A 250,093-nucleotide genomic window follows, 5' to 3' on the forward strand; every position below is an offset into this window, starting at 1 on the left:
CAACCTTGAAAAGTACAAGGTAGGGAAAATAGAAACTGTTTAGATTTCCCATTTACTTCATATATGTGGGAGTAAAGATGGTAGGTGCCATTTTTTGCACTCCGTAGTTGTTTGCATGAGAGAGAGAGAGAGAGAGAGAGAGAGAGAGAGAGAGAGAGAGAGAGAGAGAGAGAGAGAGAGAGAGAGAGAGAGCACTTCAACCACGTAGAAGTATATAGAAAATTCTTTAAGAAAAAAGTTTGTATTTACTTTAAAAGTACTAGACTAAAAAACATTATATAAAGTTAAATTACAATAATACCAAAAAATAATATACAAGGTTAAATTACAATAATACTAAAAATATGTGAAATAAAAAGTAAAATGAGTTCAAGTAAAGAGAGCATAACATAAGTGTAAAGGTGAAGTGTTGGCAGCATATATAATTAACAACATACTAAATAATGATTATTATTATCCACAAAAATAAATTATAGGAATACTAAAATAACAAAGACTCAAAGAAGAAATTGTGAATTGATATATTTTTTAGAAAATATATATATATATATATATTTATAGAAGTAAAATTGAGTACATCGCAAACTTCCAGTAGCTCAACCTCTCAAATATACAAGCTGTAACTAGCAAGAAAGTTAACCCAACTATCTAATCACAAAAAATAAGGCTCTCTTAGGATAAATTTTACAATATGGAAGGACATCCCTCCATGGCCTTCTCCCTTTCTTTGCTATTAGATATGTCCCCTTTACCTTTACGATTGGATTCCACCAGCATCCTATACCCATGCTAGGGCTAACTCTTGTGCTTGTCATTAACCAGCTCTTTCAATTTACCTCTATATCAAATAGTAATAAAGGTTAGACCCTTTAGAAGTATGCACCATCTCAGTATAATTATCAAAATCCCCCATAGACCCACTCAATCCTCCCTTATCTACACTGTACTATTTGAAGTGCTTTAAGAACATTAGCATTACAGCCATTGGCATAATACACAGCCCAAAAATTAGAGATGCAAGTATATTTACATTTAACAAAATTAACATTAAACACTCTGATAATCCTAGATAACCATATTTCCAAAAATTAGAGATGCAAGTATATTTAAATTTAACAAAAGTAAATGAAGGCAAAAAAGTAAATGAAGGCAAAAAGAAGGGCAAAAAAAGAATTCAAAACAAGCCTTAACTAATCCTAAACACAAGGCTAGTTAATAGACTACAAAGTCTACACAAGGTTTTTTTTTTAATCTAGCAAAGAAAAACATAAAAGCACAGTGCCAGCTTGTTCTTGAGCTCTGGAAATCTACAGAATTTGACAAAAGCCAGATCCGCTCCATTGGATGCGTCTAGAATGGTCTCTTGCATAAAAGTTATACCCTGTCTGCACACTTCGTAAAGGATCCAGCAATTTGAATTTACAACGATGGTTGTAAGCCTACAGAAATCCATGGTCTCCATAATTCCATCTTCTTTTACTCATAAAAAGCTTAAAAGATAAGAGGAGTTTTTGTGTGGAGCTCTTTTAAGTCAAAAAGATAAGAGAATTTGCAAACAGTGATTGTTAACCTATAGAAATCCATGGTCTCCATAATTCCTATCTTCTAAAAGCTTAAAAGATAAGGGGAGATTCATGTGTGGATCTCTAAGCAAAAAAAAACTTCAAAAATTGCCCAAATTCATCCGAATTTGGCCCAACTTTAAACTAAAGAAATTTTCAACATTCCTCGCTTGTTTTAAACGTGGAATTACAACAAATCAAAATTTTCAAAATTGGTCACCGTTCTCTCATTCGAAGCTCAAATTCTGTTCCAGTATACTCAATATTTTTCCAGTGATGAACGACCTTATGACACTTCATGACTACTTTCAAATATTTGGGAGATTGTGTTGTATGGCCACATCATTATTCTATTTTTCCATGGGTTATATGAACTTCACAATTATTTTCAAGAGTGGGAACTACTATAAGTATTTCTGAACTTTTGCTATTCTTTCTTTATTTCTCATCATTTATGGCTAGTTTTCCTACATCCCTGTCTATTCAAGAGAAACTCACTACTTTTCAAGCACAATTGGTCAATGAATGCACTCATAGAATTGCATTAGAAGAACAATTTAAACATAAAAAATAGCACAGGCATGATATTGAAAGGGATAGTGTGATGAGGATTCTATTCGTCGAGTTATCAAGGCAACTTTATATAATCAAACGTCTCGGAAAGAATCTCGCATTAGTCGCAAGGTTTTCTCTTTTCGAAATTTTTATGGAAAGAAGGACACACGCACTATTTTCACTTGGCTTAGCTAGTTTAATGGAGAGAAATTTTTTGAGAAAGACACGATCAAGTGCACTGCAAATCATTTGATTCAGAATGCCGCTTTATAGTAGTGGAATGCTACAAAGAATGGGCGACATAAACCTCATACTTGGGAGGATTAAAGGAAGTTTATTTCAGGGTTGGATCCAAAGATTAGAGCAGAGATTAACATGTTTCATTCTCATACTCTTGCCTCTACTAAATCTCTTGGTTTGAATTATGAAAAGAAAAATGGTGTGCCTAGGTTCCAACAACAACAAGAGAATCATACTTCTGAATTCTCTAAAGCTTTCACATCTTCTAATGGTTTTGTGATAGGTGTTCTTCATTCAAATGACCTTTTCACAAGGATCAAGATCAAAGAAGCCAGCAATTCAACAATAATAAAACAAACATTGGCAACAACAATAATGGAGCAAGGGGAGAACCAAAGAAGATAGATGTTTCAGATTCAGCAATTCAAGAAGAAAAAGCGAAGAATATCCAATGTTACATTTTTCATCAAAATGGGCACTATGCCGATAGGTGTCCAAGAAACAACAAGAAGAAGCCAATTGCTGGACTTAACATGGTGGATGGTGACAAAGACACTAGTAGTGGAGACGATGATGATGCTTAAGAAGACAACTACGAGCCAAAGTCTAATGGTAACAAGCTCAATGGTGAATCTGAACAAGAAGGTACTTCTAACCTTGATCCTCATTCTTTTTCACCACACACTTCACTTAAAATGGAAGGAAAAATTCAAGATACAGAAATCGCAATCTTGCATGACAATGGTAGTACACATGATTTTATTTTTGAACGTCTTGCACATGCTCTTCATCTTAACATGATTCCTTCTCGTTTTAAAGTAAAGGCTGCTTTTCAAAATTAAAAGTACAATTGCACTAAGAAAGTCAAGAATCTTGCTTGTCTATTACATAATTTTTTGATGAATATACTTTCTTAGTAGCACCTTTGCATGGTATTAAAATGATTTTGGGAATGCCTTTCCAACATCAGTACACACCACATATTGATTATGCAAAGCACACAATGATTTTGTGAATGCCTTTCCGACATCACTACACACCACATATTGATTATTCAAAGCACACAATGTCTTTTACACATCATGGTAAGAATGTTTGTTTACACACCGTGGTAAGAATGTTTGTTTACACACCATGGTAAGAATGTTTGGAGCCAAGGATCAACCACTTTTGAGCCATACTCAAGCCAAGAGAGATTTGAGGAAGAGGAAGAAATTTTCTTAATTTTGGTTAACTAGCTCAGTGCTGAAGAACCATCTCCTAATAATACATCACATGACTCTTTTGTTTCCTCAATGAGTTACCTTCTATACTACTACCTAGTGCATGTCCTCAGGATCATAAAATAGATATTATTCTTAGAAGTGCACCACCTTGTAGAGAACCTTATAGAGTTAACCCTCTTGAGCAAAGAGAAATTCAGACTCAAATTGAGGATTTTCTTTCTTGATGACTTATTAAACCAAGTAGTTCACCATATAGAGACCAATCCTTCTTGTAAAGAAGAAAAATGGTACTTATTGTATGTGTGTAAACTATAGGGCTCTCAACAAGAACACTATCAAGAATAGATTTTCGATTCCTAGAGTTGATGCTCTACTTAATAAATTAAGAGGATGTAGCATCTTTAGCAAAATTGATCTAAAATCTAGATATCATCAAATAAGAATGGTCGATCAAGATATCTATAAAATTGCTTTTAGAACCCAAACTGGTCACTTTGAGTTTTAGTGATGCCATTCGGTCTTACTAATGCTCCTACGACTTTTGGTCGTATGATAAATAGGATCTTTCTTGGGCCATCAAAACTTTGTGGTTGTCTTTTTTTATGATATCTTAGTTTTTAGTAAAAGTCTGAAGAAGAGAATGAAAATCACTTGGAAATTGTATTTAATTTGCTCAAGGAAAATGAACTTTACCTTAATCCTGAAAAGAGGAGTTTCTTCTAGAATAAGATTGAGTATTTGGGATATATAGGTTCTGCTAAGGGAATCCATAATCCCAAGAAAATAGAAACTATTGCGTCATGGCCAAGACCCAGGAATCTTCATGAGTTACAATCTTTTCTAGGGTTGTGTAGCTATTATCACAAGTTTTCTCTGTAATTTGGCATCTAAGGCACATTATATCACTAAACTTCTCAAGAAAACCAAACCTTATGAATTGGCCGAACTTCAAGAGATCTTTTCTTGCATTAAAATATGCACGTGCTCATGCACGTGTTACAATTACGTGATTTTTCACGTCCTTTCTATGCAGTTGTAACCGATGCGCTAGTGGTAAGGGCATTGGTGCTGTGTTAATGCAAGATGGTTATCCTATTACTTTCGAGAGTAGGAAATTTCATCCTGCTGCTGAAAGTAAGTATAGCAGCTATGACAAATAGTTGTCTGTTGTAGTCCATGCATTAAAAATTTGAAAATATTATTTGATGGGCCCAGAGTCTCTTATAAAAATTGATCAGCAGAATATCAAACGTTTGCTTTCTTGACCACTTATTTCGAATAGACATATTAAATGGGTAGCTTTTATTCAAAGTTTTGAGCCTATTATTCAATACCAACCTGGTAAGAAAACGTACTTGTTGACATTTTGAGTAGAAGAGCCTCCATTTAAAACATATCTGTGATTGAGAATACATCTTTTGACTCTGTGTAAGACTTATGACCAAGACCTTGAATTTAGTAACATTTGATCTAGATTGAGTGAAAATCATTGGAATCCTTTTGCTAAGTATTCCTACAAGATGATGGATATCTTTTCTTTCATAAAAGATTATGCATTACTTGATCCTTTAAATATAAGAATTACATCATCCACCTTATGCGGGGTATCGAGATGTTTCATCTACATTCCATACTATCTCTAGTGACTTTTATTGGCATAAAATGAAATATTACGTAACTAGATTTGTTTTTTAATGTAATGTTTATCAAAAAGTGAAAAGTTATAAGGGTGAGAAACTTGGTTTACTTATGTCTCTTCCAATTCCTAACGCTCCTTGGGAACAAACTTCTATGGATTTTAACACTAGATTTCCCATGTCTACAAGCCATAATGACATGATTTGGAGTATTGTTAGATTTAGCAAACATGCATATTTTCTTTCTTGTAAAATAATCTTATTGCACATCAAGCTGCACACTTATTTGTTAAATAGATTTTCCAAATCATGGTTTACCACAAGTGTTAGAGATTCTAAGTTTTGCAGTGATTTTTGGACTACATTGTTTGTTAATTTAGGCACTAAATTGGATTTTTCCACTACATCTGAATCTAATGGTCAAGCTAAAGTGACAAATAGCACAATATTAGATTTACTTTGTGATATATGTTTTATCATAACCTAAACAATGGGATAACTATATCCATATTTTACAGTTTGCATATAATAACACACCACCTCATTCATTATAAAAGCACCTTTTGCAATTGTGTATGGCAAAGTTTTACCTACTCCTATCACTCATTTGTCACACACTATTAAAGTTATAGATCAATTCACCATTACTTTTACCTCCATTCATGATCATGTTCATAATGCTATTTCTAAAGCATAAGAGCAATACACTAGGCTAATAAGAAAAGAAAGCACATGGTTTTCTCAAGTAGGTCAATAAGTTTTACTTCGTATTGAAAAGAGATAGTCTTAAAAGTGTTGAGAATAACCCTGTTGTTAAGTTAGCTCCTCGTTTTTATGGTCCTTTTCAAATTACTCACAAGGTTAATGTCCTAGCATATAGGCTTTCATTGTTGAGATTAACCCCGTTATTAAGTTAGTTCCTCGTTGTTATGGGTCTTTTCATAAGGTTAATGACCTAGCATATAGGCTTTCACTTCTTTCTCATTGGAGAATTCTTAATTATTTCTATATCAGTCTTTTGAGACCTTATAAGAGACCACTCCCTACACATCCTGTATATGAAGGGTGCCTAGTCTTGTTGACCGAGTAGAAGGGTTTCGATCCAAGGCTGTTGGCCATGAGACCACTACCACTCGCATAGGTACAATGTATAATAGGTATCTTTTGAACTTTGAAAATCATCCTCGCGAGAATGCTAAATGGATGCCTGAGCGATTTTTCCACACCTATCCTGACCTCACCCAATCTTACTTTCAAACACGGGCCGATTGATATAACGCAACTAAGGACAGTTGCTATCCTATTGCAGGAGGGATGTTATGGTTTGTTCATCCATCCCTGAGCGATTTTTCCTCGCGAGAATGCTAAATGGATGCCTGAGCGATTTGTTCGCACCTATCCCGACCTCACCCAATCTTACTTTCAAACACAGGCCGGTTGATATGATAACAACTAAGGACAGTTGCTATCTTGGGCAGGAGGGATGTTACGGTTTGTTCGTCCATCCCTTTGTGGTTAATTGGGGACACCTAATTACCACTATATTCGTAGCATGGCACTTGGGTGATTCCGAATATTCCATGTGTAGGACATATGAAATTAGGGCTGGCTGGAACTAAGTGTTAGATTTAATGCTTATGTGTTGTTGTGTACTTTTAGCATGTGTTGCCAATTTGATATGTGTTTAAATGGACAACCTATAGGTTGGTGAGATTGAGGAGCTTTGTGCTCGTAAGTCGGTATGGCTTGGGTTGCCTAATTACCACTATGTTTGTAGTATGGCACTTGGGTGATTCCGAATAATCTATGTGTAGGATATATGAAATTAGGGATAGCTGGAACTAAGTGTTAGATTTCATGCTTATGTGATGTTGTATACTTTTAGCATGTGTTGCTAATTTGTAATGTGTTTGAATGGACAACTTGTAGGTTGGTGAGATTAACGAGCTTTGTGCTGTAAGCCAGTATGGTTGGGATGTGATGGCAATGATATGGAGTGAGCTATTACCGGGACGGTTCTCATTTTTGGTATTTTGGCTGTAATATCTACTAGATTTTGTATCATTATTTATTGGCCACTTTTGATGTACTTGGGCATGGACCTATTGAGCTGCCCACTTTTATTATACTTGGGCATGGACTTATTGATTTTGTTGCATGTGAATTAGTAGCCCTTGGGGGTTATTTATGTATTTTTCTTTTAGTGGCTTAAGTAGGAAAGATTTATCTAAGCTTGTGTTAGAAGCAACTCATACTTTTGTAAAGGGCAAGCCCATACATAAGTGTGCAACTATTTTTGGCTTATATTAATAAAACATAAATACTAAAGAAGTGGGAGGATGCTAAAACTTCTTGAGGGGGGATAGATTGCACCCGATACTCTCTCATGTGTTTATTTTAATTATGGTTTATGCTATCTTGCTCATGGTAATAATTGAAGTTTATATTTTTAATCCGTATGATAGAAAATGATGTGTCTCCCCAAGATTCAAATTCTTGTCAATCCTCATCCATGCAACACCTCAATGAATACCCCATGCCACTTAATGATAAAAAATATGTATGAATAAAGCTACAATGTAGTAATCAATATAGAGTAAGTTAGGCATATCAAAATATGTCCATTCAAATAAAGTATACATGTTTTTTAAAGACAAGACACACCTCAAATCAGAGGCCATTAATTTTTTTGTTATACCCCCATAAGAGTATCATAGTGCATAAAGATCTCTATACCTTGAGATAAAGCATAATGCTCGACCCAAACTAGAGATGACGAACATGCAGTAAATTATAAAAACTAAGAAGCACAAAGCATCAACAACATCTATAGAAATCCAAATACAAGGTTGGTCAACATTGAAGAAACAAAACATAATATTTGATATATTTGTGCAACCACAAACCATGTCTAGAAGATACATGCCAAAAATGTACCTTCTTCCGATTTAGAACCGCGTCTAGAAGATACATGCCAAACAATGACTACCATGACCATTTCAAGTTTGAGCCTATAAGATAATTCATGTGAGTGTCATAGGAAATTTTGAGACTTTCTTTCTAGCTACCACTAAATAATAAAATTTTCCCTCTTGTCCAGTGTTATCATGTAACTAGGATCAAAATATAGAATTTATCTTTCACGCAAGTGTGTGATGTTTCATCTTTTGATGTGGGTGGAAGGTAACATCTTTGACACCATTGTGGTGAGGAGCACTGGTTGCCTTTTATTTTCTTATTAGCTAGATCTACATGCTTTATTTTTGTGTGCTCATTTAAACATGTTTCCATGATGGAGTGTTTGAGTTGAAACAAAAAAAGTTTTTTTTTTGGTTGAAAATATTTGTTGTTATTTTTATTGCATTAAAAGGCGAGGACCACTTAAATGAGTGGGGAAAATGAATAGATGGGTGCTTTCCTTATTTTTATGATTTATTTTTGTTCAATTTCTTGCATTTTGTTAAGTTTTGTATTTTTTCTTTAAATCACAAATTGGGTGGATGTTGTTTGTAAAAAAATTATGTTAGTGTTTTGATTTGAGAAAAGGTTGAGTACAAGCTCAGTTCAATGGCAAGATGGAAGTTGTTCATGACACAACTTCCATAGAGAATAGAGCACAACTGGAGAAAAGGAGTCATGAGGACATCAAACAAAAAGTTAAACAATGTTGCATTCTATCTATCTTGTGTTGAACTTTAGGAAACATTTATATCATACCTTGCACGAGGTTGATTCAATTGATAAGACAAACAAGGGAACTCTAGACATTCCAAGCCTTAAGACAACATCACAAAGGCTAGTTTAAAGGTTTAGCTCATCCCCACTCATGAAATTTTACTTTGGGAATGTGCAATAAGAAAAGGTTTTATTTATAGATTTCTACTTGAAGAAAGAGGGAACATTATAAGATCTATCTTACTTGTTTAAGACATGGATTGAGATTAGTAATCCATTGTACCAAAGGCATTGGGTACAGTGGATTTCTATGAGTACCCAATGCATTAGTAAGTATGAGTTCCTTTTTTTGAGATGGTTAATCCTCCTTGGTTGCTAGACATGCCAAGGTGAGATAATGAATAGAGAAAAAGCCAATCGAACATGTGTAACCAATTCTTGGCCCAAAGACAAAATGAAAAAGAAAAATAAGTGAACAAAAAATGGTTTACTCGGTCCAATTATCCTTGAGTGTGTCCATGGTTTTTATGTGCTAATGCCAGTGGATGTTGAGACTGATCTTCCCTTACATGGGTCGGAAGATGACCATGTGGACCTAGATAGGTAATGGAATAACTGTTGTTGCTTTGTTCTTATGCTGGCATGAGGGCCTCCTTTCTATGAATTTTTTCCTATGTGTAGGTGGGCAACAACAATTAAGAGTGGTGATGTATCCATTCATAAGAGTATGTTGGGAGTGACACCATTAAGAGTGGTGATGTATCCATTCATAAGAGTATGTTGGGAGTGACACCATTGATGCATGATATGTGTAGGTGAGCAACAGCAATCAAAATTGGTTATGCGTTCAAAGGCTAGGAGTATGTTGGGAGTGACACCAATAACGCTTGCGTACTCTATGGAAATGCATCACCATTAACACTTGGGTGCTCTAAGGAATGACACCATTAACACATACTCAGGTGCTTTGTGGCAATGCTTTCACCATTGACACTCAGGAGTATGTAGGGAGTGACACCATTGACATGAACTTAGATGCTCTTTAGTGCAGGAAAAAAGAATGATGGATTCATATCTTTATTAGATTGGAAAAAGGGGATATTTCATTAAGAGTTCTTTATTAGATTGGCAAAAGGGGATAATTCATTAAGAAGGGAGTTGTAGACTTTATCTTCTTAGACTTGCATGTGGGAGGTTTCCTGCATGATGCCAGCACTCATCCACCTTGGAATAAGCTTTAAAAGGATCATGTGAAGTGGGGTATGAGGGTAGCTTCATCCATGCTTGGCGAAAGTGGAAGGTACATGTTGAAACATTATTTTCTAACAAGACTCGAGAAATCATAACTTGAAGTGTGATTAGAAAATGATGCATACATGTCTCACAAATGACCACCGATGAGTATATGTTACTTACTATCTTTACACACTAAAAGGAGAAACGTATTTTCTTCACTGAATATATTACTTATTGTCTTCACACACTGAAAGAGAAACTAGAGTTTTGTTGTTTGTTGACTTTCTTAATATCACATGGGACACTATAAATGTTGAGGAATTGGATAATAACACTGTTCATAAGGACCAATCATACACTTTACCATAGTTTTAGAATAATTTTATTTGAGACATTTAACCTATATGATAATTATTGCAGTACTCAAGACGCTACTTTAGAAAGAGCAATTTGATATTCAGATTTAGCATTAGCTCAAAGATGCTTGTATTTTCAATTTATAAAGAAGACAATTATTGACACGGGAGTGAGATTTTTAAAATATTTTACTATCCAAATTTTCTAAAAAGAAAGCTTGTAGAGCAAGCTCGGGCTAAAACAAACATGTAACCTATTTTTGATGTAATAAAATCTATACATACTTACGCGAAGATGCTTTTGGCACACGCTTGGGGGGGCAATTGGGGCCCAATCTACTGTTTCTCATGCGTCTATATTTTTTTGTTTGGCATGCTTCTTCCCGAGGTCTCGCATTTTCTCATTTCAGTGGTATCAGAGCCCAAGGTGTGCTCCATCATAAAGGTGTGGGTTTGGGGTACTCACACGGCCCAGGACCTAGTTGGTCCTCTATGTGAAGGTGAGTAACAATGGCATGAAGCCCAAGTGACCCAATATAAACAACGATATGTGAGAGAGCCGATGACATGATGACCCACAGACAGTGAAGCAGACTAGGCGGTAGCAACCGGCACACCGTAACTGGGCAACAACACTGACTATATAACAACACAACACCATGCGCCTCACGACCAACTGACACATCGTCAATGTCCAATGGGACAACAAGCACATGATTGACCAGCATATCAATGTCCAACGGCAACAACCTTAAGCACGCTGTGTGTGTGTCTCTCAAGAGACAAATACAATAGAGAAGGTGCTTTGCTATTTATACCTTATCCATCAATGCTCAAAGACATCATGTGGGAAAAAAACAAGCCGTGTGGCAACACGAGCAGAGCCCTGAGAGAAGAAGAATAAGAAGAAGGAAAAGAGAAGGAGAAGAAGAGAAATAATAATAAGAAGAAGAAGAAGAAGAAGAAGAGAAGAGAGAAGAAAGAGAAGAAGAAGAAGAAGGGAAAAAAAGGGGGGGGAAAAGAGAGAGAATAAGAATAAGAAGAAAAAGATGAGGAAAAGGAGAATGAGAAGAGACAGAAAGTAAGTAAGTAAGAAGAAGAAAGAAAAAATTTAAAGAAAATAAAAGAAAGAAAGAAAAAAGCGATTATTATAGACATTGATTACGTACTCTAGCCCTCCCATTGATAGATATGTGGATCACTCTAGTGGCATCATGGCAAGATTGACTCGAGCGTTATTGTTATACTCTCATCATTTAGATGTTGGACTTAATGACTCTAGATTTGTCAATAGATATGCATGGATTCGGGATTTGAGTAAATTTTTTGGTTATGTACCTAGCTTGGGCCAACGTTATTCTAGGCTGTGTGATTATTTCTTAAGCAATTTTTGTCATAATCATAGTCTTGAGTTTCTGCATGAGGGTAGGCAAGTTGTTATTTATGGTGTAAGTATAATGTGCAAGTTATTCCAATGATTTCTACATGGAGCTGTGTTGAGCTTCCAACAATTATCAGCTTGACTTACAATAAGTCTGTTGCCATATATATATAGGCAGTGATGTGTGTGAACACACTCAGGACCGTCGGGGCACTTTTTCCCTCTTTAGGAGGTTTTTTCCCCCGGCTTGTATATACGCCCATCACTCTAGGGCTAACTTATCTTTTGTACATTGACACAATCTAATACATTGTGTGTTATGTGCATTCTTACTTTTTAGTTATTCACAAATCGTTTTAAAAATCTCTATTTCTCTTAACTTTTTCATTTTGTAGTCAACAATACATCAAGGTATAACTCTTTTACTTTTGGATTTTATTTTACGTCATCAATTTTTATTTAATATTTGTTATTTAAGTTTCTTTCACTTGGACTCATCAATATGATCGACAATGATGAAGAACAAGACTACCAGGAGAACTACTCTGACTCTTAGGGTAACATATTATCTCTACAACAAATTTTATTTAAGACTTTTTGTAAACTTCAAAGAGAGTTCTTATGTATCAAAAGTAAAACTTCTTGGAGGAACTGGCCCTTCCATCTTGAACTATACTTTATGAATATTTAACTATGTATTAGTCTTGTGGTATGGGACATGAGATTAATCCTGTGTGAAGTATTCCAATGCATACTTATTTCTAGATTTGTGTGGGATAATTTATGGTGGTATGGGACAGTAGGATTTGTTACACATAGAAGTCCTTGATACAATGTCTCTTTTATATGTCTATGATGAATACTTAGTGATATTTATATGTGTGACGATTAACTTATCACAAATTGAGTGTTGGTTGTGAGTGAATCCAACCAAGTGTAACATGTGTGACACATGTAAGGAACGTGTGAGTTTGATTGTGAGTGAATCCGATCAACTCTTCTGAATTAATTCTTGATGAGGGTGACCCAGTGTGGTATAAGAATTAAGAGCAAATCCGAGGGTGAACCTATTTGGTTGTGAGTGAATCCAACCAGCTGTGACATGTGTGAGAGGTGTGGTGTACTCTGTGAATACGTGTGACATGTATGAAAACATTGTGAGTGAATCCAATGAACTCTAAGACACGTGTGATGCGTGTAAAGGTTCTAAGAGTTTGATTGTTTGAGTGAATCCGATCAACTTTAAGACATGTGTGACGTGTGTGAGGACATTAGGAGTGAATCCAATTAATTATGTGATGGCATTGTGAGTGAATCCAATGTGGGAGTGAATCCAATTAATTATGTGAGGACATTCTGAGTGAATCCAATGTGGGAGAATCCAATTAATTATGTCAGGACATTCTGAGTGAATCCAATGTGGGAGTGAATCTAATTAATTATGTAAAGACATTGTGAGTGAATCCAATGTGGGAATGATTGTGCGTGTGCTGATAGTAGTTGCAGCCAAGGATGGTCGTCTCCTCAACCGGGAGGACTATCACATCACGGGAGTGAGATTATTGAAATATTTTATTATCCAATTTTTGTAAAAAGAAAGCTTGTAGAGCAAGCTTGGGCTAAAACCTATTTTTTAAGTAATAAAATCTATAAATACTCAAGCGGGGATGCTTTTGATACACGCTTGGGGGGGTAGTTGGGACCTAATCTGGTGTTTCTCGTGCATTTGTATTTTTCTGTTCAACACACTTCTCGAGGTCCCGTGTTTTCTCGTTTCACTTATCCCCATTGGAGAGGCTAGGAGGGTGTTAATTGGTAGCCAAGGGTCCCAGATACTCATGGAATAACACTACATACAAATCAAGGGAAAAGAATATAAGAAAACACTGTACATCAATCTCCATTGGTGTGGCTCACCTCCTATGCTAATCAAAGGGGTGGGGAGAATGGGTTTGGGGCAATCCTGAGTCTAGTGATCTATGCTTTTCGAAAAGTGCAAGCAAGGTGGAGACCAGTAGCACTGAACAGTGCAACTGTTAGTGCCAACTCCCACCACATCTAAAACATATGAAAGACCTAGTGGGAATGTTCATGGGGTGTTGATTAGTATTTCTTTGAAATGGTCGAGTCCCATATGTAAGCTTTGGAGGAGGCAAGGGCACATACACCATCGGATTTTGGTTAGACTAGGGCTGTTTGAGGGATTCGCACAGTCGAAAGATATGGCTAATAAGTTGGGAGTGTACCACTGCCTACGGCACTTGGAGGGGGTGGGGCACATGTCACTATCTATGCCCTAGGTTTGGGAGCATGGGCATAAGTAGTTGCAGACAAGGAAGAAGTGGGGGTTGTGTGGAGGGGCTAAGTAAGTGTTGCAAGTGGAGCCAGAGTCACATAAGCAGAAGGTTAGGATGTGAGAGCTACAACTCTGGCCTTCGCCAATAGATGGTATGCCAATAAGGGTATCATGCAAGTAGGAGCATGGGTGGACGTTTTAGACCCCATAGAAAGTGGTGCATTGGGTGGTGGTTGGGATCATCGTATAGTTTTGGCGAATGGATTTAGAGGGTTGGTCCCTTGGTGAAGTTATTGTTGCATGGCAAATGGATTTAGAGGGTTGGTCCCTTGGTGAAGTTATTGTTACATTAGTCGAAAACCCTTGAGGTAATAGCAATCCTTGTCCTCATGGCCACCCTTTCAGCAAAAAGAACGATACTTCTTGGAGGGATAGTGTTATGAGGATGAATTCATGGAATGCTTTATATATTCCCATAATGTGTAATTTATGGATTCTTAAAAGAATTCATGAAATATTTTTATTCCTAGGTTTTTATGTTATGAATTCTCCTAGAAGGATTTAGATTGGGACACCTTTCTAAATCCGGGCAATCGTAGCTTACTTTATGCATACGCGGGTGAATCTATACATGTTGGTTGTATCGTCTTATTGATATGAAGTTTCATATGGATGTTTATTTTTAATCAATTAATTTATTAATTGATTGGTTTAGTTGATGCAAGTGTAGACCATTAGACCAGATAATGGAGGAGAGCTGGTGTTGGTGGTCAGGAAATATCTTGAGATGACTAAATTTTGAATGTCGACAAATAATATTTGATTTTGTGACAACAAAAGTGCCAATAATTTGGACGCTAATCATATTTATTAGCAATGTGTATATGTTGATCGCTCAGGACATGTGAATGCTCCCTTGTGCATATTTTATTTTTCAAGACATGTGCACTTTTATAAGGTTCAAAGCTCACACCTATTTTTAAAGAAGCCTGGATTACACGCTTAAGAAAGCTATTCTTGAAGCAAGCTACTTTTGAAGAATACTATTCTTGAAGAAGTCGACATTTTTGTCAAGCATACTATTTTTGAGCCCCAAACACCAAAAGGAAGCTTGGGCTCACTCTTGTGTGAGGGTAAATTAGATTTTATTTATTTTGTAATCACTATTATGGGTTCATTTCAACCTCCCACAACATACAATCGCCTGGGAGATGACCTTGTGAGCTATATACGATGCACCATGGGCCAATCTTGGACTATTTAGCGTTGACCTTTTTAATCTCTTTCTCAGTGCCTTTCCTCGATACTGTGCTGACTGCATTCTCTTGTTGAGATCTCTTGAAGTCTTCTAGCTCTTTCTTGAGCTTAGCCAGTAGGGCTAGAGGGACCACAAAGCCAATAATGAGAATAGACTAGAGATAATGGGAGGCTAAGAGGACACTGGGGTGATATTACGTTTGATAGAAAGAGTGCAATCAAGGCATGAGCCTGTGTATCTTTACCATCCCCCAACGAGCTTGTTTAGCAGTGGGTAAAATAGCAGCAACAGTAGAGCTGCTAGAACCTATAACATCCTCAACAGATCCTACATCCACAGAACCTGGACGTACATCCATACCCTGCATAACGTTCCACACTCCTTCTGCAACCAAAACATGCTGCATCATGTATGCCCAAAGTGGGTAGTTGCTATCTCCATCCAATTTGTCATCAACAGGCAACATGCGAAATACATCATTGCTGTTATCAGCCATGGCCACTGACTGAAACCGATGCAAAGCTACCTATAATGAAGCAAAGACTGAACATAAAACAACTCGTGCTATGTAGCATGGTCCACAGTAGAATACGTATGCCTATTTTGCAGAAAATTGCACTATCGAAATTTCTGCACAAAATGCCGAAAACACTTGTACAGAACTTGTAATTTAAAAACGGAGCCCAAAACGACTTTAGATGCAATTTCTAAGAACGCAAAGCCCTACGGGCCTATCTACAGAGTATAGGGACCTACAAGCGCTCGTGAAAGCTCACCTCAATTAGAGAATGTGAGTTGGAGGGTACTGGGAGCCGATGCCTGCTCTGATACCAATTGTTTGAATTAGGGTTGCAGGAAAGCACACAAAGCTTGGAGAAGAAGAAGCAAGAATGCACACAACACACAGTGTATTAGATTGTGTCAATGTACAAAGATAAGTTAGCCCTAGAATGATGGGCGTATATACAAGCCGGGGGAAAAAACCTCCTAAGGAGGAAAAAAGTACCCCGGCGGTCCTAAGTGTGTTCACACACATCACTGCCTATATATATGACAACATGAGATGCCCTCCAAACCGGCCTCTCTAACCCCTTTGACCCCAACATCACTGCCGCTAGTGCCCTCTACTAAGACCCCAAGGTTGACCAATCGCCATCGTATTGTTCCCTCCATGACTCCGTCTCGATGATGATCATGTGCACTCACAACGTGCATATCCACCCTAGGCTAAGTGATACTCATGGCCTGCACATCTCCTTCCCTTTCCCAAGGTGAGCATAATCTCTCTTGAGCATTGCCTCCCCCTCCGTTTCCCAAGGTGAGGGGATATCTCTCTTGAAAGCACTATCTCCCTTCCTTGATGAACTCTACATCAAAAGATCTTTCTTGTAATAGATATCATGTGACGACTGTGGATATTAAGAAGGCATCCTGTATGGAGGACAATGTGTGTATTATGGGAGGCTCTATCTATACCCCTTGAGAAGAGAGTTGCATATTGTGTGGTGTATGCACCATCGTGTACGAATACCTCTCCTCTTTAATCTATGAAGAAGATGGACAGACCGTGCATTGTACAAACTCGTTGTCAAATGAATATTGTGTTGCTCATCTCTTGTCTCTGATTATTGTGGTGTTAAGCAGTGTGGTGTGATGTGTTAAGCAGTGTGGTGTGATTGTGAGACATGCTAATTTGATAGGTTATGCAGTGTAAGATAGTCAGGTAGCACAGTAGTAGACAGTGTCAGAGGTAGAGGGGCTTGGAGGTCTAGGTAGTGAGCAATGACTAGTTAGAGTGAGCAATGACTAGTTAGAGGGAGTATACTTATGAGATAGAACCCCCATTTCCTTCTTCTTTATCTGTGTATCTATCTATTGGTAAGTTGATCTTCATCCATGCATCTATTTGTGGGACTCTCCTAAAGATCAAGCGGTGATGACCGACGACGAAGTTCTCTAAAGATAAAAGAACAAAATTTGGTGATCATGATGGGACTTTCCGAGAGTGCTTTTTAGTGTTATGTGATTATAGTGCATGCCCTCGGAGACTAGAGCTTCTGGTGTGGTAACTCACCTTTATTGCATCCTCTTTATACCAATCATAAGCTTCTTCATCACTCCCTTACTCTTCTCCCACCATCTACTTCTCCTACCCTTATGGTGTCTCCACTAGGACTGGAGCCCTTAGCTACTATTCTTAGTCTCGTGTGTAGGTGAAGCTACTAACCTTCAAAGGTGCGGAAGATGTTGAAGACCATAAGGGTTTCTCATGGGTGCAACTCTCATGGGCTCAACCAAGATGTTGCATGTTTTGTCTTGTTATCTCGACTATGTTTGGAAGGAGAATAACTAGTTTCCCCGCCAATCATGAGGACGCAGTAGTAGCTACCTTCCAACCTAGGAACTACTATGATCTCATCACCTAAGAGCTCAACCAACTTTCCATGAAGGCTGGGGAATCGATGGCATGGCTCATCACATAGGTAGTAAAGGTGCTAGTAGATTGGCTACCTGAAGACCTTGGAAAACTACATGCTTTAATAATGGGTGCTTAAAGCTCTCCGAGTACAAACTTAGAGGAAGTTGAGAGAGACCTTCCTTCCCCAAGGTACCTTGCAAGATTCCACTCTCCCCACCTCATGGGGCAAAGTGTAGTACCTCTTGGCCCTCTAAAATCTCTTACCTGTGTAAAGAGATAGAATCGAAGATTATGTAGGAAGATGATGACATGAATGTTTTTCTTACTGAGATTAAAGATCTTAAGGAGCAATTGATTTCTGCAGGTGAGATTATTCTTGATCATTCTCTTGTGCAGACTGTTCTTGATGCTTTACCTGAGTCATATCGGACTTTTGCTTCCACGTGGAGACTTGTTACTGAGGACAGACGTGATGTTGTCAAGTATGATACTTTAGTCAACAAGCTCTTGCAAGAAGTGCAGTCCAGGCAAAACAGGGCTAGGCAGCGTGCAGTTAATCAAGCGTTTGTTGCTGCCTAGCCCCTTCCACTGTTTCTTCTCCTATTAGTAGGTCTGCAACTTCTTCTCCTTCCACAGGTAGCAACAATAGGTCTGAGAAGGCTCTTGATAAAGGCAAAAAAAAAATCAAGTGCAACTATTGTAAGGCAACTGATCATGTCATTAAGAATTGCCCTAAGCTAAAGGCTAAAGAGGCAAAGAAGAAAGAGTCAAATGCAGCCACAAGAGCGGATGCTTCTACAAATGCAGATTCTGCAAATGTTGCGCAGGATACAAAATGGGCGTTTAGCGTGTATTGCCCCAGTATGACCCATCTGTACATGATGCATGTTTGGCAGTTTCTGTTGACTCTGATGTATGGTATTTTGACAGTGGTGCTACAAAGCACATTACCTCGCATCGTGATATGTTCACTTGTCTTGAGGCTATCCCTAATAATGGGAATACTGTCACATGTGCCAATAATGCTTCTTACCCAGTGAAGGGCATTGGTAAAATTATGCTTACTGCGCAAATGGCAGCGCTTTCACACTTTCAGATGCTTTGTATGTGCCAGGGATAAAGAAGAATCTATTGTCTGTCTCTGCGCTTTTTACTAGACTTGGACTTGTAGTCAAATTTGTGGATGATAGATGTACTGTTCATGATTTGACTTCTGGTGATACGATTATTGCATCTGGCACCTTGTTTCGTGGGCTGTATAGGCTTAATTCTTATGACAAGTGTGTGGAAGATTCAGCAAATGCAGTGCAGTGTTTGCAGAAATTTGATATGGTTGCTTCATTGCCCCCTCTTGAGGCACCATTAAAACATGTTTGTGAAGGCTGTATTTTGGGCAAAATGCAGCGTTCTGCGTTTCCAAAGGATGGTTCTGTGCGGGCCACTCGCAAATTGCAACTTGTACATAGTGATGTATGTGGGCCTATGCATTTGATAAACACTTGTACTTCGTGACTTTCATTGATGATTACTCAAGGCATGCATGGGTATATCCACTGAAGGCAAAGTCCGAAGTGTTTTTGTGCTTCAAACAGTTTTTGCTTATGGTTGAAAATGTATCCACTGAAGGCAAAAGCCCAAAGTGTTTTTGTGCTTCAAACAGTTTTTGCTTATGGTTGAAAATGTATCCAATTGTACTGTGGCACCCTCCGTTCTGATCGAGGGGGGGAGTACATGTCTAAAGAGTTTGATGCATTTTTGGCTAGTCATGGGATAAAACACCAATGTACACTGCCATATATCCCTCAACAAAATGGTGTTACTGAGAGGAAAAACAGGCCACTTATGGAGATGGCACGATGTATGGTCAAGAGCCAAGCTTTACCACATGCGTTTTGGCTTGAGGCTGTCATGTGTGCTGCATATGTACTCAACAGGTGTCCCACTAAGGCCTTGCAGTCTGTTACTCCATACGAAGCTTGAGGCTGTCATGTGTGCTGCATATGTACTCAACAGGTGTCCCACTAAGGCCTTGCAGTCTGTTACTCCATACGAAGCTTGGCATGGCAGGAAGCCTTCTATTGGTCACTTGCGTGTCTTTGGTTGCTTGGCCTATGCCTTAGCGCCTATGCAACAACGTAGAAAATTGGATGATAAGGCTGTCAAATGCATTTTTGTTGGTTACAGTGCTGAGAGCAAGGGTTACAGATTGTATCATCCGCAGTCAAAGCGTATCTTGATTAGTCGAGATGTTGTTTTCGTGGACGATGCTGTGCAATCTTTGTTATCATGTACCAAAGAGACAGGTGTGAGCTCACGGGATGTATTTGATACGTTGTTGCCTCTGTTTATTACAGGTGGGAATTCAAATGTAAGTCCTAATGAGGCAAATATTCAGCCTATGCAGATTTACAAACAACATCATAGATCAGCATATTTCTAATGCAGATTTACAAGATGTAATTTATGAGGATAGGGCTGAAAATGAGCAGGCTAGAGGTATGCCTAAATGGCTGGTGCAAACCTTGCGTGATAGTAAAATTGATGCACCTGATTCTAGTCGTACTCGTTTAGGTTGAAAGTAGTGTTGATCGCTATAAGACTAGAGTTATGCTCAAGAAAAGGGCATTGATTTTGATGAGACCTTTGCTCCCACTTGTCATATGACTACCATTCGTAGCATTTGTGCATTGGTAGCTCATAATGGTTAGAATGTACATCCGTTGGACATAAAGACTGCGTTCTTGAATGGAGATTTGCATGAGGAGGTGTATGTATCGCAGCCTCGTGGTTTTGCTCAAAGAGGGCAGGAAAACAAAGTGTGCAGGTTGAAAAAGGCTTTGTATGGTTTAAAGCAAGCTCCACGAGCTTGGTATGAAAAGATACATGCATATTTGACTGCACATGGTTTTCAGAATAGTCCAACAGAAAGCACTTTGTATGTTAAACGTGTGGATGATGTACATCTAATCATTGCTCTCTATGTCGATGACATGCTGCTCACAAGACCAAATGAGAGTCATATTGGTAATTTTAAGGCAGATTTGAATGCCTCTTTTGAGATGTCAGATTTGGGGCATTTGCATCGTTATTTGGGGATACAATTTAAGAAGTGTGATGGAGGTATTGCTTTGTGTCAGACAAAGTATATTGAGACATTGTTGCGGAGATTTGGCCTTGAAGACTGCAAGCCTATTGCTACTCCAATGGAGACAGGTTTGAAGTTGAGTCTTCATGATGCTGGAGATCACTTTGATGTCAGACTCTATCAGACAGCTGTTGGTTGCCTCATTTATGTATGCATTACGAGGCTGGACATTTAGTTTGCAGTCTCACAGGTAAGCAGGTTTATGCATAGCCCAAGGTCTCAGCATTGGAAGACAGTTAAACGCATCTTTCGCTACTTGAGTGGCACCATACATCTTGGGTTGTTTTATCCCAAGGGGGGATTGTTGCCGCTAGATTTACATGCTTTTTCGGACTCAGATTGGGCTGGTTGCTATGACACAAGAGTGTCCACAAGTGGTTTTTGTTTCATGCTCGGTAGCTCATGCATATCTTGGTTGAGCAAGAAGCAACCTACTGTGGCCACTTCTAATTGTGAAGCTGAGTACAGGGCAGCTTTCACAGCTACGATTGTATGTGTGTGGCTCAGACGGCTTATGGGGCTGACTTGGGTGTTGGACAGGAGTCTGCCACCTCTATCTACACTGATAGTCAGAGCGCATTGGCAGTTGTTGCGAGAAACCCAATTTTTCATGCTCGCACAAAGCACATTGAGGTGCATTATCACTATGTCATGGAGAGACTCTCAGCAGGAGAGATCAGCTTGGCATATGTGCTAACCTAGGACAACCTCGTCGATCTTTTCACAAAGGCGCTTCTTCGTGAGAAGTTTGAAGCTTTCCGTAAAGCTTTGGGCTTGCTCCCCTTTGTGGACTGATCTACTTCGGGCATGGCACTTCCCTATACATGAATGCCAACTCTCGTTCACACCATCACTCCCAGGGGGGATTTGTTACCATATATATAGGCAGTGATGTGTGTGAACACACTTAGGACCGCTGGGCACTTTTTCCCTCCTTAGGAGGTTTTTTCCCCCGGCTTGTATATACGCCCATCATTCTAGGACTAACTTATCTTTGTACATTGACACAATCTAATACACTGTGTGTTGTGTGCATTCTTGCTTCTTCTTCTCCAAGCTTTGTGTGCTTTCCTACAACCCTAATTCCAACATCTCAGTGATGGTGCGACTGGTGGTGTTGGAGAGCACGTTGGTGGCCTGTGGAGTTGGAGAGCACCAACGATGCCACATAGAGCAGAGAAGGAAATGACCGTTGAGGTCGTGGAGCTGATGAAGACATGGTGAAGGTGGTGTTTGGTTGACCTAGTAGGCGGTAGAGATGTGAATGACGATGACAAAGTGAGGGGGGCTCGGCTAGCCGTCTATACCGATCGAGGTGTCACACTGATGGCATATCGCAAGGGTACCGATCAAGGTGTCATGTAGAGCTATGAAGTGTTATGGCCATAAGACAAATTTTACATTTATTTGGTTAGATGCCTTATTTTAGCTTAGGTTGGGCGTTGAAATTTGTAACAGCAATGTGTATATCACATTTTTATATGTGTAGAGATTAATGCATTTAAGTGTAAAAGCAAAGTGCAAAGGCACTAAGGTTATATTAGTAAAGACCTAATTTTGAAGGGATGAAGCTATTGTGGGCTTCTAAGAAGGGATTATTTTGGCAATACAATATTTTTGAATATAGCCGCTCACGTGGGGGGAGATAATACCTAATGATTGTGTCATACTCTTGATCTTGTGCTTTGTTTTGTGTTTGTGTCATCCTCTTGATCATGATGATTTAATTTGGAAGAGAATATTTGAAGCTTTGTTAACTCTCCAACTCTCAAAATTATTTGGTTTATTGGTCCTCTTTTAAGCTTTCCACGAGAGCTACACCCTTTTTTTTTTGAGGCGAGATTGTTATGGAGACACCCCTAGGCAAGCCTTTTCTTGTCCATATGTTTTTAGAGCAACGCTGAGATGTCTAGTGTGTGTGTGAGAGAGAGCGCCCAAGTCCAAGCCCAAGCGCAAGCGTGATTGGTTTAGACGGGTCACGAACCCAACCGTGTGAAACCAGCCTAAACAAATGGCGACGCACGGACCCAACCGTGTGAAACCAGCCTCCTCAAAGCTCCTAGGCCTCTAATGGCGAAACGTCCCGCCATTTGAGTACCTCTACAATTTGTTTGGCCATGGAAGCAGTGGCGGAGGGCCTGTGGTCGCTAGCGGAGCGCTTCGAAGACTCCGGCTGCATCGCACAAGCAGTGAAGTGCTTGGAGGCCGTCTGTCAGAGCCATGTCTCCTTCCTCCCTATCCTCGAAGTCAAAACCCGTCTGCGCATCGCCACGCTTCTGCTCAACCACACCGACAATGTCACGCACGCCAAGAGCCACCTTGAGCGCGCTGTAAGCTCCAGAATCTCTCTAAACCCTAGAATTTGTAAACTTCAGAATCTCCAAATCATAGCATCTGTGTAAGCTCCGGAGCAAACCCTAGAATAAAATTCCTAGCATATATAAATGCTAGGACACGTTCGAGAATGTCAAAATATTTTTTATTTTTTATTTGTTGGAAATTTGCTTACTCTAGAATGTTAAGTTGCCTATGAATCGCACAGGAAAACGAAAGTCTTGATTTCTGATAGATGTGGTATGCGTGTGTGTTTTTTGCTCTTCTGCAGCAACTGTTGTTGAAGCAAATACCATCATGCTTCGAGCTCAAGTGCAGAGCGTACAGCTTGCTCAGTCGATGCTATCACCTCGTGGGAACCATCCCCCCTCAGAAGCAAACCCTGAAAAAGGGCCTTGAGCTTGCAATGGCAGCTGGAGAAGGGTATGTAATTCTTTTTTTTTTGGAAGAATTGCTGTTACAAAACAACGGAACATTTTTTTTTCTAGATTTCATAAAGACACAAATCATTGTATTTATAGGGTTTTGGCCTTGGTGGTGAAGCCACAGCAGTCTATGTAATCAGCAAAATTTTCAAAAACCTGAAAATTTTCAAGTATTTTGATGTCTCCCTATGCCATCATGTGTGCATCTTGGAAAACTTATGTCTCCATGATACTCCATAGTTATGATCAGGTGCTGGTTTGTTGGGATAACTGCCCCTTAGCTGAGTGTTGAGCTTGATCAGTCCCATAGCTGCTTTGCTTAGCTCTACTGGCCACCGCCTGCCAAGCATTTTTATTGGGGAAAATGAGGTTGGATTTTCCCTGGCTGTCAAACATATGAGGCAGCCTTTGGCAAACCTTGGGGCACAAGCTCTTATTTTCCACAAGAAGATTGTATATTGTGGTATAAGCAAATTATGTGCTTACTTGTATCATATAGCTGAGTCACCATTCCTTTGGAAGAATGTTGTTGTGAATTCCAACAAGGTACCTTGGTGTGTGGCTTCTCTTGTGCTCTGAAGTTTGCCATGAGATCTAATGGTGCTGAATTGATATCATCTCATGGTTTCTGTCTACTATTTGACAAAGATACTAGAGGAGATGTAGCCAAATTCAGCCACATTTTTTTTTTCCTTGTTTTGGGGCAGATTTTGATTGCCAGGCAACCTCAAACACTTTAGGAGTACTTGTGCTCTGCAATAGGTATGAGAGAGAGAGAGGAGAGAAATGGAACACACTCAAATGAAAGCGCACACAGACGATGTGCACCACCTGGGGCAATGGTACTCTCTCCACAAGATTGCTTGAATGAATATCGAACGATGGTAACTCCAGTTTAAAGACCATCACTGAACTTCTTGATAACCTTGAATGGACCCTTCTTCTTCCAAAGGAATTTGGAAACCTCCTTAAACTGCCTCAAGATCTTTGAGATCCAAACCTTGATTTTGTAAAATTGTGTTTAGCTGAATGTTCGAATCCATAAACTCTCTTATAACCATGTATTCAAAGACCAAAGACACTTATGCCAAAAAATACCTATCAAACCAACTGGTCAACTTATTACATCACTAAACAAGTTGTAAAAGAGTTTCCAAGTACTTTTTTTTAAGGAGAGAACCTCATCAAAGAGGCGTCGTAAAAAACAATCATTCAACCAACTTATACACCTCGCCCAAACACGATTATCCTATCTAGTCCATACTATGCATAATGGAGTTGATAGTTATATAGTCTTGTGGGTTGACTACCATGAGTATATAACATGCACGCTCCTAAAGGTGATTTTGGTCATGTTCCTGGATTCATCTAGGTATATAATTCAGCCGTATTAGCGGACATGCAGATTTCACATTGTGAAGTTTTCGTCCGAGTTGTGGCCAGTTGATATTGTGCTAATTCTTTCAATCTTTAGCAGTGCATTTGCCCTATCAACTACTTATGGGCTGTACTAATTCTTTCTATTTGCTACTTCCCTTAGTGCTAGGCTTCATTATGGTTGAGTTTGCCTTGCATCTCTGGAGGTTTGATAGAAACTCAGTATGAAGGCCATTGTGTGAATATATGCTCTCATGTGTGTGTGTGTGTGTGTGTGTGTGTGTGTGTGTGTGTGTGTGTGTGTCTGTGGAGTGCGTGTGTGAGCATATCTTGATACAGAGTTCTACACCCACTATTGGGCACTGATGACATTAGTGGGGATGTCGTAGTATCTAGTCCATGCTATGCATAATGGAGTTGATAGTTATATAGTCTTGTGGGTTGACTACCATGAGTATATAACATGCACGTTCCTAAAAAGGTGATTTTGGGCGTGTTCCTGGATCCATCTAGGTATATATAGACCAAGAATATATATAGAGAGAGAGATGGTTGAATATTGAGTATATTCATAGAGTACAAAAAGATACAAGATGTCAAGATGTTGGTTGCCTTTAGCAAACCAAAAACCTAATCTAGACCTCAAGGGTGTTAGACATCATCCCCTACTTGCTGGCTTCCTATTTGGTGTCCTATTTTAGTCTCTAGGACTGACCATGTTAGTCAGAGGGGCTGGTCACCCCTCACTCATATTTTACCCATATTTATTCCCCATTTTATGGTCTTGGGATTTTCCCGAGTCGTGGAGGTATTTATCCCTAGTCGGCTGCCTTCATGTAGAGGTATATATAGCCGGCATGCCTCCCTCATATTTTACTGCTTGCATTGCTTGCCTAGCTTGTCTAGCTGCAGTCCCTCACTTACGAGGTTCTCCCCTCTTGCTTGGGACATGTATTCCATTTGATGATGACATTGAGAGCAGGTTCTCACCTGTGTTTCCTCTCCATCTTTCTCTCTCTCTCTCTCTCTCTCTCTCTCTCTCTCTCTCTCTCTCTCTCCCTCCCTCCTGTGTTTCCACTTTCCCTTCTTCCGCTGCACATTCTATCATGGTATCAGAGCGCCGGTGATTTTCAGCGTTGATGCTCCCTCCTATACCTCTTCATATCTGCGTTTTTTCTGCCCTTGGACAGACCTGCGTTTTTGCGTTTTCAGCGAGGGCAGCAGCACATAGGTTGCTGCGTTTTTCTTCAGGTGGCTGTCTACAGCAGTTTTCAGCAATTCTCGGCATTCATACCCCCCCTTAGTGCTGGTCGCCTGTTTTGTACAGGCCAGCAGCAACATATTTGCTGCGTTTTTTCTTCTACAGGTTTCTGATGCTGATTTGCTGATCTGAGGCTTGGGTGTACCTATTTCTTCAACGTTTCCATATTCAGCCCCTTATACCTCTGCGTTTTCAGATTTGCAGCCACGGTTGTTGCGTTTTTTCTGAACCGATCTTGCTGGTAGCTCTACCTTCAACTGGGCTTCATCTATTGGACCCGAAGGTGTAACTTGGTTGAACACAATGTGTAATATGCGGAAGCTTCGGAGAAGGATCGGTACTTCAAAACTCAGAAAACAACACTCTTTTCGCGACGGAATTAACGCACCAACTGAAAGACGAAGTGCAGAAAATAGAGAGAGAAGGGGGAGATGGAGAAGGACACAGTATTGGGTCCCAATTACCCTCTGTAGGGCCCCCACCACGGATGGTGTATTTGCTTTATTAGAATGATGTAAATCTGAAACAAATACAAAGTACTTGACCTTTTCTTGGCTGGAAAACCTGCCCTTGACCTTCAGTCCTTCACCCCTTAGCTTTAGCAATGTTCTTGGCTGTCCTGGCCCTTGGTTGCTTGGAGCTCTTGGTGAATTATGAGATGGATTTAAATGCAGTCGGCTGGCTTCAGGACAGCCTCACGACTAGGTATTATTAATAAAATGTATTCACACTCTAATAAATGCTGTTTTCACACTAGGCAGCCTGCTGGCCATCCTGCGCAGCCTTCTGGAACAGCTCCTGACTGCTGGCCAATCAGCGCATGGGTGTGGGACTGCTCCCTACACCTGGCTGACCTGCTGGACAGTGCTTTAATCCCTGTCGGCTGCCTGTCCAGAAGCTCTAGAGCTGGCCGACAGCCCTCCCAGCCCTTGCCTTGGCTGGTGGGCAAGGCTTGGGCCCTCCTGGCCCCTTGGGGTTGGTTCTACACCTCCCCCATGCCCATACTACAAGTGCAAGTGCAAAACCTTCTCACTGGGGTAGCCCTATGGGCTGGCCCCTTCTCTACATGCAAACCTACATGCCTACAGAGGCCTGGCATCCAGTTGCAAACCAGATACACAGAACATCTGACATCATTCCAGAGGGAGACTCACAGCGCGGACTAGCACTGCTTCTTGTGCAGGACTTTGCACACCTGACCTCGGACTCATGTGCAGGACAATGCACACCTGACCTTGGACGACTGAGATGGATCCCTGGCTGACTCGTCCCGGACTGGGCTCACATGGGACCAGTTCACCATCCCAGGTCCTGCACCTTCTGTACAGAAATGTCTACGTGGCATCCAAGTGCGGGATGCACGTGACATCCCCTTCTGCTTAACTTGACGGAAGCTGCATAGCCTCCAAATAATCCGTCAATAATGCCGGATAGTCTTCGAAAAATTCTTTGTCGAGCCATACCGCATCATGAGTTCCTCGGTCCTGAAACTTCGTGAGGAACTGTCGTAGTCTTCGGCCTGAGCCATGCTTAAAACGGTGCAGAAGGATCTGTTCTGGAACCATTACTTCTGCTTCATCAATGATGTCTGGTTCCGCTTCGTCTTTGACCTCTGAAGGGGGTGGACCTGCATATGGCTTCAACCAACTGACATGAAATACATCGTGCATAGTCCAACTCGGAGGTAGCTTTAACTGCATAGACACCTCATTAATCTTTTTCCGGATGGGGAATGGTCCGAAGCTCCTGAAAGACAACTTTGGGCATCGCTTGCCCACCTGCTTTAATCTTTGCTTCATAATCCGAAGATATTCCCAATCTCCTTCCGAAAACTTCATGTCCCTTCGGTCTCTATTGGCCTGTCGAGTGTAGGCCTCTTGCGCTTTAGCCAATCTGTCTTTAACGGACTCTAGGATCTCCTGGTAAGACTCCGTCACTCTGTTCGCCTCCGGTACTGAAGACGAAGTCCTGGTTAACAACGACTGGAAAGGCCTTCCAAACGCTGCCTCATATGGAGTCCTGCCAATAGCTGAAGAAAAAGAGTCATTCAAAACAGCTTGAACTAAAGGCAAAAACGATTCCCACTTACCTTGCTGATCGTGGACATAACACTTCAGCACATCAAAGGCCAACTGGTTGTATATCTCTGTCTGGCCATCTGTCTGTGGGTGGAATGCACTGGAAAAATTCAACTTAGTACCAAAATTATCAAACAATGCCCTCCAAAAATGACTGGTAAACTTGGCATCTCGGTCTGACACTATGGTCCTAGGAATCCCACCAATCGGGTACCAATGCAGAATGAATAGCTGGGCGACATCCTCGGCGGTCACATTGGCCCTGCAAGGAATAAGCATCACAAATTTGCTGAACCTGTCAACAATAGTCAAACACTGTGTATTACGCTTACTCGGACTGGGAGGCAGATTTGTGACAAAGTCCATCGAAATGTCTTGGAAAGGACCCTCAGGAATTGGCAAAGACTGTAACAACCCTATCTTCTTTCCACGAGGAGCTTTCACCTTTTGACAAATGTCACAGCGTTGTACATATGTAAACACATCACGCCTCATCTTTGGCCAATAGTATTGCCGTTCTAATTTCTCTAGAGTCGAATTCATGCCCCTATGACCACCTGTAATGGCGTCATGGGCATCATGGAGAAGAGCTGCCCGGAATGATTTCATGACACACAGTCGGCCTTTGTAGAAAAGCCAACCATCGCGTATCAAACATGGCATGGTCCTGTGGCATCCAATGCCTGTTCCCACTGTGTACCGAATTCCTTGGAATCCGCGTACGTGTGCTTCATGTCTGCTAGTCCTGTACCAACAAGGTCAAATCTAGTGGTCTGAATCGCAGATACTTGTCTCCTCCTGCTCAAAGCATCGGCCACTGGATTGGCCTTTCCTGGAAGGTACTCAATCATACCACCGAACTGCTGGAATATCTGACTCCAGCGGTGTTGTCGATCACTCCACTGTGCACTTGGCATCGTCTGAATCGAGCGCAATGCCTGATGGTCAGTGCGGACCTCGAAGTCACGGCCATACAGGAAATGTTTCCAATGTTTCAAGGCCTGTATAACTGCTAGGAGTTCACGATCATAGACTGAGTAGTTCTTTTCGGCGGGCAGTAACTTACGAGACATGTAAGCTACCGGATGACCATTCTGTTGCAATACACCTCCAATTGCGATGTTACTCGCATCGGTGATCACCTGAAATGGTTCGTCCCACGAGGCAAGGGCTAAACAAGGCGCTTCTGACAAAGCCACCTTGAGGTTCTGGAATGCCTCCAACGCCCGTGGGGTCATTCGAATCTTTTGCCTCCTTGTTTTCACTCCCTTTAGCAGATCGGTGAGGTCTGTCGAGAGATCAGAAAACTTGTCAATGTGGGTGGAATATGCCTGGCATATACCCACAAATGATCTAATGTCATAAGCGGTCTGAGGTACTTCCCAGTTAACAATCTCGGCCACTTTAGCCGGATCAAGTCGAATGCCTTCGGCACTGATTATATATCCCAAGTAATGTGCCTGGAACAGATAAATTCTGACTTCTTTTCATTGACATAGAGCTCGTTGCTTTCCAGCAACTTAAGGACTTTCTCCACATCAATGTCATGCTGCGCAACTGTAGCTGAAAATATGAGTATGTCGTCCAGAAATATGAACACACACACTCCAATCAACTCCCGGAAAATACGCATCATCATGCGGTTAAATGTAGCTGGGGCGTTCGTCAAACCAAATGGCATGACCACAAATTCATAGTGGGCCCGTTCTGTACGGAAAGCTGTCTTGGGGATGTCCCCCTCAACAATCCGAACCTGGTGGTACCCACTCTTTAAATCCAATTTAGAGAACACCTTAGCTCCATTCAGCCTCTCGAGAATATAGTCAATTCGAGGCATCGGGAATCTGCTCTTGATAGTCAGCTTGTTGAGTGCACGATAATCGACACACAACCGAGAAGACCCATCTTTCTTCTTGACAAATAAGATCGGTGCTGCAAATGGCGACACGCTGGGGCGGATGAAGCCAGCTTGCAACAATTCTTGGAGTTGGCGGTCCAACTCCGATTCCATTGCCTTAGAAAGGCGATACGGAAACTTGCTCGGGGGGTCCGAGCTTGGGAGGAGGTCAATCTTGTGATCCTCCGGTCTGGACGGGGGAAGCTGGGGAGGGCGACTGTCCCGAAGAAAAATCTTCTGGAACTTTTCATGGAGAACCGAGTACTTCTTGGAAGCACTGGCCACCGTCTGGGCTGTCTGGACGTAAATCATCGCACACTGTGCGCCTTTCCGGACTGCTCGCTTAGCCTGCAAGTGGCTTATGAGCGGAAAGTTTGGAATACCTGGCTTGTGAAACCACTGGATACCCAAAATTATGTCTGCTCCTACAAGAGGGGCAACCATAAAGTCACGCACAAACTCTATGCCCTGAATTACTAACTTAGCACCTAGAGCTTCATACTTGACGCTCGTTGTCATACCTGTGCTAAAACCCTCAACTTGTTTGTCCACCGGAGTCAGCTCGAAACGGGCACGCCTAGCGGCCTCTTCCGTGATCACATCCTCCGTGCTGCCGCTGTCAAACAAGACGACTCTCTGGCCACCTATGTAGCCAAAGGACTTGAGCAATTCGATGCGCTCATACTCCTGGTCATGGGCGCCCTTCTGCTTATCTTCGAGCTCCCGGCTAATAATTGCTCCAACTGAAGCACCGGGGGTTGAAGAACTAGGGGTAGCCACTGGGATCTGTGGGGGAGCTGTGCTCACCACGGAAGCTGTGGAGGCGGTGGCGGCCTTTGGAGGCTTCTTCGGACAATCCCGAGAAGTATGCCCTTTTGTGTGACAAAAGTAACATCTACCCTCCTTCCTGTACTGAGAAAGCTCCTCAGCACTCAACTTGCCACCTGTCTTGCCTGCCTCCGCTTTTTGGTCTGGAGTAAGCTTAGACGCATTGTTCGAGTTCTTGGAGCCAGAGGCTCCCGGGCTCTGTCCTGGGGAAGACCCCGTCTGGTTCTGGCTTTTGCCCCCCGAGGCGTTAGCCTTGGGAGAAGCCGGTTGGGAAGTCTTGGGCTTGCCACCATTGTGTTTCATTTCTGCACTCTGCGCAAGCGAGAGTGCGTCCTCAAAGGTGGCTGGCCTAAACATACGCACCTCCCATTGGATTTGCGTGTCAAGGCCATACAAAAATTGCCCTTTCTTGTCCGCATCAGATAAGCCTAATTGTAGACACAAGGTCGAAATTCTATTGGCAAACTGAAGGACTGGTTGCGCATTCTGACGCGCACCCCTGAACTCGTCTTCAAGTCGCTCAAGGTAGTGGGGCGGTAAAAACTGCTGCTTAAGGTCATGGACGAACTCGTCCCACCCATAAGCTGCCATACCTGATCTGGTGTGGGCATGAGCCCGCTGAGTCCACCAAGGAATGGCCTCACCTTCCAAATACCAACTGGCTAAGATCACTTTGTCAATATCTGATTTCCTAACTGCGGCAAAGTAAGCTTCAAATTGATGTAACCATGAATACAGAGTAGTGGGATCGAGTTTACCATTATACTTACTGAAATTCATTTTCTCGGGAAAATGATTCGAGGGCGCCGCCGGTGTCAATCTGGCGTCCAAAGCTCGGAGGTAACGCTCGTGTTCCACTCGTCGCATGGCTTCGTCTTCTCCTTGTCGAATCTCCAATGCACGCATCTGCATCTCAAGCAAGGAGCTTGGCTGCGGCTGTGACCCCTCGAGAGGGTCCCGGTGATGAGGATCTGGTATCTGGGGTACGGAAGGAGAGGGAGGAGGAGATGGAAAACGCGACGCTGGAGAGCGAGAACGCTCCTCCAGAGCCAAAATCCGCGCCTTCTGCTCATCCAACTTGGTTGTCTGGTCTGCGATAGCTCGCATCATCTGCTGGAACATGTCTTGTACACTCAAGCCGGGTGCCCTAGCTGGGCTGCCTGGTGCACTCTGGTCCCATGGTTATGGTTCTCTCTCGTCGCCAAAGCTCGCCATAGCGGGAAAATGAAGTTCCTTTCCGGAACGCAATCTGATCATCCACTATCTGTGTGGGAGACTTCCGGATGCTTCCGGAGGCTAAAAACCAACCGTCCTTCGAGGGACAGGAGTCACTCCGAAAGGGGTAGTCCACCGGCGTCTAAAAACCAACCACACGAGCGAAAAAATTTTCTGGTTTTCTTTGCTGAATCTTTGTCCTGGAAGTGAGCTCTGATACCACTGTAATATGCGGAAGCTTCGGAGAAGGATCGGTACTTCAAAACTCAGAAAACAGCACTCTTTTCGCGACGGAATTAACGCACCAACTGAAAGACGAAGTGCAGAAAATAGAGAGAGAAGGGGGAGATGGAGGAGGACACAGTATTGGGTCCCAATTACCCTCTGTAGGGCCCCCACCACGGATGGTGTATTTGCTTTATTAGAATGATGTAAATCTGAAACAAATACAAAGTACTTGACCTTTTCTTGGCTGGAAAACCTGCCCTTGACCTTCAGTCCTTCACCCCTTAGCTTTAGCAATGTTCTTGGCTGTCCTGGCCCTTGGTTGCTTGGAGCTCTTGGTGAATTATGAGATGGATTCAATGAGATCTTGGCTGGGCTTTTATACCCCTCCCTTCATGCAGTCGGCTGGCTTCAGGACAGCCTCACGACTAGGTATTATTAATAAAATGTATTCACACTCTAATAAATGCTGTTTTCACACTAGGCAGCCTGCTGGCCATCCTGCGCAGCCTTCTGGAACAGCTCCTGACTGCTGGCCAATCAGCGCATGGGTGTGGGACTGCTCCCTACACCTGGCTGACCTGCTGGATAGTGCTTTAATCCCTGTCGGATGCCTGTCCAGAAGCTCTAGAGCTGGCCGACAGCCCTCCCAGCTTCTTCGCTGGTGGGCAAGGCTTGGGCCCTCCTGGCCCCTTGGGGTTGGTTCTACACCTCCCCCATGCCCATACTACAAGTGCAAGTGCAAAACCTTCTCACTGGGGTAGCCCTATGGGCTGGCCCCTTCTCTACATGCAAACCTACATGCCTACAGAGGCCTGGCATCCAGTTGCAAACCAGATACACAGAACATCTGACATCATTCCAGAGGGAGACTCACAGCGCGGACTAGCACTGCTTCTTGTGCAGGACTTTGCACACCTGACCTCGGACTCATGTGCAGGACAATGCACACCTGACCTCGGACGACTTGAGATGGATCCCTGGCTGACTCGTCCCGGACTGGGCTCACATGGGACCAGTTCACCATCCCAGGTCCTGCACCTTCTGTACAGAAATGTCTACGTGGCATCCAAGTGCGGGATGCACGTGACACAATGCTAATCAATACACTTAAATACACTAAGATTTGAAGGACACTTGCTCAAATACAAGAAGTAAATTGCTGAATTGACAAGAGGCACACAATGAGCCGGAACGGCCGACCCCTCCCTTGAGTAAATTGTATTACTATTGGAGAAATTCAATACATACCTTCACGGGCATCCATTGCCAAATCCTCCATGCCAATGCATATGAAATTCAGCATTTAGAAAACAATGGTATGTCGATGTAGATCACCAAGGAGCTGCCTTGATGCCCGGCCCGACTTCAGTGCCCATATTCTCTACCATTGGCTCTATGTTCTACCAAGCAAGGTAGCAACATCTTCAAGAGCACATAGGACAAGAGAAATACTACACAGGGCGGCTAAACAAGGAGTCCTGCCCTTCTATTGAGTAAGTAATGACAACACATTGTCCAATTAGCTTACCAGTCTTCATAGAAGTTGTTGCAAGCGGAAGCCTTCGCGTTGGAAGCTTTAGAAGTGTTGATATCTTCGATTTGCCGCAATTCTTCGCGACAAAAGTCTTCAAGAGGATGAAGGGAACCTTGGGAAAGCTTCCCCTATGGTTCAACTTGAGAAAGGAAGGCTGAAATTAGGGTTTTCAGCAAAAAGACCAGAAAATACAGCAAAAATGAGAGCTGTTTTGCTGAATTTCAGTCATTGGGAGTGAGTAGGAGAGTGATTAGCACTTGGAAACACTCTTGGAAGCTTGGAAAACACCCTAGCAAGTTGGGTATGGCTATGGAGAGCTTGGAAATGGAGAGAAATGGTGGAAAAATAGAGTTTTCAGCCGGAGATGCCCATTTATGAGTAAAAAGGGAGGATCAGGTCCTGGACATTGAGTCTTGTCCGCCTCGGGACTTCAGTGAGTGTGAACTTGGAAGCGGTCATAATTTATAAGTGACTTTTGGGCGCCTAAACTTTAATGAAATGGGAACGCACTCACTTATAAATATTGGCTAAGTTCTAAGGGCTATTTGAGCCTAGATTGGGTAATACTTACCACCTGTTTACATGCCACACAACCATGTCAGCAGATAGTTTCACACGCACGGTTCACGGGCGGGCGTCCCCTAGCCCGGAACTACACATAGGTCATGCAGGCATGAAAACAGCATGCAATTTCATTTGCAGGCAAGCACATAAAGATGCTATGCAATGCAGCATTGGCATGAGCAATTTCCGTTCATGAAACCATATAAGACCAGGCGTTTCCAGGCAAGTATACGTAATACCAGACCCAGTGGAAAGCCAATCCTCCAGGCGTTTCCGGGCATGTACACAAAGGCACAAGTCCCAGCGGAAAGCCAAGTCCTCCAGGCGTTTCCGGGCATGTACACAAAGGCACAAGTCCCAGCGGAAAGCCAAGTCCTCCAGATATTCCGGGCATGATAACATCAAGTCCCAGCGGAATATCATATCCAACTATACAGCATGACACGTGTCAATCACCTGCATAGGCATATTCCATAAGCCATGGACACCAATCCAATATGTACATAGTGTGAAAGCAAGAGTGAACCATTTGGGTGGCCAAATGGTGACATTCCCCCCCGCTTCTAAACAGTTGTCCGCAACTGAAATGCATCCAAATATGTCTGAAGCACATGCGGGCAATCTTTGAAGAACTCTTCATCTACCCATTTAGCATCAATGGGAAGATAGTTCTTAAACTTCACAAGGTAACGCCTCACAACTTTGCCTGCAGCAAGCTTGCGTTCCTTGTGATACACAATCTGCTCTGGCTGCAAGATCTCCTCAAGCTCATCCACTTCTGGTGGATCCTCAATGACCATTTCACTGGGCTCCAGCCCTACATACTTGCAAAGGAGACTCACATGAAAAGCATTGTGTATGTGCCAATGACTAGGTAATGCCAATCTGAAAGCCACTTCATTGATCTTCTCGATCACTCGAAAAGGTCCATAGTACCTAGTTGCAAGCTTAGGATATGCACCCTCTTTGCCAGGCCTCTTTGCAAGTCTTGCTTTCTCAAATTTCAGCAATACCCAATCATTCTCTTTAACATCCAATTGCCTTCTATGCTTGTCGGCAGCCTTTTTATGCTTGTCTTGTGACCTTGCAATGGCTGTCCGCACCTGAGCAAAAGCAATATCCAAGTCTCTTACATACTCATCAGCTGCAAATATCTCATCCTTTGTGCGAAGGATGGGTGGCAAAACCACTTTACCATAAACAATCTCAAACGGGGCCTTTCCCGTAGATGCATGCACCGTGTTGTTGTATGCAAATTCCACAAGCGGTAAGTACTTCTCCCAAGAAGACTTCTGATCCGCCACATAACATTTCAAGAGATCCAACACAGCTGAATTTGCAGCTTCACTTTGCCCATCCATTTGAGGGTGATAAGCTGATGAGAAGTCCAATTTGGTGCCCATATTATTAAATAAGGCCCGCCAAAAGAGACTTGTAGTCCTGGGATCTCTATTCCCCACAATGGACTTCGGCATTCCATGATGTTTGAACACTTGTGCAAGATATATTTTAACCATATGCTCAGCTTTGATGGTCTTTTTGACCGGCAAGAAATGAGCTTGCTTGCTAAACCTGTCCACAATTGTCCAAATTGCATCATTACCCTGTTGGGTACGTGGCAAGTCCATAATGAAATCCATTGTAATACTTTCCCATGGCTGCGTGGGAATAGGCAATGGCTGAAGCAAACCTGGTGCCTTTTGCCTATCAAATTTGACCTTTTGACAGGTGATACATGCACGTACATGTGCCTCTATGTCCTTCCGCATACCTGGCCAAAAGAAATACCGCTCAATCATGTGCGTAGTAGGCATTATGCCTCTATGACCAGCATATGGAGGAGCATGGCACTCATCCAAAACCTTTTGCCTCATGTCAGACACCACACATAGGCAATTATCTTTCATGAGATAACCCTCTTTGATCACATATGAGGCATGTGCATGACCAGCCATCAAATCAGCCCAAATAGTGGCAAAATCAGAATCCGTATGATACAAATCACGCATGGTAGATAAGTCCCCATGAGAGGCAACCGAGATAGCTGCTACATACGGCTTTCGTGACAATGCATCGGCCACTACATTCTTCTTTCCCGGGGTGTGCAAGATCTGAAAATGAAACATAGAGAGGAAATTGGCCATCCTCATATGCTTCTCTGACAATTTAGTTTGAGTAAGAAAATATCTCAAACTCTGGTGATCTGTCTTCACAGTGAAATCAGCCCCAAGAAGGTAATGTTTCCATGTAGTAAGTGCATGAATTACAGCCAAGAGCTCTTTCTCATAAATGCCAAGAGATAGCTCTGCATCATGCAATCTACGACTCTCATAAGCCACGGCATGTCCCTCTTGATTAAGGACAGCCCCTATGCAATTTCCAGATGCATCACATTCCACACAAAAAGGCTTTTGCAAATCCGGAACGATCAACACTGGACCATGAGTAGTTGCATCTTTCAATTTGAGGAATGCATCTCTCTCTACATTAGTCCATTTGAACACGGCCTTCTTCTTTGTCAAATCATGCAAAGGAGAAGCAATCCATGCAAAGTGCCGAATGAACCTGCGGTAGTAAGAGCATAATCCAAGAAAACTACGGATCTCATGCACTGAACTCAATTCGGGCCAATTCCGAATTGCATCAATCTTTGCAGGATCCATCCGCACTCCATCTTTGGACACAATATGCCCAAGATAATGTGTCTCTGACAAGAAGAACTCACTCTTCTTTGCATTTATGAAGAGTTCATGCTTATGGAGCTCTTCAAAAACAATAGCCAAATGAGCTTTATGCTCTTCTTCGGTCTTCGAGAAGACTAGTATGTCATCAAAGAAGACACCTGTAAATTTCCTGTACCCGTGGAATATGCGATCCATCATTCTATTGAATGTAGCCGGGGCATTTGTAAGACCAAAAGGCATAACAAGATACTCATAAAGCCCAAATGCTGTCCTGAAAGCAGTTTTGTGTACATCCTGAGGCACTACACGCACTTGATGATATCCACTCTGGAGATCAATTCGGCTAAAGCATGCCGATCCATCCAACTTGTCAAGGATGTCGTCTATGCGTGGAATCGGAAACCGATTCTTGATGGTAAGCTTATTCAAAGCTCTATAATCCACACACATACGAAAGGATCCATCCTTCTTTTGAACCAAGAGGACGGGTGAACAATATGGAGAAGAGCTTGGCTGAACCAAACCCTTCTCAAGAAGCTCATTCACTTGCTTCATGATCTCCTCTTTTTGGGATGCACTTACACGATAGGCTGGCCTATTAGGTGGTGAGCTACCCGGCACAAGATCAATGCGATGATCTTCCGGTCGTACAGGTGGTAACTCATTTGGTAACTCATCAGCAAAACAATCATTGTGCTCTTGCAAAAATTTCAGCCTATCATTACAAAGAGTGTTTACATGTACATTAGTTTTCTTAATAGGATCTCGTACAAAAATCAAGTGCGCAAAAATACTCTTTTTCATTACTTTCTTAATTTGTACATGAGATACAAGGGGAATGGTATCACCCTCTTCACCAGCATCAATTACATGTTCTCGGCCTTTATGTATGAAGGTGATCCTGTTAGTCTTGTAAGCCTTGCACGGATCAATACGTGTATGCCAAGGCTTTCCAAGCAATACATCACAGCCATTCAAAGGCGCCACATGAAAATCCTCATGATCCACATAGCCTTGAATGTGTATGCGCAACTTGCCAAAAATAGGCATGACCTGCACTTCTCTACCAACAAAGGCAGCCCTTGCTTCAATTTGAGGACCCATGTCCTCCACTTCAATACCCAAAGCAGCTGCCATCTGAGTGGATATGAAATTCTCCGATGCACAATCATCAAACATGAACAAAGTAGGTTGATCTTTGAGCTGTCCCCAAGCTTTACATATAACCCTATCTTTGCTATCATGTGAAGTGTTGCCTTGCACATCCGGAACCATATGCACATTAGGCTTCGGTACATTAGCATTTTCAGCTTTGTTCTTCTTATTTGGGCATGCTCTTGCCATGTGCTCAGTGCTGCCACAAGTAAAGCATTTGCCTTCACGCATATATTGCTCCTTCTTCTCAGCACTAAGACCAAAGTTTGCCGGCTTATAAGGGCGCTTGTTAGCAAACTTATTTTCAGCTTTTTGGACCTGATTTGGCTTGGTTTTGGTCCCTTTTAGGTGGCTGTCCATCATTTTGCAGGTTTTGGACAGCCCTCTCTTTGCCTTGAAATGAGGGTTTAGCCTTATTGGATCGACTCAATTTGAGTTCCAATTGCTCGGTGGCGGTGGCGGCTGCGATTAATTGGTGTAAGGTATGACCAGAATACATTTGTAATCCCGCTTTGTACACGGGTTGCAATCCCGATTGAAACCTTCTCTTTCTTTCCGCCTCGGTGACATGCATAAATGGAGACACCTCCAAAAGCACTTTCCAAAACTTTTGTACGTATGCATTTACCGATTCCCCCTCATTTTGCTTTACCCAATCCCACTTCATTGTTATCTCATTCAATGCATTGGGAGGCAAGAATTGAGCATAAAACCTCTCCTTGAACTCTTCCCATGATCTAATGGGATTCGGTGAGAGCTTCTCCGTGAGCCACCAATGGGCAGCAGTGCCTTTCATGAACATGCTTACATGCCGGATCATGGATTTCTGAGTGAAATCCTCATCACTGAAAGCAATATCAAACTGGGCAATAAAAGCAAGTGCCTTTGATGCATCATATTCCCCATGATATGTGTCAAACTTCACAGATTTGTCTCCGGCTTTGAAGTCACGAGACTTTGATGCATGTGTGTGCATCTCAACATGTTTTCCCCCATGTTTGTCCATTGGGACAGTCCCTATAATTGGCATCATTTTTGGACCAAAAGGTGATGCATAAGGCATAGATACATGTGCCCTGTAAGCATGAGGCATGGCTGGCCCCTCAACATGCATTGATACATTTTCAGCCATAGCTTCTCCCTCACGAGCACACTTGAAGGCATGAGTGGCATGAGAGATACGCGGAATACCTGCACCAACAGAAAATTGCAGCCCATGTTGCATGTGTTGTGCATGTACATTTTCAGCCGGCAATGGCATTTGACATACATTTTCAGCCGGCAATGGCATTTGACATACATTTTGACCACTGCCATAAACATTGTATCCTTCACGGGCTACATGAGATATTCCTGCATGGCGTGAAGTCACTGATTGTTCCTCTCCCATAGCATGGAGATTCATCCTCTTAGACATAACTTCTTGTTCGGACACTTGTGGGGATTCCAAGACATGTGGGATGGTTGCCTTTTCTGCATAGGCATCCTCGGTACGAGCCAAGTATGCACGTGCTGCATCCCTTGGTTGCATGTGCAACTCTTGAGCAATCATTGCCATTGCATGATCCATATAAGATTCAGCTTTCTTGGTCTTCAAACTGTCATGTACCAATGGATCCTCGCGGCGATAGAGATTCAATTCTTCTTGTTGTGCTTGGAGAAGAGCCTGCATACGAGTAAGTTCAGCCCTCAAGACTATCGACTCTTCTTCTTGCATCTTCTCTTTGCCACGAGACGGCTGTCCCACATATTCATGTTCCCTATTGTGCACCACATGAGTTTGCTCATCCTGTAAAGCATTGGAGGCATGCATTTCATTGTCCCTGCCTCTTGTATTAGCATCTCCAACATTCATTGTATGGCTGTCCATAATGTTCTAAGTGTAGAGATAGCTAGTGTTCACGGTGATCGTCTCTCACGATAGAAGTGAAAGAGAACCGTATGCTCTGATACCAATGTAACTTGGTTGAACACAATGCTAATCAATACACTTAAATACACTAAGATTTGAAGGACACTTGCTCAAATACAAGAAGTAAATTGCTGAATTGACAAGAGGCACACAATGAGCCGGAACGGCCGACCCCTCCCTTGAGTAAATTGTATTACTATTGGAGAAATTCAATACATAGCTTCACGGGCATCCATTGCCAAATCCTCCATGCCAATGCATATGAAATTCAGCATTTAGAAAACAATGGTATGTCGATGTAGATCACCAAGGAGCTGCCTTGATGCCCGGCCCGACTTCAGTGCCCATATTCTCTACCATTGGCTCTATGTTCTACCAAGCAAGGTAGCAACATCTTCAAGAGCACATAGGACAAGAGAAATACTACACAGGGTGGCTAAACAAGGAGTCCTGCCCTTCTACTGAGTAAGTAATGACAACACTTGTCCAATTAGCTTACCAGTCTTCATAGAAGTTGTTGCAAGCGGAAGCCTTCGCGTTGGAAGCTTTAGAAGTGTTGATATCTTCGATTTGCCGCAATCCTTCGCGACAAAAGTCTTCAAGAGGATGAAGGGAACCTTGGGAAAGCTTTCCCTATGGTTCAACTTGAGAAAGGAAGGCTGAAATTAGGGTTTTCAGCAAAAAGACCAGAAAATACAGCAAAAATGAGAGCTGTTTTGCTGAATTTCAGTCATTGGGAGTGAGTAGGAGAGTGATTAGCACTTGGAAACACTCTTGGAAGCTTGGAAAACACCCTAGCAAGTTGGGTATGGCTATGGAGAGCTTGGGAATGGAGAGAAATGGTGGAAAAACAGAGTTTTCAGCCTCCAAAAATCCTCATGAAGAGAAAACACGAATTTCTCTTAATAAGTAAGTGAATTGGGGTCCAATCAGGTGAAGGGACATGGGGAGATGCCCATTTATGAGTAAAAAGGGAGGATCAGGTCCTGGACATTGAATCTTGTCCGCCTCGGGGCTTCAGTTAGTGTGAACTTGGAAGCGGTCATAATTTATAAGTGACTTTTGGGCGCCCAAACTTTAATGAAATGGGAACGCACTCACTTATAAATATTGGCTAAGTCCTAAGGGCTATTTGAGCCTAGATTGGGTAATACTTACCACCTGTTCACATGCCACACAACCATGTCAGCAGACAGTTTCACACGCACGGTTCACGGGCGGGCGTCCCCTAGCCCGGAACTACACATAGGTCATGCAGGCATGAAAACAGCATGCAATTTCATTTGCAGGCAAGCACATAAAGATGCTATGCAATGCAGCATTGGCATGAGCAATTTCCGTTCATGAAACCATATAAGACCAGGCGTTTCCAGGCAAGTATACGCAATACCAGACCCAGTGGAAAGCCAATCCTCCAGGCGTTTCCGGGCATGTACACAAAGGCACAAGTCCCAGCGGAAAGCCAAGTCCTCCAGGCGTTTCCGGGCATGTACACAAAGGCACAAGTCCCAGCGGAAAGCCAAGTCCTCCAGATATTCCGGGCATGATAACATCAAGTCCCAGCGGAATATCATATCCAACTATACAGCATGACACGTGTCAATCACCTGCATAGGCATATTCCATAAGCCATGGACACCAATCCAATATGTACATAGTGTGAAAGCAAGAGTGAACCATTTGGGTGGCCAAATGGTGACATAAGGTACCTTCTCTTCAGCGTTTTTCCTCATAGGAGGTGTGGACACTGGTTGGCCTGAATTTTCAGGTTTGTAGCCCTTGTTTGGCTGCGTTTTCTTCTCCAGTGGACAAAGATCACTTGGAGAGGGGGTTTCTTGATTGGATTGTGGCTTTGGAGGCAGTTTGGTACTTGAGGAGGATTCTGAATTTCAGATTTCAGTCAGCGTTTTGCTGATTTTGAAGCATCTATACCTGTGTTTTGTTCCTAGCCTACATGGTTTCCCGGTTTCTACATGTTCCTTGCCTTCTGTTGGCGATCGAGTGCTATTTTTACTGGATAGCAGTGTTTTGGTTGCGTTTTGCTTCCCATAGGAGTTTTCTACACTCAGAGGGGGCCTTTCTTCAGCTACTTCACTTGAGGATCAGTTTCGGGAGCTGTGTTGTATTTGTGGAGACATTCTTCTTTGACAGGAGTTTACAGTTATTTGGAGGAGAGTAGTGATCTTTTCAGAGATCCTGAGCAGAGTTTATTTTGTCCGAGCTTGTGTTCTTTGCAGTATTTGTAGAACAAGGAGGGTGTTTTGCCCTTTTGCGGTGTGATCCTTTCACATGGATCTTTTATCTGTTGCTGATTCTTGGGATATGGTTCTACTTCTGGAACAGTCTTCTGCTATCTGTGATGCTTTTGAGGACTTTGTTGCCAGTGCAATTTATATTCCTGCTTCCCTTCCTCATTGTGAGGAGTCTATCTCTGTCGCTCTTTGTGATGCTTCTGAGGATGTCCCTCCCCCTGCCAGTTCTGATGGCTTGTTGTTTTGGAGGATGGTTTTTTGGACCCGGTGGGATGCTTTGGATCTGTGGTTGGTAACCGTGCCTGGGGCACAGTGGTACTTTTAGAGTTTTTTGGATTTGGATCAGAATCAGGTTGGGCTTGTACCAGTCCGACGATATCATTTTTCAGAGGGGGATGTGGAGTCCTTTCATCTTGCAATGCCCACCTCAATGGGAGCTCAACCCTCTGCTGGTGGAGGCCTTCCAGCAGCTTGTAGAGGGCATATCTCTCAGAGATTTCTTCATGGGAGATGTAGACGAGACCTAGGCGCATGTACTCGTATGGCTAATTGCTCAGTAGCATCACTCCACGTGGCGGCATTCCCTCTGTAGCAACCCGGCATCGATTTTCTGCAGCAACGCTGGCCGTACAGCCATACGCCGGCTGTAGGCCATCATTAAGCAAGGGGCTTTAGGGCTTTGGTAGCCCACTCATTGAAGACTCCACAGCTCAAACTTGAGCTCATTTCATGCATCGACGCGCCGGCTAGAAGCAGAAAACCAGGCACCTTTTCTCTTTCTCCATGGAAGCTTTTCATTAAAGCAGATGGACCCCATATTTTCTACAGTCTTTACATCTTGCGATGCCGACCTTTTCAGAGGATGCTTTTATACAGCATTTGGCTACTCTTGGTCTAGAGTTGGAGGAGATTGACTCTATTTCTTTGGAGGGTTCCAGTGAGGAGCAGTTTGCTTCTCCCAGGATTGGTTATATACAGGATCTGATCTTGGTTGGTTATGAGGTTTTTCATACTTTCTCCAGGCTGGATACACGACATTCGACTTCGGGGAGTGTTCTTACACTTGGGCTTGGAACCATTATTTGGAGCAGCACGTCGCAGCCTATATGGTTGTCTTCTTCCAGAGGAACGGTGTACCTGGCAGCTTGTTCTGTTGCTTTTGTAGCCGAGTTACTGAGGAGATTGCTTGTGGAGCTTTCTTGGTACCTGTTTCTGCAGTCTTTTATCTTTGATCGAGGACAGCGTCTCTGGCTTCTTGGAGTTTGCTTAGCATCCGGTGCTGAGAGGGGGTGTTAGACATCATCCCCTACTTGCTGGCTTCCTAATTGGTGTCCTATTTTAGCCTCTAGGGCTGACCATGTTAGTCAGAGGGGCTGGTCACCCCTCACTCATATTTTACCCATATTTATTTCCCATTTTATGGTCTTGGGATTTTTCCCAGTCGTGGAGGTATTTATCCCTAGTCGGCTGCCTTCATGTAGAGGTATATATAGCCGGCATGCCTCCCTCATATTTTACTGCTTGCATTGCTTGCCTAGCTTGTCTAGCTGCAGTCCCTCACTTACGAGGTTCTTGTCAGAATATGCAGCGGAGATGATGACCAAATCTGGGAACACAAGAGCAAAAACGCAGGCAGAAAAAACAGCACAAAAAGAGAGAGATGTAGGCGTGTAACTCTGCTCTGATATACACAAGAAGATCCCGAATATGATACAAATGAGGTATGGGGGCTGAGGAGCTATATATACTCCCCTAGAGGGCAGTCGGCCAGTACTGGAAGAGGCCCACGACTGGACAAAACCCACGACTGCTGAAAAACAGCAGTCGGCCAGCATCTGGTGCCCACGACTGATCAAATCCAGTCGGCCAGCACTCTGACAGCCCACGACTGCTACAGATGCAGTCGGCCAGCTTCAGAGTGCTCCTGGCATCACCTGGCAGCCCTCCCAAGCCTCAGAAAAATGGGGAAAAATAGGGGAAAAATACGGAGTGTGGGGAAAAATGGGAAAACACCTCATAAGGGCGGGCACACCCACAACAAAGGCCCTGGTGTATAAAACTAGACAGGAGATGACTTCTAACACCCCCTCTCAGCTCCTGGCTGTGTAACCAACCACTGGGAGCTGGGGTGCCGCCTGAGCAAATCCTGAGAGCGACTTCGTGAAGAGGTCCACCGTACTGTCCTCCGTCGAACAGAACTCCAGCAAGATGTCATCAGCAACAATCTGTTCACGAACAAAGTGCCTCTGGATGACCAAGGGTTCCTTCAGTGGAAGCCCAAACCTGCAATGTAACCTCCTCATGCTCCGTAAAACTGCTCCTCGGGCATAAGTAGATCTCCTCGTGTCCGGATCTCCTCCCCAAACCGAGTCACTCCAACCGTGGAGTCGGACTCCATCCAACAATCCCCCTCCTGTGTACAAGAGTCCATGATCCTTCGCATGCTGCAGAAACCACAGGAAACGCAATCCTGCCTCACAAAGAGACATCTGCAACCAAGAGCTCAGCTGCCTCATCAGGAAGCTCCCGTCCAATCCGGTGTCCATCAACCAGATCCATGAACCATACAGCTTCTGAATCACAGAGACATCACACTGCTCACAAGGATCAACACCTGTTACGGTGCACAAGCAGGTCCTGGAAACCTTCTGAAGACCACGCAAGGCCTTCTGAAACCTGTCAACCACCCCCTCTGAATCCGGAACCACAAAGCCTGGAGAAACCACCTCCTTCTGCAAGTAGTCACCTGTCACCTGCCTAGCTTTCCGAAAGGTTCCCGTGGAAAGAACATCCTCAACTACTGGAAGTTCTATGTCCCGAACACGACGAGACATCAGAGCATAAGTGACCTGTTCAGCTTCCTCTGACTCACGAACATAAGAACTACCAACCTCAGTACTGGAAAGTTCCTGCCAACTGCTGCCATCTACTGGTAAGCTATCCACCACCTGGTCTCGGAAAGCCCGTACCTGCAGCGTATCCACACTTGAGTAGCCATTACCAAACTGCCACTCATCACAATCCTGAGGACCTGGGAGAGAGAGTGCTGAAAGCCTGTAAACTCCATTCTCCACTCCACCTTCCCAAACCACTTGGCCTGTTGCTTTGTCCCGGAGAGCAACAAAATGCTCATCAAACTCCACCCGTACGCCAGTCTTGCAAACCTGATGCACTGACAACAGATGAAAACCAAGTGCCGGAACATACAACACCTGGGAGGAATGCTTCCCCCCTCTGCCATTGGGAACTATCTCCATCTTGCCCTCACTGTGAACTGGGATAGTGGACGTATCCCCAGTAAGAATATGACCAGAAACCATGCAAAGATCCTGTAAACCGGAACGGGAAGGAGTCATGTGCCTGGAAGCACCACTATCGAGAATCCACTCCCGAGTATCCATTGCGGAGAGTCCTCCAATCTCCTCCCTGCCTGAAGAAAATGAAGCATCGGTGTCCATCACCTCCAGGTGCACAAAAGCCGGAGTCTTCGTGATTGCTGAGGAGTCTTCACCCTTCTCGGTCTTCCGCTTGGGACACTGCCTCCAGTAGTGGCCTTTCTCGCCACAATCATTACAGGTCCTCTCTGCCTTCAGTTTCTCGCGGTCAGCGTCGGACATCTTCTCAGAAGACTTCTCCGATGAAGCCTTCCCCTTGCCCGAGTTACGGCCTTTCGACCGTTGGCCAGTAAAGGCCTCCGAACCTCCACCCTGAGGAGGGTTCGTGAATCGTTCCTCTTGGTCCAAGACCATGGGCACAAGCTCCTCCCACGTGATGGTGCTGAGCCTGCCACTGGTAATCAACGACGAGTAGAATGCTGAGTACGAAGAGGGCAAATGTGACAGCAACGTGATGGCCATGTCCTCTGACGATATCTCCTTCCCAGCCTGGAGAACTTCCTGCTGAAGAGCCTGCAGCTTGTTAATATGCTCCCGCATCGTCGACGACTTTGCAGGGCTCATAACCCGCATCTGTACTTCCAAAGAAATCCTCTTCATGGGCGATACCCTGTTGTACAGAGAAGCCAAGTGCTGCCATATACCTCTGGCCAGCGTCATGTGCTTTACATGATTAATTACCTGTGGTGTGCAATTGAGGAAAATAAACGAACGGACCCTGGCGTTGACGCGATCCCACATCTGCGTCTGGGCCTCCCGGTCCTTTCGGGTTGACGGTAACTCCCCTTCCTCTACTTCCGGCCGTGGAACACCAACAACGACGAAATCGGCGAGATCGTAGGACTCCAGAACGGATTCCATCATCACCTTCCATATGCCGTAGTTGCTCCCGTCCAACTGACGGTCCACCGGGAACGTGGGGAGTGTCGGGATCTTCACATGTCTCTCGGCCATCTCAAACAGATCTGCCATAGCGGGGATGTACTCTGAAAAGGGTGGGTGGGTGGGAACAAAGAAGAACTGATACCTGCAAGTGGCTGTCCAGCAAATCAGCCCGCCTTCCTCTTGCTTCTCCTCTTCCCGATCAGCCCAAAACAGTCCACCAATCAGCCACAAAACAGCCCCACTCTTGCTCACACAAATCCCAAGACCTATCTAGAGCCTAGGCTCTGATACCATGTCAGAATATGCAGCGGAGATGATGACCAAATCTGGGAACACAAGAGCAAAAACGCAGGCAGAAAAAACAGCACAAAAAGAGAGAGATGTAGGCGTGTAACTCTGCTCTGATATACACAAGAAGATCCCGAATATGATACAAATGAGGTATGGGGGCTGAGGAGCTATATATACTCCCCTAGAGGGCAGTCGGCCAGTACTGGAAGAGGCCCACGACTGGACAAAACCCACGACTGCTGAAAAACAGCAGTCGGCCAGCATCTGGTGCCCACGACTGATCAAATCCAGTCGGCCAGCACTCTGACAGCCCACGACTGCTACAGATGCAGTCGGCCAGCTTCAGAGTGCTCCTGGCATCACCTGGCAGCCCTCCCAAGCCTCAGAAAAATGGGGAAAAATAGGGGAAAAATACGGAGTGTGGGGAAAAATGGGAAAACACCTCATAAGGGCGGGCACACCCACAACAAAGGCCCTGGTGTATAAAACTAGACAGGAGATGACTTCTAACAGTTCTCCCCAACAGTTCTCCCCTCTTGCTCGGGACATGTATTCCTTTTGATGATGATATTGAGAGCAGGTTCTCACCTGTGTTTCCTCTCCATCTTTCTCTCTCTCTCTCTCTCTCTCTCTCTCCCTCCTGTGTTTCCACTTTTCCTTCTTCCACTGCACATTCTATCAAAGGGTTCTATTCTAGACCTGTCCCCAAGTGGGAGTGAGGTGATCTACAATGTTTTCTAATAGGGCCTTTTGTAGGCCCTTTGGTTGCCAGTCCAACTGGCCAATTGCTATTGGCCAACTTTAGAGGACAAACATTCTTATAATCCATCACCTTGTCACCAGCCTGGATATTTTCCAGTACGAAAGGGGTTTAATGGACTCTAGGACGTCTAAATACTTGGAAAGTATAAGCTTTGGGAAGGAGGGATTATCCTGGTATACAAAGGATCACACTCCTAAAGTTTAGGGGAGTTGCTATTTTTGGCCCGACTTCGATGGTAATTTTGTTCGCGTCATTATATCTGGAATACAGCAAATACCAAAAGTTGGCAAAGTCCCTATGACAAATGGGCTACCTGTTGGATATTTTTAGAGATAAAGATTATGGGAGTACCCATCTCTTAGATTAGGACATGTGGATAAAAGTGAGACAAGTGGCCTCACGCTTGTTAGAAAGCGGATCAAACTTGTACCGGTTGCACCAACTGTTGTAATTGCTGTACCAGTCCCTGTACGTGTTGTACCAATCGTTGTACCTATTGTTTCATATTTTGTACTTGTTGTACCAGCCCATGTTATAGTTGTACCGGCTGAATCGAGAGTTGTCCTTGTTTTGGGGAAGAATTAGTACCCACACGGAGGTATATGGATTTTCTTGTTGGCTCGGCTTTTCAATTGCCTGTGATTTTATGGTCGCCTCGTGTTGGGTTGTGTTAGATTTGTATATGGATAATCTGGCATCTCCTGTGGTGAGAGTAAGGCCCATACTCAAAGGGGGAAGGGGGGGGGGGGGCATTCCGGCCTGTATGTAGTGTCTGTTGTGCACATCTCTCTTTTATAGTTTTGTGGATTACGTGGCATATGTTTAAGGTTGTGGCCAATTTTAGTGTTTAATTGCATTAATAGTTTTAAGTGTTTTGCGAAACCCGTGGGCCCTCTGAGAGTTACACATCAACTTGAGGTAAACCTAGTCGACTTCATTTGTGTCCACACTAAGGCTTTCTTGAGCTTGTCTGAGCTTGGCGAGTGCCCTAACTGTAGTGTTCGTAGTGTTTATCGGGATTAGCATGTCCATGTGCATGCACATGACATCCTCTTTTGCCAAACTTGATGAGACGAGATTCCAACTTTTGATCGTAGATGACTGTCATCTTCCCCTGTCTCCACATATAGTCTCCCATACTTGTCATCCTTTCCTGTTTGGCAACCTTTTCACTGAAAACCTTGCCTTAGGTATCTGAATCCACTCTAAACTGATGTAGAAATCTGTGCATCTGTTCCACTTTGTTCCTTTGCCTTCTTGCCCTGTCAACACAAACATGAATCCTTCTTTTTGAAATTGATCTTGGCACCCCTGGTTCCACCACTTGGAAGAAGTTCATCACTTGAAGTGCTCCATAAAAGCTTTTGGGGCAGCCCAATTGGCTACCAACTCTCATGGAGCCCTCCCCTTGGGTTTGCTTGACACCAACCAGCTTTTGGGAGTCTTGACACGTGCTGTTTTTCTCTCCTTGCACCTATGCACTTCCTCTAGGGCACCAACATCACTTAGCATAGCTGAGCCTAATGCCGTGATACCATTGTTGTATTGATTAGCATTGTGTTCAACCAAGCATTCCACACCGATTTGTGGAATTACAACTGTGACATGCGGAAGTTCTGGGTAGTCTTCTTTTAGCCCTAAGCACTGCATAGGAACACTTGATGCAAGAACTATATATATATATATATATATATATATATATATATAGAGAGAGAGAGAGAGAGAGAGAGAGAGAGAGAGAGAGAGAGAGAGAGAGAGAGAGAGAGAGAGAGAGAGAGAGATTTTATTAACGTCTTCCAAAAGACCGAACTCGGCCTATGAGACAAATCGGAGTACCTGTATGGGGTATCCTCTGTCATCCCAACAAAATGAAAAAGTACTGAATAAAAAAGCTGAATCTGGGTGTGCAGGGGATGGAGCTCTATTACTAGGAGAATGCAAAGCTATATGCATGGAGTATACAATCATGATATGCAACCTAGCTAGCTCCATCCTGTACCATACTGGGGGTATAAAATGGTATACATCAGTGAAGGGGGTGTCCACAGCTCCCTGAAGAACATGCTTGGGTGTGCTTTGAAGCGAGCCAGTCGCTCCGCACCCTCTCTGTGAAACTGAGCTCTGATCTCTGTCATCTCTCTCTGGTATAGGCGTGGTGTCCGAAAGCCAGGTGTCCTCTGTCTCCTGCGGGCTCTAAGTGTCTCTGCTCTCTGGAGAGTAATTCCCTGCCGTGTAGGGGCTGGGAGGGGTATGGATCTCTGAAAAAATGTAGTAATCTGTGTCTGTCGCCCCCCCTCTGGAGCTGTCTGAGCCTGTAATAATGTCTCTCTGTGGCGCAGTATGTCTAGAATGTATCTCCCCAGTATGCGCTGGTCTGCTGTCTCAAAGATCTGGCGTAGGGAATGTGGCTCTCTGAATAAAATGGGATATCTCTCTCTGATGGCTGTATATGCTCTGCATCTGCATACATAATGCTCCTCACTCTCCACCTCCTTTCTGCACAATCTGCATACCCTCTCCTCTCGGGGGATCCGTGCTGCTCTGCCAGTCTCAATCTCCAATCGGTGTGATGAAACTCTGAGCTGACCCATAGCCACTCGGGAGCCGTGTGGTAAAAAGCCCTCCATGTATCTAGGCCTCTCTATAAATCCATCATCAGTGATACTCATGAAGTGATCTCTGTAGTATAGCATCTTCGGTGGAAGAGGCTGTGTAGGCGATATCCGTGTCTCTCGTGTATAGAGCTGCCATAGATCCTGTCTCAATACTCTGTTCCTCTCACTATGAGAGAGACGGATATGTGGTGCATCCCTGTCATACTGGAATGGTGGTAGATGATCCATGTCTAGGCCATGCTGTGAGAACCAATGTGTGACCTGTGCATACCATGATCCTCTGTCTCCTCCCTCAGCCAGCTGTCTAGATGCCTGAAAAGCTTTGTATGATAATCTGTCCTGTGGCATCTCTCTAAATCTGTCTAGCAGGCATATAGTCTGAAATATGGCCTCTACCATCATAGGAGGCGCAGCAAACTCTGCTCGGATAATGTCATGAGGTACTGACGATCTCAAAGTGAATACATGGTCAGTGGTAGAGAAAGCTCTCCTGAAGCCTGCCTGCCCTGATGAGCGTAAACCTGCTCGCTCAGCATATAAGCTAAGCTCCTGCCCCAGCACTGCACCATAGAGTTTGGCCAGCACGTGGCCAACCATAACCGTCCTGTAGTTGCTCGGATCGAGCATATCCCCTGTTTTGTGAATCGGCACAATGGTGTGCATCGTCCACTCCGCAGGCAAACCCTCTGCTAGTGCCCTGTTAAACAGGTGTGCAAGAAAAGGAGCTAAAGAATCTACTGCATATATGAGATGCTCACCCTGCAGGCCCATATGGTCGGCGGCCCGTCCATGCTGTAGGCGGCGGATAGCTTCCTGTACCATCGAGTGGGTAAAGAAGCTAGCTGTGGTAGGTCGAGGCTCCTGTGGCTGAGGTTATAAACCCTCTGCATATGTGTGCCATGTCTGTGGGTCTGCAATAGGTGTCGGGGTCCGGGGCTCTCTGAAGTGCCGCCATGAGACAGGGCTATCTCTACTCATGAAGAAATGAAAGATCTCTAGCTCCTGTATCTCTGCGAAGGCCCGCCTTTTGCGGCGAGTAAGTCTCCTCATCTCTCTCCTCGACTCCTGCTCTGTGATGGCTCCCAAGGCTCTCTGTATGCGGAGTCGTGAGTATAGGGCTCTGCACTCGTCATCATACCATCTGTTCTGGGGCATAGTCCCAGGTCTCGCAGGCTCTCCTGAGTGTACACGATGTGGGAAGCTCTGTAATGCAGCCGTGTGTAGGAGTGATGCGAGCTGGGCTGTAATGGTATCCATAGATGCCAGGGGATCCATGAGTAGGAGCCCATCCTCTACTCTGCCAGTGTATATGTCTGCCATGTCATGTGTGAAGTAGATGGTAGTGTGTGGCGTCGGTATGTGGGGGCTGGTGATACTGGTGATCCGGCTAGTGAAAATGCCAAGTATGTATGATCTGCCCCAATAGGACGAGGTGGAATGGAGAATGAGAGAGAGAGAGAGAGAGCTTATTAACGTCTACTAGAAGCCGAACTCGACCTATGAGACAAATCAATGTACAACTGTCAATGTCTTCTGGATGTCTAGAAAAAAAAAAGGACAAAATGAACATGATATAAACTATGAAAGTACTGAGCTAGTGGGGGGGTGTGATGGATGGAGCACTACTGCTAGAGGCTCAGTATGCAACCTATATGTGTCATGTGCATGATCAATGCCATGGACAATCTTCAGAGCTGATCCAGAAGAGGCAGCCAGATAAAGACTATGAACCAGATAGGATTAGAGATTTTGAGCACAAGACATAGAAGAGGACCAGTGTTGGACTTGGAGCAAAGCATGGAAGAAAAGGAAAGCGGCACACAAGCTCTGTCGGCTGCACACAGGTGCTGACAATTACATCACAGAGGGAGTCGGCTAGATCTGAAGAAAAGGAAAGCGGCACACAAACTCTGTCGGCTGCACACAGGTGCTGACAATTACATCACAGAGGGAGTCGGCTAGATCTGAAGAAGGCGCTTCAACGCCTTAGCATTTCAGGTGGCCGACCAGTATATATGGGGAAAAGGGGGGCCTGTCGATTGTCCGACTGTTGCAATCCAGGGGGTCCAAGGCCTATAAAAGGCGTAGGTGCTCAATGTTATGTTCATTCAATCCAGTAGGGATTGGATCCTTAGGGTCCAGATTTAGGACCATAATTTTGGTGTTTATCACCTTTTTAGGAAGACAGCCTAGGGCTGTGTAAGAGTACCTTTTTGTACTATAATAATATACTGAATTTTCTAGTATCTCTCTCTCTCTCTCTCTCTCTCTCTACTCTCTCTCTATATCTGCGTTTTGCATCAGCATGTTTCCAAGAGTGTTTAGGGTTGAAAGAAGACTCCTAGAGCTTCCGCATGTTACATTGGTATCAGAGCATCAGGCTCAGCAAAGCTAAACACTGATTCAGTCCCATATGATGGTGTACAGGTCCAAGGTACAGGAAAGTACATAGATACGAAGCCCAAGCCCAGGAACACAGAATCGGGAAGAGATCCCAGGAGGTTTGTTGGTGGTGTTCCACAAAGCCAAAGGGGATGGCAGTCCTGTGAGCTAGATAGGTTCTCGGGCAACGGTCCCAAGGGAGGTTTATCCTCCAAGGGTGATGTGAGTGCCAGACTCATTTCTCAGGAATGAAGACCAAGACGGTGTTCAGAGTCAGGGTAGGAATGGATTGTGGACTTTATGGAACCAGATGCATAGATCTTAGTCTGTGACAGAGTAGTTTGGAGACCGGGCCAGGCTTTTGAGAGAAAAAGGTTGCCAGGGATGGATGGATGATAGAGGGACTTCGGGAAAAAGTATGGGATGATGACAGTCATCCAAGAACAGGTTGGAAGCCCGTCATCAAGTTTAGTAGAGGGGGATGTCATGTGCATGATCAATGCCATGGACAATCTTCAGACGCTGATCGAGAAGAGGCAGCCAGATAAAGACTATGAACCAAATAGGATCAGAGATTTTGAGCACAAGACACAGAAGAGGACCAAGTGTTGGACTTGGAGCAAAGCATGGAAGAAAAGGAAAGCGGCACACAGGCTTTGTCGGCTTCACACAGGTGTTGACGATTACATCACAGAGGGAGTCGGCTGGATCTGAAGAAGGCGCTTCAACGCCTCAGCATTTCAGGTGGCCGACCAGTATATATGGGGAAAAGGGGGGCCTGTCGGCCGTCCGACTGCTGCAGTCCAGGGGGTCCAAGGCCTATAAAAGGCGTAGGTGCTCAATGTTTTGTTCATTCAATCCTGTAGGGATTGGATCCTTAGGGTCCAGATTTAGGACCATAATTTTGGTGTTTATCACCTTTTTAGGAAGACAGCCTAGGGCTGTGTAAGAGTACCTTTTTGTACTAAAATAATATACTGAATTTTCCAGCATCTCTCTCTCTCTCTCTCTCTCTCTCTCTCTCTCTCTCTCTCTCTCTCTCTCTATATCTGCGTTTTGCATCAGCATGTTTCCAGGAGTGTTTAGGGCTGAAAGAAGACTCCCAGAGCTTCCGCGTGTTACAATATGCGCAAGGTATACAAGAATGCAATGCAGATCTGTCTAGCTCCAACGAGTACCATAATGGGGGTGTAATATGTGATACATAGGCGATGGTGAGGCAAAAATACCTCGGAGCATGATCTCCGGGTGTGAGTGTAAGTGAGCTAGCCGCTCCTGGATATGGTGTTGATGTCGAGCGCGTATCTCTGTGATCTCCCTCTGATGTAGTCTGGGAGTCTACTACCTTGGTGCTCTCGGTCTCCGTCTGGCTCGGAGGTCCGCAGCGCGCTGAAGTGTAACCCCCTCCTGTGTTAGGGTAGGCATTGGGATAGATCTTTGGAAGAAATCAGTGAGCTGGAGCTGTCGGCCACCTCTCCCTGTAGTATGAGTACGTAGCAGTGTCTCTCTGTGGTGCTGTGTCTCTAGCAAGAACTGGCCAAATCCGCGCTAGTCTGCGGACTCCATGATTTGGCGGAGTGAGGGATGCCCACTGAAGATGGTGGTGTATCTCTCTCTAATGACACTATATGCTCTGCATCTGCATACATAATGTTCCTCACTCTCAACCTCCTCCTGGCATAGTCTGCATATCCTCCCTGCTCTGGGGATCCATGTTGCCCTACCTGCCTCAATCTCAAGCTGGTGTGATGACACTCTGAGCTGGCCAATCACCACTCGGGCACTGTGAGGCATGTACACATCCATGTATCCAGGTCTCTGTATGAATCCATCCGTTGAGATACGCATAAACTCATCTCTGTAGTATAGCATCTTCGGTGGTAGAGGCTGACTGGGTGTAATCCAAGTCTCTTGAGTGTATTGCTGCCATAAATCCTGCCGCTGAAGGACTCTGTTCTTCTCATTGTGAGAGAGCTGGATGTGTGGTGCATGTATATCATACTGGAAAGGTGGCAGGTGCATATTTACCGCAACGGCGTTCCGCCTTCCTAGAACGTCGGAACGCCGCTCCGAAGCTCAATGCGTGCCCAGATTGCGGAAACGGGAGCCGGAACGTGGGACTTGCCGGGGAACGTGGCGGAACGGCTGTCGGAACGCCGGAACGTAGGGCGGAATGCCCGTTCTGGGCGTTCCGACAAGTGCGCATGTTCGCGATGTCGGCGGCGGCGGTTTTTATCCAGCGTACAGTTTTATTTTGCTGCTGCGCCTGTTTTGTTGGCTGAGCGTGCTGCTTGAGTGCTCTCCCTACCACTCCACCCTTCCTCTTGGCTGCCCCCTTGGCTGCCCCACACTCTCCATTCCACCTACTACCCCACCCTTCCTCTTGGCTGCCCCACACTCTCCCTACCTCCTCTTGGCCCCTCCTCTTGGGCCTTGGCAAGTTGGCCCCTTCTTTTGCTCGGGTGGCACTCGAGTCTTGAGCAGGTAAGATTTAAAATTTGACGCAATGAACATTGGATTTTGGAGATTCTAGTTTGCTGCGTTTTTTTCCACTTTGTGGACACTTTACTTATGTCTCATGCAAGGGCATTTTGCATGTTTTTTTAATTTTCAGCCATTTATCAATTTCAATGGCACCTCCTCGTGGCATAGATGCAGAAAACTGATCCCCTTGGTGGAATGAGGTGGATCTTGTGTCGAGATATGATAGTGCAAGAGGAGAGGAGCGAGCCCATTTGTTGGGGGTTAGAGGCAAAGGCATTTCTGTTTGCCCTACAGGGTCAGGAGCAGATATCATACGGTTGCAGGCACTTGCAGATAGACTTGATGCAGCAGGCAGTCGGCCATCTGTTCTTGATCCTCAAGGTACATCATCATCAGCTACACCTGCAGGCGCGGCATCTTCAGTGAGTGCATCTATCCCATTATTTGGGGCTGCTCCACAACCATCCGCACATGGAACAAATGCTTCCCAGACCCAGGCTTCACGAGGTCCAGTGCAGGCTAGTCTTGTGGCATCATGGCAACCTGGGAGGAGGGCACAAGTAGATGCATCAGTGGCACGGTTTTTTTATGTTGCAGATGTTCCTTTGGTAAAGGCCCGCAACCCATACTTTGCAGATATGGTGAAGGAGATTGCTTCTTTCGGACTTGGCTATGCTCCACCGTCATCCGAGGCATTGCGCACTACACTTCTAGCCACAGAGAGGACGGCCATAGAGGATGCCTTGGGACCCATTCAGGATGTATGGCGTAGATGTGGCGTCACTATCATGGGTGATGGTTGGAGTGACACTAGGAGCCGCTCCATTCAGGGTATCCTTGCGTACTCCAGAGGATGTAGCTTTTTTATTAAAGCTATTGACAATTCAGAGGCGGGCAAAACTGCAGAGAGTTTGGCAAATATTTGGAGTGAAGCCATTGATTACGTGGGTCCCAATAATGTCATCCAGTTTGTTTTTGATGGAGAGAACTCAAACAGGGCAACAGGGAGGATCATTGAGGATAGGTACCCACATATTTGCTTCACTCCTTGCATGTCACATGGGCTCAACAATCTCCTCAAAGATATTGGTAAGATGCAGTGGGTGGAGCCTTTTATTGAAATGGGCAATCACATTGTTTCATTTATCACTCGCCACCACTACATTTTGGCTGTATTTCGACAGAGATCCCCAAAGGATCTCTTAAAGTATTCAGATACACGCTTTGCATATAATTTCCTTATGCTAAAGCGTCTTTTTGAAGTGAAGAATTATTTGAGGCAGCTTGTAGTTTGTGAGGAGTGGGATGCATGGCGAGAGCGTACCTCAGTGGCAGGTATTCGATGCAGGTCCATAGTTCTTGATGACACTTTTTGGGACAGTGTTGAGGTATTGTTGTAGGTTGTGCGGCCAATCATTCTTATGTTGAGGCTTCTTGATGGAGATGAGCCTTGCATTGGCAAGGTGTACGAGGGGATGGACAGGATGATTGAGAGAATCCTATCTCTACAGACTTTGGATGGGGGTAGGAGACGAGTTATCTCGTCTTGCGACAGGCAGGTGGACAGAGTATCACTCTGCATTAGAGGCTGCTGCATTTGTGGTGGATCCAGAATTTCAAGGCAAAGGACAAGAGACAGATGCAGAGGTTGTGCAGGGTTGGGAGGATATCTTGAGGAAGCTTGTACCCAGTGTAGATGATAGGAGGAGGGTTCGTGAAGACCTTTCCTTCTATCGACAAAAGAGAGGCCTCTTCGCTTTGCAGGATGCACAAAATGATAGGTTCAAGATTGTGTGGGAGAATGAGAATTAGGGTTAGGTCATGTGGGAGACATACACAGAGAAGAACAACAAGGGAGAGAGAGAGAGAGAGAGAGTTGTGGGGATAAGTCAACTCATGAGGCATGAGTGTGTGACTCCCCTATCACACATGTATATTGCACTAGTACACATAGTGCACTTAGTACATTAAAAGTACTAAGTGTACTATGTACTATAACTTATGGGCTTGTACACACTATAAGGGTGGGCATAACGCCTTTACTCCAACAACCTCCCACTTAAAGGCAAAGTGCCCTTAAGTAAAGGAAAAGAAAAAATCAGCATGTACATGATAATATACAAGGCCATATCAAGGCTGAAACTGGCCTCATCCAATGCCCATCAAGTGTCTGCAATGAGCAAACCGCTCCGGAGGCAAACTCTTTGTCAACAGATCAGCCGGGTTGTCATCCATATGAATCTTAACAAGCTGAATTTGCTTGTTCTCTATCACCTCTCTGATGAAGTGATACTTCACATCCACATGCTTCGTCTTTGCATGAAAGACAGGGTTCTTTGCCAACTGAATGGCACTCTGACTGTCACAATGCAACAATGGAATATCCCCTGTATAGCCCAAATCAACCACTAACCGAGATAGCCATAATGCCTCCTTGCAAGCCTCTGTGGCTGCAATATACTCGGCCTCTGTAGTAGATAAGGCAGTGCACTTCTGCATCCTGGATATCCATGACACAGCACCTCCTGTGAATGTAAACACATAACCGGTAGTAGACTTCCGGTTATCTGGATGACCGGCATAATCCGAATCCGTGTAACCATGCACTAATGCATCCTGTTTGCCAAAGCAAATGCACAAATCCTGTGTGCCCTTCAGGTATCTCATGACACCTTTCACTGCTTCCCAATGCTTCTTGCCAGGGTTGGCCATGTATCTAGAAACCACTCCCACTGCAAATGCAATGTCCGGCCTAGTAGCAACCATGGCATACATGAGACTGCCACAAGCTGAAGCATACGGAATCTTGGCCATATCTGCCCTGTCTCTATCCGACTGTGGGCTGTCCATAGCACTGAGTTTCACATATGGAGGCAAAGGAGTACTTGTCTTTTTCCCCCCGTCCATATTGAACCTCTGCAAAACTTTGCCAATGTATTCCTTCTGAGACAAATACAACACATGCTGATTTCTGTCCCGAAGTATCCGCATACCCAAAATGTGATTTGCATCACCCAAATCCTTCATATCAAAGGTCTCATGCAGCCTCTTCTTCAAGGCATCCATCTCTTTACGAGATTTCCCGGCAATCAATATATCATCAACATACAAGATGAGGATCAATAGACTGCCATCCAAAGCTTTCTTGGTGTACAAGCAGTGATCTATGTCACTTCTCCTGAATTTTTGAGATTTCATGAATGTATCAAATTTATGATACCATTCCCTTGGTGCTTGTTTGAGCCCATATAGACTCTTTTTCAGCTTGCATACAAGCTTCTCCTTTCCACTTACTGCATAACCCTCTGGCTGCTGCATATATATCTCCTCATGGAGATCACCGTGAAGAAAAGCAGTCTTCACATCCATCTGAATCAAGTCCAGATCATCATGCGCAACCAAAGCTAACACAGCTCTAAGTGTGGTCATTTTGACCACTGGAGAGAAGATCTCCTCAAAGTCCACACCATATTCTTGCTTAAAGCCCTTAGCCACTAACCTGGCTTTGTATCTTGGCTTTGCATCTGATGCAACTTTGAGCCTGTAAACCCACTTGCATGGCAAAACCTTCTTGCCTGCAGGCAAATGCACCAACTTCCAAGTTCCATTTTTGTGCAGAGAATCCATCTCTGACTTCATGGCACGCTCCCAAAGAGCCTTGTCTGCCCTCTGTAAAGCCTCCTTATAACATGAGGGCTCCCCACAGTCAGTGAGCATCAAGTAGTCAACCCCTGGAACAAACCTGTCAGGGGCTCTTGAGGGTCTAGTGGACCTCCGTACCCAATGACCATCATTTGCAGGTTGCTGTCCAGCCTGCATATCACCCATTGGTGGCTCCTGTTCCATGCCATAAGGCTGAAAAATCATGCCCGGTATTTCCTCTAACTGTGGTATATCCATAGGGATATCTTCTGCCATTCCTGGCTGTCCATTTGGACCATTTTCAGCACCATTTAAGGGCTGGTTTTCCTGCTGTAATGGCTGATTTACAGCCCTTGGTTGTTGTCCATGATGTCCATCATCATCAAAGATGACTCTGCCAGGCTCCTGTTGCCTTGCAGGCTCCTTATACATGCATGTTTCATAAAAAATGACATCATTGCTGCGTATGATCTTTCTATTCATGGGATCCCAAAGTCTATACCCCATTTCACCTCTGTCACCATATCCTAGGAATATGCATTTGTGAGACTTAGGATCAAGTTTGGTGCGCATTTCCCTGCGTATGTGCACGTACGCAACGCAACCAAACACTCTCAAGTGCTTGTATGACGGAGGCTTCCCTGTCCATACCTCTTCTGGCACTTTCCCACCAAGCCTCGTGTTAGGTGACCTGTTTATAAGGTGAACGGCTGTCATAACAGCTTCAGCCCAAAAACCATGAGGTAATGCAGCATGTGACAACATAGAACGGACCTTCTCCTGAATGGTCCTGTTCATCCTCTCTGCTGTCCCGTTTTGTGGAGGATCAAAAGGAGTAGAGAGCTCCCTCTTGATGCCTTTAGCATCACAAAAGTCCTGAAACTGTTTGGACATGTACTCTCCACCATTGTCGGAACGCAAAGCCTTCAGTGTTTTGCCAGTTTGATTCTCAACAAGAGCAACAAACTTCTCAAACACTGAGAATGTATCACTCTTCAAACGAAGAGGATAAACCCACACCTTGCGTGTGGCATCATCAATAAAAGACAAAATATTTTGCCCCTCCCAAAGAAAGCTGAGGCATCTCACATACATCTGTATGCACAAGCTCTAACTGAGCATCTTTCTGTCCAAGAGCTTTCTTGTGGGGGCACTGTAGTTGCCTACCATATATACAATGCTCACAAAACTGAAAACTTGAAAACTTTAGAGAAGGCAAGTAACCCAAACGAGACAATTGCTCCATTCCTTTGACACTCATGTGTCCCAACCGGCTATGCCACATAGAGATTTCCGGCAGCTCGATTGCATTTACATTAGCATGGTGACAAACACCTGCATGCATGAAATAAAGAGTGTCCACCTTAGAGCCTCTGGCAACAACCAGTGAGCCCTTACTAATTTTCCACTTTCCACGACCAAATGTGGTAACATAATCAGCATCATCAAGCTGTCCAGTAGAAAGCAGATTCTTCTTGATCTCAGGCACATGCCTGACATCATGGAGCATAAGCTGTGAGCCATCTGAAAACACAAGCCTCACATCACCTCTGCCAAGAATCTTGCATGCATGGTTAACACCCAAATAAACCACTCCTTCATTGCCAGCAGTATACCTGACAAACAAGTCTCTGCAACCTGTGACATGAAAGGAGGCACCTGAATCAATGATCCATGAGTGCATACCATGACCACCTGTAAGAAGTGAATGGGTATCAAGTGAAGACGTAAAGAGGACCTCATCCTCACTGCCACCTGCATGTGACACATTGATTTCTTCAATCTTGACTCCACTTTTGCCCTTTGGCTTTACATCTTTGGCTTCATCTTTCTCTTTGTCTTTGCCTTTTTCCTTTTCTTTTTGATCATTTTTCCATTTGTAGCATTGCTTTTTAATGTGTCCCTTCTTGCCACAATAATGGCATTCCAAATCCTTTTTGGAGCGAGACTTGCTCCTTCCCCTTTCTTGGCTTTTTCCCCTTTGCTGGGATCTCCCACGTGCATTCATTGCATTGGACTTTCCAACAGAGTTGTTTTTCCTGTTCATCTCTTCTTGAAGAAGAGCACCCTCAACATCTGCATATGACAGCATAGCATGCGAATTGCTAGTGGCTGTCCTGAATGTGTCCCAACTCTCTGGCAAAGTGCATAACAAAAAAGTGGCTTTGAACTCATCGTCCATTGCCAACTTTTGATTTATAACTTGGCTGACAATACCATTAAACTCATTGAGATGGGCTGTCATAGATGCCCCTTCCTTCATCTGAAGACCTATGAGTTTCTTCAACCAATACACTTTGCTTGAGGCACTTTGTTGGGCATACAAGTCCTGCAATCTTTGCCACATTCCCCAAGCTGTCTTCTCTTCACGAATGCTGAAAAGTAATGAGTCTGACACAGACAACATGATAGTAGATCTTGCCAGCTCATCCATATCTTCCCACTCTTCAGCAGTAAGAGAAGCGGGCATCACACCCCTTTCTTTGATAGGCTTGTGCTGCTTTTTCTGGAGCAACACATTGTAGCACTGGGTTTGCCAAATATCATAATTATGCGAGCCTTCAAGCTTCTTGATATGAAGCAATGAAGAGCTCTCACCTGTGGTTGCCATAGCAAAATGCAACCTGTCAATGCCTGACTCCCTGCAAAATGTGCAAACACTGCGCCAAAAGCACACAAAGTGCTCACAGTTTTTCTCCCAAGCTTTATCTCCCACTGCGGAAGCAAGAATGCAACTTTTCTCCCACTTTATGTGATGAAATCAACAAAATCTGGTTGCTGCAGATTTTGGACAGCCCCTTAAATGTGCTCTGTTGCCCTTCCAAAGTACTGTACAGCAATACCAAGTGCTCACCAATGATGTACTAAACCTGTACCGGCAAGTACAGCAGCTGAATTTGAACCTTTTGGTCACTCAAAACAGTGTACAGCCATGCCAAAACTTGCACAAAGCTGTGCCAAATCTGTACCAGCAAGTACAATAGCAATAAATGCTCTCCTGGCTGTCCAAATGAGTGAAAATCAGACTTTTACAGTCCCGAACACTGCATAAAACAGTCCCGAACAGAAATTGGGCAAAAGCCCCTTGACTGCAAGCTGATTTTTGAGGATTCAAGGCATAAATGTCTTGCCTGCTGCTTTGCCAAGCTCAACAAGCATACGAACTTGAAAAGCCCCTTGATTTAAGATCAATTTCTGATCATACATGGTACATTGGCGCACATGAAGGCATCCAGAGTGTTCACGATGCTTCCCCCTAGCCACATATACATCAAATACATGAAAGCCCCTTGATTTACAGGCACATTGAGTGCTTGTAAGGCATCAACACATTATCCACAGCATCAAATGCGATTGCCTGCATGCAAATCAACCAAATCGGCACAAAAGCCCCTTGATTTGCACTGCAATTTGCTGCAATTTTGCCCAAATGTGCGATTTTTCACATCATACAGCATGTATGAGTGCTTAATTGCACAATTACATCAAAATCCCCAAATTTCGACATCCAATTTCCTGCAAATTGATCCTGATTGTGACCAATGTCACCCAATTTTGCCAATTTTGCTCAAAATTGAGCAATTCGACACCTGTATCTGCTCAATTGTTGATTGTACTTGCTCAATTGCAAACCCAAAAAAAAATTGAGAAAAATACCTTGTAATTTTCTGATTTTTTCTCTGATTTGCAGGCGGGTTTTGTTGTTGCAGGAAAAGAGGTGATGATGCTGCTGCTGTTCTGTGCAGGTGGGGGGGCACTTCTAATGCTGGTGATTACTCGCGGCGGTTGATGAGAAAGGAAAATACACCAACCATCAGTCCATTCTGCACCTTGGATACCGCAAATCAGAACTCACTTGTGCTAACTGGTGGTCTCCCCGCCATGCTTTTGAATAGAGCTTGTGCTTGCCATCGTGAATAGGAAGTGCTATTTGCTCTCTTGAAAGGACTGGCAGGCTGGTCGATTGAAGACAGGCGTGGGTTTCTCTGGCTCCCACTCTCTCTCTGACTTGGCGGTGAGAGACGACTGCAGAAGAGGAAACGCACATCACTATCTCTCCTGGCTGTGTTTCGGCTCGCTGCTCACGCTCGACGCCTCCAGCTACGCTGCCTTCGCTTATTGCTGGCGCCTTCGCTCGCCTCCTCGCTAGCGCACGTGACGACGTCACAGCCTCCGACCGGTAGCCAGCCGACCCTGCAGCCATCGTCACCTTCGCGCACTCATAGCCACGTGTCAGCGTTGAAAGCGCTGAAAGCGTTGGCCTCCTCGCTCGACGCCCGCTATGCTGCCTTCGCAGTCTCCGCCAGCAGCGCTAGAACTCCACGCTCACCCATGTTGAGCGCCGCCCGCCAGAGCTAAACGGCTTTCGCTACGTAGAGCTATACGCGTTGCTCACGCTTAGCAGCCAGCTACCCAACGCTTCTTCGCTCCACGCTCAGATGCAGAAGTGGCTGCCCGCCACCCTTCCGCCCACCTGATTGCTGTCTAGTAGTTCGCTTCTGGCCTCTTCACACACAGGCTAATGGAGAGTCGAGCTGCTGCCTGCCTGCGTCAGAGATTCGAAGGACACCTGCTCTGATACCAGTTGTGTGGGAGAATGAGAATTAGGGTTAGGTCATGTGGGAGACATACACAGAGAAGAACAACAAGGGAGAGAGAGAGAGAGAGAGTTGTGGGGATAAGTCAACTCATGAGGCATGAGTGTGTGACTCCCCTATCACACATGTATATTGCACTAGTACACATAGTGCACTTAGTACATTAAAAGTACTAAGTGTACTATGTACTATAACTTATGGGCTTGTACACACTATAAGGGTGGGCATAACGCCTTTACCCCAACAAAGATATCCAGTGCACGGTGGTGGGAGGATTATGGGACAGATACACCATTGCTGCAAAGATTGGCCATTCGAGTGCTTAGCGAGGGTGCTAGCTCCTCGCCATGTGAGCGCTTATGGAGCAGTTTTAAGAACATTGCAAGCAAGAAGAGGAACAGGCTTGGTGTCCAGAAGGCAAATGACCTTGTATTTGTTAATGCGAACTTGCGTTTGCTTAACAAGTTCAGGGTTGAGTGTACTCCAGAGCCATTTATTGGATTTTGCCTTGATCTTGATGACAATGATGGTGAGGATCAGCCAGAGGGAGAGGATGATGTGGAGCAGCATGAGGATGAGCAGATTGAGGGACAACCTGGACAGGAGGATGAGATCCCACTTGCTGATGACTAGTCTTTGACTCACCAGTTACCTTGGCCCTTGAGGCTAGTTTTGTACTTGTCATGCGATGTACTTTCTTTTCAGTTTCTATTTGGAGTCTGGACTCTCTAAATTTTTAATGTTTAAGACTTTAAAGTTTAATCTTGGATATTTTAAATGTTTTGTCATTTTATGTCATATGCTGACATGTCATATGACGTGGCGTTCCCCGACGTTCTCGATCCGCTCTCGTTCCCGTTCCCGCTCCTGTTCCAGCATCCGATGTTCCTGGAACGTTCCCGTTCCGTGGTAACTATGGGCAGGTGATCTATGTCAAGACCATGCTGAGTGAGCCACTGTATCATCTGTGAATACCATGATCAGAGGAACTCAAATTGAAAGTTGTTTCCAACTTCTCAAAAACAAGTTTCCAAAAATCACTCGTAAACTTAGAGTCCCTATCACTGACTATGTCCTGCGGTAACCCGTACAGTCTAAACAATTGCTCGATAAACTGCTGTGCTGATTGCGTAGTTGTAATAGTCTTCCGGGTCGGTAAAAATCTAGCCATTTTTGTCAAGCGATCTATCACAACCCAAATAGAATCGTGGCCTTGATGTGTTCTTGGTAATCCGGTAATAAAATCCATGGAAATACTTTCCAATTTATTACCTGGGATTTGCAAAGGATGCAACAACCCAGTGTGTCTAAAGCGTTCAGCTTTATTTGCCTGACAAATTTGACACTTAGAACATAATCTTCTACATACCCTTTCATCTTTGGCCAATAAAAAGTGTGTTTCACTAACGATAGTGTTTTGTGTACCCCAGGGTGTCCAGCAGAAGGGGCGTCGTGACACTCCTTAAGAATCTTGGACCTAATGTCCGGGATCTGTGGTACACAAATTTTGTCATTATGGAATAGTAAACCATTCCGAATCATCCACTGGCCTCCTGCAGCCTGAATAGTAGACTGCGCAGTCATCGAGTCTTGGTCAATCAATGAGCTCCCGTCCTGGATCTTCTGCCAAAATGAACCAAAATAACTATCAGTCCTGCAAAGCTCTCTCAATGACTGAAATAAGTCAGTAGAAATCTCGGTGAACGACAAAGAATTCACCTCTCTAATTCGACTAAGCGCATTTGCAACACTATTCATGGACCCTTTCCGATAACGGATCTCAAAATCAAAATCTTGCATTAACTCTGCCCAACAAGCTTTCCTGCCTCTCAAATCATCCGCATCACACACATACTTGATTGACTGATGATCAGTCAATACCACAAACTTGGAGCCATATAAATAATGTCTCCAAACCTTGAGAGCATGAATCACAGCATAAAGCTCTTTCTGAAGGGTTGGCCAACGAGATTGAGTGTCGTCTAGCCTTTTACTTTCAAAAGCAACCGGTCTACCATCTTGAAATAGAGCAGCCCCGATAGCATAGTCACTGGCATCAGTTTCAAGAACATAAGGCCGACTAGGATCAGGTAATGCTAAGATAGGTGCTTCCTTGACTTTATCTTTCAAAAGTCTGAAGGCTATATCCAAATCGTTATTCCAAGTGATAGGTTGATTTGACTTACGTCCACGACTGGTCATCGGTAGTGTGAGCTGAGAGTACTCCCGCACAGATTTCCGAAGAAAAACAACAAAACCGAGAAAAGAACGAAGTTGTTTCATTGTTCGCGGTATAGGACAGTCCAGAACCTTCTGAACTCGGTCATAGTCAATGCTCAATCCATCTCTAGTGATCTTGTGTCCCAAGTAAATGATGTCGGTCATAAAGAACTCACATTTACTTAACTTAGCATATAGTCGATTCTGTCTTAAAATAGATAAGACAATTGTGAGGTGTTTGACATGATCCTCAAGAGTACGACTATAAATCAAAATATCATCCAGGAATACCACCACAAATTTTCCCAAATGTTCACGAAAAAGATCGTTCATCATTTGCTGGAAAGTGGCTGGAGCATTGGTTAACCCAAAAGGTAATACGAGAAACTCGTAATGGCCATACCTAGTCCGAAAGGCGGTTCTTTCGACATGCCTTTCATGAATACGTATCTGGTGATAGCCAGTACGTAAATCTGTCTTCGCGAAATATTTCGCTCCTGCTAACCGGTCAATCAAGTCATCTGATCTAGGGAGAGGATAACGGTTCTTAATGGTCTGCTTGTTCAATCTCTTGTAATCTATACACATTCTCCAGGTGTTGTCCTTCTTTCTACTAAGCAACACAGGTGCACCCCAAGGTGATTTACTTGGACGGATTTAGCCCATCCTTAAATAATCTTCGAGTTGTTTAGCCAACTCATCTTCCTCAGCTTGGCTCATCCTGTAAGGTGGAATACTGACAGGATGAGCACCAGGGATCAAGTCAATACGATGATCTACTGCCCGTTCAGGTGGTAAACGCGATGGCAGTTCCTTAGGAAATATGTCTTGAAACGAATCAAGTATCTTCTGTAATTCTTTGCTTTCAAACACACTTAATTCATTGACATCCATGGAAGGTATGAGAAATAAAGAAAGTGGAATAAATACACAATGGAAAGCGGTATACAAAGAAGAATCCATTATATTTCCAAAATCAATTGTATTTACAAAAGGTCCATGAGAGGGATGAATACAATCACCTAAAATACTATACTGGGTGTCCCTATGCTGAAAAGAAAAAATATGACTAGACCAATCTATCTGGACTTGAAGAGTCTTAAACCACTCAATTCCTAATAACAAGACTACATTTTCCAGATGCATTACATAGCATTAGTCCTGAATCTGGATTGGAAGCATCTCCACCTTGCGATCCCAAACTTGCCTTCCCGCAGGTAGGCGTACCTCATAGGTATGGTCGCTGAGTGTCGTATCAAGACTCAATTTCTGCACAAGTTTGTAGTTAACAAAGTTGTGTGAGCTGCCAGGGTCTAGAAGAACGCGAATCTTATGGCCATTCACTTCTCCATAAACTCGGAGAAGATCATTCAAGCCAAATACTTTAGAATTGAACAGGCAATCAGAACAAGTACTAGGGCGAGAAAGTACAGTAATTGACGTACCTGTCAAAGACAACTGGTTAGCTGCCTTTGGCTTGGGTCCTGGGTTTGTCTTGTACCCTTTTGCTTTGGGCACTTGTTACGCATGCCTTTGGCTTGGGTCCTGGGTTTGTCTCGGTGCCCTTTTGCTTTGGACACTCGTTACACATGTGTCTTTTTTCTTCGCAGATAAAACGTCGTCCTTCCTTCTTGAGCTTTAAAGCCCTAAGGAGTCGTTTCTTCTTTGCTGGTGTCGAACTTGAATTCTTCGAAAGTTGTTTCGAAGACTTTCCTTCTGTCGTGTTAGCCATAGGTGCGGAGAACTTTCTTCTTTTATGCTTGTTCCCCTGCTCGGTAACGGGTTTCGACTTGGAAGAGACCATTGTATCATCATAGATACGAGCTGAATGAATGGACTCGTCCAATGTTTTACATTTGTTATTTTTAACTTGTAATCGGTATGAGTTTGGTAAACCAGCTACGAAAAACCCCAAAAGAGTAGTGGGATCCATCTTTGTAGCTTTCATCTGCAAGTCACGAAACTTCTGGAGGTAGACCTCATAAGTGAGGTGCTGCGAGGTCATGGTCAAAGCTGAAAACCGGGCAACATCATAATCATCCTCTTTCTTGAGGAATTCTTTCTTGAAGACGTCTTCGAATTGTGCCCAAGTCATTGGCTTAGGGTTGAGTTCCTTCCACCAAAGCAAAGCTTTGCCAGACAAGAAACCTGCTGCTAACTGGATCTTCTTTCCATCATCATATGGATGAAACTGAAAGTGAACTTGCCACTTATGTAGCCACGTGTCCACGATCTCCTTGGTGCGTTGCTTTTGCTCGTCCCCAAACAGTTCTGCAGTAATGTTGGGGCCTAAAGCAGAAGCCAAGGTATCCATACCCGATAGAGTAGAGAGGGTAGAGCGATGGAGTTCTGCAAAGCTTGCATCTGGGCTGCGCTTTGTGCCTGCCGTTCCGACGAAGAAGCTTCGAGAGCTACTTTAAACTCTTGGAAATCTGATTTTGACACAAAATCGTCAAAAAGATCGGCATCGATACCTTTCGTAGCCGGCAAGCCTTCGCGTTTCACAAGGGGCTCCAACTCCGATTCTTGGGTCGACATCGTGAAGAGGGTACGTGGAGAGAAAATTTGATCTTTGCACAATGAAAGTGCAAGGGAACTTGAGAGCTCGAGAGCTTGAAAACTTGAGAGATATGTGGCAAGAAGCCCACTTGAGGGGGTTTATAAAGGTTTCTTCAAAAACTAAAAGCCCCCAAATAATCAATCATCTAGGATAAAGAATGGTTGGATTTACTAAAGAAGAGAGGGGAATGCCTTTTTTCAATGAGGCATAACATCATTTCATTTTAGAGAAGACAAAAATCATAAAAAAACCATAAAATGAATAGAAAAGAGAAGAATCACCAACTTATGAAGGAATTTGAGAGCTTTCCTTTGGCTTGATGGTTTGAGGGTTCTACTCTTGTTTGAAACAAGAGTGGCCACCAACTTACGAAGGAATTTGAGAGCTTTCCTTTGGCTTGATGGTTTGAGGGTTCTACTCTTGTTTGAAACAAGAGTGGCCACCAATCTTTAGAAGAGGGAAGGTCAAAAAACTAATGAATTATGAGTAAATTCACTTTAGCTTTTGCTTTTGTGTTTATATATATATATATGGATATATATATATATGGATATATATATTCTAGGTTCTTAAAAAATAAAAATAAAACACCTTTGAAACCTGGGTCTTTTAAACCTTAAAAAAAAATATAAACTCCCAAAAAAACGAAAGCTCTAAAAAAAACGTGAGCTTTCCTTGTTTTTTTTTTCCTTTCCTCTTGGATTAACTGTCGGCGATTGAAGCTGCCGGCGCTTGCTTTCTTGTCGACGCTTGCTTGCGCACAGGTGGGCTGCGTCTCCCTCACATAAGCGTGGCCACAAGGTGGCGTGGGCATAGGCGCCTGCCTCGTTGAGCTTGGGCGTCCGCTTGGCTTGGCTTGGGTGCTGCCTGGGCTTGCTGCGTAAGCTGGGCCGCCTGGCTACGCAGGCCTAGGCGCCTGCCAGCCGACTGGCCTTGGCCGCCCATGCACTTGCGTCCTCAACCATCCGCAGCACCCGGCCAACCGCGGGAATTGCGAGGCGAAGGGACTAGCGGGCGAGGTGAGAGAGAGAGAGAGAGAGAGAGAGAGAGAGAGAGAGAGAGAGAGAGAGAGAGAGAGAGAGAGAGAGAGAGAGAGACTAGCGGGTTGGCGGACAGGGAGACGGGCCAACATAGCGCGAGCAGGGCAGCGAGGCGAACAAGGCGGAGGGACTAGCATGCGGGCGGATAGGAAGACGGGCCAGCATAGTGCGAGCAGGGCAGCGAGGCGAAGGGACTAGCGGGCGAGGTTGGCTTGTGCGAGAGAGAGAGAGAGAGAGAGAGAGAGAGAGAGAGAGAAGAGAGAGAGATGGAGAGATGGCTATATATTTAGTGTATTCATAGAGTACAAAAAGGTACAAGATGTCATGTGCACGTCTGTCCCATGGCTAATCCTAAGCATGAATAGCGAAGCGAACGGCGGGCAGTGAGCGAGGCGAAGGGACTAGCGGGCGAGGTTGTATCGCGTTTGCTCTTCTGGTTGGAGATTCACTAGTGAGTCTTATTCTCAGGTGTGTTGTTAGGTGTGAAGATTTTATCCTTCTTGCGCTCCCTGAGGTGCTATGGGATTCTTTCTTGTTGCCTTTGCTATTCTGAGCTCCCTTCCCCCCTTGAGATGATGACTGTTGGGTGGTGAATGACTGCTGTTGGGTATGGAGCTAGCTTGGATCTGCCTGGGCTTACCTCCATTCAACATCATTTCTTGATTTTGAGCGAGAGTGAGAGCTGTGTTATAGGATTGTGGCTCAAAATTACAAAGAGTGAACCTAATGTTAGTATCTAGACCTCTAATAAACTGTTTCAACTTGTCCTCCTCGGATATACCTAATCGCTGTGTTGACGTGATTACTTTATTAGAGTATGTCTGTATAGGTGACCCATTTTGGGAGAGTTTGTAAAACTCATTCTCAAGGTTGGTCATGTAGTAGAAACTATTTTTTGAGATCTGACACAAAGGTATCCCATACATTCTGTGGAGCCCTTGTGATTGGGTCTACACATGGAGACTTGACCAATGCTGCCACCAGGTGATTGCTTCGCCCGAAATGTGAGGTGCTGCTAGGTGGACTCGATCTTGAGGATTGAAAGCTTAGCCAATGGAAAATATGCTACAAATTGATGAATGAATTGCATGACTGCAGCATGATCACACTTACTTTCATACTTACTAAAGTTTGGTGGTGGAGGAAGTCGTTGCATGGTGTGCACCAGGGTAGGGAGAAGAGACAACCCATTCGCCTGCAGAGCGGCTATCAAGTGTTGGTTTTGGAGTTGCATAGCGTCACGTTCAATCCTTTCTCGGGTGGCTTGGTCTGCCCATCTTGCCATGCATTTACCGTCCTCGGTCCCTTGTCCATCCTCACGTCGAGCTTCTTTGGCCCGTCTCTTCCGCCTTTTTGCCGTCCATGATGAGGAAAAGTCTGTCTAATTTTAAGAGCTTTGAACACTAAGTTTTCGATAAAAAAAACATCTCTACTTACCAAAATCCGCTTTGAGGCCGAATGGTAGAGTCTATATCCCTTGCTTTTTGAATTGTATCATCCCACAAATATGCATTTAACTACCTTGTCATCAAGCTTATTGCGTTGTTGCTCAGGCACAAGAGCATGACCAAGACAACCAAAAACACGCAAATGAGCCACAGAAGGTATCCTGCCATACCAAGCTTCATAAGGAGTTTTAGACTGCAAGACCTTGGTAGGGCATTTGTTCAATACATAGTTTGCGCACATAGTTGCCTCTAACCAAAAACCATGAGGTAAATCTTGGGCTTTCACCATACATCGTGATGAAGTCTCTTCATTGCTTTGCGGAAGTGTTTCTGTAGTGGTTGTTTCTTCCTTGTAGATCTCTTCTTGCGTATCTTCTCTGTAGCTTATTAACGATGTCTCTCCTAACATTTTGGAGGTGTGGGTGGTTTTCCTGACCGTAGTTTTACCATCCACGGAATGCTCTCACTTTAGGGTAGCCAAGTTGGGTTACAAGTTGTAGCTGTGACCAATGTAGCATGCAATAGGTTGATTGTCGTAACGCGCAACAAAGCCTTCTTTATACCCATGAGTTGTAGGCATATGCTCACTTATGGTAGTGCTATGTGTGAACAGGGCTTAACCAAGGGCACTTTTTCCCATGTGGTTTTTCCCCTTGGACATCAAGTGTGAAAGGACACATATAATATTTTGTACTTCTATATTATATGGATGTGGCACACATGCAAGGGTTGACTTGCATTTTGTGGATACCACACTTTTGGCTCTCTCTCTCTCTCTCTCTCTCTCTCTCTCTCTCTCTCTCTCATTTCTGTGTGAGCTTCTCTACCCTGCACCTAACGCTAATGTGCAGGTTTGTGTGTGTGAGTGTGTGAATCCAACACCCAACATTTGGTATCAGAGCTGGGAGCTGGCTGTGGAGTAGTGCCTGTGCAGAATCTGCAGAAAAAACTGTGAAATTCCGTCGACGCTGTGTTTTTCCGTCGACTGCGGATTTCTGTCGCCGTCCGTCCGTGGTTTCCGTCGGCCGGTTTCGTCGCCGCTCCACCGTCCGGCCACCAGGAACGGGCAACACTAGTGGGGAGCCCACCGTCGCCGCCCAGCTCGCATGTGGCACCGCCATCTACAGCCGCCGTATCTCCGTCAGCGTCCCTAGCTGGCTGCCCAGGCCTGACGATCGTTCTGTTCCGGCGCTACTCCAACATTTCGTCCACGCGGCGTCGCCCCTCCGTCCCGTTCCGTCTCGATGCCTGCAGGCTAGCCGCCACGCCGTCCGACGCGCCCCCCGCTCCATCACAGCCGCCATCACCGTCACAGCCACCGGTCGCCGTTCCTGCTCCGGACGTCCTGCGCGGGCGACTCCAGGCACCCTGTGCCTCCGTTCGCTCCCTGCGCCCTCCGTGCTAGCTCACGACTGCAGCGATTGCTTCAGGCTGTGCAGCGCCCAGCGCTCGCCCGCCCACCCCTGGCTCGCCCGTTATTACAGGCCATTCGTGCTGGCCTCCGCCTCCCACGTCGCTAGCCGACTCCAGCGCCCGTCTGCTATTCTCCCGCCTCTGGCTGGGGCCCGACACGTCAGCAGCCCTGCAGATCTCACGACACCTGCACGCCTCCGCCACCTGCCACGTGAATACACCCGCCTGCAGCTCCAACTGGTGCCTGAGCCCTGTATGCTGCTCTGTGCTCTGTGCTACTCGACAATAGCTGCAGGCCTCTTGACTGTGTGCTCCCGCCTAGCACTTGCATCCTCACACGTGCTGCCAAAGGTATTCTCTGTACAAATTTTTGGTCAAACACAAATACAAAATTTGCAGCCATTCCATTGCAGGTCATATGCAGATTTTGCAGGCACTTCTGTGCAAGTCAAATTCACAGGAAAATTGCAGGTGCAATTTGGGGGATTTCTCAATTTCAGGACAAATTGATAAAATTGGGCATGTTGCTTTGACTACAATTTGGGGGGTTTTTGAAATTGAGGTCAAAATCAGCAAATTGAACCTCTCTTATTTGCAGAAATTTGGGGGTTTTCAAAATTGAGGTCAAAATCAGCAAATTGAACCTCTTACATTTGCAGAAATTTGGGGCTTTTGTGAAAATTGGCCAATTAGATGCACATTGAAGCGATTGGAGTGCATAAAAATTGGGGATTTTCTGATTGGAGCATGTAATTGGGCATTACAGCTGCGATTTGTCGCGTATGTATACACATTGTGTGTAATTGGACAATTTGGTGCAGGTTTGCACTTGCTTTGGTTTGCAGGCATACATTTGCACAGGACATTTGGTTGCCTGGCAGTGCACATTGGTGCTTGGTTTGCTTTTGTTGACATGGCACAAAATGTTACAGATGTATTTGGTGTGCTCACCCAGGAGGACAAGCTGGATGGATCTAACTACTCCCTCTGGAGTTTCATGATCCGTAATTTGCTGGTAGCCAAAGGGCTTTGGGGCATCGTGTGTGGTGATGACACACGCCCACATACCATTCAGCCAGCCACGCCTCAAAGGGGAGGTGCTCAAAGAGCTCCTGATGGAGATATCACTCCCACACAAGAGCAGAAGAGATGGGACTCTAGGGATGCACAGGCCATGTCATTGATAGCCCTCTCAGTGAAAAGGACTATTATTCCGCACATTCGTTCATGCAAGACATCGAAGCTTGCATGGGACACATTGGAAGCAATGTATCAGGTACGCAACGAGGCAAGAGTTGCCTACTTGAAGATGCAATTGGATCTTCTTTCTATGGATGAGGGTGACTCCATGGCAGATCATCTCACCAAAGTGAATGATTTGCAGGAACAATTGCTCAACATTGATGACGTTATCCCAGACAGACAGATGGTCACTAACACTCTTCATTCTTTACCGCCTTCCTACTTGGGCTCTCACACCTCTCTCAACCTCTCGATGAGAGGAGGTGGTGATCCCGTCACTTTTGAAGAGCTCGTGGGTTTACTCTTGCAGGAAGAGCAAACAAGAGCGAACATATCGAGCAACCGTGGTGGAGAAAAGGCATTTACAGCCAAGGATAAGGGTAAAGCAAAGAGCTTTAGGCATGGGGGACAACAGTCTAGCAAGACTGGTCATGGACAGCCCTCTTCTAGTGATGAAAAGTCTGACAAAGGGGATGCAAACAAGCCCAAAAAGAAGGGCAAATGTCACTACTGCCATAAGCCTGGACACTACATCAGTGAATGTAGGAAGCGGATTGCAAAAGAGAAAAAGAAAGAAGCAGGCAATGCAGTAGCAGACTCTTCTGATGACAAAGCACAACAATCAGCTAATGTAATCCAGGAAGAGTACACTTTTTTGGTCACATGCACTAGTGACACACCAAGTGCTTCAGACACGGATATGTCTTGCATTGCATCTGACAGACAGAATGCATCATGGTATTTTGATAGTGGTGCTTCGAGCCACATCACTTCATGCAAAGATGTATTTCAGCACTTGTTATGCTTCAAATGGCCGCACTGTATCATGTGCAGATCATACCACATATCCAGTAAAGGGAATTGGTAATGTCATACTTATTGCAGCCAATGGTGCCAATATATGTATGAAAAATGTATTGTATGTTCCAAGGATAAAGAAAAATCTGCTCTCCGTCTCAGCCATAAACGACCAAGGTTTAAAGGTTGAATTTGAAGACGAGAAGTGTTTGGTAAAAGACCCATCAAAGGGTTATGAAATAGTCACTTCTGGAACACGATACAAAGGCTTGTATAAGCTGGACAGCTATGACAAGCGCACTTATGATGCAAATACAATGGCTGTCCACACTCCTGCTATGCATGATGCAGAGCTATGGCATGCTCGTTTTGGACATGTAAATTTTCAGAGTTTGATGCTTTTGCAGAAGCATCATATGGTTGATAATATGCCGCCTCTTGAGTCTCCACCAAGACATGTATGTGAGGGGTGTATTTTGGGAAAGATGCAACGGAAACCATTCCCCAAAGATGGAGCTGTTAGAGCTGAAAGTAAATTACAGCTCATACATGGTGATGCGTGTGGTCCAATGCGGACACCATCCATAGGGGGGCATCTTTACTTTGTCACATTCATTGATGACTACTCCAGGTTTGCTTGGGCTTACCCTTTGAAAGCGAAAGCAGATGTGTTTACATGCTTTCGACACTTTGTAGCAATGGCTGAAAATATGTGTGGATGTAAAGTCAAAACACTCTGCTCAGATAGAGGTGGAGAATACATGTCAAATGCATTCAATGATTATATGCTTCAAAAGGGCATCAAACACCAATGTACTGTGCCTTATACACCGCAGCAGAATGGTGTAGCTGAAAGGAAAAATAGATCTCTCATGGAGATGGCAAGATGCATGGTGAAAGCACAAAAGTTGCCTCACAAATTTTGGATCGAAGCTATAATGTGTGTAGCTCATGTGTTGAACAGGTGTCCAACAAAAGCTTTGAAAACCATAACACCATTTGAGGCTTGGTATAGCCGAAAGCCAACAGTGGATTATATGCGTACATTTGGGTGTTTGGCATATGCACATGTGCCAGAACAACTCCGAACAAAGCTAGATGACAAAGCAATTAAATGCATTTTTGTGGGCTACAGCAATGAAAGCAAAGGATACCGTCTTTATAATCCAACTACACGAAGGCTTTTTGTGAGTAGAGATGTGGTATTTGCTGAAAATTCAGAACAGCCCATGGTCAGCTTGTATAAAAGCAATGATACAGGCATACAGGACATGTTTGATGGACTTTTACCCATTGCAATTAGGGGGGATTCGGAAAATCCACATATAGAACATGTGGACCAGCCAGCCATTCAGCCCCCTTCTATGGAAGAAGTGGAAGATATTGTCAGGGAAGAGCAAACAGCCATAGACATAGCCAAGTCAGTGCCAAGATGGTTGCTGAAACCTTTGCTAGAAAGCAAACTTGCAGCTCCACTCACAGGTAGAACAAGGGCTAGTTCCAGCCATGCTTTAAATGTACATCGTGGGGAGTCTGCATTCGCAATGGGTGGTCTCTTTGATTCAGAAGAGCCTTCTTCTTATGAAGAAGCACACGAGAATGAGCATTGGTTGCAAGCTATGCAAGCTGAAATTTCTTCTATCATGAAGAATAATTTATGGGATCTTGTGGAATTGCCTAAAGGCAAGCATGTAATTGGAACAAAGTGGGTGTACAAAGTCAAAAGAAAGTCTGATGGTACTATTGACAGGTACAAAGCAAGACTTGTGGCTAAAGGCTACTCCCAGAAAAAGGGAATAGATTATGAAGAGACTTTTGCTCCTACTTCGAGAATGACCACAATAAGATCTGTGATTGCATTGGCCGCCCATAAAGGATGGAAAGTGCATCAATTAGACATCAAAACTGCATTCTTAAATGGGGATTTACAGGAGGAAGTATATGTAAATCAGCCCATTGGTTTTGTAGTTCCTGGTGAGGAACATAAAGTATGCAGGTTGCACAAAGCATTGTATGGGTTAAAGCAAGCTCCAAGAGCTTGGTATGATAAGATACATGCTCATCTAACCAGCCAAGGTTATGAGAATAGTCCAGCTGAAAGCACATTGTATGTGAAGAAAACCGATGCCGATATTCTCATAGTCATCTTGTATGTGGATGACATGCTGATTACAGGTACAAGCAAAGCACAAATTTCAGATTTGAAAGCTGAATTTGATATGTCAGATTTGGGGCCTTTACACTACTATCTCGGCATACAGTTTATGCATACAGATGATGGCATTGTTATGCAGCAAACTAAGTACATAAAAAGTTTGCTAAAAAGGTTTCACATGGATGAATGTAAGCCCATTTCTACTCCGGTAGAACCAGGTGTACGGCTTACTATGCATGATATTGGAGAGCCTTTTGAGGCCGGCATTTATAGCCAGGCAGTGGGATGCCTCATTTACTCGTGTAACACGAGGCCAGACATATCTTTTGGGGTGTCTTTGTTGAGCAAATTCATGCACAGCCCAGGCACAAAGCATTGGCAAGCAGTCAAACGCATTTTTCGATATCTTAAGGGTACCTTGGATCTTGGTTTGTTCTATCCCAGGGGGGGCAGCTTGCAGCTTTATGCATACAGTGATTCAGATTAGGCTTATGATACCAGGCAATCCACCAGTGGGAATTGTTTTTTTCTTGGCAATTCATGCATATCTTGGTTGAGTAAAAAGCAACCCACTGTTGCTACATCTACTTGTGAGGCAGAGTAGAGGGCAGTCTTTACAGCTACAGTAGATTGTGTATGGCTGAGGAGACTATTGGCTGATCTTCGTGAGTGTTAGCAGACACCCACCACCATTCTCACTGATAGCCAGAGTGCTATGGCCGTGGCACGAAATCCAGTATTTCATGCACGCACCAAGCACATAGAGATTCATTATCACTATGTCACAGAGAGGCTACATGCAGGGGAGATCAGTTTATCTTATTGCCCTACACAGGATAATGTTGCAGATCTATTCACAAAGGCTTTACCTCGAGAAAAGTTTGAAGCTTTCCGCAAAGCTTTGGGCTTACTCTCATACAGAGAGTGATCTGCTGCCTTGTACAGGTTCACACTTCCACTACCGGGGGGATTTGTAGGCATATGCTCACTTATGGTAGTGCTATGTGTGAACAGGGCTTAACCAAGGGCACTTTTTCCCATGTGGTTTTTCCCCTTGGACATCAAGTGTGAAAGGACACATATAATATTTTGTACTTCTATATTATATGGATGTGGCACACATGCAAGGGTTGACTTGCATTTTGTGGATACCACACTTTTGGCTCTCTCTCTCTCTCTCTCCCTCATTTCTGTGTGTGAGCTTCTCTACCCTGCACCTAACCCTAATGTGTAGGTTTGTGTGTGTGAGTGTGTGAGTCCAACACTCAACATGAGTTTATGCAATTCCACTTTGAGAGAGGAGAAGATAGATAGTCCACAGAATTGGGTCCCAAATACCCCCCCCCCCCCCATTCCCCCTCCCCTCTTGCAAGCAGGAGTATTTGCTTATATTTCTTTGGAGAACTTTGTACAATGAGTATGAAAGATAATTGAGGTCTGCCAAACGCAAGGACGAAGTAGACTGAACCCAGGCTGAACCATATGCTATCCAAGCTCCTTTGAATAGCTCTTACGTAGATGCACATATGCTAGCTGAATGCTAAAGAAATTCTTCGCGGAGGCCAGTGTGCTAGCTAAGCTAGCCCTCATGCCTAGGAGTGTTGGCAAGAGTCCTTGACCCATGTGCCAGGCAACCCCCATGTTTGGGTGCCTTATGGGGTGGGCTGGCCCATGCGCATATGCCCTTCACACTTGTTGCTAATGCACTGTCTAAATCTAAGGTTGACCTCTACATGAACCTATTTGATAAATTTTCCGAGTGTGGAGACTTTCTATGGCTGTGGAGACTGACCTAGGTAGCTCGTGGCTGACGTGTCTCGGATTTGGGCTCACAATGGGGTCAAAACATATGACAAAATATTCCTAAAAAAGGTAATCCTACGGTATGAATGTTGCACTGATGTAGAGCCAATGTGTCACACAGCACTCCAGTGCAGGGTGCATGTGAGAGGTTTTGATATCCTTTGCTTGTGGGGAAGCATCTTTCTGTCTTAGGAGGATCTCTCGAATCTGGAGCTGTTGTGTGGAAGGTCGCCTTGGCCTGGTGGGCCTCAAAGGTTTGGCTCATTGTAACTAGAGAGGGCTGAGTGCTAGTGATCAGCTTTCTCCGTCGCTTTTGCTAAAGCGAACAGCTTATCCCTAGGCCTGGCAGCACACGTACAGATTCTACAAACACCGGGACATCGTTATCAGCCCCTACATGGACGGCCACAGTTGTATGATCATCGTGGGTGTGCAGCTGCAAGGCCAGGTTGTGCTGCCAGACATCATCGATCAGCCTCTTCTGCTCCTGTACAATTTCTGTATGATTGGCAGACGGTTGCACAACCGTGGGGACTATTGTATGGATTCCTGAAATTAGGGTGCGGGCTGTTTTGGGTGTGTTCCAGAAGATGTGTTCTAACATGGGGCATCCTCAATCATCAGATGCATGTTTCATGTGGCTACCAGATAGGGTTAGGGTTAGGGTTTTGTGGAGAATCAGCCCATGCGTGAGCCCTAATCTAAAAAGGGACAAAAGAGGCTATATGTGCAGTTAGTGCAAAATGAAAATCAACACAAGTTAAATTAAACCTAGCTGACTAAGGGTTGGCCGACTGAGTTTGCCTATTTTTTCTGTACATAGGACCCCTCTCTCCCCATTCTACACATTTTCTACAAGCCTTTCAGCGTGTAGCTAAGAGGGCGCAAATTAGTCCACGACTTGGTTTCTTGCTCTATTTGCTGGGAAGCTCAATTTTCAGCTGAGCTAAAAAGATTCATTGTAAATAGGTTAAGTTGAGAGAATCAAATCTTCCGTTGTCATTCTCTTTCCTCCCTTGCTATTCTTTAAATATTTTCAGTTTTGTTCTTCACATCATTTTGAAGAATGACATAGTACATCCGAAGCTTGAATTCAACTGCCAACCAGAGAGAGAAAAATATGAGGGGCTGAGCATGAACAGCTTGCACGTAAACTTGGTGTGGAAATAAGGGAAAGCTCTTTTTTTAAAAAGGTTTGTGCCTCAGCCCAGTCATAAGACGAATTCCAACTGGCAAAGCAGAGAGAGGAAAAGGCGAGGGGCTGAAGGTGAATGGCTTGCATGTAAAGTTGGTGTAGAAATAAGGTAAATTGAAGGTTCATGCCGCAGCCCAGTCACCTTCTTTGCACATTTGGTGTAGAAATAATGGAAAGCCCTTTTTTTGAAGGTTCATGCCTCAACCCAGTCACCTTCTTTGCACATTTGCAATTGTCATGGACTTCGCATTATTAGATGCCACTTAGCAGAGCAATGCATATGAATGGGTGCATAACTTCTGTAAAATCAAGGAAGTTTTTGCCAATGAGGTGATAGCTCAAGTGGTGAAGGTGTTTGCCTCTGACCAAAAGGTCCTGGGTTCGAAACCCCCCTTGGTGCCTCCTCGGCGGCATCGCCTATACAGGCAGATAATCAAGTGCCTACAGGCAGGCACGTACGGGCGATGGAAAATCGGTAACTACGGGAGGAACTTCAAAGGCTAGTCGAATTAAAAAAAAATAAAAAAATCAAGGAAGTTTGGTCTTCTGTTTATGCATTCTGTACTACATGTTTTTTTTTTGTATTTAGAAAGAGTTTACCGTTAAAGATGATTGGTTTGTAAAATTTTTTTTTGGGGCTTATTGATGGAGATGTTTTTGAAGGGATTCTGCAATGCTGTGGGCTTGCAATTTCAACTTGCAGCTAGCTAATGCATTGACAACTGAGGGAGATTTTCCAAGCTCGATTAGGGCATTGGAGTCTGGTTTGAGTTTTGCCACCAAAACTGGCCGACACGACCTTCAGGTCCATGAAATTCCATGATGGTTTGAGTGTTCAAAATCTATAACATGGTTTCTTTCTGCAAACTTTATTTTTCTTTATTTTGTATGCAGATGGTATTCTCTGCATCCATACTTCATGTACATCTCATGCAGTGGGAAGATGCTGCTTCTGTACAACAAGCTGTAGCCAAATGTGATGAAGTTTGGGACTCAATCTCAGCAGAGCAGGTAGTTATGTACATGCTTTTAATCTTCAGTACGTAGACTGATGATATTAAAAGCTTAGACTTTCATCCAATATCACAAAACTCAGTTTCAGAATGATTAACTTTGTAAGATTGTAAGAAGGAAACAAATGGAGAATCTATCTCAAGATTTGATGAGCTGTCTGTCACAAACATAGTTGCTGACCTGTACTGTACTTTGCATACCATACAGCTGCACAAAAAAATCCTTCTGTTGTGTTTTTATGAACGGTTCATTCCATTTTGTTTTTGTCATGTCTCAAGCATGAAATGTCAAGGTTTTGATAGGAATTTTTATTACTTATCTTGAGCAAGTTACAGGAAACTTGAATTGAGCTGTAACAAGGTCGAGATGTAGGCTGAAAGCTATTTGAAGAACATTAATGCAAGACAGTTCAACATTTGTACTTTCTCAATTTCCCTTTTGATGAAAACATTTTGTTAGTTAATGCAAGAAACGTTCTGGAAGTACTGTAGCATATGAAATAATTCTTAATACTTGAGAGAGTTAGGGTTTCATGGACAACATAGATATGAGCAAAGTTTTCATTTCAAGGCCTGCCAAACTCTAACCCTAGCACAGACACGAGAGGCAGATATTGATAAAGTAGTACAACTAAAGTACAGTATCCAATGATTGGCTCTGGTGTGAAACCAATTCACATCCATTTAAAATAACCCAGGACACTAAACTGCATATATCTACTTTACAACCAAGCCATATCTCCCATGTGAATGACCAATCCTCATCTCCATGAGATATATGCACAGAACCAACAAGGCACCTTTTGAACTTATGATATCTTTCCTCCAATACCCTGTACTGTGAGTACTATGTGAAGTAGCCCATACAATGCTATGTGAATGATGTCGCTATCACATGTATCCACATCACCTGTCATGCTAGGAATGATCTCCATGTCATATTGCATCACCCCACCAGGTCAGTCCGTATGTGCCACATCTCCAAGCCATATGAAACCGGCCATTGACATGCTATGTTCTACATGCGACCAAACAAGAGCAAACCAAATACCTTAAGGTAATATACTGATATGACGGGCATATTGTAGAACACTTGTGCCTATGTGCTAGGGTTTTCAGAGGTAGAAAGAAGAGAGCAGCGGAATCACACATAGTACACACAAGAGTCCTAAACTACTATTTGTATTATGTATAAGAAAGAAGTCCTAAACTACTATATGTATATGTAAAAGAAAGAAGTAATACAACTGAATCTCTAGTACAATGTATATGGTTGAGTGTAAACTTCAAAACTACAGCCTTGTGACGTTCTGGACACTCTTGGCTAGCACTTTGCCTAGAGAGAAATGTTCAATGAAGTCTAACGCTGAGGAGAGCAGATAATTAGGACGATTTAGTATGACCCTGGTTCCTACACTTCGTGCACCAGACGTCCAATTTCAGTCCGGATCCGCTCTTTCTCGCATGTCCTTCAACAATCTTTGTCAGGGCAGCCTTCAGTTCTTCTTGAACATTCTGCCACCAATTGGCCGACCATTTGGTCCATCTCCAGATTTTGTGTCTCGTTCACTTGAGGCCAGGCCAGTGTCTCATGTGAAGAGGTCAGTATTTTGCTGACATGGACGGGAGCCAGACTGGTGCCACCCGTGTGTTAGTAGGATGGTGTCATATGGACGGGAGCCAGATTGGTGCCACCCGTGTATGACCTGGACTGTGTTCGACCCATGGGACTGTCACGCCATGGAAGAGCCAGTATTCGTGCCGTGTTTTGTCTATGGGACTGTCACACCATACGGAAACTCGTGCCTGGAACTGTGTCTTACCTATGGGACTGTCACTCCATAGGAAGACCAGGTTTTTATGTTTTTATGTCGTGCCAGTTTTGTGCCGACAGATATTTTGTACTTGTTCCATGAACGGGAGATATGTCCATGTTACTATTTGCACATGCATACATGATTTGCATGTTTGAAACTGTTTTCGCATGACTTGTATTTTTGTGTTTGCCTGTTTGACGTGTTACTTACTGAGCGGGGATGCCTGCCAGTGAGTCGTGAAGTCGGCTCTGTATTCTGACGAGTTTTGGTGCATGTGAACAGGTGGTAAGTATATCGCACATGTTGTTTTTTATATTTTATTCCTAACCTTTTGTTTTATAAGGTTAAGTGTTCACATTCATTTAAAAGTGGGCACCCCCTTTGGGCACCCATTTAGGGCCCAAGGTGGGGAGCCCCACTTAAGTGAGTGTGGGGGTGGGCAAGGTCACCCACCACACCCTTTTGGAACTGGCCACCCACATGCAAGCGTGGGGGGGCCAGCCAAATCAAAGTGTCAACTTCACTTTAATTTTATTGAAAAGAAAGGCCTTCCCCTTCAGCGTGGACATGATTCGCTTCCACCTTCTTACGTGAGACAACCGGCGACTATCTCTCTTGTGCATGTTTACCCCAGGCGGCTGCTGAATCTGTTGTGCTTACGTACTCACTACAGGCGGCTGCCATCTCCCACGGAACTGCTGTGCATAGGCGGCTACTGTGTTGCAACCGGCTGCCACCACCTGAAGGCTACCTGCTTCTGTGCTACTACAGTCGGCTGCTCCTCCACAACTCTTCTTCATGCAGGCGCCAAAGCACTAACCTCTGCTGGTAGCTGTGTACTCTCTCTGCTCCCAGGCGGCTGAAGCTTGCTGCGCATGTTCCTCTATTAGGCTGTGCGCATCATATGCAGCAAGACTGCTGCGCATGCTGCTTTTCCCACAAAGCATGTTACCTCTCCCACACAGCAAGAAAGACACACGACTGGAAAAAATACAAGTCGGTCAGCAACAAATGAATAGGCCAGCAGAAAACATTAGTTGGCGAGGAGAATACATGTTGGCCAGCAGGTACACCAATTGGCCAGCTCATACAGTCCCCCTACTCCTAGAGAAATTGGGAAACAACATGGACAATGGAAAAAATGGGAGAAATCTCCTACACGGGTGGACACACCCACAATGGCCCTCACTCCCTATTGAGTAATATGGTACAGAAATGAGATGACTGCTAACACCCCCTCTCAGCTCTTGGATGTGGAACCAACCCTAGTGAGCTAGAGTGTTGACGGAGCATCTCTTGAGGTAGAGGCTTCGTGAAGAGGTCCGCTGCATTGTCCTCCGTCGAACAAAAGATAACGAACAAAAGATAAGCAAGATGTCACTAGCCAAAATCTTCTCACGAACAAAGTGATATTGTATCTCTATGTGCTTGGTTTGGGCATGGAAGACCGATTTCTGAGCAATAGCTATACAACTCTAGTTGTCGCACTAGATGACCGTGGGTTTCTTTTGTGGAAACCCAATCTCACCAAGTAACCTTCGTAATCACACCACCTTGCAAGCAGCACCACAAGTAGCCCAATACTCTACCTCAGTAGAAGACAAGGCAGTAGTTGGCTGCCTCTTGCCGCTCCAAGAAATAGCTCCTGAGCCAAGGGTAAAACTGTAGCCTGAAGTAGATCTCCTCGTGTTTGGATCTCCTCCCCAATCAGAGTCCCTCCAACCTCGGAGATTGACTCGGTTCTTCGTTCCCCCTCGAGTGTTATAAAAGAGTCCAAGATCCTTCGTACCCTGTAGATACCGCAAGACACGCAATCCTGCGTCCCAATGAGTCTTCAAAGGTTTCTGCATAAATGAGCTAAACAGCCCCACTGGAAAGCTCAAGTCCAATCTGGTGTTCAGCAACCAAATCAATGAACCAACAAGCTTCCGATACAAGGCGGCATTAACATGCTCACAAGGATCATGTATTGCAAGTTTTGGTGTTCGGGTCCATCAAAGATGAAATAGGCTTGGAGTTCTCCATCCCAAAGGCCTCCAGCAACTCATGAACATACTGCTGTTGAGAAACAAAGAACCCTCTTTGGGTCTGCCAAATCTCCAATCCCAAAAAGAAATGGAGTAAGCCTTAATCCGTCATCTCAAACTCCTTTGATAAGGCAGCCTTCGTCACAGTTATGTGCTCCACATGACCACCAATGAGGATAAGATCATCCACATAGAGGATAATCAAGTGACCATACCGCGGTTCTGAAAGAGACACAAGTTTGGATCTGCAACTGATTTCTCTCTGGAAACCTTTTCTCAGAAAGAAAGAATCAATCTCTGGAAACCCGTTCTTAGAAAGAAAGAATCAATCTTCTAGTTCCAAGTCTTGGGAGTCTGTTTAAGACCATACAAGGCCTTCCGTAACCTGTAAACCATACCTTTTGATCCCGGAACCTCAAAGCCTGGAGGTTGCTTAACATACACCTCCTCTTGCAAGTCACCATTCAGGAACGGAGATTTCACATCCATCTGATACACCAGCCACTGCTAAGAAGAGGCAAGGGCAAGAACTCTCCGAATCGTGGTCATCCCAGCTGTCGGTTCAAAAGTGTCCTCATAGTTGATGTGCCAGGTCGTTGAGCATAGCCCTTAGTCACAAGTTTGGCCTTGTGCTTGTCCACCGATCCATCAGACGTATACTTGGTCTTGTAGACCCACTTGACACCAATGATTGACTGTTTTGACGGCCTTGGAACCAACTCCCAAGTTTTATTCTTCTCTATATGGTTTCAAGTTCCACTTGCATGGCTTTCCTCCAAGTCTCCTAGGAAAGAGCTTCCTTAACTGAAGTAGGCTCTTTGTCCCGAATGATACAAGACATCAATGCATAGTTTACCTGTAAAGGCTTCTCTGATTGACTTTTATCACGAATGCAAGAACTGCAATGTCCCTGCCTGCTGCCAACATCTGGCAAGCCATCCACCATTTGGTTCCGGAAAGCCCGCCGCAGCGCGTCCACATTCAAGTGGCCAAAATGAGAATGCCACAAATCATTGAGTTGAGTACCTGTAAGAGAAGAGAGTGCTGAGAGTCTGTAAATCCCATTCTCCACTCCACCTTCCCAAACAACGTGGCTTGTTGCTTTGTCCCAGATAGCAACAAACTGCTCATCAAACTCCACCTGCATGCCAGTCTTGCGAACCTCATGCACTTGCAAAAGATGAAAGCCAAGAGATGCAACATAAAGAACTCGGGAGGAATGCTTCCCCCCTTTGCCATCGAGAACGATCTCCAACTTTCCCTCACTGTGAATCGGGATAGCGGATTTGTCACCAATAAAGATGTGACCTGGTTGTCTTCGAAGATCCTGTAACAACTCTTAGGATAGAGTCATGTGCCTAGAAGCACCACTGTCTAGAATCCACTCCTAAGTATTCCCAACGGTGAGACCAACTGCCTCCCCGCTCGAAGAAGATGAAGCTTTAATGTCCATAATCACCAAGTGCACAAATGCTGGAATCTTTGCGGCTGCGGTTGAGGAATCAACACCTTTCTTGGTGCTCCACTGAGGACATTTCCTCCAATAATGACCCTTCTGGCCACAATGGTTATAGGTCCGCTCGGCCTTCAAGGTAACAAGATCTGAGTCGGGCTCTTGCTCAGAAGACTTCACCTGTGAAGACTTCCCTTTTGTCCTTGTTGTTGTTGTTGCGGCCTTTCAAGTGCTGGCCAGTCAAAGCCTCAGAATCTCCACCCTGTGGAGGGTTCAAAAACCGCTCTTCCCGGTCCAAAACCATTAGCACAAGCTCCTCCCATGTAATGGTGCTGAGCCTCCCACTGGTGATCAAAGAAGAATAGAAAGCTGAGTACTGAGGGGATAGATGAGACAACAAAGTGATGTCCATATCCTCTGATGATATCTCCTTCCCAGCCTGAAGAACCTCCTGTTGAAGAGCTTGGAGTTTGTTGATTTGCTCTTGCATCGTCGAAGACTTTGCGGGGTTCATCACTCGCATTTGCACTTGCAAGGAAATTCTCTTCATGGGCGATACCCTATTGTACAAAGAAGCCAAGTGTTGCTAAATTCCTCGGGCCAACGTCATGTGTTTGATGTGGTTGATTACTTGGGTTGTGCAATTAAGGAAGATGAAAGAACGCACATGGACATTGACACGATCCCACAACTGTGCCTGAGCCTCCCGCTCTTTCTTGGTGGATAGTGAAAGCTTCTCCTCCAACTCTGGCCTTGGAACTCCAACCACAATGAAATCAGCCAAATCATAAGGCTCCAAGACAGACTCCATCATTACCTTCCAGATGCCATAGTTGTTCTCGTCCAACTGTCGGTCCACTGGGAATGTCGGGAGGGTGGGGATCATCACATGTTTCTTTGCCATCTTGAGCAAATTTGCCATCATGGGGGTTTACTTGGTCTTGTGAAGGGAGGGTGGGTGGGAAAGAAAATATGAAGAAGCTGCAAATAAATGCAAGGTGGCTGTTCAACAGTGATGCCGCCTTCTACCTCCTTCTCCACGTCCCAAACAGCCTAACAATACTCCAATCAGCACCAAACGCAGCAGTCTTGAATGCTCTCACCGTCTGGTTGGCTAGGAGAATACACATCGGTCAGCAGGTACACCAGTCGGCGAGCTCATACAGCCCCCTACTCCTAGCAAAACTGGGAAAAAACATGGACGATGGAGAAATATCCTACATGGGCGGGCAAACCCACAACAATGGCCCTCACTCCCTACTGAGTAATATGGTAGAGACAGGAGATGACTGCTAACATATAGATGTTGTATTTGCTGAAAAAACATGGCGATGGAGAAAAATGGAGAAATCTCTTACACGGGTGGGCAAACCCACAACAATGACCCTCACTCCCTACTGAGTAATATGGTAGAGACAGGAGATGACTGCTAACATATAGGTGTTGTATTTGCTGAAATTGCAGTTCAGTACATGGCTGAATTCAATAGACAGCTGCATGTAGGCTCACATGACATGTTTGATGGACTACTTCCATTGGCTCTTGGCAATAGACTGCAATAGAGCATGTGGATGCTCAAAATAGGGCCAATCATCAGCCGATCGCACATGATGATGTGGAGGACATTGTGAGGGAAAAGAGGACAGCCTTATAGGAGGCTAGATCAGCCCCGATGTGGCTGGTCCGTACTTTGCAAGAGAAAAAACTCTCTGCTCCCCTTAGTAGCTGTAATTCCACCGGTTGGTGTGGATTGCTTGGTTGAACATGATGCTAAGGAATACACTTAAATACACCAAGATTTAATGGACAGCAAGTTCAATATAAGATATAATTTACTGAATTGACAAGAGATGGACAATGAGCCGTTACAGCTGGCCCCTCCCTCAAATAGAGTATATTAATTTCGGGAGAATCAAGTACATAGTGTTATGGGCATTTTGACCATATTTCCATACCAATGCATGTGAATACAGTATTGCAAACAATATGGTTGTTGGTGAAGATCTGCAACTCACACTACCCTCTCAAGTGTCCATGTTCCCTACCATCTGCTCTCTATTGTTCCACCAACTCATGGTAGCAACAATTTGCAAGAGAGCACGTAGGACAAGAGAACACTACACTGAGTATGTGAACATGGAGTCCTGCTCCGCCCTCTTGCTACTTGCTTTCATAATTAAGCATTAAAGCTTACCAATTGCAAGTAGAGTCATTGACAGTGGAAGTCTTCGCGATGGAAGCGTCTGGAGTGTTGAAATGTTCAATCTGTTGCGATCCTTCGCGACAAAAGTCTTCAAGAGGATGAAGGGAACCCTGGGAAAGCTTTCCCTATGGTTCAACCGGAGAAAGGATGGCTGAAATTAGGGTTTTCAGCCAAAGGACCAGAAATTACACCAAATATCAGAGCTGTTTTATTGAATTTTAAACGTTGGGAGTGTGTAGGGGAGTGAATACCACTTGGAAACACTCTTGGAAACTTGGAAAACACACTTGCAAGCTTGGAGGAAGGAAAAAGTGTAGAAAATACAGCCAAAAGGCCTCTTGAAGGAGGGCGCCAACTTCTAGAGAAAGAAGGAAGAGAGATGATGAGATGTCCACCCTGGGTGTGAGGGAGAGAGAGCAAGTGACTGCTGGTGCAGGTTGGGATGGACAGATGGTTGGTTGCTCTCTTTGAACAAAGGGGGAAAAGGATTGGGTGGTGGGCATTGAGCTTTGTCCACCTTGGGACATCAACACAAGGCTGGTTATAATTTATAAGTGAGTTTTGGTTGCCCAAAATGTCATAACACCATGGAAGGGTAGGTATAGACCTTGGTGTGTGTTCCAGGCATGGTTTAGTACATGTGGAAGGACTCCATGGAAGGATTGAGATCGTGGTGTGAGCTGCTGGCATGATTGGTTACATGTGAAAGGGCTCCATGGAAGGATTGATATCTTGGTGTGAGTTCTTGGCATGACATGTGGAAGGGCTTCATGGAAGGGTGGATACCCTAGTGAGAGCTCTTGGTATGTTTATGAAGTCTCATGGAAGGGTGGACACCCTGGTGAGCATTCTTTATACCTGTATGGGTGGTGCCTGAAAAGGGTTTGGTACAAGATGAATAAGTTGGGAGATGGAATCCAGAATATTATGCATAAAGCATTTGCGTGTGTTTTGACATGCATGAATGACTTGTCTTGATTGCCTAGACAATGCCTGGTATTTTTGCTTGTGATTTTCCATGGTTATTATACTAAGGTTTATGAGTGTAGGTGTTCACATACATTTAAATTTGGGCGGACAAATTATAAAGTGTTCACATACACTAAGTTTGGGTGAGCAATTTTTAAAGTGTTCACGTCAAAAGGACCAGTTTTTAATAAAACTTGGTCATTATCCAAAGTGGGCAGCCCATCTAGCCAAAAAAAACTCCACGAGTTGCTATTCTGGGGGGGAAGGGCCAAAATCAGCTAGGTGCCTCCCTTTCCAACTGTTTTTAGTGGTAGAACATCTTGGGCTTGAGACAGTTGTCAGCGGAGCATGCAAAAGAACTTGGGAGAGCTAGTCAACTATGGACAGGGTTGCTATATAGTTGCTTGCTTGCCTCCATAGCTGCTACAGGAAAAAACGATTCTTCTCTCCCCCCTCCTTGAAGCAGGCGACCACTGCTGGCCTCTCTACAGGGCTGGTCGACTAACAGGTTTCTGGGCTGAGTTTTCATGCTCCAAAGGCTAGGGATTCAAGGCAGACAACATGACACCCGTATTATCTCTTTGGGTGACCTGTACAACATGTTTGTGGGCTGAAAACAATGCTGTTCAGTCCAATTTAACAAGGTTCTTCTCGCGATAGATTTAAAGGCAAACAATCTCTAAACCTACGTGAAGCGTGTGGCTCTAAGGGTGGAACCTTCGGGTGGCCACAACCAAGGTTTTCATGGCTGGTTATTTGGGACACCACCACTGCTAGAGGGTGTGATCACGTACTAGAGTGTGGCTGTGCCCGAGGAACTCTTGGAAGCTTGAGTTTGAGGACTCAGGCAATTGTTTGATTTATTCTCATCTTATTCTGGATGTATCTGGTGCCAGTTTGAAGAGGGTTTACTCTCTGGCACCCGTTCTCTTGTATTGGAACACTCTGTTTGGTAATAAAGATACCTCAGGGAGGGGCTGGCCCAACTTCAGCCCCTAGTGCTGTGTTTTTTGTGCAGGTTTTCATATTGTTATTTTAGTGGTATCAAAGTATGATGATGATGTTGTCGGATGCTATGTATGATGCCATGATGTTATGTATGGGATAAGGTTTTATGTGCACTTGCTTCCGTATTTGTGACATAAAACTTAATAATAAAGTGTGTACATACTCACTTATAAATTAATGTTAGGAAAGCCAAGTCCACAAAATCACATGAGTGGCATCAACCCCGACATTTGCAACTGCCATGGATGCCAGTCCAATGTACGTACATAATGAGAAAGCATGGGTGGACGAGTTGGGTGGCCAAATGGTGACATCCCCCCCCCCCCCCCCCCCCCCCCCCCCCCCGCGGCCTCTAAAAGGTTGTCCGCAACTGAAAAGCATCCAAGTACGTTTGAAGCAAGTGCGGGCAATCTCTAAAGAACTCTTTATCTACCCATTTAGCATCAATGGAAAGATAGTTCTTGAACTTCATAAGGTAACCCTCCACAACTTTGCTTGCAACAAGCGTGTGTTTCTTGTGATACACAATCTATTTTGGCTGCAAAATCTCCTCAACCTCATCCACTTTTGGTGGATCCTCAATGAGTGGTTCATTGGGCTTTGGCCCTACATACTTGCGAAGGAGACTCACATGAAAAGCATTATGTATATGCCAGTGACTAGGCAATACCCATTGCCAACCTGAAAGCCACTTCATTGATCTTCTCGATCACTCAAAGAGGCCCGTAATACTTGGTTGCAAGCTTAGGATATGCACCCTCTTTGCCAGGCCTCTTTGCAAGTCTTGCTTTCTCGAATTTCAGTAATACCCAATCAGTCTCTTTGACATCAAATTGCCTTCTATGCTTATCGGTAGGCTTTTTATGTTTGTCTTGTGACCTTGCAATGGTTGTCCGCACCTAAGCAAAGGTAATTTCCAAGTCTCTTACATACTCATCAGCTTCTGCAAATATTTCATCCTTTGTGCGAAGGATGGGTGGCAAAACCACCTTACTGCGAAAAATCTCAAACGGGGCCTTTTCCGTAGATGCATGCACCGTGTTCTCCCAAGAAGACTTTTGATCCGCCACATAATATTTCAAGAGATCCAACACGACCTCACTTTGCCTATCCGTTTGAGGGTGATAAGTTGATGAGAGTTTGAGGGTGATAAGCTAATGAGAAGTCCAATTTGCTGTCCATATTATCAAATAAGGCCCGCCAAAAGAGACTTGTAGACTCGTGATCTTTGGTTGTAACATGGCTACTATACGGAAGCGTGCTTAATAATGATTAACACAAAGCAATAAAGATTAATGCTAATCACATGCTCATGACATAGAGAAGTAGAGAGAAGCAGAAGAGAGAGACTCTTTAACTAACCTACTCCTACTATATATAACTGAATGATTGAGTTAGTACAATGATTGTCATAGATCCAATGTAGATCTAGACCATGAATGCTATGAATGAACTTATGCTTACTGTCCTCCACTGTGCATTAATGTAAAACACTAATTTGGAGATGTACTTGGCTGATCCAAATTGTTAGACTGCATGTCCTTGGTCTTGGCTCTGCAATCTCTTTCTTTGAAGGATTATGAATGACCCATGACTTGCCTTTATATAGGAAAGTGATAGCAAGTCGTAATTAGGTCGTTTTTCACTTTCAGGCCATAAAAAATGTCATAAAATGTGTTCATATTGTGTCCATAATATGTTCCAACCATTGGTGCGTGTCTTGAGCACTTTCGGGCACCTATAGGGCCACCAAAATGGCTCCAAACTGCCTATATACGACCTCTAACTTTGCCCTTAAGGCGGTTGTAAGGAATAATCATGTCTACGTGGCACCAGATTAAGGTGTGTACGTGACATTCCCTCTTGCTAAACTTGGAGCTGGGGGCACATGAAGCGCCTCTTCTCCATGCTGTCGATTCGATTGCGGACTGGATCTCCCATATGGTGTCTCCACTACTATCTCCTCAGGAACTACGGGCAATGGAATTTACCCCTTTGCCTTTTGGAAGCTCTATTGGCATGGTAGACTCCATGAACACCTCAGAAACTGAAGTGCTTATCTTCTGCTTCTCGTCAATGGATTTGGAGATAATTGTGGGAACCTCGCGAACTGTCACCTCCTCGATGGCTATGATGATCTCAGGAACTCGCATGGAATGTAGAACTGTTTGTGGCTCTACATGCGCGAACAATTGCACCTCTTGGTTGACCTTGACTTGCGGATCCAACACAGTTTCTATTGCCTTTTTGGTATCCCTTTGTCTTTGGTCTTCTACTGTGGTGCTCTTGTCCTCTTTCTTGGTCTTTACCACACTTGCTTTCACTAGAGTACTTTGACTTATCATGGCAAAGAACTCCTTTATTTGTTTCCAGTACTTTTCTTCTTCAAGTCTTTGTCATCTTTTCTTCTTTGCCTTGCTTATTGTTCACTTTGTTGCCTTCGACGATCTTGGTCTTTACATGCTTGTTGGTAAATCTTTGCCCTTTCTTGGAATGCCCGTTCGAACATTGTCCAACTAGCTTTACTTTGCCTTTTCATCAAAGCGAAAATATCCTCTCTGGTTTCCATGAAGAATCACTTGCTCTTTTTTTGCTATAATCAGTTCCAAAACCCTAAACCTAGGCTTCTACATGCATCCTGAATCATGCTAGACTGAAATATAGACTTTCTAGTACTATACTATGTGTTGACAATGAGTAAAAAACTGATGCAAAAAGGCTGATTTAATGCAAAAACGCAAACCCTAATTTTGCTTGTTGCAAACCCTTAAACACAAACCCTAATTTATTGATTTACATGCAAATCTTAGCATTGATGTAAACCTTTCCTACGAACAACCTAGACATGCTCTGATACCAATGATAATGACTACTATACGGAAGCGTGCTTAATGATGATTAATGCCAAGGGAGAGTTGTGTATCGAGATGTCATCTGAGCATGTCTGTATCAAGGGAGTGGAGGTGCTATCCCCCTCTTGAGCATCAGGCAATGCTCCAGAGCCATGCTCTGCTGAACCTGAATGAGCCATAACAAGAGTCGGCTCCAACTCAAAGGCATCGAGATAAAGCTGCAAAACCTGAGGTGAATTTGTTAAGTCACCTTCCTCCATCCACTTCGCATCCATCGATGAATAGTTTTGGAACTTCACAAGATAGCGACGGGAAACTTTACCTCGTACCTTTCTTTCCTTATGTGCCAGTATCTGCTCTAGAATAAGAACCTCATCAAGTTCCTCAACTTCTGGTTGAGCCTCATCTGATACATCCTCAGGCACATCCCCACGGAAAGGTCTAAGGAGACTCACGTGAAAAGCATTGTGAATCCTCCAGTGATCTAGTATCTTCAAGCGATAGGCCACCTCACCAATCTTTTCCAATACCTGAAAAGGCCCATAATATCGCATGCTTAGCTTAGGGAATAAGCGCTCTTTACCCTTCATCTTCTTGAGTCTAGCCTTTTCAAATCGCAAAAGAACCCAATCACCCAATGCAAACTCTAATGCACGTCTGTGACGGTCTGCCACTTTCTTTTGCTTTTGCTGAGTTTTCTGGAGTGCCAACTTAACTCTCCGATAAGCTTCATCCATGTTTTCCACATATTGATCAGCCTCAAAGATCTTATCCTTTGTATGCAAAATGGGTGGTACCTTCTTCCCTCCTTCCACAATCTCAAAAGGCGCCTTGCCCGTCGAGGTATGGACAGTGTTGCTATATGCAAACTCCACCAAAGGAAGATACTTTTCCCATTGTTGCCTGTGCTCTGACACATAACATTTGAGAAGATCTAACACTGTAGAGTTAGCCTCTTCCGATTGACCATCTGTTTGTAGATGAAATGACGATGAAAACTTGAGAGTTGTACCCATGTTATCAAACAATCCTCTCCAGAATAAACTCGTCATCCGTGGATCACGGTCACTAATGATAGACGTAGGCAAGCCATGATACTTGAAGATGTTCGCCATGAACAACTTCACCATATGATCAACTTTGATCGTCTTACGCATGGGAATGAAATGAGCCTGGTTGCTGAACCTGCATATGATAGTCCAAATGCCATCATTGCCCGTTTGTGTCCGTGGAAGATCAAATATAAAATCCATGGCAATGCTCTCCCAAGGTCTATCTGGAATAGGTAAAGGTTGTAGTAACCCTGGTGTCTTTTGACGGTCAAACTTTACCTTCTGACAAACGATGCATTGCCTAACAAAAGCATCAACATCTCTTCTCAAGGTTGGCCAATAAAAGAAAGTCTCCACTGCTTTTACCGTGGCGTCAATACCTCTATGACTTGCATACGGTGAAGCATGACTTTCAATCATAACCTTGAGTCGCAATGGCCTGGTAACACACAGTCTGCCATGCATCAATAAAAACCCATCTCTGAGAGTATAGTGCTCATGTCGCTGACCCTGAGATATTTGATCATATAACCTTTCAAAGTCCTCATCATGGGCATACTGCTCTTTCATTTCATCAAGCTCATGATGACAAGCAAGTGAAACTGCTGAGACCTGTGGCTTGCGTGACAAAGCATCTGCCACTACATTCTTTTTGCCTTCCACATGCACAATTTGGAAGTGAAACATAGACAAAAAGTTTGCCCATCGCATATGCTTCTCTGAAAGCTTAGTTTGCGTGAGGAAATAACGCAAGGTCTGATGATCTGTCTGCACAGTGAAATCAGCCCCAAGCAAATAGTGTTTCCATGTAGAAAGAGCATGGATTACAGCCAACATCTCTTTCTCATAAACCTGTAAATGCTTCTCGGCATCTTGCAATATTCTACTCTCATAGGCTATCACAAGCATGGATTTCTGAGTGAAATCCTCATCATTAAAAACAATATCAAATCAAACTTCATAGATTTGTCTCCAGCTTTGAAGTCATGAGACTTTGATGCATTAGCTTGCATCTTAATATGTTTTCCCGCATGCATGATCATGGGACAGCCCTTGTGACTGGCATCTTTTTGGGAACAAAAGGGGATGCATTAGGCATAGAAGCATTTGTCCTGTAAGCATGAGGCAAGGGTGGCCCTTCAACACACATTGGTGCATTTTCACCCATGACTTCTCCCTCACTCACAAGCACACTCTGAGGGCATTATTAGCATGAGAGATTGTAGCCCATGTTGCATGTGTTGTGCATGCACATTTTCAGCCGGCAATGACATGTCATACATTTTTACCACTGCCATAAACATCGCATCCTTCACGGGTTACATAAGGTACACCTGCATGGCATGAAGTCGCCGATGGTTCCTCTCTAATAGCATGAGGATTCATTCTCTTAGACATAGTGCCTGTTCAGCCACATGTGGAGATATCAAGACATGTGGGATGGTTGTCTTTTCTGCAAAGGCAGGTATGCACATGATGCATTCCTCGGTTGCATGTGCAACTCTTGATCAATCATTGCCATGGCATGATCCATAAAAGATTTAGCTTTCTTGGCCTTCAAACGATCATATACCAATGGATTCGTGCGGTAGAGCTTCAATTCTTCTTGTTGTCCATAAAGAAGAGCCTGCATATGAGTAAGTTCAGCCCTTAAGGCTATGGACTCTTCTTCCCGCTTTTTCTCTTTGCCATAGGATGGGTGTCTCACATGTTCTTGTTCTTTTGTATGCACCACATGAATATGCTCTTCCTGTAAAGAATTGGAAGCATGCATTTCATTGTCCGCACCTCTTGTGTTGGCATCTTCAACATTTAGTGTATTGTTGTCCATAGTGTACTAACTGTAGAGGTAGCTAGTGTTCGCGGTGATCATCTTTCATGATAGAAGTGAAAGAGAACCATATGCTCTGATACCAATGTAATTCCACCGGTCGGTGTGGAATCCTTGGTTGAACACGGTGCTAATCAATACACCTAAATACACCAAGATTTAATGGACAATAAGATATAATTTGTTGAATTGACAAGAGACGCACAATGAGCAAGAACGGCTATGCTCTCCGTGAAGTCATGGACATTCTGACCAGATTTCCATACCAATGCATATGAATACAATATTGCAAACAATATGGTTGTCGCGGTGAAGATCTACAACTCACACTACCCTCTCAAGTGCCTGTGTTTTCTACCATCCACTCTCTATTGTTCCACAACTCATGGTAGGAACAATCTGCAAGAGAGGACGTAGGACAAGAGAAAACTACACTGACAGATTTGTCACCTGCTTTAAATTCCTTGAGCTTTCTGGCATGAGGCTTATTGTCTTCTCTTTTTCTTTTCCCCTTATCCAACGGAGCAGCCCTATCTGCATGGGCTCCATGGGCCGTCATAGAAGTTTCACGAGGCACGGTGGCATGTGCTCCACGAACTAGAAAATCAGATGCATGTGACTTTCATGCATAAGGCATTGTCTCTCCATGAGACAACTCAGAAGGCAAAATTCTTCTAGTGGGAGACATGTCACCCTTACCATGAGATACATGTCTTGAATGCATGTGACTTTCCTGCCCTCCATGAGCACTAGCATACATATATCTGTCAGGCTTTGTGCCTTGTGGGGAAGACGCATGACGAGAGGTGACTGTCACCTCTTCCTTTTGCATAAAAGACTTCAGCCTTTGAGATGCGGGATCTCCATGCTTCAAGCGAGGTGGATTTCTGAATTTCAGCTCTCCGTCGTCCCCCTCTTTGATATCACCTTTGCGGAGGAGGTAGGCAAGTGCCAACTCCCTTGGCTTCTTGCCCACTTCCCGTGCCATGGATTCAAAAGTTACATCTACCATTGCATGAGCTTTCCTAGCTTCAATGGCGCTAAGTTTAGAGAACATTTTTGGACTTCACTTTTTAAGTCACTTGGCACAAATTTATTGTTTAGTTCAGCCTATCATCCACAGACAGATGGCCAAACTGAAAGAGTTAATCAAATTCTTGAAGAGATGCTTCGACATTATATTCAGTCTCGCTTAGCATCTTGGGAAGATTATCTACGGTTGATGGAATTTGCTTACAATAATTCTCATCACACATTAATAAGAATGAGTCCTTTTCAAGCCGCTTATGGTCGTACACCAGTTGTGCCATCAAACTTTGTTCTTCAACACAAGGTGGCATTAGCAGATCAATTAGTTTAAGAAATGCAAGATGTTCTTCTTCAAGTTCGAGATCAGATGATTCGAGTTCAAGAACAATATCAATAAGCATCTAACCGACGTCGTTGACATGATGAATTCAAAGAAGGTGACATGGTTCTTTTGTTCGTGGCTCCTCATCGATGTAAATAGTGAAATCGGTTTTTCCAAAGTTGCGACCACGTTACTATGGTCCTTTTCGGATTATTAAGAAGAATTCTCCCTCAAGTTATAAGTTGGAGTTACCACTTTTATGGGGAAAGATTCATCCGACTTTTCACATATCATGGATCAAGAAAATTGTACAAGGAGATTCTCCCATTCCAGATATTTCAGATTATGTTCGAGAGATTGAAGATGAGCATATGATCTTAATCCTAGAAAAGATTCTTGATGTACGACAGAAAGAAACTTGACAGAAGATTATTACAGAATTCTTAGTACAATGGAAAGACTTGGATGATTCAGATTCAACTTGGCAAAGTGATGAAGATCTACAACAGTACCCAGAATTACTTCAAGAGTTCTTTCGCCAACAACAATCACTTATATAACCATGGATCTTATTTTAAGTGGGAGGGAATGTCACAATCGTGACTTAATTACCCTTAATCACCCTAATCATTGAAAGGACACCGGTGAAGGGTCACACCTTGTCACATGGGTCATCATCAAGGGACACGTCTCTTCAAAGGGACACATCTATTTATTAAAGGACACACCTCTACGTCCAAAAGACATAACTATTCATTCAAGAGTCACACCCTTTCGTCAGGGATGTGCCTCTTCATTTGTACCTCTTCGGGCCCTGTTTAACAAGGCCTTGTGTCTCAATGCAAACAACTCAGCTTTCCGCTCTCTTATTATCTTTAGTTCTTGTATTCAATCTTACTCATGTCTCTTAAAGTATTAATAGACTAGGAAGTCCTCACAGATACTAGAGAGTTGAGACTTGAGAGTTAAAACTTAAATTGCAATGCACATGTGACATGTGACATAGTACATACCTCTATGATGGCTTGCTGGATGTGACGATAGATAAAGTCCCCCGATGTTTTTTGTCCCGCCTTTCCGGTATCCACGGTGCGTAAGAAGTATGTGCCGAGAGCGCATGAAACAAGGATGTTCATGAACCTCTTTTCTTCCGATCACTCCATCCATCGGAGAGGATAGAGTAATCATACTTTGCCCATCCTTCCTGCACGGGTTTGAGTTTGTCGTTGATCCTTTGGCTCTCGTCATCAAGCGCGGTGGTGCGTATCTCATGGTAGGTGATACCATGCCATTCACCATGGGATGGCTCCACCTCCGCAATGGCCTTCACCATTTTGTGCCATTGTGGAACCTTGAGCACATGGAAGGAGAGATTGCAATCGATCACCGTGCGTGCAATCTCCTCATTCGCGGCTTTCATCTTCGCCTTCACATAGGTGAGGTTGTTAATGTTAGCATCGATGGCGGTTTGCCTCATTACCGGAGAGCTCTCCTCCCTTGGCCTCTTTGATTGGAAGTTGGAACCGCCCGAGGCGGAGCCAGAGCCGGAGCCAGAACTGGATGGGACGGGCGAAGGAGTCACGGATGCGGAGGTACCGGACATGAAGCTCCCCCACGTCCACCTTTGCCTTGGTTGCGGATGAGGGAGTACTTCTTCACTATACCATCCACAATTTCTTGGGGAATCTCCTTGCACGGTGCCACTTCCCCACCAAGCTTGGACACATGTGCAAGGAGCCTTGTGACACTACTTGTGTAACCCTTCCCCCAAAAGTTACACGTCCATTTCCATGACCTCGAATTACCGGTAGGTTTCTCACCGATGGTGTTGTATAAAGCAAAAGCCTCATGCTTGTCCTTTCCTCTAGACCTCATTGCCAAAGTCTAAAGAGAAATGAAATGAAAAGAAATGAAATGAAATGATATATTAACGTCTTTAGAAGGCCAAAATGACCTATGAGACCAAAAAGGTTACAACAATGGGTGGATTTGATACAATGTCTGTGTAAGAAAAGCTAAAAACAACTAAACAACTAATTGAAACTGAAACAACTATGAGGAAAAGTACGGTACTAGGAGCTCCTAATGGATAACATCTGGGAGGAAAACTCCAGCAACAAAGGTAAGCATCATACACATCACTATCCAAAGATGTCTCTCATCGGTCGATGGCGGATATCTGGTGAGTACTCTGACTGGACGTCGCCCATGCCGTGCTAGTATGGTCCTGATCCTCTGTTGTAGTCTCCGCCGGTGTCGAGATGCGCCTCTCATCTTGGGGCGCCTGGACCGCCCCAGCTCTATAGCCCGATCAATCAGTGTACCTCTGGTGCGGCTATACTCTGGGGCTAGCTGCAATGCCTGCTGGCCTGACTGCTCAATCTCTGGTCGAAAGAAGTTTGTAATGTGCCTCTGTAGGTGTCTCTCCCTCTCTGCTCCCGTCCCTCTCAAGAGACCCTCTCTATGTCTACAAAGCTCCAGCAAGTATAATCCGAGGCATCTCTGATCCTGGTATCTCATGACTCTAGAAAGTGGTCCGAAGCCCTCTCTAAACAGGCAGTGAAAAGGCCTCGTATCTCATAATATACTGGACAGTCACATATGTAATGTAACTCTGTCTCTGGCTCCATCTGGCACAGCTGACAAATCCTGGTCTCAGTTGGTACTCCTCTGAATCTGCCAGTCTCAATCTCTAGCTGGTGTGAGGATGTGCGCATCTGACCAATAGCACACCGCACCCCATGAGAAAGATGAGTATCCATGTAGCTGGGTCTAATCACAAACCCATCCTGGGTGAGCTGGAGAAGATGATCTCTATAGAAAGCCATCTTCGTACCAAGCTCGTGTGTCGGCTGTATCCATGTCCTCCTAGTGTCCAGCTGAATCAAGTCCTGCCTGATAAGTCTGGTAATCTCTGCCCGTGTGAGAGAGAGGGAGGGTGCATCCAGGGAGTACTGAAATGGAGGTAGCCTGTCCATACTAAAGCCATGCAGCTGGAACCAAGCTGTCATCTGTGCATACCAACATGATCCGTCTCCCTGTGATGCCAACTGTCGTGAAGACTCCAGGGCTAAGCGAGCATATCTGTCTCTAGGGAGAGCCCAAGTGCTATGTATAAAGGAGACTGATCGAGTGAGTGCCTCTACTACCAATGGGGGGGCAACCATCTCTGTACGGATAATATCATGTGGTACGGAGGCCTTGGCCCTAATCATCCGGGAAATCATGGGCCTCTCCATACGTCTCCATCCATCAGTGCTACCAGCTCGGCTGTGGTGATCCACTGAGGGTCTCCACATGGCTGAAGTGACCAAAGTGTCAAAGAGCCAGAGCTTTGTTCGAGGTTCTTGAAACTGAACCTGCGAACACATCCTCTCTAGTCTCCCCAATGCTGCATAAGCTCTAGTCAATCTGGTCTCCGCTGCTCTCCTCAAGGAAAATAGTGGGCCACTAAAAACCACACCAAGGTAAGAATATGCATCTGTATACTCCACTGTCTCCTGACCATATGTAAAGGTGGGTATTGACCTCCTAACCCACTGTGCTATGGTGTTAAACACCATCACCTTGGTTTTACCAAAATTAACAGACAATCCACTGTCTTGTGCAAACGTGTGCAATGCATGCAAATGACGCTGCATCCCCTCTGGAGAATCTGAGATCAGCACAATATCATCAGCATACAATAACAGCGGAATCCATGTCCCTGCTAGCTGTGCTCCTCTATCACCCTCCCGCTCTACATAGTCTGAAACCTCATCCACGTACATCCCAAATAAGGTGGGAGAAAGGGGGCAGCCTTGTTTCACCCCAATAGTGGAGTGAACCATCTCAGATATACCCTGAGTAGTACCTGCCCCACAAGTGTCCTGTATAGAGCCATGATTTCCCAAATCAGCTTTGTGGGCACTCCCATCTCCTGTAGTCTGCGCATCAGTTTGGCTCTCGGTACTGTGTCAAAAGCTTTGCGAAAATCCACAAAGCAACAATAAATCCTCCTGCCATATAATCTGCCCTCCTCAATAATAGCTCTGAGTGTCAAGATATGGTCAAGAGTGGAGAAACCTCTCCTGAACCTTGCCTGCCCTGATGCACGTATGCCCTCTCTCTCTCTCTCTGCCCATCTACTCAACTCTTGCTTCAGAATAGATGCATATAATCTAGCCAATGTGTGACCAATCATGATGGTACAATAATTCCCAGGGATCCCTTGACTTGAAGATAGGGACAATCGTGGACATATTCCAAGTCTCAGGAAAACCCTGACACATGGCTCGGTTAAACATCATAGCATTAAGCTCTGCAAGCATATCTCCGGCATGAATAAAGTGTTATGCTACCAAACCATCATGATCATATGCTCTCCCAGTCCTCATCCTGTCAATAGCTTTCCTTACCATCTCAGCAGTAAAGAAAGCACATGTCTCTGGGCATGGCTCCGATGGGTTTGGCAGGGGCGGCTGTCCTGCTGCTGTGTACAGGGATGCTGCATACTCACCCCAAATCTCTGTGGAGGTAATGGCTGGTGATGGTGAATGCTCGTGGAATAGTCTCCATGCCTCGCCTGAGTCTTGACTCATAAATAACTGATACAAATCCCTCTCTAACTGAGCAAGACTCCTCATCATACCAACTGTTCTGGGGCATGTTCCCAGATCGTCTCCGTGTAGGCTGTAAACCGGCCTTTAGAAAGCAAAGGGCGGTGAAAACAAACACTTGCACATTAAACACTTCAACGCCATTGAGGACCTAGAAAAAGAAAACAAACAGGGGGAGCTAGAGTGCTCCTGCAAATAGTACACGGACACCGATTGGCCCCAAAACGCAGTGGCGCCCCTTGCGGTATTTCTTTAATTGATTATAAGAGCTTTGATTACAATATAAGGCTGGTAACTCAGCCGTCACAGTAGAACCCTTGAAGCCTGCAAATAACCTGTATCTCGCTTCTTGTCCACTCGGCATCCACAAACAAATCCAGCCATTGTTCACATCGAAAGACTCTCTCACATTGAGTCTGCATACAGAAGCTTTCTCCCATGATCAAGGCTGCCACAACCATCCATAGCCTCTCACACTATGAACAGCATCACACCTTGACACATCCAGTGCTTCTGCATCACAACACAGACTCCCAAACTGTCTCTCAAAAGAGAACTCGTATCACAGCACAGCATACCATACAGTCGACACACCTGTACCAACCCTCTCTACCTTCCAAGGGTATTATCCATCTCTGTCATGGATTCTCTGTCCCCTGTCTAATCAGCAGCAAGGTTGTACCAAACATGTGTCCATTCCTGTACCTTTTGCCTGCATGTGACCTCTCTCCTGGAGAAACCCAAAAACATGTTTCCTCGAGAAACCTACGACCTGTTTCCACATGAAACCCTTAGGCTTGTTTCCCTTTGAAACTTCTGTCCTGTTTCCATACAGAACCATTCATAGCACCATTCAACAACAGTGCCAACAACAGCATACATCAAGTTACCTGTTCCCTCATGAAACATCTGGCAACATAGAGATGCCCATAACTGTAGGTCCCTTTGTTCCTTTCTAGTAGGAAGAAAACAATCTGCTCCATGAGCACGCAGCCATGCGAGCTTGCATCACTCCCATGCCAAGAAACATAACCAAGTGACCTGTACTTGCAGCCGGAAACCCAAGTACATAGCTGAATTTGCATCCAAGCAAAAACACCCCATAAACTGTCCCAAAACAGTCCTGAACCCAAAGCAAAGAGAAGCTGAAAATTCCATCAGTTGAACGCCATCGACATGATGTCTATGTTCATGAAAAACCAGCCCTTGTCCACCTTTATGTCAAGAGAAGCCAGCCCCTTGTCTTCTGCAAAAACACGCCCCCTCCAAAAAGCACCAGTGCTATTGGGCGTTTCATAGCAAGCAAGGGAGGGAAAGAAGCGCATCTTCCAAGAGTTAGAGAGAGAGAGAGAAGGAAGGCCTGTGTCTCTGTTCTGTAGCACAGCACAGCAGCCAGCCCGTTACTCTCCCAAAAGCATGCCGGTGAAGATATTCAGCTGCGCCTACAACTTATGAAGCGCTGCCTGCTTGTTGCCCTTTCCAACAAGCCAAAGCGATTCAGCTGCTCAGACCCGCCTGTACCTGCTGGACAGAACTGTCCTGCGCCTGTTTCTGTCCTGTCCGTACAGCTGTCCGTATAGTTGTACAGATCTGCACGAGTTCTCCTGTGCGCAGCCAGCATAAACAGTCCACTTCTCCTCGACGCAGCCAACATGCACACCTTCATCAAGAGATAGGCGGCCCTTTTGCCTACCAGCCCCTCTTTTTCCCAAAAAGCACACGTGGCCCCAAAATAGCTTATGGGCCACGTTTTTTTTCATAAAAGGCATTAAAAATGACTTTAAAGGTTTTTAAAACCTTTTAAGTTAAAATCTCTTTGCCCCCCTTCACACTTGGGGTTGTCCACATATGGCCTCCCTTTTTGACTCCAACCTGATGCCATTCACATTGTCCACCATGTCCCCGTGCACACCTGCATCTTGTCCAGAGAAAAACACAGGGTCGTAACATACCCCCCTGTTGAAAAATGGCAAGCGTCCTCGATTGCACTCAATGGCACAGTAAAGCATCTCATGAGCAATGACACCCCATATGGCAAAAACAATGGCCTTCCAATGCATCTGGGTGATAAAATAATCATCCTGCATAATAAGCCACACTGTCCTCTTGCTTGTTCCTTCAGAACCTACAGCAAAAGTCTAAAACCAAATGGAAACACGTTAACGGTGTTAGCCAAAAACAAAACCATGTGTCATTCTACATATGGCACACATATGCATGACACACATATGCATGACACACACATGCATTCGCAAACAATATGCTCCTCAAAATGCTCTACCTACTCCAAAGTAACAGTCTAAGGGCTGCTCGCAAGCCTTACGCCCATGGGCATCCCGTAGGACCCACGACTGATGGTACAACATGAGCATATGCAAGCACTCAATGCATCCAAACACTACATCCAGTAAGTACTTTCCCAGATATGTTTCATGGTCATCCCGCAGGAGTTACACCCAATGGTGCATCCATGAACATAATAAAGCACTTGATGTATCATACCAACATACATGCAGCACATGACACAATGCAGAGTATTTCCCAATGTATTCTCAATGGTACCAGGATCCAATGGCACCAGAATACAAAAATACCTCTACCTCAAAAAGTGTATGCATACATGCACAAATAGAGTTCGATCCATATTTCCATGAACCAAACCAACTCTAGGACTGCTCGCAAGACTTATGCCCTCCATAGAGTTATCCATAGTTGCAGTTAGAGCTCCAGGTGCGCGCGACTGTGAACCATACCCAACTTTACCATCATCTCATGTGTCTAGAACACAAAATCATAGAAGTCCCATAAGCAGATGTACTGTCAGCCTCAGTACCTTCGGGTGAATACAAAGATGTCACCAAGCGACTCCTAGATAACAAATGAGCCTGTCTATAACAAGGGAGCGGAGGTGCTACCCCCCTCTTGAGCATCAGGTAATGCTCCAGACCCATGCTCTGCTGAACGTGAATGAGCCGGAACAAGAATCGACTCCAACTCATAGGCATCAAGATAAAGCTGCAACTCCTGAGGTGAATCTGCTAAGTCACCCTCCTCCATCCACTTCGCATCCATCAGTGAACCTCCTCCATCCACTTCGTATCCATCAGTGAACAGCTCTTGAACTTCACAGGATAGCGATGGGAAACTTTACTCTGTACCTTTCTTTCCTTGTGTGCGAGTATATGCTCAGGAATAAGAACCTCGTCAAGTTCCTCCACTTCCATCTGAGCCTCATCTGATACATCCTCAGGCACCCAAAACCTGCTTGCACTCCACCCAAGTGATAAGCACAAGTCCTCGATGAAGCATAGTAGATCACCACTGCTAAACATAGAAAGAAACTGTCTTCCGAACCCATGAAGCCTCTATGAAGATACCACCGGTGACAAACTGTCGAAAGCCATAGCCTTCAACGCATCTCCTGCACCATAACACTTTAATTGCTTCTTGTTCCTGGCCGACTACTTCTTGTCCCTGGTGTCTTTTCTCCCGAGCTTCATCCTCAGCTCTTGCTCTTTACCTCATATAGGCAAAGACACAAAATCCTGTACTGTGTCCTGCACTTCCTTTTCACTTTCCTCATGTTGAAGCTTTTGATGTGACTCTCATGAGACAACCACGAGCTCGCCCCCTTAGGAAAGTTGGCGATTGTTCCGACCAAAGCAACCACGGACTCGCCTCCTTGAGAAAGTCGACGATGTGTCCCGGCAACGGAACCTTGTAAACCGGCCTTCAGAAAGCAAAGGGCGGTGAAAACAAACACTTGCACATTAAACACTTCAACGCCATTGAGGACCTAGAAAAAGAAAACAAACAGGGGGAGCTAGAGTGCTCCTGCAAATAGTACACGGACACCGATTGGCCCCAAAACGCAGTGGCGCCCCTTGCGGTATTTCTTTAATTGATTATAAGAGCTTTGATTACAATATAAGGCTGGTAACTCAGCCGTCACAGTAGAACCCTTGAAGCCTGCAAAGAACCTGCATCTGGCTTCTTGTCCACTCGGCATCCACAAACAAATCCAGCCATTGTTCACATCGAAAGACTCTCTCACATTGAGTTTGCATACAGAAGCTTTCTCCCATGATCAAGGCTGCCACAACCATCCATAGCCTCTCACACTATGAACAGCATCACACCCTGACACATCCAGTGCTTCTGCATCACAACACAGACTCCCAAACTGTCTCTCAAAAGAGAACTCGTATCACAGCACAGCATACCATACAGTCGACACACCTGTACCAACCCTCTCTACCTTCCAAGGGTATTATCCATCTCTGTCATGGATTCTCTGTCCCCTGTCTAATCAGTAGCAAGGCTGTACCAAACATGTGTCCATTCCTGTACCTTCTGCCTGCATGTGACCTATCTCCTGGAGAAACCCAAAAACATGTTTCCTCGAGAAACCTACGACCTGTTTCCACATGAAACCCTTAGGCTTGTTTCCCTTTGAAACTTCTGTCCTGTTTCCATACAGAACCATTCATAGCACCATTCAACAACAGTGCCAACAACAGCATACATCAAGTTACCTGTTCCCTCATGAAACATCTGGCAACATAGAGATGCCCATAACTGTAGGTCCCTTTGTTCCTTTCTAGCAGGAAGAAAACAATCTGCTCCATGAGCACGCAGCCATGCGAGCTTGCATCACTCCCATGCCAAGAAACATAACCAAGTGACCTGTACTTGCAGTCGGAAACCCAAGTACATAGCTGAATTTGCATCCAAGCAAAAACAGCCCATAAACTGTCCCAAAACAGTCCTGAACCCAAAGCAAAGAGAAGCTGAAAATTCCATCAGTTGAACGCCATCGACATGATGTCTATGTTCATGAAAAACCAGCCCTTGTCCACCTTTATGTCAAGAGAAGCCAGCCCCTTGTCTTCTGCAAAAACACGCCCCCTCCAAAAAGCACTAGTGCTATTGGGCGTTTCATAGCAAGCAAGGGAGGGAAAGAAGCGCATCTTCCAAGAGTTAGAGAGAGAGAGAAGGAAGGCCTGTGTCTCTGTTCTGTAGCACAGCACAGCAGCCAGCCCGTTACTCTCCCAAAAGCATGCCGGTGAAGATATTCAGCTGCGCCTACAACTTATTAAGCGCTGCCTGCTTGCTGCCCTTTCCAACAAGCCAAAACGATTCAGCTGCTCAGACCCGCCTGTACCTGCTGGACAGAACTGTCCTGCGCCTGTTTCTGTCCTGTCCGTACAGCTATCCGTACAGCTGTACAGATCTGCATGAGTTCTCCTGTGCGCAGCCAGCATAAGCAGTCCACTTCTCCTCCACGCAGCCAACATGCACACCTTCATCAAGAGATAGGCGCCCCTTTTGCCTGCCAGCCCCTCTTTTTCCCAAAAAGCACACGTGGCCCCAAAATAGCTTATGGGCCACGTTTTTTTTTCATAAAAGGCATTAAAAATGACTTTAAAGGTTTTTAAAACCTTTTAAGTTAAAATCTCTTTGCTCCCCTTCACACTTGGTGTTGTCCACATATGGCCTCCCTTTTTGACTCCAATCTAATGCCATTCACACTGTCCACCATGTCCCCGTGCACACGTGCATCTTGTCCAGAGAAAAACACAGGGTCGTAACATAGGCTCTGACTATGGGGATATGCCTCTGATGCTGCAGCATGAAGCGTCTCTATCAATATGTGAGTGAGCTCATCTAATGGCCGTCCCGGCTCCTCGGCACATAAGCGCATGTATATCTCGTCCGTGTACACGGTGTCAGCATGTTGTTGCCTTGGGGGCCTGAGGAAGGGTGGGTGGGAAGAAGGCTAGCCCCAGGCGGGAAGAGAGGCGGCCGAAAAGCATAGAGGGAGAGGGGGAGAGAGAGAGAGAGCAGGGCAGGGCAGGGCGGCGCAGACAGCGAAGGGGGGGAGGGGAAGCGGGTTGAGCGGGCGAAAAGCGAAGAGAGAGAGAGGCAGAGCAGGGCGGCAAAAGCGAAGCAGGGCAGGGCGGCGCAGAGGCAAGGGGGGCAGGGCGGCGCAGAAGTGAAGGGGGGGAAACTGCTGGCCAGCCTTGTGTTCCCCTCTTACAGTCCACACTTATCAGCTTACAGTCAGCTTGAGAGGGGGAAAGAGAGGAGAGAGAGAGAGATAGAGGGAGAGGCTAGAGCCTAACCTCTAGGTACTAGGTAGTAGGCCCTAGAGGGCGGGAGTTTGGAGAGGGAGAGAGGTAGGGGAGAAAGAAAGAAAAAGAAAGAAAGATTTTATTAACGTCTTCCAAAAGACCGAACTCGGCCTATGAGACAAATCAGTGTACCTGTATGGGGTATCCTCTTTCCTCCGGACGTCATTGCCGAAGTCTAAAGAGAGAGAGAGCTTGAGCCTTGAGGCTTGAGCCTTGAGAGAGAGAAATGAAATGTTATATTAACGTCTTTAAAAGGCCAAAGTGACTTATGAGACCAAAGTTACAACCATGTGACATCTGATACACTGTTTGGAAAAGAGAGAGAGAGCTTGAGGCTTGAGCCTTGAGCCTTGAGAGAGAGCGAGTGAGAGCTTGAGAGAGACTTGAAAGTCGAGAGCATGAAGGATGGGAGAGGAAGAGAGCTTGAGACTCAAGAGCATGAATGATGAGAGAGGGAGAGACCTTGAGAGCTCTTATACAAGCATGGAGGTGAAAGGGATCCAAGGCCATAGCACATGCCCAAACAGCTACAACAAACGCGCGAAAGAAACAAGAGAAAAAACGGGCGAAAAAAAAACGAGCAAAAAAAAAAAGTAAAAAACGGCCAGTTTTTTTTCAGGACCGTTTCGCATTTGTACTGTACTGTATGGTACGAAACGCCTGTTTCGTTTTGTTTCGCTGCAACGAAATGTCCTTTGGCCAAAAAAACGGTTCGCCAGCGTTTCACTCCGGTTGTTTCGTCCCGTCCTGTACTTTACGTACGGGTGTTGCGGTACACGTTCCACAGAGAACTATGGTGAGTGTGTAGGGGAGTGAATACCACCTGGGAACACTCTTGGAACTTTTGGAAACACACTAACAAGCTTGGATACGGAGTTGGGAAGGAGAAAGTGCAGAAAATACAGCCAGAAGGCCTGATGAAGGAGGGTGCCAACTTCTAGAGAGAGAAGAAAGAGAGATGATGAGATGTCCACCTTGGGTGTCAGGCAAAGAGGGCAAGTGACTTGTGGCGCAAGCTCGTATGGACACATGCTTGGTTGCTCTCTTTGAACAAAGGGATAAGGTTTGGGCGGTGGGCATTGAGCTTTGTCCACCTCGGGACTTAGTGTGTGCGAACACAGGGGTGGTCATAATTTATAATTGAGTTTTTGGTTGCCCGAAACTTAATAAAGTGTGTACATAGTCAATTATAAATTAATGCTAGATCCTAAGGTTGGGTTTTGACCAATACTTACCAACTATCACATGCCACATAACCATGTTAAGAGTTTCACATGCACGGTTTACAACGGACGTCCCCTTACCCTAAACTACACATTGGTCAAGCAAACATGAAAACAACATGCAAAGGCAAGCACATAAAGATTCTATGCAATGCAACATTGGTATGGACAATCTCCGTTCATGAGACTATACCAAAATAGACGTGTTCAGTGTAAGTACACGAGGTACTAGACCCAATGGAACACCAATCCTGCAGGCATTTCCGGGCATGTACTCACAGGCACAAGTCCCAACGAAAAGCCAAGTCCACAGTATCACATGAGTGGCATCAATCCCCGGTATATGCAACTGCCATGGACGCTAGTCCAATGTACATACATAATGAGAAAGCACGGGTGGACCAGTGGGGTGGCCAAATGGTGATAGTAGCAAGACACGGACTGGTTCTAGAAGCTCAAGAGAACCACATCATGTTGATGCCGCTTGGATGAGTAGTCTTTGTGATGCAAATGAGCTTGACTCCTTTGTGAAATCACAAGAAAATGAACATTCGATGAGAGCCATGGATGAAGAGATGGATTCCATATATATGAACAGCACACAAGAGTTGGTTCACTTGCCGGATGGCAAGAAAGCTATTGGTATGAAGTGGGTTTACAAGGTCAAAAGAAAGTCTAATGGTACTATTGGCAGGTACAAAGCAAGACTTGTGGCAAAGGGATATGCACAACAAAAGGGCATTGATTATGTTGAGACTTTTGCACCTACTTCTAGGATGACCACAATCAGAAGTGTTATTGCATTGATTGTCCATCATATATCGAATGTACACGAGTTGGATATCAAAATAACCTTCCTTAATGGTGACTTGCACGAGGAAGTGTGTGTGAATCAGCCCATGGGTTTTGTGGCGCTTGATTATCATCATCCTTCATGTGGATGATATGTTGCTAACAAGGACTAATGAGGATAAAATTGCAGCATTCAAGGCTCATCATGTGAGATGTCAGATCTCGGGCTGTTACACTATTATTTTTGGGCATACAGTTTGTAAAGTTACCAGAGGGCATTGTTTTGGTGCAGTCCAAGCACATAAAGGGCTACTACAAAGGCTCAAATTTCAGGATTGTAAGCCTATTTCTACTTCAATAGAACTTGGGCTTAGGCTTAGTATGGTGATGCAGGAGATGCTACTCTTTATAGCCTGTTGTACAAGGCCGGACATATAGTTTGGAGAGTCCCAGTTGAGGAAATTTATGCACAACCCAGGGATTGCATTGTCAAGCTATTAAGCGCGTGTTTAAGTACTTAGAAGGCACCCAGTCTCTTGGTTTGTTCTATGTGGAGGGGTGATTATCAGCTCCATGCTTATAGTGATTCGGATTGGGCTGGTGATTTTGACACAAGGCAGTCCACAAGTGGGAATTTCTTTTTCCTTGGGAGCTCATGCATATCATGGTTGAGTTAAAAACAACCTACTGTGTGTCTTCATGTGAAGCTGAGTACATAGTAGTTTCATTATTACAAATGTGTATGTATGGGTGAGGAGATTGATGGTAGATCTTTGTGGGAGTCAGGAGCACCCATTCCCATTCTCATTGACAGTTAGAGTGCTATGGCTGTATGGGTGCGGAGATTGATGGTAGATCTTTGTGGGAGTTAGCAGACACCCACTTCCATTCTCATTGACAGTCAGAGTGCTATGGCTGTAGCACGGAATCTAGTCTTCCATGCTCACACCAAGAACATAGAGCTACATTATCTCTATGTCAAAGAGAGACTACATGCAGATCAGTTTGACTTACCTATAGATGAGAACATTGTAGATCTATTTACTAAGGCATTGCCTAGAGAGAAGTTTGAAGCATTCCACAAAGCTTTGAGCTTACTCCCATGTGGAGAGTGATTTGCTACCCTGTACATATTCACACTATCACTACATTGGGGATTTGTGGAAAACTCAAAGTGGTAGTGCTAGGTGTGAACATGGGCTTATAAGGGGCTTTTTTAACCTTCTATATTGAAGGATTTTTACTGGTGTGAACGAACACCATATGGACAACATTTTATTATTATTCCTTGTACTTGTGGTTGTGTACACACAGCCTTATCATTCTGATGCATTCAATATTGTGTTGCTCTCTCTCTCTCTCTCTCTCTCTCTCTCTCCTCCCCCCCTTCCCCCTCCATTTTCTGCCCCCATTGCTTGCATATTAGATCAAAGCCTAATCCAACAATTAGGTGGATGACATGGTTTGTCACTTTTGAGTGATATGTACTTATGGTAGCCACGGGATTGAGGGAGAAGGCAGCATGGAATGTTGTAACTTGTATAGGGAAGATTAGCGTGGTGTCCAACCTGAAAGTTGCCACATACAGGTAGGAGTTGGGTTGTATCAAGATTGGGACTAGGAAGGAATTGATTACTCCGACTTGGTTTTATGCATCTAAAGGAGGTCTAATATGGAGTATATTGTGGTGGTATGGGATGCTAGGATCTCCTGAATGTAGGGTTTCTTGATGCATCTATATTTATGTTTGGGTGTGTGTTAATTTAAGGGGAGCATCGTTGATTTTTGAATCTACTAAGGGGGAAGAAATAGATTGAGGACTGCTGATGATTGGAGTGTTGGTGTTTGTTGATTGCAACTATAATTGATCTGGTGAAATGGTTGTGTTTCGCCATTGATGGGGTGAAGCTCTTATGTTTTGCCGGTTGTGAGTGATGTTGTGGAAAACCGATAGGTACATTGATTAGGTTAGCCAATAGATCTTGACGCTCATGCATATCATATGTTTTGTAGAGATCCGTATTGAAAGCACATATCACGGATGTTGGGATTAGTCGATTCCCCTGGTTGATTTATTATTCCGAGGTGGTATTGATTGTGTGCTGGATGTTGTTTAGAGCAACTTTATTATACCTTGAGGAACTTAAACTTATACATTTTACAAATCCGTCACACACCTGGGGCATATCCTAGTGGTAAGGGATGCTAGGATCTACCACATGAGCGATTCTACTGGCCTTAATGAGGCAAATATTTTAGCTTGTGTTTATGCGGCAGATGTCTAGGACTGTGGTACAATGTTGATTAGGGGGGTTATCCTTGGGACGCCAAGAGTTAACTGACTCGTCGATTCAATTTTGCATCACGATTACTTTGACATAGTGTGCGAGAGAGATTGGAGATTTTGGACACTTAGCGCATCAGTGATTGACTAAGTTAGCGTTCCTGCTTGTGATGATTGTTCTCAGTTTTTTCGGCAATAGAGTGGATGTATCCGATATTGGTGGAATGTTGAACACATTCAGCACCAAGAGACCAATTGATTGGTCGAAATTGCCTATGACGATGTTGAGCATATGACTGTTGGTGATATCTAGGTTATGTTTAGTACGGGTTCTGGTAGCCCGGATTCCGGGAGACTTTAGAGCTTGAAGGTAAAGGGACGATTTGTTCTATTCTCGTTGCACTGATGTGCAGTAAAAGATATTCGCTCACACTAGAGGGTTTAATCAGTAGTGTTTTGTTTTGTACACGTGCCTGATATGGTTTATCAGAGCTGTTTTGTTTTGAACATGGTCCTGATGTACTCTGAGTGAGAGTGGTGAGATATCTAATAGTTATACTTCTCGGATAGGAAAGTATTTTTTGTATCACCCTTGTTCTAATGGGCAAATAGAGAGGCTGAACTAGATTTTGGAGGATATGCATCGTGCATATGTCTTCAAGCGGCCATCCAATTGGGAGAGACACATCCCATCGTCAAGTCCGAGCTTGCCTTTACTAGTACTAAGCATTCGGCTGCTGGTTACAGTCCATTTATGCTTATGTACGTATATAAACCTAACCAGTGACTGTAGAACTTAAGGATATTCAGATTGACAAATAGTGAAAATCCTTTTGGGGCATTGCTCTGACAAATTGTACTATGCATCCTTCTTTGTGAAGCAAGTGCTCAACACCTCGGTCCATCAGCTTGTTTGAGCCATCTGGCCTTCCTATCACACCTTGGGTTTGGTGCCTCGATTGTAGGTTGAATAAATACTTGAGCCACACACCTTTGGGGTGTTAAAATTACAGCAATGTGATGAGCTATGGTGGATCAAATGCTAGAATCAACATCATTAACAAAGAGATTAGACGATAATTAACACGTGATTAGTGAGCAATTAACAAATAGCTTAATGTAGGCATGGATAATAAAAAACCAGCAAATTCTCATTAGACCAATGTCTCAATTTATAGAGTTTACATCCAAGCATCTAATCCCATTGACTTCTCCTTGATTCACTCCACCTCTTTTGCTTGATTCTCTCCACCTCTCCCATAATATCTCCACACCTCCTTAATCTCCTCATGCTACCCTTTATTCTCTCCGGTAGATTCTTCTCATCTTTTCACAGGTTCTCTCACATTTACAGATTCTCTTTTCCAGCCTCTAGCCAAGGGCTTGTTTCCGCACACACCCTATTCACTTGTATATTTCAACACCTCCCCTCAAGTGAATACTCCTAGCACACCTGGATCCTATACCAAGTTTTCCTTTTACTTAATAGTCCGCGACCAGTGCCTAGCACACCTCCCCTCAAGTGAACAATCCTAGCACACCTGGACCCTATACCAAGTTTTCTTCTTACTTGATAGTCCGCGACTAGTGCCTCAAGTCCCTAAACTCATAGTCCTTGACACTCTCTCTCTCTCTATGTGTCCAAGGCTACTATAAGTGCTCGTGACCTTGACTAAAGTGCTCACACATACATCTACCACATGGCCTATATCATCGGTGGCTCAGAGGTGGTTTTACTTTGTTGGGGCAGGTTACATTGGGTTGTGGGGTTTCTCTCTCTCTCTCTCTCTCTCTCTCTCACAGAGATTTTCACATGGCTCTCCACTTCTTGGAGCCTCACATCTTCTCTCGTCTTCAGTCTTCTTGTCGTGGCAGCTTCTCTTCACACGTCCATGTCTTCCTCTTCTTTCAGTCTTCTTGTTGTGGCAGCTTCTCTTCACGTGTCCATGTCTTCTTTCAATGCTTCCTCTAGCTTTTCTTCTTGGTGTGGATCTTCCTCTTGGAAAGAGATGTTCTTCTTCTTTCATGGCTGGGGCCATGAGCTTGTCCGTCAGTTCTTGCTCCATGTGAGCAACATGTTTAAATGTTTTGTTGACAGTTCTTTTGGGCTTTTGATGTTTATCTTGTGTCATTATGCAATGCAAACCCAAATCTATGTGGGAGGTCTTACCTCTTGCCTTATTCTGGACAAGGGGAGTGTCTGATCCCATTTTTACATTGATGTAATGTGCCCAATACATAATGCATATAGCATTCATTCTTATGCACATTCCCAAATGCAACTCTGGCTGTGAATAATCTTGAATTTGAGTGTGATTTGCAGGTATTAACCAAGGGTTAATTGCAAAATGATGATTACCACAAATTTATCAGTATAATTTTATCAAAAATTACATTAAATCAAGGGTAACCAATTTGTATGGAATGGTTGGAGTATCAAACCATCTCCGAATTGCAATCTGAAGTTATAGGGATCTGTATCAGATACCTAATGGTTAATTTGAACCCTCAAGTGCACCAAAATACAATGATTAGCATTGATTAATCATTGATTAGCAAATTAATCCTCTGTTTTGTGTGCAAAAAACAGAGTATGCGGGGAGTCTAGATCTGAGGCCTTCAAATGAGCTCAAATGCTTTCAAGGCCATCAATAGCAATTAGTCTAGGAGAGGATTAAGCCAAGAAACACAAGATTTGACCAAACATTGAATGCTTAATCTCTGTTTTACCAAAGTCACCTGCAGATTTGATGAAGAGCTTGGATCTCACTGTAGACTTGATCAAATCAAATTTTGACTTCACCAGCTTGTAGAGCACCCTTGAAAACCCCTAGGGCCAACAGGAATTAGAGCAATTTGATCTGGAGCAGCAGAGATATCAAATCTTCTTAAAAAAAAAGGCGCCAGCGATTTAGCAAATTTCGTGAGATCTAATGTTGCTACTACTGGAGGGAGGTTAAGCCTCTCCACTGGCTGAGGTACAGTAGGCTACTTGAAAATAACTAAAAAAAGTGATTATTTCTTAATCATCTACTAATTCTAATTAGTTAGATAATGGACTCATAAACTTGATGGATTCTAGGCTAGGCACTGATATCATGTTAAAATTACAGCAATGTGATGAGTTATGGTAGATCAAATGCTAGAATCAACATCATTAACAAAGAGATTAGACGATAATTAATACGAGATTAGTGAGTAATTAACTGATAGCTTAATGTAGGCATGGCTAGTAAAAAACCAACAAATTCTCATTAGGCCAATGCCTCAATTTATAGAGTTTACATCCAAGCATCTATTCCCACTGATTTTACCTTGATTCACTCCACCTCTTTTGCTTGATTCTCTCCACCTCTCCGAGAATATCGCCACACCTCCTAAATCTTCTCATGCTACCCTTTATTCTCTCCTAGTAGATTCTTCTCATCTTTTCACACAGGTTCTCTCACATTTATAGATTCTCTTTTATAGCCTCTAGCCAAGGGCTTGTTCCCGCACACACCCTATTCACTTGTATATTTCAACATGGGGAAAGGCTGATTTCTAGTCTGGTGTCCAGTGCAGATTTCCTCTTTGTTACTTTCAAGAAAGTCACATTTTCTCTCCCAAGTTTCACAAGGGCGCATCACCTTTCGATCATTGCTAGTCGAGGCAGTGGACGAGCCATGGGTCAAGCCCTACAAGTGAGCCAGTCGGCCAGTTAGAGTGGATAGCTTGCACAGTTGCTAGGAGAACCATGATATTCAATGTCGATGGTAGCCAAGCTTTGAGGAGCGGGATTGCAGATTGCTGTCCTTGCACAAACATTGCGGATGAAGGTAGAGAATACCCGGCAATTGTTGTCGATGGTGTCCTAAGTACATACTATGAGTGTGCCAACCATCATGCCCACCTACACAACCCACATCAGCATGTGAACTCCCTCTTGCAAAGAAGTAGGTTTCTTCCATGGGTTTTGAACCAATGACTTCCCATTGAGAATCTTGGCTTCTAATGGCTAGGCTGTTGCCGTGGGGACAATTTCCTCTTGTGGAAGCACACAGGATGAGAGTTCAACCATAGGTGATGCTATGTGTAGATTAACAGATAAATCTTGTCAAAGTTTATAATACAATTAAAGTTTAAATTATTTTTCTCTCTCTACATTGAAAAATAACATTTTAATCATTCGATTAGGGTGCCGTTTGTACAAGCAAGGATGTTTAGAGTAGGTCTGTGCTTCAAGCCCAATAGTATGTAGTTTCTTCAGTTGTCATTGAACTTATAATCTATCACCATTTAAAAGCTCTCAGGTGTTCTGTGAAACTAAAACTGGCTTACTCATTTTTTGTGTGCAGAAGAAAGCATGCCTTGGTCTGCATTTATACAATGAGCTACTTCATACATTTTATTTGTTACGTATATGTGATTATAAAGAGGCATCCTTTCATGTTGACATTCTAGATGCAGCTATGAAAGTTGGAATGCAGCCAGAAGCACCAGAAGCTCTTCTGGATGCATCACCATTTAAGAGAGTGGAAACACCCATTATGCAGCAACATTTGGAGCAACAGAGAGAACTTGAAGTAGCCCAGAATCACCGCTACCCAGACGGCATGAGCAAACAATCGAATGCAAAATTTAAGGCTACTCTAGAGCTAGGGCCAGCACCACTTGGTGGAGAATGGCTACCAAGGGGTGCAGTGGCTGTACTGATTGATCTGATGGCTGTCATGTGTGCCCGTCCCAAGGGCATGTTCAAAGAATGTGGCAAGCGGCTCATTTCAGGGATGAACTGTGCCCAGGGTAGCTTCATTCTTCTTATAAATTTTTATCTTCTGTTTCTACTCTGTAGTTAAAGTTTACATCATGAAGTTGAAGGAGTGTTTTAGTCATTCATATTCTAAAGTTTTGTTCTGCTTTTCTAGATGAGCTAAAAAAACTGGGGGTCACAACAGATGCCACTGGTAAGCTTTTTTTTGAAACCTAGTGGTCATGTTAACTGCTTGAAATACTTGTTTACCTTATACATTGACCGCAAAGGTGGATAGCACATTAAGCCTTAAAGCTCAGTATACTGCATCATATGGCACCCTCGTAGGTTTGGCAGAGCCTCTAGACCTCATGGGCTGGTGTGATTTAAGAAGTGCTTGTCACCTGTACAATTGTGATTTTGGGGACTTGTATCAAGTATTAAAAGCATGCAATGATCAGGGGACATCAGTCATTGCATGAGGCTTCCACAATCTTAGTTAAGATAGCACATAACATCTTATTGATGCTTTTCACCTGACCATTGTCTTAGGGATGGTAGGATGAGGATTTGTGATTCTACAACATCAGTCATTGCATGAGGCTTCCACAATCTTAGTTAAGATAGCACATAACATCTTATTGATGCTTTTCACCTGACCATTGTCTTAGGGATGGTAGGATGAGGATTTGTGATTCTACAACCATGAATTCACTCAACAGGAACTTGATTACATCATTGATGAAGTGGGTTCCCCGATCACTTACTAGTTCGAGTGGACAGCCAAATCTAGTAATTATGTTTTCATAAAGGAATTTGGCTATTGTCTTTCCATTAGCCTTTCGGATTGCATGGGCCTCTGCCCACTTGGTACAATTGTCCATGGGCAACAATAATAAATTGTGCTTGAGTACCTTGAGCCCACTGGACTAAACTGGTCTAACAAATTTAGCATGGATTGAACAAAATAGTGGGAGGAAAATTTTAAACCGTGTTCTTATAAGGATCAAAACAGATTGAATCGCCTTGAGGCAACATGTTTTTTTTGCTCTGCAATGAGCCTTTGTGAACATAGATAAGACAAGTATGAGTATGGGGAGCCTATTGAAGGCAAATATGAGCCTAAGATTGCTCCAATATTATGGCAAAAGATTGTTAGTGCCAGGTGTATTGGCATGACTTGTGGCCAGCCCTTCTGTGGAAATGCCATCTGCCTAGACGTCTGTCACATGATGGGGATGTTGATGCCATCATATATAAATGCTTATTTTGATTCAAATTAACCGCAAGGTTAGGGCAGTCCATTGGCTTTTGGACAAGTAGTGCGAGTTGGTGAGCTATATGGGAGTTCAAAAGGCCCATTTTGCTTAAGCTCTTAGTAGTTTTATCTATGAACTTTAGTAATGAGGAAACAAATTGCCTTGCTTATCCAATAGTGTGACAACAGTCGTGAAAGGAAGTTGTAGAATTTGCAGAAGATTGAAGGACCTTGCAGACATAGTTGTCACAGTACGAAAATACGATACCATACGATACGATACCGTATGGGAATTTTTGGTACGATATGAAATTTTGGGATACCGTACAATAAAATACGGTTTTTTTAAACACTTACAAACTATGGAGCTTCAAGCTTGAATGTGAGGAAAGGTTGGGGCGGGGAGTTGTCTACAGTGACCAAAGGTCTCCTAGTGTAGCGTTTATGACTAAGGGACCGTCCTTGCACAGATACAGGTAGTGCATCTAGGGTGATAGATTTAGGGACTCCTCTATAGATCAAAATGGCCCTGTCCAAGTCTCCTCCCTCGTACGTCACTAGAGGATTTGACTGTCTAGCCTACCTATACTAGGGATCTCCAAGTGATGTAGCAATATTCTCTCATCCTACCAATCAAGTGTACACTACCAGTCTACCTTGCGAGATTTTTTTAGGTATATTGAGTGGACACAAAAGTTGCGAAGTATTGCGGGCATTTGGGATCTTCGTTGAGCAGGATTTATATATATTTTTGAGCATTTGGGGGGGGGGCTTCGTACCGTACAAAACCGTACGATATCGTACGGTACCGCATCATACGAACTGCACGGTACGAATAGGTTTGTACCGGTACGAGAAACAACCATGCTTGTAGAGAAGGCAGAGCTGGAGGCTCTTTTGCATCTTGGGTTGATAAGGTTGGTGGTCAGAGGTTGGAGCTGCCCTGCAGCATCCTACTTGTCAAGCAGCTTAGTGGGTGCACCCCTCGCTGGGTGGAGATAGGATGCCTAGAATGTGACAGATTTTTTCCTTTCCTTCCCTTTGTTGCAGCAATTGTTAGAACTAGGATCTGGTGTGTAATACATGCCTTCCACTGTTTAGACTCTTAATGAGACTGAGAACGGCTTACCATTGGTGCTTGGAAGTTATCCAAAATCCTCAGACACTCTCCTACATGGTCTTCAGGAATGGCATTCACAACTAGAACTTTGATTGGCATATAAGTTGCACATCTGTAACACTTTCATGCTCTGGCTCAAACTGTGCTCGCTTGCACAACTTTTAAGTTGCAAGTATTAAGTGTTAAATGGGAATGGGGGGAAGACCTGTTGTTGATGGGACAGAGATTCTGAACTATATATAGGAGCCTTGGTGCAAAGATAGATGCGCTTAGAGTTGTGCCAAGACTCAGACATTGGTTCATCAATCTTTCTCCAGAGTTAAAAGCTGAGATTGTGAAGGGTGCATCTTAAGCAACTCATATAGGAACCTAGGTGTTAGTGGATGCAAGCAGACTGATGGGAACTTACTAATTATGCAAATATAATAGCAAATAGTAGATAGTTGAGCTTTCAGGCCCAGCATACATTTATATCAAAAAGAGGCATTGGGACCAGCCTGATTCAGGAGACTTTGAAGGTTCTAGAGGAGGTGATTTTGGCCATCCAAATCTAGAGTAAAAACTCATCACCTTAATTGGTCTCCCACCCTTGCTGTCAAGCACTTGCCACCTCACCAAAATGTTTTTTGAAGATATAGTGCCATATTTCCACCCTTTAATAGAAATTAATACATAATTTTGGCTATACCCAACTGATAATTTAAGGGAGTAAGTACTTGATTATGGTACTTTTTGAAGAAAACTCCTTGGGAATATAGAAAACAACAATTTAGTGTTGCTCAAAATTATTTTATCGCTTTTAGTAATGTATTATTTATTGTGCTTCTCGGAAATTGCATACAGAGGTTTACCTTCAACACTGGGCAATCTGGGTCTCTGGCGTATACTTGATCTTGTTGGTGCAATTGATTGAGAACAAGGTTATTATTGATCTGACCAGAACAGAATTCGCAGATGCACAACAGGTAAGTTCGCACGCTTGCTTGTATGCTTGTGTGGGATTGCATGTGATGAAAAATGAATGAATGAATCAATAATCATTAGGCTTTGGATAAGAGCAAAAATTTTCCAAGTTTCAGTTTACAGTTAACTTTTGTAGTACATTGGTGGAAGTGTGCGCATTTGATTAGGCTAGAGGTTGGAGCAAGTTAGTGTTAATCATAATTTGTTTTCTTTTTCAAAGTTTCAGTACACAGCTTACTTTTGTAGTGCATTCAGAGTTTGCCTGATCTTATCTGGAGAAATAACATCCACTAGAGAACCAAAGGTTCTATGAGACCAATAGATGTTACATGCTATCTATGTGTGTGTGTTTGTGAGAGAAATGAAATGAAATGAAATGTTATATTAACGTCTTCAAAAGAGAGAGAGAGAGAGAGAGAGAGAGAGAAAGAAAGCTGTATTAACGTCTACTAGAGGCCGAACTCGACCTATGAGACAAATCAATGTACAACTGTCAATGTCTTCTGGATGTCTAGAAAAAAAAAGGACAAAATGAACATGAAATAAACTATGAAAGTACTGAGCTAGTGGGGGGGTGTGATGGATGGAGCACTACTGCTAGAGGCTCAGTATGCAACCTATATGCGTAGGGTATACAAGAATGCAATGCAGATCTGTCTAGCTCCAACCAGTACCATAATGGGGGTGTAATATGTGATACATAGGCGATGACGAGGCAAAAATACCTCGGAGCATGATCTCCGGGTGTGAGTGTAAGTGAGCTAGCCGCTCCTGGATATGGTGCTGATGTCGAGCCCGTATCTCTGTGATCTTCCTCTGATCTCCCTACAGTCCCTTCCAAGAAATAGCTGGTATAGCTCCTGCTCAAGCCTGGCTAGGTTGGCTCTCTTCTTTCACCGTGTGAGACGTCGAAAGATTACTCGCGCTTGCTGGTGAGTGGTGGGTCCTAGCGCCATCTCCTGATGTAGATGGGCTCGGGTATCACGATATTCCTTGTCGTTACTAGCTATTATGTGGGACAGTCCCTCCTGGTGATGTAGGGGTGGGTCTGGAGTGGGGGAAGGCGGCTGCAGCGGATGTATGCAGGGTGGCTGAGAGGTGTGTGGTAAGCTCATCAAGTTGGATGTGCGGGTCGAAGTCGGAGAGGATGCGGTAGACGTGATCATAATAGATGGAAGAGGTCTCTGTGGTGAAGTGGTATCTTGGACGTTGATGGGGCCAACTAGGTGTTTGGATGGTGTATCGGTATGTGAGGGACAAGGCCAGGTATGCATGGTCGGACCCAACATTGATGGGGCGAGGTGAGATGGTAAACTCCGGAATGAGTGGGATCAGAGAGAGCGATCCCATTAGATAGTCCACTGTAGTGGCTCCATATCCGAAGGGGTAGGAGGTGAAGGAGTTGGATCTAGGCCATCTAGCCAGGCCATTATAAATGGCTAGCCTATGAGCCCCGCCGAGGGCTAAGAGATACTTTCCATAGTCGTGTGGGCTGCTGTATCCTGTGATGTCCGCTCCAGATCTGTACCCACCGTGTCAATCTCCTGGTACATGGGATCATCTGTCACAAAGAAGGGTACTTGTGCACCTGCGGTGCAGGCATTGAAGTCTTCAGCTAGGAGGATGCCCCTTAGATTAGAAAACTTCATAATGTCATCATAAAGGGGCAGGTACGGGGACTCTCCATGCTTGGCGTATTTAGAATTGGAGGGTGCAAAGTAGCACACTGCAAGGTAGATGTCTCGAGCTCGCCAGACAGAGATACCCACACGTAACACTTATCTCTTCCAGGTAGTTAGCAGCAGACGGCCATACACGATGTTGGTACCCAGATGTGTACCTAGCTGAGATTACATGGCATGACGATTGATGCACTCCCTCCATTTGATTACAGCCTGGACTGCCCCTTCTTGGACCTTAGTCGCTCTAAGCAGAATAGGGTGATCAGGATGGACATCGTGAAGCTAGATGCAGAAAGGACATGGTCCAGGCCCCCCACCACCGCGCCCCCCCAATTCTCCCCCTCCAACCCCCCTCCCCCCCGCCCCCGCCCTTTCAACCAGGCACGAAGATGGCCCACTATCGGGACCATTTTCTACATCTCTCCCCAGATGGCTTTGTGACACGGTCTACATACATGGACACCCATCTCTCACATGGCATTCGCAGTGCCATTGGACAGATCCGCACTTCATCACATGAGCTGAGGGTAGAGACTGGCAGATACGAGGGGATGAAGCCAGAAGACCGCATTTGTCAGCTATGTCACGAGGAAGTCGAGGCAAAGGAGCACTACATATGCCAATGTACCGTTTACTATGAGATACAAGGGAGATACTGGTGTTTCTTTTGGACCATTACGACATGTGATTGAGTTTGAGGATCAGAGGTGTTTGGGGCTTTTCTTATTACAGCAACCGTTGGCTGAGATCAAGGAGATCTGTACTTGAACATTCATTGTAATCTTTTCTTGAACATAATACACAGTAGGCTTAGATGTACATTGTATCTGGTATTTTTGTGTTCTGCTGGTTGTTTGATATGCTCGTGGTTACAGTCTTTGATGCAGGTAGTTGATTGGTTCAACCGCTTCCCGACAATTTTACAAGGATGTGAGACAACAATTCAAATGCTTCTAGGCCATTATGCACATTCAGTTGGATGTTTCAATGAGGCTGCTTTACATTTTCAAGAGGCAGCAAGAGTAAGAGATTAACCATGTAATTGGGCTGTGTATAGTTTATAGAGTGCAGTTACTTGACCAGGCCTTGCAAAATGTATGGTTACTTTTGGTACCAGATAGGTGTGTAAATAATAGATAGTAGTTATCTCTTTATCAATTTGCACAGGCTTTGATGTTTGGACACTTGTTAAGCACAAATGGGGAAGCTGATAGTGGTTGATATCTTCTTGTCATGAGGTCAAAAAGGATCAAGGTGTAATTAAAAGGGGCAGCTGAAGCCTGAGATACAAGCTGTGGTATGTGAAACTGCAAGTTTACTACTGAAAGGGAAGCTTAAAGGGCTGTAGTCCTGTAAATGACACACAGTAAACCCCCACTTTTGTAAGACTCTGGTTTTCAGGATACCAGATGGTTGGTCAAGTCACGACTGCTGCTTGTTGACTGTTTGCATACCTTTACTTTGGTAGAGCCTCTTTTTTCATGTTTCTGATATCCATTTATGTATGGATCATATGTACTCATTCTCAGTCTCATTGATTGACCCTTGGGGTCTTTCGTAAAACGTCCAATACAAGCTCCCTTTCTGCCTTCTCTCTCTCTCTCTCTCTCTCTCTCTCTCTCTCTCTGACACAAGAGAGGCTAGCTTGCTTTCATTCAGACTCAGGGTACATGTTCACGCCATTCACAGCCTCAGCATCGGCGATGTATGATATCTTATATCCCTCTTATGGCACTAGATGGAGTTAGACATAGATCTACATAGCATGCTTGTACTACCCCTTCAGCATATAGAGATGCATCTTGCCTTAGCACTCCATCCACCCTTTATATTGTTTGTATATGGGCTCCACCGATCCATGATGATTCACAGTTGTATCCAGACACATGCACACTTTTTCTTTTCTTTCTTTTCTTTCGATGACCGGAAGAACACAGTTGTATTATTTTTTGTCTCATAGGCCGACTTTGGCCTCTCGTAGACGTTAATATATCTTTCTTTCTCTCTCTCTCTCTCTCATGGGAGATCACGGCAGAGGATGTAGGGTTCAGCACAGGATGAGGGGGAGATTACAGATTATGGCAGGCATTTTCTCACACTCGGGAGTGCACATGGGTTGGTCATATACAATGGCTTATCGAGATGGCAAGGATCAGATGCTCTCACACACTGGAACTCTAAAGGGGGAGCGAGCACAGTGGACTACTTGATGGGATCTCCTTCATTGATACCTGATGTGCGGGGTTTCACGATTTCCAGTAGGCCCACTGGCATAGCAGCCGATCATGCATACCTGAGTTTCACACTAGTAGGTAGATCCCCGAGAGATGGGCCAGCCACTCATCTACCTAGGTACCCGAGATATCAGTTTACACGTGAGACAGTTGGGGTTTATCAAGATGCAGTATCTGATGGCTTGTTCGCTTTAGACCCGCAGAGCCCTCTGGACGAGATCACGAGAGGATTGGCAGGTGTACTACATGCATCCGCCTCATATGCGTTTCCCTGCACTATTATCCCTTCCACCCACCCCCGTAGAACTGCCCCACAGTTGGTATGATGATGAGTGTCGTGAGACACGAGCACTGCTACAGCGTGAGATTGCCATTGGGTCTCACACGCATAGACAGGCCAGGATGATCTTTCGGCGCCTTGTGCGGAGGAAGAAACGAGCCTATTTGGCTAAGCTAGAGGAGGAGATCTACCAACTCTTCCTGGGGAAGGACAACAAGAGGGCATGGAAGATGTTTCAGGAGAGACAGCCTGGTACTCCGATTACTGCACCTGAGGCATGGCATACTTATGCTAGAGAGCTATATGATGCACCAGGACAGCCCCCCACCCCCCTCCACTGGGAGCTAGACCGGCTAGCAGCACCTTTTTTACTATGCGGATGGTGCTAGATGGGATAGACAGGTTACAGAATGGAAAGGCACAGGATCATGATGGGCTAGTTGGAGAGCACTTCTCATATGCACGAGACACTTTGGCTCCCCTCATCGGACATGTGTTTAATCGTGCCATTTGTGAGGGTTTCCCGACAAGCTGGACAGAGCATATCATTGTACCACTCTTTAAGAGAGGGGACCCCATGGTACCAGGCAAGTACAGGACGATCATGATTGGTCATTACTTGGCCAAATTATATGGCTCTATATTGGAGTTGGAGTTGAGCCGATGGGCAAAGAGGCATGGTCATCGAGCACATGGACAGGTTGGCTTCAGGAGAGGATTTACTACCTTGGATCACATACTGACACTTCGGGCACTTATTTAAGAGGGCAGGGCACAGAAGAGAAGGATATACTGCTGCTTTGTGGACTTCCGCAAAGCCTTCAATACCGTACCACGTGCCAAGGCTTATGCACAGATTGCATGACATTGAGGTACCCGAAGATATGCAGTGGGGGATATATGCTTTGTATGAGTGACAGGCAGATTCCGAGCTCCAGGCGGACTATCTGATAGGGTGACCAGCACGATAGGGGTGAAGCAGGGATGCCCGCTATCGCCCACCCTCTTTGGACTGTACATTGATGCGATCTCTGATTATGTAGACAGATTGGGAGGCCCAGGGGCATGCCTAGCAGGGGTGTTGATACCCATCTTGTTATATGTTGATGATATTGTTCTAATCTCAGACTCTCCGGAGGGATTATAGAGACACCTGGATGCATTACAGGCTTTCTGTGCGGATAGAGATCTGACAGTGAACCTTGGGAAAACCAAGGTTATGGTGTTTAACACCACACAAGCATGGGTGACGAGATCAGAGCCTCAGTTCACTTTCCGAGGGGAGCCGGTAGAGTACGTTAGGTCATATGTCTACTTGGGAGTTACTTTCATAGGACCGTGTTTCTCCCTGAAGGAGACAGCAGCAGCTAGATTAGCTCGAGGGCATGCAGCCTTGAGGGCACTTGAGAGGCAGTGTGCACACATACGGTTTCAGGAGCCACGCACCAAATTGTGGCTATTTGGTACGCTTGTCACACCGACTCTCCTGTACGGAGCTCCAATTTGGGGACCCAGTATACATCACAGATCTCAGAGAGGGACAGATGAGGGATGGAGGCAAATGGAGAGACCATTGATTAAGATGATTGCCCCCATGATTCGAAGTAAATCATCAGTACCACATAAGATTGTTCGGGCTGAGCTGGGTGCCCCACCAGTAGTAACCGAGGCCCTATTCCAGGCAGTTACCTTTTTACAACGGTTTTGGGAGCTCCCTCAGCAGAGGTACTCCCGATTGGCATTGACCTCATCCATACAGTTGGCAGAGAATGGAGATACTCATTGTTGGTACGCTCAGATGAGATCATGGTTTGACCTACATGGTTTGCGGATAGAGGCACTACCACCCTTTCTGTACAGTCTGGATTGTCAATTTTTGAATCTCACCCGCTCAGAGCAAAACCGCGTGATCAGGATGGATATCATCAGAGTGGACATAGAGAGGACATAAAGTGGCCTTGAGCCCTTGGTCTCGAAAATGGCTCATTACAAGAGCCATTTTCTACACACCTCACCAGATGATTTTATCACCCGCCCGACGTACATGGATGTACACCTATCACATGGGATATGTTGTGCCACTGGACAGATCCGGACCTCATCACACTAGCTGCGGATTGAGATAGGGCGATATGTGCATCAGATCATGGATGACCGCATTTGTCAGCTATGCTACCAGGAGGTAGAGACAGAAGAACACTACATTTGCCGATATACAGTCTATTATGAGATCCGAGGGAGATATCACTGCCTCTTCCGAGGGGGTTTTGGGCCGTTACGCAAGGTCATGGAGTTTGAGGATCAGAGATGCCTGGGATTGTTTCTACTTGAGCTCAGGAGACATAGAGAGACGCTCTTGGCAGACAGGAGGCCGAGCCATGATGTACCTAGACAGAGGACCCTGACAGATTTCTTCGGCACCAGCACCAGCAACCCAGCCCACACACCTCCTGATACCTCCTCCATCGGGCCATCAGGGCACCGACCACCTTCCAGGGAGTCACCACTGATAGAGCAGTTATCATATGTCGTGCTCGTCGGCCATGCCCACGAGGATCCCGACCACAGCATCCTCACCATTGCCAGATTAGAGCCATTATTACTCGGCATGGGAGGCACCTACCTCGCTTCTACGACCTCTCCATTCTAGACGGCCCCATGGCGGAGATACTTGATCTAAGGAGAGGGCAACACTTCAACTGATCAGCATACATGGATATACCTGATATACATTTTTCAGTATTTTTCAGTATTTTCTACTCAGTATCATTTTGGAGTCTTACAGTTTTGTTCTTATAACTGTAGGACAATCAGTTTATTGTACTTTTTAGTCTCATTTAGTTGTTCTCTTTGATGAGACACCAACTTCAGATGTACTCTCAGTTTTGGTCTCATAGGCCACTATGGCGTCTTAGAGACGTTAATACATCATTTCATTTCATCTCTCTCTCTCTCTCTCTCTCTCTCTCTCTCTCTCTCTCTCTCTCAGAGATCTTGGAGAGGCATAGAGCCACCTTCCCATGCCCGGTGGATCTGCAGTGCCTTCTACAGGCTAACCCCATGCTCGATATCCTTGACGGCCCCCTCCCCCTACGGGAGGGTTAGCTCCATAGGTTATATGATGATTGTGTCATTTTGTATCGTATGGCTCGGATTTGACATTCTCAGCTCATAGCTCTAGTCTTTGTTTTGTTTTGTACATGATGAGATTACATGGACACTATTGTAGCACTTTTGGTCTCATAGACCCATTGGGTCTTTTGAAGGCATTTAATATAACTCTCTTTCCTTTTTGTTTTTCCCGGGAAAAAGATCCTTCAATTAAGTAAAGAAAAAACAGCCACAAAGGGCTAGATACAACCACAAAGGGCTAAATACAAACTCGCCTCACCTAAGGGCGGGAATCAAATGATCATGAGGGGAAGAGACCCTTCTCCTCCGGCTGGCCGCTTTGTGAGCACTGAGGAGAATGCTATCTCATATGCGGGGGGTGGGGTGGGGGGAGGACAACCACACAGGTGGTCTGTAATGCCAAATGGGGTCACCTCCTCTATCTGTGAGGAAAGGACCTGGCCTCCAAAGTCGCAAGAAAGCTTCCCGTTGCTTCCGCATGTGGTTTGAACCTCAATGGGCTGCGGCGGTGGGTATAGTTGGTGTCGAGACTGGGGGGGGAGGAGGTGGGGGAGGCGGTGAGAGGGCGGAGGGGCGTAGAGGCCGAGGAGGGGTGTTGCTTTGAGGGATCTATTGGAGAGGAAGGCTGAGGGGAGGTACCCGCCAGGGGTTCAAAGAGGTTGGCTGGCCTTTGTGAACACTGGGGGTCAGGAAGGGATCTCGACGAGGGATCGGCCACCATACTGATGGGGCCGGAGGGGCTCGCTCCGAGACTGGAGAGGGCGTGCCACCAACGGGAAAATGCTGAGAAATGTGCATAACAGATCTCTGGTAGAATCGAATCCTCCTGAGATCTGTCAGCCTGGCATGCACGGTGGCGGCGCTTGTCTCTGGTGGTTGTCTGGCGACCTGCGCACGGTCCAGTCGTCCGCCACTCGTTGTCCGCTGGGTCACCTGAAGTCGGGGCGTGGTGCTCTGCTCCCTGAGGCCCTGTCTCTCTCTCTCTCTCCTCCCTGGTGAGGGTTAGCAGGAGAACCACCAATCACTGGGAGAAGAGGAAAGTACTCCTTCCTAAGGCTTGGGAAGAAAATTGTCACTGGGAAGTCCGAAATGCTAGCCAGTGGGTTAGATGTTGGATCGAAGCCGTGCTACCACCGTGCGAAGAAGGCCTGCGCCGCACCCACTGCAAGGGGGCTTAGCTGCATGACTTGGTCTGTACGTCGATGGCGAGTCGAATTCCACCTGGTAGTATCCGCGTCCCAAAGGGTGAATATCGGTGATCTTTGCAGGTTCGCCGATGAGGCTGGCCTGAAAAAGATCCCTGAGCTGTCCGCGTGTAGGGCGGCTACCAACAATTTTGCAGACCAGGGTGGAGGCCTCAAGTGAGGCAACAGTCATGGCAAGAACCTGTAGGTCCGCCTTGGAGAAGGTAATGTAAGCAACAACGGCTTCGATCGGGGGGGATGACGGAGTGGCTACCATGGAGTCCTCCTCAGAGAGAGGCTCATGGATATTGATAGATTGATGCTCTAGATCAGGATTGGATGTACATCATTCCGTCACTAGCTATCTCTAGACTTAGAACATTATGGACAGCCATACAATGAATGTTGGATCACCTTCATGCATAAAGGCCCAGAGCATGTAATTGATGCTGGTAAGGAGGGTGATACCATTCTCCTTGTATCTCATGTACAAATTAAGAAAGTAATGAAAAAGAGTGTTTTTGTGTACTTGATTTTTGTACGGGATAATGTTGAGGAAAATAATATACATGTAAACACTCTTAGTAATGATAGGCTGAAATTCTTGCAAGAGTACAATGATTGTTTTGCTGATGAGTTACCAAATGAGGTTCCATCTGTACGACCGGAAGATAATCGCATTGATCTTGTGCCGGGTAGCTCACCACCTAATAGATCAGCTTATCGTGTAAGCGCATCCCAAAAAGAGGAGATCATGAAGCAGGTGAATGAGCTTCTTGAGAAGGGTTTGGTTCAGGCAAGCTCTTTTCCATATTGTTCACCTGGATCCTTTCGTATGTGTGTGGATTATAGAGCTTTGAATAAGCTTACCATCAAGAATCGGTTTCCGATTCCACGCATAGACGACATCCTTAATAAGTTAAATGGATCGGCAAATGCTTTAGCTGAATTGATCTCAAGAGTGGCTATCATCAAGTGCGTGTAGTGCTTGAGGATGTACACAAAACTGGTTTCAGGATTGCGTTTGGGCTTTATGAGTATCTTGTTATGCCTTTTGGTCTTACAAATACTTGGGCTACATTCAATAGAATGATGGATCGCATATTCCGTGGGTACATGAAATTTACAGGTGTCTTGTTTGATGACATCCTAGTCTTCTCGATGAGACGGAAGAAGAGCATAGAGCTCATTTGGCCATTGTTTTTGAAGAACTCCGTAAGCATAAACTCTTCATAAATGCAAAGAAGAGTGAGTTCTTCTTGTTAGAGATACATTATCTTGGGCATATTGTGTCCAAAGATTGATGCAATTCGAAATTGGCCCGAATTGAGTTCGATGCATGAGATCCGTAGTTTTTTTGGATTAAGCTCTTACTACCATAGGTTCATTCAGCACTTCACATGGATTCCTTTGCATGATTTGACAAAGAAGAAAGCCACATTCAAATGGACTAATGTAGAGAGGGATGCATTTCTCAAATTGAAAGATGCAACTACTCATGGTCCAGTGTTGATTATTTCTGATTTGCGAAAGCCTTTTAGTGTGGAATGTGATGCATCTGAAATTGCATAGGAGCTGTCCTAAATCAAGAGGGACATGCCGTGGCTTATGAGAGCCGTAGATTGCATGATGCAGAGCTATCTCTTGGCATTTATGAGAAAGAGTTTTTGGTTGTAATTCATGCACTTACTAAATGGAAATATTACCTTCTTGGGATTGATTTCACTGTGAAAATAGATCACCGGAGTTTGAGGTATTTTCTTACCCAAACTAAATTATCAGAGAAGCATATGAGGATGGTCAATTTTCTCTCTATATTTTATTTTTAGATCTTGCACACCCCAGGAAAGAAGAATGTAGTGGCAGATGCATTGTCACGAAAGCCGTATGTTGTAGCTATCTCAGTTGCCTCTCATGGGGACTCATCTGTCATGCGTGATTTGTGTCATACAGATGCTGATTTTGCCACTATTTGGGCTGATTTGATGGCTGGTCATGCACACGTCTCTTATGTGATCAAAGAGGGTTATCTCATGAAAGGTAATTGCCTATGTGTGGTGTCTAACATGAGGCAAAAGGTTTTGGATGAGTGCCATGCTCCTCCTTATGCTGTGCATAGAGGCATAATGTCTGCTATGCACATGATTGAGCGGTATTTCTTTTGGTCAAGTATGTAGAAGGACATAGAGATGCATGTACGTGCATGAATCACCTGTCAAAAGGTGAAATTTGATAGGCAAAAGGCACCAGGTTTGCTTCAGCCATTGCCTATTCCCACGCAGCCTTGGGAAAGTATTACAATGGATTTCATTAGGGACTTACCACGGACGCAACAGGGTAATGATGCAATTTGGACAATTGTGGACAGGTTTAGCAAGCAAGCTCACTTCTTACCGGTCAAAAAGACCATCAAAGCTGATCATATGGATATATATCTTGCACAAGTGTTCAAGCATCATGAAATGCCGAAGTCCATTGTGGGGGATAGAGTTCCCAGGGCAACAAGTCTCTTTTGGCGGGCCTTATTTGATAACATGGGTACCAAATTGGACTTCTCATTAACTTATCACTCTCAAACGGATGGACAAAGTGAGGCTGCAAATTCAGTCGTGTTGGATCTTTTGAAATGCTATGTGGTGGATCAAAAGTGTTCTTGGGAGAAGTACTTACTGCTTGTAGAATTTGCATACAACAACATGATGCATGTATCTACGGGAAAGGCTCTGTTTGAGATTGTTTATGGTAAGGTGGTTTTGCAGCTGATGAGTATATAAGAGACTTGGATATTGCTTTTGTTTAGGTGCGGACAGCCATTGCAAGGTCACAAGACAAGCATAAAAAGGTTGCCGACAAGCATAGAAGGCAATTGGATGTTAAAAAGAATGATTGGGTATTGCTGAAATTTGAGAAAGCAAGACTTGCAAAGAGGGTGCATATCCTAAGCTTGCAACTAAGTACTATGGGTCTCTTCGAGTGATCGAGAAGATCAATGAAGTGGTTTTTCAGATTGGCATTACCTAGTCATTGGCACTTACACAATGCTTTTCATGTGAGTCTCCTTCGCAACAAGTATGTCGGACCGCAGCCCAGTGAAACGGTCATTGAGGATCCACCAGAAGTGGATGAGCTTGAGGAGATCTTGTAGCCAGGCATATTGTGTATCACAAGGAACGCAAGCTTGATGCAGGTAAAGTTGTGAGGCGTTATCTTTGTGAAGTTTAAGAACTATCTTCCCATTGATGCTAATTGGGTAGATAAAGAGTTCTTCAGAGATTGTCCGCATGTGCTTCAGACATATTTGGATGCTTTTCAGCTGCGGACAACTGTTTAGAAGATGGGGGGATGTCACCCAATTGGTCCACCCGTGCGTTCTCATCATGTATGTACATTGGACTGGTGTCCATGGCAGTTGTATATGCCGGGGATTGATGCCACTCATTTGATACTGTGGACTTGGCTTTCCGTTGGGACTTGTCTCTCTGTGTACATGCCCGAAAATGCTTGGTGGATTGGTGTTCCATTGGGTCTGGTTTTTTGTGTACTTGCTTGGAGCACATCTATTTTGGTATAGTCTCATGAACAGGGATTGTCCATACCAATGCTGCATTGTATAGCATCTTTATGTGCTTGCTTGCAATTGAAATTGCATTCTGTTTTCATGCTTGCTTGATCAATGTGTAGTTATGGGTAAGGGGACGCCTACCTGCGAACGGTGCGTGTGAAATTGTCTGCTAACATGGTTATGTGGCATGTGACAGGTGGTAAGTATTGGTCATAAACCTAGCCTTAGGAGTTAACACTAATTTATAAGTGAGTGTGTACACACTTCATTAAGTTTTGGGCGACCAAAACTCACTTATAAATTATGACCAACCCGGTGTTCACACACACTGATGTCTCGAGGTTGACAAAACCCAATGTCCACCGCCGAGACATTATCCCCTTTGTACAAAGGGAGTAACTAGCCATGTGTCCTCTCTAGCTTGCTCCACAAGGCACCTGCCTGCCACCTATATTGGACAAATCACCACCTCACTCCTCCTCTCTCTAGAGATAGACGCCTCCTTCATGAGGGCATTTGGGCTGTATTTTTTGCACTTTCTCCTTCCCAACTCCATATCCAAGCTTTCTAAGGTGTTTCTGAAGCTTCTAAGAGTGTTTCGGGGTGCTAATCGGTTTCCTACACACTATGTAGTTGATTCTCCCAAGGTCAATATACTTTATTTGAGGGAGGGACCGGTTGTTCTGGCTCATTGTGTGTCTCTTGTGAATTCAGCAAATTACTTCTTGTATTGAGTATGTGTCCATCAAATCTTAGTGTATTTAAGTGTATTGATTAGCATTGTGTTCAACCAAGTTTCATATAGCAAGCATGTATTACATGGGCATAGGCTTGCCTTATGGCCAGCCTAGGGGCCTTGCTCTAAGGGCAGCCCATGGGCCATCAAACGAGCCAAGCATTGGCCTTAGTGTGGAGCCGGCCAGCCGAAGAGGGCATGTGCCCAGTTGGCCAGCTTTGAGCCCAACAGTCTGTTGGCCAGCAACAACAGCCCGGATAGCACACGTGTGAAAAGTACTTGAATAAATGTGTTTTCCAGCCTGTCGTGGACAGAAATAAACAGCCCGACAGCAGCATGAGCAAACCGACCAGCATCTAGGGACCTATATATAAGCACCCTTCAATTCCTTGCATAAATCGTCTCATTCGTTAACAGTTCAGCAGTGAAACAAAGCCTTACGCATGTGTGCTTCTTGAGTCTTCTGACTTGTGCTTACATCTTCAGAAAGAGCACTTCATAAGTTCATTGTGCTACAATCCAAGGCAGGAGAAGAAGTCCAAGGCAGCAGAAGAAGTTATCTTCAGAATTCAGCCACCCTCAGCATGTGTGCATATTGGCTCCCGAAGTGTCTTCTAAAGTGTCTTCAGACGGCTTGACGGTTCAGCCGATGTTTGGTCTACCTTGTCCTTGCGTTTGGCATTCCACAGTCAACTGTCTCATAGTAAGTTTTCCGCATTGTAAAGTAGTTCTCCAAAGTAATAAAGCAAATACTCCTGCTTGCGGGAGGGGGCCCTTCAGTGCGTAGTTGGGACCCAATTTGGTGTCAACTCTCCATATCTCTACAGCTCTTATCTCTTGTGTATAAAGATTAAAGTGGATTGCTTAAGCTCACTAAAAGTAAAGGTATAAAGAAGGCCTTGCTGCGAGTTGCACAATTATACCGGTTACATTCTACAAGTGTTAGCAGCGGCGGTTGGTTTCATGGTATACTGCATATTTGAGCAGTAGTGCTCTATCTCTACCTCCACAAAGCTGGAAGCTGTCCATGAGGTACACAAGTTTATGGATGAAACTGTGAGTGGAGATATTCAATTGTTGATATATGAATCAATCGTTGATATATGTACAGTTGTATCTTTGTTGGAACGTGCATGCTCAGATGAGTAGCTAAAGGGTGTTCATCTAGACGTTTTGGCTTATTTCATGCTTATGTAAGGGGAGCCCAAGGTTGGAGGATACAAGGATGTATGTAATGTGTCCTTTGGTATATGGAGGGATGGGATTCATCTTCTGGTTGTATTCACTGTCTCCCAATGTTCACTGATGATTGCATTTAAGATGTGTGTGCAAATACATGGGACCATGGACGAAATGTAATCGAGGGATGTGTAAGCCAATATAGAGAAGCTCCACACTCTGAAGGACTATGGCATTCTGTACAGGGTGCATGGAGCATGAAAGCATAATCTCTGCTCAAACATAACTGTTGGGGGCCTTCTTTTTCTAGATTTTAACCTCATTAGAGGCATAATATCTGTCAAATGCAAAAATGAAAGAAAGAAAATGATAAGAATGGATCCGAAGTACTGCTGAAAACTGAATTCATAGAGATTAAGGTTGAGAAGATATGCAAAGAATACATTACTGGGTCACGCAAATCAGGTCCAATTCTGACCCTAACAGTCCCATACTGATACAGTCCTGTGCCAAGTGCAGTCCAGTGGACAGCGGAGCCCCTTTGATGTGTGTTTGCTACCCTGAACCTGGCTGCCCTGTATAGGCTGCGTTTTCTGCCGGATGGTGCGTTAATCTGCTGTATATGCCTGCTGAATTGGATGACTTTTGGCTGCCCTTGCCTAGGTGCGTTTTCTTCCCCAGATATCCTTGGTTGAGAGTACAACCCTTGGCTGAATAGGCTGAAGTAGACTTGCTCTAAACAAGCCTCTTGGCTATGGCAAAGATGCTCTAATCAGCCCCAAATAATCCTATGTATCGGGGTGTCTGGTCGGCTAGGGTTGGGTGGGGTTCAGCGTGTGGTTAGGGCACACTTTTTCATGATATCTTTTCCCCTTCTAGATGGATTCCCTCTTTAGCTTTTTTGGGCCTTGCACACTAGGGTGCCCATGGACTGTCCACAACACCATGGCCTTAAAAATACCCATTGCTAGTGATCATAGGACAATATCGCTTACACTCCAATTGCTTAGGCCTTGGACAATGACTTTACACTTGACTTGGCTGTCCCAGCAACCCGACCATACGTCTAGGGCCTGTCCAGCCATTACATTTTGCAAAGTGGGTTACATATGACTTGTGCCACGGGCATGACAGGACTGACCTAGTCCGTGCACTAGGGCTCACAACATGCTCTTTGGCCCATCAGAAGGTATCCTAAGTGTATCGACTAAGCAGAATGTCCACGTGGCCCCCTAGAACAGCTTGTGTGCACGTGACACCCATGTATGGTTTAGATTTGTAGAAACAATCTCTGGAGTTTACTATCTCGACAGATTCTTGACATGTCTCTGCATGCCCTCGTGGGATGGACGGAAGATTTTGACCTTGGTTTTACCAAAGTAAGCCTTAAGGTCTTAAATTGTTTTTGTGTGGGTGAGTGTTTAGTATCAGGGCACACACATGTAGCTTCACTCCAATTTATCTCACTTCAAGGTCCAAATAAATATCCTAATTTTGGATCTGCTGCTCTGTCAACTGAAATATGTTTTCCAAATGGATGGAAATGCTCTGCTCCTTCAATCAACTATCACAGTATTGAAGATATGTATTATGACCATCTGTAAGACTATCTCTGTGTTATATACTGCCTCCCAACTCATTTTACTCGCCTAAACCCTACACATCAACCAATCTCCTCCACATTGCTGCTTTGAAGTCATTCACTTATTTCAATCAATCCACAGCTTACAGCCCCCAAGGGACTCCTTTGACGAGTGCAGATCAGCTGCAGCAAGAGCAGGCAAGGGTGTGTACTTTTACCAAAGGAGACTAAGAGGAGCTAGAAAAGGAGAGATTTAGGTGAAGGTACCCAAGGAAATCTCTTAACGCTACACACATTTGGATGATTCCAGCTCATGTGCCAATATGTCTTTCACTGCTGCTGCTGCTTTATTCACATCATCACTGTGAGGAATTGTACTGAAAGACTCCATGACAGGAGAGTTTTTTTCTGTGCTTTTGAACTGAGAAACATTACCTTAGTTCTAGACAAATTTTCATTGACATATTTTGCCATGGATTCCTTCACAAGAAGTCCATCAAAGCGTTATTTCTATTCAGGAGGGGTGGACAGTATGGAGCCTAGAAGTATGATTGGTCATAGGATCCAATCTATATGCTCCAGCATTTAAATCAAAGATGAATACGATTATAGAGTTCCTGAGTTCAGATTCTTCTTTTACCATTCAGGAGGTGCGATCTTGGCTTGAGAAGGTCTATCTAACATTAGTCCCTGCTCCACGGAGCTCTTTAACCAGTTTTAAAAGCTAAAGAGTTCCAACCAAAGATAATGTGCAGAGTCATGGCCTTGTTGAGCAACCTTAAAGGCCCTAAAGGAAAAATGCATGAGATTAGGACCACTGATGCAGTATAGCAGGGGTGTGTCATTTGAGTGGGAAGAAAAAAATAAAGTGAGAAAATTGAGTAGCTTCTGCTCAAGGCTAAAATGGACTTCAGGACTCAAAAGTACAATGCTACTCGTTCTCCATGACTTTTTTTCTTTTTCGTGAAAGGTTTAACATTTACTAACAATGGCTTTTGCAGAATTTCATATTTAACTCCAAACTGGTGTTGTTGCAGCTTACTGAAAGCAAGGGGATGCAAGCAATGTGTCATATATATGCAGCCATTTCTTACATATGCATTGGTGATGCGGACTCATCCTCCCTGGTTTGTAGTCATGATGTCTCTAAGGTTCTGATGTTACTTATATCTTGAATGTTCTTGTGCATGTGTGTATATGTAAATATGCATATTCATGGGTGCCATTTATACATACAAAAGTAGGTATCTTTTGATAGTGTATGCACATGTGTTGCCTACAGAGAACCAAGAATGCACGCAACAAGCAAAGTAGTTGAGGAGTACATGTAGTTAGAGGATCACCGATACGCATGTATATGGAAGCACATGTGCATGTGCATGGATGGGAAGCACACATGCACTCGCCTGCACAGGCAGTGCATGCATATGACCTCTTCTTTATTTTTTAAATGTACTAAAAGAGAGTAGATTGAGACTGAACATTCCTGTCATTGTAGGCACTGGACTTGATTGGGCCCATCTACAGAGCCATGGATTCCTACGTGGGGGTGCGCGAGAAAACAGGAGTATGGTTTGCCTCTGGGCTTCTGCAGATGAAACAACACAATTTACAAGAAGCAAGGTTTGCCTTTTTCTCTCGGTGGATAAACTGTTGTACTGTTGGTTCGATAATATCTAAGTACCGTTTTTAGCTTATAGGTCATCTCATTGATGGTGATGGAAATAGGGAGGGGATTTGCCTTAGGCATTACACCACCATCACAGGCAGTACACCAACATCACCAACACCAAGAGATCTTGAGGCTTAAATAACTGAACTTGTCCATATTTCCAAGCTTGTGAGAAACTATGATAGAACAGGTGACCAAGTCCCTGATCTGAAGATGTTCAACCAGATCAGCGAGGCATTTGGGGATGTTGAAGACCTGGTTAAGTGAGTGCTTTTGGACTCTCTTGACAAAAAGGCTAGCCAATGTTTTTAATCACTTAAGCAAGAGGATAAGGCTGACTTCAATGCCTTGAAACAAGCTTCACTATTGGATACTCAAAGGCCTTTAATCAGTCAAAGGTGGCACTCAGACGTTGGAGTCTGGCCCTATCGATATGGCCATCCCTCCATGCACCATTTTATGGATGGACCTTACTTGCCATCACGGGCAGGGGCTACCTTATCAAGATAGCCAGGCATCATTTGGTCATACTAATCCATGATGAGAACCTAAGGGTCGAGGACAGCTTGATCTGCTGCTTCCGGATTATGATTTCATGTTTCATGTCTGTTGATTCCTATCACATGACAGCCTTAATTTGGACTCTAATTGGTAAGGGCAAAGCTGTGATGTTGAAGTCTCCAATAGATTGCATCAAGGGATATGTTGGGGTTGACCTGCCATCGTAGTCCCTACAAGCAACAGACGTGTTGTACTTTGCCATAGCCAGGGCTTACCACAGGACATCAAGCCCACATCCTAGAGTGAGGTCACATTCATCAGTCTTTACTAATCACAGAAGTTGAATGTGTTGTTGGGTCATAACTAGGATAAGATTTATCATAAAGAATTGAGCCTAAACTGTGAGTCTTGAATGACTTGTCTATTGAATTTGATGTTAACTGGTAATGAATCCTATAAGATTCTCTACTGGGCAATGGTTTTATTGGTAGCACTGAGGAGAGACATGCCTCATACAAATCAGGATACTATGGGCCACTTACCTCTATGGTTGCACCCCCTGTGAGGAGAGTGAAGTTACTTCCTGCAACATCTGCCTGCTTTGTGAGATTAGGAGTTACAAACAGCAGTTCAGGTGTCCTATCTACTAGGAGATAATGAGGGCACCAAAGTTTTGGATTGGAACCTCCTTTTCTTGCTCTTTTTTTGTTTACAGTCTATTGAATTCTGTCATTAGCTTTGTGACATTAGGAGTTAGAAACAGCACATCTGCCAGCTTAGTGAGATTAGGAGTTAGAAACAGAGGTTCAGGTGTCCTATCTACTATGAGATAGTGAGGGCACCAATGTTTCGGTTTGGTTCCTTCTTTTCTTGCTCTTTTTTTGTTTACAGTCTATTGAATTTGGGCATGTTCCTGGATTCATCTAGGTGTATCTTTATGCTGTAATAGCGGACATGCAAATTTCACATTGTGAAGTTTTCGTCCAAGTTGCAGCCAGTTGATATTGTGTTAATTCTTTTTATCTTTAGTGGTGCATATGCCCTATCAAGTGCCTTTTTGTTGTAATAATTCTTTCTATTTGTTATGATCCTTAGTGCTTGGCTTCATTATGGTTGAGTCTCCACCGTATCCCTGGAGCTCTGACAGAAACTCAGTACACAGACCTTTGTATGAATGTATGCTCTTATGTGTGTGCATGCGCATGTGGGGGTGTGTGTGTGGGAGCATATATTGATACCAAGTTCTACCCCACTATTGGGCACCGATGACATTAGTGTGGATGTTGTAGTATCTACTCCATACGATGCATGATGGAGTTAATGGTTTATTGTCTTGTGGATGACTACCATGAGGTTATAAATTGCACTTTCTTATAAGGTGGATTTGGACATGTTCTTGGATTCATCTAGGTATATATTGAATTCTGTCATCTTTATTCCACATTCGGTTCGTCAATATTTTTTCCTATGTGCATTACGGTTTTAAAAAGCTAATGGAATTTTGCCTGTCACACTATGACTTCATGAGTTGGGCTTTGCTTGCTTGCTTGATAGAAGCATTTGGCATTTCAAAATGCAGGACAAGGCTAGCAAATGGGCTAAAATTGACCCACAAGCAACTGGGAAACCATCAGCTTGTGGCTCAGTATTTGACAGTTCTTGGAAGCTTAGCTCTTGCTCTGCATGATACTGGGCAGGCTCTTGATATATTGAAATCCTCTCTGACTTTGGCAAAAGCTTTACACGATATTCCGACTCAGATTGGAGTTCTTTCTGAGCTGACAGGTAGTGCTGTGCCAATCAAATCATATGGTGCGAATTTGTTGATGCTGCTCATCTGATATTTGCCTTTGATTTTGGATGGTGGCTGGAAGCCTTATATAGAGCATTAGGTGACACCTCGAAGGAGCTAGAAAACTTCGAATATGAAGCCAAAAAAATTGAAGAATTGAAGAAGCGCATCAAGGCAGCCCAAATCTCTGAGCATCATCTTTCCCTTCTGAAGGTAAGCGTGCTGCAATCTGGTCCAGTAATTTGGAACCCAAGAGGGCTCGGCTACATGATATTAATGTGTTATTGGTATGCTCAGTTTGGAATTTGACAGGTAAACAGTGCAGGTTTTAGTTACTGTAGACAAATTGTTCTTCTCATGAATGGCTTGATGGCTGGCAAAATTGATCATATGTGTGCACACAACGTTCACTGAACAGCTCTGCTGCTACCAGATGAAGCCTTTGTGTTCAGACTCCATAGAGGCCTGTCAGGATGTCTGTTCATATTGTAAAGGTGCATCCACGCGTATGGGGAGAGCCCCCACAAAAGCTGCTGGGTAGTGTAGGCTAGTTTCTTAGTACTTGATATTGGGAGCTTGTACAGGATTGCAAAGCTTGATTGCAATCAAAATGGACTGAAAAGGCACCTGCCTATATTTTAATTGAGCCAAAATCCAAATTAATTTAATTATTCCATGCATCCAACTGTATATCTCTATATGAAGGTCTTTTCTTGGTATTTAAGGCAACAACTTTTGTTTAGCTAGTAGGTGGCACCATTTAAATTTATTGATTATTCAATCAATTGATGGCGGTGGAACTAAGGTATGTAGCAACAATAAAAAAATTATTCAAGGTTTCTTTTCCTCTGTCGTAGTTTTGACCACGCAAACAGCAAAAGTAGTGATATTTGGTAAAAATAGCAAATATTCTTTGTAAGTGACACCATTTGAATTTAGTGATTGTTAATTAATAAGTCACAGGCGGAACTAAGGTATATATCCTTATAAATAAATTATTCAAGGTTTCAGTTCCTCCGTAGTCGTCCTTTAAAAAAAGAGGAGGAAAGAGACTTATATTAAGTATGAAAAAAGGCATGCAACAATCATGGCTATAAGTCGGTATAGAATAGAATCACCCCAATCATTGAGCAACATGGTGCCATGAAAGACCTGTGGGACTAGAGGAAAAGAAAATGCCATGGTTCCTCTCTTGCATAAATATGACTCGCTTTGCTTGCGTGGAACGAGAGGACCCTTAAATACGAGCCCAAGTAGCCATGAGAGTATGGATGATATCACCCCATATAGTGCTAATGCATTGAGACTCAAAAATTTGGAGACCCTCGATAGATAGTCTCCGTGCATCTAGCTCTCCAAATCTAACATGTTATAATGGTTCTTACAATCTCCCGACTGGTGTCAATCCTATGTTTGGGGGTGTATAATGTGAGTGAGAGACATCCTACAACAAATCATGCCAAGCAATACCTCTACGAATTAAAATACCAGTGTCTTTATCATTGTTCTGGTAGAAAAGCTGCGGATCGGGCTGGGAAAGCCAAGGGACGACTGTCCCCCAAGTAGCATACACGATGCAACCACTCAATTTGCCTACCCCAAATATGTTGTATCTCCATAAACAATGTTGTAATGTCTCACAATTTGTTCCACATCTCAAGTGTAGATGCTACAACAAAAACGGATCTCCATTGATTAGTGGGGAGACCACCATGTAAAAATAACCAAAAGAAATGAGGGATCTGGTTCCTTCTGTATGAACGGCAAAGCCTATGCCAATATTTGTGTTGTATCATTGGAGAGAGGTCATAACTCTCCCAATGAGGCCTAAGAGTAGTTATCCTATGCATCTGTTGAGTGATGAGAAGCTTGGAATTTCAGACTGTGAAATTGAAAAATGGAAGGCTTTTCAATGGTTTGGAGGCATCGATCTACTCACTCCCCTGGATTTCCCATTGAAGATATCCGACAGGATTGTCACCATACACCCACAAACACGAAGAGCCACGAGTCACTATCAAAGGAGAAGGATCAATGAACTAGTGCTTCCTCGAACGACCAACAATCCTCACTATACTAAGCGTGATATCTAGGATGATCCCCTCCATGGTATATCTCGAAATCTCTATCCAGGCATGATAGAACAGATGATGTAATCTGTAGCCTCTTGGCCCAGGAGATTAATGACATGCAAAGGTATGCCTATCCTAGAAAAACTCCTAGCCATCTCGGATTATAATCTTCATGAAAGGTCACAGAGAGCCACTCGTGCGCTATAGTTGCATCAATTTGATCAATACGTATGTGAGTCCTTAAAATGCTGAATGGATGTAGCTCTTAGATCCATCAGAAGACTCTTGAAGGTCTTCCAAGTAAGAGTTGTATATGCACATCTCTTCCATCTTGACCACTGCATGTAACGAGATACACCAAGTGGTCGATCGGCCGCATCCCTAATGTACTCAATCATTCCGCGTAATAGGTTGGCGGTCAAACTTGTCCAAAGACGTAGGAAGTCTCTATCGTAGGAAGGGTTTCATGGTTCTCTATGCTGTAACAATGGTTACAATAAGAGGGAAAGATACTGTCTTGATATCTGCCTCCGTGAACAAAAATTGTGTGTTGGACAACCAATCTCTCTCGACATGGGGTGTACATCTGGAAATCTAAGATAAGAAAAAAAATCCTTCCAAGGCTCAGTGCTTGGTAGGAAACCTCTAACCACAAGTTTGCAAAGCAATGCTCTACACTGAAAAATTGGTTAAATAATATTCAACCTTCCCTCTCGTCTTGGTTGAATAATTGTGAGCCAAACTACCCTTGCATGTGTGTTTGTGGTGCCATCCAAACTTGACTAAAGAAAATTGCAGATCAATCTCCACAATTTTGACCAATGCACGCACAAGAGAAGCACTGACAAGAGGCAATAAACCAAGTTGAGGTTGATTAGCCACCAATGCTTTGGAGGTTAAATCCAATCTCCTAGAGCTCTAACGAAGAAGCTTCTTCCGAATACTCGTAAGTATTGGAGCAAAGTGCTATGCTAGAGAAATATCAACCCTAACCTGGCATCCCAAGTATCTAGTAGTGCATCTTGTGTTGATCCAAGTGAAACCAAGCTCTGCACCCCAAGCAACTCTCAGTGAGTCAGATCCAAAAACCAACAGATTTGTGCCAATTAATGAGGGTCTGTGTTGCCAAACAAAACTCTTACAGTGCCACTCGAAAGGAACATAAACATATGTGAGGCCCCCATGAACATGGTTGTATCATTAGCTAACGCAGAGTCAACCAATTCCTCCTGACTACGAAGAGGCAAGCTTAATCCAGAAATACGAGTAGTGGAGAAGAGGAAGATGCTCTACGACTGTGAGATATAATAATGGGGCTAAAGGGCATCCTTGTGTTGTGAACGGAAAGAGATCTGAAATCGCTCTATCACTCTCCTCTATCACTACGAGTGAGCACACTATTATGGCCACCACAATACATGCATGAAACTCCCCTTATACATCTCTGAGAGAAACCCATATGGTTAAGAGTAACCTCAAGGAAGTCCCAATCCACTTTATCATAAGCCTTCTCAAAATCCAAAAGCAAAATGGCTAAAGGTTAATTACTTGCTTTGGCTCATTCCACAGCCTCCAAAAATGTTATCAAAGATGCTCCTTCCATGTAAGAATCCATTCTGAGTATCATGAATGACATCCTCCAAAATTTGTCGCAGTCTAATGCTGACTACCTTAGCAAGTATCTTATATGTAGTCCCAAGTAAGGTGATAGTCTCCACTGTTCAATGAAGGTCTTATCCCCACTCTTGGGGATAAGGAAGATAAGCCCCTCAGTGAGAGAAGAAGACATAGAACCTTTGTCCCACATCTCTTGGAGAGCCGATGTGATCTCTGTCCCAATCACATCCCAAAAAGTAATGAAAAGAATAGGGGAGAGACCATCCTCCCTTGGGCACTTACCATGAGATAAGGCATGAAGAGGATGACTAAACTCCTGCATAGAAAAAGGGGCATCTAGAACGGCACACATCTTGTCAATATTCAAATGTGGCAACCCATTCCAAACCTTCCTCTGTGTCGTGTGTCTTAAGTTAGAATGAGTTTCAATGCTAAGAAGCTAGCGATAGAAATGAATGGCAATTTGTCTAACCATAAGAGGATATGAATGAAGAGTGCCTGTGAATCCTAGAACTGCCTAACACTATCTTTGGCATGAGATAGGCCGTGAGTAGCAAAGAAGTGTTTGTTACATCTGCCACCCATCTGGGTCCAAAAGGATTCTTGGGTATGGTAGCGATACTCTGCACGTTGCCCAAGAGAGTGACGAAGCTCTGTCCTAACGCTACATAAAGAGTCTGCAACCCAGTGAGCATGAGGATGTTTCTCGTGCAAAGTAAGGCATTTAGTCTACCTCTAATAGCCCTTTCTAAATCCAAGGCCTCCTGTCTCTTAGAAAGAGCACATATGTGATAAAAGTCGCTAATATCACAAAGAGCAAAGGCCATGCTTTTTTATGTCCGTGAGAAATCACAAGATCTCCAAATTTCAAGGATCTAACATGATAGCTCTGCATCTGAGAACAAATGATTAGGGATGCATACATGAGGTGGTGATCCATGGTGACTTGGATCTCTAATGCATAAAACTACTGGGCAATGATCCGATTTTGAAGTGCTTGCAACATTAAAAGTATGGCCCCCTCTATCAAGCACCCAATTATCCACATAAAATTGGTCTAACATTGCATAAATACATCCTGCATCCCTTCTCCTATTAGACCATGAATAAAGAAGAGTGGATGGTCTCCTTGAAATGTCATCCTCATGCCAACAATCTCTACCGTGAATGGAGAGTATAAACCTCTCCCAAGATACACTCTCAAGAGAATGCACCAAGTCCTCATGTCCACCTATTTTATCCATCGGCATCTCAACCATGTTAGAACCCCCACCAATAATCCAATGGTCAGCATGAGGCATCAATGTAGTGAGAGATTTCCAAAAGACAATCCTCTCACCTCTATGGTTATGAGCATAAAGGTTAATAATACCAATGTGTGTTACACCTTGCATAACAAGGATCCATTGCACTCTCATACGTAAAATGACAAAATGTCCAATGATGCAAGGCAAAACAATAGCTGAAATAGAAATACAAACACCACCTTTGGTACCAATGGCTCCCGACCAAAAGGTGTACCTTTTTTTGGCATCAAATCTAGTGCTTACATGTATATCAATGCCGGCCCTTTGTTTGTGTCCTCCCTATCACACAAGCCAAGGTGGCCTAAAGATTAAAACATTTTCTTTATTTCTCTCTGCATCACATCAAAGTCTCTCTACTCCATTCTTTTCCCACACAAGCTCTAGCTACAAAAGGAAGCACTTGAAGACATTGCAAGAGACGACGTTAGTTAGAAGGAAAGAGAAATTTCTTTGGATGGTTGTAATGTTTTAGCATGGGGATTAACTTATTCGCATTTAGGGTTCAAAAAGCTTTAAATTAAAAGTTAATAAAAAATTAATCACAACTAGCCTCATGAATTTCTATTTCCTAAAAAGTTGGTCCCCTTTATGTATTATTCAGATTATTTCCATTTTTATGTGAATTTGGGGAGTTTGAATCTTTAGATTAAGATCTATGCTTTTTTTTAGAGCAAGATGTCACCACATACTCAAAGAGTGAGGTTGAGAAAGAAGTGATAGCAAACGAGATTAGAGGCTATTTGTATTGCCTTTATCTAGAGAGATTTTCATTGCCTACCCATGGAGTATGTGGACTAGAGATGTGGCATGTTTCTTGCAGAAGGTAGAGGGTCAAAAAGCCCTCACAACAGTGGGGCAAAGAAGGTGCAAGGACTATGGCGACAATTGTTTTCTCGAAACTAGTGCCAGGACCACCATTGGTTTGCATGGGTAGATGGCAGTCTGTACCTTCTTGGTGTAAAAGGAGGATATTATTCCCAAATCTCACAGCTTGATGCTTAAAGGTTGGGCTTCTTTGCAGCTCATACGTTGTCCAGGATAGGTTGTGCTTATGTTGAATTATTGTTGAAGTAGAGGTTGTATTCTTTGAAGCTCTTTGGAGGTATATGCAAGGGTGATGTTTATCCCCAGTTTATGGGTCGTAGCATAGGGCACTATGGGTCAGCAGCCAAGTCCCCCATTCAAAGATGTATTGAAGGGTTATTGTTGATAAGGTTAGTTGCAAGTGCATATGTCCATGCATGTTGTTATGTCTCATCAGATTGACATCTACTCCACCAAATGATTGTGCTCCTGGAACTAATATGTTAGTGAAATATGCATATGTGCAATAGGTAAAAGGTGTGCCCCATGTGTATACATGGTGCAACATGTTGAAAAATGATGTTCTTAGTGAAATATGCATACATGCAATAGGTAAAAGGTGTGCCCCTTGTGTATACATTTGTAATCTTGAAGATTTCTTCAACTCAACTGCTTTCTTTGACTCTCTTTACTGCTTTCCTTGACATTTACCCACGTCATCTCTTTAGTCAAGGTTATGGGATGCCAATGTGTGGTAGTGGGATTTGCCCATAGCTTCGATGGAGCTGGATGACCTCTCTCTTGATTTGGCATTTAAGGCTTGTCAAAGTGGCTAATTCTCCTTACACTAGGGTGATTACTTGAGACAATCATCATTTTATGCTTTAAGATCCATGGAAATTTGCATTTTTCCCACATAATTTATTTCCCAAATCCCTTTTAAACTCTCCTTCTAAAGTTGGCACATTTTCTTGTTTACCAAGTTTGGGGTCCCGATTAAATTTTTTTATTTTGGGGTCTTTTCTAAGGGTTGATGGAATAACTGTTGAGAGGTCACATGACCCAAATTAGAGTCCATGTGTCCATTTTCCCAATTTAGTCTACCTTATATTTACAACAAGTGTTAATAAGCAGTATACCTTATATAAACATGTGAGAAATAGGTGTTAATTAGTAGATTGTAAGTGCTTACTCAGGGCTAACATGTGTTGACATGCTTAATCAATCCTAACAAGTCTTAATTAAAGTCTACCTTATATCCAGATAAGCTAATTATCAGTCTACCTTATATTAACATGTGTTAATTAGTAGCCTGCATTATTTCAATAGGTTTTAATTAGCAACTTGCATTATTTCAATGGGTGATTATTAGCATCTGTTAATTAGAAGACCGTATTATTTCAATAGGTGTTAATTAGCACCTTGCATTATTTCAACAGGTGTTAATTAGCGGCTTGCCCTATTTAAACATGTGTTTATTAGCACTCCCCTAGTGCCAACTATAATTCTATTGTATGTTTCTAATTAACAATCTACCTCATATCTAGATGTCATCATAACTTGAATCACTTAAGGGCACTAGAGTGTGATAATCCCAAGGTTGCACATGTTGTTTGTTGGCACATTTATTCGATTGCCCATGCATCCATGCACCACAAAAGCACGAAAGTTGTCTTGTTGCAAGACCTGTAGAATCATACGGGTTCGTAAGCAACATGTAGTGAATGTGAATTTGTTGCAAGACCTGTAGAATCACGTGGGTTCATGAGCAACATGTAGTGAACGTGAATTTGGAACGGCTTCATAGTTCCACTTAACCTCCCTGTTCACATCCCCTACTTTGATCTCCCAAAACACACGAGCAACTTCCCTTTCCTTGGAAGGATAGGATGCTTCAGCTCCTTGAGACAAGTTGGCCTTTAAGAAGGACACTACATCTGCTGTGCACTTTAGAGTTATGTCATCTTTCTTTAATTGTTCATATGTCAATGTTCTTTTAACAACAACACACCAGCCCCATCATGCTCTTCTTTGCCATGATCACTTGCCTAGAAGTTCCACATCATCTCCATGCCTGTCATTCTAGCATACCTTGTAACAAAGTAAAAGGGTCTACAAGCATTGAACTGTGAGGCAGCACAATCTGACCATACCCAATGCTGTTTCGGTATAATCCCCTATTCTTGTAACAAAGTAAAAGGGTCTACAAGCATTGAACTGTGAGGTAGCACAATCTGACCATACCCAATGCTGTTTTGGTATAATCCCCTATTCTTGTAACCACTTTGTATGAAATAAGAAACAGGGCTGATGAAAAAAGAGAGTGTCATGGACTTTATCTTCTGAAATGTAGAAGTGGTAAGTTTTAATGAATTCACCTTGCTACTAGTGATAGTAAGAGATGTGGACCACAATATTGTCACCTGTGTAGAATGCCAGTGCATACTCTGAATCTCATTTTGCTCCTTAAAGGCATAGTTTTTTGCAAAGTCCACTACCAACACAACCACATCATCAGGGAACTTGAGAATACACTTCTTGAATTATAGACCTTGCTAACGTGCAAGGTACTTGCGTGTGATGAAAAACTTGAGCTTTCTTTTCAACAATAGAAGAAATTTATGACATTGCATTTCTTTACACACAATACCTTTTCTCTTCTTCTTATTTCCCTACTTTACAAGTGTCTCCACGTATTTAAAAACCTTTATAGTAATACTCTGTTCTTCCTTGTTTCTCTCAAGGGGGATTTCTTCACACCACACTCTTTGCAAGCGCCCATTAGACACCCCCACCATAGAAGGCTACCTCAAGCTTTTTTGAACATATTGTTGACTCCCAAAGTTGTGCGATGCTTGTGAAAGTATGCAATGAAGGTGAAAATCCCTGGTTGGTAGTATCAACACCTCCACAAACTGTGCACTTACATTGACATGAAGCTCCATGGAGCCCAAAGGATTGAGACCGCATTTGGTTGTACGCATCTTTCCAAAAAGACATTTGCACATGGTATTCACAATAGTATGTATATCTGTCCTTTAGCTTACGGGGACGAAAAAAGGCTTAAGTGACTCAAAAGATTGTAGTAGCTGAATTTTCACATCTGGATGTTGTGCTTTAAATCTATGGAAGAAAACTTGCCACCAGACGATAAATTCTAATCACCAAAAAATGCATTACTGTTAACAAAATGTTACAAAAGTTATCTAATACATACATGATTATAGAAGTGTTAGCTAGTCCTTTAAGTTTCAGGTGCTACGTTGGACTCAAAGATGCAAGTGCTAGTTTGCACTCAGAGTTACATGTGCTAGTTAGCACTCACACAAGTGCAAGTGATAGTTTAGCACTAAAAGCTACATGTGCTAGTTAGCACTAACAGCTACATGTGCTAGCTAGCATTCAGAGCTATATCACTCAGAGTTGTAGCAGGTGATAGTTAGCACTTAAATCTGCAGATGCTAGCTAGCACTCACAATTGTATAAATAGTTAGCACTCAAAGCTATAGGTGCTAGTTAACACTCAAAGCCACAAGTGCTAGGTTGCACTCAAAGATGCAGGTGCTAGTTAGCATTCAAAGCTCTAGGTGCTAGTTAGCACTACGAGCTACCAGCAGTTAGCTCTAGATGCGCTAGTTAAGCACTAAGAACTGCCAGTTAGCTCTAGGTGTGCTAGTTAAGCACTAAGAGTTGCTAACTACTTAGAGTTAAGAGCTGCTAGTTTGCACTGTGATAATAGGTATTAACACTTATGCTAAAGCATTAATCCTAATGATATGCTTAACTAGAATCAATGCCTATGCTAAAACCTAAGCTCTAATACCAAATGAGAGATATCTATGGTGGATTAAACACAAGGTTTAGCATGGTGGATTAAGATTAATGGAACACATACATAGGAGATTAAGACTAATCACATATACTTAGTATAATGACAATATAATGATATGAAAATGAGAGTGTACCTCGTACATTAGATGAGTGGCTCTTAAATAATAGGAAGGAGCACAACATATTAAGTCTCTCTAATCCATGATTAGGTGTGGAATAAATTACCTAGTATCTCTGAAAAGATACAGGGGAGAAAAGAGCTTGAGCTCTTGCAAGCACACACACACTCACACAAACCCTAGAAGGGAACACACAAGGTGAGAGGTTTTCTTCTTCTTCTTCTTCTTCATATAACAAAAGAGGTCTACAAAGAAGATGAAGTGACTAACACACATAATAGAGTATATACAAGTAGTCCATAATGTGAACGCGTTAAGTGGAGTGGGTAGGTGTGGACTAGTCGGTGTAGTCTAGCTGTAGAATCTCTGGTGAAGATATGTCAGTGCTAACTACCAAACCCGCCAGTGATGTAAATGTCAAACGATCAGAAACAAGGATGTTGTATTTAATGAGATGAGTAGCTGGTATGCTGTTGAAAAAGATGCTGTTAGGGCTGATGTAAGTGGAAATGTGGTTGCACAGAATGCAAGTCAGCAATCATAGTGATTGAGTGGACCAAGAGAGTCCTCATCCAACAATTCTGTTGATAGACCATGGAGTAGTAGGCTGCATCATAATACCAGTCCTGGAAATGTAGTTGGTACATCACATAAAGGCAAAGAGAAAGTGGTCGAGCCCCTTGGTATGCCTGGTATTTTTGCAGGGCATTCTCTTGTTGTGGATGGGGAGTCTAGTGGCTCGGAGATGAGCCTTGATGAGGAGCTTGGGATTCCAGCAATGAGGACACCTCGTGTGAAGAAGGTTATGGAAGCCATGAATGCAAAGTTACGAAGATCTAGAAGAGTCAAAAACCCTATGCAAAGGTTGACTTATGATGGTTATGTGACACATCACTATGCTTATATGGTAAAAGTTGTGCAGGTTGTAGAACCCACATGTTTTGATGAGGCTATTAGAAATGTGTGTTGGGAGAAAGCTATGGATGAGGAGATGGATGCATTGTATGGTTTCATATAGCTTCACGAAGGTGTCCCATGCCTCCTTAGGTGACTTGTCATCCTGTATATGCCCAATCATGGTGTCTGTATACTAATAGAAAGTCAATACATGACTTTCCTTGCTCCTTAATTTCAATCCTTGAATTCTTTTACATTTGCAGCAGCTAGATTAATCTCCGGTATCTCTGGTGCCTCCTTATGTTCACCTTCAATGTAGTTCAAGTAACCTTTTCCCATCAGGAAATTTATCAATCTAAACCTCAAAGAATGGAAGTTGTTCTTGTTAAGCTTCTTTGCAAGCAATATGGTTTATTCCATCATTTGACATCTTGTCTATAACACAAATTTACCAAAAACATCACTCTTGTTTAACCCACACACACAATTATTGTATTCTCTGCCAGCAATACTATACTGCATCCAAACTGTCACAACCAGTGACCTCAATTTGCATACAAACACCCAATGGCAACTTTATTACCTCTTTGCAGTACACATAGTGTCTGCATAACCAATCGCCCTTCATGCAGTTCTAAAAACAGAGTTCTGCAAAGAATCAAAACTTACCCGCAGTACCTGTGAACGCTACAAATTGAAAAACGGAGGTCCAGACATGCTCAAAATGCGTTTTTGGTCTAAAAAATCTAGTCCAACGAACAATATAGTTTCCTTGTAGCTCTGCTTCCGTGAAGAAAGCTCCTCAATCGGAGTTCGTTTGTCGGTGCCTCCTGAAGAGCTCCTGACAAGGGTGTAGTAACCAACACAAAGGGGGAAGAGGAGATGAAGCTCTTAGATAATCGTTGTAGTCCTTCTATTTTCATGGACCATACAAGGTAGTAGACTACCCTACTTGGAGTACTTCAACACCTGTAGTGTCTGAGAGTTTACAATCCCTATGTGAACATTATGTCATCAATTACATGTTTATAGACTACATGAGGAGAGCATCTTTATTACAAGCCACCTTGCCGCAATACTCAACATTCAATATCTTAAGCGTGCAAAATGGATAGTTATCCATGGTCTCACTGAATGTGCTTACTCGCTTACAAGCTAAGGAGCAAGAAAAAGAGCAAAACCCTACAAAAAACGACTTAGATAAGTGTATCTCTTACATTAGATGAGTGGCTCTTAAATAGGCAAGAGTATAACAGATTAAGTCTCTCTAATCCATGATTAGGTGTGGAATAAATTACCTAGTATCTCTCCTTTAATGTGGCACCATAAAGTCAGCCACACCACCACCATCTCCTATAATCAAGCCCGTGAATCTCTCAACCTACAAGATGCTCCACGAGTTGCTTTCACCTTACTAGATGAAACCCTTTTTCTTATAACTGCATGGTGATATTAGATTTTGACCTTTCAACCAAGTGACCCTTAGGTTTTGATCTAATCTCACTAAAATTAATTTGTCCAACAACAATAAGGGTGTTCTATTTTTGACTCAACACCCTTTTCTCTTAATTAAAAACTTCTCATTTTAACCTTTACATCATACCACTTGCACCTTATAACCTAACCTTACCTTTATTTATTTATTCTATACAATTAATGAAGTAAGGGAGTGTACATGTATATAGCCCATCATATTTTCCCGAAGCCCATGCACTGGTACTTGTTCAAATAATGACCCCCCATCATTTTATGCTTCAAGTTCCATGAAAATTAACATTTTACCCACACAAGATATTCCCCGAATCCCATTCAATTAAATTAACTTCTTCTAATATTAGCACAATTTCTACTTTACCAAGGTTGAGGGCCCCAATTCAAATTCCATCTTTTTTTTGGGTTGAGATAATAAATTTTGAGAGGTCACATGACCTACATCAGAGTTCAAATTTTCATTTTCCCAATTTTTGTATGGCCCATCAAAGGTTCTTGTTGTCAAAATTATAACTTAAAAAACATAACTTAAATGGGGCCCAAACTGGAAATTGAGCACATACACATGTTTTAAAATCTAAGGAGAATATTTTTGAATGAACATTTCATCAAATCTACACATTCTTTCTCTAGACTAATTTTGGGTCATGACACATCATTGTGTGCACCAATTGTATAAATGTTACCTTAAATCTGAGAAGCCCCACTGGCACATATCAAGTTTCCTTGCCCCAATCCAAACTATTAAGGAAGCAATTAGATAATCATTGTATTGCTTCTATTGTCGTGGACCATACAAGGTAGTAGACTGCCCTACTTGGAGTACTTCAACACCTGTAGTGTCTAAGAGTTTACAATCCCTATGTGAACATTATGCCATCAATCACATGTTTATAGACTGCACGAGGAGAGCCTCTTTATTACAAGCCACCTTGCCACAATACTCAACACTCAATATCTTAAGTGTGCAAAATGGATATTTGTCCATGGTCTCACTGAATGTGCTTTACAAGCTAAGGTGCAAGCAAAAGAGCAAAAAACCCTACAAAAAATGACTTCACATAATGGGTGGAGGAGAATGTCTTAAAATAGAAGCCCAAAATTGGCTCACATTTCCTAAAACCAAAAGAACTAAAGATACACAACTGACGAGGTTAAGGCACCTTTGACACGAAAAAGATGCATGTAGGAGACCCAACTCCAAAAGAGATAAAGGTGACACATAACACTAGAGCATCCAACTCAAAAGCTATCCACACAATCACAAGTCCCAGATGGGCAATAGTTGTTACGAGTGTTCAAAAGAAAGTTCAATCTTGCCGTATGAGCAAGAACACTAGGAACTTGGTCAACCAGGCAGAATCAAATGAATAAACGAGGTCTAGTACCTCATCTAGTGCAAATTTAAAGTCAAATTGAAACGAGGTCAGTGTAAATTGAAAGTCAAATCCAAGCACGAGAACCCAACCTACCGCACCCCAAGTTATGAACAAGATTCTTGTGAAAAGTGACAATAAGCAAGCTTAAGAAATCATGCTTAGGATTATCGACAAATGTCTGGCTAGACCACCTGTTGTGCTTGAACCACATAATCCAAAAAAAAACCTAACACAAAAAGAAGAGGAGTACATATTTTCCTTTCAAGAGGAATATGTGTTATTTCGATGCATATATCGACGGTGCAGGTTTTTACAGTAAAACAAAACCTTGCTTTTTTTGTGTTTTTGTTCGTGCACGTGCATTTTGCTATCTCATTAGGTAGGCTTCCTTAGTATTTTGGATTGGGGCAAGGAAACTTGATATGTCCATGGGGTTTCTCAGATTTAAGCTAACATTTATTAGTGCACACAATGATGTGTCATGACCCAAAATTAGTCTAGAGAAATAATGTGTAGATTTGATGAAGTGTTCATTCAAAAATATTCTCCTTAGATTTTAAAACATGTGTTTGTGCTCAATTTCCATTTTGGGTCCCATTTAAGTTATGTTTTTTAAGTTATAATTTTGACAAGAACCTTTGACGGGGTAGGGCCGGGAAAAAAATTGGAAAAATGAAAATTTGAACTTTGATTTAGGTCATGTGACCTCTCAAAATTTATTTTCTTGACCCCCAAAAAGATGGAATTTTTATCACGCCCCTTGACCTTGGTAAAGTAGAAATTGTGCTAATATTAGAAGAAGAAATTAATTTAATTAAATGGGATTTGGGGGAATATCTTGTGTGGGTAAAATGTTAATTTTCATGGAACTTGACGCATAAAACAATGGGCTTCATGGCTCACTTTATGGTGCTACATTAGAGGAGAGTTTATTGAGATGTCAAGCTCAACATGAGCTGACACTCACGAGGTGCTTGCATGATCGTTCGACATTTACATTACTGGCGGGTTTAGTAGCTAGCACCGATATATCTTCGCCAGAGAATCTATAGCTAGACTACATCGAGTAGTCCACACCTACCCACTCCACTTAGCGTGTTCACATTATGGACCGCTTGTATATAATCTATTATGTGTGTTAGTCACTTTATCTTCTTTGTAGACCTCTTTTGTTATGTGAAGAAGAAGAAGAATTTTCAGTTTGTGTGTGTGTGTGTGTTTGCTTGCAAGAGCTCAAGCTCTCTTCTCCCCTGCATCTTTTCATGTAGTATCAGAGCCTGGTTCATGCTAAGGGCTGAGTAGCAAAGCAAGAGAAGCATAGGAAGCGGTACGAGGCCTAACTCCCCTCTACTCTTGGTTACATGTACATGTGTTGTAAAATGTATGTGTGTGTGATTAGGGGTAATTTTCTTATTTTTTGCTTTCTTCTTTATTTTCCAGGTTCTCTCTCTCTCCTAAGCTCTTCTCCACTTCCTTACCACTCAAGCAGGTTCGCCTCCTTCTTTGCCCTCCCTCCCCTCTCCTCTTGGTTGTGAGATGTGTGTGTGTGTGATTAGGGATAATGAATGTTTCTGTTTCTTGCTTTGTTCTTTGTTTTGCAAGTTCTCTCTCTCTCCCAAGCTCTTCTCCACTTCCTTACCACTCAAGCAGGTTCGCCTCCTTCTTTGCCCTCCCTCCCCTCTCCTCTTGGTTGTGAGATGTGTGTGTGTGTGTTGGGGGATAATGAATGTTTTTGTTTTTTTGTTGTTCTTTGTTTTGCAGGTTCTCTCTCTCTCTCCCAAGCTCTTCTCCACCTCCTTACCACTAAAGCAGGTTCGCCTCCTTCTTTGCCCTCCCTCCCCTCTCCTCTTGGTTGCATGTGAGTGTGTTATGTGTTGTGAGATGTGTGCTCTTATTCATGTGTATGCTATTATTCAAGTGTCCATGTGGGCTTTGTTATGTGTGTGTAGAAACATGTCCCACACTCCAGATGAGACACCGGCTTACTCTCCATCCTTCTCTGCATATGCCATGTTGTCTAACCAATTTATGGGTTTTTTAGCACAAGCCACGCCCGAGCAAAGAGCGATGGCACGATAATATTTTGGGGGAGGGGCGGGCACTTTGGCTGCACCATCGGGCGCACCACCACTGCTAACCCTTGTTCACCAATAGAAACCCAACGAAGAGCCGCCAAAACCCCTCCCTCAGGTCGCTCATCCAACACTCGCAAAAAGGAGAATGCTCGAGTGGTGGAGGTGGAGGCGGTTATTGTCCAAGTGGGGGCACGGATGGGTCTACGCTCCCACGTGAGCGTCCTTCCCCATCTAGCGCCCAGAAGCACTCCATGCTTGAAATCATCGCCCGCGACATTTTGACATACACCCCACACCCGATGGGAAAAAATATTATACAATTGTCAATGGAAATGTGGTTTTAGATGATGTCAGCAGGCAAGAGATGAAGAACCGCATGCTTTGCCACATTGTCTTTGCTATAATGACTTTATGACTTTATGGCCAAAGTTGGATAAAGCTAATAAAGATAGAGTCATTAATCAAATCAAGGATGAGTACAAGCTGACTTGTCGATAGTGATGCTGTCCCCATAAGGTGGATAAAGGACCACAGGTGGACGTCATGAAACATTGGCAGGGAGATGTGACTAGGAGAGTAAAGGCAGGGGGTGAGAAGCCTTGGTACATCAGCACCACGGATTTGAATGAGGAGAAGCAAAAGTATGCAAGAAATCCCCAATGCTACAAGCAACAATAAGAGGATGCGGTGAAAGCCCAAATGGAGAGCATAGGAAGCTCTCACCCTTGGAAGCAACAATTGGGACGCATTATTCCATGTCTACTTTATAAGTATCAATGCTTATCTTGTATGTTTCATTTGATGTTATGTCTACTTTGTAAGTATTAACACTTATCTTGTTGTTTTGGTATTTTTAGAATCAAGTGGTTGGTCGGTCGGCAACAATGGGAGAAGAGGAGGACATTGCTCACTGCCATAACACGTACTTTCTTTTGGAGAAGCTTGAGCGAGAAGGTGCCAACCTCAATTGGAGGCGCATTGCAGATATGGTAAGTGCGGCAAGCCTTAACCTTATGATTTGTATACTTGCTTTTCCATGTCATGTTAGATCATTGTTTTGTATACCAAAAAAAAGCGTCTTGTATGGTTTTTGCAGGGATCAATAATACCTGACCTTGAGTGAGGGCTCCACATAGAGTGGCCTTGCCCATGTCTTTTCTCTTGTACATACATATTTTGGTTAGCTCGCATCTTTGTTTGAGCGTGTATAGCTTGTATGCAACTACTTTATGCAATTTTTGTCATTGAGTATAAAAACCATTTTGGCTTTCTATACCATACTATGGTCTTTTGTCAGCTCATCTCATCAGAGCTTGTAATATGGTCTTTGATATGTAAATTTCACATCTTGCAATATAATTTAGCCATTGTTTGCACTTGTGTACAATGTACATACTTTGTAATATCAAAATGTTATGGCACTCCAACTTTTCTAACAAATTCACTTCGTTCTTCACATCAGAGTATAGTTGACTTTGGTACTCTATAAGTTTGGCATAATAGTGCATCTAGCTACAAGACTGTAGCTGGATGCACCATTATGCCCAAAAGAAAAATTATACTTGCACACATCGAAATAAGCATCGAAAGTCTCGTGCATCCGTCGAAAGTTTCTTGCATTCATCGAAATAATTGTGGTAATACCACTCGAAATAATCATCAAAATAGGTGTCAAAAATTTTGTGAAATAAGAGTGGGAAAACATGTTTATTTTGATTGTTTGAAGCAATGAGGACTCTCCTTAATGGGAAACTTAATGTCAGATTACCGCCGCCATTTCGCTGACATGCATAAGGCATGTCCCCAATATACATGGAGATACCTCGAGTTCTACCCTAATCAATAGTCCCAATGGAAGAAGAAAATACCAAATCTATTGTTAAAATTCGACTTAGCAAATTGGGACAATACTTTGAAGGTGATGAGTCTAATGCACTACTACCAATCACGGCCAAGGGCATCACAATAATGGGAGTCCTAGATGGTGTTGCGGGAGTGAGCATAATCACTAAGAAAGGCTGGGAGAAGATTGCCAAGCCATGTCTAGAAGTCTCAGACATCATTGTCCAAATGGCTGATGGGATTATCGCCAAACCTATTGGAATGCTACGAGATTTAAAAATCAAGGTTCTCAAACATCGCATTAAACATACCTTCATTGTTATGAACTTTTCTAAACAACAAGAATCATATGAAATGATCTTAAGATGCCCATTCATGAGAGAAGCAAAGATGATACATGATTGGTCTAAGAACCATGTCTATCTCCAATTCGATGATCCCATCATTATTGACAGTCATTTTGACACCACCGCTTATTCATCCCCATTGCAATACTTCTATACTTTCAAAGAAGAGACCGATGTAGGGAAGGACTCGCCCCACAAAGATGCTAAAATACAAGCTATTGAGCATGAAGATGATCTAAATTGGATACATATGATGGCTACAATCAATAGCTAGGGAGCTAGAGGATCTACATGGGTTACACTTGATGGTGAGAATCTCCCTAAGGTCATGCCCCTCTATGAATGATCCGTGCTCTTTTGATACCGAGGGGATTGGTTATAGTGAACTTGATTCTACATAGGATGACTCAAGCTCAAGCACTAATAGTGATGAGGAGTCTAAAATAAAGACTGAAAGCAACACCAACTCCTCAGCCACCACAAGAAAAATTCAGCCCATGACATCCAAAGAAACTATAGGGAGTAGCCCCAAATCTAATACAAATTCCCAATTTAAAGAAAGGGATGAAGTTTGTCAAGATGCCAAGGAGCATATCTGAAGATGGTGGAGACGTAAACGCTCTGTAAATGAATCGTCTTATAAAAGGTTGCAAGAAAGAACAACTACTACCCAATGGCTCAAGTACATAGGTGCAGTTGACTTACATCAAAACAATGACGATTGGGGAGAGGAGTTACAAAAGTTCAAGTATTGTAGACTAGCCCCAATCGATATAGCTAAGGTTGAAGTCTCTTGATGAACCAAAACCGAGTCACTTAGCTAGAAGGGAAAAAAATTGTGAACTTGCACAAAAGGAATGAGAGGCTAAGGTTGCAGCTAAAACAGCTGATGAAGGAAAGGAAAATGAGCCTAATTTGTGCCCAACACCTGAGCATTACAAGTCATTCACCATAGGGGAAAAAAAGTTAGTGTTTCATAATGTCAAACATAACCCTACAAGTGAGAGTGGCGGAGTGACTGTCTACATAGCCAAGAACTTAAATAAGGCCGAGGAGGCTGAACTTGTAGCTCTCCTCAAGGAGTATAGGAATTACTTTGCATGGAGACATACCATGATATAAAGGGAGCTCCCACAAAAGTGGTACAACACACCATCCCCATGGTATCCAAATTTCAACCAGTCCAACAGCAACCCTATCCAATGAATCTTGAATATGCTAGCATTATTAAGGAAAAGATCGATAAAATCATTGAGTGTGGATTCATCTATGAGATTGAACATTCAGAATGGATCTCACCCATTGTGGTTGTGCCCAAGAATACTTAGAGTGTGTGTTGATCGTCGCAAGAAAAGTGAATGCTGCCATGCGCATAGGGATCACTATCCCTTGCCATATTCAGAACATGTGCTTGAAGAGTTGCATGCAAGAAGCTTTTATCTTTTTGGATGGATACTTAGGATATAATCAAATTTTGATTGCACCTAAGGACCAAGCCAAAACAGCCTTTGGCACTAAGCATGGTGTATATGCCTACAGAGTTATGCCATTTGGTCTAACCAACGCACCACCCACGTTCCAAAGACTTATGAAATACTACTTTTAAGGACTTCTTAAGAAAGTTTCTCAAAGCTTTCTTAGATGATTCGTGCATTCATTCGTCTTGGAAAGAGCACCTAGCGTGCCTAAAAAGGGTGTTTGAAGGTGTCAATTTTATTGCATATCCTTAAACCCTTACAAATGCCAATTTTGGGTGAAACACGGAGTTATTTTTTGTTATATAGATTCCAAAAATGGGATTTTAAGGGGTGAGAAAATCGTTAACTTTTTAGCTAATGTTTTTCCAAAAGGAAATGAACTAAGGAAAAAATTAGCAAGAAAGTTACTAAAAGAGAGTGCACCTTACCAACTTATTGCCTGAATTCTTTACAAATAAGGTAAGGATGACATATTCAGATGTTGCCCCAGGGAGGATAAATACTTATACATCATCGAGCAATCACACCGGCTGGTGGACACTTTACAAGCGATGTTATAGCAAGAAAAAATACTCTAATCGGGGTATTGGTGGCCCACGCTCTTCAAAGATCGTGCACTATTTTGTCAAGGGATGTGACGAGTGCCAATGTTGTGTGAAGCCACAAAAGAAGGACAAGATGCCACTGCATCCTATTTGAGTCCAGCCAACCTTTTGAAAAATGGGGATTAGATATCATTGGCCCTATTAGTCCTATTGCACGTGGCACACAAGATTCATCATTGTTGCCATAGATTATGTAACCAAATGGGCTGAAGCAAGAGCTTCACAAAAAGCATATGCCATGCCTACTACTAAGTTTCTCTATGAGAACATCATTACATGCTTTGGATGTCCATTTAAGCTAGTGAGTGATCAAGGTAAGCATTTTATCAATGATGTAATAAAAAATCTCACTAACACATTCATGATAGCTCACTGCCATAAGTCAACACCATATTACCCACATGCAAATGGCCAAGCAGAGAGCACCAACAAAGTTCTTATTTCAATACTAACAAAGACTGTTGAAGCTCGACACATTAACTGGGAGTCTAAGCTCACAGCAGCTTTATGGGCCTATCCCACATCATGCAAAGTTGCAATTGGTTACACGCCTTTTAAGATGGTGTATGGACTTGAGGCAGTAATGCCTTGGGAGTTCATGATCCCTAGCTTAAGGGCAGCTGTAAAAGTGAAAAGCTTGATGGTAATGAATTGGTTGATTGGTTATTTATTTTAGAACAACTCACCGAGGAGAGACAAATTGCAGTGCAAAACATGCTAACAGAAAAGGACCCAAGAAAGAAGTTTGACATAAATCTCAAGGACAAGGAGATTTGTATGGGGTCTGCAGTGAAAGAAAAGGCTTAAATATACTGGAAAGGGATCATTTAAGGTTTGTGTTGTTACTCCACAAAGTACTATAAGTGTTGAAACTCTTGACGGAGTAGAAACTGTTGGTTTCCTTAATGTTAGTAAGTTTAAAAAATACTATGGACCTCTTACATGATGAATCCTTACGTGCTTCTCATGACAAGAAAGCCGCCAAGGAAAGGGCCGCTCAAAAGAAGACCCAAGCCCAAGAGGAGGCAAGGGAAAGATGAACCAAACTGCAACAACGTCGGAAAGGGGAAGAAAACCTTAGACCTGCTGCACAAGCCTTTGTGGGAGAGGTTAAAGGAGACACAAAGAAGCACATAGCACCTTTACAAATCGATTCTTCTACCTCCACACAGCAAACACCTGCATATCAAAAGAACGAACAAATACGACGAGCTATAAAGTGGCAACCCAAATCTACCTTGAAATGGGTTCCCAAGATTTCTCAATCCATACCACCTTAACCAACCAAGAAAGGAGGACCTCAACACAAGAATCCACATAGGCACTCCAAGTTACAAGTCACCCCAAATGCTTATGAAAAGCTCAAGGCTACTTGGGGTAACCATTGTATTTGGATACCAAAACATAAAAGTATACCACTAGTCTCACTGCTTCTGCTACTTTACAAATTCCTAGACCTCCTCATCAATGATGGACTGGATCCCAAAGAGAAACCCTATCACATGAGACATAGTGATTGATTAGTGAAGCCTCTACATCACTAAAGGTTACAAAACCATTGTTGGCTATCCAAGCCCCAACCCCATTGTTTTCCCTAGAGCTATGCACTACGCAAGTGTCAACTCCATTGCTCATCCATACTTGCGAACCCATAAGCTCCATCCGATCTTATGAGAGTCCTTTGCCGCCATTAAAGCTAGAAGTTGACATGCCACAACAAGAAATGAATGGTGCTCCTAGCCAAAAAACATTGATGGAGCAAAGTTGCAATGGATGGTTTTTATTAAAAAAACCTACAATAACTTCCGTGAGGTCAAGGTATGATAGAAAGAAAGAAGGGGGGACTTATGCTAATATTATTACTTTTACCCTCCACATTTTTCTCTTTGACAAAGTTCATGTCCATATCAAAAGGGAGCCTATTGGGAAAAAAGCTAACCCATGACAGTATAGCTTGAACCAACAGTGTACGACAGTATAGAAACTATACACATACTAAAAATCTAACGAACTAAATAAAAAAACTAAAAAGAAAAAAAGATGATAAGAAAGAGCACATATTGAAGTATGACTCTACTATGACTACATGACGATAGATGCCATTTATCACACCTTAAAATGTTTGATTAGATGTGCAAAACTTGTGATCAACTAATGACCAAGTAAAGGTGGGTGCATTTGATCTCACTAGGGAAGAAAAATATGGGAAGTCATTTCAATCACTAGATCTTGAGGGTAAGGCATCCTTCAACATCGTAAAAACAACCTTCACACATGATAAGGAACCCAATGGAGCCCCTTATCAGCTTTATCATGTGAAACAACTTGAGAAGGAGTCAACCACGATTACATCAACTAGGTATGATACCTACACTCACATTGTGCATACAAGGATCAATTCTCGAATGCGACATTGACTAGGAGATAAAAGGAATCCGAGACCCAATGTTGCACAATGCCATCATGGTCTAGAAATGCATCCATTTTATTTCTATTTGAGTTTAAGGTGCTAAGTTTTCCAATGTATAGGTGGGGGAATACCTAGTTGCCCCACACTGATCACTTAAAAAACGGTTATTCCAAAGAGAACATGTCCCTTGGTTTATTTTACAATAATTTTAGAATATATTACTGGTCTTATTGTATACTCCATCCATTTTATTTCTACATATCCACCTATCATAGTCTCCTAAAGAACATATAATGAGACACCTTCTCTCCGTCCTCTCTATTTCAACAAGGGATAGGCACATCGGCATGGTATCTAATAGGCCTACAATGAGGTCAATTACCTACATAGCACCAAAATGATCATAGTGCAGTACAATGGTCACTACAGTATCTGCTAAAAATTATAGAAATCTACTATGCCACTTGATATGGCCAAGAAATATGGCTAGTTCCTTGATGTTCCTTGGTGATTTTAGAGCTACACAATCACCTCAATCATGGTTGGATCCACTGTTGAGCCACTTACCAACATGACATGGCCTAGTAGGGATGCACTAGTGCCACTTTACTAGATTTCAACCTAGCCTTGCTTTTGTTGGATCATACATGCACTATAGTGTCCTTATGCATGTGTAATTGCACAAAGACCATTTCAAACACATGGTGCACCCCTTAACCTTCTCAAACATATGTTGCACACCCTAACCTTTGATGTTAGACACTTTACTCTCTGCTCACAAAATGCTTCACACAACCCAACCAGAGCTTCAAACTTCACAAACACCTCAAATTGGAGTACATCCGCATTTGGAATTTTCTTATAATAGTTTAAAACATTCCATGACTGGATTTAGTCCATTCATGTTTATGTATGGTTTCCAGTTGAGATCTCCTATAGTCATTAGGGCTAGAGAAGGAAGTTGTAGTCAATCAAGTAGTCCCTTGAAGACATGAAAGATATGTTGACCTCACACTCAAACAAGAGAGCAGCATAATAGTATTGCATAAGGAGTTCTAAGATTTCTTTTCCTAGAAGTATGTAAACATGAAGGATATCCCTCTAGAAGTGGTAAAACATGCCTATAGAAGGGTAAAACATGAATGGTATCCCTCTAAAAGTGGTAAAACATAACTCTAGAAGGGTAAAGCATACCATTACTATCATATGCAAGATGTATTTGGCCAAAAGTATGCAAACATGAAGGGTCCACCATTGGACCCACTTTTGGGTTAGATTTGGTGAATCAAATGACAGACCGGCTGTGGGGACTTATAACATACATGGATATAGTTTGACCACACCTGAAGAACATCAGATTGGGTAACCATGGCTTGTCATGTGTATAACCCAAGGTAGCATATTACAAACATCATAATAAATGTAGTCAAAGGATTTCAACTATTTTACATGAAAAATAGGATGAACTTGAGAGCTTTCCGGCAGCTCAAGTTTGTGTGCTAATCCACCAACCTTCTTAAGGATTTTAAAGGGATCGCAATATCTAGGTGAAAGTTTTTCACACTTTCTTGTCTTTAAAATCTTTGACTTTGCAGAGGGACTTTCAAACATATAAAGTCACCTTCTTCAAAGGCTACTTCTCTACAACCCTTGTTTGCATACGTCTTTGCACGATCTTGAGTGCTACATAATTGAGCTAGTTGATTTACAGCATAATGGTAAAATATATTGAAGAACTCACCCATTTTTTGTATAAAGTTGCATAAAAATCTATACCTTTTGGATTAATTCATATCTTATTATTTGCCTCCAGTGGTGTTGTGATCAGTTTATATATATCCATTTTGGGTTAATCCATAGCTTAATGTTTGCCTCCATTGGTGTTATGACCAATTTGTATGTATCCATTTTGAACTTCTTCAAGATTTATTTTGATTTATTTTTCATACTTTGATTGACACAAGAAAGTCAATTTGCATCTTTCACCTCAATCCCAATATATAACAAATTAGACTAGCCCCGACAGCATGGAATTTTTGTGGACCAACACAGCTGACCCTATCCTAAACCCGGATTGCCAAAAGGATGGTACCATCAAGGGAAACTAAGTATTCCTCCTTTCCATACCCACTCACACTATTTTTATGCACCACTAGGGGAGAGATATTGTGGAGCCACCTTTGTGGACATGTTCTACCTACAGTTCCATCCCTTACACCATGCCTTACCTGTAGACATCGCATGTTGTGTGCAGAGTCCTACTTATGTTGGCAATGTAGAACTTATTTTAGGTGCTATGGGACATGACTATCACAGTCCATGGTAGGAGAGACACCACGATGACACAATTATGTGAGTGTACGTTACCTAGTGGGAGGACCCTATACAAAAGGAACAACTTGTAGATTAGTGGAGGAGGGCAAGAACTTATGGTCTTACATCATCATTTTTTGGAGTAATATGTCCGACTCATTGTCCTTTATGGATCATGGTGGGAGATTTTTGAGATAGCTTAGCTCACGATAACTACTTAGCTCACCTATAGTACCCATGCCATTTCACATTGAGGATGCACTCAGATCGTTGCCCAGTATATCGGAGGACACATATATATATATATATGAAGCACACCTAAGTGAGAGCGAAAATTAACCTACTGAGTGACAAAGAATCGAAGCATGCTTACGAACTATGGTTATCTGATGATGAGCTTGCTAGGTGAGTATGATTTATAGGTTATTGAGGTGCATGTAAACCATATCCAAATTTATAACTCATAGTGGACGTGCAACCTTGATATGGACATGATTTCGCTCATTACCCAAGTGTATTCTAATCCATCCTCACCTTTTGCTATTGTTTCAATATTTTTTATGGTTCTCCATTTAGTGTTTGTTTGAGTGCTTGCTTATGTAATTAGTCTATCAATTTTCTAATTATTACTTGGATAACCATTTAGGCTTTGGTCCTAGTTCAATCCTCCCTAAGATCGACCTTAGAGTATGCCAACAAAGTATGCCAAGTACTCCACCTTCCTTAGTGTGCCCTCTTTGGTTAGAATAGAGCCTTCTACGTGAATTGTAAAACTAGTTTATTAAAAAAAATAAAAATACACCAAAAAATAATAAAAAAACCCACAAGAAGATACCCATCGTCATGTGCAATCTAAGTAGGACTTTTAGCTTAGTGATGGAACCTTGGGATCGTAGCCTTGATCTCCATGGGATGGAGCCTTGTGACTAAATACCTATCAATAAAGGGATTTATATAAATTAAAAAAAACCATTGCTCTATGGAGGTACTTAGTGGTTCTTAATACTCTTGCATACGAGGTCTATGTACCATTGCTTGGGTCTCTGCAGGGTGGTGCCCTCCTTTTATATTTTTAGAATCAAAACTAATGCTTATAATAATCACTTAACAGTTTCATTTATGAGGCTAGATAATAGCTAAAGATGGTTTCACCAAAGTGATAGTGTAGAGACTAAGATCATAACCCGAGGCATGATTTTTGCTCCATCTTAGTTTAGATCGAATTCGGACCAACCTTAGTATTACCCTTATCTTAACTAGAAAAGTTGACCAGTCATAAAAATCTTTCCTCTCACACTAAGAATGGATTCTAGATCACATATTTTCTAACAACCTCCCTTGGTCAAGCATCCAACACAAGGTGCGCTTGGATTAGATCTACCACTACGATAAATATCACTAAGATTAAAAAAATTCCCCACGGGCTATAAAATGTCACACATAACAACTACTAGAATAATGTGTTAGAGAAGTTTGTGTTTTTCAAACAAAGATATACTGACCCCACCATAATAATGGAAGTATGCCATGGGGATATAGAGTTAAAAGATCTAGAGGCTATATATCACTACTCCCTCCATCCAATGTGCTAAATTTCAAATCATGGTGTAGAGTCTTATTGCATTCTACTAACTTTTAAGAAGAGGGGTAAGAGCTTCTAAACTTTATGAAACCCTCCATAGCTCCACTCCTAAAAATAAAACAAAGTGTAAGATTCCTCCTTCCAGCTTTTGAGGTGTAAAGGTGTAAGAACCTCCCCTTCTGTTCTTGTAACTATTCCTCTCTCTGAAATAGGAGAAAGATCTTGTTTTACCCTATTTTGGCCTAGAGAGAGAAAATAAAAAATTGTGATATTTTTATCTCTCCTCTCTCTTGGATCAAACCAAATAAAAAAGGGAGCTAAACTGGTCCAAATCTTGTCCAAATTCAGCCAAACTGAAGCTAGAAAATTTTAGAACTTAGTTAGACTCAGTTAGTGGCCTCCCTCACCTATAAACAGACCCTCATTCTTTTGTATTCTCATCTTTGAGCTATACCATGCCAGTATTACATTAAAATACTCATATAGAGTGGATCCTGTCTCTCTCTTCAACCATCCTTGCAGCTTTCCTTTCAACACACTAACCAATTGATTGGTTGGGGGCTTCTTCTAAGATAGAGAAGCAAGCAAAAACAAGAGGTAAAGTGTAATTTTATGGTTTTTCTCTACTATTCTCAATGTTTTCACTTCTCAACCCCTCTCAAGCTTGAGAAGTTTCTAAATTAAGTGTTTATAATGCAAATCAAGCTTTTCTTAAGAGTTGTAATAATTAAGAAAAGTTTATATTTATGCTTAATTAGGATACTTTTTATGTTTATCTCTCTCTCCCCAAAAGAATGGTCATTCCTATGACCAATTCTCTATTCAAATGATGCTTCTCATTAATAAATTCTAAATTCACAAATCAAACTCTAGGCTTGTGAAGCTAGAGGTTAAGCAAGTAGCTTTTTATACTTTTATACTTCTAAAATTATGATAATCTTATGATTTAAATCCATAAATTGGATTTAAGTTTAGAAGATAGTTATATTATCATAATTGAATTACTAAGATTATTCTTTTTAAAAATATTGAGAAATATTTAAATGATAAAAGAGGAATTCCCATGACATTGGAATTCAATCATTTAAATAGCAAAAGTGAAATTCTTAGCATATTAGAATTAATGGATATTTATTTTAGATAAATTTATTTTATGAGAAATATTTAAATAATAAAGGAGAAATTTCCATGACATTTGGAATTCAATCATTTAAATAGTAAAAGTGAAATTTTTGGCATATTGAATTAATGGATATTTTTATTAAAGAAAAGAGAAATTTTAGATAAATTTATTTGATGATAAAAGAGGAATTTTCATGACATTTAAAATTCAAGCAATTAAATGTAAAAAGAGAAATTCCAAGAAATTAAATGAAAAAAAAGAGAAAATTTTAGTATAATTCAATTTATGACTATTTATCAAAAAAGTGGAAATATGGGTAGAATTGATTTTTGTAAATCCCATGAATTCTTTTATTCAAAAGAAGAATATTGAATATAATTCACTCGAGAAATTGAGAAAGAATATGGAAATAGCCGTCGAGAAAAAAAACCTTTATCTAAGCCAAACAATTGGCAAAAATTTAGAAAAAGTCCCATTATCAGTATCGAAGTAGGAAAAGCTACTAAATGGGAATAAGATGTCAATAGGATGTGATAGGATGTGAATAGATGTGATAAGATGTAAATGGGATGCGATACGATGTAAATGGGATGCGATAAGATGTAAATGAGATGCGATAAGATGTAAATGGGATGTGATAAGATGTGGATGAGATGTGAGGTAAATAGATGTGGATGTGAATGATGAGAATGAGAATGAGATGAGAGAATATGTGAAAAGATGTGGATGAGATTTGAAGTAAATGGATGTGGATGTGAATGATGAGATGAGAATGAGATGAGAGGATATGTGATAAGATGTGGATGAGATGTGAAGTAAAGGGATGTGGATGTGAATGATGAGATGAGAATGAGATGAGAGGATATGTGAAAAGGGTGAGATGATGGGAAGTAAATGGATGTGTATGTGTATGTGAAAGAATGTGATGTAAATGGATGTGGATGTGTATGTGAAAGAATGTGATGTAAATGGATGTGGATGTGTATGTGAAAGAATGTAATGTAAAGGGATATGGATGTGAAAGTCATGTGGATGTGGATGAAATGTGATGTGATGTAAAGAGATGTGGATGAAATATGATGTGATGTGAATATATGTGGATGTGAAGTGATAGATGTGAATGTATGGATAGATGTGGATAGTCGTGCATGACTGATTGGATGGACGTGGATGAATGAGATGGGATGTGTATGAATCAAATATGATGTGGATGTGATGTAAAGTGGATGTAATGAATGAGATATGATGTGGATAGATGTGGACGTGATGTAATATGAATAGAATGTATGTGATGGAATGGGGATACAATGAATGTGATGAATGTGAATGGATGTGATGTGATGTGAGTCGAGATAAGTGTTAATGGGTGAGATGTGATGTGAAATGGAAGTGATGTGATATAATGTAAATTGGGATAGATGTGAATGGATGATATGTGATGTGATGTGATGTGAATCGAGATAGATGTGAATGAATGAGATGTGATGTGAAATGGATGTGATGTGATATGATGTAAATTGGGCTAGATGTGAATGGATGATAGGTGATGTGAATGGATGTGATGTAAAGTAAATTGGGATAGATGTGAATGGATGATATGTGATGTGAATGGATGTGATGTGAATCGGGATAGATATGAATGGATAAAATGCGATGGGATGTGAATCGGGATAGATATGAATGAATGAGATGTGAATCGGGATAGATGTGAATGAATGAGATGTGAATCGGGATAGATGTGAATGAATGAGATGTGAGGAAAAATGGATGTGATGTGAGGTGATGTGATGTGATGTGGATCGGGGTAGATGTGAATGAATGTGATGTGATGACATGTGGATATGGGTAGATGCGAGTGGATGAGATGTGATGAGTATAAATGTGGAAAGATATGATGAGATGGAAAATGATGTGATTGGATGGATGAAAATGATGTGGGATGGAAAGATGTGATGAGATGGAAAATGATGTGATTGGATGAGAATGGATGAAGGACGATGGGAATACATATGATTGGACTTGGATTAAGTCTGGATTGATATGGAACAATGTGGAAAGACAAGAGTTCGTTATAGAAACTGTATTTTATGACCTGTTTTTTAATGATGTCAAGAATGCTGGGGAAGCATTTTGACCATCTTGTGAATGAGGTCGTGTAGACCTAAGTGATAAAGTTACAACCGTTGTGACGGAGAGTCAACGAAGGACGTCTCACGTAGTACGGTCGGTCAAGGTCTTGACCAGCCTCGGTTCGATTTAAATGGTGAGCTTCCGATACAGTGGATAAGGGACCAAGGAAGCGGCCTATGAGTGAAGTGCTAGGTGAACTGCGAAGGATCCTAGAGGGTGCTGACCATACGATACTCGGGCTCTGGGTCGCCGAAGATACCCACGCGTGCGTCGAGGAAGATATTGGAACAAGGAGTAAGAGTTGTTTTCTAAATTCGGGCATGGATCTGGTTGATTGACCTTGCTGGTCCTCAAACGGATGAGTCCATGGCTCTTTTATATGGATCTGTTGGTTAATCTTACTGACCTTCAACGGAGAGTCCTTCTGGATTTTTATAAGTGAAAATATTTTCGAGTACTATGAGCTAGGAACTATTGAAAAAGGCCCCTGAGTGGAGAGGTGGTGAGCGTTCTGGTTCTTTCCCAATGATGCCATAGGTACACCCATGAAGGAATGATTGGAAATTAGAATTCAACTAGATATTTTAGAGGATTATGATCAGTGATACTATGGTTTCATTAAAATATTGTTTTAAAGACAGCTGAATCTATGGAAAAAGGCAATTTCATATTGGGTGTGTAAGTGGTGTGACTATCTTGAAGTTTGCATGAAGCGCTGGCTAGGGGACCTGGGAACTCTTTTCCCTGGTACTCGAGACAAAACCTAACCAAATTCCTAAATGGATCCCATCACTACAGTGATTGGGTAGTTGGCCAACCCATGGGACTGGATGGGGTTAGCATGGACTGATGCATCCCTAAAATGAGACTGAATTCTATTATGGTACGATAGATGAAGTAAATCCCGGATAGTCTTTGTTCTATGGAAAAGAATCAACGGTTGTGCCTCTCTCGATGAGGAAAAAAGCGTTGGTTTCTATGATCCAAGTGCAAGTCTTTTCCTTGATGTGACCATGTGACTTACGGGTTCGGTTAGATCAGTTTGGTTAGTGATGACCTTGACTATGTTAGAATAAAAATATCCTGGAAGAATCACCTGTGCTTTCTGGGCGAGGGAAGTTTTTTCGGGTTTGGTTTTGGAAAAACCGAGGGATTAGTCTCTTGTCCGGATATCCGTGGGGACGAGGCCCCGAGTGAGAGGCTCTGCCCTACGCAAGAAGTGCTACTTCCGATGCTAGCACCCCCCGAATTCATTGCATGAAGGGGACAGGGATCTTTCACAAAGTCTACAATCAATGCAAGAAGTGGGATGGTTTAAAGCATGGCATATTTAGCCTCTTTAACATCTACTCTAGTGTATGGTTTTAACCAAGAGCATATAGAATACCCTACATTTTGGAGGAGAAAGATGTACATGTGCACAACTCATTCATCTCTCAAAAACCACAACCGCCACAGACCTGGATGACAAAAAGGTAGAGGCTAGATCAAAAGATAAACATACTTACCCCATCCATGGGCCCCTAATTTCTTTTACTCTAGAAAATAAAGAAAATAAAATATAAGGAGAGTACTGACAACCCAAAAGATACTCTAGAAAATAAGGAGAGTATTGACAACCCAAAAGATATCGACCCTCCTTCTTCTTTCCCAATTTTTGAATTTCCCACTAACACTCATAACTCTAAGGAGTTGCTAGAAGACATGCCAACAAGTGTGATCGATCCTCCATAGCACAAGAAGCTCTTGTTGAAGAACCAAAAGTTGTCTCTAACAATACAGATGCCACCCGTGTTTAAAAAACATGGTGTGAGCTTAAGCTTTGACAATGATTGAATGAATCACATAATGGAAATGATTATCCCTCACATAAGAAAACTCACACCACTAGAGCAACACATGCCACCACCTAGATAATAATGAGATGTAACCAATGAGCAATAGAATATACTCAAGGTCACCACAAAACATCACATAAACACATGCTATTGAAAATGCCAAAGAGGAGAGTATTTCCACAAAGGACTACTTAGTATATTGATTACTAAGCAATTACACAAAGCATTGGCATTACACTCTCCACTTAGGTCTAAAGAGTGAGTAGTGTGCCCTTTTTAGATAAGCTCGGGAGAAGGGGGTGCCTAGAGCCCATGAATCTCTCCACCTCCCATAGATTTTTCACTAGTCTCACCTAAAAGGTGATGCCTCAATCATAGGAAAGTATCTACTAGACCTACACTTACTTACTCCAATAAATGGGCCTTCTAACCTTAGAACAAGATACTCTAAGGTATCACTAAGTATCTCACACTAAGAATGGATTCTAGATCATATATTTTCTAACACCCTCCCTTGATTAAGCATCCATACCACACAAGGTGTGCTTGGATCAGATCTACCACTAAGATAAAGATCACTAAGACATCACTAGATAAATTCCCCACAGGTTATAAAATGTCACACATAACAACTGCTAGAATAATGTGTTAGAGATGTTTGTCTACTCCTTCTTTGGTTGCTTTGCCTTGCCCTTCTCTTTCTCCTTTTCATCCTTATTTCTTTTGAAGCAATATTTGATGATGTGGCCCTTCTTTTTGCAATAGTATCAAGTCCGAGGAGCCTTGGTCTTCTTGTCCTTGACTGTAGCAGAATAGGCATGCTCCACTGGAACTGTTGTTGAAGAAGATGAAGCTTTGGAATCCTCCATGCGGGTTTCCTCTAGAATGAGGGCAGAAGTCACTGAGATAAGAGTATGATTAGTATGATTTGATATCACTGAGACACACTGCACATAACAAGGAGGCATGCTGGAGAGCAACACATAGATGGCCTCCTCTTCATCAATGGTAACACCGCACCACTGAGTTGATCAATCATGCATCAAATGTCATTGACATGAGAAGCAACACTGGCTTTGTCATCCTTTTCCATCCTATAAAGTTTCTTCCTTAAGAAGAACCTAACAGGTGCATTGGTTTGCCCAAAGATGGATTTGAGCCTAAGCCATGCTTCATTGGAAATCTTTGTTGAGCTCACTTGATGGATTTGGCCCACAAATGATGAGAGATAATGCTTTGGAGTTTAAATTGATCCACTTAGTAATGAGATCTGGATCTCTATTTGGCCTCTTCTCAGTGCCGTTAACCACTCCCCACATGTCTTTGGAGTTTAAATTGATCCACTTAGTACTGAGATCTGGATCTCTATTTGGCCTCTTCTCAGTGCCGTTAACCACTCCCCACATGTCTTTTTCTATGAGACACATTTGCATTTTGATGCACCAAGTATGGTACTTGGATCCATCAAATTTATCTTTTTTATCAAACGTCTTTCCCACCATATTTTCCATGGTACTCAACCTAACACACACACACACACACACACACATTGTTACACAAATAGGAAAGTCTTTTATAGCTCTAGGACTTTATAATGGAGCTTGTCTTTCACCCAGAAATGTGCTACTCAAGTATCCCTTCACCAAATAAGTGAAGATGTGTACACATAAACTTTGACCACTCTACGTAATGTGACTTTGCCTTGATCTTGAAACTAGTTTTTGAATCTTTGGCTAATGCAATTTGAGCTTTAGTTTTAGTGTGTAGATACCTTGGAATTTGGCTAACACATACACTCTTTAATCCTTTTCACTACAAAATGCAAGATGAGATGTGCTCTTTATAGTGCTAGAGCATATACATTATGTTGTTCACAAAGGAAGGATGCATATGTAATGCTACTCTCTCACAAAGATGAAAGCAATACCAAGAATGTGATAATCCCCCTTGATCATAGGATAAATATGATGGACCTTGAGACCTTAGAGCCCTTTAAAAAAATCACAAAGAAAATTTTTTAAACAAATACTTTCCCTCCTATAATGAAGGAGGAAAGTAGATGATGGTGGAGCTTAACATTCTCCTTCAATCATGGAGAAAATTGAGCTACTTCTTACTGTGTTGTTGTGCCCAGAGGTGCTTTAGAGGGTGATGTGGTCAATGGGTGTGATTTAACCACCGATTAGGGCTAATTTGAGAGGGGATGGCACCTAGTTCTCTACAATGAGCACCTTCTGACCCCGGTTCCTAGAATTGCAACAATGTACTCTCAAAGGCACCAATCTTGGGCTGGTTTTCTACTGAGCCGACTTGCCACAAGCAGGGCTATACAAGCCCTCAAAGAGTGCATCGGATTTGCTGTAGGCTAAGGCTAATGAAGGCCTCCAAATCACCTTCTCTTCCAGAAACACACGAGCTCTGTGGCCCATGCCTATTAATTCAATTCTAGGTGTCTGTTTTCATGTAATTTTTGCAAGATCAAGACTCAAAGCTTGATTCCTTGAGGTGGGATACTAAAGCCCTAACACAATGGTTATAGAGGATTCCCACAAGAAGGCAATTGAAGCCTCCAAGTAGTGCTGTTTTCACATTGTTTTTGTCACTCAGAAAAAAACAGCAACAAGGAGTACCTTCATTATAATGTTTCTATATCATCAATGTTGTACTCCATTGAGTTTGATGTTGATCAAACTTAATGGAGTACAACATTGAGTTTGATGTTGATCAAACAGCAAGGAGTACCTTCATTATAATGTTTCTATATCATCAATGTTGTACTCCATTGAGTTTGATGTTGATCAAGAGCTTTATATTGTTGATGATGGCCTTGAAATAAGTCTCCAACCTATCTTCACTCTTAGCTTCAAGTTGGTTGTTTCTCCCCTCTCTCTCAATTCAAGATTTGGTCTTCTCTCACATAGAGAGTTCCTTGTTCTAATGCTTGTTCACACCCACAATGGTGTGTCCCACTAAGAGATGATCCCTCTCTTAATCTCTCAATGTGCCACTCTCTAAGAGGATGAGAGTGATATTTTTTAAGGTAATGATTAGGGTTTTGCACAAATCAAGATTCACATAGAATGTTGTGCTCACATAGAGACTTACACACACATGCGTGGATAGATTTGACACCTTCTTCTTCACTCCATTGTTCCACCCAATGTAGTGAGATGAATCAACCCCAAATGCAACAATAAGTCTCTCACCAAAAATACCACTTAATGATAAGAGAGAATGCTTGTGAGTAAATCACACATACACCGACAATCACTAAGATGTATCCTATCAACACATGAAGGATTACACTCCCATGGAAAGGAGCTCTAATACCATGTTAAAAGACATGGTGTGACCTTAAGCTTTAACAATAATTGAATGAATCACACAATGGAAATGATCATCACATAAGAAAACTCACACCACTAGAGCAACACACGCCACCACTTAGATAAGAATGAGATGTAACCAATGAGTAGTAGAATGTACTCAATGTCACCACAAAGCATCACATAAACAAATGCTAATGAAAATTCCAAAGAGGAGAGTATTTCCATAAAGGACCACTTAGTATATTGATCACTAGGAAATTACACAAAGAATGGGCATTACACTCTCCACTTAGGTCTAAAGAGTGGCTAGTGTACCTTGTTTATATAGGCTCAAGATAAGGGAATCTCTCCACCTCCCTTAGATTTTTCACCAGTCTCACCTAAAAGGTGATGCATCAATCGTAGGAAAGTATCTACTAGAAATACAAACAGTTACTCTAGTAAATGAGACTTCTAACCTTAGAACAAGACACTCTAAGGTATCACTAAGGATCTCACACTAAGAATCCTAAGGATCTCACATATTTTCTAACAATCCTATATATGCAAGCCTGTAAATATGAACTAATGATCAAAATAGGTAATCCGCTACTACAACCCAAAACCTTGAGATCTAGATATAAACTTGGAAATTTTAAGACCACAATACAACTCAAATATCAACCAAAATACATATTTGATTAGTGGAAGCATATATCAAATGGGACATCATTCACACATGTAAGTCTTTCAAGATCATAGTGCTTCCTATCAATAGTACTCAATAGTGCAAGAATCCTATGAGAACTATAGCCTCCCAAATCTCAACTTTGACCTTAACAAGAGAAGCTGAAATACTAGGATACTTTTAATGTATCCACTACATGTCAGCTCACTACTTATTCATATTTTGAGGACATGTTTGACACACATTTTTGGACTCTCCACTACTAGTTTCATTGCTATGCATGGAATATCCAAAAATGAAAAGATGTATGTAAGGATTGTGGGAGGAAAACAAGATTAAACCTATCTAGCTTTTGAGAACAAAATCTACATCAAGAAGGGAGGCATACTAACACATTTTGAGCACCTATGTTTGGTATTTTCCGTCAAATTTGACTTTTTTTAAATCAATGTTGCACATGTTGGGTGAAGTGGGATCTTTCTCATCTAAACTATTAGAAGAAAGGGCTAAGGGAAATTGATGTCAGCCGTAAAATTCTATATTGCCTTGACTGAGAGCTTTAATAGAAAATGTCATGAGGAGGATGAGTTCAATCATCAGCAAACCCTAAAACCCCTTCCGCTTATGGATCAAATGTATTGTGTACAATGCCAGTGTATAATGCCAACATTATCATTCCATACACATTTCCCATACCCTAAGCCATTATTTTTACAATAGTATTTCTATACTATAGTCATTTCAGGCCATGACGCATCATAATGTTTCTATTCACAAACAACATCTGCATACAAATAACCTTAAAACCAAGGGACCCATTGATAAATGAAGTTCACTTGACCCAAATAAAAATAAACTAAGGGCTAAAAAGTACTAAGGAAGGATCTAGATCATCATTGTAGTGCCAAGGGACCCATTGATAAATCACCTTAACACCAAGGGACCCATTGATAAATCAAGTTCACTTGTAGTGCTAAGGGGCCCATTAATAAATCAAGTTCACTTAATCCAAATAGAAGTAAAGAAAGGGCTAAAAACTATTAAGAAAGGAGCTACCAAGGGACCCATTGGTTAATCAAGTTCACTTAACCCAAATAGAAAGAAACTAAGGGCTAAAAACTATGAAGGAGCTAGACCATCATTTTAGTGCTTCTATTGTCGTGGACTGCATAATGTGATAGATTGCCAAAACATACAATTTACACTGACACCTCATAACTCATATGTGAATGATGTGCAATCGACCCCACAGATTCATAGACTCCTTGAGAGGAGTTGCTTCAATGTAAGCCAACTTACATTAATCAACACTCAATATCCTAAAAGTGTGTAGAATGGGAGATTGTTCATAATCCTTTTGTAAATGTGCTCACATGCTTGTAAGCCAAGGTGCAAGAAGAAAAAGCCAAAAAATTTTGCAAAATAGATGACTCTTCACAATGGGTGGAGGATAATATCTTGAAAAACCACAAGCTCCTAAACCCAAAGGAACTAAAAGGAAAACAAACTAAAGGAGCTAAACCCAAGGACACAAAAAGAAGCCTGAAGAGGGTTCACCAAAAGAGGTAAAGGTAACACACAATGCAAAATCATTAACCTTTAAGGTTTTCCCTAAAACCAGGGAACCCACATGTTAGCATATAAGGCACTTACTGCTGCAAGTGGCTAAAAGAAAGTTTGTTCTCACTGCATGGGGAAGAACATTGGGAATTTAGGGATCCAATCTCATGAGGAAATAAGGTCAAACACCTCATCTAGCACATCTGAAACTCAAACTTGGGTACTAAAACCAAATGCACCACCCAATTTTAAGATTTTTTTTTTTTGATTAGGCCCCCAACGAATGTTAAATTCCAGCTTAGGAGAGCATGGTTAGGATTTTGAGTTATTGATAGAGTCACCTGTGTAAAAAACTAAATAGTGTCATGTGAAATTCATGGTGGTGACCAACCAAACCCACAATGAGGAGGAGTGCCACTTTCCCTTCCATGGCTTGGACAAGATGGTTTATTTGCACCCATAATTGCCTTAGTCAATTGGGAGAGTAAAACCCCCAGAGCAAAAGAAAGTACAAGGGTACAAGCTAGAGGAAGGATGCCTATACTTCAATAATCACCTATGTATACTTCAACAATCACCTATGTATTCCCAATGTGCATGAGATAAAGATGAATATCTTAACTAAAGCACATGACAACCTGATTGTGGGGCGCATCATCCTGGTTACGTAAGAACCTTCATGTAAGTAAAAAAGAGTTTCTTTTAGCCTAGACTTAAGAAGGATGTGATGCACCATGTATGCCAATGCCTAGTATTTTAGTAGAGAGTTAAAGCAAAGTAAGTAAAGATGCTTGGAAAGCTACACCCCTTGGACATTCCAATGTATAAGGATTTTGTCATTAGATTTCCTCTAGTAATTTCTCGGTATGTCTCCATCATCTTTGTAGTGGTGGTGAATAGATTAACAAAATTTGCCCATCTGATCCTCCCAAAGAAGACTTACATAGCATTGGATATTGCTAAGGTCTTCTTTAACGAGATATTTTTGCATGGATTTCCCCAAAGGATTGTAAGTGATAAAGATTCAAAATTTACTGCCGCTAAGTTTTGGACCACTTTCTTTAAGGTAGGTAGGAACTTCTTTAGACCTTAGTACTACCTATCATCCTAAGATAAATGGCCAAACCAAAAGATCGAGAAGATAGAATTCGATCCTACTATGGGCAAGAACTCAAGAGATGGATAAGCTACGCACATTTATTAGAGTTTATATATAATTCTTTGCATTGGGATGAGTCCATTCAAAGCACTTTATGGGTAGGATTGCTTTGTTACAAGAGCAACTTTCAATTTGTCAAAAGAACTCTAACACTTAGGAGACCATTGAAAAGGATAATGCATTTAAGGTGATTAATAGAGAAGCCATCTAGGCATATTGAGGTATGAAGATTATATACCATCTTGTTAGCCCTAAGAATCCTTGGACTTCCTTTACTGTCTTGGGTTTAGGCCAGTCAACTACTGACTAGCATAACTTCCTTTACTGTCTTGGGTTTAGGCCAGTCAACTACTACTTGAACTTTTATAGGACTAACATATATCCTCAAACTTCCTTTACTGTCTTGGGTTTAGGCCAGTCAATTAATACTTGAACTTTTATAGGACTAACATATATCCTCAAACTTCCTTTACTGTCTTGGGTTTAGGCCAGTCAATTAATACTTGAACTTTTATAGGACCAGCATATATCCCATGTTTTGCAACAACAAAGCCCAAATATTCCACTTGATAAAGAAAGTGCATTTGCTCTTTTTAGCAAAGATCATATGCTTCCTTAGAATTTCTAGTACCTTAGAACTTTTATAGGACCAGCATGAACTTTTATAGGACCAGCATATATCCCATGTTTTGCAACAACAAAGCCCAAATATTCCACTTGATCTATAAAGAAAGTGCATTTGCTCTTTTTAGCAAAGATCATATGCTTCCTTAGAATTTCCAGTACCTTTTGTACATGCATCTCATGATCATAGGAATTCTTTGAGTATACCAGAATGCCATCAAAGAAGACTAATTTATAGTCATCTAGCTACTCTTTGAAGATTTCTTACATGAGACGATTGAAAGTGGCAGTGGCATTTGTCAGCCCAAGTGGCATCATTATAAATTCATAATTTCCATATCTAGTGCTGAAAGTTATTTTTAATCTTGATCTAATAGTACTTTAACTTTAAATCAATCTTACTTAAGATCTAGACACCATAAATTTGGTCCAAGAGCTCATCAATTATAGGGATAGGGTACTTATTTTTTATGGTAAGCTAGTTCAATCCCCTATAGTAGCCTAAACGGTCCAAGAGCTCATCAATTTGGTCCAAGAGCTCATCAATTATAGGGATAGGGTACTTATTTTTTATGGTAAGCTAGTTCAATCCCCTATAGTAGCCTAAACGGTCCATCCTTCTTCTTTTGGAAGCGAACATGCACACCCCATGACAATATATACACGTTTAGTTGTGGACTGGTCTCTAGGTATCTGTCAGGTAAAAATTTGAAAGATGTTTTTGGTCAGTGTACATATGGTGCGTGTGGTGTGTGAATAAAATTTACCCTGAATGCCCTGGCAAGTGTACAGGCCGAGTGGTTTGGCAGAAAGTTGGAATATGCACGTGTTTTTTTGGGAGCAGATGCTGGAGATCTGGAGATTTATTGCACCAGTATGGTGTGCAGATGGATACTAAATGCAAGGCACCGACGACTGGAATGGTTGTGTTTGGAGGTGGTAATGATGCTGATGAAGACGGGGGTAGCTCTCGCTCTTATTTTGGAAGGTTATAGATGTGGTGATGATCCGAAGTGCAAGGAGAAGGAGAGTTTTTAAACATTAGTGGGTGGCCATTACTTGTGGCTTTGAGGCTTTTTAAAAAAAATAAAAAATATAATATAACATGGCCACTTTATAAACAACCACGTGAAGGCATGATGGGTCGCCAGCTCAACGTCTGGAAGAATGCGAAGGAGGTGGCTGCTTTGAGAAGGTGATGAGGGTCGAAGTGAAGGGGCGCTGCAGAAAGGAGACACGAAGGGAGAGCCAACAAAAATCGTCGCCTTTGGCTCAGGGCTGCAGAGAGTAGGCAGACGAAGGGAGAGCCAACAAAAATCGTCGCCTTGCTGAAACGGGGATGCCTGGGGAGAGGCGAGCTGGGGCCGCTAGGTGTGTGGCCGTCGTGTAGCAGAAGAGGGGCTGGACCACCTCAGTAGGCGCGTGCTGAAGTGATAGAGGGGCGTTGAAAAGATGCAGGGGGGAAGAGAGCTTGAGCTCTTGCAAGCACACACACACACTCACAAAACCCTAATAGAGAACACACAAGGTGAGAGGCTGAAAATCTTCTTCTTCTCTACTCCACACTCAACACACCATATACAAGAATAAGAGTACACACAATATGAAAGGTACTCAACCAAATACATACACAGGTTCTCTATAGTGTGAACCCGACTAAATGAGCTGGCGCTATAACTATGCCAGTCTCTAGAGTGGCTGTCACACAGCCTGTCATCCCACTGGCCGCATATCACCCAAGATCTCACCAACCATGCCAGTGGTGTAAGTGCGGGGCCTATCCCCCAGGCGGGTCATCAGTGTCCACCGCCTCACTAGAGCTCGATATCTCAACACTCCCCCTCGAGCTCAACTCCATCTCATGTACACCAAGCGAAGCCCTGAATCTGCGGAGCTTCTCTGTACCCAATGCTTTGGTGAAGATGTCAGCTACCTGATCCTCTGTGCTGACATAAACAAGGTCAAGGTCTCCTGCCAAGACCTTTGTTACCATATTATAGTAGTGATGTGTGTGAACACACTTAGGACCGCCGGGGCACTTTTTCCCTCACTAGGAGGTTTTTTCCCCCGTGCATTGTATATACGCCCATTATCTTCTAGGGCTTGTTATCTTTCATTTTTGGCACTCATAATACACTACTGTGTTGTGCTCAAGCTTCCTCATCTTCTTGAAGTTGTGTGTGCATTCCTGCAACCCTAATTCCAACAATTGGTATCAGAGCAGGCTTCCTCCTCCCGGGCAGCATCACCGGCACCTGCCGCTTCATCTCCTCCGATTGCGACGAGGTTTCACGAGCGTCTGCAGGTTAGTATATGCCGTGGGAGAGCCCGTAGGGCTTGGTCATTTCAGAATTTTGATCTGAGGTCATTTCGCCCTCCGTTTTTGCATTCCAAGTACTGCGCAGGCAAAATCGTCCTACTGTGCAGATTTTCTGTCAAGATTAAAATCTGCAGGACAGGTGCCCATTCGTCTGTTTTGGGCTGTGCTACATAGCACAGGTCGATTTTATACAGGTTTACCTCTTACAGACAGCATTTACATCTAGTAGTACAGTCATTGGCCATGGCTGACAACAATGATGTATTCCGCATGTTGGCTGCTGAGGATAAGTTGGATGGCACCAACTATCCATTGTGGGCATATATGATGCGACATGTATTGGTAGCAAAGGGGTTATGGAACATTGTGCAGGGTATTGATGCACGTCCTATTGTGGCTGGGAATGCAGCAAACACATCAGAAACAGGTACTGTTGATGATGGTGCAGGCACAAGTGCTGTAGCAGCTGTTCGAGAACCACCACTTTCAGCAGAGCAGATTCGTTGGGATGGTAGAGATGCGCAGGCTCATGCCTTGATTGCGCTGTCTGTCAAACGTACCATTATCCCACATATTCGCTCCTGCAGGACTTCTAAGGATGCTTGGGATGTACTTGCCACATTGTATCAGGCAAGAAATGAGGCTCGTGTTGCTTACCTCCGAAAACAGTTGGAGAGTGAGCATATGAACGAAGGTGATTCTATGGATAGCTTTTTGACAAAGATCAAGGATTTCAAAGAGCAGCTCATTTCTGCAGATGAAATCCTGTCAGACAGTTCACTTGTGCAGACTGTTTTGAATGGTCTACCAGATTCTTATCAGGGTTTTGCTTCCACTCTTCGCTTGATGATGAAAGGCAATCCCAATGCCTTATCATTTGAGGAGTTGGTTTCTGTTTTGCTGCAAGAAGACCAGTCAAGGCAAAACAGGAATATTATGCGTGTCGCAGATCAAGCTTTCGTTGCTAATCAGAGAAGCGGGAAAGGTAAAGCAGGCTTTTCTTCTAGTAAGCAGAAATCTGCAAATGCTGCGCAACCAAAGAAGGAAGACAAAGATGAGAAGAAGGGTGACAAACAGAAGACATTTTGCAAGTACTGTAAGGGAAATGATCATGTCATCAAAGCGTGTCCTAAGCTAGCTGCGAAAGAGGCTAAGAAGAAAGAGGCTGGTATGGCTGTTGCAGATGCCTCTCCTTCTAACAATGAATCTGCTAATGTTGTGCTAGATACAGAATGGGCATTCAATGCGCAGTGCAGTTATGACCCATCTTTGCATGACACATGTATGTCTGCAGTAGATTCAGATGTATGGTACTTTGACAGTGGTGCCACTAAGCATATCACCTCGCAGCGCAGTTTATTCACTTTCCTTGAGTCTGCTCCCACAGGGAATACTGTCACTTGTGCCAATAACTCCTCTTATCCCGTTAAAGGAGTTGGACAGATTGTGCTGAATGTTGCAAATGGCAACACCTTTACACTTTTTGATGCATTGTATGTGCCAGGGATCAAAAAGAATCTGCTGTCAGTCTCCGCATTTGCCAAAACAGGTTTGGTTGTAAAATTTGTGGATGACAGATGTACTGTTCATGATCTCTCTTGTGGTGACATCATTGTAGCATCTGGTTCACTATGTCGAGGGCTGTATAAGCTCAATATGGATGGCAAATGTGTAGAGGATTCAGCATGTGCTATTATGGATACGCAGGCTATTTCAAATGCAAAACTGTGGCATGCACGTTTTGGTCATCTGAATTTTGCAAGTTTGCTGCGCCTGCAGAAATCTGAAATGGTGTCTTCTTTGCCTAAGCTTGAGGCACCTGTCAAGCATGTTTGTGAGGGCTGCATATTGGGTAAAATGCAGCGTGCTTCCTTTCCCAAAGATGGATCAGTGAGAGCTGAACGCAGATTGCAGCTTGTTCACAGTGATGTTTGTGGTCCCATGCAAACTCCATCATTTGGAAACTACCTTTACTTCGTGACTTTCATTGATGATTTTACCAGGCATGCATGGGTATATCCTTTGAAGGCAAAGTCCGAAGTGTTTTTGTGCTTCAAACGTTTTTTGGTTATGGCTGAAAATGTGTCAGAAAGTAAGATGGGCACCCTCCGTTCAGATCGAGGGGGGGAGTATATGTCTTCAGAATTTAATGCATTTCTGGCTGAGCGTGGGATAAAACACCAATGTACAGTGCCGTATACACCACAGCAAAATGGTGTGGCTGAGAGAAAAAACAGGTCTCTCATGGAAATGGCAAGATGTATGGTTAAGAGTCAAAGTCTACCACATGGTTTTTGGCTTGAGGCTGTCATGTGTGCCACTTATGTACTAAACAGGTGTCCCACCAAAGCATTACAGGTTGTCACTCCATATGAGGCTTGGCATGGCCGCAAGCCATCTGTTGGCCATTTACGTGTTTTTGGTTGCCTGGCATATGCATTAGTGCCTGTGCAACATCGCAGAAAATTGGATGACAAAGCTGTCAAATGTATTTTTGTTGGATATAGTGCTGAGAGCAAAGGCTATCGTTTGTATCATCCACAGACAAAGCGCATTTTGGTTAGCCGTGATGTTGTATTTGTGGAAGATGCAGTTCAGCCCTTGGTTTCATGTACTAAGGAGACAGATATCAGCTCACGTGATGTCTATGATACATTGTTGCCTCTTTTCAGTGGTGCACAGTCAAGTGCAATACCTCATGAGGCAGTTTTTCAGCCTATGCAGGTTTTAAATGATGGCACAGATCAGCCTATATCTGATGCAGATGTGCGTGATGCACTTGAGGATGAGAGACAAGAGATTGAGGACTCTAGGAATATGCCTAGATGGCTGGTGCAGACTTTGCGTGACAGCAAGTTGGATGCCCCTTTGTCTAGTCGCACTCGTTCTGGCTCTCATGGTGCCTCTTATGCGTCAGATTGTTATGCATTGGCTGTTTCTAGTATGTGCGATGAAAGTGAGCCTGTTTCATTTGATGAGGCACAAAGTTCAGAAAATTGGATGGCTGCTATGCAAGCAGAATATGATGCTATTATGAAGAATGGTACATGGTCTTTATGTGACTTGCCCCCTGGCAAGAAGGCCATTGGCACTAAGTGGGTATACAAATTGAAGCGTAAGCCTGATGGCACAGTGGATCGCCATAAGGCTAGGCTTGTTGCAAAAGGTTATGCTCAAGAGAAGGGCATTGATTTTGATGAGACTTTTGCTCCCACATGTCGTATGACCACTGTTCGTAGCATCTGTGCATTAGCAGCTCATAATGGTTGGAATGTACATCAGCTGGACATAAAGACTGCGTTCTTAAATGGAGATTTGCATGAGGAGATGTATGTATCGCAGCCTCGTGGTTTTGTTCAAAGAGGGCAGGAAAACAAAGTGTGCAGGTTAAAAAAGGCTTTATATGGTTTAAAGCAAGCTCCACGAGCTTGGTATGAAAAAATACATGCATATTTGACTGCACATGGGTTTCAGAATAGTCCAACAGAAAGCACTTTGTATGCTAAACGTGTGGATGGTGTACATCTAATCATTGCTCTCTATGTCGATGACATGCTGCTCACAGGACCAAATGAGAGTCATATTGCTGATTTTAAGGCTGATTTGAATGCCTCTTTTGAGATGTCAGATTTGGGGCATTTGCATCATTATTTGGGGATACAATTTAAGCAGTGTGATGGAGGTATTGCTTTGTGTCAGACAAAGTATATTGAAACATTGTTGCGGAGATTTGGCCTTGAAGACTGCAAGCCTATTGCTACTCCAATGGAGACAGGTTTGAAGTTGAGTCTTCATGATGCTGGAGATCACTTTGATGTCACACTCTATCAGACAGCTGTTGGTTGCCTCATTTATGTATGCATTACGAGGCCAGACATTCAGTTTGCAGTCTCACAGGTGAGCAGATTTATGCATAGCCCAGGCATTAAGCATTGGCAGGCAGTGAAGCGTATCTTTCGCTATTTGAGTGGTACTCGGCATCTTGGGTTGTTTTATCCCAAGGGGGGATCATTGCCGCCAGATTTACATGCTTTTTCAGATTCTGACTGGGCTGGTTGTTATGACACACGCGTGTCCACGAGTGGTTTTTGCTTCATGCTTGGAAGCTCATGCATATCATGGTTGAGCAAGAAGCAGCCTACTGTGGCCACTTCTAGTTGTGAAGCTGAGTACAGGGCAGCTTTCACAGCTACGGTTGAGTGTGTGTGGCTCAGACGCCTTATGGCTGATTTGGGTGTTGGGCAGCCATCTGCCACCACCATCTTCACTGACAGTCAGAGCGCATTGGCAGTTGCGCGGAACCCAGTGTTCCATGCTCGTACGAAGCACATTGAGGTGCACTACCATTATGTCAGGGAGAGACTCTCTGCAGGAGAGATCAGTTTGGCTTATGTGCCAACACAGGATAACCTTGCAGACCTTTTCACAAAGGCTCTGCCTCGTGAGAAGTTCGAAGCTTTTCGCAAAGCTTTGGGCTTACTCCCTTTTGTGGATTCGTCCACATAGCTAGGCACTTCCCTATACATGAGTGCTAGCTCTTGTTCACCGCATCACTCCAGGGGGGATTTGTTACCATATTATAGTAGTGATGTGTGTGAACACACTTAGGACCGCCGGGGCACTTTTTCCCTCACTAGGAGGTTTTTTCCCCCGTGCATTGTATATACGCCCATTATCTTCTAGGGCTTGTTATCTTTCATTTTTGGCACTCATAATACACTACTGTGTTGTGCTCAAGCTTCCTCATCTTCTTGAAGTTGTGTGTGCATTCCTGCAACCCTAATTCCAACAACCTTCTCTCTGACGAAGTGGTAGTGGACCTCTATGTGCTTCGTACGAGCATGAAAGACTGGGTTCCTGGCCAACTGTATACTGCTAATGTTGTCACAGAAAATGACAACTTGTCTATCCACTGATAGACCCAAATCTGCAAGTAGCTTTCTCAACCAAGCTACCTCACATGCTGCCATAGCAGCTCCTCTGTACTCGGCCTCCGTACTCGATAGAGCAACCGTAGGCTGCTTCTTGCTGCTCCAAGTCACAGCAGCACTCCCCAAAGAAAACATGAATCCACTGGTAGATCTTCTGTCTGAGATACTACCAGCCCAATCAGCATCTGTGTACCCATGTACACATATCTCTGTCCCAGTCTCATAGAATAGTCCACAATGTAAAGTAGACTTCACATACCTCAGTATGCGTCTCACAGCATCCAAATGCGGTTTCCGTGGAACCTGCATAAACTGACTCACCAACCCAACAGCATAGCTCAAATCTGGTCTGGTGATCGTCATGTAGATCAAACTTCCTACTATGCTCCTGTACATAGTAGGATCCTCCAAGATCTCTCCTGAATCTGCACTCAACTTGCCATTCTGATCCAATGGCACAGAAATAGGCTTACAGCCTGTCATACCATACTTGGACAACATGTCCAAGCCATACTGTCTCTGCAGTAATCCAATACCATGTGGTGACCTAATCACCTCAATGCCCAAGAAATATCTGAGCTCCCCCAGATCCTTCATCTCAAACTTCTGTCTTAGCAAGATCTTTACATCAAAGATCTCTGCATCATGGTCCCCCGTAATGATCAAGTCATCTACATAGATGACAACAAGCACAACCCCTCTATCACCATGTCTCACATACAATGAGAAATCTGCATTGGCTACATGAAAGCCAATAGTGACAAGATATTCAGAAATCTTGTCTGACCATGCTCTTGGTGCTTGCTTTAAGCCATACAAGGCTTTCTTCAACCTGCAAACATACTCGGGGTGACCCACATCCTCATATCCAGGTGGCTGCAACATATACACCTCTTCTTGCAAATCCCCATGCAAGAATGCATTCTTTACATCCATCTGATGTAAAGACCATTTCTTTGACGCAGCCACTGCTATCACAACTCTCACCGTTGCCATCTTGGCAACTGGGCTGAAAGTTTCCTCATAATCAATCCCATATGTCTGTGCATATCCTTTGGCTACCAATCTAGCCTTGTACCTGTTTATGCTTCCATCACTGTTATGTTTAACTTTGTACACCCACTTGCATCCAATGGCTTTCTTGCCTTCTGGCAATTGCACTAAATCCCAAGTTTCATTTCCATATAGTGCATCCATCTCCTCATCCATGGCTTTCTCCCAATGCACATTTCCAACAGCCTCATCAATGCATGTGGGCTCAACAACCTGCACAACCTTTGCCATATATGCATAGTGATGTGCCACATAACCATCATAGGTAAATCTCTGCACAGGATTTTTCACTCTCCCAGATCTTCGTAGCTTTTCATTCATGGCTTCCATAGCCTTCTTTACACCAGGTGTTCTCATAGCTGGGATCCCAAGCTCCTCATCAAGGCTCATATCTGAGCCACTAGACTCTCCATCAACATGAGAATGCCCTGCAGAAATGTCAGGCATACCAAGGGGCTCAACCATTTTCTCTTTTCCTTTACGTGATGTAGTAATCACATTTGCAGGGCTGGTATTATGACGCAGCCTGCCACTCCATGGTCTATCAACAGACCCACTAGATGAGGACTCTCCTGGTCCACTCAAAGACTGTGATTGCTGACCTGCATTCTGTGCAACCACACTTCCACTCACATCAGCCCCAACAGCTTCTTTTTCAGCAGCATACCAGCTGCTCATCTCATCAAAGACAACATCCCTGCTTACCCTCAACTCACGTGTAGCAGGGTTATAACACCTGTATCCCTTTTGCTCAAGGGAGTATCCAATAAACACACATTTTTCAGCTTTCGGATCCAGCTTAGTTCTCAGCTCATCTGGCACATGCACATATGCAATGCATCCAAAAACTTTCAGATGTGACAAATCTGGTTTTCTGCCAGTAAACCTCTCCTCTGGAGTTACATCATGTATGGCTGCAGTTGGAGTCCTGTTCATGATGTATACTGCTGTAGAAACAGCCTCAGCCCAATAGCAATGTGGCATATTCTTCTCTTCCATCAATGCTCGCGCAATCTCAGCAATGTGCCTGTTTTTCCGCTCAGCAACTCCATTTTGCTGCGGAGTATATCTGCATGTGAACTGTCTCCGAATACCATTCTTCTTCAAGAATTCAGAGAACTCATTGGAGAAGTACTCTCCCCCTCCATCTGACCTTAGGCACTTTACATATTTCCCTGTTTGCTTTTCAACCAAAACTCTGAAATTCTGAAAGTGAGTAAACACCTCACTCTTCTCCTTCATGAAATATACCCACACTTTTCTTGTGTGGTCATCAATGAAAGTCACATAATACCTGCAGCCTCCCATAGACACGGTCTTCGTAGGACCCCATATATCTGAATGCACAACATCTAGTGCATTTCTGCTCACATATCTGTTACGTGGAAACACATGCTTTGTTTGCTTCCCAAATTGGCATGCTTCACAGATTTTCTGCATACCTTCCACTTTAAATTTTGGCAGCCCTGTCACAATTCCTTTTGTCTGCATAGACTTCAATCTCTGCACATTTACATGTCCAATTCTTTTATGCCATATGTCTGTGTCTGCAACAACTCCTGAACCATTTGCAAACATCGCAGCACTCATTTCAGGCATGTCTACATTCAATGTAAACATTCTGCCCACTCTGTTGCCTTTTGCAACCAACCTGCACTTGTCTTTGAAATCTTCAACATAACACCCATCAGGGTTAAACCGAACCTGCAAACCCTGCTCAATCATCTGGCCAACTGAAACCAGATTCTTTGTTATGTTCGGTACATGAAGTACATCTGCAAGGTACTTCACTTTGCCATCCTGCATAGATAATGGCACATCTCCAACGTGGGCAATTGGATGAGCAGTGTCATCCCCTGTTTCCACAAAACCTGGTCTTTCCGGGTTCTTCATCTCCTTGAACCACTCCCCATGACTCGTCATGTGGTTCGAAGCGCCTGAATCCACATACCATACATTATCTTTTTGTGCTGCATCAACATTTTCAGACATGGCATTCACAACATGCTGCATAACAAACAACCTTTCATTATCCTCATTATTTCTGCTTGAGGATGCATAGTTGTTTTGCTGCACTTTCCCATTTTGCATGTCAGCCTGCTTCTTATAACATTCTGACTGCACATGTCCTGGCTTACCACAATAGTAGCATTCACGTGCATCATTATATTGCCTTTGCCAATTTCCACGGCCTCTTTGACTCCCCCTGCCTCTGAATCTGCCTCTTCCACCTGCGTGTTGTTGTTGTTGTTGTTGATTCTGGGACTGTTGTTGCTGCTGCTGCTGCTGGCCATAATTCTGATTACCTGTTCGGCCACCTCCTTGACCGCGTCCACGGCCTCCTCTACCTCGTCCTCTTCCTGAACTCGTGTAGAAAGCCTGTTGCTCTGAACTGTTTTTACTTTGTGAAGACTGTTGGTCTTCACCCAAGTTCTTCTCTTCGATAATCAGCATAGACACCAAATCTGTAAAGTTGGGAATGTTTTCCCGAGTCTGAATAGACGTCTTGAACGCCTTGTATTGTGGCCCAAGACCACGTAGACAGACCTCCACCTTATCATCATCATCTACTGACACACCAATAGATGCAAGGGATTCCACAATGCCCTTTATCTTCAGCGCATAGTCATTCACAGACATGCTCTTTTTCTCCACAGTATGAAGTTCATTCTTCAACTGTATCTTACGTGCCTTGGTATTTGTTTCATAAAGCTTTACCAAGGTGTCCCACGCCTCCTTGGGGGACTTGGCATCCTGAATGTGCCCAATCATGGTGTCCTGTATACTAATGGAAAGCCAATACATTACTTTCCTGGCTCCTTGGTTCCAATCTTTAAACTCTTTCACATCTGCAGCAGTAGGATTTATATCCGGTATCTCCGGTGCCTCTTCATGCTCACCTTCTATGTAGTCCCAATAACCTTTTCCCATCAGGAAATTTGTCAGCCTGAACCTCCAAGCATGGAAGTTATTCTTATCCAGCTTCTCAGCCACAATCTGTGTTATGCCATCATTAGACATCTTGCCAAACACACAATTTTACCAGAACCTGCACTCTGGTTTTTCTGCACAAATGCTGTATTTTCTGCACAGCGGTACTGCAGTACTCTCAAATGTCACAACCAGTGACTTCAATGCACATACATACACCCAATGGCAACTGTAGACCTCTTTGCAGCACCCACAGTGTCTGCACAGTCAATCTGTCTTCCTGCAATTCTTAAAACAGAGTTCTGCAGTGAATCGATGACTTACCCGCAGTGCTCGAAATCGCCTGCTTTCTGAAAAACGGAGGTCCAGACGCGCCCGAAATGCGTTTTCGGCCTGGAAATTCAGTCCAAAGGACTCAGTCCAAAGGACTGTATAGTTGCCCTGTAGCTTCACTCCCGCGAAGAAAGCTCCTCAATCGGATATCGTTTGCCGGTGCCTCCCGTAGTGCTCCCGACAAGGGTGTAGTCACCAACACAATAGGGAAGAGTAGTTGAAGCTCTTACCCTCGTACCGCTTCTTGTGGTTCTCTTGCTTGCAGCTCAGCCCTTAGCACGAACCAGGCTCTGATACCATGAAAAGATGCAGGGGGGAAGAGAGCTTGAGCTCTTGCAAGCACACACACACACTCACAAAACCCTAATAGAGAACACACAAGGTGAGAGGCTGAAAATCTTCTTCTTCTCTACTCCACACTCAACACACCATATACAAGAATAAGAGTACACACAATATGAAAGGTACTCAACCAAATACATACACAGGTTCTCTATAGTGTGAACCCGACTAAATGAGCTGGCGCTATAACTATGCCAGTCTCTAGAGTGGCTGTCACACAGCCTGTCATCCCACTGGCCGCATATCACCCAAGATCTCACCAACCATGCCAGTGGTGTAAGTGCGGGGCCTATCCCCCAGGCGGGTCATCAGTGTCCACCGCCTCACTAGAGCTCGATATCTCAACAGGCGTGTGACCACACAGGCACAGAGCGAAGGACAGAGGTGCCGGCGAGTGCAGAGTCGAGAGAGCTGAGGGTCGCCACGACTGTGAGAGGTAAAAGGAAAAAAGCCTACAAGGGTTGGCGATACAGGCAGGTTTACAGAGGGCGCCATCTGTGGAGGCAAAGGCTGGACGTGGGCTGCTGGGGTGGCTCTGATGTGTAGAGGAAAAGCTGGCGGGTGAGTCTGAGAAGCAGCTGTGCGGAAGGTGTAAAGAAAGCCGCTTGGGGCAGAGCCGGCCGTTGCTGGGAATTGTGAGGGATTGGAGGTGATCGAAGAGAAGGAAATGGCCGCCTGGTAACTGAAAGCTGAGGGCGCTTGTGTGTTGGTTATAGAGTGGCGGGTGAACAAGAGAAAGAGGCTGCAGGTCTCTTGGGAGATGGTCTAGTATGGGCTGGTGATTGAAGCAGCAAGGGAGGGCTGCTGTTTGGAAGGGACTAAAGAAGATGTGGCTTGGGCTAGATATCTGAGGATGCTGCGGTGAGCAGTGGTTCGTGGTGAACAGATTGTGCAAGGCTCTGGTGGTTGGTGAAGCTGCTGGTCACGACATACAGAGTGTGGGAGCTGCTGAGTGAAGGTTAGCTGGTGTGGGCGCCTTTTGGTGAGAGTAGCTGGTCTTATGTGGGCGATGATTGCAGGCAGTGCATGGATGCTGACCAGAGAGGGAGCCTTGGATTTTTGTGTGGGTTGGATGCAGTAGAGGTGCTGATGTGTGGGCTGGAGACAGTGGGGCTCGCCTACAACAATTGGCAGGTAGCTGCAGACAGAGAGTAGCCGAGCTACAGAGAAAGTGAAGAAGGGTTGCTGGTGAGGGCGCCCTCTGGAGATTACAGGGACCGGGAGACAGAGGCTTGGTTGTCAGACGCAAGGGTGTATTCCCTTGGCAGTAAATCCTGGCCAGAGTCCTGGTCTTTGGTGTATTTGCTGTGTTTGTACATGGTTGATACTGTATATATTTTTTGCTGAATGATCATCTGTCCTTCATGCTTTTGAGTTGTCTTATGGTGTGGGTGGGTGGCGAATGTTGAGAGAGTGTTCCAGCCGGTGGCTGGTGGTGCCCCGTTCGTGGTAGTTTTTCCAAGTTTGGGAGGTGGAAGAGCTATAGAGCCAGGTTCTTTCTTCTTTTTTTCACCTCACATCCTTCTGGTGCCCCCACTGAGGATTGCTCAGGGATTTCTCTTACGAGGGTGTATGCCCCAGAGTGAGAGATTGAAGGAAGGTGTTTTTGGGTTTGCTTGGGATTGGAAGTGAAGTTTTGGGATCAAGATGATGTCTTATCCAGAGTTTTATGGTGGTCCGAATGAGGATGTGGCAAACTTCTTGGAAAGGATGGAGGTTGCATGTATAAGCAACCATATTAGTGAGTCGGTACAGGTGTTGCGGCTATTGAGCATCTGTTTGAAAGGGGATGCAAGGACCTGGTGTACAGGGCTTATGAAGAGTCATTAAGGGATGCTGTTCCACGCATCGGGATGACTGAGGATGGATTAAAGACAACACTTAGCAACAGGTTCAAGAAGGTAGAAGACCCCGACAAGGTTTGGCATGAGGTGCAAGCTCTGATACAAGGTGAGTTTGAATCAATAGATGATTATATGAAGAAATTTTCTTTGCTATGGGAAACTCTATGCAGGGCTTTGGGGGAAGATCAGGTACCGCCTGACATGATGAAGAAGAACAAGTTTGTAGCCGGGCTTAAGAGGAGTATTCGCTGGAAAGTGGAATTGAAGAAGCCCAGGTCTTTTGAGGATGCGGTGGAGATTGCTAAGTCAAAAGACTGGAAACTGCAGCAGATGAATCAGCTGGGGATGATTCCAGTTGTAGCACAGCCGGAGATTCGTAGAGTGGAGGCTACACCCATGAATGCAGTGATTGAGAGGATGAAGCCCATTGAAGCCCAAGCTATGCAGATGATGCCTCACGCTAGTCAGGGAGTACCTATGGTTCCTGCAGGTTCTGATGAGGGATTGCGACAGGATATGAAGCAGATGGTTGATCTTATGAAGAATTTGAGCTTAAATTTAATGGGAAGTACAGGTGGTGGACGTGGTAGAGGCAGAGGCAATAATCCTGAAGGGGGAGATGGACAAGCAGGGTATGGACGTGGTCGCGGTAGGAGCCGTCATTTCATCCCTACATGCTGGAACTGTGGTGAGCTTGGTCATCTAAGTACAGATTGTGATAAGCCTCAGCGTATAGGTGGCCCACTACCTTCACAGCTACCTGACAGGTCAAATGATTATGGTATTGATATCAGGGATCAAGCAGGTCCCAGTGGAATCACAGCTGAAGAGAAGGGAAAAACTAAGGTGATAGATGTGGTCACCCTTGAGAAGACGAAGGAGGCAGAAGCTGATGTGATGCCTTTGGGGAAACGGATGCCACAAGAAAGGGAAAGCAAGGATGCTGCAGGACCCAGCAAGAAGAAAGGAAAAGTGAAAGAAGGAGAAGATGTGAAGGTCAAGTAGAAGCGGAAGTCTCGTAGAAAGTTTCAGGTAACTGATTTTCCACTAGGGGGTGGGCAGGATAGCTACAGTTTACAGGAGGATATGGCTGAAAGGAAGGCTAACATTACTTTTGGGCAATTGATAGAGTTAGCTCCCAATCTGAAGCGTCAGTGGAAAAGACTTGTGAACCCGAGAGAGAAGGAGCCTGCCAGAGGGATAGTGACTGTTCTATCTGTTCAGGAGTTGCCTGACATATGTCCTGTGGTGAATGTTTGGTACAAAGGGAAGAATCTGGGAGAGGCATACATAGATGGTGGAGCACAAATTTGTGTGATCACATTGGCAGCTATGGAGAGGCTTGGTCTTAATTTTACTGAAGCGTCTGGATTTCGAATTTGGCTGGCTAATCATCACAAAGTCAAATGCTTAGGTATGATCAAGGAATTGGAATTGCAAGCTTTTGATGTAAAGGTGCTTGTGGATTGTCACGTTATGCCTACAGGAATGGGTGCATTCCCCATTATTTTGGGAAGACCATGGCTGAGAGCAGTGAAGGCTGTTCAAGATTGGAGGAAAGGGGTCATTACTCTGTATGACAGGAGAGGGGATAAGAAGCAGTTTAACATGGACAACCAGAAGCCTGTCAATGATGAAGAGGAAAGTGAAGCTGATTCGAGTGATGATACGACTAGTAGCACCACTACTAGTGAGGGAACAGAGGATACTTCATCGAGTGAGGAGGATGCAGAGATGGATGCTGTGGTTATTGATGAGGAAGTGCTTGGTGATGAGGTTGCTGAACAGGAAGAAGCCATACATGAGGAATGCGAGGAGGTACAAGTGGATCATGAGCAAAGGTATGCTTGTGATGTGGAAGAGTGCTTTTGAATTTTTTAATGAATCTGTGTGGGATGAGTGGGATATAGACAGTCTACAGGATGATGAGCCTGAGTTGGAGCTGGATGACCAGATGTGCATAAATGTTAAAAAAGCCATGACCAGAATTGAGGCTATGAAGGAAGAGAAACACCAGAAGACTTTGAATGATGCTGCTGTTATAGATGAGTCTATGGATGCTGTAATGGATGAATTTCTTGGTGGTTTTGATGAAGATGAGGATACAGGGACTGAAGTGGATGCTTTGGCAATGGTGCCTTTCGAAGGGGAGTTTGTTTTGCCTGTGGTGGCTGGTTTTGATGGTGATGTTTCTTATGCTGATGGACAGGAAAGTGTTATGGTACAACCGGTTTTTTTTTATGAGGCTTTCATCAATTTTTACCCTCAGCAGGAGTTGCTGCATTGGTTCTCCGATATTGGTGCTGATCGTATCAGGGATTGGTGTGTATGTCAGAAGCTTTGTTTCCAGAAGCTCTGGTATTGTGTTGTGGGATATGGGATGGAAAATTATGCCTGTGGAAGATGACGGTGTTTCTTGGATCATTTGGAATAGAGATGTGCTGGTTACACTGTATGATGCTCAGAGGATTGATGGAGGGAAACGTGGTCATATGCTTTCTGCTGATCATAAATGATTCAGCGGGCTAGGGGTTGGGCAAAGTATGTCAGGTAAAAATTTGAAAGGTGTTTTTGGTCAGTGTACATATGGTGCGTGTGGTGTGTGAATAAAATTTGCCGAATGCCCTGGCAAGTGTACAGGCCGAGTGGTTTGGCAGAAAGTTGGAATATGCACGTGTTTTTTTGGGTGCAGATGCTGGAGATCTGGAGATTTATTGCACCAGTATGGTGTGCAGATGGATACTAAATGCAAGGCACCGACGACTGGAATGGTTGTGTTTGGGGGTGGTAATGATGCTGATGAAGACGGGGGGCAGCTCTCGCTCTTATTTTGGATGATTATGGATGCGGTGATGATCCGAAGTGCAAGGAGAAGGAGAGTTTTTAAACATTAGTGGGTGGCCATTACTTGTGGCTTTGAGGCTTTTTAAAAAAAATAAAAAATATAATATAACATGGCCACTTTATAAACAACCACGTGAAGGCATGGTGGGTCGCCAGCTCAACGTCTGGAAGAATGCGAAGGAGGTGGCTGCTTCGAGAAGGTGATGAGGGTCGAAGTGAAGGGGCACTGCAGAAAGGAGACACGAAGGGAGAGCCAACAAAAATCGTCGCCTTGCTGAAACGGGGACGCCTGGGGAGAGGCGAGCTGGGGCCGCTGGGTGTGTGGCCGTCGTGTAGCAGAAGAGGGGCTGGACCACCTCAGTAGGCGCGTGCTGAAGTGATAGAGGGGCGTGTGACCACACAGGCGCAGAGCGAAGGACAGAGGTGCTAGTGAGTGCAGAGTCGAGAGCTGAGGGTCGCCACGACTGTGAGAGGTAAAAGGAAAAAAGCCTGCAAGGGTTGGTGATACAGGCAGGTTTACAGAGGGCGCCATCTGTGGAGGCAAAGGCTGGACGTGGGCTGCTGGGGTGGCTCTGATGTGTAGAGGAAAAGCTGGCGGGTGAGTCTGAGAAGCAGCTGCGGAAGGTGTAAAGAAAGCCGCTTGGGGCAGAGCCGGCTGTTGCTGGGAATTGTGAGGGATTGGAGGTGATCGAAGAGAAGGAAATGGCCGCCTGGTAATTGAAAGCTGAGTGCGCTTGTGTGTTGGTTATAGAGTGGCGGGTGAACAAGAGAAAGAGGCTGCAGGTCTCTTGGGAGATGGTCTAGTATGGGCTGGTGATTGAAGCAGCAAGGGAGGGCTGCTGTTTGGAAGGGACTAAAGAAGATGTGGCTTGGGCTAGATATCTCTGAGGATCCTGCGGTGAGCAGTGGTTCGTAGTGAATAGATTGTGCAAGGCTCTGGTGGTTGGTGAAGCTGCTGGTCATGACATACAGAGAGTGGGAGCTGCTGAGTGAAGGTTAGCTGGTGTGGGCGCCTTCTGGTGAGAGTAGCTGGTCTTATGTGGGCGATGATTGCAGGCAGTGCATGGATGCTGACCAGAGAGGGAGCCTTGGATTTTTGTGTGGGTTGGATGCAGTAGAGGTGTTGATGTGTGGGCTGGAGATAGTGGGGCTCGCCTACAACAATTGGCAGGTAGCTGCAGACAGAGAGTAGCCGAGCTACAGAGAAAGTGAAGAAGGGTTGGAGGGCGCCCTCTGGAGATTACAGGGACCGGGAGACAGAGGCTTGGTTGTCAGACGCAAGGGTGTATTCCCTTGGCAGTAAATCCTGGCCAGAGTCCTGGTCTTTGGTGTATTTGCTGTGTTTGTACATGGTTGATACTGTATATATTTTTTGCTGAATGATCATCTATCCTTCATGGTTTTGAGCTGTCTTATGGTGTGGGTGGGGGCGAATGTTGAGAGAGTGTTCCAGCCGGTGGTGGGGCTGGTGGTGCCCCGTTCGTGGTAGTTTTTCCAAGTTTGGGAGGTGGAAGAGCTATAGAGGCAGGTTCTTTCTTCTTTTTTTCACCTCACAGTATCAGCTCAATTTCATGGTCCATTGCCTCTCGAGTAGGAGGCATTTTTGAGAGTTCTTTTGGAAATACATCAGCATAATCACTTAGCCATTCTGGCTCTCTGGTCTCTAAATCCTTGGTCATGGGATTCAATTTGACTACATAAATGGGTTGTCTCTTCCTAAGCCCTTTCAGCAGCTTAGAAGCTTTCACCATTTTTATAGCGAGGGAGACCCTGGGGTTCCAATTCCTTGGACCTTATTTCCTTAAAGGTCAAGAAAAGAGATGGTTCCCTTATGAAAATGAATGTCAACTTGATATTTTGAGAGCCAATATATTTCAAGTATTCCATCATAGTAGATACCTAGATGTAAGACCTTGAATTTATATTCAGTGGTGTTCCCATCTAAGAGTGAATGGGATCTATCTCATGTCATGTGAATAGGATTTTCCACTTGCCAACTCAACTTGCATAGGCTTTCTTGATTTTTTTTCTAAGACTAGCTTCCTTAGACGTCCTAGTGGTATGAAAGAATGAGTGCTACCAGAATCAATTAAGAGATTGAATTTCTTACCCTGGTAGTTTGATGGAGCTTGAATCACCAAGAATTTCTTGTTTTGGCCCTAGTGTTCTATAGCCACATGAATCTTGCCTCTCTCCTCATCTTCTTGGTCTATAATAGTGAGTGCTTTGGAGGAAACGGGCTAAGAAAAAGACCTGGTTCTAGAATTTCCCTTGTTTGGAGTGGAAACTCTATTACTTTGGATAGAAATAGTTAGCCTTTGGTAAGGAGAAATCTGATTGTACTATAGCTAGGTACGCAAGGCTTTGGTAGATTTGGGCAGTATTTGATATGGTGATCCACCAATTGTTGACATCAGAAGCACTCACTTTCTCTATGGATCCTACTATGCTACTCTTGAAATTTCTAAAATTGGGGATTGAGAATAGAATCCTCTTTCTAGCCTAAGCCTTCCTCCCATTAGATTCTAGTTGTGACACTCTAGCCCTAGGGTTCTCTTTGGTGGGTGGAGGAGGCTTAGAAACATTCCCTGGGGTAAAAGACCTCTTAGCAGGGGGTGGTGGGATTTTTGTGTAGCTTTGGTCAAGAAGGCTTTTGCAGTCCTCTGCCATATCTAATTGCTTTAAAAATTGATGTAGGTTTAGCATTTTTCACCAAGCTGTTAAGAGGCTTATGTAGCTTTCGGATAAACCTATTCAAAAATGTAGATTTCGGATAAACCTATTCAAAAGGGTTGTTTGAACGGAGAAAAGTGGAGAAGATTGGCAAATCTTGGTGATATTCCTCAATTGTTTTGCCTTCTTGAGATAGATCCAAGAACTCGTTCATCTTGTCCTTGATCTTGTCCTTGATCTTGTCCTTGAAATCCCTTAGGACATAACCTTGACGAAGATACTATTTGACATCATCCCGCTTTAAATGGATGGGATCAAGCCCACTAGACTCAATATAATTATTCCACCCCCAGTGCCCATAATCTTTAAGCAAGTAAGTGTCATCTTGGTCCTATCGTTTATAACCATCAATATCAAAATACTCATCCATGGAATCTATCCATGTTTCTGCATATACCATTGTGCAATCCATTTTTTCCCATTAGGTATTGAACTTCATACCATGAAGGTAAAGCTATGGGGCTGTTATTTGAGATTGCACATAGATTTTATATTGATGAAACTATTTGTACTTCTGCTATCCACCACCAAAACATGTGCCACCCTTCCATTTATGTATGCCTTAAGCCTCGATGTACTTGAACCCTTACAACCAGCATGGGAATCACTAGAAATATTGCACAAAGTGGCCATCTTGTCATCACACGAGCACACATAGGTAATGGTAGCCCATCATCATAGTTATATTGCCTCTTCTTTCCACCTAGATCAAACAAAAATCACCCTCTTTCTCTACATCATCTACATCATTGGCATCCCCAAAGCATTCCTCATACTCATCCTCATCCTCTTTTGTGCCTTCATATCGATGAGGATCATGCTTATTGTCATCTTCTTGGCTTTGAAAAACTTCCAATGATCCTTGTTGCATTTATCACCACACTTAAATTATAAACCTTTGCTCTTAAGTCATTTATACGATCTTCACCTATGACCTTACTCTTGTTGGCACCTTTAGCATCGACATCACCATTTGAAGGTCTCGTTTGTACCAAATTTGTATTTTTTTCCCCACCTCTTCCATACATGATAGGGAACCTAGGAAGATCGGTATGACGTGCAATACCACTTGAGGATTTTCTCTCCCACCACCTCTTTCCATCATACATGGTAGGAACCTAGGAGGACCGGTATGAGGTGCAATACTGCTTAAGGATTTAACCATAGATGAATTGCCAAAATCAGCCTCCTTTACCCTTTACCTTTCTTCTCTTACATGTGTATATTTTGCCTCATAAATCTCCACAAGTAGCATGGCCTCTATGATGGTTTTGGGTATTTGAACATTCACATCAATGCTAATGTTGTTATGCAATCCTTTTATGAACTTTCTCAATTTGTATTCTTCACTCAACTCTCATAAATCTTTGCACAAGTAGCATGGCCTCTTTTATGGTGTCGGCTCTTTGAGCATCCACATTAACTCTAATGTTGTTTTGCAATCCTTTTATGAACTTTCTCAATTTGTATTATTCACAAGCCTTCCACATGGGGTGAAAGCTTCATAAACTTGTGAGCATAGTCCTTGACATTCCCCACTTGAGTCATATCATCCCATTTTTTTGCCATCTTAAATTGGCTAAGGGCTAAAATAAATGTACACCCCATCTTATTCTTGAAATCCAACCAAGTAGTGATCATGTAATCATGAGCATTCAAGTGTTACCACCACACATGGGCATAACCTTCCAAATGTAATGTAGAAAACAACACTTTGGTTCTATTATTATGAGGGCTAAAGTAAATCTCCATCTTATCAATCCACTCTTCAAATTCCTCATTAGAAGAGTCATCTCCTTTGAACCTTGTGAAAGTTATTTTGTCCTTCACCCCTTTAAACTCATCTTCATCCCCTCTATGATGCTCATTTTTTCTAGCATGATTAGCACCCCTCCCGATGAAGTAAGGACCTTCCATAGAGGTGATGCATTCTAATCTCCATCCACAATAGGTTCATCCAAATCTAAACCTTTCTTTACCTTTATCAAGGTTTCTTCCTCACATTAAAGAATTCCCTTGCATCATAGCTTGTTGCATAGGCATTCCCAACAAATGTGACAAGCCATGATGCATGGATTGTGGAGGTAAGTTCTATTTTCCATGCATAAAATCGTAAAGGCAAAGCTAAACCTGCCTTTATCAAGGTTTCTTCCTCGTATTAAAGAATTACCTTGCATCATATCTCGTTGCATAGGCATTCCCAACATATATAACCTACTATGATGCATAGATTGTGGAGTTAAGTTCTCTTTTCCATGCATAAAACCATAACTATGATCACATGATGCAAACTATCTTGAGAAGTATTTGATATATTTGCATTTCTATACCCACAAAAGATACATGAGCTTGTGGTCCACTAACTTGAGGTTTTCTTAGAGCATTGTTTGCCCATTATAGACCTCTTTGCCTTTGCCCCACTCTTGCTTCAAATTAGAAAAACTATCATGGATATATTTGCCCATTATAGACCTCTTTGCCTTTGCCCCACTCTTGCTTCAAATTAGAAAAACTATCATGGATATATTTGCCCAAAGTACCAAACTTGTCAACCAAACTAGAAAAACTATCATGGATCTCTTTGCCCAAAGTACCAAACTTGTCAACCATGAATTGGAACCTTTTATCCATATGTTCAACCAAATTTTCAAGTCTTTTGGTGATGCTATCATTACAATCCATCCTAGCATAATTTGTGCATGAAGTACAAATTAAACGGGTATTCATTTCTTTGCCAATCGTAGGCACTTCCAATGTATTAGTGTTCTCTTGTGTTCCTTCATTGGCATTGTCTTCTTCATGCAGCACCTCATGTAGTTCCTCATTTTCTTATAGCTCCTCCATTCGCTTGGTAACACTTGCTTCATGCTCAAGTACTTCTCTATAAGTGCTCTTTCCCTTGGATAGTCCTCTTCCCATATTGCCTTACTAAGGAAAAGCTGATAAAGAAGATCTTTGGCTTGTTAGAGAGATAAAGTGATGTAGAAACCAAATATCAACTTCACTTTGACCCGGTCTCAATGCCCTATACCACTCTATTTTGGCTTGTTTTAGAGAGATAAAGTGATGTAAAAACCAAATATTAACTCCACCTTGACCCGGTCTCAACGCCCTATATTACTTTGTTTAGAAAGTGGATCTATGTTGGTTAGGGCACCTCCACTTGTCTGATTTGGATGAACTTTAGCTTGATTGAATTAACCAAAGTTAAACCTTAACACCTCTTCGTTTTGGCTATGGCTATGTATGTATAAGAATGAAGAGTTAAGTATCATTTAGCCAAGATTGGGGAGTCATTAGCACAACAGCTTACTAGCTTGAATATTGAGCTCGTGATGCAGACAAAATGGTAGTGCTCATCTTGTTGGAATCAGTCGATTCCAACAAGATCTAGAGATTTTATGTCTTGTTGCTACTACTTTTGATTTGATATCACTTTTAATTGAAAAATATAGGAGGAACAAAGAGGAGCAAACTAGCATTGGTATTGATCAAGTCTTCATCGACACAAACATGAATTGGAAGACCAACAACAAGATTCAATGAGGTACTCCAAAAACATGGGATACAAGGATGCCAATTGCTTTAAAAGCTAGAAAAAAGAGCACAAAAAGCATTATACAAATCTCACAGCTAAAGACCCTCGAGGTACACTCAAGAAGAAGAAATAGTTACAAACAATCCCTCAATGAGAAAGATGACTGACGATGAGGAGGTACTGACTAAAGAAGAAGAAATAGCTACCAAAAATACTCCCTCAGTGAGGGACTATGACTCAAGGTTCTAGTTGTTTTTCTGTGTGTGTGTCAATATTGGTTCCTTGCATAGGGAGTCCTCCAAAATTTAAGTTAAGAATCCCTTTGTGTGTCTTTTTCCTTAATATATTTGTATCGCCTTCACTTATAAAAGGCTTTGTGTCATCTTTTATCCCTATTAGCAACAAGGGGCATGACAAAGACTTGGACTTATTTGTGATAGAGTTTGAAGGTAGCCACTTCTTTTACTTATTGGGTCTCACCACCTTTGCTCCAAAAAGGGGTTTGTTGGATATTCAGAGCCTCGTGTGTGTAAAATAACCTTTAGATGGCTTAGTGTATTTATGTGTGTGAAAAACCTCTTATAGTCATTTTATATGTGAGTGTGATAAGCAATCATGTGAGTAGTGATGTCATATATTTAGTTGTGTGTCATTGCCCTATTGTATATGTGTCATTACCTCAATCTATATGATGTGTCACTATAAGCTTGTACACCTTGAAGCTTATATAGTCCTAATGTACAACCTCTTGTCTGTAGTGCACTATAGTATCCTCGAGAGAGAAATCCCTACCCCAACCATGTCAACTAGACCAGCTTCCAGCCTATTTGGTCGTATGGCATGTTATCTCAAAGGTTCAGCTTTGGCTGCTACCTCTACGCCACGCTACAATACATACCAACCCATCAATAGTGGAGGATTTGAGGTTGACTCTAAAGCAACACTAGATATATCCTCGTTTTGCAAGGAGGAACCATTCACGTTTATATCCCTAACCAAGAAGCTCCTACTGCACCTGCTATTACTCTACCCATTGTTGACCCACCTCATGCACACAAGTGCTTATGCTTAACGCTCTAAAACATTCAAGAAGTGCAGGTAGTAAAGGCACTAATTCAAGCTACTAGAGCAAAAGAAGAAGAGACTTTGTGGTTGGTACAACAATGATTAGCAGCCCACGCAGAAGCTCAATCTACCCAAAACTAGTCCCAAGCTAGGATTACGTAGGTAATACTTGAAACGGCCAAGATATGAGTGGTGATGCACATGCCCCCAAGAGGAAACTAGGCGTGCAAATCCTAGACCAACATCTACTCATGGAAGGCTGGGAGTATGATGTAGCCAACAGAAACTCTTATAGATTTTGGGACTGCCCAAATGTACTGTGTTAGTTGGGAAGAGATTATCCAAGCAGTCTCTAGAGACAAGACTAAGAAGGAACATTGGATCTGTGAATGCATATATAGGATCATTGAACCTGAAAGGATCCAAAGACCTATGGAGCAAGTCAGGACATCCAAGACTAGAGTCCCCACAATAAGCGAAATGGTAATACCTTCTATAAATCTATAAGATCCTACTGTTGTAGTTTCACCCCGCTACCTTGGACTAGACTGCACTCTCTATCCTGCAAGGCCATATAAGAACCCAAGAATCAGCTCTAGCATGAGCTTCACCTTATTTACGACCCTCACACATGACAACACATGGGATGCGTATACACTGATATACGGGATTTACATGCCAGTATTGCATGGGACACGTGGACATTGTGTGGGAAAACTAATGGCGACATATATTACACATTATCGTTTATATTAATAAGTGTGAATTTGTAACGTTTGTGGGTGAAGGTTGTAAGCCAAAGACCCAGTGATGTGTAGTATTAGGGCTACTAGCGTGGATACAAGGGGCACGTGAGTATGGTTTGTGGCCGATAAGGTACACACTAGATGCCTGGATCACTGGTATATATAATGGTTGGGTGGTTAAGGATGGTATACCAAGCTAGGTTTGTGTTTGCTAATTTTGAGTTCTTCTTCTTCTATCTCACCTAGGTTGCCTTGCATGGAGGCATGACATTTGGTATCATAGCCTAGGTTTTTCTTCTTGGACATGGGGAAGGCTTGTAGTAAGCTTAAGCAAGCCAAGAGGCAAGGAGAAAACACCATTGCTTCATCCGTCAACATTGGAGTTCCATCCATCGAGTTGTCGTTCCGTCATGCTACAGTCGTCGATGTCCGCACATTTTGTTGTTGTCCATTGCTACTACGTCAAGCTATGCTTGCTATTGTTGTTGTCGCTATGATGTTATGGCTAAGCTAACCCAAGCCGCAAAGAAAAAAAAACAAATCTTACAAAAAAAAGTGCCTTATTACAAAAAAAAAAAATCAAAGCCCTAAGGTCTTCTCCTCAAAGGTTTCAAGGGTCAATTTGCGCGCGCTGCATTTCTACAAACAGAATTTTTTTCCAGACTGTTTCTCATAGCACTTGGCCCTATCTTCGAAGCTATAGTTTTACATGGCTTCAAACTTCACCGACTTCAATGTCCTTACAACCTGGGGGGGGGGGGGGGGGGGGGGGGGGGGGCTCACTTATCCCTTCTCCTTTATTTTTTGTCATTTGGTGCTTCTTGCATATTATTCATTAAAAATGGATTCCGATCACTTTGCCCCACAATCACCCAATTTTGTCCCTCTTCACCAACAAATGCATGATTTACGAGAGAAAATGAATTTATTTACCAATGATATCCGTACTATGATAACACCTATGCCATTGCCATCGTACCGACTTCGGATACCCATCCCTTGGGTAATCATGAGGGTACTCCGAAAAAGGGATTAAAGCCAAAACTTGTATTAAAGGATTTGAAACCACCAAAGGACACTCGTGCTTTACCTTCTCCCATGGTTCATGCAGTAGATCAGTGACTTTCTAAGTGGGAATAATGCTTTACTTTATGTGATATCACAAATGAGAAACTAGCACGTTGCATATAATTTACAGAATGTGGCTCATCTCATTGGTGGAAAAAAATTTAAAAATACAAGGCAACCCAAACACTTGGGAGGAATTTAAGGATATATTTATTCAAAAATTTATGCCACCAGATGAGCAGAGTAGAGCACTTGATACTTTTATCTCTCAGAATAATCTTAGAGTTCAAGAGTATGTAGACAAGTATTGAGAGGTACTTATAAAAATACCCCAAATTTTACCAAATTTCTTACAGGTTCATAAATTTTCCTTGGGGTTAAATGATAAACTTCGACCATTAGTACACCATGAGAAGTGTGAAACCTTATCCATATCTATAGAGATGGCTTTAGTTTATGAAGATGGTCGAAAGGGTCAAAGTTGGGCAATGGGTCAAGTTTCCAGGTCTCATTTTATGCAACCTACTTATGAAGCTTCCAGGTACACTAGTGGCGCAAAAGGGAAAGACATCTATGTCTAGTATACATTCCTCTATAGAGACTCTTACAGGAGTTAAGAGAAAAGTGTCAATGAGGAATGACCACCATAGATCTTCTCTCACTCTTGATAATTTGAGAAAGCAAAGAATGAAGGCTTATGCTATGCTTGTATGGGCAAGCATCAAAGATGTGATTGTTCATTGAAGAAGCAGCACATAGCTGCAAATATGACCACTCAGCATATATTTAAATCACAGGGATGATTTCGAGGAAGATTTATTGGATGATACTCTAGAGCAGACACCCCAACATTCTACTATGATACTTAGTGTCGATTGAGAAATGGGTACCCCCACCATGGCTAATACAATCTTATCTTTAGATGCTAGTCTTCGCGGGCAGTTACCAGTTTTCAATTTACATAATTTATTGTTATAAAGGGTTCAATTGAAGGGAAACTAATCAACGTACTCTTCAATAAAGGGTTCAATTGAAGGGAAACTAATCAACGTACTCTTCAATACGGGCTTAGGCATAATGTGGTTAGTTGTCAACTTATCAAGAAGTTAAAGTTGAAAACTCAACCATCACCATATCAATACCTCAGTTGAGCTAACAAATTGTAAAGGAACGGAGGTTTAGGATCACTAGGAATCATTTTACAACCCTTATACGTGGCAACATGTGGGATGCATACACACTGATATGCGGGATTTACACACCAATAATGCATGGAACATGTGGATGTTGCATGAGAAACCTAATGGCAGCATACTATTACACATCATCGCTTATATTAATAAGTGTGAACATGTAATGTTCGTGGGTGAAGGTTTTAGGCCAAAGACCCAATGATGTGTAGCATGGGGATACCAATGAGAACACAGGGGTGAGGACACAGGGGGTGTGTGAGTATAGTGTGTGGCTAGTAAGGTACACACTGGATGCCTAGGTCACTGGTATATATAATGGTTGGGTGGTTAAACATGGTATACCAAGATAGGTTTGTGTTTGCTAATTTTGAGTTCTTCTTCTTCTCTCTCACGTTTTTTGTATGAGGCTTGATACAAATACAAAGACCTAGGTTGCCTTTCATATGGAGGCCTAACACACCTTCTTAGATCCTAGAGTTCTCTCCACACGAGATGATGGTAGCACACTTCTTGACCCAATGTCATTGGTGCCACACCACCAACTACAACATTTGTGACTAACACAACATCATTGGCTCTTAGCCACATTCCCCATAGTTACCACAGTAGCCACCACACCACAGTTTCTTCCATCCCTATGCATATAATTCATGATCCTAATATAGCTACCATTGCCAACCAAGCCATGGTAGGAACATCCACTTCACCACCTCCATTTCCCATGTTCCACTCAAGTACACAAATGCCACACTCACATCCTAGAGGGTGAGAATGATACTGCCAACCAGACCAATGCCACCACATGCTTACTTAGCTACAACAATAGTGGGACCCATGCCACCTCCATATGTTGCTCGCCCAACCCCGCTAGGTTATAGACCACTATTCCCTCATATTATACCACATGTTGCACACCTGCACCTGTACTGACACCTTTTGTTGCACCCCTCGTGACAGCACCTGCCCTACCACAGACCCAGTTTCCTTTGCACAAGCCTTAGGGAGAGCAGTAGCTAAAAGCATGGCACCTGTTATGAGAGATAGTGGCCAAACCCATTCTAGAAGAGCTATATAGATAGCAAACTTCATCAAGGATGGAGACCCTAGGAGACATCTTGAAGTGTTTCATCAAGTCTGTGAGGCCCTAGGAGAATGAAATGAGATCGCCAAGATCAACAACTTTAGCCATACATTAGATGGTAAAGTTGGGGATTTATATAGAACTCTCACAGAGCTGAGGAACACGTAAATCAATTTGTATGTGAAGAGGCATTATGCAATGTAGCAAAGAGAGAGAGAAAAGAGTCAGCTAGAGATTTCATTAGTCGGGTTAAACATTTGAACTCGCGATGCATCCCTCATGACCACTTTTTGAATAATCAATTGCTTGACAAATTCTTCCATGGACTAAAACATGAGGAGATTTATAATGGCTTGGTCATTTTAGAGATATCACAACATGGGATGAAGTTACAACTAATGCCATCCAACTAGAATATAACCTCTTGATCAAAGGGGTTAGAGCCTTTGATTCCAAATCTATTGTTTCCAAAGCTACTGGGCATAGCACCACAACTGTCAAACCCATAGCTAAAGGTAATACTTTAGCAGAGATTAACTCCAGAGATTTCATGAAAGCACTCCAAATCCAACAAGGCTCCTGAGAACATACATATGTACCAATTGTATTTAATCTGCCAACAAGGATATACAACAAGTGAGTTTCCATTACTATTTTGCGAGCATGATATAATGGAAATTGCACTTTTTGTGGATGCTATGGTCATGAAGCTTCACAATGCCAAATATGCCTAGAAGCTCTAGACCCAATTGACTTTACTAACACCCCCACAACCATAAACCATGGTGCTTGCTACCACATCTCAACCCAATGTTGAGCATCTAACACAACCTATCACACTAGGGGAATTTACAATGCACCAAATGTATCATTCTCTCCACCAATTTTATGACCTCAACCCCCATCTCCAAGGGTTACACCGCTTAATCAAATAGGTTTTGAGAGACCTATTGATTATCCTGAGTACGAGGTTGATTTCGAGACCGCATCACTTGTCTCGCTCCTCTGAAGGCTCCTATGAAGACTCGAACTCCACAGACCTTTACCCTGACTACTATATAGTTGATGCTGGAGGAGGAGGTTGTATCGGCTAAATGTAGTAGGAAGAGGCCGACACATCAACATAGAGAATGCCTCTTCAATGCTATCACTATCAGGGGGACCACATAGAGTCCTTGAATGTCCCAATAAGGAAAACAATAATCACTCAAGCTACATCTTCTAGCATGCTGCTACAACCTGCAACAATCGTTGTGGCATAGATCATTGTATCAATGATTGCCCACTGAGGTCAACAGTTGCAAATCAAAAAACTAGTCCCACCATCACACCCCTTAACATGATTGGGGTGAGAAATCAAACTCGAAAAACAATCTTAATAAGGAACCCTAGCCCATCTATGAATGCAATAACAAGACTCATGGCTCAAAACACACCGATTGTAGAAAAAAACACAAAAACCCAAGCTACCTCAGTAGCACGATCCAAAAAGAAGAAGAGCAATAGAAGAAAGAAATCTTTAAAGGAGAGTAAACTTGCTGAGAAAACAAAACCGGCAAACTTAGGAGCATTTGATGAACCAGTCTACATAAATGAGATTGATGAGGATTCTTATTCAGTCACACTTGGTTCAGTCACACTTGGTTCATAACCTAACCCTATATAAGAATTGAAACTTCTTCATGAGCTCAAAGATATGGTTATAAAGATGCAACATGAGTTAGAACCAAAACCAAAACTAGTGCGAGTCTTAGACATTATTCATCCTCACAATTTGAAACCCATTAGAACCCACAAATCTTTAGACATTCCTAGTGTCATCCCGGAAAAAAATGAAAACTCACCTATCCTCCCAAGCATGGATCTTGATCTTTTTAGGTGAATGTTCAATTATGAGACCCTAACCCCATTGAAGAGGTGGAGATTCCAACCTCACGAGTCCCCCCATATGGCAGAGAGGTAATGGGTACCCTATTGAACATTCCCAAATTGATGGAATTCATGGCTTCAAAACAGAAGCCACAATCAATGCACATTTGTGTGGAGACCTAGAACTTTTTGTTACATTAAAATCTCTCCTCAATGGGGAACTTCACATTGGGTTACCACCATTTGTAGGCATGTATAAGCCATGTCCTTCATATGGCAGTGTGCTAGAGCCTCAACTGGATGATGACGAGACTAAATCTGTAGTCAAAATTACATTGAACAAATTGGTACAATACTTTGAGAGTGATGTGAAAATGCAACCCTTTCCATTGCCAAAGGAATCATAGTAATGGGAGTCCTAGACGATGGCACAAGTGTGAGTCTAATCACCAAATGAAGTGTTGGGATTAAGGTGGCCGATGGAACAATTGCCAAACCTGTTTTACGAGAATATCAAAATATTGAAACATCAAGTGAAGCATACCTTCATTGTGATGGATTGTACCAAATAACATGACTCCTACGAGATGATCTTAGAATGACCTTTCATACGTGAAGCTAAGATGATCCATGACTGGGTGAGGAACCATGTCTAGTTGCAGTTTGATGACTTAATCCTTAGTGTAGATCTTGTGACTGGCCGCGTACATCCTATGGGTGGTGGTGGTGGAATTTTTGGAAATCAATCTGATACCACAATCCATTCTATTTCATTGCAATACTGCTTCACTTGCAAAAGGGATACCGACACAAGCCTAAATAAGGATTCAACCTATAAGCCATAGGCCATAGATTAGGGAGATGATTTTAATTAGATTCAGATGATTTTAATTAGATTCAAATGATGGCCACATTAGACACATGGGGTAAGCAAGGAACAACATGGGAGAATGGCAAGGAACTTCCTAAGGTTGTACTATTGCGAATGATGAGTGCCATCCACCCAAACACTCAAGAAATTAGGGAGCACAATGATCTTAAGTCCATATGGGAGGAAAACTCATAATCAATCACCTCTAATTCATACACCTCTAATGAAGAGTCTAAAACTGAGACCAAAATGAGACACAACAAACATTGGAGATTAAAACTACCACAAATGACACCGAAATTGAAACTAAAACTGAACGAAAAGAGGAAGCTTCTCAACAAAGTAGGAGATCACTGAGAAAGCAGAGGAAAAGAAAACATTATAAGACAAACAAACACTTGACGGCTACAATACAGTGGGGCAGTAGACATTCACCGAAAGTTTATAAACAACTGGGGAGAGGAGTTACAAAGTCATGTATTGTAGACCACTCCCAATTGATATAGGCCAAGTGAAAATCTTTGATGAACCAAAACTTAGTCGTTTGGCTCAAAGGAAACAAAACTATAAGTTAGCACAAACAGAGTGGGAGGCTCAGGATGCAACCGCCAAGGTAGAGGAAGAAAAGGAATCAAAACTTGACTTGCGTCCCAGCACCTAAACATTATTTCTTACACGGTTTTAAGAATTTCAAGTTAGTTTTTGAAAACTCTAAACATGATAATGAGGACAAAGAAGTCTAAGAGACAGACTAGCAAAAGTCAAAGAAGTATACCTAGCAGCTGAACCTTGGAAAGACCCTAAACCAGTATTTATAGGAAAAGACCTCACCCAAAGTTAGGAAGCAGAACTCATTGCTCTCCTTAAGGAGGAATATAAGGATTGCTTTACTTGGACATACCATAATATGAAAGGAGTGCCTGCAGAGGTGGTAGAACATACCACCCCTATGGTGTACAATGCTAAACCAATCCAACAACGACCTCATCCAATGACCATCCCTATGGTGGTAGAACATACCATCCCTATGGTGTACAATGCTAAACCAGTCCAACAATGACCTCATCCAATGAATCCCAAATATGCAACTTTAATCCAAGGCTACGTCCTTCGCACCAACATATGTTGCCGACTCTATATTCATATCTTTTATGGAAGAAGAACCAAATGAGGAAGCCACAACCTACCTTCAAATGGGTTCCCAAAGCTACTCAACCTACTTTACCTCAACAACCAAAAACCCAAAAGCCTAGGCAAAATTGTTGCTACAATCAAGCCAAACCTAAAATTACTTCAAGGTGGATTCCCATTTGTCTTCTTCAAGCTCAAGGCTTCCACCATGGTAATAACTGGATTTGGGTTCCGAAGCACAATCTAATCATTCCTAGTGATGCCACCATACAAGCCTTGCCAATTGCTACCAACTTTAATAATTCAAAAATAAATAAGGGAAATCATATCATGATAGAATCTTTGACATCCCTCCCTCAAAAAGTTTAAATTCCCAAAAACCTTCAAACATTGTACTCTACCTCGGGTAGGAGGGAAACAGAGCATGCTTCTACTTCAAAAACAATGGCTTCATATGTAGTTTCTTCATCAATCAAGATCAACCTTATCTCAACAAGCCTCTCACGATGAATTCGTTACACTAGACCTGCTTGATGTCTCACCCGAAATTGCACTTCCCACATCTCCTTCAAAGGAAAAACCAAATAGCTCAATTCGGTCTTATGAGAGTCCCTTACCACCCTTACGACTCAATGTAAACATTCCTGTGGGGCCAAAGTATTCTTCATCGCATCTACCATGTCATCAAGAAAAATGAAAAAATTGGCTTCAAAAGGCATACATTGCCCTTCCAGAAGTCCATGGATGATGGAAAGTAGGAAAGGGGGTGTACAACCATCTTCTATATTTGTACCTTGAAACACTATTTTGTTCCCTAAATAACTTAAGTTCATACGAATTGAGAACCTATTAGGTTAACTTCAACATGTACGGTAAGTATAGCGTTTAACACACCACATAACCCACTATGAACTATTAAAAAAACCATTAAAAAAGAAAAGGAGCTGAGCACATATCTAAGAAAAAGAGAATACTTAGAAGATATCAAATGAGGCTTTCATAACTTCTTTGTATGACTTGTAAGTCTTGAGCAATGGGTTTCACTTGGCGTGACGAGTGCACCTATTCTGGATCTAGATTATCAAGAATGGTATTATTAGAGAGTGTCTAGCATATCACCTACTCTCATTACTTTTATGCATCTTTAGGAGCAACTTATTGTGGAAATATTTTCATTGATTTGTTTTTATTGCAATTACATCCCATTACTCCATGCCATGCATGTAAAACAACGTTTGCTCTTTGCCACGTCCCATATTTGTTGGTAGTGTAGGACATATTTTTGACGCTATGGGACTACATTTCTCCAATCCATGGTAGGAGTGATGATGTGCAAAGCCATGACAACCTAAATGTTCTTTACGCGATCGGTGAGCCTAACCAAGTAAGAACACTCCAAGAGGAAGAAATTGAGCAATAGAGGCAAGAACATTACCCTACACTCAACCCACCACTCTATGAGATGCTATTACCAACACCATGTCCATTCTGGATAGCAATAGGTGAGTTTATCAAAGAGCGAGATGCTTGACCAACTTACCTATAGTGCCTATTCCCTTCCATAGCTAGGATACGTTGAGACCATTGCCTACCTAGCCAGCATAAGATTATGTTTTAGGAAGCCAAAGAGAGGGGGCAGATCAACCTAGTGACATCGAATCAGAGCTTGCTTATTCACTATGGTTATCTGATGATGAGCTTGCCAAATATAATTATTATATAGGTTTTATCGAATTTAGTCCAAGCACCAAATCTAGATTTTATAAATTGAAGAACCCATGCAGCAATGGGCACACAACCTTGATATCAACCGAATTCTTTCACTTGCTTAGGTGTACCCTAGCTTAACTTCAACTTCAAAATTGTTTCAAACTTGCATTTATAGAATTAACTCATGACCTTATGACTAAAATGAACTATTTTCTAATTTCCACTTAGAGGAACTCTAAGGCCATATTATTTCTTAGACTTAGTAATGTCCCTATCTAACCATGACTGACTTTACAATATGCCAATGGAGCATGCCAAGTACTCCCACTCAGCCTTTAGTGAACTTTAGGTAGCTATAAGTTTAAAAAATAATATTAATGGAAAAAAAAGAGAGCAAGAAGATAACTATCACCATGTAGAATCTCGGTAGTAGGACTCTTGGTTACTCGTGGTGGTACCATGAGGCCGATGCCTTGGTTCTCATGGGATAGGACCTTGTGTCACCAATATGCTAATAAAAAGGAAGGGGCTAATCGTAATCAAGAGATTCCTGGTGGTCTTTAGATACTCTTGGCGGAGGTCTCTAGGCCATTTCCTTGGTCTCCATGGGGTTGGTGCCTTATCCCTATTTATCTTTATTAAAAAAGAAAAAAAAAAGAAAAAAAGTCCTTTTATCTTACCACTAAGGACACAAGGGTTTGATTACCTTGAGACTAAACCATAATCGTGTGGGCATGTGACTAAGACCAGTTCAGGTGTAGCCTTACTTTTCCTCTTCGTAGCTCACCCAATCATAAGCAACAAAGAAACATGCATGCACGTCTCTTTTTCATGTTTCATGTTAATTTTTTTCAAATACTAGTTAAATCATTTTTCACGCAGGTATCACGACTTAACTTTCCACCATTTTCACCTTCCATTGTAGGTGACATTGACTCATCTTCACCAACATATTCCAAGATCAAAATCTGCATCAGGAAGGGGGGCATGTTAACCCTTACCTGAGACCTCTATAGCGTCGGTGTTGCTGGCCACTGTATCATTTTCACCTTCTTCGGGCCACAAGCACCGAAATGGCCGAAATTCACTTAAAAGCCATGTATTGTGTATTTTGTGTGTGTTCTCATCGCTTGTTTATGAAAGGTGCACCATGGGATCTAGGAGTTTAGGTTACTACCCTTTGATGAGTGTTTACACTAGCCTTGGTGGGTTAGAGAGCCCGAGAACCTTTTTTAAAGTTTGTCTGCCCAAACGGTGTAAACCCTAGAAATGAAGAAGATAAAGCAAAAAGAAAGCCAACCTCTAATTGTCCTATATTCTCGTATACTATTTCAATAGAGTGCTCTTCTTCTCTATTCTCCTATGTTATGCTATTGCTTTCTTGCTTGTTTGAGATCCTATGTGTGCTTGCTTGCATATTTGTGAGAGAGTGAGTGTGTGAGATTGAGTTGTGAGGAGGGTCAAGCTTCCATATTGGTGTGTAATAGCAATGACAAGGAGGTCGAGCTCTCAATGCTTCTTTCATAACACTACCTACTCTACAAGGATTGGTGAGAAGCAAGAATTCATGAGGTGAGTGACACACCCCAAACGTGCTTTGTGTGCTAGACCATGGTATATTAGTTTCTCAATTGAGCTTCCATGTGCTCAAGGGCAATGAGGCAAAGCCCCATGACAAGAGTAGTTTCCCACACCCTTTCCATGACGTAAGGAGTTACCAGTTGGTAACTTGGTTTTTAAGTTTCTCCCAGAACTCAATAAAGGATTCCCCTCATAGTACCCCATACCACCCAGGGGGTTTTTCCTTTCCCATAATTTATAGGCAGCAAAACATTTGGGGCTAAGATGATCTTAACACCTACAAAATTGTTGTATATAGAGGTTGCTTAACTCATCAAATAAAAAAGAGCTTATTTTTTTATAGTGCCATGGAGTCCTCAACATAATGGTAATCTCCTAACATGGATCTAACAATAGAATTTGTACATTTTTGATCCATATAAACATTATAAGGTATTAACAACATAGGTTTTAAGATACCCCTTCTCCTATGTGCATTTACAATTTATATAGTGTTTCATATCCCCCCTATGGCTTATTCCAAGACTACCACATATGTGCAACATATCCTGAGGGCTAACAAGATTTTTGAGATACCTCTTCTCCTATGTGAATTAATAAAAAATTTACATAGTGCTTCATATGCCCTATAACTTATCCTAGGACTACCACATATGTGCCTCCACTAAATGAGTTGACCGCAAGGAAGAGACTTGCCACAATAGTAGCCCTTTTAGAGCCCTTTTATATGACCCATGTGTGTTGTAATACCCACTTTTGCATCAAATATGAAGGCATTCCTAGTTAACCAGATATGCCACAAACCTGTCCACCTAAAAAAATGAAAGAAAACTTAATGTTCTGGGTTATCCAGCCCATTCAAAATCTTGCCAAAAATCCAGTCTTTAACCTATATAGGTCCCATTCAAAATCTTGCTAAAAATCCAATCTTTAACCTTTATAGGCCTATCTGTCCAACGGAATCCATACGCGAGAAAGGAAATACCACACCTTCTTTGCCACCAGACATGAAATGAAAAGATGTGGGCATGTTTCCAAGCGTGTAGTACAAAACACGCAATTACTAGAAGGAATCCGTCGCTTTCGCAACAACTGGTCCCCCAATGGTAGGCCTCCAACTAGCATGCGCCATAGGAACACCTTCCTTTGATATAGAATCTTAGACCACCAACCCTGTAAGATTACTTCCTTCCACCAAGCCCTACTTTTCCTAATGTTCCATACCCTATTAGCCTTCTCAGTGATCTTCCACCATCATATGGTACACTTGATTTGTTGTACGTTGGACAATGTCCTGAGGCTTTCTAAATGCCCAATCTAACCAACGTTGATGATCCTCCAACTGAGGAATATCACCAAACAGTGTAAAGCCTATCCTCACCTTCTCCCATAACTGTGCATATCCACGTGGAACTCGAATTGATGGATTTTTTGAAAAGACAATAAGTAGCCTCTACGTGGCAACAAAGCATCCATAATTCTCTCTCTCTCTCTCTCTCTCTCTCTCTCTCTCTCTCTCTCTCTCTCTCTCTCTCTCTCTCTCTCTCTTATTGCAGGGAGAAACAATAACTTTCAAATTTTATTGGAGAATTGTTTGGTTTAAAGAAAAAATGACAATTCTTGTGGACATGTTCTCAAATTGAATATGATGTATCTTTATGTTGAAAGACTGGGAGTGACAAACAAGAAGACCCCATAAGAAAATGAAGGGTTCATCTGATTGGAAGTAAGCATAGCCTTGATATCACTTAAACCTTCTATGCAATGCAGATAAGGAGAAGGAACAACATTAATTTCATTCACTATTATTTTTAGCTCCTTATGATATAAAATAAAAGATTTTTCTATTTTTTCCTAGGAATGATTTATGAAAGGCATCTAAAAGCTCCATTCTATGTCCCTCAGCATGTACCAAGTGATAGAGCATCAAAGCATACGCTCACATTTATAGTCATACATTGCAGAAAGTGAATGTAGTCTTTATTTTTTTGAGTTTAAAGAGGGATGTGGATAAAACTTAATAAACTATGTACACTCTTTTGCACTTTTTTCTCATTTAGAATTTGTGTTGGATTTTCTCTTTTCTTCTTCTTGGCAGTAGTTTCGATGTATCAAAATTGATGTGCCTTATACATCTTATACTTTAACACGATATGAGGCATGGAATAAAGTCTACTTTTTCATATCATTCAATAAATTAACCCAAATTTGTGCAAGAATATAGATGCCATTTCTATGCCATTTTTGAAATCACATTGCACATGTGCAAGGTGAGAAAAAGTAATCTCACTTCTAAGGAGAATATTCAATGATTCTAAATACCTCTCATTTTGAGGATTTTTTCTCATTTGTTTTACAAAAGTACTTGGAGCATGAAATTTGATTTCCAATTTTATGGAAAGAAAAGCTATATGGTCATTCATTGTCAATGTCTTTAAAGTTAAATAAAGTCTCATAAAAAAAAGAAATACTTGGAGGCTAATGATGGCTTTGACAAATAAGATCACGATTTAAACAACATAATTGTAAAGATGACTTTAAGAAAGATATTAACCTAGGGTGTGTGAAGGTTAAATTGACTAGTTGAAGAGGAGAATAAATAGTGATAGATTTTTAAAAATTAAGAGAAAAAATATGAGGAAGATAACTAAGGATCCCTTGAATTAAAGAGTGGCATAATTTATGTGTGTATTGTATGATATAACTTCAACTTTTTGTACATGAGATTTGGTCAAAATTTTGGATGAATGAACAAAGTAAAATATCCATGAACACAATCATTTAAACCAAAAAGTGTGACTTTTCATGTTGAAGAAATCTATAATATTGCAAGGAGGTCAAATTTCATGTTTACATAAAATGAATATCATGTTTATCTCTCACACACATGCACACACACATATACACACACATGCACGCACGCGCACATACAAACACATGCACGTGTGCACGCCCACGCACATGCATACACACACACACACATGCACATGTACACGGGTGCACATGCGCATGCATGCACACATACACACACACACACATATACACATGCACATGCGTGCGCACACACACACACATGCACATGCGCGCGCACACACACACACACACACACACACATGTAACCATAATCGAATATGTATCTTTCATGATGCTACAAAAGAGGCCACTTTGTTAGAGATGTTACATATCTTTCACAATACTTCAAAGGAGATTGCATTCTAGAAGATGTTAATTTCTAGTTATACTTAAATGGGAGAATTGACATTGAGGTCATTAATGATGTATGAAGCTATTATACGAAGTCAATTTCAATGTGTATGAGTCACAATGATGGGGACGTTTGTGAGGAAATATATTTATGGGAAGCATACTAAACCTTTATATAATGATTATTCCATCCCATAGGTATGTTAGCAATGTTTCACCTCTCTTGTATACACCTACTATGAAGCTAGGTACCCATGTGCAAAACATTATTTTCACGCATGCCTTGTCTACTTTAGTCGCCCATGCATACAAACCATTAAGCAACTATCCCACAACCATACCGTAAGAGGCACCCCCATTATCCTTTAGGAGCAATGTTAGAACCTTCCCCAAACCTTCTCATTGTCTTGTTTTTAGAACTAAGCCTTATGAGAAGCGGTGTTAGAATCCTCACAATCTTTATTCCTAGAAAACTAATATGGGAACTTTCAAATTTGATTTGTATTTGGTTCAAATAAAATATGATGATCCCTGTGGGTTTGAATATGATGTATCTCATGTTGAGAGAATGCTTATCGTCGTAAACCAAGAAGACACACAAGAAAATAGAGGATAGAAGCACCTTCCATGCAATATAGAAAAGGAGAAGGAACAACATCAATTCTATTCATTGTTCTTTTTTTAATTCCCCATTATGTAAACATCAAAGATTGTGCTACTTCCCCCTATATTCTTTTTTTTAAAAAGATATCCAAAAGCTTCTTTCTATATTCCTCGTAATAAGGACTAAGTGCTAGAGCATCAAAGTAATAAAGCTTATTCTCACATTTATAATGTTGTTCTAGACATTATTAGATGAGAAAAGTGAATGTATGGTTATGTTTCTTTGTTGAAAAGACTATAAAACTTTATAATCTTGTACGATTTTGTACTTTTTCTCATTTGGAATTAGTTTTTGGTTTACATATTTTATTCTTATTGCACAGTTTGGATGTATCAAAAAACTAAGTCCTTTTACAATGTGCACTTTGTCACATTATCAAAAACTAGGCCCTTTTACAATGTGTGCTTTGACACATTGTCATGCATTGAGAAAATTCTACTTTTTCATATCATTCGATAAATTGGCCCAAATTTTCCATTTTTATGCTTTGAATGACATGGCTACAAGCGTGACTTTAAGGAAGCTAATAGAGTAAGGTGTGAGAAGGTGAACATGATTAGTTGAAGATGAGGATCAAAGTTGGTGAAAAATTTTAAAGAATTAAGCGAAAGATTACCAAGGACCCCTTGTATTAGTGAGTGTTATTTTCACGTGTGCATAGTATGATATGGTTTCAACTTCTTTTACATGAGATCAACCTTTGGATCAATGAAGAAAGTAAAAGATAGGTGAACACACTTGTTTAAACCAAAAAGTGTGACTTTTTCATGTTGAAATAATCCATGCTATTTAAAGGAGGTTGAATATCTCGCATGCACGCACACGCACACATGCATGCATGTATGCACATGCAAACATAATCAAATTTTAATGATTCTACAAATGAGATCATTTCTTGGCGATGTTCATTTCTAGGTCTATGACATGACTTTCATGACACTATCAAAGGAGATTGCATGCTAAGAGATGTAATTTCTAGCTCTAAGAGACATGTCTTTCTCACGACACTATCAAGGGAGATTGCATGCTAGGAGATGTAAATTCTAGCTATAGTTTCTTGGAGATGTTCATTTCTAGCTCTTAGACATGTCTTTCACGATCCTATCAAAGGAAATTGCATGCTAGGAGATGTAATTTCTAGCTATTCTTTATTGGGAGTTCATTTACATTGACGTCATTGCTGACTTATCAAGGTATAGGAAGCCAATTTTGATGGGTAGCTATCCCCATGAGAGAAGGTATTTCAAGGTATAGGAAGCCAATTTTGATGGGTAGCTATCCCCATGAGAGAAGGTATTTCAAGGAAGTATTTAGAATACTACAAAGGCATTCCATCTCATATAATAGGTTATGAGAAGTGTCAGAAAAGAACATATTTTCTCAACAAGTCAATGGTAAGGAAACGTCTTGGCATTGGGCCGTTTTTGTTTAAAAAAAACTACATAGCAATTGCCTTTATAACTAGAATTTTTAACATCTCATATGTTCATTTCAAGACAAGCCCAAATCCCAACCCATTATTTTCAACCTTGCATTGTTTTCAAGCTTAGCCTTGAAAAGGAAAATTCCAACTGAAATTTTCAAGCCTAGCCTTGAAAAATATACTGAAGGGCATATTATTCTTTCTTCTCTATTATGAATTAGGGTTGCATGATGGATAATAATAAGTTGGTTTTTCATGACTCTAAATGTGGATTAAAGCTACTCAAAGGATGAAGGATTTGGAGGTCAAAGGATTAAGGATTTGAAGGGTTGAGAGCTTAGGATTAAGGTGGTTTGGAGGTTAAAAGCTACTATAAGGATTAAGGATTTGAAGGTTGAGAACGGGAGGTTAAAAGCTACTCTAAGGATTAAGGATTTTAAGGTTGGGAGCTTAGGATTAAGGTGGTTTGGAAATTGTCAATGGCCGGCTGTGCTGTTGGCTATAAACGTAGGTAGCTGGGGAGTGTGTGGTGTGTGTGTGTGTGTGTGAGTCAAGTGTGTGGTGGTGGTGATTGGAGAAGAACCCACAAGCCGCAAAGCATTTGTATGCAGTGGGCGATTTTTTATATACAGCAAGGAGGCCTCCGGGTTAGGGTTTCGCAGGGTTTTTGCTCTGCATGAGCGTGGGCAGAGATGGAAACCCTCAGGAAATGCTCTGCGAATCACCCAGCGCTCACTCCTTTGATGTTTCTGGAGCGCACGGCGATCTCTTATGGGGAGCGCACTTCGATAATCTATGGCAGCATCCGCTACACGTGGTCCCAGACCTTTGAGCGCTGCAGAAGGCTCGCCTCTGCCCTCGTTTCACTCAACATCCAAGCAGGAGACGTGGTATGTTTGTTCATAATCCTACACGCTAATTATCCTTAATTAATTCTGGCTTGTTCATAATCCTACACGCTTATCCTTGATTCATTCTGATTCCGCACGCTTCTCCTTAATTAATTCTGGTTCGTTCATCACCCTGCACGCTTATCCTTAATTAATTCTTTTTCGTTCATCACCCTGCACGCTTATCCTTAATTAATTCTGGTTCTTTCATCACCCTGCACGCTTATCCTTAATTAATTCTGGTTCGTTCATAACCCTGCACGCTTATCCTTAATTAATTCTGGCTCGTTCATAACCCTGCACGCTTATCCTTAATTAATTCTTGAAAAAACTTGTCATTTTCTTTCACCGTCACCTCACCCAGCTCAAAAATTAAGCAACCACAAGCCGTGCCCATAAAAAGTCGTTATTTGGCTTACCCGTTAATATAATTAGCATTGGGATTACCCCTATTGGGCCATTATTATTCTAATTGAACAACCTCTGCAAGGATCTATCTATGGCTCTGTCCACCCACAAAACTGATCATTTTCTTTAACCTAAGTTTACCGGTGTGTCTAATCTAAGGTTGTTTAATTTTTTACCTAGGTAGATCTTTGATCCATGCAAAACTAAAATTACAATTACGCCAAAATACAAATGGTTTGTGGTTTTGATGTGATTAAGAAATGCAAACAGATATCTTGATGGTCAATTAAGACAGCAATGGCTAGTAATCCATTGCTAATTTTACTGGTGAGTAAGCCTTAGAATTAACAATTTTTGATGGGCAAACCTGCTTCTGTTTGAGAACAGATTCTGGTATGAGAATTTGCCCTTTTTTTAATTATTTTTTCCGTATTATGAATGAGCAGAAACTTATTCATGGAACCTGTACTCATTTGCATATCCAGCAATACAAGCAAAATAGACTGCAACGACCTCTCTCTTTCCCAATTCTCAAAATTCTCATTCTGATTTTCCTTTTTCCATATTTTTTTTCTTTACGTAATCCTATTAACAGTGGTCTGCTTAGCTTGTGTATTTAATTTTTCTGCAACCATTCTGTTAATTTTTTCCGAATTCAGAAAGCAAAAAGCAAAAAAGCGGATTTTCTGAAAATAAAGAGAATACTTGTTTGAGTCTGCGATTCTTCCCAAAATTGAGTGTAAATCGATGCAAATGGTGGAGTCAAAATCAGCTGTGGGCTTGCAAATTATTAGCAATCGTGGCTAATAGAAACCCAATTGGGAAGCTGAAAACCCTAGTCAGGGATTTCTTAATCCTAATTAGCAATGCTAATTATAATTGGCACCAACGGGCCGATTTGGGGAAACTACTGAAAGATGGGTTCACCTATATTATGTAGGCTGAATTAGCTCCCTTAATGATGCCTAACAAACCTTAATAATCAGCCCAAGAAGATTAGCAGCAGTTAACTCAGCTCTATGAGAGAGAGAGAGAGAGAGAGAGAGAGAGAGAGAGAGAGAGAGAGACAACACGATTCACTCAACAAACAGGACTTTCTTCAGTTTTCCACCCAGCCATGAATAATCCAATTAGGGTTTTTCCTAGAAGTCGTCTTGTCAGCGCAAGCGGATTCCAGCGCCATGTCATTGGGTTAGTTGTATTCCATAAGACAGGCTTACATGCACAAGTAGGATTCTGTGCAAGATTACAACACCATGTCATAGGGTTAGTTGTATTCCATAGACAGGCTTACATGCACAAGTAGGATTTTGTGCAAGATTACAACACGAGAAAAAGTCATTTTCACAAGGTGCACCACACAATGGCAATGACAGAGCTCCACTTAGGACACGATCTTTCCATTGACAACTAGGTAGGACATTATTTTCACGAGTGCGAGCTTAATAATGTCACCTTTCCCAACTTGCCACTACAGGACATGTAACAACAATGGCTTGCAACATTCATGGAGGTTGCAAGCTGTAAGTCTTGGCTTCATAAGTTATAAATGCAGAAGGTACTTAGACGTAAGATGTAAAGTCCGCATTTAGCTATGTAGGATCTGGACTTCTTGAATACTCGAGCTGTGCATAAGTACTGCAATTATTAAGTGTAATTGTTGCTTCGAAAGTGCACCCTTTTTTCTTGTTAATCAGACTTTAGCCCTCTCTTTCTGGGAATAACATTGTGAACAGCATTGAGCTCACATGAGAATGATCCTGCTTGACTGCACTTTTGTTCCTTGTATCTCAAGGAATCAGCTTTTTCTCTCATGCCACATATCTGAGAGAATCCATCCTCATATGCTTTGGGCCTAACGTGTTTTTTCGCGTTCTTAAAACTAGGTCTCTGCAGTGGCTCCAAACATCCCAGCTATGTATGAGATGCATTTTGGAGTGCCAATGGCAGGCGCAATCCTCAACGCCTTGAACATTCGGCTGAATGCCCAAACTATGGCAAGCCTTTTCAAACACTCTGGTTCGAAGGCGGTGTTTGCTGATTATCAGTATCTGCCTGTTGTGCTCGAGGCCGTGAAATTCTTATCTGCAGAAACTTCAAGGCTACCAATCGTCATTGTAATCCAGGACCAACTGGGTCTGTGTGGTGCCAAAAGCGACAAAGAGCTTGAGTATGAAAGCCTGTTAAAAGATGGTGATCCGCACTTCCAATTTCACTGGCCATCGGATGAATGGGAAAGCATCAGTCTAAACTATACATCAGGAACTACTTCAAGGCCAAAAGGGGTGGTTTACCATCACAGGGGTGCATATATAAATTCTCTTACCTCAATATTGATGTGGGGGATGAAGGATTTCCCAGTATATCTCTGGACGGTGCCGATGTTCCATTGCAATGGTTGGTGTTTCACTTGGGCTGTAGCCGCTTGTGCCGGGACGAATGTCTGTCTTAGAAGTTTTACAGTTAAGAGTGCATTCGATGCCATCACAGATTACAAAGTCACTCATTTATGTGGTGCCCCAGTGATCTTCAACATTTTTGCATCTGCACCTGTCGAAGAAATCAAGCCTCTGTCGTCTACAGTACATGTTCTTACAGGAGGTGCCGCACCACCTCCTTCAGTACTTTCTCGAATGGAGGACCTTGGCTTTGATGTATCACATGTGTATGGCCTCACTGAAACATTTGGCATAGCACTGTATTGCAGATGGAAACCCGAATGGAACTCTCTCCCGCGTGAAAAACGAGTTGCTTTTAAGGCTCGCCAAGGCTTGGCTACCCTTGCAGTGGCTGAGGCTGCTGTAATGGACTCCGAAACCATGGAAAGAACTCCAAGTGATGGGAAAACAATTGGAGAGGTAATGCTCAGAGGGGCTACTCTGATGAAAGGCTATCTGAATGATGAGGATGCCACCAAAGCTGCCTTCAAAGGAGGGTGGTTTCACACAGGGGACTTGGGTGTGATGCACCCGGATGGATATATCCAGCTAAAAGATAGATCAAAGGATATAATTATTTCTGGTGGTGAGAACATAAGCAGCATAGAGGTAGAATCAGTATTGCACACTCATCCTCAGGTTCTGGAAGCTGCAGTGGTGGCTCGGCCTGACGAGCACTGGGGTGAAACCCCGTGCGCCTTTGTGCACTCGAATGGCAATGTGTCTTGCGAAAGCATCATCACATACTGCCGGGAGCGCTTACCTCTATTTATGGCCCCTAGTAGTGTGGTGTTCAGAGAATTGCCCAAGACTGCCACTGGCAAAATTCAGAAAAACATCCTAAGGGAGCATGCCAAGGCCTTGGGAAGTCTGCGAAAGGGTAAGATAAGCAAGCTCTAAACTAGTGGAAGGCTGGCCTTGATTTCTTTAAGGCCATGGTGGCCTTATTGAATTGTAAAAGAGGAATTATTACCCTTGATGTTACCCCTCTTTCCAAGCAGGATATGCAGGCTTGTGTATTATTGTTAGACTCAAAGATAACCACACACACGTGTGAGTAGCCAGCATATTGGTTGCCAAGGAGGTTTACTCATTCCAATAAGTAACAATGGCTGTATCTATATAGTTTTTGACCTCAAGCTCTTGGGCCTTAAGTTTGTTGATTTTTGTAATGGGGGAGTGTCAAAAATCTAGGAGCCCATAACCCCCATATTCGAAAATGGAAGGACGCTGGAGTGCATGGTATGGAGTTAAGATCGAGGGGGAGGGTTAACATATCAAGCCCAATTAGTGCGCATATAGATAACATGCCTGGATGACACCTCCACACTTATGTGATATGCCACCACTGATTTACAAGCTGTATGATAGCTACTCTCATATAGTAAGGTTCACACTATGGACCTTGTATGTTTTAGTAGTAGAATACTTTCCCTTCTCGTGTGTACTCTTACCTTTATTAGTATGGTTGTAGAGAAGTGAAGAGAATAGTAGAAATTTCAGCCATCCATCTCTCTCTTGTGTGCTTGTCTCTATTCTTGTGTGTGGGTGTAAAGAAGTTTGCTTGCAGCAGCTCAAGATCACCCTCCCCCTTCTCCCCGCCTTCTCCCCCCATATTATTCTCAAGAATTCACAATGCCAATCCATAATCCTATATATGGATCCAATTCCAAGAAACAAATCCACCTATATATGGATCCATATTCCAAGAAACAAATCCAAGAATCCATAGTGCCAATCCATAAAATCATATACCATACTTCCATAAGGAAACCCAATCAATCTCTCCATGAAGAAGATTCATAATCCAAAGGAAGTCCATCTATCCGTGAAGAAGATCCATACTCCAAAGGAATTCTATCTATCCATGTAAAAGATCTATAATCCAAAGGAAGTCTATCCGTCCATGAAAAAGATTCATAATTCAAAAGAAGTCCATCTATCCATGAAGGAGATCCATATTAATCCAAAAGAAGTCCATGTGTCCACCATGAAGGAGATCCATCATCCAAACTTAAGTACACCTATGTCTCCAAATTGGTAGGCAAAATCAAAGGCTAAATTGAGACTAATCATCAATATAATATCACAAGTACCCGAAACATGGATACAAAATCTAACCTCAAAGGTACAATCTTGATTCAAAGTGTGTTCTACAGGACCACCATAATCTAAAAGCAACATATTAAACAATGCCCAAGAAGAGTTTGTTCTACTCTACAAGACCACCATAATCTAAAAGCAACATATTAAACAAAGCCCAAGAAGGAACCAGACCCCAGAGTCTAGCTCCTCATCTCCCCATGTAGGCAACATGATATCCCTTGCCAATTGGCCTTACAAGAATCTATACAAGTACTTAAACAACCTATATCCAAGGCAAGAGAATCCTCGGGACAATAATAGAAGGGATATATGTTGCTCCATTCAACAATAGATGAATAACCTTTGAAAAATATTCTGAGGTTAGGAAGCATTGTAAACCTCAAAAGGTGTTAACTAGGCATGGTTCACTACAAGTGGGCATGTGGAGAACACAAAAGTCTTCAATCAACATTCTTCAATCAACCCCATCATTCTGCATCAGCATTGAATGAGCCTCAAATCAATATGGGGAGGTGGACCTTGAATCAAGGGAGATAATTTAAGGCTTATTCAATTAGCACATTGAATGAGCCTCAAATCGATAAGGGGAGGTGGACCTTGAATCAAGGGAGATGATTTAGGACATGTTTAGGTGAGGATTAATCTTAAGCCATGGGCTAATGATGATGTACCTCATCCTAATTAACCCCCCCCCTCGAGTCTAATGGAAATTGTGTGTTGAATCAACTCTCTAGCATTATCTTAAGCCATGGGCTAATGATGATGTACCTCATCCTATTTACCCCCCCCCCCCCCCCCCACGCCTCGCGTCTAATGGAAATTGTGTGTTGAATCAACTCTCTAGCATTATCATTATCTTGTCATTAGTGCTAATTACTTTTCTCTACTTAGATTATGCCAAAATTTTGAGACTATCCACCTTAATCACTCCCAACTTGCAAGCTACGAGTTGGTATCAGAGCCTACCACCATCCCTTAGCCATATATGCACTATAGGACTACTAAATGTCATTATAAGCCTTAATTGCTTTTTTGCCAATCTAGTTTTTCCCTCTTCTACCCGTTCACTATCAAGTGAGTGGAGGGCTTTAGCCTTTTACTGAAGATCTGGGAAACCCACAAGCCAACAAGAGCAAGGAGATCATCTATATCAACTTGGGAGCATTTTTTAGATTTCTACGTGGACTCAAAATGAGCTCAGGAACTCGTATAGATCATTCTTTTTGATGCAATTGAAGCCAATCGGCCAACATCACGGCAGTCACAACCACTCGGCCAGCATACATGTGAAAGGCGCTTGTGTGCTTCTCTCTCTCTCTCTCTCTCTCTCTCTCTCTCTAAGATGAGCTCACACCCACACAACTGAAAGAAGAGAGAGGAGAATTAGAATTCCTCCATGCTCACATCAAGTCTTATATTTTGATTTTTTACTCTCTAATTCTCTCAATCATCAATTTACTTTATTTTCACTCAAAAAACTACCTACAAATAGAGAGTAATTAATGTTTAATTAAAGTGTTAATCTCAATTATTGAGGGTTCAATCTTCTACTTCATCGTATTAGCACTCCCAATTATGCCACGGTTGAACGTTTTTATCCAATCGCTACGCAGCTACGTCATGGAGGTTCACCCGGACACCACGTCTCTCAGGCCTACGTGAATGATTCTACCACGGAGGCCGGCTGATCGTTCCGCCGGCATCTCGCATTCCCGTTGAAGTGGTACCTGTAGAAGGAAAAGCTTTTGAATGCGATCGAGGCCGAAATAACTAAAATGAGGAGCAAGGCTGATCTTGACCGCCGTTGCAGGGTGGTGTCATACGTCCCTAAAAAAGATCATTTGGGAGCCCAAATCGCTAATCCAAAACATGGTTTTTTTGCATTTTTGTTTAAAATGGGATCAATGCATGATTAGTGGAAATTGGGCTTGCATTGGTCATATTTGTACTCGTATTGATTGTACAAGGGTAGAGACTATCCTTGACATCATTCAAGTGCTAGGACCCCCTTTATTTACATAATCATAGCCATGGGCTTGATAGTAGAGAAGTTCAAAGATGAAGGCTTCCACACATGGTGATAAGTAAAAATGAAGTATCTACTCCATGATGATGAGGGAGAGTTAATGGGGCATTGGAAATGAGAGAGAGGAGTGTTTGTTAAGAGTTAAGATGAATAGATGGAAGAGTAGAGATGAGAAAATCTATATCCATCATTGCATTGGGATTGAGTGATGATGAATTAGAAATTTTATTTGAGGCAAAGTGAACGAACTATAAAATTAGCATTAAAATTTATTTATTTATTTAGTTTCGACATGAAAGTAAAATTCTTTTGCTCGCACATGTTAAAAAAATAAAGAGAATTATGCAACAACAAGCATTGGATCTCCCATAAAAGAAGAAGATGACATTGCCATCCTATTAAAAAGCATGCCAAGTGCCACCTTGAAGAATCTTCCTAACCCAAAGCATGAAGGCATAGAAGGTGCACTCATGGAAGAAGGCCAAAGGATCAAAGCCAGAACTACACCTACAATGGGAGAACAATCATTCTTCATCCACAAAGTACTAGGATCAAGATTATGTGTGAGAAGCAAGACCAAGATGAAGTTTCACCATCTTCCTCCACAATCAGGATCAGTTGCAAGAAGAAAGACCAAGATGAAGTGTCACCATTGTGGGTAAGATGGGATATATAGCAAAGGATTGCTCGCATCCACTTCAAGCTAAAGCAAACATGATGACTAAAGACAAGGGGAAGGATAAGACTTCTTATGAAGGAAGTCAACACCCAGGAACTGTGGTAAGATGGGAAGGCCAAAGGATCAAAGCCAGAACTACACCTACAATGGGATAATAATCATTCTTCGCCCACAAAGGACTAGGATCAAGATTAGGTGGCAAGACCAAGATGAAGTGCCACCATCTTCCTCCACAATCAAGATCAGGTGCAAGAAGAAAGACCAAGATGAAGTGTCACCATTGTGGTAAGATGGGATATATAGCAAAGGATTGCTCGCACGACTTCAAGCCAAAGCAAACATGATGACTAAATACAAGGGGAAGGAGAAGACTTCCCATGAAGGAAGTCAAGACCTAGGAACTGTGGTGAGATGGGATATATACGAAAGGATTGTTGGCATCGACTCGAGCTGAAGCAAACATGATGAGACTAAAGACAAGGGGAAGGAGAAAACTTCCTGGGAAGGAAGTCACGACCCAAAAACTCTCTTTTAAAATTATGTAATTAAGGCATGACTCTTACCTCAGCCTATTTAAAGGCCCCCAATCTAATGGAAGATCAACTCTATAGCATTATCATCATCTTTGATTAGTGTTAATTACTTTTATCTACTTAGATTATTCAAAAATGTTGAGCCTTATCCATTGCTATCCACCCTAATCACTCCAACTTGTAACTTTCAAGTCTTCAAATAGCTAGGATCTAACAACATGATCCTTGGAACACCTTAGATGCAAGATGCAAGATCGGTCTATCATTAGGACACCAATTACATCTACATCTAAAAGGGTTATTAGACCTTAAAATACACTCTTAAAACATGGAAAACTCACCCTATGGGTTAGGGAATTTCAGCAAGAAATAGTAAGACATTGTCTTGGGTCACTTATTTGTCATTCTTATAGCAAGTTACTAGGAATAAGAAGCCCAAATATACACCTTTCCTAGTCTAGCAGCTTAATGACTATAAGGAAAATGGATCCATGTTTAAGCTATCATCATGTACACTCCCACAAAAATTTGGAACTAGATTTTCATCCTAGATGGATAGATTTACATGACTAGATGGGACCAAGTTCTTGGTTTTATAGTAATGAGACGAAGGTACTAGTTATAATGAAAATGAGAATCCCAAATATGCACCTTTCCTAAAGCTTAATGACTCTAAGGATTGGTGGATCCATGTTTTAGCTATCTTGAACACTTTCCCACAAAAACTTGGAACTAGATTTGCATGACTAGAAAGAACTAAGATAGCTCTACATCTCTCCTCAAGCCTATCAACACTTTAGCATTTTGTTATTAGATGTGTGCTAGTGAAACGGGGGGAGAACAACTTATACTTTCCTATTAGATTTATTGGTCATTAATTAAATGACGGTGTGAGCACATCCATGGTATGCACCATTCAAAAACATCATCATTATCTTTTATCCAATATTCTTAGGTTTATATTCTTACTCTTAAGTATTAATATACTTGGTGAACAAGCAATGTGCAATAGGGTGCATCTCAAGTATTAATATACTTGGTGAACAAGCAATGTGCAATAGGGTGCATCACTAGAGATGGTTGCTAGTTCTTATGGAATTTTGACTCCTTGATCATAATCAACAATGGTTTGTACATGATAACCAATGGTTTGTACATGATCACCTTGACAATACCCAATGAAGAACCTCCCCTAGGAGTGGAAGACAATTTTCATGATGCCCCATTGTTTGGCATTGAATTTGTATTAAAATGGAGTGAGAAAATTGTCTACTGCCTTGCTTATGGCCTCAAACCTACCCATCAATAGCCAGATTCTTAATAAAGAAGTTGAAACCCTCTAGCTTTAAAAAGAGGTCAAGACATCAACTTGAGGAGGTGTGTTTATGAAAATGAATCCCTTATTATTCTTAAGCACCCCCACTCTAGCATTATCAGAGGACACTTTGCAAAAAAATCCATTACGTGCAGCTTATGGTGATGGCCTAGAGTTTAAGATGACATATAGTTTTTTAAACAATGCAGTAGTGAATTGACATACATAAGACAAAATGCCTTCATTTTCTCTTTAGCCATTCAAGAAGTGGGGCATTGACTTCATTGGTGACACAGTATTTATGTACGTTGACTTCATTGGTGACACAGTATTTATGTACATTGACTTCATTGGTGACACGGTATTTATGTACATTGACTTCATTGTGGTGACACTGTACTCATGTAGATTGTCACAAAAATGGAAAACAAAAATTAAAGTACATAGGCCCAGGTTCCTTCAAGGTCTCTGAAATGTCTCTATAAATATACAGTACGTACTCTTGGAGTTTGAATGCCACAATACAATTGAGATTAATTGATCTACTACTAAAGGGCTTAATAATTGTGGAATATCTCATTTGAAGGCCTTGTGATGTCAAGTGTGATTGGCTAGAGGAATCTTAAACAAATTAAAGATGAATATAGAGTTAGATTAATAAGAGGGACTTGTGAGTGATAAGATTGGTTCTCACAAGATTGGACTTGATCCAGGTGTCCACTATTTCTGATAGTGTGCATTGGGTTAAGGATTTGTGTTGGAAGGGGACACCCATGGGCAGATACTACTAGGAGATGGTCTTTGCAATGTTCTTAGAGTGAATAAAGTTCTAAATAGAGTGAATAAAATTTGGAGGTTAAATTGGGTTTAGCAGGTGTGGAGGGAGAGATGGGAGCATCTTTAGAGCTTGCAAATCCCTCTTAAGTACATTGTTTTTTTGTGGAGATGCATAACGGGTGCTCTCCTACTTGTGAGAAACTATGCAACAGAGGTAGTATAGGCCATAAGCCTATTTCAATGCCATTGGAGTAGAACATTAAGCTTGGATTTTGCTATTACAAAGGTAGTATGGCAATGAAATTTCAATGCCATTAGAGTAGAACATTAAGCTTGGATTTTTCTATTACAGAGGTAGTATGGCTTGGACATGTTCTTCAAGTACGGTATAATAGGCCATAAGCCTATTTGATGTAGAACACGATTGGTACCTCACTATGTGCATGCACATAGTAGTTAGCTTAATCTACATAGTTAGCTTAATCTACATGATTATTACTAGGCTAGATTTAAGCTTTGTTATTGGATGTACAAGTTAGTTTATACAGGCCCCTAGAAAGCCACACTTGGATGTGCCTAGATGGATTCTCAACTACATAAAGTCTATTATTAATTATACTATTCTATATGTTGGTAGAGAGATACAACTACATGTGTATACAGATGCTGATTGGTCTAGCAAGAGATCTATGTGTAGCTTTATGTTTTCTTTTGGGAGTGTTGTTGTGAGTTGGAGCAATAAGAAATAGTATAACAATTACGTAATTAACTATAGAGGCATAGTACAGAGGCACTATCATGGGGCAGCTTGTGAGATAGCTTGGTTTCAAAAGCTACTTGGTGATATGGGTGAGCATTTGAGCCATTATCATTTATTGTGACAGCATGAGTAGCATACAATAACCGAGTTTATCATGCTGGGACACAAAGCACATTGAGGTGCATTATCATTTTGTGAGGGAGAAGGTTTTAGTAGATGGTGGCTGACATCTTCACAAAGGTATTAGGTATAGAGAAGCTTCATAAGTTTAGGACCTTACTATAATGTGTGGAGTTGATCGAGACAGAGTGTTGAGATATAGAACTCAACTAGTGCTATGGAGATTGATGACCCACCTGGGTGTGCTAACTTCCACACTTACACCACTAGCTAGGTTGGTGATGTTATGGGTGATATACTGCCAATGGTTTATAGGCTACATGATAGCCAATTTGGTGTATTAGAGCTATGGCATAGTTATAGTGCAAGCTCATGTAGTCGGGTTCACACTATGGACCAACCTTGTATGTCATATTAGGAGATTACTTTCCCTTATAGTATGTACTCTTATCTCTTTATGTTATGGTTGTAGAGAAGAGAAGATAATAAAAGAAAATTTAGCCATCTCTCTTTTGTACTTGTCTACTCTTGTGTGTGTGTGTGTGTGTGTGTGTGTGTGTGTGTGTGTGTGTGTGTTTTTGCTTGTTGTAAAGGAGCTCAAGCTCGTCCTCTCCCCCATATTCTTCTCACAATTGAATATGTATTATTTTTCCTCTCATAATATCACAATTGGTGGGTATGTTTTTGCTATTCACCACACCCATATCACAATTGGTGAGAGGAGTGCATTTCTGCTATTCACCACACCCTACTCTCAATCTCTTCAAAGTGGGTTCAAATAAAATCTATAAATCTTGTAAAGTATGCTTCTTTTCACACTATTTTAGCTCTTGCCTCTTCATAGAGTCCTTATTTATGCTTGAGTCATCCCACTTCATATAAAACATATGTACACTTCCCAAAAACCTTAGAACATTATCTCCACACAAGGGACAAAAGGTACATCAAAGATGCTAGAAGCTAATCGGCTAACATGCTTCAAGAAGTGGCTCATGGTTGTTCTCATACATGGTCGCTACACACCAAAGTACGATAAAAGTGTGCATGCACCATACCCTTACCCCATCGACATCCTTCAAGGTATATCTCTGGATAGGGTGGCCATGGTGGTGGGCACAAGCCTAGTTCATGGCACGACCCACCACCTAGATTCCTTGAAAAGTGTGCATGCACCATACCCTTACCCCATCGACATCCTTCAAGGTATATCTCTGGATAGGGTGGCCATGGTGGTGGGCACAAGCCTAGTTCATGGCACGACCCACCACCTAGATTCCTTGAAAAGTGCAAGCACAACAATTATCCTTGATTATGTTATTTTTATTCTATTTGACTACCCAAACTCACCAGTAACTAAACCTATCAATGACACCCTCCTCAAGCATAAGTCCCTCAATCTTCTCTTTAAAAAGTAACAAAAGTCAAAGAAAGCATAGAGTTCGAGTTTTCACATGTGAGAGAACACACAAAGGCACACATTTAGCCCTCATAGGTCTTTTATGATAACTCATGCACTTCACAAAAGCACGCGAACTCATAATAGGTAGCACCTATACTAAAACTCGTCTTTAACAGCTCTATCTAGGTACATCTCTAGATGGGGGGGGAGAGAGACATGGTGGTGAAAGCATGGTCCATGATACAACCCATCACATGGATTCTCTTTAATTATACAAGAACCTGCAAAGATTTTCAAAGAAAATAACTCCTTGTGGATCGGACCAATTATCTCTTCTTCGACTACCCTCACCCATCACAATAAAAATTTCAACACCAAAGATGCGACCCACAACCCAATCTCTAGTGTCACCATGAGATCTCTGATTCATACCTTACTACACCACCAGATAATTCTTACCAAGTTATTATCAACAAAATGAAGGTGGTCTTGGAACATGAATCCGCAAAGCAAAGCCACATGCCCTCTCTTTTTGTACATTCCCAAATCCAAATAAATCACAACCTTGGAGATGAGACCTCGTATAAAGCATTTTTATGCCCACATTACACCACATGCAACCTTGACATGCTTCGTAACTTAAGAGCCAACAAAACCTATCTCCATGATATGTTCTAAAGCACATGTATTGGTCTCTTCACCAACTGCATCTTTTGACCATCCACACCTCCCTAGAAACTGGCAGTTCACCACTCGATCTTGGTGATGCAAGGACACGTATTGGTCTCTTCACCATCCACACCTCCCTAAAAACTAGCAATTCACTAATCAATCTTAGTGTTGCAAGGGCAATGATCTTACCATTAGGAAGGGGGGTATGTTAAAACCACTCTATCAGTTAACATGGTTTGGCCCATGGTTTCACCCACCCATCCTACCATAAGGTGCTTCACCATATTATAACACAAGCCCATCTTTTGTAAGACATCGCTGGATTTTATGAAGCAACCTTACTTTGAGCTTAATGTGAAACAGGGAAGCAATAAACTTCATTTACATACTTGCTCTATAAAGGCTAGAACTAGTGGTTGTGGACCTTTTTTATATTTTATCTAGCGTAGTGTGAAAGCTAGAAAATTTTGACATCAAGCAATATGCATTACCTTGCATTATTAGAATTCAAGTGAAGTCTCCCTCTTCACTACTCTCTCTTGCTTGCTTGTATTCTCATGTACATCTTGTTGATGGTTTGCTTGTATTCTCATGTACATCTTGTTGATGGTTTGCTTGCTTAGATAGGATTGACTATAGGTTTCTCCCTTGCTTGTATTCTTATGGATCTTTGCATAGCTTAATGATTTCCTTGCTTAGATAGGATTAAGTGTAGGTTTCTCCCTTGCTTAGATAGGATTAAGTGTAGGTTTTCCCCTTGCTTGAGTTTCCTCCTCTTATGAGAGAGAACCATCATGAAGGCTATCCTCTTCTTGCCTTCATCTAGGCAACAAGATCTCTTCCTTTACTCTCATGACCATGGAATTTGCTTAGTGTGATAACAAGGAGAGGATGTGAAAGACCTGCTAGTGCACCCACATGGGAAGGTGCTTTTGTGGCTCTATAGTGAAGTACCAATCAGTAGTTATTTTGGCATAGGCTAAGGTAAGCTCTTATCTTGAACACTTGCTAACACACTTTTCTAGAGCCTACACTTTGATACTATGTAACCTACACAACATGATGACAAGATAAAAAACTTGATGTAAGAGAGATGGAGAATTGTACTAAATTATATTGTTACAAACCAAAGTTACAAACTCTTAGCATTTTCTTGTTTGTGTACTTTGCTAATAAGGAGCTATGATGGTGATCTAGGTAGAGTCTAGACAGATATGTCATCCATATACAAGGGTACACAAGTATATTCTAAGATGTCAAATGAATAAGGAGACTGCTAAATGTGTCTATATATAGTACCCAAGGATGGTCATCCAAACCACCCCTACAATTGGTCGAGATGGACCGAATTGTCCACATCACTTGATTGGGGCTAAATTAGACTAAACATGAGACCTATGGTCTTCCTGTAGCTTCTAGATCCAAGGCTATGAGAAGAATATGGGGAGAGGATGAGCTTAAGCTCCTTGCAAAAAAACAAAAAAAAAAACACACACACACACACACACGAGTAGACAAGTGCACAAGAGAGATGGATGGGTGAATTCTCTTCTTTTCTCTATAACCAAAGATCAGACTACATAGTCTCTTAATATCCATAGTGTGAACTTGAGTACATGACCTGGCATTAAAACTATGCCATAACTTCACACGACACTTGAAATGTTGATTGACGCTTTGAATAGCTATATCAGACTCATTTGCAAGAATGCCTTAACTCTTTTAATAAAAAGTCATCCATGTTTTCAAATCTATTTTCAAGGACTAGTTACCCTTCCATATATAAATGTGGTTGGTTTCCCAAGTGTGAAACCAGCCTCCTTTTTTGAGATGCCTCAACCCATTACATGTCTGCTATTTTTAAATCTATCTTCAAGGATTTGTCACCCTTGCTATTTAACTCAAGAGCTCACCTTAGCCTTTTCTAAATCATGTGTCATTAGGCCTTACCTTAGAGCTGTAATTGTAACTTCTTGATGATGTGGGTGCACTAGGTCATCCATCACACTCCTCAATCCGTTGTCACGCCACATTTCTCCTTGCTAAGGGGGTGAAAAAAAATCTCTCTTCACCTAGATGGAGGCAAATAGACATTTGTCTTTGTGGTGATTCTCTCTCATAAGAAGAAGCTAATGGAAGAGGAAAACCTACAAACAAACTTATTTAAACACGTATCCAATGTAAGAATCTAATAGCGTACAAGCAAGCAAGAGTAGAGAAGAGCTCATAAGTATTTAATATTGCAATGTCAAAAAATAACTTATATATAAGTGAGTAGTTTTTACACTAGGTCTACCAAACATAATTATTGTTGGCCACTATTACTAGTCTTAAGCAAGTATGTACATGAAGTCCTTGGACTTCCCCTATTTGATATTAAGCTCAAGGTAAGTCCACTTTATATGTTTCAGAATTGTCTTACAAAATGATGAAGTACCTTATGGTAGGTCACGTGGGTGAAACCATGTAAACTTACAAAGTGGTTTAACATACCCCTGTTCCTAATAGTGACCATATCCTTATGTCACCCAAATCGATGATGAAATTGTTGAGGTGGAAATGTGTGGATGGTCCATGATACATCATAAAGTTGGTTGGGTAGTTGAGGTTAAGTGGTATGACTTAACCAAAGCCTGCTGATGCGAGGCATACAACGATGGTGAAGCTACTATCGAGGCAAAAATATCTAGATGGTTCATGATATGCCATAAAGTTGGAGGTCGAGGTTAAGTGGTATGGTTTGGGATTGATCCATGTAATCGGATGTACATGTATGCCATGAAGTTGGCATACATGTGTGGATGGTACATGATATGTCATAGAGTTGGCAGTTGAGGTTAACTGGTATGATTTGGGATTGATCCATAGCTCGATGTGGGGCGGGGTGAGATTGCTACCAAGGTAGATATGTTTGGATGGTTCATGATATGCCATGAAGTTGGTAGGGCAGTCGAGGTTAAGTGGTATGGTTTGGGACTAATTTTCACCCAGATGTACACAATGACGTTGGGAGCACGATCAAGGTTAAGTGGCATGGTTTAGGACTCAATCCACAGCTAGACGCAGGGCATGTTGGTGCTGAGGGTGGAAATGTGGATCGTCCATAATACACCATGAAGTTGGCAACGATCGAGGTTAAGTGTTATGGTTTGGGTGGTCTGATCCTACAACTAGATACATGGCGTGGTTGTGAGAAGATTTGGGTATCCCTAGGGGTAGGTCGCTTGTCGAGCTTGTCAGGGTAGTATAAAAGGTATAGGTGATGTAGAAGTTCTTCATACAAGGTAGGCCTCCTTCTGTTGCGGAAATGTCTTGGACCCTTCACCCTATGATTAGTTGAATGAGAGCCATGTGGAGTGATTTGCATGGGTAGATGGTAGTCCGTAGCTTGTGATTGACGAAATGAGTGCCATAACCACCATATGGAGTGATTTGCATGGGTAGATAGCGATCTAGATCTTCCTTGCAACATGATATTATGTCTTAATCTAATAGCATGATGCTTAGAGATCAGGATTCTTTGTGCTGATATGGTGCCATGGTAAGGTTGTGTGTGAAAATGAAGTCACAACAGTAGAGGTAGCATGCATGGAAGCTCTTTGGAGGTACCTACTACAAAGTCAAGGGTTTCTAGGTGATGGATCATACCATGGCCTACGCTTGTGTCTCCATGGTCACCCCTATCCAAAGATGTACCTAGATGGTTGATGTTGTTGAGGTTAGTTACAGGTGTATGGTTTGTGTGTGGTGATATGTGAGATGAAAAAAAAATGATGGCTATAGTGAAATATATAAGTGTGACGTGCATAAAGCAGTTATGCCCCTTTGTGTATAAACAAGATTTCTCTAACTCAACTACTTACTTCAACACTCTGTTGCTTTCTTTGGCATTTACTAGTCAACATCCCTTTTCTTAGGGAGTCAACATTATTATATTGTTGATGCATGGTAGTAGGCTTTGCCCATAGCTGAAATGGAGTTGGGTTACCTTTATCGATTAAGGGATGTGGCATTAGTAAGCACTAGGGATAGAGGCAAGGTGGATCAAGAATTAATGTGGTTGAAGACGAGGCCACAAAAGGTTCTTACTAATGTGATGAGGGTCTAAGCGATGGGTTACCTGCCATCATGGCTCCCCATCTAAAAAGAGTTTCTAGAATGCAATATTTGGCAAATCTTCAAAAGTGACCACCCTATGGTTGTGGAAGTATTTAATCATGCCATAAAGGTCTATTTGCTGGTGGAAGTTGGGAGCTTCATATTGAGGTCAAAGACCAGCCGCTCTTTTTGCGTGTCCATTAGTCCTTGGGCACCTCCTCAAGGATGAGGATGGGCTGGAAGAACTGACATATAGCTACTATAGAGTGAGATGTCTAGGACATTGACATAGGATAGAGCATTAAAGTCCTTTTTTCGTAATCACACATCTCCGTGGTGGTGGTGAGTGGTGTGATGCCATCAATGAATGGAAACTTGTAGAGGCAAGCCCTTTACCTTCCCCATGCATAGGACTTGCCCCAGGACCACCTTCTTTTGATTAGCACATGTACATGGGCTTGATGCAAACTTCTCGAAGTATAGCCATGTATGCCCACCACATTTGGTCATTGAGGAGACAGGACATATGCCACTTAATTTGGACTCTTATGTGGCCTGTGGGTTAGTGGGTGGGGTAGTTGGGTAGTCTCTTTGGATTAACAAAGTGAAATCCTCCTCTAATCCTCTAAGTGGTTGATCTTCCATTTGGCAAACAAGTGATTGTTATGGCTCTCCCTAACCCTCCTTGAAACGCATCCAATAAGAGATTACCTGGTGAGCCGCAACTGTTGTGAGGATCTTTCCAATGGCCGAGCTCGTAACCCTTAAGGTCTCCAAGCTCTACAACTCCTTGAGAAGAAATTCCACAGCACCTCCTACAAGCATTGTCACACCGTCGCGTTGCACTACAAGTACTCGTCCCTCCTCTCACCTCACATCACTCACACACACTCACTAGCATGCATTAGAGAGAGAGAGATTAGTAAGAGGATTAGCAAGAGCAAGACTCAATTGCACAATGGGAGAGTATGTTTTATTATGAGAGATATTCAAATATATACATGGCCATAAGTGTTCACACTCACTTAAACTGTGGCCAGCCAGGCACTTTAGGCTCATAAGAGGCCTAATGCTATTACAATGACTACTCTCATAATATATCCATAAGTGTTCACACTCACTTAAACTGTGGGGCCAGCCAGGCACTTTAGGCTCATAAGAGGCCTAATGCTATTACAATGACTACTCTCATAATATATCCATGAAGTACATCACTTAGGACTTCATCCTAACTTGCTACTACACGCTCTTGAAGTAGGAATCTCCATAAATACTCCATCACACCATTACAAGTGCCCATCCAAGTTATAGCTTTGGACACCATTTCTTCATATCTTGAATGTATGACCCTTTGGTGTATCTAACTTGACTCCTTGATGTAAGATAATGGTGGTAGTTCTTGTTAACCCTAGGAATGGATTAACATTCCCCCCTTCTTGATGGCAATTGCGTCCTCGTGATTGCGTTGAAGACCTTTGTGTGGGGAGAATTGACAAGCTTGTAGATGGCTTTGATGTTGATTGATGTTCAATGGTTGTTATTCCTCTGGAAGGAATAAGAATGGCTAGTTAGTAACTGAAAAGGGTAGTCGTTTATTGAGAATTCCTAAAACGGGTTTAAGGTGATGGGGTTTTTTTGCAAATGATTGAATTTTTATATTTGTGTGAGCTTTATTTTTTGGTTTTTTGCTCACTTTGTTTTTGGTAATCATAAGCAAGGTTATATATGATTTATGTTATTGGGGATGCTAAGAGATGTTAATAATGGGGAAGAAGAGAGGGAAGGATCCGGAGGAACGTAAACATTATCGTCAGAACGAGATGGTGATTCTCAGTTTCTCATTTGATTCATTGAAGCGACATTCATCAGTTCAAGAAATTGGCCTTCGATGATGTCCCTTTGTGTGGCAGGATTCTTGTCAAATGTTAAGTAGGACCTGTTCCCGCATGCTTCTTCCTATGTGCTTTTTATGTTTTTATGTATATTTAAGTGTTCTAATGAAGTAGATATACATGAAGTACAAGAACTGAGTCATATAGACTCTTATTGAATTGCTTTGTGTTAAAGTCAATACTTGTTGGTGAGGATTAAAAGAATTACGTCGACTTACGAGCCTAATATAGATACCTTGACTAAGGATTGGAGATCATTAATTTGTGAAGATGGTAGTGTCGTTTGGAGAGGTTTATAATTTGAAGGAAAATTCCAAGCGATGGGTTGTACCATTAACCAGGCTTTCGCCCACCATGCTCCCCCCATCCAGAGATGTACCTGGAAGTTGTAGATGGTGAGGTTTGGGTGCAAATGTCCTCCAGAACACGTGCACAGGTACCCATCTTTGATGAACATTATAATGTGGTGGCTGATGCTTATGGTGCTAAGGTTTCTTTTTTGTGCAGGCTTAGGGGACTTTTTGATGCACTTGGGAATCCAAGCGTTGGTTTTTCCATGGTAGTACCCTTGTGCTTGCAGTAATCTTTTGGGTACCCACACTTGCAGAGATATTAGAGTTCGCTGAGAAACTCGCATAGGCTTTTGTGGGATGGTGTTGTGGAGTACTTTTATTTTTCCTTGGCCCTTGAGTGCTGCATTGAGGAAGAGGCTTTGATCGTCGAGGTACCCAAATTTGATTGGCTCCTTTGTAGTAGCCTTGAGCAACAAGTAGCTGCTTCTCCACCCACATTTTGATACCATTAAGATACCTTGATTTTAGTTATCTTGGTGGATTTTTCTTTTTGGGGGAGGTGGAAGGTTTTGGGCCCTCCTTTACATTGGTTGGCGCTGAGGCTGCAAGCTTGAGACTCATGGGTATTTTTGATGATTATGAGGCTAAAGTCTCTTGTGGAATGGCTGTTCGATAATGAGGTCTTCGAGCGTGCGGTTCTCCTTTAGTGAGGTTTGTCGATGAAGAGGCTCCAGGGCTTTTCCTTGGAGTTCCTTGTTTTTTTAGAGATAGATGGTTGCACGAGGGAAACTTCTTTAGGAATAGCTGTTGGTTGTTGCGAGGTTTTAGCATCGAACTTTGTTGGTGAGGATGGGGTTGAAGGAGTAGATGCTTTATCGAAGTCTATCATTGAGGCAGATGATGGGTCATTGTGTAGAGGGGCTTCTATGGAAGAGGCTTATAACCTTTTGTGTTCAACATCATAGAAATCCATTAGGGTTAGATCCTCTTTCTTGTAGTATGATATTGTCAACTTTGTGTCGTTGACCATCATGATGACCCTATCACTAGTAAAGCACAATGGTGCTTAGGCATCAATAGTCCATTTATGTCCCAAGATCAAATCTGTTTCCAACACATACTCAACCACAAAAAACTTACAAGGGAATTAGTTTCAATATACATTTTATGTTCAAAGTACCCCAAACATGGCATGTTCAAGTCTAACAAATCCCATAACTCAAAAGGGTCATGAGATTGTGTTCTCGTGTTGGATAAAGTTGTGCTTGAGCTATGGTGATTTTATTGGAAAGTTCCAGTCCCCACTAACCAGAATCCTAGGGATCTTTTCAGTAAGACATGTTGGAAGTTCCAGCTCCTCCAAGGTCTCTTTCTCCCATAATAGCAATTGTACAAGGCCTGCAGGAGTGTTCAAGGTGACCGTTTGCATCATGGATTCATCAATTAAATACAAGTCACATATCCAAGTTTCACCAAGGACGACATTATACTCAAGGGAATCTAGGGTAACATGGAATGTAAATTCCACATCTCCACCGATTGTTTGAGTAGCATAGCTAAAGTAACCAAGAACTTCAATGTTTTATCAATTGGCTCCCCTTGTAAGACCATTGTCTATAGGGATTAGTTTAGGTTGTTCCAAAATGACACCCAAGTGTCTATTGTCATGATGTTATGAGTATTTTGAGGGCTAATCAATGCACATTTGTGCTTAACATCATTGCCTGTAGGGAAATATAACCATACCATGATAGAATCTTCAAGAGGAACCATGGATGTTTCAGTTTGTGTTTTAGCTTCAAATCCCATTTCTGTTTCATATTTCCATTCACTTTCATTCTCTTTTTGGCTCACAGCTTTTTCAAGAGTACCCAATGTGTACACTGACACACTTGGTCCTCTAACAATTCTAAATGATGTTTGTTTGGAAACGTGCGAATCCTCGCAGTCTCGTTCTATGGAGCTTTTCATGTCTTGGTATAACATGTTAGGCCCTTAAAGGTGCAAGTGCTAATGTTATGCTGGCTTCACCATGAGAGAAGATCATTTCTCCAAATGAGGTTTTAAGAGACTACTTTAATTTCGCAAGGGATTCATCGAATTCCTCATGTGCTTTCTCAACCGCATAATTCATGCAATCTATACGAATGACTCTTCTTGTAGCTGAACTGAATGCCAACGACTAAATCAAGCAAAGAGTAAACACACAAACTGGACTATTTCATTCCTTTGATGAGTGGGAGAGTCCCCTTTTACACGAAAAGCCCGTAGGCATTACAATCCCTTGCATATGGGATAACTCACACACACTACAACCTTCTTTCACACAACCACTCCATTACAATGGGCATCCAACCCCTCTACAAGTGCCCTAGGTGTTAAGAGTTCACCGTCCCAATGAACAAACATGAATACTAGCACATAATTCCCATACATGTGTATAACCATGAACCACCACAATCCAAGAACAGAAAATAACCATCATCAACCACATGAGCAAGAGAAGGTGGCATCATGCTTGAGTAATCGTGTTACCAAGCCATCTTCTCCCTATTGCACCAAGGGCAAGCCTAAGCCTCCGCCCCCTTGGATCCTAACCTATTGCACCACACACTCAGTGGCTCCTACAACCTTCTCAAGCATAAGATTGTTGACTCTGGAATTAGGTCCAATGATACAACAATCAAAACCATATAAACGAGTATGAAAATTTACAAGAATGTTTGCCATTATGATTGAAGCGCATGCTTGTGTCCACGATGAAGTCCATGCTCCAAATAGAAGTGGCATGATGTAATCCACATGCAAGGAAGCAGCCAGCTCTACCAATTAGCATTAGCTGCCCTCTGTATCACATGCAACTAATCCATTCTTTAGTGCAGTCATTGGCTTGACCAACTTTCTGCACTGTGGAGTTCAGGGGGCGAGTAGCGATGTAGAAGTGGTGTGCACCCGCCTGGAGGTGGCACTCAGCAACAAACGCATCCCCCTACAGTTGGCACATAATAGGGTGTACGCCTATTATGCCTACAGCTCTAAACCGTGCAACCCATTGCAGGTGGCTAGGTGATAAGCAAGTGGAAGGAGGAGATTAGTAGGTGACGGTGAGATGGGTCCAATCCGTGGGTACGGGGAGAAGATGTGAAGCGGTGTTCGTGTGTAAACGGGAACTGGGGAGGGGGAGTCCCGACCCCTTCCCTAGCAGGATCGCCACCAGAATTTAACTACACCTGTAGGTGAACAGAATTTAACTACACCTGTAGGTGAACTGAATGTCGACGATGACTAAATCAAGCAAAGAGTAAACACACTAACTAGACTATTTCATTCCTTCCATGAGTGGGAGAGTCCCCTTTTACATAAAAAGCGAGTAGGCATTACAATCCCTTGCGTATGGGATAACTCACACACACTACCACTACATTACAATTGGCATCCAACCCCTCTACACTTCTGTAGAGAGTATGTCTTCCTCTTGAAAGGGGAAGCGGTACGCCTCTGGGTTTTGTATTTTGGTTTCTTTTTTAGGTTTGGCATTATTAGGTTCAATCACAACCAGTGATCCTGTAAGACACTCAACCATTCTAAGCATGCTCTCCTGAGCTTGCTTTTTGCATTCCACATGTCATATGATCATGATTTTCAATCTGGGGTGGTTGGACGGATTCTAGTTTCTTGATTGGTCTATTAAGTATACTTAGTGAACGAATCAAAACTTGCTTCATCCTCACTAAGTGACGTACTAGAACATATTTCATCTTTTGACTTTCTTTGGATTGTCAGGTTTTCATTATGTTTTCCCATGCAACGAGATCGAATTTTCTTTTGGGCTTTTGTATCCTATGTCGCACATATGGGTCTTATGGTTTTCTTTGAATTGTCAGGTTTTCATTATGTTTTCCCATGCAACGAGATCGAATTTTCTTTTGGGCTTTTGTATCCTATGTCGCACATATGGGTCTTGTGGTTTATGTGGTGGCTTTTGAGGTGAATGCTTCTGCATCATGTGTAGCATTTGTCTCTTTTGTTTATGTCCTCCACAGGCTCCTTTTTCCTATCCTCTTTTTCAACCTTGTTGTCGACAATTTGTTGTCCCTTATTTTTCTTAGGTTTAGAAGGTTTTGTTTTCTCTCTTGGTTTCTGCTTTAAAGCATGTTCTTCTATCCATTTTGAGGTATTGTCTTTTGCATTCTTTTATACCGTTTCTCATGCCTTGGCTTGTAAGCGTGTAAGCACATTCAAGGGTACCGTGGACAATTGCCTGTTCTGTACACTTAAGATGTTTAGAGTTGTATTTTGTGAGACAAGTTGCATTGAAGCAACTCGTCTTGGGAAATCTTGTAACATGTGATCAATGCCACATCGTTCACACATGGGTTGCAAAGTGTCAATGACTATGGGCATGGAAGTATTCCAAATTATGCAGTCCGCCACTTTGTGAGGTCCATGATAATAGAAACAGTGAAGTGCTCGATTAACTACTTCTTGAGGAGTTTCTACCTTTTGGACTGTTTCAGCTTGGTGCATGGGAGATGGAGGTTTTGAATCAATTGTTGATGAATTGAGACACTTTGTAGTATCATGACCAAAGGATTTACAATATATACAATACAAGAAAATAGGTGCCTTGTATGCACAATGGGGATTGGGATGGTCGTAGTGATTACACTTAACACAAGGCATTCTGCTCCTCACTTATAGAGGCATTAAGTATGGTTGGTTTTGAAGGAGCTCATCCTCTCTTAGAAATGTCGATTAAAAGCTTTTAGGCAAGGCTGCATAGAATTCAAGGAATGACAATTCCGAGATCAATCTTTTTTTTGCCATTGCTTTACTTTCTGTAGCATGATCATCTTTCAGCATGTTATCATCCAAACGTATTACTTCTTTACAACATTGATCAAATGTTTCCGGGTTGGATACAATGATCAAGTTATGTAAGTTGTTATTCTTTAAGCCCATCATGAAACATCTCTTCAATTGAGAATCGTTTAATTTTTCCAATAACTCATATCATGAGTCCAAGAGTTAGTCTCTAATGGTTTTGTTTGGTTTACGCTCAATTGAATAGAGTTCTTTTGTTGCACTCCACCAATCACCTTGTCTTGAAAAGTCATGGATAAAGGTTGTTTTCAAGTTTCTTAAGTTGATCTTGATTGCCGCATCAATGTGATGAACCACCGACTAGCTTTTCTCTCTAATAAGCATAGGTTCAACGCATGTAACCTAATTGCTTCCTAATGAGCAAGCACATGTGGTTTTTTTTTTCTTTTTATATTTTCTCACAGCCCATTACAGCCTCAAGAGGCATGGCGTACTCTTTCGATGGTTGGGTCAAACGAGTATCTGTTTGCCCTAATTAGCTTAGACGCTACACGTACGTGAATCTCTTAGGGATATTTTTTCGCAAAAAGTGCATGCTAGTAAGTTTCTAGATGGAAGAGGAGGTCCTAAAACCTATTTTCCATCACTGTCTTAAGATGAAAAAAAAATCAAGAATTTTTTCCCTATTTCGCAGCATGTTTTTTAGGGTGTTCCAAAAGGAATTTGGAAAAACTATGTATGAGAGAGTTATAGTATTTTTGGAGTACTACAACATTGTCTCCCTGAGTCATTCGTGATTTTGTCATTTACACCCTCAAAAAGTAGCTTAAATATGGTTCGAAGTTGTTTTCATGTTTTTTGCAATTTTTAGTGCTTTTCGAGCTATTTTTTGACTCGATTTCTAGGCCGAATTTTGAGGCTGCTGGTCGGAGACCAAAATGATCGATTTTGCGGCCAAGACCATATTTGAAGATCTCGATGTCGGCTTTCTGATGAGCGCTAGAGTGCCCTTATTGGATTCACAGTTTAGGAGATACGAGCCTCAACATTGTATAATCACTATTAAATTCACTTCAAAGAGTTCCACCTCTACTCCAAAGAAAGGCCACTAGGTTGCATAAGGTTAATGAAAATAAAATAGAAGCATACATTCAAATTTGTGAATTTTGTGTTGAGATTTCTAAATTTTATGAATAATATTAAAAGTGCAAATAACTAAAACGAGCACGAGCAGCTAGAGTGGAAAGTGTGGATGGTGTTCACGTGTAGCCACAAGAGGGGGGACGATTTAAGGAAAGTGAGGAGGAGGTGGGAGAGTATGAAATGGGGGAAGAAGGATGTGCATATAAGAAGCTTAAAGGAGGCAAGAATGTAAGAGGGGGATGAGTAGGAAAAGTAATGAGTAGGGGAGGCGAGAATGAGAGATGGACTAGTTGAGTGGTTTTCTTTTTTTGCAACCTTCTAGATGGGTTGAGTAGGAGAAGTGGGGGCCTTAAAAAAAGAAGGGATACTCGAGGTGAGTATAAAAAATTTCCCAATAACTTGAAGAGGAGGGAGTGAGGGTAGTTTTTTTAAAATATATATAACATATATATGGGAAGGTGGTAAGGGGAGGATCCTGGGCTATATGCCTTGATTTGTGAGCTGTTCATCACTAATGGGAGGAGTAGGGCGTCCAATGTGCTGAGTTGCATAGTGCCTTGAGGGAGAATTTGGTGAACCAAGAATGGTCCTTTCTACACTGGGACCAACTTCCTTGCGTGTTTCAAATAACGAGCTTTGTACAGTAGTACCATTTGACCTTGAAACTGAGGCTTTCGGAGATTTTGATCATGCCACACCTTCCTTCAGTTTTATTCCACCTCCAAAGCCTAGTTTGCCAATACTCAAGTTTTGTCCAAGATGGTTAAATGGAGAACAGTGAAAGAGAGAAATAACAATTAAAGCTAGAATTTAAGAGTTATTATTGCAATAGTACTTCAACACAATTGATGAGAAACTTGACATCATACAAATAGAATATAAATTGATTATTGATATAAAGATAAGAGAAACTTACCTTGAGTTGAGAATTGACTTTCAATACATCCAAAATTTAAGCACAATGAATATAATGAATGACTAGTAGCAATTTTAACAATCTTGATAGATAAAAAATGAAAACATGAATTTAACTATTTCACGATAACTGTCTCTTAGGAATTTAACTATTTCATTGATAACTGTCTCTTAGGAATCAAAATAAAAGGTTTAAGTCATAAATGAGTTAATGGTCCAAAGACATTAATGGGAAAAGGTATTATGTGATCTCTTAAGGTCATAAAGAAGGTCTCTATACCGAAGATGACTTAGGGTTTATACAATCTTTCAATAAAACAATTGTGATCATGTGTTTGGGTTAATGGAGTTCCATGCAAACCCACGTGTTCACAAAGAGAACATGTTAAAATTTCCAACACATCTTCTAGAGTCTCTAATTCAAACTAGGCTAAACAAAATAAACGTGTATATGTTTCTCTTCCAAGCAATGGATAAAATCTATGGCATAAATTTCATTGAATCTTGTATAAGTACCTTTAGTATTTATAGCAAGTGTCTCTCAAATTTGAGGAAAGCAATCTTTTGGCCATATTTTCCAAATTATCATATAAGTTTAAAAAGAAGTCTTTAATAAGATTTGCTCTTAATGTCTCATGATGGAAGATTCTCCCACCATCTCCTGGTCTAAAAGGTCTAGACTAATGCTTTGGCGAGGGAAATAAAGGTCTAGACTAATGCTTTGGCGAGGGAAATAAAGGTAAACATATACATAAGCTATTTAACAGCTTTGCATAAAAATAATGGGTGAGGTTTTGGGCAACTTAAATGTTACTCCACAAGTTTTAAATTTGAACAAGACTAATAGGTTTTGAAATGGTGTAAATAAAGTTAGCTTAATGTCAAACGAGATGATGATGAAAAGATTAATTTGCATTTGACGTTGTGATAAAAATAAACTTGAATAATAAATATGAAACTTGGCAATCATAAGATTGAGTCAAGAGTAAGAAGGTCGCACTTTAAATTGTCTCGATTGTAATGATGTTCTATATTGAGAATACTTCATTGGGAATTAGAAAGAAAAATGAGAAAGCAATGTGATTTCATTGAAAAAATATAAATTTTATAAAGTATAAATATCCGAAAGAAGGTTACAAAAATAGTTGAAGTAAAGATAAAACAGAATGTTATTAAGAAATTTTACCCAGGGCCAAGGGTGCCAAGAGCCTAATTCATACAGTCTAAAGAGATGATGAGGAAAACTATTCATAAGACGGGTAATGGTTGTTATCAGAAATTCTTATTTTGATTTAGGGATGTGGATGTGTATTTCTGACACCATATTAAAGAAGAAGAAAATTTATAATTTAGATTAAGCATCTGGGCAAGCATTATGGGTCAAGGATGTGATGTTAAAATCCACATGTTTTGTTGCCGAATCCCAAACAATTCCACGTGTCCATAAAATGAGAGGTCCCTATCCATCAAGAAAAGACCAAGGAGGAGGCTCGTAGTAGTCAACGAGCTTTTTCACCAAAAGATAAATGTGTGGTCCTGAACTGTTTCTAAGAGCCAAAAGGAGTGGCCATAAATACCCGATAAGGAGGAGGATGCTGACACTTCTTGGGGGGGGGGGAGATTGTATCCAATATTGTGTTTAAGGTGATATCTACTCTATTTCTTGTTTTTATTTCAATTTGTGCTCATCTTGTCAAATTAAATTCTATTCTATGGTTTAGTCTTTGTTGTATTTGTGAGTTTTGTATTATTCTTCAAAAAGTATTTAAAGATCTCTTATAATAGTGGTATTAGAGCTACATGCCAAGTACAAGATCTTTTCACATACTTGGGGAAAGAAAATCAAAGGTGTGGGTTATGGACTAACCTATTAATATTTAGACTATAGTGCTTCTGTTATTTTGTAAAATTATATTGAAGCGGTTACGATTTTTAAATTCCCCTCCTTTTCTACTCTTTTAACCACATTAGACGATAGTTGTTTTCTTGGGAAAGAGGCATTGATTTGGTGTGTTTGATCACCCTCTGGGGTTATTGGGGACACCCATGGCTTAGAGAAAAGTAGACTTGAGTATGGGTTAGTACTCATGATTGCTGTCGGGTGTTAGTAGCTATGAGTTGCTAATTGTGTGATGGTGGACAACTGGCATAGTTGGAGAGAGTGTGAGCATGTGTTGCTCATTAGCCAAGCTGAATATGGTATAAATATAAGACAATGGATCGAGATGGTTGACATTTCAACAATAATATCGGGCTTTTGGTAGACGGGTATGTTTCTTACCAACTATTTTTTTTTGAAAAAATATTTAACATGCATAGCTTGTTGATGGTTTTGGTAGGACTTGCCAACCACATTTTTCAAAAATATTTAACAACATGCATAGCTTGTTGATGGTTTTGGTAGGACTTGCCAACCACATTTTACTGGTAATGTATGATCTTCTCAATTTCCAATGTACCATCTACACAACCCTCTTGGTTTGTTGGACTTTTCGTTTGTCAAATTTCAAGACCAAGTTTGCAAGCTACACAATTGAGGACAGTTGCTTTCTTAACCGGGAGAACTATTATGTGAGTGAAGTTTCTTGATAAAATTAGAGTTAGAGATGAGAATATATGGATATCTCTAAACAATAGGAATTTGTGATAAAAATAGTATTTTTATGATAGAGATCCCCAAAAGTAGGTCGGCTTTTGCAATAGGAAAAATATAAAGAAAATAAATTTGTGGATAAAAATAGTATCTTTATGATAGAGATCCCCAAAAGTAGGTCGGCTTTTGCATACGGCCGAATGTAGTAAAACGGCCCGTGTGATGAGTTGTTGTAGAACATATCTATTCTCGTAAATTTAAGTACCAAATCGACTATATTTTGAAAAAAAAACCAGAGTTATAGTGGCTGCAAGTTGCAGGCCTTACCTGCACACAAAGAGCCAGGCAAGCCGAGACGCAAACGTCTATAGGGAGCATTAGTTTCTCTTATTGCTTTCTTTATATGGTTTAATTATTTCATGAGTGTGTGTACACGCGCGTGTGTGTGTGTGTGTGTGAGAGAGAGAGAGAGAGAGAGAGAGAGAGAGAGAGAGAGAGAGATTAAACATGGGTTTGTAAGAATTGCAGGTTCCTTGGGACGAAGCTCTCTTTTCTTTCCATCTTTTTTTTTTTGGAACAGTAAATATATATTATAAATATTAAGAGTCGTTTACAAGAAGTCTATCCTGATAGGCTAGAAGGTAACCACTTGGTAGACCAAAATTACATCAGACTTAATCTCACTTCCTATTCAACAAGTCACATACTAGTTCCCACATTTTATCCTCCCATACAAAAGATGAATTTCCCCAAGAAAAGTGACATCGCAGTTGCATAAAAGAAATAAGAAGTACATCAGAAGTAAAACCCTTGGGGGGTTGCTATTCCAACTCCTCTTCTTTAATCCAGATCTTCACAATTGGCCTCTTTCCCAAGGCCATAAATATCTCTATTGGTTGCTTGTCTTTCAGATACCATCTTCTGGATCTTAGTCCATATTTGGGGAATTTCACTCTAACATTATCCCAAGTATATACATGCAAATGATCAAACATGTTAGGCAAGCCCAATATGCATTAGTATTTCCCCTTCCCAGGTTTATACTACCTAATACCAGCTTGTAATGCATGTATGACCTTAATAAATCTATTGTTATTCATTCTATTGTATAATACATGGGCCAACAAAAATGTACAGTTCTAAACATAATTTCAGTGGTCTCTATTCCCAGTTTGTCCCCGTTGCCAAAAATTAGTTCATTCCTAGTGACCCAAATCACCCACAAACATTGATACCTAATGATACAGAAAATCAAATCAATCT

The 250,093-nt window shown here is 42.5% G+C and overlaps 2 protein-coding genes across 6 annotated transcripts; both read left to right on the top strand.

The window, feature by feature from the left end:
• Positions 1-23,023: 23,023 nt before the first annotated feature.
• On the top strand, positions 23,024-140,562 carry LOC147636872 (Tetratricopeptide repeat (TPR)-like superfamily protein). Of its 5 annotated transcripts, none has more exons than XM_086800445.1 (13): positions 23,024-23,316; positions 23,592-23,743; positions 80,323-80,464; positions 80,554-80,670; positions 116,604-117,051; positions 117,174-117,212; positions 120,220-120,341; positions 122,897-123,043; positions 136,948-137,037; positions 137,409-137,533; positions 139,663-139,868; positions 139,958-140,088; positions 140,173-140,562. In XM_086800445.1, the coding sequence occupies exons 1-13, from the start codon at positions 23,104-23,106 to the stop codon at positions 140,182-140,184; spliced, it is 1,944 nt and encodes a 647-aa protein (XP_086656571.1). In that variant the 5' UTR covers positions 23,024-23,103; the 3' UTR covers positions 140,185-140,562. The 5 variants fall into 5 exon arrangements, 2 of the variants coding, with proteins under 2 accessions (XP_086656571.1, XP_086656572.1); XM_086800446.1 differs by having other exon boundaries at positions 116,607-117,051; XR_015266276.1 differs by having other exon boundaries at positions 23,035-23,316; positions 139,968-140,088.
• A 78,212-nt stretch (positions 140,563-218,774) lies between these two features.
• On the top strand, positions 218,775-224,190 carry LOC147636873 (butanoate--CoA ligase AAE1-like). The gene is made up of 2 exons (XM_086800447.1): positions 218,775-219,839; positions 222,134-224,190. The coding sequence occupies exons 1-2, from the start codon at positions 219,642-219,644 to the stop codon at positions 223,583-223,585; spliced, it is 1,650 nt and encodes a 549-aa protein (XP_086656573.1). The 5' UTR covers positions 218,775-219,641; the 3' UTR covers positions 223,586-224,190.
• Positions 224,191-250,093: the final 25,903 nt, after the last annotated feature.

Source organism: Cibotium barometz, chromosome 7 (assembly GCF_041138505.1).
Source record: "Cibotium barometz isolate CiBa-2024 chromosome 7, ASM4113850v1, whole genome shotgun sequence".
Classification (NCBI taxonomy): Eukaryota; Viridiplantae; Streptophyta; class Polypodiopsida; order Cyatheales; family Cibotiaceae; genus Cibotium; species Cibotium barometz.

Coding starts and splice junctions, on each gene's coding strand:
- LOC147636872 (XM_086800445.1), top strand. CDS start 23,104: ATGGAAGCAGTGGCGGAGGGCCTGTGGTCGCTAGCGGAGCGCTTCGAA. Junction 117,052..117,173: donor AGGGATGAACTGTGCCCAGG/GTAGCTTCATTC, acceptor CTGCTTTTCTAG/ATGAGCTAAAAAAACTGGGG. Junction 123,044..136,947: donor ATTTTCAAGAGGCAGCAAGA/GTAAGAGATTAA, acceptor GTGTTGTTGCAG/CTTACTGAAAGCAAGGGGAT.
- LOC147636873 (XM_086800447.1), top strand. CDS start 219,642: ATGGAAACCCTCAGGAAATGCTCTGCGAATCACCCAGCGCTCACTCCT. Junction 219,840..222,133: donor ACATCCAAGCAGGAGACGTG/GTATGTTTGTTC, acceptor TCTTAAAACTAG/GTCTCTGCAGTGGCTCCAAA.